The sequence below is a fragment of the Notolabrus celidotus genome, chromosome 9 (assembly GCF_009762535.1).
Source record: "Notolabrus celidotus isolate fNotCel1 chromosome 9, fNotCel1.pri, whole genome shotgun sequence".
NCBI lineage: Eukaryota > Metazoa > Chordata > Actinopteri > Labriformes > Labridae > Notolabrus > Notolabrus celidotus.
Genome location: NC_048280.1, coordinates 9,531,655 through 9,820,012, shown reverse-complemented (window position 1 = coordinate 9,820,012; position 288,358 = coordinate 9,531,655). Strand labels below are relative to the sequence as shown.

Below are 288,358 nucleotides of genomic sequence, written 5' to 3'. Positions count from 1 at the left end.
GGATCCATGACGTCACCCATCTGTTTCTGAAGAGCTGTTTTGAGGCCAATCGGCGGCGGCAGCGATCTTGCTGCTGTTGAGCCAGTGTTACGTAAAGAGGCGGAGTTTGAGCCTCATAGCCAACAGCTACAGTGTTCCCACAGCCAGCTGTGCCTCTCATTGGAATACTTGTAATCTCAATATCTTCTAAATTGCCCCCCCCCCCCCCCCCCACACACACACACAATGTGGGGAGGGGGGGCAGGCTGTAAACATGTTTATTTCTGCTGTAAAGATCGTCTTTTTCCCATTCATGTGTATGTGACTTCCGGTACTTCCGGAGCCAGCCTCAAGCGGATCCTTGATGAACTGCAGCTTTTAGCACTTCATCATTGGACTCATATTTTTAGACTGGAGGTTGCCGCTTGGTTCTAACAGGAGTTGCTTAGCTTTTGCAGCCAGCCTCAAGTGGACACTGGAAGAATTGCAGTTTATATGCAGACATTGTTTCAGACATTGAGTCAGAACTCCGTTTTTTGTCTATAACGTAGTGCCTTTTCCTCTGCTTACCTTCTGTTCATATACTCATTCATTTGTTTTCATGAACCCTCACTGTTAATCTCACACAGTTTATTTGTCACTGTCATCCTGCTGAAAAAAAACATGATAAAGTATCTTAACTGGAGACCAGAAATGCTTTTGACAGAAACAAAAATCTTCATGTTAGAGCATCTGAACACTACTTCTCCATGTTATCTGACAAGTGCCTGACAGAAACGAGTTTTGATAGAAGTACAAGATATGAAAGTCTTCCCATAAGACTTCTAACGTTTCTATTTAGCTCATGTAAGATACAAGCAGGTGATGTAAGCTTATATTGATCTCAGTCATTTTAGTTTCATGTGTAATATAGTTGTTATTCTGTGGTCTTTAAATTGTCCTCTGTCACAACCCAAATCCATACTTTGTCTTGTGTCTTGTTCAAAATACCAATAATAGTTCACATGTAAACTTAGTTACCCTGTTTCATAACCTCCCTGAGAACTAAACAAGCAGACAGGAGTCAGTCTGACCTACTTCTTAAATTTAAGCAGCCTTATTCCCCAGTCATTTGTTGGAATAACATATTAGGAAATACAATCTGAGGTCTGATGTCTTATCTCTTCTTTGGGTGTTGATTTAGCTGTTCCATTTCTGCACCTTCAGACAGACAAAGAAAGAGTCGCACCTTTTGCAGCAAAAAACAAATGAGCCCATGGTAGCAGCCCCATCTGATGTAGCTAAGTTCTCCCTCTCCATGTTTCAGTCTGCTTTTATAAAACTGCTGCAGAGACAGAGAGACACGACAGGAGCTGGAGATATGGAAGGAGAGAGAAAACATCAGGGAAGAAAAAGCATGAGAGAGAGAGAGAGAGAGAGAAAGAAAGAAAGAAAGAAAGGATGGCCTAATAATCAGGTGAATCAAGATGGTGCAGTTGAGAAACAAGAACCAAACAATGAGAAGTTTAGAAGAAACAAGACGGAAAAGGAGATGAACTGTATTTGAAGTCACAAATATAAGCCAGACAGGCTGAACGCCATGAACATTTAGATTTTTCTCCAATTCCACTTGTCAATCTCACTGCCTCTTTTAGTGGGATTGTTCAGCTGTGGGTGGCACCCTGCTTTGTGGAGAAACTCTTGCACCGTCTCAGCTTGATTCTTGTTCTGTGAATACACTGTGAGTGTATGTGTCTGTGTGAGCATGTGTGTGTACTCTCCTGCCCCTGAAGTCAGCGTTGACTTTCAAAGTGCATCAGTTTAACTCCCTGTTAAATCCTGACTCTTGTAAGTGACAGCAGACTCAGGGTGTGAATTTAAAGTGTGACACTGATTGACTCAAATGTGTTGGAGTAGGTGCGTATGTTGTTTTATTTCCTCAATAAATGTGATAAGTTCTGAGAATAATAATTAATGAGTGTGATGCCTTTTGACTCTTCAAATAACACCTTCACTCTGATTACTTATACTTCCACGTCTCTACTTTATTACAGTTTTTTTTAACAGGAGTGTGAGTAACAAATTGCATTCACTGTTGTTACTGTCACTACTGTACTTGAGCTGCAAAATAAATATGTATTTAATTCAAAACTAGCTACTACATAAACTCGAATTTGTTATATCTTTGGAAATTAAAACAAGTTGTGTAATCACTGTTTTAAGAGCAATCAACCCATAAATAAGTTAATCTCATGGTCCAGCGTTCATCAAGGAAGGATAAAAAGAGTATGGAGCTGGCTAGATCCTATTTTTTGGATATATGGGTATTTGTCTCCTATCTTGATAACCCCAGCGATGTGCTGGCTCTCGTTCCCCATCTGTCCTTTCTATCCCAGGCTTTGGGGGACATCAGGAGCCATGGGGTAGGCTACTATATGTATCAGTAAAGGGCATAGTGGGGTGGGTTCTTCACTGAAGCATTCATCCTTTCTTTCAGCACAAATACCTTATGTTTACCTCTTCTGTGAATGAACACTATATCCATAAGCTATTATTATTGTTTTTTTTGCCATGCTTTCTAACATACAATTATTCAAATAACCAATAAATAATCTAATAAACATATTTATTGAAAGCTGCTGTCGGTAGTCATGATATAAATATCAGTTTTGAGACTGATGGATATTATGACCTTTTCTCCAAACCCAGCAGAAAAAAAGTACAGTATTTTACACCATTCCTACCAACAGCAGCTTTGACTTATGCTAAAGCGTAATAATTTTGGATATGTTTAACTTACTTTGAAAATGTCATTTTAATTACTATAGTTCACTTACCACTTTCCCCCTGTGCTGGAGTCCACAATAAATCTGTACTTCATTAATATATTGTCACGTGATTTCTCAGATTTGTAGTTCCAACCACCTTACCCTGTTCTCCCCTATTTTTAATATCAACTATCATACCTTTAGGCTTTCTATATCATGCGTTTTTTATTACAAGCAGTCCAGACTATTTACTTATTATTTTCTATTTAAAAATTCAACTCTGCTTTGATGAGTAACTGATCTAGATTATGCCCCACCCGGCCCGCACGCTAAGGGACCCGAATTAAACACACCCCAGAAGCTGCTTGACCTACAGGTGCTTAGAGTGATTGCTAACCAGCTCAAAGTGCACCTTCCAGCAGTGATCACAACATTTCTTACATGAATGTTCAAAATGTAAGCAAACTTTTTGGAGTCTTGGACTTTTAATAGTGAAACTAAAAGCACGAGTGGACGAGTTGTTTTTATACGAAGTGAGGACAAGACAGTAAAGAGGTGGAACCAAGAGCAGCATGTGGAGGACCCTGCCCTGCAGACAGGTGAGTAAGCTACAACACATAACAGTGACCAGAGTTGTTTGGTGTGTGCAATATACTGCAACACTGTTGTTTGTGTTTGTGGCTGCAGCTGCTGTGGGATTACTGTGTTTAAATGTCTTTGTTGTTTGTTTTGTTCAGCTTTTCCTCTGCTGTTAAAGTGACATTGTAGACTTTGATGCCTACATGTATCTGGAGCAATTTTTTCTTTAATTATACTGAATTCAGTTTTATTCTTCTTTTGTCCTTTCTTTCTGGAGGCCTGTATCACCTGGTAACCCTTCCCCATTCCCCCAATCCAGTAATTAAAGTGATGAGTTTAGTGTTAACACAAGGGGCCTCTGTAGAAGTAAATAGCTGAAGCAAAAGTGTCAAAGTACATATGCTTTCTACTCCTCATTTGCTGTAAACACTATTAACTGTATTGCCTGATCTGTCAACCAAGGCTTCCCACAAACAAATGGAGTTGTCAGCCAGTGGAAACAGTAGCCATGGAAATTTGGGGTGTCTTCCAAGTATTGTGGTGAAAATGTATGCAACAACTTTGTGTTTGTTGTTTGATATTATTGAAAAAAAAAGATGAATACTTTGCATGAGTTTCACATTGCAGCAAGGTTTGATCTCTCTGTAAACAGTGACAGACAGAGTGACAGCTAAATGAAGGCAATTATTTGATTTGTTCATCATCAAGCTCATAAACCTCTGTGTGTGGTGTTTGGGGACATTTTTGGATGCTTAGGCAGGCTGCTGTGCAGGTGCGGTTGCTGTTGTTTTGCTGTGTTGCAGTTTGTAATGAAAATGTCCCCTCTCTGTGTAGTTAAATGCAGTTATTGTTCTTGTCTATAAGAATGTTAAGTTGTTGTTTTTGCTGAGTGCCCTTGTTCCTCCACATTGGCACAGGAGCTTGCACTGACAGACAGCCATCTCTCTCATGCTTCTTTCCATATCAAGCATTAGTAGGTGTTTCTAAAATGAACAGAAAAAGTGAGTCGCAACTAGGGATGACCACAATTCATCGATTATCGATTAATTGATTGTCAAGAAATTACTCGAAAAACACATTTTTGTTATCAATTTTCCGTCACGTGGAACAAACATCATGTGGTCTCATATTACACTCATCTATCAGGGAGGTGTTTTAAGTTTAAAGCATGTTTCGATGTGAATCAGCTGTTAAAAGTGTTGCTCACAGCGCAGACACTCAGCTGGCGGCTGCGGCTGTGTGTCAGGTCTCCACGTGCGCTTTTTAAAAGAGGATCAATACAAAACTGCTGCCAACAAAAACACGGACACAAAGGTTGACAGCTTTAAACAGGATATTTCCCACCTTTGGATACAAAGGCAACAGACAGGTGGGAAATTCTGGTACGCTACGTTTACAGACCAGCAACATCAGAGCCGTCTGGGCTTTTCTCCAGCGGGACTGATTATGACCCGGTTGCGCTCCCGGCTGACACCTGACCGAATACACATGTTTATTTCTCTCAATAAGAATGAGTAGACAGAAAACTGGACTCAGTGAGTCTGAAGTACTTTTCTGTTAGTATTATGAGACTTCACTTTATAAGATTACGTCCGCTGAGAATATTTTATGAGCCTGATCGTTGATATTCTGCGTGTCAAACGTGTGCCCGTATTCAATCCCGTCAGTGATATGCATTTTGTTGCTGTAGAAAATAAAATTTAGGGGGAAAACAACGTATTTGGCATTGTTTTTGATGTAAGAATAATAATGTTTTTTTATTATAAATTAATCGATAATTGATCGTTAACATTTCCAAAAATCGATCACGGAAAATACTTAAAATGTAAATCCCTAGTCGCAACCAGTTATTTGAATTTTTTTATTAAACTCAACAATAGCCAAATCAGCTGTTTGACTGACAGCCGGCGTTCGTGGAAACCCCTGCTCAACAAGCCAAAATATCACTGCTACATTTTTAGAGATTTCCATCCTCCATCAATTTAGAACAGTGGTTCCCAAACTTTTCAGCCTACGACCCCCAAAATGTAGGTGCAAAAGACTTGCGACCCCCACTGTCCCTCGAAGTGATGTAATGTGGCTTCATTTAGCTGGTCTGCAGAAAATCAGCCTACCTATATGAGCATGTGGCTGTGTTTCCTGTGCTGTTACGAATTATCCTTCTACCGATGCTGTTTATAATTAACTGTTCACTAAACCTAAACTTAGGAGTCATCTGGCAACAAAGAAAAGCAGATGACTCCCTCATTACATTTTCTATTTTCAAGGTTTTATTTCAAATGTAGCTACTATTTTTGTTCATATTTTTTACTATAATGGGTAAAATGTACTATTTTTAAAAACTTAAAAAAAAAACATTCTGGAAGACATCTCACGACCCCCCCAGAGGGTCCCGACCCACACTTTGGGAACTCCTGATTTAGACAACTTCAAAAAGTATCACAGTTTCTATTTGGGTTTACTTGTCACTAAACTGACAACATCCACAAAAAAAAACATGGAGATGGTGGTTAGAGGTCAAAGAGCAAGTGCAGAACTTGAATATGTCAGTCTTGAAACCATAAGAGCAAATATAGGAGTGATCCTACCCTCTCCTGCACATGCACTTTTATCAATGCCTTACTGCCATCCAAAACTATTTTATCATGCCTAAAGTATCCACCTCACCAGCTGTTTTAAACATTTACGCAGAATTTCAGCACCTTTCCCATTTTGTCAAAATCAGATCAGTGACTTCAGAGATTTCACACTTGATTGACAGGTAGATACAGCCGGATCCATCCAAGAGACACAGACAGAAGCAGACAGATGGATGGATAGACGGATGAATAAATGGCATGGGAGAAGATACCAAATCAGGGTGGCAAGGAAGAGAAGTCAGTGTTGAAGAAGAAACTTTGAAACAGTTTTCGAAGCTGGAGTTTCTGCAAGTGATGGAAGACGTTAAAGTACAGCAAAGCTGCAGCTCCCGGGAGAAAAATAGAGTTTTGTAGAAAAAAAGTTACCCAGAAAAAGTAGATCACCGTCGTTTTTGGAAATAGACCCTGGAATAGTATTGGTATGTTATACGAAAACAAAATGACAGCAAAAGTACCATACATTGCAATATTAACTTTCTGAAAAAAATCTGTTGTGGTTACACTTTACACATAACAAAGGATGCCAAAAAGCCTTGAGAAAAAACAACAAATTCCACTTTCACACTTTTTACCTGGGAGAAAGCAAGCTGTTTTTATTTTTCATGTACACAGCAAATCTGTCTTCACTGCAAGGGCTATATTAATGCAGTGCACTGAAACTGAGGTTGTTGATGCTGCCAGCACAAAAACAAAAAAAAGGCCTTTAGTGGACACAGGTAGAGCTGGGCGATATTGAAAAATATATTACCATGATAACATTTTTCATATCAGTCTATATTTATAGTTATCATGATAAATATGAAATCATTATTTAATCTTAAACTTAAAGGCGGATTTTTGGTCCTGAGTAAAAGTTGAAGAAACCAGACGGTCTGTTAGCTTGTATCTGGGTTTAGTTTTCTGATAAGTTATGTATTAAGTTAATAGTCAATGCAGAGTCAGCACAGTTTCAGACTAACGACTCTGCTTTGAGCTGGTAGGTTTCACGTTTTCTTCAGTGTCACTGTCACTGGATTCAGCTTTGTTTACATTCCGCTTCAAACATCTTTAAGCCCGCCAACCTCATACCCTGCGAAATGATTGGCTGTGGTATAGCGTTTAAGGCACATTAGCACCCCCTCCCTTTCCAGTGGTTGGGGGGTATAATTACAACCGTAAATATATTGCATTTTTATCACACATTTGTTATATTCATATTGAGAAAAATTATATCACGATAATATTGTTATCGAATTATCGCCCAGCCCTAGACACAGGCCCTAAACAGATAAAACCGTCCCGAAAGACAGACAAGATTACCTTCCCTTTTTTAAAGTCTTACAGTTCTGTTTAATAACCAACAGACGTGTGAATGTGTAAATGATCAAGAGGTAGGTGCACAGAGAGAATCATGTTGAATCTTCCCACGGTTCAGTCCATGAGCACACATCCACATTGATCTGTGTCCTTGATTATGTGATCAGAATTACCAGGAGATGTGAGACAAAAAATAAACATTAAAAAAAGAACTGAAACACACTTGGACCTATTTGAGATATTGCTTTCCTGTTTTTTTTTATCAAGGTCAGAAGATTAAGGGATAACGTGTGTGTCTTTACCACATGTGTATGTACTTTCACATGCATATACACTCACATAGAAAACGCCTTTTTCAGGGTTGCTGGATTACACAGGGATAAGGCTTGACTCTTGATATTGACCCACTCACTAAACACACATGCACACACTTTACATTTGCTCTCAGTGTGTACTTACACAAACACATACCCATATATAGACCCGAGTGTGTATATTTCACACATCCAGGCTTGTTTACCTTCAGTACTGACTCACATGCTGCTCTGTTCTGCTCTGACATCGTCTTCTACGTCCTTTGCTGTCATTGACTGTCCCAGTTTGAATTTCTTCTGGTCTTATAACACTTCTGGTTCATATGAAATGAATCTAACTGTTCATCAGAAAATTGTAGTGTCACTGAAAACAGTGATTACTGTTTTTGTTCACTTGCAGCACTTGTTTAATACATAGACCAAGAAAAGAGGTGGAAGTAGCCACTGTGGCGACACCTCTTTTAAGAACCTGCCTTTTGAAGACTCAAATTTAGCACTAAGGCAGCCGCCTTCTTGGTTTTATCGAACCAGAAGTGATTATTTTGGAGGACAGAATTCATACCTATTGCTGCATTTCTCTTTTGGTCAACAGGTTAGCATGGAAGCAACCTGTCAGTCACTGGTTGAGACGCCCTAAAGCCTAATTAGTCCTGGATTTTTCTTAAAATGGGACAATATTTTACAGAATTAACTCCAAGCTTCATTGAAGAAGCCTTGAAACTAGCTATTAGAACCATGAACGCTTTTGGAAAATGTATTTTGAAATTGCTTATTAGCTAATAGTGATGGGAAGTTCGGCTCTTTTCAGAGAGCCGCCTCTTTTGACTTAGCTCCCAAAGAAGAGCCGGCTCTTTCGACTCCTAAATGGCTCTTAAATTAGGATCAATTGTAGCTGTATATTTTACCTTAACTTTGCAAAAAATAATGGTTTGTCTGTTGAAAACCCTTTTACGTACAATGTTTTTATGAGGAGCCTTATAATTGCCCAATTTGTGAATTTATTCTGTTACAAAACCAACCAAACTTTTTTATTGTACAATTTAACAAAAAACTGCAAACATATCCACAGAACAGGACCAGAACCAAACTCAAGCAAACAGAACCAAACTCAAGCAAACAGAACCAAACTCAAGCAAACAGAACCAAACAGAACCAAACTCAAGCAAACAGAACCAACTCAAGCAAACAGAACCAGAACCAACTCAATTAAACAGAACCAGAACCAGAACAAAACTCAAGCAAACAGAACCAGAACCAGACTGGAGCAAACATTATTAATGTCCACAGTGCAGGTTGACATTGAGAAAAATCAGATGCCTCAGCTTAGAAGGGCTTCTGATTCACTATAAAGCATCGGCTCTCAGAGATGACACATCACTATTAGCTAAGAAATTGCACATTTTCCCATCTAGTTCTGCACAACCAGACTTCTCCTCTCAGTAGGGTCTCCCACTACTGGCCAGTAGAAACTTTACAAGTTTTCCGTCCTTTCTTCTCAGCTTCAATTTTGAAACCAGAGGCTAGTTCAGCCTTGACTGAACAGTCTGTTGTTTGATAATGTGAGAAAGTACTACATCTTGGAAATGTAGGGACACATGGCTGTCATGTGGTAAAATAAGGTAGTAAACATACCATGTTTAGTCAGTGGACAAACTAAACACTTAAATCTGTCCATTTCTGCAAAAAAGAAAGTGAACCATACTATATCAAGCCATGTTCAGACAGCATTTATATCCTTGTATATGCTTTTGTCTGCCTGTGAGGCTTTTGTACGTGTGCTTGCATTGTATGGGGGTTGCATCCACATTTGGTCTCATACTGAGCCGTACAGGATGTGCACATTCGCATGAAATTGAAGGGGAGGGATCAGCAGCAATGAGGAACATGATTTTCCCAAGCTTGCTTCTGCTTAAACCAGCATGCAAAATGCAGATATGGCAAAAAAAATATACACCACCAACTGAGGCATGGAATTCATATCAGCATGCAATTTGTGTTTTTATGAAAATGCAATGTAATCAATGTTCTTTAACTTATGTACCATGTAATGTCGGGTTTGCTGTCATCACTTCTTATATGTCTGACATTGAAATAAGTTGCAAAGATGTGGAAATAAATACCCTTTAACTTTTCAAAATGGATGCAGTTTTCCCACATTCACCCCTCCTTGAACAACTCAAACAGACGTCCCTGAGACGGAGGGAGAAATACAAACTGAGTCACCACAGCAGCCAAACACAGTGAATTCAGCAGCGAGAGACCGGTAAATTAGTCTGAGAAATCATATTGAAAGTCTAAATAAGACAGCAGATATTAATCCTCTTTATACAACCCAGTTTTACTGTGGGAAGATCCTCACCTCAGCACTCTGATCGGGATTGTGGATCGATTGCATCTCCACCTAAGATATTAAAGAAGGCTAAAGAATCATCATCCAGGAGGGTTTTCCACTCTTAGTCGCTCTCTCTGAGGAAACTGAACACCTTCATGGCCCTGTGATATCTTTGCCGATGCTAATAAGCGTGCAGATGACAGAAACTTATTAAAGCTCGGCAAACAGTCGGGTAATGACAGCTCTGGAATCAATTCAAATTCTGTTTTCATGACACCATTGTCACCGCTAATTTTCATACTCCCTGGCAAGATATCAGCTCTGCAGACACAAACCTCTCTGGTGATGGCCAGTCAGGTTTAAACAGGTAAAAAAACAAGTGGAATAGAATGGATTCATATAAACAAGACCAAAGAAAAACTGAGAAAAAGAAAATCTGGCAGAATAATATCATGAACATGCAAAACAGGGCAGCAATTGGGCTATAATCTCCTTAGGGAGGTCTACATGATGATGACAGGAAAACCCTTTGGATGCCATAAACTGTAATGACTGAGCAGGAAAGAATGACATCTTTGAAACCTTTCAGGGTCTGAGGATCAAGTTCAACAGAAGAAAAGCTTTATTTTACTTAATTTGGTTGCAATCCCAAAATACATTTTTAGATGAAGAACTGAGCCAGACAGAAGTGCAGTAATTCAGTTTTACCACAACTGGAGTTTTATACTTGGCAGTACTAGCTTTTGAAAACAACAGGGTGGACCATCATTTCATGGTTTCTTATTTGTTTTCAATACTCTCCGCTAGGGATGTGGGTGTGATTAAATGTTGCCACCCTTGCTATTCTGTAGAATTCCTAGTCCTCATAAGCATTGTTAGATGGTATTTATTTCCTCACAGGTTAACATCCACATGTTTATGCTGGTTACGCATTGCTCCAGTCAAGCGCCAATATGCCAGTTTAAACAGAGCCTACGTACAACTTTATCTCAATTATCTAAATTGAAATACTGCCAAACTGCACTGCACTACAAAACGCCATCTGTCATCTATGCTTGTTTACATCTGGGTTGTAGAGAAATATAGCATTATGTTATTCACCAGTAACCAGAGCTACAGTCTCGGCTGGCGGCAGGTAGCTGTGCTACAAGCAAAACAAGCATTTTGGACTTACGATAGTAAAAGTATAATGATTGTTTAACAAGTTTGAAGAAGAATACATTTCCAGGAATAACAAAGATGTACTCACATCTGTCCGTTTACATGTAGCATTAATATAATAATGAAAACTTTCATCAGAGCATTAGTCTCATTAGCTTTGTCTGCCATCATGTTGTTAACATTGTACTGTGGCTTCTGCTATAGGCCAAATTCCACCAGAACCGTCCTGGATCCATTGCGGCAACGGATCTGATAGATTTCTATTGTAGTCAATCTGTTAACCTCCACTGGATCTGCTCTGTTGCGTTCCGGCTGCGTCTCTGATCCGGCACACCGGAACGCAACAAATCAGATACGCAAGACTTCTATTTTTGCAGTCAGGCACCAAAACAAAATGAAAACATCCGGTTAATTTTCAGAATAAAACACTCTTTGTTATTGTTAGATCGTTTTTAACTTAACTATGACAACAAAATATCATTTAGAGCGGAGGCAGGCCTGGAGTCAACAGGTTTTCAGAGGCCGATAAAGAAAACATGGATGAGGAGCAGATTGTAGGCTTTGCGATTAAACACCTATATAAGGTAGAGAATAGAAGAGATTTAAATGATGTAAAACAACCTCTTAGTTAAAGGGCATTGTGCATCATATAAATCACCCATGCCTCAAATATTCCCTCCCAGATTCATGGGTACCCTGCAATGTAGGCAACACTGTTGTGTACTGGAAAAACTTGTTAACAATGTTTTTTTTTTCAAAGTTACAAATGATGAAGAATCCTGCCTCGTTGAATGAGGTGTGTCTTGTTTGAGTTATCTCTATCAGTCAATTTTCCCCACTCTACCTCCCACATCTTCACCTTCCTTTCCTAGATGACCTGCTGTGAATTTATCCTTACCCTCCTCTCTCAAGGATTATTTTGAAGGCCATCCACTCCGCTCGGCCATCCGGATACTGGGCAGAGCAACAGATTTAATTGGCCCAGAAATAGCAAAGGAGATGAGGGAGGATCTATAAGGGAAAGGAAAGCAGGGGGAGATGGGCTAAGAGGAGCATGGAGGCAGGGTTTAAGGGTTTTCCAGGATTTTAATGTTTAGCTCTAATGTTTCCACGCCTGAGGGGGACAGGGTTTCTGCCTGTCTCTGTCGACACTCAAGTGTCATGAATTATGTGTTGTCATTCCTATACAGGATGGAGATGTGCATTACAGATACACATGTTTAAACAGGGTTAATAAATACAGTGTTGCTGTTTACTTAATGTTTCAATACGTTCATTTCTGCTCTTTTAATCACTCCAATTGGTAAAGAGAAACTAGCTATGTAGTTTAATTTATGACGACCCTGCTACCAGACTAGTATGAATTTATTATCTTTATTTTCAGTTTTATTCTAAGTAATAAGACATGGTGAAAAAAAATAAAGTTAACATTCAGAACAGTTGGGTTGTTCTTTGCTTTTAATTTGAAATTTATCTGGTTTCACATTTTATTTAAACTGCATGGTTTGTACACAGACTAATATTCCAGCTGTCTGCTTTGTGACTTCATATATGCAATATTAAAACAAAACATGTGGTATTGACAGATGGGCAAGTTTCCAGTTCAGCACCCAAAACTGCACAAACTGACATGAACTGACGTCCCAGTGTAGCATATAAACAAAATAGCACTATTTTCAATATTGTTGTAAGCCATGATAATTAATAATCAAAAACTGGAAAATGACAAAATGCTCTGTGTCTGCCAACACGCTAAGACTGTTGAAATTTGAGGCAACCAAAGCATCTTAACCGTCACAGTTTGTTTGATTATTAGCTGATGGTGATACAACCTTGTTTCTGCTGCCTAAAACAGCCAGAACCCTATTGTTACAGCGTTCTCCGCCTCGTCACTTTATTGAATGTGGCGCACAAGCATCAGCATCAATGCCAACACCAAAACATTATCAGCACCAACACCAACACCAACATCAGCACCAACAACAACACCAGCACCAGCATCAATACAAACACCAACACCAAGATCAGCACCAATAACAACACCAGCACCAGCAACAATACCAACAACACCCGCATCAGCACCAACACCAACACCAGCATCAGCATCAAGACCAGCATTAGCGCCAACACCAACACCAACATCAGCACCAACAACAACACCAGCACCAGCATCAATACAAACACCAACACCAACACCAACATCAGCACCAACACCAGCAACAATACCAACAACAACACCCGCATCAGCATCAAGACCAGCATTAGTGCCAACACCAGCACCAGCATCAGCACCAACACCAACACCAGCATCAGCATCAAGACCAGCATTAGCGCCAACACCAACACCAGCATCAGCATCAAGACCAGCATTAGCGCCAACACCAGCACCAGCATCAGCACCAACACCAACACCAGCATCAGCACCAACACCAGCATCAGCACTGATAACAACACCAGCTCCAGCATCAGCATCAACACCAGCATCAGCACCATTACCAACACCAACACCAACATCAGCACCAACAACAACAACAGCACCAGCATCAATACCAACACCAGCATCATTATCAACACTTACACCAGCATCAGCACCAACACCAGCATCAGCATCAAGACCAGCATTAGCACCAACACCAGCACCAGCATCAGCACCAACACCAACACCAGCATCAACACCAGCATCAGCATCAGCACCAACACCAGCACCAACACCAGCACCAAGAACCAACACCTACACCAGCACCATCATCAGCATCAAAACCAAATCCAACATCAGCACCGACACCAGGATCAGCAATAAGAACCAGCACCAATATTAACACAAACACCAGCATCAAGACCAGCACCATCATCAGCATCAGCATCAGCATCAACACCAACATCAACACCAGCACAAAGAACCAACACCTACACCAGCACCAGCATCATTATCAACACTAACACCAGCATCAGCATCAACACCAGGAACCAACAACAACACCGGCATCAGCATCAACACCAGAATCAGAATCAGCATCAACACCAGCATCAGCACCGGCACTATCATCAGCATCAAACACCAACACCAGCATCAGCAATAGTCCTCTACTGTAAATCCATCACATGCATTGACTGCAGAATTTATTTTAAATCCTGGAGGGAAACTTCAGACAAGGAAACAGCAACATTAGAGAACTACTAAACACAGAAGTATTGCATATTTAACAGGACTTTTTTGATGCCATGAAAAGTATTTAAAGAATTACTTAAATCAAACACACATCTCCACCAAACACTGTGAGCAGACTAAACTCAGAGTGAATCCTTTGTTGTCCAATCACGTGGCTGTTTTCACAGACGAGCTAACTGGATCTTGGACTTAATGGCTCACTGAATAACAGACTAGCTGATTAACTAGCTGGCTGATAAAATTATCACACATTATCCTGCTGTCAATTTATCCAATCACGTATCATCAGCTCATTAATCTCCTAATTTGTTATCTGCTGCAAACAAGCTCTGAACTACACACATCTAATTACAGACACAAATGCTACCTGAAGTTTCCTAACGAAGACTGATGAGCACCTCGGCCCCTTGTGCACGGCTGCATGCAAACAGCCTCATACATGCATACGTACAGACTCTCAGCGTGTTTGTTTTTCTCTGGTGTTTACACCAGATAATATCAAAATGCTGATTTATATTGGAAAACAGCAGAATTTTATGGGAATGTTATTTATTAGAAGAGAATAATTATGTATCAGGCTGAGGCTATATGATTTTAGATTTTTGTGGGATCATTTTTAGTACTTTTCAAACACCTTGCTCTGCATGAAAACGACATATCCTTTGTGACTTTAGCCCCATTTTTGTACAGGATGTCTATGTTGTGTCCAGTCCAGTTTATTGTTGGGGTGAACAGGTATTTGTACATCTTCCTCCTCTCACATAAAATGCAGTTTTTTCCCTTAACTTGCGTCTACTGTCAGTGCTCCTGTCTCAGCCGCTCACACACATAAGTTCAGAGCTGACACAGACAGACTGAAATGCTTCTCATGCTTGTATTGATTTGAAGTGGAGGCAAGTGCTCCCAGAATGTTCAGGGGAAAGCCAGTTGTAGCTTGTTGACAGAACCATTTATTTTGAACCAGTAATAGAAAAAGAAGTAGCCAGCTGTAATTGAGAGACGAGGCAGCTGTTTGGGAGACAGCCAGCGTGTATGAAATGCCCTGTAAGCAGAATGTTAACGTTAAATACGGATAGCCGCATTGTTTTTCCATCAGCTTAACGGTACTTTTGGTACTGCCCAACCAATCAAGTCACAGTACCCCTGTTGAAGCTAACCTTTTGTGTTTTGCTGTGCTGGTTTTCTTCCAAACTCAAGAACTTAAGTCCTCTGTGAGTCACCGAGCCACTTCACTGTGAAGGAGGGCACACACGCTAACACACATTAACACACACACCAGACAAAATGTCCTGTCCCAGGGGTGTATGCGTCCTGTTGAGTGGGATTAGATGAGCCAGTAACCATCCCTCTCTCTCTCACTCATACACACACACACACACATGCACAAGAACAGAAACATAGGCCCAGACAATACTGATTATTCATAACAAGCTGGTGCATTCCTGTTCTGCGTCCAAGTGTGTGAAACACAAATTAATAAATAAATGGGTAAACCCTAATTCCCCTAATCTCACCCCCCTACCTCTTTATTAATCATTTATTCTGTTTCTCTGTTGTTTTAGACTCCATTCACCAGGACAGAACCAGCGAGTTCCCTTGTGTGTGTTTGAAAACCACAACAAAAAGTCAAACAGCAAACTATGAACCTTGTTCCTCTATATTTGACCTTCTCCCTACGCCTCTCTCTCTTTTTCTCTCAAGCTCCGTCTTCCTCTCTCTCGCAAACACAGACATACAGAAACACACTTAAATATGTATTGTGTGTATGCACCAACAGGTGACAAATACAGACTCACAATAAGAAGCAGAAGAGATGGGATAAGAGACAAGCTGGACCGTGTTTGTTTTTTCTATATAATGCATGCGTGTGTGTGTGTGTGTGTGTGTGTGGAGATGTGCGTATGTCTCAATGTGTGTGACATGAGACAGTCCAGTTGGCTTCAGGTGGCAGCTTGCCTGCCGCAGCTGTGCCGGTTTAACGGCTCTTACTGCAGGATTAGCGGCTCAGTCTGAGCCAGGCTCTCGGCCTTGTCAGCGGCGATCGTGTCGCAGAGGCGGGCAGATGACAGAAGTGTCTGTCTTACTCCAGTAAACACTCACTAAAAAAGAAAAACAAATAAAACACTAAGAAGTTCCTCTTTGAATCTGCAGGAAAGTTTTTGCTTCTTTGACTTCCTGTCAACAATAAATTAAGGAAACAGAAATTGGAGCATTTATAGTCAAACATGCTGCATCATTGATACTTCATGGTTATTTCAAAGGAATAGTTACAAGAGAGGACTGATCAGAAACTAGAATTAAGACCTTATACTGAGATATCGGAAACTGCAATGTAATGTTTCATTTCATACACCCATGTCTCTTTCAAAAAAATTCTGTTAAAAGTAAGAAAACTTCTACAAGCTGAACACTGCAAGAATACTAAAACATGGATTAATGAATGACTAAAAAGCTATCAGCCACACTTTTTAAGAAAACCTCACCAAATTTAGAGAAAAAATGTCTTTAAAGAAACCTCCAAACATGTTTAATGAGAATAAATCATAAAAGCTGTCAGGACAGAACATCCAGAAATGAGGATTTCTGACAGAACTCAGAAATTCTGAAGATTTAATGAAGATGTGATTCCATCCATCCATCCATCCAATTTCTTTCTTCCTTCTAACCTTCCTTTCCTATACGTCTGTCTTTACTTTCTTTTGATAATCATTTCTGCCATCCATTCTCTCTCTAATTTCTTCCATCCTTTCTGTCTTCTATCTTTCTTTCTGTTCTTGCATCTTTCCCTCTTCTCTGATTCTTCCTTTCATCCTTCCTTTTTTTCCTTCAATTCTTCCTTGCATCTCTCCTTCTTAACTTTGATTCCCCTTGTATCTCTCCTTCTTTCCCTTGATTGTCCTTGCATCAATCCTCCTTTCCTTTGATTCCTCCTGGCATTTTTCAATCTTTTCTTCGATATTTCATTGCATCTTTCCTTTGTTTTTCTTTGATTCTTCCTTGCATCAGTTCTCCTTTCGTTGGATTCTTCCTTGCATCTTTCACTGTTTCCTTTGGTTCTTCCTTGCATCTTTCCTTTATTACTTTGATTCTTCCTTGCATCTTTCAATCTTTCCTTTGATTCTTCCTTGCATTTTTTCTTCTTTCCCTGGATTCTTTCTTGCATCTTTTCCTCTCCTTGGATTCCACCTTGCGTTGTTCATTCTGCTCATAATTACAGAGTCTGGATCGCTAATCTATGTATTTGAGTTGACCTAAGAGTGTCTCCAAGGATGGGATCGCAGATGGTTATAAAAGCCAGGGCTCAAATACCACTGTACATTTAATCTATTCTTACCACCATGAGGCTCAACAAACACCATGACAAAGTGGTTCAAAACCAGGCTAAGGTAGCAAACATTTTACAGGCAGTTAAATATGTCCTTTCTCATATCATTGTATCAGTGTAATTCTCTGAAAAAAATACTTCACAACTTCATTCTGTTAGAAATAAACAGAAGCCTTTCAAGAAATATACAAAAAATAAAGGTACAACGACATCTTCAATATGGACATTGTATTCCTGTGATCTAAGATAGCATCAATAACTCAAGTCTATATCCTCAACACTCAAATATGTTTGGTTTACTTGAGTATAAAATATAAATGTCTGAAATCTCACTGAGTTAAATCCAGGGCTAAACCATTTAGCTTAAAAGCTTGCACTTGCTCTTGGTTGGAGACTAACTAGTACTGATTTGAAACAACATTTGAAACTACTTGGACTCACTGAAAAACAAGTTTGTTTAAAAAAAAACATCCATTAATTCAACAGCATCAACAGGGACAGACTCTTTTTTTTCCTCTTAGTAAAACTAAACGGGTTGTATGGACTTGGACTTGAGAGCATTTTGTTTCCTTAAATGATTGCACAATGTCATGTACGGTGAGAAAACAGAGAATTAGAGAACAATTAAGAAAGAATCACATGTAAACCAACTTTTTTTTGGGCTTTACAAACATCAATTTTCAAAATTTCCAGGTGAAAAGATAAACAAAAATTAAAACCAAAAACAACATCTGGAGCTCTGCACCTTGTTGTCTATGGTTGCCTGACGAGGCGTGACCAGACGCCATGGTAACGACAGACATCAACACCTCGTTATGCCCTCGTTAAGCGTGTTAACGCCCCACTCGTTATGTTTTTCTGCTAATGAGGCTGCTTTGAGGTGACTGAGCCATGGAGAGGGAATGTGGGAATGTGTTTTGTGGCTTGCAAATGCAACATGCTTACACTTGGCCTTGGAAGGGTTGTGGGGAAAAAGATGTCAAGAAGGAGTCAAGTAAAAGAAGTGAAGAAAATATTTTTTGCATTTTTTAAGTCCTTCTTAATCTCAAACAATATTAAGGCTTACATTTATAAGGTTTTTCTCATTTTTTACCATTTACTAACAAAGCTTCAACGTCCTTGTTATCATCATTGTGCACAATGTGGTCCATTTCTCACAGTTCAAGTTTTTTGGCTTGAAACCGTCACTGTGGTGCCTCCCACTCTGACCTCAGGAGAGGTTTAATTAGCCATGACTGAAAACACCTGTGTGAGCGAGACAAGACAGGACTGACATCTTGGAATACACCATGAAGGATCTGGTGTTTAGTGACAGAAGACAAAAGGGAAATTGATTTTTAATCTGGGAACTGACAGAGCTGTCAATCATTTTCACAGCCACTCAGACAGATATGGCTCTTCATCTTTATCCAACGGATCTCAATCTGTTATGGAATATCCATGTTGTCTGACATAAGCACGAGGGAGTGAGTGTGATCTAGGTTGTTACGGTAACTGAACTACTTATATTGAATATCTATCATGTGGTGGTCCTATGATGATGGCTGTAGAGGCACAAAGAGCATTTGGGATAGTAGACAAAATTGGTCAAATCGATTCTTGTAATCCTTTTGGTTGTGTTTTTGTTTTGTACCTGAAATACATTTCAGTGTGTGAGTGGTATATTGTGTATTCATGGTGGCCTTAAAGGTTTGTTTGGGTATAAGTACATCTTTGAAAGCTTCCTCATTCGCGTGCCTTGCTATGTCTTCTCAGATGCTAAATTTTCTGCTGGAACATTGTTATGGAAGAAAGCCATTATTGCATTATTAGTTGTTTTCTTTCCTCCCAACATGATCCCACACTAATTATCAAACACGACAGATCGAACTGTGGCCCTTAGCTTGGAAATACTGATCTAGGTATCACTAAGTGAAAGGCACGGCCCCATGGTGTGATAATAAATAATAAATAGGTATTGTCCAATTAGACTATCAAAATTAACCACTAGAAGCTAGAAGTGGTAGCTAAGCATAACAATGGGGGACATAAATCATGTCTGATCTGACTGGTGTTGTTAAGTTATCCAAAGTTGGTTAGGTTTAGGCACAAAAACTTCTTGGTTAGGTTCAGGCAAAAGACCATGATTTTGGTTTATTAACTTTAAAACTTGATGTGACATACATAACATATCACGTCAAATGATAAACTACATGCTTTAATTAACCAATATGAAATACCTACTGGTCTTCACCATGTGACCAACGTATGTTTTCCGACTTCAGACTGAATTACACAGGAATCAAGCCCTGGTCTCTTGGTTTGTAGTCCCACATTAGTTTGAGCCGTCCCCTATCCTGACCGACAACCTAAGTGTGTGGCTGTGAGACTGTTGCTCTCATAATAAGAGTGAAATGATGCACAAGGTAGGGCAGGGCGATTAATCAAATTACGATTTCATTGACGATATTCAACTTTTCACAATAATAAAACCAAGATAATCACGATTAAATTATTGCTGTGCCGCCTGTAGCGTTGCATTCATTTGTTATGGCGCACCTTTTCTTCCTTTGCAACAGAGTGTGTGCTCTGTCCCTCCTCCAAACATCTCTCACTTCAACTTATATTGAGTGTGAAGAGGACAGGGAGCCACAGTCAGGGCCAGACTGGCAATCTGGCACACTGGGCACTTTCCCCGGTGGGCTGATGCACCTAGGAGCCAGTAGGCTATAATACATCATCATCAGGAGCTTAGATCAATGCGTAACAAAGTTTGGGAGTGCAAAGAAGTTGCAGTGCTGCAAAATGTGAAAAGGATGGGACTACTGTAACGCCGACATGTTGGAGCAGGAGAATCCAGGGGTGTGTGTGTGTGATACTGAAGCAGAGGGACAGAGTGAGCATAAGGGAGGCGAGGCTAGCATTGGAGCTCAGATCCTTTACTTATACACAACACAGAACTCTACAACAAGTTAAAGTCTTTTTTCAACTTAGTAAGTACTGTCAAGAATATTTAGTTCTTAAAATGAAGTATTGAAGCAGTAAATGGACCCTATCGATAATATTAGATGACATTTTTTGTATTAGTGTTACTGCTAAATTGATCTAGTTCATTTGAAAAGATAGAGCGTTATTAATCAATTGTGATAATGACTTTTTGCTACAAGGGGCACCTGCTTTACTGACGTCCGAGTGACAAACACCAGTATATGCTACCTGTTGATTGACTCCTTGACAAAAAACGGAAGAAGCTTTAAGCGAGGACATTGAAGTATAATAAATAAGAGTCTCATCTTTCCTTTCAAGGTAACAAAAACACCACAAGTAAAGATGATTAATCCTGGCAGCTCGTCGAAACAGGCCAAAGTGAACAGATGTCCTCTTCCGGGACCCGTCCACTGATTACACATGCTGTATGGAGAGATGGGCCTCATCTCCATCTGGCTCTGTATTGTCCCTTACTAGCGCAGGGAACCATCTCAGCAGGTATTAGAGTGAATGAACACAGGTGCATTTTTATTTATTCAAACGTGAACATTGCCATTTTACAAAATTAATGAATTCTGCACGCTGGATAGAGGTGTAAATTTCAGTTGCTTTGGACATTTTTTGGTAAGTTTAAACGTTAGCTGACACTTATGAGTTGATAATACCTTTTGAAGAGTTAATTTTGCTAAACGTGAAAAGTTAGCATAAAGCTTTCCCTCCTGTTAGCTGTAATCAATCAATTAATCCATTAATCAATCAATCTTTATTCAGATAGCACCAAACCACAACAAATGTTATCTCAAGACGCTTTTACAAACATGGCAGGTCTAGACCGTACTCTGTTATATTATTAACAAAGACCCAACATCAAGACCATATAAGATCCAGTCCCGTCTTACACACAGGACCCAGTCTGATCTCATCTTAATCCACCATGAGCAGAGCACTTGTAGCATTTAGCAAGTTAAAAACTTCCTGAAACATGAGTCTGGTTCTGCGCAAGGTTTCTGCCTGTTAGACAGCCATCTGCCTCAACCAAACTTGGGTTGGAGAGAGTGATAGAGGGAGATGAAGAGAGAGAGCGAGAGAAAGATGATAGTGGTGAGACGGATAGTAGTAATCTAGTAGTTTCCATCATGCTGTTTCAATCCCACTTGTAATCAATCGATGTTATGAATAAGTATTTTTCAGCTCTTATGGTTCATGTCTGGTAATTAGTCTGGGTGGCTGAACAACTTCTCCCATCTTTATTTTTTAATCATGAGGAATACACAGTCGTGATAAGATAATCATAGAGATGATTCATGTAGAGGAATTATTTTAGCGAGGGAATAGCTGTCACTTTTTGAGACAAAGGACTATGTAAAAGCTGTTTATGAACTTACTGATGACTAATCAAGTGAGTAATCTTGATGCTTTTCATTGATAGGTGAGTTTTAAATGACTGGGTTGTGTTCTCAGACATGTCAGTCATACTGTTGAAGGAAATGTGTGTGTCCTTGTATGTGACATTTTGTTCTGTACTTTTGTTTGGGAAAGCCTTTACTTAAGTGCAGCATTGTTTTTTCACTAAAGCTGTTGTTTGTCTCACTTTGATTGGATAATGGACGTAAAAATCAGTCTCCTTCTAGTGTTTATGTAACCTGTTCTTTAACCCAGCTTGGTGCTCCCATTTGTTGATTAAATAAAAAGCAGATGCTCCCACCATATCAGCCTTTTTTTTAACAGAATTACAGAAAGAAGTGTGGACAATACTGCTTTAAAAGAAGTTAAGTGAAGGTTAAATATGAGATGATTGAACAGGGATGATCTCCTTCGGTTGAAAAGTTTATTTTAAAGGAATTAAATCAACTTCTGACGGAGAAATGACACAAGAGAAGGTCTTTGTGATCTGGTTGTCCTCCAGCGTTTGTGCCAAGCAGGCTATTCACCAGCTTTGTGCATTTCTGATAAGAGTGTGCATACATGGAGCGTTGCCTCTGTGTTGCTCTCTTTGTGTCCTGCTGTGGCTATAAATGTGTGTTGCAGTTTCTATTTGCTGGTGCCTTTGTGGCATTGGCAAACTGTTTTCATTGGTGTTTGGTGTATGTGTGTGTGTGTGTGTGTGAGTTGTCTCTTTTTTGTGCGTGCGCCTATGTGTGGGTGAAGCTGAACAAATAAAGCTAGTTTCCTCTTTGATTGTGTTCACAGTGTCAAGCACTCAGTCTGTAATTAGCACACAGACAGCCATCTGTCCAAACAAGCAGCTCAAAACAGCTCCTGTCCTGCTCACTTTCACTGCTATCACAGCATCCATCCATCCCTAACTCTCCCGTATTTGCTCGCCCTTCTCTCCATCTGCCTGTCTGCCTCTATCTCTATCTATACACCTCTATCTCACGGCGTCTCCACCTCGTTCTACCTTTTTATGTTTGCTGACTTTCCAACTCCATCTGTCTTTCTCCTCTTGTCTTATCTTCCATCTTTCTTTGTTTGGACATGAGAAGTCCATGAACAACTTTGTCTAAAAGACTGAAACAAAACTCAACGGTTGGACTTTTTCCTGGCTCTGAATACCTGGCCAAACATAGAGTACCAAATGTAGCATGGTAGCATATTTAGCATATTAGTCATCTGATAAGAGAGAACTGTAAAACAATTTCATAATCTTAAACAACACTGATTATGTTCTTCTTATCAGCCCTCGACATAAAACAGCATAGGCTTCTTTGAACGTTTGCCATTTTGCAACACTTTTTGGCACTTTCACAGTATCAGCAGATATCTATTGTGTCCTTAAAAGATAAGAGAGAAACAAAGGCATAAGGCATGCATTTTAAGCTACAGGACCTACTTTCTTTTAAAACTACTCCCATCCATTACAATTGGGTTTGGAGACAGGTAAACACTACAGCTCTGTGCCACATAGACTGTAATCTGTCCTGCTTCTGTTGTCCTGAACTAGGATGAACTTGAAGTCTTAAGCGTTTCGCAACAAAATATTTAGTTCATCCCGGTCTTTGGGGAAGATGCATGCCAGTGGTGTGTTATATCCCTCTATGGGCAGCATAACATTACAGATATGTTGCCTTCCAAAACCCGTATATAAATCCTCTCTTTTATGATGTGACAACTAGGGGTGAAAATCATCTGGGGACTCAGGAGATGATTTAAGAAGGGATACTTGGGGCGCTAGTGGCCTAGCGGTCTAAGCCCCCGACATACGGAGGCTACAGTCGTCATCGCCGGTTCGATTCCCAGGCGGTCAACCATTTCCTGCATGTCTTCCCCCACTCTCTGCTCCCCACGATTCCTGTCTCTCTTCAGCTGTCCTATGAAATAAAGGCAAAAAGGCCGAAAATATAACTTAAAAAAAAAAAAAAGGAGGGATACTTGACCCACAATATCGATAGTATCACAATATCGCAATACCACGATAATTGTGATGTTATGTTGGAAGATGATCAAATAATGAAAGACCGCAAAATCTGAGTAGCTGAAGAATTTGAAATGCCCCTAAAAAGGAAAAAAGCAGGATAATGTATTGATCCTAGGGCTGGGCGATAATTTGATAACAATAACTATTGCGATATATTTTTTCTATATATAAATATAAAACATTTTCGATAAAAATTTGATATAAATAAACATGTAATTACACCCCCCGGCCACTTAAAATTAAGGGGCGCTAATGAGCCCTATACGCTAGTTGCTGCCCAACATTTGACAGAAGAAGAAGAGGCATTGAACAGCCAATCATGTCGCAGGGTGAGAGGGGTGCGTGGCTGAATGTAAATCAAGCGGCAACCTCCGGTCTCAAACGATGAAGCCCATGCGGAAGTGTTATAAACTGCAATACATCGAGAATCCTCTTGAGGCTGGCTGCAGAAACACCGGAATCCACATATACATGAATGGGAAAAAGACGATCTTTGCAGCATTAATAAACATGTTTACAGCCTGGTTCAAAAAACGGCTTGGCCCTACGAAGCTAATCTCTCTAATGGCACACACTGTACGGGGGGGTGGAATTTTTTTCTAACGTGACGGTTCAGAAGATATTAAGATTACAAGTTTGTGCCCAAATAAGGACATGACTGACGTGACTCCCGGTCGGGAACACATAGCTGTTGGCTAAGAGGCTCACACTACGTCACACTCTGCCTGGTTGAGTTCCGCTTTTCCAATATGGCTGCCGCCGTCGATTAACTTCAAAACAGCGCTCAGGAACAGATGGGTGACGTCACGGATACTACGTCCATATTTTATACAGTCTATGATGTAAACACAGCTGAGACGTGGGACAGCGAGTGGTTAGTCTGACACTGTGCTGACTGCTTTTATCATGAACTTAATACACTTTATTAAATATACTTTCAGGATGTGGGTAAAGGAAGAGCACAGAGACAACTTCTGCTGTGCATTTCTAACATTTAATGTCCACCTTGACCGTAACACGACAGAGCACCGAACAATCGTGATGCATTCACTGCACTGTGGACAACAACATCACTCTGCCTGTAACCCCTAGTAAACTTAAAGGGGAGAGCACAACTCAAAACATTACTCTACTTAACTGATACACATAACAAGATTTGATATATATTTGTTGTCAATGTAAATCAAATTATGGAAATATAAATCAAATAAAAATCTACAGACTAAAACTTCACAAAAATCTAATTTATACAAAAGACCTGCTTCCTGTTAGCACCATCATAAATGATGGATTCAAGAAGTTTATCAGAAAACTAATTCCAGATACAAACTAACAAACTGTCTGGTTTCTTCAACTTTCACTCAGGACCAAAAATCTGCATTTAAATTAAAATTAAATAATATAAAATAATGATTTTGTATTTATCGTGATAATTATTGATATCGACTGATATGAAATATTATATCATGATAACATAATTTTCCATATAGCCCAGCCCTAATTGATCCACTGTACTTCAGTTCAGTTTTGCTGAGATCACAATGTGCATGATTTTATTATTTAAAGTAAGTTTAGAGAACTATAAAACAACTGTAAAATTAAGAAATGTGATTTTTTTTACACTCATTTTACAGTTTTTAAACATAACTCGTTTTAGAGCTGACCTATAACAGCCTGTACCTGTTACAGCCATCTCATATTCATCATGATGTCAATAACGACTGCCAGGCCTCTTTTCAGTAGGCTTCTGCTCCCCCAAAGTTTTAGCCTTCAGTAAACCTTGTGCCGTATGAGCCTCATACATCACGATGCATTTCTACTTGCTGTCAATGACATGGGCAGTAATTATCCCATAGGATTTAGTGGCATGTAAAGGCCACCCATTGCAAGTGAGTGTAACTGGACAGACTTGAGGGCACCCTCCACCTCTCCTCTGTTCTAAGCAATAAGAACTAGAACAGATTTCTTACTTTCTTCTTTTTTGTTTCGAAAGGAGCTACTCAACTCCATAAGCGCATCCTGTAACTTCTTTTCACCATTGGCCATATCTTACTGGGGTCTTCTACTTCTGCTTTGCTGCTGTCTACTTCTACTTCCGCCTGCTAATGAATTGCTGTCCTTGTGCCCCTCATTCATGTCATTAGTGCCACAGTGAGGGGTCATAAAGTAGTGACACACAGTGGGTCAAAGGTTATCCAAAATTTGACAACAGCACTGTTACTAGGGGTAGGAAAAAGTATCAATAAGGCAATACATCATCATCCAGATTTGACTGTTTAAGGACATGTGCACTTTATTATTATTATTATTTTTTTCAAGAATATTTTTATTGCATAATATAATTGTATACAGTTCACATTGAAAAATAGAAGCAATTGTATTTTTTCATATTCTTATAATAACATAATAGCAGCCTAAAAGAACATACAATCCTAGTAATAATAACTCATCATTTAGCGGATTTTGTACATAATAATGGGCAGCAAAAAAAAAAAGGCGTAAAATCAAGACTCATGTTAGAGGGTAAAAATAAATATAAAGAAAATTCAAGTCATTAAATAACAGAGTAAAACAGGTAGAACACAGCCATCATTGTTACAGGGTTATGTGCACCTTATTAAGGTTATGGAAAACATTATTTGGTTAATATTTGGTTGGTAGGTCGGCCTTGTTAAGGTTCCAAGACCTAGTAACAGTTTAACAAGGTGCTGGGTCCCAGTTAGGTGGAAAGGCTATCAATTCTGAAGTTGAGGTTTGGGAGTCAGTGTCTCTGGCTTTTTTGGAGTCTGTCATATAAAGGTCGAATGGAATCAGGAAACTTTCTCAATCCTGAGACACATCAAGACTGCAAAATGGACAATGAAGCACCAGAAATAGAGTAAACTCAGCATAATGGGCCATTATTCAAAAAGAAGACTGAGACGCACCCAAAAAAAATGTTGCTTTCTTATATTTCAAAATCCAGTCTCCGTTCAGTCGGAGCTCACTCATTAGCCTGGAGTCCAGCCCAAGTTTTCCAGTCAGTCGTCAGCTGGTGTTCTTCTTAGCAGCCGCTGCAGTTCCACAGATTTATCCGTCCACATGATCTGAAGGACAACAAGCAAATGATGCAACAAAAATGTGTGCTTATTCGTGAAAGAAAAGGAGGATTCTACACAGCTCCATTAAACAGGAGTACCTCAGTGCTGCTGCAAACTACCATCTTTTCCCATCTCTCATACAACCACAGCTGAATGAGCAGATTTTATGGAAAGCTTTTCATTCAAGTTGAAATAACTGTTCTATTCAGCAACAGTATTGCTTGGAATGCCCTATCTTCAAAATGCAAACATTAAAAAAAACTACATACCTCATGTTAGCCTATAAACCTTATTAAATTTGCATTATTTCATGTGTAATTGTATGAATGTTGCTTTATTTCTACACACTTACATATATTGTCCCCGAGAGAGCTTTTTCTCTTCCACCAAGAGGCCTCTGTTTTGGTTTTGCTGTTGTGTTAAAGAGCAAGATCAGAGAGAGACTCAGATTGCAAGTGCAAGATGAACATAAATTGCACTTAAACACTACATTGCAGAACTACTCAAAGAATTGCAGTTTAAGAGCATTTGGTTTTACGATTATCCTTTTAAAAGACCTTAAAGTAGATTAAACTCAAACTAGTAATTAAAGGTTTAAATGATTGGAAGTGGAACTTAGTCCAAGTAAAAAGTAATTTCCTTGCAAACCTCCTCTAATGACTCCAAATTAAACCTTTGATAAGGTTGCTAAACAAGTCTTTTCCCCTCTTTTCCAAGTGCATTATCATTCTGTGATTGCTGCGTCACTTTAATAATCTATTGTGAGTGCAGGAGCGAGTCAATGTGTGTCATTATAGAGGAAAGTATTCCTTAAGTGTGACATGAAGAACTGCAAATAGAAAGCAAAATATCTGTTCGGACGACATTGTGTTGCTGCTGATAGTAATTGCAGGCTTTTGGTTCGCCGTTCCACAAACGCGCACTCTCACACATCAACACACACAAGCGCACACTAACTCACAACCCCATGGGAAATGATCCAATATGACAATATTCTTAATTCAGAGTGTTGGGGCCAAATTGTCTTCGCCAAGTGTGTGTGTACCATTGTGTGTTTTTGTGCTCCTGTGGGGGACAATCACGCTGAAATGAGTGTAATTAAGTTGCCAGTTGCGACGGGCTTCTGCCGAGAATTAATATTTACTGGCTGTGTGTGTGTGTGTGTGTGTGTGTGTGTGTGTGTGTGTGTGTGTGTGTGTGTGTGTGTGTGTGTGTGTGTGTGTGTGTGTGTGTGTGTGTGAAAAAATTGATATTAGCATCTTCCTGATGAGTCACCTCCCATCCCCTCTCAGGTGGCAAACACTGAGGCCCCCTGGGTAATCTGCACAGCAAATTGGATGTTTGTTTGAATTGCTATCCAGCTCAGGACACATTGAGCTTGTGTGTGTTTTTTTATGTGTGTGTTTGTGGAAGCTATTTAGCTGAATGTGTGCATCTGTGATATGTTGAAATGTGTGATATGTCTCTCTCAGACTCAATCTCCCTGTTTGTCCCTGGATCCCTTTTCAAATGTGTTGTTTAAATTGTTTGTTTGTTTGTTTTTTCCTGTGTGAGTTCATGAACAAAGTATTGATTATTAACTGTCAGAGGAGGCGATCACCATTACAGTAATTTCACTGTAGCCGACAAGAACACCGCCTTCACTGTGGTTGTCTTCCATCATACAGAACAAGGCCGAACTGCGTTTCTTGCAATTGTCGATCAGTATTACGAACAAGGTCAATACACTTAGTATGATCTAGATTTACACGTGTCCAAATTCCAAGATTGTATCCACAATGCTTGTCAGTGAAAAACAAAGGAAAAGAACAGATGGGGAGTTGAGATGAGTCTTATTCATGTGAAACCAGACAACAGTTAATATGAAGGCACAGCAAACTTAAAGGCGATCACATGGCTCACTTCATCCAAAGTCTTCCTGCTCATTAACAAGGATCAAAGGCTGAAACTGTGAACATACAGTGCAGCATATTTGCAATACTACATCTTGTTTGTGACATGTTTTTCCAGTTGGAAAACCATCAGCCAACACCTCCATCCAATCACATGTAAGAGTTCATCTTGACGTCTCAGTGACAGAAAACTACCAATCATCTACTGCACGACTGATTAGAAATGACATGTGTCCAAAGCTTATTTATCCTCTTGGTTGACAGACGCCAACTTGGAAGTGTAGTATGACTGTAGCTTTCATGGACACTTGTACAAATTTTGAAAATGACAGATAAGAATGAGTATGACCCTCATTATGAAAACGTATTTTGTGCAGAAAAATGCAAATTCAACTCTTCATGATGAGCTATAACTTGCTTTATACTTTACTGCACAGAACACTAATCAGAAAAAAAGCATAATCTAGAATTGTATTGGGTCTAGTTTCTAATTTTCTTATAAACCCTGCTGTATAGTAAGGTAGCCAACAAGGCTAACTGATCTTCGTCAGGAGAAACATGCTGCAAATTCAGAAATGATAAAACGTAATTAACACATGCAAAAGTCCAGGACAAATGCAATGGCAGAAACCTGCTGCAATTTAAAAACAATATGACCGAAAGAGACAACACAACTACATCAACAGCAAGCAGGCTGCAAACATAAAAGGATGAAAACCCAGGAAATGAATGCAAACGATCAAAGCATTACAGTGAAAGTCCTCAAGGGGGGCTGAGTGAAACAGTTTATAGCATTTTGCATTGACAGGATAGAGTGAGGAAGACGAGGCAATGCATTTATATCAGACCACATTAAGATACACGCTGCCATATTGGAGTGTTGGTGAGGGCCCCACAGACTACTGTGCTAAAAGAGAACTACTTAACATGTTCAGGAACAAACAACTTCTTTTTGAGACATGGTTTCTGATGGGCCTCTAGCAGTGTTAATTTCGTTAACGAAATTATGACGATAAATGTTCGTCAACGAGATTATGACGAGCTAAAGTGCATCATTGATAATAACAACTCTGCCAAAAATATGCTTTGATTTCGTTGACGAGACGATGATGAGACAAAAACTTTAGTGGCCGACCGTCGGACATTAAGAATCCATGTTTCCCCCGCTGTGCGTCTGTGATGCATTCCTGTGACAGGCGCAGTGTTAGCTTGGTCACTACCTGCAGCAGGTGTACTGTGTGAACCAGCTCTCCCCACCTCCATGCCAAGACACAACCGGGGCACGTCTGTTTAATATTTAATGTTTGCTGTTTTTGCCGCACTCACCGTAAAAAGCTCCCATCTACAGCTTGATTTGTTCCAGTTTGGTGAAACATCAGACACATTTAGTAAGTTTTGGTTTTGATCAACTCCTTGTCATCAAAGATGCAGATGCATTTCAGAGTGCAGTGAAATGACTGACTGTCCAGTGCCTCTGTCGCTGCGAGGTGCATTCAAGAACCGTCGTAAATGTGCAATACAGCCCTTTCATGGCATTTATCTGTGAATCAAGAGAATCAAAATACAGTCACAGTGGTCATATCCAGAATGTTTTCTTTTTACTTTTTAGCAGGGCCAGGCTGAATTATTTCACCTAAGATATTACACAAGCAAAAGTGTTAAAGGAGTGGAATGTTCACGATTTTAACACTTGGTACAACCCTGATACCAATATCTGATTGATTATGGATTATTATAGAGTGAAGATGTTTCTGCAAAAATCAAAGGCTAAAATGTTTTGAGTTTCCGCCAACTAAAACTAGACCAAAACTAGACTAAAACTATAAAGGACTGAAAAGAATAAAATGTGACTAAAACTAACAGGCATTTTCATCTTAAGACTAAGACTAAGACTAAATGTATCTGTCACAATATTGGAAATGCTGACTTCAGACAGTTAAACCGTGCCAACTTATTAGTCAACTTGGCTATTCGACTGATTAAGTAAATCTATGCTTAACTACTAGTTCTAATCTCTTTAAGATAAATTAGTCATAAAACAAATTAAACCCCTTTACAATTTGTACAAATAAAGACTTTTTTTTAACTAGGCTTTAAAGTGTTTTAATTTGCTGTAGAAATGAGCATTTTAACATTAGTGTTGATATAGGTTCCAAGATCTTTTAAGCCAGACTCATGTGGACACTCAAGGAACAATCTTTTTAATTTTTTTACTTCTGCATTGCTTTTATATTTCAGCAGCTGAGGTTTCAGCTTGTTCTTAGCTAGCTGCACAGCTAGCTGTAAAGCTAGCATAGCTAACAGTACCATTAGCTGACTCAGGCTTTGAACATGGAATGTACTTTCGATACAAAGCTCAGGTAGCCCTGCAGCTCCTGTAATTTTAACGTTGCCCCCTTCCATTGGACTGTTGCTGCTCATTAGCTTTGTTTGATTTAAGCAGTTGTTATGGCTGTTTGCAGCACATTTCTAATTTGCAGTGCAACTTTTGCCTACACTTTTGAAGTTGCTTCGTTTCTGAATTTCGCAGCACGTAAATTTTGTATGAAAAAGTTTGGGCACCCCTTTGAGGCTACATAATAATTTACTCTGTCTTCACAGAAAATTGTCAAAGTGGCATGTCATTCATTTTCTAATCAAAGCTAAGTACTGGGGTGTTTTCCAGACAAAAACTTTAAGTGTAGCAATATTAAATTGTATGAAATTAAATCAGATGTCAAAAATAGGCTGTGCAAACATTTGGGCACCCTTGTCATTTTATTGATTTGAATACCTGTAACTACTTAACACTGATTTATGGAACACAAAATTGGTTTGATGAGCCCATTTAGCATTGAACTTCATAGACAGGTGCATCCAATCATGAGAAAAGGTATTTAAGGTGGCCAATTTCAAGTTGTTCTTCTCTTTGACTCTCTTCTGAAGGGTGGCGACATGGGGACCTCAAAACAACTCTCAAATTACCTGAAAACAAAGATTGTTGAACATTATGGTTTAGGGCAAGGCTACAAAAAGCTATCTCAGAGATTTCAGCTGTCAGTTCCCACTGTGAGGAACATAGTAAGGAACTGAAAGGCTTCAGGCACAGTTCTTGTTATGGCCAGAGGTGGCAGGCCAAGAAGAATATTGGAGAGGCAAAGGCAAAGGATGGTGAGAATGGTCAAAAAAACCAAAACACTGACTACCTCCAAAGACCTACAAGATCATCTTGCAGCAGATGGTGTCAATGTCCATCGTGTTAAAGTTGAGGGTCGCATGGATTCCACTCAATATCAGCAAATTCTTGAGAATAAAGTTCAAGAATCTGTCACAAAGTTGAAGTTACGCCGGGGCTGGATATTTCAACAAGACAACGACCCAAGACACTGCTCAAAATGTTCTCAGGCATTCATGCAGAGGAACAAGTACAATGTTCTGGAATAGCCATCCCAGTCCCCAGACTTGAATATCATTGGAAACCTTTGGGATGATTTGAAGTGGGCTGTCCATGCTCGGAAACAATGAAGCCTAACTAAACTGGGGATGTTTTGTTAGGAAGAATGGTCCAAAATAACTTAAACCAGAATCCAGACACTCATTACAGGTTATAGGAAGCATCTAGTTGCTGTTATTTTTGCAAAAGGAGGCTCTACTAAATATTGATGTGATTTTTCTGTTGGAGTGCCCAAATGTATGCACTTGTCTAATTTTCTTTTGATGCATATTGCACATTTACCGTTATGCCAAAAAACATAATTCCACCACTGAAATATTACTGTGTCCATCAGTTATTTGATAGATCAAAATGAAGTTGCTGATAAAAACACCCAATGATTTATAAATTAAAATAATGAAAATTGTCAGGGGTGCCCAAACTTTTTCATACAACTGTATCTCCTGTTGAACATCGGTTGGGATATTGCAGATTGATTAGCCTTGTACTGACAACTAGACTGCTGCACATTTGGAAATATACCCTACTTTACTAAAACGTGTTTTGTTGAAAGCAGAAATGAATAAAAGGCAAATAAGGATCAAATGTTAAATATTTATTGATGTAGATACTACTTCTTCAATTGTGCAGAATTATAGTGAAATTTGGTATCAAGTTTGACAAGATGGTAACATTAGAATCAATGACTTGGCTGTGGAGATTGGTGTCAGGGCTTCCTGTTATTTCTTCAACAAATAGAATTCAAAAAGACACATTGGGAATGTTTCTTTCTATCCATCCCTGTTAGTGTCAGCATGTCTGTGTGGTCTGTGAGCACATAAAGTGCATGTTACAAACAGAAACAGGGAGACTCGTTGTTTCTGTATGTATGTGTGTGAGTGTGCATGCATGTTTTGATGCGTGAGTAATCAGGAACCTTATTCAGGATCTGCACTGAATCTCTTGTCCAACAATGCCTCTTTCTTGCAGCTCCAGTACACACACACTCACACACGTTAATGTAACCACACAGTCAGACTATCAGACGGGCAGCAAAGACAGGCTGACGTAGATTGAAATCAAACACCCACAGGATTCATTGTGAATAACAACATTTTCTGAAAGCAGGGCCCGTGAGCAATTTTTTTAAAGACTTTAAGCACAGAAGTATCTGTAAAAAGATACTGGGAATCTTTGGGGGCTGCTATTGAAGTGTTGAAAAAGCTCTTACATGACACAGCGCTCTGCATCTCTGCGGTACTGTCTAAATCTGATGACAAAAGTGCAGGAAGAAAGGAGGATGCATGTGAACTGTGCTGGCATTCAAGCCAGAGGGGTGGCTGGTGGTTTGAGAGCTCTGTGTAAAAGGTCAACGCTTTGGTGATCAGTCAAGAGTTATGAAAGGTGGTAAGTACACACCCTCATTACCTAAATGAGATACTTGAAATGGCATTTACACCCAAGTTTAACACCAACATGTGTTTATTATTTTTTGCATCATTAGACATCTTCTCATTGCTCTGACGTGGGGAGTGTGCACACTGAACTTAACTGACCTTCTTGATATTCTTATATACAGCCCATAGACTATAAAACATGGACAAAGTCTTAAGACTGATTTATACTTCTTCGTAGCCCCTACGCAGCAGGGGCTAATGTGGACATGAGCACTACTTGTGCGTCAATGTGTCCGTGTCACGCAGCAATACTCCTCCGAAATGCTTGAGGGCAGTGTGGTCTCTCTGTTAGCCGGTCGCCCGCTTCCGGCCCCGCTACGAACTCTGATTACTTTTCCACAGCGATTCAGAGCGTGTTATGTTAATCTACAGCTGCTACATGTTGCTGTTTATCATACAGACATGATCACATGAAGAATAGAGAGGAGGAGATGAAATATACAGCCGATGTGTGGCCGATGAGTGGGGATCCCGGAAGTGCTGTAAATGTGGGAAATAGAAGCCGCAGAGTGGACCAATCACAGAGCTTGCGGCCCGCGTTGATTCTACATGTAGTTACATTTTGGAGGAGGTGCACGTCAGCTACGTGTGTAGGCCTTCACTTAGGTACGAGAGCTACGCGGACCCCCGGGGTAGGCTACGCCGTCGATTCAACGCAGAAGTATAAATCAGCCTCCAGTGACATCACAATTTGTTTCTGAGACAGGGTTTTGAAGCCCAATGACGGCGGTCACCATATTAAAAATGCTGACTCCTCCTAACCCTGAATCCACCAAGCAAAAGGCAAAGAGTTAGAGTGGAGTGAATGGATGAATTGTAAAAAATCCACTCCCTGTCTGTGTGTATGAATAGAGAAATGGGCTATTCAGACCAAAACTCTTTTTTGTTCCAGTCTGTAACATGTTTATTTGTGCTGTAAAATGGGCACTGTAATCTGGCTGTTGATGGGGTCTCCTGGGCTTTTAGAGCCAGCCTTCTGAACTGCAGTTGGTAGCACTTTTAGTACTCCCACATCTGCTTCAGTCTTCAGTACCAGAGGTTGCTTCTTGGTAGAGCCCAACCAATATGTTAATCATTGGATATCATCCGTTTACATGACCATCATCTAATGCCAATTTTTCATACAAATATTTGTCCGAATATCAAAATTCTTCTGGCATTTGTTGATATAAACATGTTTTGGCATAACATCCAATAAAAAAGCAACATGTTTGGGTGGTTGAAAAATTGTATCATCACAGTAGTTATCTATCAGAGTAAGCATTGGCTGGTTACCAGTTTCAAAATATGTTCTGTTTTATAAAAGTCACAGTTTAAAAATATTTTCCATCATACTGTTCCCACAGTATGCGCTGCCTCCCAACCCACCAAAGTAGAAATTAAAGTCAAGAATTTCAGGTCAATAATAGCGCTGACACTGTGCCACTGAACTGAGGTTGTTGTTTTTTTACCCTGAGTCCCAGACATCACAAAATAACATGTTAGCCCTGTTATCCAAATACAGTGATACCCTGAAACCATGATATTTTTGCTTAAGGCGATCATACCTTCAGAATCTCATCCCCTTCCTTGTTCATATCAGAGAGTGCCCAAACCACAAAGTTGAAATACTCACAGCAATATATCGCTCTCATATAAAGCAAATGTCTCCAAAATCCCATATCCATCACTTTGCTGTCTTTCTTGGTTCCATTTTTTACGGTTCCTTTCTTGAAGTCAGCTGTTATGACAACAGGTATGATTTCTTACGCAGTCAGAGTGAATTTCTATTCGATAAAGAATATAGTGAACCCCATTCATCATTGACACGGATGAGGAACAAACCCTGGTTAGACCACAGAAAACTCCAGATAACCTTTGCTCTGGTGAAGATATTCAGTCATTGGTTGTGGGATCCAACATTTAATTTAAAACTTCATTATAGATTGTGTATAGAGTGAACATAAGGGGGTTATAGCTTTAAAGTTGACTCGTCCAAATAAAAATACCGAACAACCTTGGAAAAGAGTGAACAGCTGTGTGAGTGTGTTCAGGCCGGCATGATATTTTTGGCAATTTTTGTCTGCAGCTGAACAGTTTCCAGAGCTCGGTTCACGGACCTCGGTCAGGGCAAAGATAACTTGGACGCAGTTTTGGCCACTTATGCCCAGAGAATAAATCCATCTCTGTTCTTCTGTCCCCTCTCCTCCCTTCCTCTCCTCCCTCTTCTGCCTTCTTTTCATAGTTTCTTCATCTTCCACACCCTCTCTCACTTTAGGCCCTACATTTCCTCCTCTATACTTCCCCTCCTTCTCTCTCTCTCTCTCTCTCTCTCTCTCTCTCTCTCTCTCCCCAGCAGTAATTGATAGTGCCCAGTGCTGTTATTTCATCTAAAGGACCCTGTAAACAAAATCGCCTCTGACAGAACCAATATGGAAATCTCAGGCAGTGGGGCAAAGAGTTATAGCCTGCATCATAGTGTGTGTGTGTGTGTGTGTGTGTGTGTGTGTGTGTGTGTGTGTGTGTGAAAAAGAGAGAGAGAGCTTTTGCGTATGTGTGCTCATGAGTGTGAGCGTGTGTGTGTGTTTGTGTGTGTGCGTGTGCCATCAAGACTAAGAGGTGGTTCTCAGTTCTGCGTAATAAACTCCATAGCGGCTAGTCATTAAGTGAAGTGTGAGTGTGTGTGTATGTGTGTGTGTAAGAAAGAAAGAGTGTGATTGTGTGTGTGTGTGTGTGTGTGTGTGTGTGTGTGTGTGTGTGTGTGTGTGTGTGTGTGTGTGTGTGTGTGTGTGTGTGTGTGTGTGTGTGTGAGATGGGGAGGGGTCAAGGCCAAATTGACATCAAATGGTCTAAATTAGCCCCACTTGTCTCCATTGATTTACGGCGGGCGCGTAAATTGCATCTGTAGAGGGAGAAGGGTGGGTGGGGGGGTCGTGGGTTTGCTGTAATTGATCTCAGGCTGCTGTTGTGTGACAGAAGCTGTAGAGGAGATACAAGAGGAGCACATTGTCATCATGGCTGCTACACTTAAATCTACCCTGTATCTCACATGGAGGCTGATACATGAGATGGACAGGTGGGGGTCAGGTGCTCTATGTAGACACTCAAATGAAATCACATGGACCCCAATAGGAGGAAATTTAGTAAAAGATCAAATCTAAAAAGATACATTTTAAATGAGAAGAGAGGTTTTAGTTGAGTCAAGAATATCCTTTTCTACATATTTAGAATAATTGAAGCACATGAAAAAGCCAGATTAAAGTTAAAACTGCATTCTGTTGAACATTTGAGTTAAAGTCTCAGTTTTACTGTAGATATCCGTGACGTCGCCCATCTGTTTCTGAAGAGCTGCTTTAAGGCCAATCGTCGGTGGCAGCCATAATGCTGCTGTGGAGCCAGTGTGATGTAAAGAGGCGGAGTTTGAGCCTCCTAACCAACAGCTACAGTGTTCCAGCAGGCAGCTGTGCCTCTCATTGGAAGACTTGTGATCTCAACATCTTTGAAATTGCCGTGCTAGAAAAAAAATTCACCCCCTCTCACAGTGTGAGCCGATCGAGAGATTAGCAATCCAGACTACACTCGTCTTTTGTACCAGGCTGTAAACATGTTTATTTCTGCTGTAAAGATCTTCTTTTTCCCATTCATGTGTATGTGACTTCCGATACTTCCAGAGCCAACCTCAAGCGGATCCTCGATGAACTGCAGCTTTTAGCACTTCCGCATTGGACTCATATTTTTAGACTGGAGGTTGCCGCTTGGCATGAACCCCAAACTGCCACCAAAGACGTAGCCTGTAGAGTATGAATGTGTATGAATGATAAGCTAAACTGTGGTCTTGCATTAGTGTGTGAATGTGTGTGTGAAGGGTAAATGTGACATGAAGTATGATAGCCTTATTTGGTCAGAAGACTCAAAGTGCACTCCCTTTAACTTTCTCAAAAGCTATCCAGAACACTGTGACATTGTTTGTTCAAGTGAACAAGCCTTAACGTATGAATGTAAACCAACGCATTTCTAAAATTTGCAAAGTGCTGGTATTGTAGCTGTGCATTATCTGTGATATCTTCAGAAGTGGCTCGTGACTTTCTTTGTGTTACAGTTTCTTACATGTACCAAAGTGTATGTGTGTGTGTGTGTGTGTGTGCGTGTGTGTGTGTGTGTGTGTGTGTGTGTGTGTAGACTTTAATGAGTTTTCTGTTTTACTGTATGTGTGAGTGTGTTTGCAGCATTGTGTCTGTCCTCAATTTCAAACTGAACAAGGGCAGTGCAAAATGAACACACATGAATGAGTTATTGATTCCCCTACACACACAAATACGCACACACACAAATACGCACACACAATGCACATTAACTCTCTGATTTACCGGGCCTGACAGTGGTCGTGCTGTCATAGGACAACATAAACCAGTCTGAAAGAGACAGAGAGATGTCCTCTGTCATACACTCGCTGCACTATGTAAAAGACATGCAAAGTCTACACACATCAAAACACACACTCACATACCCTGCCTTTCAAAACCACCCACACAGACACTTTGGCTGGGGCATACACTGTCATATATGACAAACACACATGGACACTCATACATGGCTGCACGCTCTTCACCAGAGCAGTCCTCTTCACCAGCCTTAATTGGATTCTAATGTATTCAGTTTGCTCCACTGAGCAAAGAGACGGCTGCGGTTTTCTGACCAGAGAGGGATGGAGGGAGAGAAGAGGAGGAGGTGGAGAGGGATAGAGGGGAAATTAGAAGTAAATAGGGGGGTTCTCAGCAGCGATCATTTTTCTCCACCCTCTGAGTGGAGCGGAGCGTCTAAACAAGTTGTCGACAGAATTTCTACAAGAGCTATTTGACCTCAGAGAGAGAGAGAGGAGTACTGTGTTGCTCTGCTCTGCTCTGCTCTCTCTCTCTCTCTCTCTCTCTCTCTCTCTTTCTCTCTAACGCACTAAGCAAACTTATTTCTCTCATGCACTCGTACAGAAACAACCACTCTGACCCAAGATCAGTATCTGAAGATCGTAACATGAGTGTCTTATCTCAGCCTCAACACCTCTCCTCGCCCTCTTGAGTGCTTATAAATAAATCTTCTGTATGAACACTTGGGAGAAGATACACACATAAACTTTATGATGTCTGGTTTAGAAATTGGATAAAAAACCTTCATGAGCACAAAAACATGCTAATTCAAGCATATTCTCACTGTTATATGATCAAATGAAATATGAGTAATTGTGTTTTATTCATTTTAGAATGAGCTCTTTGCACCCACAGAGGTTAGAACAGGCCCTCTCCCAGTATCACTGTATTGTACTGTCATTTTTCTACAGCAGCCCATAAAGGACAAACTGTAAGACTGACTCAAGAGAGGGCCTTGTGTGTTTTTGTCTTTCTTTCTTCTCCATCTATCAGGGCCACTTGGAAGAAGAGGGTGAGGCGGTTGTTATTAGTTTGTCACGATCTTCAAACTCATTCAAGATTCAAAAAAGCGGCGTTCTTTTTATGAGCTAGGATCGGGGTCTTGTCCCCTCTGAAAGGATTCTAATTTGCATGACCAAACGTTCATTATACATTTTCTTTTGCACTGAATATTTCAGATCATGTCAAGTTAAAACATTACCCTGCTTATTTGTTATAATTCACATCAAACTGAACATTTTTATTTAAGGTAATATTAAACTAGGTCAACAGGACTTCTGCAGGAATATTAATGTCAACACTTCTTTCCTCATTCAGATCTACTTCTGTGAGCTTTGCAGAGACACACCTTAAAACATTAACAAGTCACTACTTGAAGCATTGCTGCTATTATCACTACTGATTATGGGTTGTTACTTTGTAGAGATCAGCAACTCATCAATTCCTCTTTCGTTGCCTGATATCAGGACATAATCTTGCTCCACTTTTCCCTGTCAGAGATGGTTGAGGCTCGGTAGCTCCTTGGGGTGCTCTCACATCTTTGCCCAGTAACTGTCATTACTTCCTGACTCTCAGGACAGCTTGAGATGGAAATTTACGTTTTTGCCACAGTGTCAGCAGGCTGAGGTGAAATGTGCCGGAACGCCTTTCAGCAGATTGATTTGAGACTATGCGTATGATGACGTACCTAGCATTACCTAGTCCCGTAATTGTTGAGAACAGTCGACATTGTGATAGAGTTTTGACCAATCAGAATCAAGCATTTAACAGAGCCAGATAATGAGACGTTTTCATACTTTATGCTAAAATAATCCCACAATATAACCTTATACTGTCTTTTGATCTCGACAAGAGACGGTTATGTCTTAAAATTCATCCTATATCAGATTTTTCAGCCCACATTTGGCTTCAATTTGTGGTTTCGATAAAAGAAAAAGTAATTGTACAGACAAAGATTAGCATTGAATCTTCTTACGTTCATTAAATACAAGCAGACATATTTGATCAGTATCCATCATATGTGGTTTCATGACAAACATTTTAACTGAGTGGGACTTTTAATAGTTAAAAAAAAATACCTGTCAGTGTCCTAAATTATGTAAGAACAACATTTCTGTCTCTCAGTCCTTTGTTAAAAAGAGGTTATGCACTGAACTCTATGCATGAGAAACTGCTGAAGTGTTCACCTCCACTGGTAAGCATTTTCAGCACCATGGAACTGTCCGCCTGGCAGCACATGGCACTAATACTCTGCACTGTCAGGCGTCCTACAGATCCAGTGTTATGATTTTAGACATGATTTTTCATATCTGACTCTAATGTTGTTTTGTCTCTGGTTTCCAGTAAGTTAAAGAAGCACAGTTTTTTCTATGCTGTAGAAAAAATGAATATATCCTGAATCAATCAGTGTAACTTGAGTTGGCAACATTCCTTTACTGGTAATCAAATTGAAAGTGAAACATAAAGCTGTTCAGAGCAAATGTCTCTTTCAAAAGTACAAGACAAACTCTGTGTACACAACAAATTTGAATACTTAAATTAGGGCCAATTAGAGTTGACACGAGTCCAATGAACTCCTTTTTACATCACACATGCCTCAATGTTATTGACATTAATATTTTTCAGTCATTACCACATAGCACTTTAAAAAGAGAGCTTGTTCATGAACTTGCTCGATTGACTTTTCTTCAAATAGATTCTGTTTACATCCTCCGTAGCCTCCTGTCGTTAATTATCTTGTATAAATAAATATTCTTCCACTCTATATCAATATTTTTATCTCACCAAAGAACAGATTTGGAGCCGGAACCTCAACAAACATCAGCACTCTTTTTACCATTTCAAAAAGAGCAGTTTCTGATCAGGCAGAAGTCACACAAAAGCTTTTTAACACTGAGATCATTCCAACTGTGACGGCTTGAATTACAATTTATATCTCAAACAGTTTTTGTTGAACAGCCAGAGGAATGTTATACACGAACAGCTTGGAGCCTTCATGTTGACATGCCCTTTGTTAAACAATACCATGAAATTGAAAATCTGATGCTCATTGGGCTGGACCTTTGCAAGCCCGTTTCTGGTGGGTCACTACACGATGAGACTCATAATTAGGTTTGAGGCTGGGGTCTCTTGACAAAATTTGATTTTTCACATTTTTCTCAGAGAAAAAAAGGGAATATTATTAGAATTGAGTTGTTTTTGTAAAGGTTTGTGAGCCACTGATCTGGAGAAACTGCTTCTGTAAAAAACAATCCTCATGAAACATTTGGCTTTGACCGACTGCAGTTCTTTCTTGAATTCTTTTATGATCCAAGGCAGTTCAATTTCATCTGATCTTTGCCTCCCAAGTTGCAGATGGAAAAGAGAGATATGGATTTCCTACAGAGTGAAAAGAAGCATCATAGATTTCCATTGGTCATTGTAAGCGTCTAACATTCTGACGTTTGATTTTTTCAGCTTTTAGACTGAATACATCTATAAGCAGATTTCGACAAAGATTTATGATTCAGATGACAAGAGAGGTATCAATTATTTTCCTTCTTCCTTTCTTTTCAGGCTGCGATGTAAAAAATGGAGTGACTTGGACTTCAAAGGTCATCTCACCACAGAGAAGTCATGGGGAGCGAAGCTGAGATGGGCACAGCGATGACCACTGTGACCTCAGGGTGGGCTCAGCGCAGCAGCAGACTGACATTGATGTGTGGGGAGAAGAAGAGGGTCTCACACTTGAGTATCCATCTGATTGGAGCACAGCATGTTTCCAGGTGAGGAGTAAAAGACTTGTTTTATTTCCTCTGTTTGCCTTTTTCATACCTGATACCAGTTTTATTCCTTTCTGCTACTTGTATCTGCTTTTGGGCCCAGTTATACAAGATTATTGCAATTATTTGGATATATACAATGTTTTACTGTAACCTGACTTTCAATGGAACGTATTTTTCAAAATGTTGAGTACTGGTGTAAAATAGTTTGCATATTAGGTGTTAATCTTACTTCCATCATCTTCATTGCATTTAAGTGATCGATACTGTTGTCATCATCATCAAACTCAACTGAAAACGCACGTGTTTGAACAACTACAGAAATCTTAAACGGTAGAACTTGTACAAAAAAAAGAAAAGCAGCCTTTCCAGAAACTTGGGGATTTGATTCTAACTTATTCATAATCACAATCCTTCCTTAATAGTGAGAATCAGTATCGTATCATTACAAAAATGCAACACATTTTGTTATTGCAATACCTCCCTGCATCAGTTTCTCCTCACCCCAGTCTACCTGAACTGACATTATTTAGTCATGAGGACTTTTTATGTCGACCAAAGTCACAGAGTATTCTGCTTGACCGTGACAATTACTGTAATGTATGAATGACTTAATAGCTCTGAAATAAAATGATGGTAATAATACAAGGACATAGAAGTCTGAAAAAAGATTGAGTGTTAGGAATGCCTGTTTTAGAGCACCTTGATTAGGACAAAGTATGCAGTTGATTCATAAAAAGACTGTAGTAGCACATTTCTGCTAATTTTTCAAATCTCTGTTTTCAACATATTCATAAATCATGACTGAGCTTGAAACTCACTCTGCGATCTCTGCTATCAAATCTCTGTTAACTAATAAATGGTGAGTTCAGTCAGTCTACCCCCTTTCTGCTTCAAGTACAAAATGCAAGCAGCCATTTAACATTTATTATGTACTTTTAAGAATATTTTCACTTTTACCTTATTGTTCTTCATTTCTCCTCCTCTGACTCTCCAGACTCTCACTCTGTTACCCCGCTTTTTAACACAACTTAAAAAAAGAGAGCAGCTCTTTTGAATAGTTCCTCTTGGGACTGAAAACAAAGTACAGAAAGAATCCAACAACTATGCATGGATATACTGTAAGTGGGTCTTGCATAATTATGGTATGGAGCTGCCTGGGACTCATCCTGACTGAAGTGTAAAAGTAGAACAGGTCAGTGGCTTTGGTCAGAGAGCAGTCACATGACACTGAGAGCCTGTTTTAGAATTCATAACATCTAATCCAGATTGTATTAGAAGAGTCACTGACAGTGCAATCTGTGTGATGAGTGTCTTCCTTTTTTTATTATTATTTAATGCATATTGTTGCCTCTGGGTTTCCTCTAATAGAGACAAGTGTAAATAATAGTTTGCTTTCAAATTTCTACTCACTTTTTTTCCCCTGAGAACACAATGATGATATATTTTTCTTTTTGGGTGTCATATGAGCTGGAAATATTAAAAAAACAATGCCTATTTGAGCCAGCTTTCGAAATTCTTCCCAGCATATTTTTTTTCACTCACACTTTGAGAGATGCAGTCTTTGTTTTTGGTCCCTTGATACATGGGGGATTATCTGCAATTCTTCTTTATTCTCTGTCAAATTCCCCCAAAACAGCCAGTGGGGCCTCATTGGTATACAGACACTGTATTTGTACAAATATTACTTTTTTTTATTTTTTTATTGTAACCACACGCTTACTGAACTAATGCGTTGCTTCCTCTGGGGCCCCAAGAGGAAAAGTTCAGTTTATAAAAAGGATCTTTCAAGCTTGAGTCACAGGGAACGCTGCAGCTGGTGGAGGAAAATAATGCCATTGAGGGAAATTAATATTTCGAAATGCAGGGGTGGGTTTTGTTCCAGATGGCGGCTGCTTATAGAAAATATAGTTGGCTTATCACTGGGAGGCCAGAAAATTGAGGGCTCATCCAGTGGGACTTCTAGGGGTTGCATGGACCCCTTGGAAGTCTGATTGGCCACCCCAAATGCCACCTATGATTACTGAGGTGGGACTTGTGTTACAATCAACTATTTGGACAATTCAACAGGTCACGTATACTTAGAACTGTAGAAAAAGTAGGTCATTAAAATATTTCATAAGACATATGTGTAGGAGCATAATCAACCCATTCTAATTACAAGCAAACTTCTGCTCACTGTCAGAAATAAATGTATCTACAATGTGCCCATTGCTGGTAAATGTATATTTGACAGCTGAACATTGTGCATTTTGACTTTGAACAAACAGCTTTTTCAGTCCTTGAAGAGTTAAGCTTGGAAGATTCAAATGTTGCCACTCTGTTGTGTTACTTTTTTAAAGTTAAACATTTTCTACACAATCTGAATGAAACTTTAAGGTTGGTAGTCAAAGTAGATACAATTAGTGGAGACATAAAGGTTAAATAAATTTTATTCATTCTTGCAAATGTGCGGACACACAATTTTTGTGCCACCCCTGTGTAAGTCACAGTCGGGCCCCCCAGTTCAAAGCATCTGGACACACCCCTGCAGAAATGTGTTTTAGTGGGCAAAGTGGGAGGGCAAAGGAGTAGAGCTGAAATGAAAAGGGGGGTTTAAAACACAGCGAACTGGAAGAGGAACAGTATATGATACTTAAAAGACAAGTAGCAAAGTCAGTGCTCATTACAAATGCTTCTAGTTAAAGAAAGAAGGATGAAAGTATTGCCACTGCTTGGTGTTTCTTCTTGTATTGGACGCTAGGGGGTGCTGTCACTCCTTGTTAGCCAACATCAGAGGCCGTAGAATCAGACTGAGAGACAGCAAGACAGCAAGACAGAAAGACAGACAGGGGGACAGGGGGACAGGGGGAGTGATAGAAGGAGAGACAGAGAAGCTCACGTATCTCCATCCCCGGAAATCCTCCCATCTCTCCGCCGACGGACTGATTTGCAATTCAATAATTCACAATGTCATCTCTTTAGCTTTTACACATTTAGCTGACAAAGGGAGGTAGGCACGCGGCTTCATGAAATATCGTGTCGGACTCAAAGAAGACCTTAATGTTCTCTCTCTTCTGCCTTGTTCAGCCCCCTTTTCCTCGCCCTGACACACACACACACACACACACACACACACACACACACACACGCACACACAAACACACACACACACACACACACACCGTCCTACCAACAGAAAGTGAATGAGTTTTATTACAAGGTGCCTGCTGTATCACATTGTGCACTCACTGTCACACGCCACTGAATGCGGATGTGATGTGTGTGAGAGCGCGCGTGCAGCGAAAACACACTACAAAGCTCGTGCGAAGTTCACGTCTATCGATTACAGGGAGAACAGGTGTAGCGCGTGTCTCTGTGTGAATAATGCAGAGGGACTTTGAAGGGGTAAAGAGCACGTGAACGAGCGAGAACTCATGATTGACGTCAACACAGACATGAACACAGAGAAAAAGGCCTCTGTATGGAAAATGCCTATTTATTATTTTATTTGTCTTCAAACTTATTTTGAGTCATTAAAGCACCAACAGCTACAGATAACTAACGAAATATTTTTAAAATAAGTTTAATTTACAATGATTAACAAGTTGGTTGATTATAATAATTGGCTTTTAACATATATGTAAGTATTTATTATGTTTCTGTTTTCCAATTTTCTTATTTGGAAAGGAAGTACACACAAAAGCTCCTCTCGTCATGTAGATGTTTGTGCTTCTCCAAAAATGAGTAAATTAAAAAAATATGGATATCAGTGAGCAAACGCAAAAAAAAGTTAAAATAATAATACTTGTAGAAATAAATAAATTCCTTCACCCACCATTGGCTGCTTAACTGTCACTCAAACTCCCTAAATCCCGCCCTCACCCCCACCCTCCTCAGCCCCACAGCCTTCGCTGGCCCACCTCCTCCTCCTCCTCTCCCTCCCTCCCTCTCCTCTGCCGGCTGGTGGAAGCGTCAGACCTCCTCCTCCTCCTCTTTGGTCCTCTCCTTTTCTCTGCTCTCCTCCTTCCATCCCGCGGACGAGTGTATACAGCCTCTCAAGTTGAGCCCAGACGCACACACACACGCAACACACGCGCAGCAAGAGGAGGACAGTCGGAGGAGACACAGGGAGGAAGGAGAAGAGCGGACGGAGCCGCTACTGGTCGAGCGGATTTTTGGATTTTATTCAATATAACCTTAAGTGACAGAGTTTCCCTGGCTGTTTTTGTTCCAATGACGCGCACGAAGTGGACTTTTTAATCCTGTGTGGGAGTTCTTCGTCCACTCTGTTGGTCTTTTTGAACTTTTGAAGAAAGCAAAGTGTGGTAAAGGAAGAGACAGTGAGCTTTGCTGTCCCGTTTGGATAAATAAGGCAGAGGAGCGTACTGGCGGTAGAAGCTCAGCACAGGGGGAAACGGGTTTATCCCTCGGCTCTGGCTTGAAGTGGACACACCGCTGACTTTTTTAGGGGTGGAGGATTAAAAGAAGAAGCAATCCTGCGCTGGAATTTCCCATCGGAGCTTTCATTTTTATTACCACTGACTCCAGAAGGATTTATAGTTTCCTCCAAACCTCATCTGCCCGGTGTCTTAGGTCAAGCGCAGCGGGAGCGCAGTTTGGTCAATTTGAGATTATTAATGGCACCGATGCGGTAGTGATCTGCTTTTCAGGGGGAAAGGAACGAGATTAAAAAAATAAAACTCCCCCTTTTGTACGTTTTTTGAACAGTCCCGGAGGTTTTTCTTTACCAACTGGAGGGATGGAGATGGTGTGGAGACGGGGAGGCGCGCCGGTGGGCTGTTGCCTCTGGAAGACGGTGCTGCTTCTGTTCTTGTGGCAAGGTAAGAGATGGAATTGTTGGCGAGAAAACTTGTTGCCAGTTTCAAACATCGTGGTGAATCCAAAAGCAATAAGAGGTGACTCTTGATCCAAACAAACAACGACTGTGGCGCATGGTATGGAAATGAAATCTCTGAAGGGGTTGTTGATGCGTTTGTCAGTTTGGGAATTCGTCAAACTCCCGCAATATTTTATTTTCCCTTTCCCTCTCATGTCTGGTTCTGCTGTAAATGAGATAGAAATAGTAACTTTTTTGCATTCGCTGCAGCACCCTGTGATGAGGCATTATACTTGCACCATACCAACCCTTGTTTGTATGTTTTCTGCTCGTGCGTAAATGTGCGCTTTAGGGAGAAGTGATGTCAAAATTAAGTCTGCAACAGTGATGTAGATGAAGGGAAACCCGACTGCAAACTCAGTTTACCCCTATCTTTTTTACTCAACTTGAATGAGTGTATCTCTAAAAAGTGTCAAACTCCATCCTGTTGCATGAAGTCATGATTAGTAAGATTGTGTGTTTGCCATGTAGTGATCACAGAATGGAGGACATGTCTGGCAACATTAAAACACCACTCTGGAAATACAAATGAAGTAAAATTCATTTTCTCAGCCAAATGGTGATCGATTATCCCATACCAACCTTGACACCTCCTGTAACCGTGCGTGTGTGGAATAATAAGTAATTGACTAACCCGAAGCGTCAAGTGACAGATGCGTACTAACCGGTGCCATCCGAGATACCCGAACCCCGGAGAGACGGCGGCTGGCACTGCCGGTGTGCGTGTTTGAGGGGAGCGCTGTGAAACCTGATGGCATCATTTTCCATCAAACAACAAATTTGAACCTTGTTTTTTTTTAATGTTAGGGAAGATGAGAGTGACTTTTTTTTTTGCGTAACCCTTCCTGCGCTCCTGGGATCCTGTTTGGAATCCCCTTTGAGAGTCGACTTGGAGAGGGTTTCTATTGCTATGATGTCCTCTTAAATCGAAGAAAGATCAGCTGACCCTTCTTAAATTTGTTCACGTGCCTAAGAAAAGTGTCTTTTTAATTTTAAACATGGCTCAGCAACTAAGGCGAAATCATAACCAATATCTTTCTTTTTCTGTTAAAATTGCATGCACGGTAAATAAATACACAAAGAGAAGAGAGTGGTCAAGATCTCCCCCACGTGCCTGCCTCTAAAAAGGTACTGACTTCATTCCAGAAGTCTTTAAAAGGCTTTTATTTTGCTCCGACTTGTGGCGCGTGCCTTATAAAAAACACAATACAACCAGTCTTATAAGCTCAAGGAGACTCGTTAATGCAGAGCGAGCTTCACTGTGCGCAGATGGCGATCCACTGTCTTCCTTATAATCTGAATCAGGGCTGAGATATTCTAAATTCAGCTCGGGTAACACCGCCACCCACTTAGTCCCGGGAGAAAGAAACGAAGAAGAAGAAGAAGAAGAAGAAGAAGAAGAAGAAGAAGAAGAAGAAGAAGAAGAAGAAGAAAGCTGACATATTTTGGGTTTGGAGCCCTTTGAGTGCGCGTTCGTCCGCCTCCGTCTTTTCCTTCAACACAAGTGACAGTCCTTCAGCATTAGTATCGCATTCCCGTGAGTGTGCTCTGCGTGTGTGCGCGCGCTTGCATCCACTCGCGTGTCTTAGTGTTTTAATCAGCTCCGATCACTCGCGGCTCACTGAGCAGTTAACAGTCGCTACGTTGTGCGCTCCGGAGCGCGGCGGTCCCTGCCGCTGTGGCCGCGCGACGCACGGCAACCCCGACAGGAGACCGGAGAGGGAACAGCGGGCAGGAAAACAGCTGTGGCCGCCAAACAGCTGAGCAGCTGAGAGATGAAATCGACCAAAACGGTCCCTGTCCTCCTCTCCTCCCTGTCACCTTCTCTTCTCCTCCCATCGCTTCTCTTCACTTCTCTTCTCTCTATTCTCTTATTTTCTCTTCTCCTCTCTTATCTTCTCTTCCTCATTCTCTTCTCTGCTCTTCTGTTTCTTCTCTTCTCTTTCTGCATGTAGGATGAAATACAATACAACCTTTCGCCCTGGGTCTGTAGCTTTTGTCTGACGGTGCATGTTGGTCTTTGACTGCTGTTTAGTAGCTCCCTTGGCAGTTAGGATGGCCAGGAGTCTCTTTTTTTGCTCAGTCTCTGTCTCTCTTTCCCTCTGTCTCTCTCTCCCACAAGCACACACACAAGCACACACACAAGCACACACAAGCACACACACACACACACACACACACACACACAGACACATGCATAAGGAAAAGGTCTCTTCCAACTTGGCTGTGCTTACACGCTTGTTATTGGGCATTGGGGAGCCCTGGCTCTAATGGTATAATGGCCACCTAAGGCTGTTTAAAAAGCAAAACAACTCTGCTGCTTTTCCCTCTCTTCCTGCTTGTTTTGCTGGATTCCGTTTGGTTTCTCCCCTTCAGTGTTTACTTGCTTACTCCTGCCTACTTTCGATTCGTCACATAGGGCCTTTTTCACCTGTGTTTGTGCGTATGCTGCTGTCTGGAGCTGTCTTTCATAACACTTGAGAAGTTTCCACCCCCACATCTGACTAAAATTACCACAAAGAAATGTGTTTTTAAACCATGTTTAGCATAGTTTCTGTGTCTTTACTCTTTCCTACGATTGTTGTCTGTTGGCTCTTATCACTACACGTCTCTCAATGTGTCATCAGAGTTATTTATCCACGTTTTATCCCCCACAGTCATCCCTGTTTGTGTCACTCTCTTGTTACAACCTGAGTGACATTTCCATTTCCATGTCACTCTATTTCGTCGTAATTACATCACAGCGTTATTTCAACATCCAGGTCGCCGATTTGTTCAAAAGCAGAGCATCAGTCTGATGCTTTGGTGTTGGAGGTTCAGAGCCTGAGCAGACACTGAAGGGGGGTCATGACTCTGGATCTGTGTTCTCTGCAGGAGGTCTGCTGTGGGTGGGCAAACAGGGAATTCCTTACATATGCTTAAAGAAATCAAACGTGACGTCAGTGTGCAAAGGAAGTTTTTATTTATCTGCGGCTTTGTAGAGATTGAAATGTAGCTGCAAGTGTTTCAATGTTTGAGCGCTCTGGTCTGAACTTCTGCAGGATTTGGTGGCATTTTCAACCCAATATGACATTTTCAATACTTCAACCCCCTGTGATTAGACACAAAGCTGTCTTCTGTGATTCTGTTACAGACCTGGATATTCCTTATACAATCCTTGCTGAAGTATCTGTAGTGGCCCACATGCAGAAAGAGAGGGAGAACTGCAGAAGAGGAAAGCTAAATATTATCAGAGTGGATCCATCAGAAAGCACTGATCATTTTTAATCTGAAAAATGTACCATTTTGTACCAGCAGTTCCTAAATATATATGCTAATTTCCGTATGCTTTCAAAATTTAAATATATTCATGGACCTGAAACTAAACTATTAAAGCTACTATCAGAAGTTTTTAGTTGGTTATGAAGGTGACTAAAACTAATAGTGAGACCTCTTTATGACCTTCAAATGCAAACTAGACTTTCAGCATCATGTTCTATTATTTCTGTTGAATGTCTGAAACCACTGCCACAGGGTATGATGTCAGAGGAAGTGATTAACAACACACTGCCAGAGCAGCCTAGTTAACACATGTTTTTTTTGGCTGTAAAAGACATCAGGAAGAAAAGTTACGCTGAAACACCACCTGCACATGTACATGACAAAATTAACATAGCAGCAAGAGGTACCACTTTGTGTGGTGCAAAAATGGATAAAACTTAAAGTCACTTTCAGCTTTCAAATAAGTCCAATAAAAATACTCTTGTCTCAATAGTACCAATTAATTAAAGAGCCCATGCATTAGCTTTGAGGCATTAAGGCATTGATATGTCCAACCCTGGAAAAACTTTCATGCATTGCATGCACAGAGCATAAATTATTACTGGCGTATAGTTTTATACGTTAAAAGTACCTTGACTTAAATAGCCAAATTGTCAGTGAAATCAGCTGCATTGACTTTCACGTATTTGTCAAGTAGAATACCTTTCAGGACAGACAGGTTAAATAGATACAGGACTGGATTTGTAAACTTAAAGCTCCTGTCAGGGATTTTTAGTTGGCTTTGAAACAGACAGAAATAAATAATGATGTCTCTTTATAATATAAAATAAGGAAATGAGATCAGCTTAAAGCTTACTTTTTTATTTTGAATAATTTTTAATGCCTGAACCTTTGTGATGGGGTAGGTGTCTGACAAAGCGTGCTGCAGATTATTATTATTTTTATACATTTTCATAGCAAATATTCTTAATAAGTTATTCATTTGATATTAAAAAGAAAGCCGAGAGTTCAAATACTTTTTTTATTTTATCGACCAGGGGCGTTAAAATCGGAAAGTTGCTCACCGGAGCTTTAAGTAACAATTTGACCTGAACACAGGCCAGTTGATTGATTTTGAATGCTTTACAACTCTCAAATATCAATAATTGCTACTCTTTGATCATGACAAGGGGGATTTACCTCAACCATACTGGTCACTGCAATTCTTTGTACTGCATTGTTTGTGTGTGTGTAAATTGAGGACAGCCATGGAACAGGATCAGGCTTTGTGTGTCGAACCCTGGAAATAATCTGTACTATTTAAGGAGAGGGAAAAAGAGAGAGTGTGTGTGAGTGTGTCTGCCTGTGTGATGGAGCGTATTTTGCACTACACTGTTAACCTGTAGCAGAATGTCAGCACTCTGCACCATTACTCATGCAATACAGAGCATTAATAATTACTGACGTAAAATCACTGGGACAAGCGCATGCACACACACACACACACACACACACACACACACACACACACACACACACACACACACACACACACACACACACAATCACACAGAGGAAGTCTCTCACGGTGTCCTTTCTATACACCGCTCTCTCCTGCTGTGTGTGTGTGAGTGTGTATGTGTCTTTGTGTCTCATTGTTGGTTTCATTCACTGTCTCGCTGACTCACTAAGGCAAAGACTTGCATGCTCACACGTGCATGCACACACACACACAGACACACACACACTTAAAGAAGTCACACATACACAAAACGTCCAAACACACCCACACATAAATGAAGCTTATTCTCTGAAAAATAAGTAACAGAGAGGATTTTAAATGGGTTGAGAGACATTTCAGAGATGGAGGATGTGAACTTTAAACATTTACTCATAAAAGCTAGACGGTAGGAGGGAAGAGGGGGGGCGATGGGAAAAGTGAGTGCGTGAGGCTGCTAAACACCATGACCCTGGAAAAATCATATGCCTTTGGTGTGAGCTTTTTCTCTCTCTTTGCTTCGGGATCACTCACACACACTCATGCACACAATCACAGGGCCTTTTTGTGGTGGTGACAGCGCACGGGCAGAGCAGGGTGAAATGCTGCACCGAGGGTCACAGAGACATTTAGAAACCAAATGTGGGCGGACTGTAAGAAGAAGACGTGAGGCACTTTGCACTTTCTGCCTCTTCTCGTTTTTTAAGGGTCATGATTTTTTTAAACAATTTTTGCAGAATTGATTCACATGCTTGTTGTGTTTTGGTATATAACTGTGTCACTGCAAGGAGAAAAACACACTCCTGTCTCTTAAAAAAGCCACGGTCAGGGAGCAGCTGAATCTGAACATATTAAGCTTTGTGGACACCAATGCAGTATGCATGTGTACAGACATGAGTATGTGTTCAGGTGGGATGAGAACATGCAACTAACACTGCTGTCATGGTGTATTTATACCGTTTGGGCAGAAACCAGACACTAAGCTCCTTCATACTTTTGGGAGAATAGAACATTTTCTTTTTGCAGAACATAAATCAAACTTCAAGTTTAAAAGCTTCTGCTAATTTCAAACACAGAAACCTTCACACACATCCTTTAAATGTGTCCTCTGAAGATTTTATGAAATCATTTATTTGGTTTATAAGTTGTCATTGGGGCTGCATCTCTACAAATGTTCCACCTTTTCAGCTGTGAGTATATTTACATTTCACAGAGTGAATAATGTCCAACACCGCAATAAAAAAATAGCGTCTTTTTGGCCAGCTGGCACCTTGAAGCGCTCTTCATCTTGCCATTTTCTTAAGTGTAAAGAAAACACAGATAGTCCCCGAGTATGCTGTATTGCAGGTGTAGTGAATTGTAGTATTTTATGCCTCCTTTTTGCTCTGTACACCAGATTTAATTTCAGTTATTTTAGGCAACCATTTTTGGAGACCCAGGATATATCCTGGACTCTATTTTTCTTATCATCATGTCTGCATCTTGCAAATGTTCTTTCATACTTTGAATTTCTCATAGCTGTCTTTACCTTGGATGAAAACATCTCAGTTCTCCTTCCATGGAAGGAAAATGTTTCCCCATGCCTCTTGATGTGCAGACACATCTGGATGATAAGAAAAATAATGGTGCTTTCATAGTCACAAGGAGACCAACTCTTCCTGTCAGCACACAGAGGAGAAGGAGGATGAGGAAGAGAGGGGAGACTGCTGAGAGAGAACAGAGAGAGAGAGGGCGGAGATTTTGTCTTCTCTTGAGAGTGGATTTTATTCATCCTCTGTGTCCCTTCCTTCCATATCAGTAAATCTCATCTAGAAGGATACTGTTTGCTGCCGGGCCTGGCCATATTTACACTGAGACACTCACACAAATACCAACACACATTTGCTCACATGCACACCCCTGTTCCCTGCTTTCGACACAAACGCTCTCTTCCTTTGGTGAACACACGGCAGATGCGACAGAAGGAGGGATTATTAGGGAGCCAGAATGCGTAATCACGTTCTATCTTCATATTTTTAAGGGAATTTGGCAATTTAATGACCTTGGTAAGGATGATGACTCATAGAAACATGTTTTTCATTCATGTTTTTATGGACAGATTTATCCAAAACAATATAATGCAACAAATTGAAGCATGAGTTTGATTTTACCACTCTGGAAGAAACACCTCTTTAATGCACTTGATTTCATTTCATGGATACTTTTTGTCCATTTTGAAGTATTTCTACATCACTTCTAGTCTACCCACTGGTAATTAAGAGACAAACATCGAAATGAATGATTTTCAGTTTGGAAATATGAGGGCGATGAAGGCCGGAGTCATGTCCTTCTAAAAACTCATTAAAAGTCACAAAACCCTCGTGAAATAAAGTGCTTCAGCTCTGTGAGAATCATTTCAGAACGACAGATAGAGAATTTTTGATGAAGGGAGGTCAGTTTGGCAACTTCTTTTGAAAGCTGTAAATCAGAATTAGAACTCATGGGTTCAGTCTACTGAAAACTAAGTCAGATGATATTTAAAGGGGAGTCAAACATCGAAACATTCAAGAGTTCTGTTCGCCTTTATAGTTAGTTATGAATCATACAGGTGCTGATAACAGCACTCTCTAAGGTGTTTATTGGTTTGCTCTTGCTTGCATGCATGAGAATTGGTGCATTGGTATCAAATCATGCTTGACTTTTCCACAGTGGGGTAATTGCATTGTTGATTGCTGCACTTTTAGGAAAACAAATGCCGCCCAAAACTCCAATGTGAGTATGAGTGTGGGGTTGGCCTCATCCCTACAAGCTCTGACATTCACTTGAATGGAGCCAGTCCTGCAGGGTTCCAGTATGGGGGCAGCTGGTGAGAAAAGCTGAACACAGGGAATCTACCGCTACAACAAGTCATCAAGCAAGCAAACTGAGGCATCAATACCCACCTTTCTGGTAGACTACTTTGTCACTTATTGTTTAAAAATTAGACCCTGTTATAAAAAGAGGTGAAGTGATGATCGTCAAACTTACTTTGTAAAGGATATAAGTAGATCAGATCAGTTGCAGGCCAGCTTATGTAAAGTACGTGTGTTGAGGTCTGTTTAAGGTCTCTGTTTAATACTTGAACCTGAAGACTTTTAGCTCAAATTGGTGGTGTCTGTTTGAGTGTTTACGTATCAGCTGTTAACAGAAACTACAGACAGTTATGAATCAGTCTGAAAACAGTCTAACTTCCCATGCTGAAGTTTGTGTGTGTGTCTTAGTCTGCTTTTCTCTCTGTGACCATGAGACGGCCGGGTTTCAAAGGCCTGTGGAGAGGTTTAAGGGTCCTGCTAATGAGCAAGTCATTTTCCTTCAGATTAGCATGAATAGCCAGGCTAATTTTGTATGTGTGTGTGCATGTGTGCAAGTTGTGTGTATGTGTGTGACCGCTACTGTAGGTCTATAAGCTATGTCTAGGGCTTTAAGGTTGAGCTAATCAGCGACACATTTTCTCCTACATTAGCTTCACTTAGCTGATTAGCCTCACAGTGTGTGTGAGTGTGTGTTTGAGTGTATGTGTGTGTGAGAGAGAGAAACTGAATGGCTGATCATTATCACCATGACACAATGACTCAGAGGAGACTAACAATGGATTAACATTAGCTTTCATTTTCTCATTGAGTTTTGATTGAATACAATTTATCGCTATGAAATGCATCTGTTTGTCTCTCTCTCTCTCTCTCTCTCTCTCTCTCTCTCTCTCTCTCTCTCTCTCTCTCTCTCTCTCTCTCTCTCTCTCTCTCTCTCTCTGTTTGTTTGTTTGTTTGTGTGTGTGTGTGTGTGTGTGAATGTGTGTGTATGCGTATGTGTGTGTGTGTTTATCTCTATCAAAGAGTTTCAAATCTAAACTGTATTGTCTGTAAATTGCTGGATGGGTAATCTTTACCATCCTTCTATTACTCAAATCTTAAACAAGTTTGTGGTGAATAGAGATTGAAACAGCATGTGTATGCTAGAAATAATGGAAAAACACGACTTTTTTTCCTCCTTTTCTTAAAAACAATGTGTAGTCAAAGTCTATTTGTTAAATTCAGCAACGTGTTGGTATTTTTATGTACTTTTTTAAAATAAATGTACTTATTCCATCTTTTAAGTGCTGCTCTCACATAGTTTGTTTTAATATCATTAAAATGGAAATTAATTGAGATTTCGATCTGAAGAATGGCTTTACATTGTTAATTTAGACCTAAAAAATCTGTTCTGAAAATAACAGAATTTTTAACAAGCATTTAATAATTAATAATTAATGGGGCACTGGTGGCCTTGCGATCGAAGCGCCCCAATACAGAGGCTATAGCTCTCGTCGCAGAGGTCGCTGGTTCAATGCCCGGCTGCGACCATGTACTGCATGTCTTCCCCCACTCTCTACTCCCCCTGTTTCATGTCCCCCTTCAGCTGAAAAATGCCCCAAAAAACATGACTTTAGATAATGCGAATCATTGTGATTAACTGTTAAAGTTCTGCGATTAATTGCAATAAAAAAATGTACCAGTCCCAGTGTTTCCCCTAGGTTTACAGTCTTGTACAGTCTTATACTTGTGGATCAAAATTTGACAAAGATATAACTTAAGTTGGAAATCGAGACTTTAAAAGAAATGGATGGCACAACTTAGTGTGAAACCAAAACATTTAGAGCTCCCCTTGGTGACTGGCTTCAGTATAGGACACAAAGTCTGCCTCCTCTATTATAACAGATGGGACATGGGTTCAGCTATTAAAATAGATGTGAAAGAGTTGTTCACAAAAATGTTTTCAGTCTAATCATTCTGATTTATGGGCGAGTGTTCATTTTCAGAGACGTTTACTTATGGTTAGCTATTTGGTGGTAACAAAAGGCGATGCAGTGTCATGATTGACAGCTCTATTGACAAATAGTCCTGCAAAGAAGAGGAGAAACAAAGAGACAAAATGTAATCAACACTATTACAAGAGTCACTGAAATCAAGAATCTGTTCTGCTGTGGACTGTACCTGCTGATTGGGTGTTAGACATTGTATTGGTAAGTGAAATGTAGATATCAGCAGACATAATGGGGTTATATTGGCTTCATTTTTTAATTGGAGGATGAAGGTATGTCGTCCATGTTTATATACAGGGAAGAGTTGGAAACCAGTCCAACCAATTATCAGGTGCGAGAACGGAAATCTGACAAAATCAACAATTTCATTTAATGATTTAAATTGTTGATTTTTTTTTATCTTGCAACTCATACATAAGTAATCCTCCATCTTATAATTCCCCTCATCGTGCCATCCTCACCTCTCTTTCCTCTGTTTTCACATTCATCTTCATCCCTCCAGTACATTATCTACCACTGATTTGCGGTTTGTTTTCCTTATCAAAGTGTGTATTTAGCCGGCGATCTGTAGCCTGGATAAGCTGTTTGATGGCTAATAGTTTATTTATGTTCTTTCATCACTACATTATTTTTCTCTGACAAACATCTGAGAAGCAATAACAGGAGTTTAATGGGCCAGAGCTTAGCAGACACACGAGAGGAAGAGACAGATTCATCTGTCTTCTTTCCTTTGTTCCTTCTACTTCTTTGCATCCTGTTTCTTTTTTCGGCCTTTATTGTGACACTTTTTCCTCGTTTAATCATTCTTACCGTCATTTATCATCCTTACATTTAATCTACATTCTTCTTTGTCCTTTTCTCCACTTTATACTTATCCTTATCTCCCCTTTCTCACTTTTCTGTCCATATTACATTTCTGTACCTCCTACCTCTCCCACTCCATCATTTTATCTGCTGCCATCGTGTTTCAGATTTTCTCAAAGTGCAATATTTCTCTGCTTGTCATCTCTTTCTCTGTTCTCCCTCTTCTCTCTCCCCATCCTTTTCCCATTTTGTCTCTTTTTTTCTGTCTCCCATCGATATTTCCCTACCTGTCATCCTGTTCCTCTCTCTTTCCCCTCCTCCTTACACCCTCTCCATCCTTCCATGTCTCTTGCTCTCTCTCTGAGAAGCTCTTAACCAGTCCTCTGAGAGTGTGAGGGCTGCTCGGCCCTAAATGATTTTCTATTACCGCCGCCTGTTAACAGCGCTCCATTTGATCAAGCTAATGAAATTGAAAACTTTCATCTCAGGCAAATTGATTTCAAACCTGAAACCGCACGCGACCAAAGAGAGAGAGGGGGAAAAAACGAGGACTGAGAATGCTCAAGTGTCGTGTTAGCGGAGCACGACGTTCACTTTGGAGGAGCACAGAAATCAATTAGCCTGTACCGTATGTCGTTTCACTCTCCTCCCTGTGAGACAGAAGGAGCAAACCGCTCTCTTCAATGTTTGTTTGAGTGTTTTTTACCTTCATATATGAGCATCTGTGTGTGTGTGTGCTGGCAGAGAGTGTGTTTATGGGTAAAGGGTTCAAATGAAGATTGTTCTGAATAACATTAACATTTCAAATACTCATGGTACACTGGATTCCTTTTGTTCAGATAGCACTAGAAGTTCAGAATCAGCAGACTGTCAGGGACACAAAATGCATCAGGACATCTTGCAGGCGTGTGAAGAGCTTTGCTAGAAACAACTCAGCATGAAATCGAAGAAAAGGGACCAGTTTCATCGCTAGAGGCAGGGACACTCAGTACATTTGGAGTGATTTGACCGGGTTTCCCCAGTTCAGGCACGTTGGTGTTGTCTTTCTAGTGGGAGATGAAATCTACAACTTTGTTGAGTTTCCAAAGATGACTGGCTTCAGCTTAATGCTAGGGTAACAACAGTGTTAGTGACGTAGCTCATGTCAGTTTGAAAACCAAACTTAGATTTTTGGTCACACACACACAGTGCCAGACCCAGTCTGGGTTGGGGCCAAGCGACAACCTCCGGTCTAAAAATATGAGTCCAATGCGGAAGTGCTAAAAGCTGCAGTTCATCGAGAATCCGCTTGCGGCTGGCTCTGGAAGTACCGGAAACCACATACACACCAATTCAAAAAAGACGATCTTTACAGCAGAAATAAACATGTTTATAGCCTGGTACAAAAGACGAGTGTAGTCTGGATAGCTCATTTCTTGATCAGTTCACATTGTGAGGGGGGTGAATTTTTTTCTAACACAGCAATTTTGAAGATATTGAGATTACGAGTCTTCCAATGAGAGGCACAGCTGACTGTGGGAACGCTGTTGGTTAGGAGGCTCAAACTCCGCCTCTTTACGTCTGGCTCCACAGCAGCAATATGGCTGCCGCTGAAGATTGGCCTCAAAACAGCTCTTCAGAAACAGATGGGTGATGTCACGGATTCTATGTCCATATTCTATGCAGTCTCTGGTTGGGGCCCTAATGGGTTTTCTTACTGATCTTCCAGTTGTGTAAGATGCTTGATTCTGATCGGTCAAACCCCCCTTGACCACGGTAATTAACATTCACTTACATGAGCAACGTCAGAGGCAAACTGATCATACTGTCAAATCAACCTGCTAAAAAGTGTTCTGGCACATTTTGCTTCTGCTTGTTGACATCAAAACCAAAAGGTGAGTTAAAACCGTTAGTTTCCGTTTGCATCAAAACAATGTGGCTGAAACGCTAGTTGCATGCTAAATCCCTTAAACCCATAAATACCTGCTTACCAAACATTATCCCTTACTTAGTTCACCCAATTCACGCCTGATGCAGACTTTCTTGGTCTTTGTCTCCTCACTTTTTATGGGGATTTAATATTACTATGATGTCATTGCTGTAATTTAAATTCAGACCATTCACCCAAAGCACTAAATGCAAATGGCCAGCTAATTTACTTAGCCACTTATCCAACTTGGAACTGTAGTTGGACCCTAGTACCAATGGATGCTCCCAATGACAGCTTGATACACTATTTCTAACAGGATATGATACAAAATAATCCAATATGTTACAATACGATGATATGCAATACAATATGATAAGATACGGTACAATGTGGAATATAAGAAACAGTATGATATGATATGATATGATATTATAAATTATTATTTGAGGGGACAACAGAGTGTTATCGTATTGCATTGATTGTATTGTATCATATTGGATTTGAGAGAAATCTGTCTTGGACACACCTTTAGCAGCCTTCGCAGTGGTATCAAGAAATGAAAACAACAAAAATCCACATATAAACAGAGAAACACACTAATGGAAACCACCAACAGCATATCATGCTCATCAATTTGTTAAGTAACCAGTGAGCTTCATTATGGGGATATTAAAGAACCTTAATGCACAAAACAAAAGCAAAGAACAACCCAGGTCACATGGAGGGTGGCACAGCAACAGCTGGTGAACCAGTCGTAACTTGTTTCTTTTTGACTCGGCTTGCCTGCTTGAAATTTTAAAACCCACTGTTTTTAGATCTTTGACTATAAACAGACACAGTAAGCAAATAAAAAATACATGATTTATTTCTTAAGTTTCCAGGTTGCATCCAGTGAGTGAATGATTTGTTTTTATCTTTGTGTTTTTATTGTTGAGTAGCTTTGTTTGTTATCTGTCTTGTCAGCTGTTGGCCTAAAAATATAGAATATTTTATCAGGGGCTCGATTGAATCGACTGAAAGAAAGATAAACACAGTATAGAGGAGTGTGTCTGAACATTTTGGGTTGATGTGAGGCTTATTTATGACTGAGGTAAAGGGGGAAAATAACCCAAACAAAGTGGTTTTGCAGGGGGTGAGGGGGTCCACAAAAGCCAGAGTGAAACAGGCCAGAGGGCTCCTGTGTTTTCTGACCTAAATCTTGTTAATTATCTCAACTTGAGCGAAATTACTGAATATTTGATTTTAAATAGAATAAAAACTAATTTAAAAATGATCATTCTTGCCTGTATTGTGCACATAAGACCAGCAGCTGCACCCTTAGTTTCATACAAGACTGAGAATGATATGCCAGACATTTTTATAGCTGCTAGAAAAACATGCAGACTGTTAAAGGGAAAAGTAAACACTAAAGCTGGCTCAAGATGAAAAAAAGGCAAGTGAACAGAATGTGTTCCAAAGTGTTTAAAAAGCAGACATTTTGCCCTCAGGTCATCAACTGTGCTAGACAGAGCAACAAAACATGCACACATTTTCAATTTGGATTTGCAAAACGGCTGCATTTAGGAAAATTTAAGGCACACTAAAATCCCTGAATGTAGATACTTACCCTTAAACTTGTTCCAGATTTAGTAGGTCACTTGGAGATCTTGGCAACACAAAAGAGTGGCTGTTAAAGAAAGGTACTGTGCAGAAGAAAAGAGGATAAAGTGTAATAGCACAGTGCATCATCAACGTAAAGGTTGTTGTGGGTATAGAAAGATTTGCACCTAATTGTGTTTATGTTTATACAGGTGATTTTACTATGTTCCTTATTTATATTTGTCGGTAAGTAGTTTAAGGGCCTTGGGCTTTAAATGTTTGGCTCAGGCCCGCTGTAAACACTTGATGGCATTAGCTACAGTCTGAGCGAGAGGCTAGAGCGATGGGAGAGAGAGAGAGAGAGAGAGAGAGTGGAAACAGTTAAGAAGAGAGGGAAGCAGAGGGAGACATTAAAAGGCCAGACCAGGCCATGATCCGGGCGCTGTGAAAAAATGGGATGAAGAGAGTGAGGGAGAGATGAAAAGAGGATGAAAAAGTAGCAGTGTGAAATGAGACTCTGCTCTGAGAGGAGAAGAGGGGAAGATTGGAAAAAGATGAGAGAGAGTGTAAAACAGAAAAGGAGGGAAAAAAGGTTGCAAAGGAAGGAGGCAAAGAACAAATTACGAGCCAAGAAGGGGGAAAAAGACGAAAGAAGGAACAAGATGAACAGATCTGTGAAACAAAAGAATGAGAGGGACGGGTGTTTGGCGAAGGAAAAAGCAAAGGGAGCGAGTGTTCGGGACAGAGGGAGATTTAACATTTCATTTTGTGTTGCTCTTAGCCTGTAGGCCAGCATTACAGTGAAGATTTCCACTATTTACAAAGCTCTCAGCGCCTCCAGAACTCCATCTACATAATGTTTAACATGCTCAGCTCGGCTGCGCTCTGCCCGTCAAAGGAAGACGCTGTAAGGATTTGAAGCATCAATCCCTGAAGCCTGCCAGGGGTCGGGGGAGGGGGAAAAAGGGGTGCTGTAGTAGGAGCCAGACTCAACACGCAGTAATTGAATTAAAATGCTGGTAATAAGACATCCATATTTAACTGTGATCTATGTAAGCTTTTCCTTGCTGCAGTAATGTGATTTTTTCTCATGATGTAGTAGGGGGTAACAGGCGAGATAGGCTTGAGGTTGGCAAGTGATGGAGCAAACATTGCAGGCTTCCACAAAGCAGATCAAGCTTCAGGCCCTGTGTGAAAGCATGAAGTTTAGTTTATAATTTAACGCATACTGAGGTCTTTTTGGAAACCATACCAAGTGTTTTGGTGCCCAAATTAAACAAACTGCGATAGTTTTAGAACCACGTGTGTTACAAAGGAATTGGGGCAGGAATTTGGAGATTTGTACCTTAAACAGTACTAAAAAATGATGCAAAGTGGTATCTTAAGGCAAACAAATACTTTAAAACTAATGCTGAAGGGTCCCCTGTGCAAAACACACACAAAACAAATGCTAATGATCAAGTAAAACAGCTGAAAAGGATACCTTATATAAATGTTAAATTGTTCCCTTAATCATAGATAAAAGGGGAACTTGAAAAAAGCACATTGGAATACTTTAAAATAGATGAACCAAAGGGTACCTCAAAACCTAGGCAAATGGGTACTTAAAACAGATGCCTTTCTTACCTTTGACACAAGCTACAGCATACTTTGAATACATGCTAGTGAGTCCTCCTTATAAAGACGCAAAGGGTTTGCTAAAAGGGTGTCATTTAGATGTGAAGTTGTACCCTTAAACAAAGGCATAAGAATAGCTTCAAAACAGCTCATTATAGGATACTTAATGAAACATGAAAAAAGGTACCTCAAAATCATGAGGGTATCTTAAAACAGAGGCTATTTTTAACCTTTGACACATGCAGAAAAAGTATTAAGAATAGAAGCTTAAGAGACAAATTAGGCAGATACAAAAAGGTATCTTTAGAAAAGTGAGGTTGGGTGCTTGAAAATGGAGGCTAGAGGGTACCCAAGATCCAAGCAATGCGATCCCCTCAAAAAGACACATCATAAACTTAAAGTTTAACTATACCAAAGGGCCTCTTTAACAAAAGCAAATAGGCAAAACAAATGCTCAAGGGTACTTGAGCAGATGACATTGGGTACTTAAAACAGATTCTTAAGGGTACCTGTCAAAAGTCACAAAGGTGCACCTTAAAACAGACAAAAAGGGTTGAGTAAGATCTACACACAGGGTGTCATTAAAAAGAGTCAAAAGGTTACTTTCAAGCAGATCTATTAGAGTTCCTATAAACAGCTGCTTTAGAGTACCTTGAAACGGAAGCTGAAGAATAAGGTGTGGGTATAAAAATGAAGTACATGATATTGTCTGTATTTAGTTTCAATGTAGTAGTGGTTGTTTCTATGACTGATTTATTAGATATTTAAATATAATAAGACTGATTTTGTCTATTGTAGTGGACTACACTATGTTGAGATATTGGATGTAATAAATAGAAATCTGTCGACTGTAGTCATGTGGTCTCCCCCAGGGTTTTTCTTAAACTGTGAAATGATTCAGTGCAGAGCAGTTGAGCTTAAAGTATGAGAGGTGTTAGTAATTATCTGAGCTGATTGCAAGCTTGATCAGCGCACAGCTCCTGTCACTTCTCTTTAATGTAAGGTTCATGAACTTTGAGGTGCAAGAAATGAAGCTCCTCTTCGAGACTGGGAGAAAACCCTGTAAAAAAAAAAAAGGATTTACAACCTGGATTACATCAGATTCAATGTACAAAGCCACACTTTTTTCCCCCAGCTGAACTTTTTCCCTTTTATTTAATACTCTTGTGAAATTTGAAATTACAATGACATTTCTTCTGACAGATAGAACAGACTGCATGTTCTTGGAGGTGCAAAAGAATTCCTGTGCTGTGACTGAAAAAGTAGCAATAAAGTGGCTGAGGGGAACGTTGACATCTCAGTGAGATTTGGCCTCAGTCTGTGCTTAAAGAAAAGAACAAGTGAGGCTGCATCTGTTGTAGATGAGAGTGGCAGCCTGCTGATTAGAGACAGTGACTCACTGACAGAGATGATACTCGATGATTACCGCACAATCTCTCAGGCTGTCTCGTTCTTCCTCTGTGGGAAGAACTTGAACCACAAATTTGACCTTTTTCGAAGTTGTTGTGAATAATGGTCCGATTATATCTGCCTCTACAATGCTGTGCATGATACCAGCCTCCTAATGATGGCGATATGTATGATCCATACACAGTCATCATTAATGCATTCAGATTCAATGTATTGATTTTTATGTTAAATCAACACACACTAGCATTTCCTTCAAGGCTGCAAACTCATTGAATTTCTATTACAGCCTACTGCTGCGGGCATTTCAGTCTTAAAATTTCATTTTTTGCCCCCTTTCTTTCCCCTTTTCGTTCCTCCACCTTTTATCATGGTTATTCCCTCTTTGTTTGTTTGTTCCTCCATCTGTTAAGCGTAAATTCTAGGACACCAACCATCAGATTAGAGCTAAACTTTAGGGATTAAAGGGTTTATAATCAAACACATTGGCTCACAGGGAATGCCAGGTTGTGTGTATGTATGACCAGCTGACAAAGTTTGGAAAATCATAGACATGACTTCAAGATAATCTGCCCGGCTCAAAGAGAATGCTCCAGTACTAAACTGCCACTCAGTGTTTGAGTCCCTTTTCACTGTTGCAGTATTTACCCAGCACCTTCATCCACCCTGACTTTTAAAATTTGTTGAAGTGTGACAAATTGCTAAAGAGGGGTGAAACATGAGTGTAAAAAATAGTTTGAACATGCTTTAATAACTCAAGCCAGACAGCTCTGCAAAAAGTGATGTCTTTATAAAATAAATCAAATATATTTTTCAATTTCAGAGCATTTACAGAGTGCAGTTAGTAAGGCAAGGCAAGGCAAGGCAGCTTTATTTGTATAGCGCATTTCATACACGAGGGCAACTCAATGTGCTTTACATTAACACATTAAAAGCATTGGAGACATTCAGACAGGCATAAAAGAACATAATTAAAATGACAAATATGATAAAACAGAAAAGAAAAGGAAAATTAGAAATATATTAAAAATTACATTAAAATTTTAATTTAAAGTGGGTTAAAATAATCTAAGATAGGAAGGCAGAGGTAAATAACAACTTTTTGAGACCTGCCCCAACAGACATTCTCTCATTATGCTGATAAAAATGTAATCTGTGAAGATATGTGTGTCTTTGAAAATATTGCTTTTGAAAACAACCAATATAGAAATGTAATTATGAGGAGAAAGAATTGCTGTGTTAGTCATAACAACACATTATTATTACATCTGTGTGGCTGAATACTACATCTATAAACCAAGGGCCCTGTGTGTCTGTATGATGCCCTGAAAGAGCTCTCAGTTAAAAGTATTTCAACTTTTGAAACACTACCATGCTCGTCAATGTCACTTCTCCCCAACTGACCAATCAAAACCAAGAAGGGGCAGGACTTGGAGAAACTAATCTCACTAGTTTTTACAAGGATACAGTTTTCAGGGCTATAGCTGCTGCTAATTCTAGGACACAAATATTTTTCATAGCTTTCTATATTTTCTTTACGTGTCCTTGAATGGAAGCAAATATGAAGCATACAGATCAGTTAAAAACAGATGTAATGATCTCTACCGAGGGAAGTGAAGGTGTCGTTTGACAGCTTTTGTAACCTATAGTAAAAGCAAGTGTTGGTGAGAAATGCTTTGGAACTGAGGTTATGGGCGCCTGAAATTGAACGAAACATTTTTCTGTATTGTTTAAAATATATTCTCTGGTTAAGTCTCAGCTTTAAATCTGACCTTTTGTAGACTTACAGTTAACATTTGTAGGATTCTCTTGTGTGAACAAATACAGGCAAGCTCTTTTTTGAGTGTGTGTCCGTGTGCATGAGAGTTTTCCCCTTGAGCATATTGGTTACATGTAAAGGAAATGTCTTCAATACATTGACCTGTTCTTTTTCCCTTGAGTATAATGAAAGTATGTGAGTGTGTGTGTTTAAGAAAATAATCTATTAGGGAGAATGTTGTGTGTTAGCGTGAGTGTGTAATGTGTTTGTTCACTAAACCTGTGTGTGCCTCTGTGTTTCCGTGTCTCCTTTGAACCAACATGGCTGTGTGCTTAGTGGGAGTCTTTTCAGGACTTTCAGGCTCTTCTATTTGTTAAAGGGGGAGGAAGCGATTAGCTGCCTGTTAACAAACCTCTTAACGAACCCCACTAATGAACCCTGAGGGCAGCTCTGGGATGGCCTCGGCATGCCACCATAATTAGACTGGCAAATAAGAGCTCGTTATGCAAACGAGTGAGAGTTAATCTGCATATCTTTACCTGAGACACCCGCGTTACACTGACAAATGTTTACCCAAAGGCAGTGAGGAGGAAAAGAGGAGGGAGAGAAGAGAGGAAGGCTGAGAGGAGGGAGAGGTAATGGGGACTGAGCAGCAACAAAGAGCTGAACAACTTTAATGGATAAAGCAGGATGTGTAGGGGGCAGCCTTTTAGAAAAGTAACAGTGGATAAAAGAATGAAAAGAGGAAGGAAGTTAGAAAAGGAGAGAAATGTCAGTGCTCTGCACCTGTTTGTATTTGAGCAAATTTCCTGCTTATCTCAAGTGATAATCAGCCTGTGCAAAGGTGCATGCAACCAACCTTGACATTGTTTCTGGTTGATGGTTTGCCCGGTTTCCCTGAGGAGCTGTTGTAAACTTTGCTTTGTTAAAATGCCAGTTGGTTATTTGGCAGCACAGCAGCACCGAACAAGTCACCAGTGAATTGAAAAGGTGTAAACATGTGATGTTTTCCATTTCCTTTAAAATGGTTTTCTTTGTGAAACCATTAAGGTTTGTTAATGCTTTGTTAATTACACTTAAAGTTGATATGTAGAGATGTCCGTGTTTAGTCAACTGCAGGACTTAATGTCGTCTGCATCAGAATTACTAGTAGATTAGACAAATAATTATACATTTTTTTTATTTTCGGCTCAAGTTCCCAGTCAAATATTGTATCTAAGCAGTAGCGCAGCCACCCACCACTAGCTGGGGCTGTAGCTCCAGTTAATGGCTACTGCCATAACAATATAATGTTCCACTACCTGGGAATACACAAGCACAGATGACAAAAGGCATCCTGTAGCATGGTGTTTTTTGGCAGTATTTTTTATCTAAAAGTGGAGATAAAGTTATATGCAGGCTGTGAATGGTTAACCAGGCAAGTAACCACTTGACTGCAGCAATGTGTAACCAGCACAGGCATATGGATTCTAACCTGCAAGGAGGTCTGAAAGCTGAGGGTGCTAGCTCTGCTCTTGTTAGCCACACTCAACAAACCAGTTTGACATTATTACTGCAGACTCTGTGATCCCATGTTCAGCTGTGTTGATTAAATTGTGCCATATTTTGACTGTTTCTTGAGTTTTATCTTAGACTACTCAGTCTGAATTTCAATTTCCGTTTGATCAACTAGAAAATGAGTTGCTTTATATATACATATATATATATATATATATATATATATATATATATTTATTTATTTATATTTGGAATCACATGAGTTCACAATTGTACAAATTACATTTGTTACTTATGATCTATAGTGACCCACCTTGTTTTTTAATGTTACAAGACAGAACTGAATAAAGACAAAAACAAACAAACCAAAAAAGAAAAGGACAATTACAGAACGTGGGGTGTCTGTTTCAAAAGAAAATAATAAATACAAATACTTTGATACACAGAAGTAAGTTTGAATAGCTTAAACAAAATAGGGTATTTTTGTAGAAATATAAGACATCCACTTACTCCACACTTCCTCAAATTTGTCTTTCTGAAGCTTCAAAGAAAAGGTAATAAATTATATCATACCAGTCATCGATAGATGGTGGGGCAGGTTTAAGCCATTTTCTCTTTATTGTTTTCCTGGCTGCTATGCTCAATATTCCATATAAATAAATACATTTTCTATTATTGGATGTGTGGAGGTGTCCAACAAAGAGCTGGTCCCAACTAAAAGTCACATTTGTATCAAGCACCTCCCTTCTATTCCAATATCTAAACCATACTAGCTGCATCAAAAGCCAGACCTATATTCAGGGATATTAGTTTAAGCCATGTATTGAACTAAATGCTTCGGTTAGCAATGCTAGCATGATCCTCATTATAATGCTTTAATAATGAGGTTTGGTTTATTTGATGATAAGTGTATTTAACGTCTTTGTTTAACCTGTTCACATGTTAGCATTTGCTTATTAACACCCAAGAACAAAACTGAGTCTGATGGAAATGTTACCTCTTTAGTGCAGCCAGTAAGTCATTAACTAGTGTACTTGTATATTAAAGCTCCTCTGAAGAGGATGTTACTTTAGATGTTCCTTGGTAAAGAGGTACCACTTTGTCCACGAGGGGTGCCAAAAAAAAAAAAAAAAAAAGAAGGAGCTTTAAAAACTGACCAGATAGCTAAAATTCAGGAAGTCAACAACGTTTATATAATTCATCCTATGGAAGACATGAATATTTGAACGCAACTTCTCCTTTAATCCATCCAATAGTTTTCAAGACATTTCACTCAAATAACAAACAAATAAAAACCTCACAATGGTGCTGAAGGCAAAGTCTGGAGATTTCTAAAGTCAGCAGCTCATCATCTGGGGATCATGAATGTCTGAACAAATGTCATGGTGATCCACTGAATCGCTGGAAAGATACTTGGGTCTTTGTGAATAATTTTCTCCATGTATTTGCGGCTAACCACATTTGGGATTACATTTGTCCTCTTATTATTGAGGTGACTCCACCGTGTATGGCTTCAACATGGAGCAGCTGCTTCATACTCAACCTCCTCTCTTCTGACTTCATGAGGCTGGACTCCTACTTTCACATCATCCATAGACTTGAACATAATGTGACCAAACTCCAAACCGTCCTGCACTGGGATGACCTCTGCTGTGCTGTGAAGCATGAGAGCCTTGTTTTGATTGGTTCTTGGCTGAAGAGTGTGTCGTCCTGGCAGCGGTCTCGGGGGTTGATGGGTTTGACCTCTGTGTGGCAGTGGGGTTCCTGATGGATCACTCGCCCTAGCCAACACACACCCTGGGGTCTGCAGCGGATATAGACAGTGTATATACTGTTCTGTGAGTTGGTGTCTTCTGCTTGTGTGTGTGCAGAAGTTTCAGACCTCTGAGTGTGTGTTCGAGTGTATCTGTCTGATGACGTCTAACACTGATTGGCTGTGTTTTTGTGCAATCAGTCTATTTATTCTGGTGGGTCAAAACGGAACCACTTCTGATGACCTAAGTGCGTAATAGGATGGCAAAATAGGTGTGTGTGTGTATGTGTGCTTTAGAGTGAGTTGCTGAGTGTGTGTGTGTGCGTGTTTGCGTGTGTGTTTGGCTCATTAGTGCAGTGATTCAGAGGCGATTATTTATTGTCATGTTGCTCAGCCTGCTGAGTTGTGGCACAGTCAGCTGGCATCTTTATTTCACACACACACATACACGCACAATCATGCACACACACACACACACACACACACACACACACACACACACACACACACACACACACACACACACACACAAAGCTACAGGACTTGTTCAAGTTATTACAAGTCCCCCTGTGCTTTGTGCATGCACACACTTTTATACCTTATCTTTAAGTCTATACACTGTTACACTAACACACTCCCATTAACACACCTTTTATAACACACTTTCTCCTTAGAATACACACACACACACACACACACACACACACACACACACACACACACACACACACACACGCACACACACGCACACACACAATCACACTCTCTGGCTCCCTCTCTCTCTCCTCTACCCCTGACTTTGTCCCTGTGACCTTGGGCGAGTGTTGCCAGTGGCTGCTGCTGAGATTTCTGCGCGGGGGGTTGGAGGGCGGATGGAGAAAGGCTTGGCCGGGGATCACACGACTTCCATCCCTCCATCCATCCGTTTTTCGCACGCTTGATGAATGAGGGGAAAAAGTTTTCTCCCTCCTCTGCTGACAGATGGCGATGGAGTTTTTGAGGGACTCATGAGGAGTTCATTTATAATGAAGCTCCTCTTTTGATTCCAGCTCCAGCAGCAACATCATTTATTTTCAAAATTGTGTGTAAATGCAGTTCTCACAAAGTGACCGTGACTGATCACGGGCTAAGCAATTGTCCGACTTCCAATTTTCACTGCACGCCTGCTGTGTGTAAGCCCTGCCTGCAAGAATAACAGAAAACATCTTTCACTTTTCAGCTGCTTCATGTCACGAGGAAATATGTGGTTACTGAAAGTCTTTATCAACCCAAATCCAATAATTGAAGAGTGATGAGGAAAAAGCAGACGGAAGAAACAGTTACAGCTCATATTTACAGTTAAACCACAAATAACACTGTGACACTGATGGGGACGTAATTATTTTTTACACATTTGTTGTTGCTAATGTAAATTTAAACACACTGTTGACTTAATGGTGATGGTTTTGACTGAAACCACTAAATGGCAACATCAACTCTTTGACAAATGAAGAACGGAAACTTAAAACCAAGTCAACATAAGTTGATGTGGATCTGAAAATCAAGAGTTGCATCCAGAACTCAGCAGTCTTCCACAAACTCTATATAAAGTTGAACTATGCATTTACAACATAAGTTAATGTTAATAATGTATCAAAGACGTTATATATGATGAAGTATGCATGTGGAACTGGAGTCTGCGCATGAGGGATCAACTCTCAGATCTGTGGTATTGACGGTCTACCTCTAAAAATTAACCCCATGTCTGGTTATCCACACCACTTGGAGGACTTATATTTAATAATTTGGTAAAGCTGAAACTGAGGGGATGAAGCTGACTGTCTTGTTTTTTTTTCTGCTGTGTTGAATATGTAGGCAATGTATTGAGCCAAGTACACACTGCTTCCAATAAATAAGGTGAAACAGACATGATATTTGTGTTTCTGGCAGTGTCCGTTCAAATTCACGGCAGTATAGCCAACACAGCTGCTGGCTGCCATTTTGAAGAACAGCTGACATTTGCCTTCTCTCTCCATCAGATACATAACTGGGCACAGGCCTCTGACATTTCTGACTGTGTGTGTGTGTGTGTGTGTGTGTGTGTGTGTGTGTGTGTGTGTGTGTGTGTGTGTATGTGTATGTGTATGTGTGTGTGTGTGTGTGTGTGTGTGTGTGTGTGTGTGTGATGAGTAACTTGGGCTTGCCCCTCTGACATTTTATTGGATGCTAATGGTATTCATTGCCATGGCAGCTGGAGGCAAGGCGGGCATGGCTGTCTGAGTGTAAATGGCGCCTGTCGCTCACCTGTAGCAGAGTTCATGAGAGCTTTTGAGTGTGTGTGTGTGTGTGTGTGTGTGTGTGTGTGTGTGTATGTGTGTGTGTGTGTGTGTGTGTGTGTGTGTGTGTGTGTGTGTGTGTGTGTGTGTGTGTGTGTGTGTGTTTGTGTGTGTGTGTGTGTTTTTGTGTGTATGGATGTCGATATTGTTGTAGGGTAAGATTTCAGTGACAAACAGGCTGTGCTGTATGGAGTCACTATTAAAAGAGTGAGGGTATCCTGTCTGTTGACAGTAGATTGTGTGTCGGCTCTTTGCGAGTGTTTTTACCTTTAGTGTGTAGCTGTGTGTGTATCTCTGTGTGTGTGTGTACATGTGGGCACTCAGTGGTCCTCTGTCCTCTTGCATGTGAGTGTGTGTGTGTGTGTGTGTGTGTGTGTGTGTGTGTGTGTGTGTGTGTGTGTTTGTCTGGAGGGCATGGAGATAAAGGCGCCTGCTTTTTTCTGATAAGGACTCCCACCTCCACCTCTCTATCACTCTACTGTTCTACCTCTCCTCTCCATCCTTGTGCTGTTTCCTCTGTGACACCAATGTCTCTCTCACTCTCCTTCTCTGTGTGTCTATGTGATCCTCTCTCTACCATTTTCCTCTGTCTTCTTCAGTACTTCACTTTAGACATTCCTGCTCTGGAGGGAATGGAGATACAGTTGCCCTGGGCACAATTTTATTTGTATTATTTAATGGAAACTGCTAAATTTTGTACCACGCCTTTTGGCAAAAAAAAAGTAGAAAACATTTGTATTTGCTTGACTTGCATTATACATTCTCTGCTAATAAATAATATGCAGTGCTCTTGAACTCTAACTCAATATATAAAATATATAATCAAGGTAATTCACAATAAATTAGATGAAATATCATTTTTAAAGAAACAAATTAATAGACACGTTTGGTTTTCTTTTGTTTATTTATATATTGTTTATTTATTTATTTATTCATTTATTTATTTATTTATTCATTTATTCCACAAAAAAACAACTTGCTTTATAGATAACACTATGTGTTTACCAGCTTGTTGGTGTTGGAAAAATAAACTATCAATAGCTTAGTATATAAAATGTTTGCCTCTCTGTAAGCACAAAACAATCATTTAGTCCAATATTAACAGGAGACTTCAAAAGCTACCTGTTAAAGAAATGGCATAATCACAGATTTGTAAATTAACATTTTATGAGTTGATATGATACAGATCAATTTTCAAATCTCTAAGTTGCCGATTACTATAAAAAGAGAAGAGAAAGTCCTTTACTCGTCCCACAACAGGGAAATTCAAGTGTCACAGTAACAAAGTAGACAGTGCAAAAAAATATATAAAGCAAACAAGAGCCTATAAAGTAACAATTATTAAAAAGTTATTAGCAATTAAAATCAAAATTAAAGAGGTAAAGTTACAAGCATATCCTACACACACACACACACACACACAAACACACACACACACACACACACACACACATATACATATATATATATGTATATATATATACACCGTGTTCCAAATTATTATGCAAGTTGCATTTTTGTGAATATTTTAAAAAACATGTCAACAGTCGTTTTCAAATTTGTCAAGAAGTCAGATATTGAATGTATTTCTTCAACTGTGTGGTTAAAATGATGCTTTTCAAAGAATGTTGGCTGTAATTTAAATAAATGCAGAATCTGCAGAAATGAGCGTGACAAATTATTATGCAGGTTGGTGATAAGAGCATATAACTAGAACTAGGCACCATTTTAAACGTTCTGTTGATTGAAAATAATAATATTTACTACAACTGTTTTCAAACTTCAACAAAAACAATTTTTTTCTTTACATTTGTATACAAAATAAAACTGTTAAACTCTCTAAATCGGGTAAGCAGGTAGGCCAGTTCATGAGGCATTCCTCTTTTGTATTTTCCTCCATGGAGGAAAAGACATTCAGCTAAAATGAAAAAGATGCTAGTGTTCATGCATGAGCACAATGCACCGTCACATGCCTCACGTTATTCCACGGACAGGATGGCATCTCAGGGCTTTAAAGAGGATCGCCTCATGAACTGGCCTGCCTGCTCACCTGATTTCAACCCGACTGAGAACTTGTGGTCAATAATAAAGGAGATAATTTACAATAATGGCAGGAAATACAGCTCAAAAGAGCATCTTTGGAAAGCCATACAAGGTACAGCTCACAGTGTCAGCAGAGAAGTCATCAGAAACCTCACTAAATCAGTTTACCAGTGACCTCTGACCCTCACTGAAAGAAAAGGAGGATATATTGGACATTTGAGAAACACTTTAGATTTGATATGTTTTAAAGACATTAACAGTTTTATTTTGTATACAATGTAAAGAAAACTGTTGTTTTTGTTGAAGTTTGAATACAGTTGTTGTAAATATTATTATTTTCAATCAACAGAAAGTTTAAAATGGTGCCTAGTTCTTAATTTTCTGAAGTTATATGCTCTTATCACCAACTTGCATAATAATTTGGCACACTCATTTCTGCAGATTCTGCATTTATTTAAAAATACAGTCGAAAAGCATCATTTTTACCACACAGTTGAAGAAATATATTCACTATCTGACTTCCTAACAAATTTGAAACCAACTTTTATCATAGTTTTTATAAAATATTCACAAAAAATGCAACTTGCATAATAATTTGGAACACGGTGTATATATATATATTATTGGTTATAGAGTTTGACCACTGCAGGAAGAAAAGACCTGCTGTATCTCTCCATGAGACACCGTGGGTAAAGAAGTCTGTCACTGAACGAGCTACTTAGTGTTGTTATCGTCTCCTGGAGGGGGTGTGACGTGTTGTCCATCAGAGAAGATAGCTTTGCTATCATACTCCTGTCAGCCACCACCTCCACAGGGTCCAGTGGTCAGCCCAGGACAGAGCTGGCCTTCTTCACCAGTCTGTTCAGCTTCTTCCTGTCAGCAGCAGAGATTCTGCTTCCCCAGCAGACCACTCCAAAGAAGATGGCTGATGCCACTACAGAGTCAAAGGACTTCAGAAGAGCCCCCTCCACACCAAAAGACCTGAGTCTCCTGAGCAGAAAGAGTCTGCTTTGTCCCTTCTTGTCGAGCGCATTTGAGTTGTCTGACCTGTCCAGTTTATTGTTCAGGTGAACACCCAGGTACTTGTAAGATTTCACAATCTCAATTTCCGTTCCCTGGATGTTCACTTGTGTGGGAGGAGGGGGATTGCGTCTTCTGAAATCCACCACCAGCTCCTTGGTCTTTCCTGCGTTGAGCTGGAGGTGGTTTCTCTGGCAACAGACTGCAGAATCCAGCATCAATTCCCTGTACTCCCTGTAGGTGTGTCAACTTGTTTGCAGAACAGTCATACGCTTGATAATTTGTAGTAAATCAGTGATCTGTTTTTGAAAAGATGTTTGTATTTTAAATAAAAAAAATCACATCAAATATTGACTTGGAAATGCTTTTATTTATGGATTTGTTAACTTAATCACAGTTTAAACTTCATCCATGGTTAACGGTTAACCCTGTAATCCTCTTAAAATTAACCTACTCAGTGGGTACCACTCACATTAAGCTGAACGTTTTCACTCATGGTGAGGTTAAACATGAATGAATCAGCACTGCATCAGGTTGAGTTCTTCTGCCTCTTCATTGTCAGTCTGTGACATTTCCTTTCCTATTCCCCGACCTTCAACACCTTAGTGCTGACTTTAATTTGTAGATTTCTGTCGTAGCCCTCAGTTTTTGTATCTTTAACCTTTTCTTCCTTTTCACTCCAGACTTGTTTTTTTTAAACAAACAATGTTCCACCATGGCGATATCAAGGACTGTTATGATGTAGTATTTCTCCATAATAACCAATCAGAATTCAGTACTTGACTTAGGTTGTAGTGTAATAATGAGACATTGAGACATTTAGAAAAAGCACTGACCTCTGTTTTTTATCATGAAACGATTGCTATTGAGGTGTAAGAAGTCTTAAAAAGTATCTTCCTTGGTGAAGTGTTTCACCATCTGTTGCTTTGCTGCTGTTGAGACAGAAAATGTCTCTTATTACAATCATGTTACACTTTTCTGCTCATCATAAGGAAAATGTTTCTCTTTCCTCCCTCAGAGGTCAGGATCAGCTGTAGAACCAGCTGATAAGGATTCAGTCAGAGCTCCCAGCCAGGCAGGTGGTGTGAACCGAGCGACTCCTCTTTGGAGAAGGTCTTCCTGCCTGCCCTTCCATCCTGTTAATAACTGTAAATCTGACGTACATACAGATAGACTGGGGAGGGATTAGCCTGTAAGTGGTGCTCAGCAGGACACCAGACGGAGCCTGTGGCTCTCTGCTCTGATCTCGTTCTTTGTACAATCTCGCTGCGTTCCCTCACTTTTACTTTTTAAAGTCAAGGAGGAAAACAAACACTGGCTGGAGTCTGAGAAAATACAAGCTGTTTCCAGTGATTAAAATAAACTATCAACCCATATTTCCCTTTTTCATCTCTCTAACTTCACTTCACTGCCTCCCCTTTCCTGCGTCGTGATATTTCTTTTCCCTCTTTCCTCTGTTGGACATCTGTTCATTCCCTGCTCATCGCTGGAGGAGAGGAGGATTCCTCCATATGTACCTCCCCTCTCCCTCCTCTGTCTCTTGCCCTACATACACCATTCTCTGTTTTTCCCTCTTAGTTTGATTTCTATTTCAACTGTTAATCTTTCTCACATATGTTCCATCCTAAAAAATCAAACTTAAGCTTTTGCCTCCATTATTATATCATCAGCATACAGCTTTCTTTCTTTCTTTCTTTCTTTCTTTCTTTCTTTCTTTCTTTCTTTCTTTCTTTCTTTCTTTCTTTCTTTCTTTCTTTCTTTCTTTCTTTCTTTCTTTCTTTCTTTCTTTCTTTCTTTCTTTCTTTCTTTCTTTCTTTCTTTCTTTCTTTCTTTCTCATCCACTCTTTATATCTTTCCAACCCTTCCTTTCCATTTCCCAGCAGGCTGTTTAAGAGCTGTTTGCCATCTGATGTTCCTCTGAGAGGTAATTAAAGCCTGATTCGCAGACTGCATGTGTGAACATAGACGTAGCTGTGTGTGTGTCAGTTTGTGTGTAGGTAAAAATTGATTAATTTTATAACTGTGTTCATTAAAGAATAGCTGAAAAACCTTTGGGACTACCCCCATCCCTAAAGGCCTCGCTGCCATCACACACCCACTCCATCGAGGGGTTTCCAGGTGTCACATCACACCTGAACTTAATCATTCTCCTTTCAAATGAAGTCGCATTTAGTTTCCCACTATCATCTTACATCTGAATAAGTATAGGTTTATTCATCAAAACTGCATCAATGTCGTGCTTTCGTGAAATCTCACACAAGCCTTTCTTTTCATGTTCCTTTCAAAGTATCATGGAGAAAATCCTTTCTATGAGATGCTGAATGAGAGTGGCGTTTTAACAAGCTTTATGCTGTTTCATCTCCCAACTTTTAATAATTAGATATGGAAGAAGATAAAACCATGGGTCACATCACAGCTTATTATCAAGCTGTGATCTCTGGGGCTGTGATAATAGAAGCCAAAGCCAAAGTTCCAAAACTGCTACTCCTTAAGTGGCCGCTTGAGGCTGGCTCCAAAAGCATGTCATGGCCAACTTAACAGTAGAATTGAACAAGTTTACAGCTTTGTTAAAAAAAGAAAACAGAGTTTGCAATACCATCTTTGTGCAACTCAATGCCTGAACCACCTCAAGTGGCTCCTTTTTATGCGAAGGAGTAACGGCTCTACTCTGAGCTCCCTCCAGATGTCTGAGCTCCTGACCCTATCTATAAGGCTGAGCCCAGCCACCCTTCTGGGGAAACTCATTCTGGAGGCTTGTATCTGCCATCTCATTCTTTCAGTCACCACCTAAAACTCATGAGTATAGGTGAAGGTTGAATGTAGATTGACTGGTTATTTGAAAGATCTGTCTTCAGGCTCAGAATGATGGTCCTGTACAATGCCTGCATTACTGTTCACATAACAGCAGCTGGTTTGTCTCACGGCATGTATGGAAGGTGCTATATAAATAAAGTTGAGTCTAGTTGAGTTGATGTAGAGGTGTGGTAAATTGGTGGTTGCTGTCACTGAAATTAACCTCTTGAGTATCCACCATGTAGTCCACAACGAGAAGGTGGCAATAACCAAGATGCCAAAGTATGAAGCTGTTTTTAAGCAGAAAATATTTAACAAAAATTGATAGTAAAAGCATCAAGGGTATCAATTTTTGTATTCTTCCAAAATATGAAGATAAAGATTTAACATATAAATAAAGATTTAACTTAGGGATCAATGCCAGGCACGGATTTAGCCTAATGGTTATGGTTGCGCTCATGGGTTTGGTTCCAGCCTGTGGCCCCTTCCCACATGTCGGTCCCTTACTCCCTCCCCGTTTCCTACCCTATCCACTATCCTCTCCTTTGTATAAAAGCTGTAAAAGCCCCCCCAAAAATGTAAAAACCTAACAATTTATGGATCAATGCCATGCTGACCCTACAGGCCAACACATGTATATTTTTCCTTAAAATGTAGTGTTATTTTTACTTTACTACACAACAGACAAGAAGTGATATACAGTGGGGCAAAAAAGTATTTAGTCAGCCACTGATTTTGCAAGTTCTCCCACCTAGAAAGATGAAAGACGTCTGTAATTTTCATCAGAGGTACACTTCAACTATGAGAGACAAAATGAGGAAAAAAAATCCAGGAAATCACATTGAAGGATTTTTAAAGAATTTATTTGTAAATTATGGTGGAAAATACGTATTTGGTCAATAACAAAAGTTCAACTCAATACTTTGTAACATAACCTTTGTTGGCAATGACGGAGGTCAAACGTTTCCTGTAAGTTTTCACCAGTTTGCACACACTGTAGCTGTTAATTTGGCCCATTCCTCCATGCAGATCTCCTCTAGAGCAGTGATGTTTTGGGGCTGTCTCTCGAGACTGGCTAGGCCACTCCAGGACCTTGAAATGCTTTTTACGGAGCCACTCCTTCGTTGCCCGAGCGGTGTGTTTGGGATCATTGTCATGCTGGAAGACCCAGCCACGTTCCATCTTCAATACTCTCACTGATGGAAGGAGGTTTTGGCTTAAAATCTCACGATACATGGCCCCGTTCATTTTTCCCTTAACACGGATCAGTCGTCCTGTCCCCTTTGCAGAAAAACAGCCCCAAAGCATGAGGTTTCCACCCCCATGCTTCACAGTAGGTATGGTGTTCTTGGGATGCAACTCAGCATTCTTCTTCCTCCAAACACGACAAGTTGAGTTTTTACCAAAAAGTTATATTTCGGTTTCATCTGACCACATGATATTCTCCCAATCCTCTTCTGGATCATCCATATGCTCACTGGCAAACTTCAGACGGGCCTGGACATGTACTGGCTTAAGCAGGGGGACACGCCTGGCGCTGCAGGATTTGAGTCCCTCTCGGCATAGTGTGTTACTGATGGTAGCCTTTGTTACTTTGGTCCCAGCTCTCTACAGGTCATTCATCAGGTCCCTCCGTGTAGTTCTGGGATTTTTGCTCACCGTTCTCATGATCATTTTGACCCCACGGGATGAGATCATGCGCCCCAGATCGAGGGAGATTATCAATGGTCTTGTATGTCTTCCATTTTCTTACAATTGCTCCCACAGTTGATTTACTCACACCAACCTGCTTGCCTATTGTAGATTCACTCTTCCCAGCCTAGTGCAGGTCCACAATTTTCTTCCTGGTGTCCTTCGACAGCTCTTTGGTCTTGGCCATGGTTGAGTTTGGAGTCTGACTGTTTGAGGCTGTGGACAGGTGTTTTTTATGCAGATAACGAGTTCAAACAGGTGCCATTAATACAGGTAACGAGTGGAGGACAGAAGAGCTTCTTAAAGAAGAAGTTACAGGTCTGTGAGTGCCAGAAATCGTGCTTGTTTGTGGGTGACCAAATACTTATTTTCCACCATAATTTACAAATTAATTCTTTAAAAATCCTTCAATGTGATTTCCTGGATTTTTTTTTCTCATTTTGTCTCTCATAGTTTAAGTGTACCTCTGATGAAAATTATAGACCTCTTTCATCTTTCTCGGTGGGAGAACTTGCAAAATCACTGGCTGACTAAATACTTTTTTGCCCCACTGTATGTCAAAAATGAAGCACTGACTCCAAACCATAATCACCCCAAAATGCTACTAATACAGCAGCAATAAAGCAGAACGTCTCCAATAACTCAGCTGTAGAAAAACAATGCCTTTAGTCTGCACTTAAAGACAAACATCAGACGATGCATCCATTTTTCATATATCACTGTCATCTACTCTTCTCCATCTGCCTATTATTTTAGTCATCTTTGCCTCTTCCTGTCTTTATTTCTCTGTATCTCCTCATCTCTGCTTCTCTCTCTTGTCTCCCACTTGTTTTTTCTTGTTTTCTCACTTGCTTGTCTTTCTGTCATTAGTTCTATTTCAGCCACACCCACACTGCTCCTCTCCTCATCCATCACTCCCTAGCGCTGCTTTTCTTTCCAAATGTGTGTGTTTGTGTGAGACATTGAGTCAGAGGAAGATAGAGTGAGACATTGTGTCTGTGTCTTTGCTCTCCTCTGTGTTTCATCTGTTTTATGGCTGTTTTTATGTTTACTTTGAGATGAGAACGAGGGAAGAATGAAAACAGAGAAGATCATGTGAAGTAGTGGTTTCCCCCAGAAGACAGCCTGATGGACTTCTAATGCAAAATTAATTTCACTCCTTCATTGTTTACTTCAATCCGACAGAAGTTTAGCTCAAGTTAACAAGCTGATAATTAGTGTTTTGCACACTTCTGTAAGTCTCATTCTTTATTTATCCTGCTGTGCTTGAATTGGCATTTTCCGACAACGCTGCATTTCACTTTCATTCAATTACACACCATCACACCTGGGAGCTGCCCAGAACAACCACACAGTCAGAGTGTTCACCACAGAGCAGCTCCAGCAGAGCAGTGCAGGGTTAAGTGCTCTGTTAAAAGATTCATCGCCTATGATTGTTCGGGGAGGGAAAGAGTCTTTCACTGGCAGTTTTTCTACATTCAGGTTTTTACAGCTGCTGCAGAATCTACACTAACAGATATCTGGGCAAGAGCTTACAGAAATTAATGTGACACCTGTTCTAACCATCTGCTGATCTTTACTCAAACATACACAGTTTAATACTGATAAATTGAGGAACTTTTCATGAAAATTGGAACAACATTTTCTTTAAATAGGAAATACTGGATCAGATCAACTTTAACCAGTTATATTTTATAAAGATAACTAAATCTTCATTACCAGTGCTCTAAATGGGACAACATACTGAATTCATTGTATCCACAAGGGGCACCAAAACCCACCTGACAACAATCCTTTTGATTCAATAGTTGATATTTGATATTGATTCTGTTCAGTAGATTATTTCTTAAGGACAAAATCATTTACTTTCTTACAACGCTACTTATCTACAACTTCATGGTAACAATGCAGTGTTCAAATGCAATATTAAGAAGTGTCTCTGTCATCAATATCATTGCAAAAACATTGTTCTATCTGACAAATTGAAAACTTTATTAGATTTTGTTCCCTAAATCTAACTTCAATCCAGCCCGACACTGGGGTCAGGATATTCCTGTTTTTTTTTAATCGAAGGCATCTTCATCAAAGGTTTTGAACAGGTTTTTATCCAGATTAAAACCAAACTAGATTAGTTGGTCTTTAAAGATTCTTGTACACCCCAAAGAATCTGATTTCAGCAACCTGATTTCAAGATTTGATCCTGTCTGATTGCATGATTGCTTTTATCCAATCAGATTCCTTTACCACAACTAGTCCTTGGTTTTCACTTTAAAATGACACTTTTAAATCACATCCATCCATCCATCCATCCATCCATCCATCCATCCATCCATCCATCCATCCATCCATCCATCCATCCATCCATCCATCCATCCATCCTTCCTTCCATCCAAATTATCCTGCTGTCATTTGGCAAGAAGCAAGATACACTTAGGGCAGGTGACCAACCTATCACAGGGCTAGCACGTATTTGGATGAAATTAAAAACATAATCATATATCATTATAATTTGTTGTTGTTGTTGCTCTATCTGACTGTCTCCATCCATCTCTTTTTTTCTGCATCTCCCTCTAACCCTCTGTCAAAGCCCAACACAGTCTCAGCAGATAGCTGTTAAACACAAGTCTGGTTGTGTCTAATGTTTCTGCCTGTTAAAAAGAAGTCTTTACTTGATATTGTTACTTGCTAAATGTTGCCAAGTTGTTTTGGATCGTATTGGATACATGTTGAGTCTCTGTAAATAATAGAAAGATAGATAGATAGATTGATAATCCATTTGTTATTTAACCTTCGTTTTACTAACACAAAGGTGCTTCTTGGTCATCAATAATGCACTTTGCACAGTACATCTGAAGCCAACTTTCTGTATAAATGTAGACAGTAGTGTGCCTTTTATATAGAAAGGCTCTGGCTTTGGATGGTTGGGAGGCATGTCTGCCTCTTTTGATATCCCTCTTTATATCAACAGTCTCATTAGTGTTGTGTTATTATGCACTAAATGAATAACTTGTACTGTTTTGAACAATGATGCAGCCAAGAATCCTCTGAGCAGAATGAGTCTGATATTTAATTTGCCAAGACAATAATGTGCTTGTTGGTCTAGACCTCAATACAGAAACCAGTGCCCAGTGCTTTCTTTTGTGCAAGAAACTGCAACAACACAAAATGAACCAATGAAGAGACAGGAGAAGAAACTCAGTATAAAAAGTTACCTGCAGGAAAGAAGGATGCGGAGAGAGCGTGTTGCACTCGTATTGCAACATTTACATCAAGCTTTGAGTATGTGTGATGACAATGGTGCTGCTAGAGGCTTCTCTTCACTGCTGAAGTTAGATTTTGAGGTTGAAACACTGCATCCTTATGAGATTTTGGCAGATAAATGTCGAAGTTTTAAAGATGCACAAGATAGTGGCAACTGTCAGCTGCGATTTGTCAAGCCCGGTTGGAAACTGTTTAAAATCAATAACAATTGGCATGCATGGAGAGAAGAACAGAAGCGTAGATGCAAGGAGGGAGGCAGGCTGGAAAGACAAGAGAGAAAGGGAGAAGAGGAAAGAGTGTTTGAGTTTTCACTGAAAAGAATAGACAGCACAGGCTGGATTAAAGACAGTAGAAGACAGAATATAAGAGGCGGGGAAGCGAACAGAAAAGAACACAGTTCATCGATCGGAGTTTCCTGTATTTCTTTGCAATGTTTGAGGATTAAAAGGCCTTTGTATCTACAGGGAGAGAGGGAGATAAAGATGCCAACAGTGCAGACAACATCATGATATAAGAGTGGGAGAGAGAAGACAGAGAAACAGAGGTGGAAATAGGAGAGAGGAATGGAGGTCAGGCTATAGATAGAGAAAGGAGAGATAAGGGGGGAAAGAGAGGAAAAGGGCACAGATGGTAGGAGAAGTGAAGGAGTCAAAGGATGTACAAACTGGACAGTGTAGGATAAATAATGGCAGGGCAAGACGGACAAACTTAAACTAGCCAAACTTTATGCTTTACAGTCTTAGACCTACAGTAAAGAAAGTTAACTCTCTAAATTGAGGCAGCCTCGACTAAGCTGATGTGAATTTACAAGTTGCAGTTGAGCCTCAGCCGCAGAAACAGATGGGAGAAATGCCAGGAAATAGAGCTGAATTACTCTACTGGCCATCACACTGCACCAGCAGGGATTCAGTCCAGCAATGTCAACACCAGTCAGCACCATGGACAGCTCTGGCATCCCATGTGTGCCTAGGATCAGCACCCTGGACAGCGACAATGACACTGTTCAGTGGTGAATGCAATAAACGGTTCATACGAGTTGTACAGACATGCAAGAAAAGCTGGTACTGAGGCTGTAGGCTAATGAAATACTATCAGTTATAACTTTAAGTTTAGAAATGTTACTTCACATCATTAGAAATACCTTCAAAAAGATAAAAATCATCCTACAAGGAGGACTCTAAGAGAGTTGCTTATCTATCTAAGGCCGGAGAAAAAATGTAACCACAACCACCAAACCTATCTAACCAAACCCAAACAACATGTGAACAGCACCCCCTGTGAGATCAATAAAAGTATGTATGGAAATATCAAACTAAGACATGGCACAGTCCAGGCACAAAAGTGTACCCCAGAGCACAATATAAGCACAACATTCTAACAAAGTGTTTCTAATGAGGCGCAAAAGCAAAGAAGTGTCTGCCTGAAGCCTCAAGAGATTACTCTGGCTGGACTCTTAAAAGGGAGCACTCTTTTCAGATTGGTGTGGCGAGTCTGCATCATTAGCCAATCAGCCCCCTTTTAGGAGACAAGAACACTTATCATGCAAAAATCCAGACCCCGTCTAGAGATTCTACATTTTTACGAGTAGTCTGAAAATAGCAGAAACAGCAGCAGGGGGAGGGAGACCTGACCTGAGAGACACACCACTCATACAGCCACCATACACACTTTTACAGAACTCCACAAGAGGTGGTTATTCGTATGGACATGGATGGGCTGTGACATGAGCCTTTAAAATATTCCTCGGGGAAGTTGTAGTAAGCGACCACAATTTTAAAAAATGCTGAAATTGGTTGAATTGATGTGAATTCACTCGGATGGAAAAAACGAGTTTCAGCTGGAAAGAGCAATGTTTGCTGACATGTTGAGGTCGATATGAAGCAGCTTTGGAATTGTTGACTAGTGAAACCAAAGTCATTCAGATGGCCTCAAATTGCTTTACATGAAGTCCGATTTTCTGACTGCTTCTGGTCAATGAGTCCCACAAGGTTCAACCCTGGGTCCCCTTCTGCTTTGTAAACATGTGTTTTGTTTGCAGCACTTTCATCAGAAGGCCTTCGTTTTTTAAAGCTGTGATTCCGCTTTTAGAATCCAGAAACACTCTGTGACTGTCACCTTGCTCTGCTTCATCGATGAATCATCGAAGTAGTCTTTTTTTGCCTCTTTGAAGATGCATGGTTCATAAAGCTGCAAATATAAGGGTGTTTCAGCTTTGGTGCTTTTGTAGAAACTCAATGATTTGTATACCATTTGCCTAAATAATCTGCTGGAGGAAGTGACTCAGACAGGGAGGAAATGAAGAAGGGGTTGAAGAGGGGGAGAGCAAACTGATGTGAGGAAGAGAAGAAGGGGAGAATGAGATTAAGTGAAGGAAAAGAAATCCTGAGATACACTGAAGAATCATGCGAGTGATATTAGCAAGGGTGAAAGTGAGGACAAGTACTTTTTCTTTCTACCCTTCTGTCGTTTACTTGGCAGAGCTGTGTCTCTGATTGTTCCAGTTTGGCAGTATCACTTTGTACTCACTCTCTCCTTTTCACTCTCTCTCCAAGTAAATGTGGAAAAATAAAACAGCACTTAGTGGTTGAAATTTATGACCAGACAAGAAAACACTTTTTTATAAAGGATGCATTCTGTTTCTGTGTATAGAAGGAGCTCGGTGCTTGTATAAAGGGTATTATATAATACTATCTGTGTGTGTTTGCAGAATAAAGACAAAATAGTATGATTGTTTAACTCAAATTAGTTAAACCAAAATGTAGATTACAAATGCATTGTATTAAGTCAAAGGTAAATGACAGTGAGAAGTAAAACCTGATTAAACCAGGCCTAATCTTCAGAGTCTGGTTGTTGGACAGAGTATGTGTCTTCTATTTTCAGATTATGTATTAAAATATAGAATCTGTAGGAGCGGTCTGGATTTTTGTAGAAGTAGTGTCCTGGTTTCCACTTGTAGTACGTTTGTTAATCAGTCTGTATGCGTTGGTGTAAAAAATGTCTCTGTGGAGAGCAAAAGCAGGCAGAATGGCATCCTGGCTCGCAATGGCAGTAATCTGGTGACTGTATGCAAGCACAGCTTACATTCTGTCATGATCATACATTTCTGCTTGTGTAACAAATCTGCTTGATGCTGTGTTGCAATGGTCAGTCGGTATTTGATTTCTTGACATCCTGGAATGCATCAAAAATGGTCAATCTCACCTCAGTGTACAAAAGACTTTTTAAAAGTTGTTTTATTTTACTCTTGAGGACAGATCTGTCAAAACTTGCATTTTCACCTTTTACAATTCTGCATTGCAGTGTAAGTGCAAGTAAGTGGCAAGAAAATCTGTTTCTTTTTAGGGTTTCATATTACTGATCTGAGCCAGAGTGAGGCTTCTGTGTTGCTTAGTTTTTACAGTGAAACTGAGACCTACCAGAAAAGGTTCAATGAATGCTTCTCAAAGGGTTGTGAAGAACCCTATAAATAAATTTGTGATCCATGATTGTTTTCTTTAACACATTTTATAGAAAGTGTAATTATTGCATATATTTGAAACTTGAACTTAATTTGAAATTGGCTATTTTAGCCATCCAATCATGGATAAACAGATGAAAATGGAATGATGGAGGGGGAGTATCTTTCATTCTAAAATCATGTTGCTCAAAATTGTGGTCCCATAAAAAAACCTCCTCACTTTGATCTATCATGCAGTATTATCAATTCAGTTGCATGTCACACCACTGTTTGCACTGCATTGCGTTTGAAAGTAATCAAATTCACAGCACAAGGTGAAATGTTGCCTGAGTGCTTCACTCTGCAGTTGTAGAGGAAGATGGCTGCAGGACGGGGGGCTACTTTTAATGGCTGTCTCACCACCTGTTTTTTTTGTGCATCATCAGGACATCCAACATTTTTTATAGACTTATACAGTATGTCCTGCATGTGTGAATGAGTGTGTGTGTGTGTGTGTACTTTTGACCTCTCTAGTGATTAACATGTGGTGCCTTTACTCTCAGAGGCTTGTTGAGTGTGTGTGTGTGTGTGTGTGTGTGTGTGTGTGTGTGTGTGTGTGTGTGTGTGTGTGTGTGTGTGTGTGTGTGTGTGTGTGTGTGTGTGTGTGTGTGTGTGTGTGTGTGTGTGTGTGTAGTGGAGTAGCATCGCAGGGCGTGCTGCTGAGGGAACAGCTGTCAAAGGAGGGGCACGGGTAATGATGGCCATGCATCACAGAGTGTGAGTGAGTCTGCGTGTGTGCACAAGCATGCCTGTGTGCAGCGGTTTAGTAACGTATCCTCTTGTATGTCAGTCCTCCATGTCTGTCTGTGAGCTGCTTGGTGCCTCCAGATGTGTGTATGTGTGTGTGTGTGTGTGTGTGTGTGTGTGTGTGTGTGTGTTTGTGATCCTTGAGTCTGACAGTCTGTCAGAAAGGCTTTCTAATTGTGGTTAAAAGATGGCAGACCAGAGTCAGCCTAATTTATCATTCAACTAGAGATGCTGACACACACAGAGACTCACACACACACATAGCGAAGTAGGTTATATGATTTGGCAGGTTTCTGAGCTGTTATCAGACACAGACTGCTGTGTGAGGTGACTGAGTTATTTGGAAACGCACTATATGTATGTAAATTAGTATTTATGAATCAAATTTGGCACAGAAAGAAAGATGGGGAAGTTGGAGATGGATGAGGGAGGCGAGGAGAGGTAAAGGTGGCGAATGCGATGAGGGAAAAAGGAGAGAAAGGAAGGAGAAAGTAAGAAAAGAAGGAATGAGATAGAAGGTTGAGATGAGGATGGCAGGCAGGATGGAAATGGGAAGGTGAGTCTGAAAGAGAGGACAGAGGGAGGTAGGAAAGAGTGGAGGAAATGAAGCAATTAAGGGAGGAAGACAAGAAAAGTTAAAAACGAAAAAAGCAAGAGAAAAATGGAAAAATTGAAATGAAAGAAAAGAGAAGAGTGCAGAGGAAATTAAGGAAGCTGGAAAGGGAGATAATATGATACAAAAGAGGGGGGTTGAAAGAAGAAAGGATTGCAAAGGAACAGATGATAAACTGTTGGAGGACGATTTCAGAGAGAGAACAGAGCAGGAAAGAATGGAACAAAATAAAAGCAAAGAGTGGAATAAATGCAGTCAAAGGAGAGAGAGAGTGTGTAAATCTATGCTGGCAGCCAGCGGAGGAAAAAAAGACTGAATCTAACCCTTTCTTTTACTCTTTCGTCCTCCCACCCTCCTTCCGTCTCGCTGATTTCTTCCCTTATTTCTTCGCTACTCTGTTTTTGTCCTGTTGCTTTGTTTGTGTGTTTAGACATTCATGTCTGCTTGTATCTGTGAATTCTGATTACATGTTTTTATTTTCATGATGTTTTATGCATGTTTATATGAACTGAATGTTGACATGCTGCTTGAATCACATGTTGAAAGCAATGCAAACAGAGGCGACAAAATCCCATTTCAGCATCTCACACTTTCCCTGTACCCGTTTCCAATTCTTTTCTCTGCCTCGTCTCACACACACCCCCGCACCTGAACACATGCATAAGCTTGCAGTTACAGCAGATAGCCGGTTTGTGTCTGTGGGTCATCGCTCCGGCGTGGGTCAAGATTAAAGGATTTTTAGACAGGAGAGTTGCTTATCCCCTGGCAGGGTAGAGGAGAGAAGCAGAGAGGTTTTTATGGAGGAGTTTCTTTAAAGTCCAGACTGTGGAAAGCTCCACAGGCCTGTCTGGGAACCTGCTATAACAGCTAACTAATGACTCACTTCCTGTCTTTATCGCTGTTAGCAATGCAACATTACAGCGGAGACAGGCAAATGTGTCTTAAAGTGACATCACTGCACTGTGCATCCTGCTGGCTGTTAGCCTGAATCTCATAATTCAAGGTGTGTTTTAACTTTCACCTGAGTTGCATCATAAGAGGATGATTAAAGGTACAACAAACTATAAATTCATGGACATTTTTAAATGGGTCACTTTGTCCAAATTACAAAAGGTTATTTTTCTTACTACTGGTTACCACTCTTTTTCGAGCTTAAAAGATACTCCTCTTCCTTAAACTTTACTACAACGAATGCAAAATTACCGAAATATCTAGAATATAAGTCCCACACATCTATAAGGCGCAGACTGTTTTTGGGGTGCTCCCAGAAATGAAAATGTTTCAACTGTCTTCCTGCTTGAAGACTTCCTTTGCGTTCAGAAATGTGCAGATTCCATGCAAATGTGTAGCTCAACCTAGTGTCATCTGTAACCATTATCCTGCCAACTACCTGGCGGTACGGTAGTTGAGTTCAGGGTTGAAAGTTGTCAGGTATTGATGGACACACTGCCCTCTACCAATTCGCAGACTCTTAAGTTGCCTCAACTTGAAGAATTGCTGTTATTTTGCTTTCTGCACCAGCTTCATTTTTCAACACCCGAGGTTCCAGCTTGGTTTCCCAACAACTTCCTGAACTGATAAAAGTTGGTATTTTCTTTTTGTTTGGATTAAGGTCTGGTTAGTACATTTCAAAAGGTTGAAACAAAGATATGTGTTCCCTTATTTCCTTCAAAGTGGATTTCTGGTGACATATGATCAGAAAAAAGAAAGTATTTGTTCTATGCACCTACTGTATTTCTGCAGCACACTGTAACCCTCTCTGGAGCTGCTTTAAGGTGATGCAGCTGAAATTTTGATATACCAATAGATATAAGTTTGTTTTCTGTTATTGCACACCTACTCAGATTCTTACAGCTATTTGGGGATTTTCCTGGCATCCCTTTCTCTCTCTATTATCACCATGTTGCAGATTAAAAGTAAATGATTAAATATCTGGAGTCGGATTACGACAACAGAAGGTGAACACGGAGAGAGGAGAGACAGAAGGGAAGCAAAGAGAAAAAAGTGATGATGTGGGCTTGAGAGAGAAAAATGGCCCGAGGATGGAGAGAGAGAGAGAGAGAGAGAGAGAGAGAGAGAGAGAGAGAGAGAGAGAGAGAGAGAGAGTACGAGTGTGGAGCACATGGGATGAAAATGCCTGTCAAAATATGTGTGTGGCTGTGTGTGTGGCTGTGTGTGTGTGTGTGTGTGTGTGTGTGTGTGTGTGTGTTTGTTTGTCAGAGGTTGGTGGTGCAGGGTAATCCAATGGACTTCTTTGGTACTCTGTGTGTGTGTGTGTGTGTGTGTGTGTGTGTGTGTGTGTGTGTGTGTGTGTGTGTGTGTGTGTGTGTGTGTGTGTGTGTGTGTGTGTGTGTGTGTGTGTGTGTTCAGGTAGTCCAGGAGAGCTGCTGGACATGCTAGTGGACTGTCGAACTATACAACCGGAGGAGGTTAACTAATCCACTCTGTGTGTGTGTGTGTGTGTGTGTGTGTGTGTGTGTGTGTGTGTGTGTGTGTGTGTGTGTGTGTGTGTGCGTGTGCGTGTGCGTGTGCGTGTGCAAGACAGGCAGCGCTGTAGGGCATCACCTTGGCTGAGGTATTAAATCTTTTTCATCCTCTCCACAGGCTGTGAGGAGGACCAGGAGACAGATTTACTCACATAGGCACAACACACACACACACACACGCACACGCACACGCACACATGCAGACAGCTGCTTCATGCTGAAACAGAGAGGAATATTTCCATACTATGATACACACACATTCAGAAACACACACTTACTCACATGCCCAGTCACATACACAGAGACGATGTCTAACAGTCTACTGGTCTCTAACTTAACATGCTCCCTGAGCTGTCACTGTGTCACTGAATCATCCTCACTGACTCACACACACACAGTCAGTAGAGTCCGACATAGCCTCTGCTACACGAGCAGTATGAGCTGAGACACCGGTGTCTTGTGGATAAATGTCTCCCTTAAATTTCTATTTTTTCTCCTTCAGATTGAATCAGGGTGCCCTCTGGTTATTTTGCTCATCAGTGTTGTAATAAACTGATCCACAGATGCAGCCATTATGGAAACACCTCATTATACTGAATCCTGGCTGAGTTTATTACAACAATAATTGTGTTGTTTTCATTTCAATTCTTCATTCAGTTATGAAACATCATGCTGCTCTGATGCTCTGTTTTTGTTTCTTTTTTGCTCTATTTTTTCCTTGTTCTTTGTGCATAGTCATAGACATATTTATCGTAGAATAATTTTACTAATCCAAGTCTGTCCTTTTGTGGAACATCATAAAAATGGTCCCAGATTCAGGTTGGAAAAAGAATAGAACATGTGACATTGTTGCTTCATATCAAATTAGAAAGGAACTCTGATAAAAAAAAGTCTTTAAAATCTATAATTTGCAAGTGCAAGTATCAGGCAAACCGGAAGCAGTATTGACTCTAAATGTCAGGAGTATCCTAGCAAGAGGGCTGACCATATTCAAAAGATATATGCCAAGGCTGGGCATTGGCAAGGACCTCACAATACAATAGGTTTACATGGGTAATGATACAATACGATACCATACAAAACTATATGGTAGGATACAATACGACACAATATAAGACGATACGATATGATACGATAGGACACTATATGATACGATACGTCATGATACATCACGATATGATACAATACGATACAAAACTATATGGTAGGATAGGATACGACGCAATATGACAAGAGTCATTATTTTTTACACAATACGACACGATACGACACGATCCAACACGATACAACACGATACGACACGATACAACACGATACAACACAATACAACACAATACGACACGATACAACACAATACAACACAATATGACACGATACAACACAATACGACACAATACGACATGATACGACACTATACGACACAATACGACATGATACGACACTATACGACACGATATGGTAGGACATGAAAATATATGAAATGATACAATGCCACATGATGCGAGACGACACGATACAACATGACACGATACGACACGATACGACACAATACGACACGATACAACACAATACGACACAATACGACACAATACGACACAATACGACACGATACAACACAATGCAACACAATACAACACAATACAACACTATACGACACGATACGGTAGGACATGAAAATATATGATATGATACAATGCCACATGATGCGATACGACACGATACGACACGATACAACACAATACGACACGATACAACACAATACGACATGATACGACACAATACGACACAATACGACATGATACGACACTATACGACACGATACAACACAATACAACACAATACAACACAATACGACACAATACGACATGATACGACACGATACAACACGATACAGTAGGACATGAAAATATATGATATGATACAATGTCACATAATGCGAGACGACACGATACGACATGATACAACACGATACGATACAACACGATACGATACAACGCAATACAATACGAAACGATACAACATGATAAGATACAATACCATACAAAACTATATGGTAGGATGGGATACGGCACAATATGACAAGATACAATATGATAAGACACTATACGATACGGTAGGATGCAATTCAAAACAAAACACTGGGATACGATATGATACAATGCAATGTGAAAAGATACAATACAATATCTAATGGGATACATAGCAACACTCAACACTTATGGATCTAAACACTCATCCAGTTGAAGTTTGTGATGTAGGTATCTGCACAAACCCCAACCTCGAGCGGTATTTACAGATTTTCTCCTCATGATGCTGTGTTTGGGACATTTCTGTTTGTTAGTCATCGAACAGAGCTCACAGCCAGGGAACGTAAGGTACATAAGGGGGATGACAAAGGGACTGTACACAATGTCAGTAACTTGTGAATCTGAATTTGAATAGTCTGTGTGGCTGCTTTGTGAGAGCTTCAGGTCTCGTCTCTGTTCACATGTTGTGAACAGAGACACGTTTTAAAATGCTAATGTTTGCAAAATAAGTTGCAAAGCTTCACTTTGCACATGATGGATGAGTAACAAACCAAGACAACAGTCAACAGATCCATATGTATCACCATATTGTTCCTTGGTTGTAGGTTGATAAGTGATACATGAATTGGCTAATAGGCAGATGACAAAACAGCTTATGAATACTCAGCATCAAACATGGAGGCAACAGAAGGCTGCATTTGTTGGACTCTTTGAAATGAGACAGAGCCCATGTTGGTATAATCAGTCTACAGATTTGGAGCCTCTGGCTTGTGGCACAACCTCTACCTTAGATTGAAATGTTTTCATTCTGTTCATGTTTGTGAATGCTCCACTATCCATTAGTTTAAAAAGTGGCTGTAGGATGAAAGAAGTTGTTTATTTTTATCTGTCTGGGATTGATGTAGACATTATTTTACCCATTAGAACATATGCACATACTACAAACTCATCCATTGTTCCTCATGGATCATTTGCTTCGTCACGTAATGCTTTAGCATACACTATATGACTTCAGGTATGACAAGTAATATAATATGATAAGGAAGAAAATCAGGATTTATTGCAGCACTGAAAGAAGACATTAAGTCATTTTAAATGCATGAGGACAAGTCTGGCAGTTTTGTGTCGCTGATATATACTTGAAATATGTTACAACACCTACTTAAAAAAAGTGATGGGGATAGATTTACATTGGCTGTGTTTTATTTCTTGGAAAATGATGAATGATGAGAGGCAGTAAAAGCTATAGGCGTTGTAGACTCAAGCTAGTTGCTGCTATGTGTCTCTCTGAACCAAACACTGACATAAAGGTGAACATGAATCAAGCACTCAAGCTGCAAACGGGTCAACAGGAGCAGACATGAAGTGTGTGTGGATGTGTGTAACCAGATGGTTGTGACCTGTGATGCTGTAAAGAGGAGCCAAAATAAAATTTAAAAAAAGTCTACCCCTGATGTTGTGTGTATCACTGCTTGGATTAGCGCTGAAGGTCTGTGTGTGAGTGACTGTAAGACGACGTGAAGCTGCAAAGAAGCTTAGAGAGAGATTATGTCTCATAGTACAGCATATCAAGATTATTCTGAGATATTCTTAGTCCTGTTATCTCTCTGTGCTGGCAGTTAATTTTTATGTTCAGCTGGCAAGAACAAAAAAACATTGAAAAACAAAGTAAAAACTTTGAGAGAATAAGTTTCTGAGGTCTCATGTGTCTAATCTGATCTGTCCTCAGTTGTTGTCATCACAGGAGATGTCAAAGGTCACTGCTGTGTCTCTACAACTTAAAGTCCATTTGACAAGTGTTATAACATGAAAATAAACGCTTGCATTTGAAACTATAAAACGCTTTAAAATAGTCACATCTGTTTAAGCCTCCACCTGGGCTTATACTACAGAGTGGGTTCAATGTACCCAGGATGTCTTTTAGGTTTTCAGCCTTCACTAACCTTAACAGTTTAGACAAAGCTTAGTGCTCACAGGACCCTGATAACAACTTAAAAGATCAACTGTTCTTATGACTGCGTTCACATCAGTCGGGACTGAATCTTACCCTGTCTTGATGTTGGGTCTTTGTTGGTAATATATCGTAGAGTATGGTCTAGACCTGCTGTTTGTAAAAGCGTCTTGAGATCACATTTGTTGTGATTTGGCGCTATATAAACGATCTTAAGTCAGCGCACAGCATGAAAACATGTGTGATGATGTCACCAAAGACTCCATTTTGTCCCACATGAAAACTCCTCACAGTGCCATTAATTTGAGCCATTTAGCATGAGTTCCATGGTAATCTAGCTAGATAAGACTTGATCCACCTTCATTCTGAAAACCTAGGGTTTACCGTGAAGCTACCATACTAACTACAAATCCTGCTTTGTTGTCTACCTCCCTGGTCTTCCGAAATAATTGCTTTTATACACAAAGACAAAGTAACTTGTGGTTTGAATAAAATGAAACATCAAGTCTGATGTAACACTAAGGGATACACTAAGCTTCTTTCTGTTCTGCTACAACCACATTTTATTTGAAAAGGAATAATGCTTTGCCCTAAATGAAGTAATTAAACTGTGTTAAAAGATAATCCTTTAAAGCCAGGGTTGGTAGTCACGACGGGCAGAACAGCAGGACAGGATTTGATTGGTTTCATACTTTGGCTCCCAAAGGCAGGGATTGGTTGGTGTTCTTCCAGGTTTACTCCGGCTGTAGATAGCAACTTTTTTTGCTCTTTTTTAAGAACACATTATGTATTGATTGCCATCGGGACATAAAGATCATTGTAACCAGTATAACAAAAAGAGTATCTAAATCTGACTACCAACCTCAGCTTTAAATGTAGCATCTCTTGTTCTAGTAAAATACATACACACAACAAAAAAGACCAACGAAGACCCTGATAAAAACTGATAATCTGTCAAATAAAACCCATTCAACTGAATGGTACACGTCTGTAAAGTCTGTTTCCGGTTGTCTCGGGTCATCATTCAGTTCTAGTTGTCTAAACCAACTCTTTTCTATAATTAATTATTCAAATATGCTCAAAATGACTCCATTGTGTAGGACTAAAACTTTGATCACACCTGAATTCTTCTCCGAGTTTCCTCATGCATATTAATTGTGTTTGAAGAGGCAGACGTTAAACTGTCAAGTGTACACAACTGTGCTAATAAACGCTGGATTAAGGCTCTGGATTTAGAAGTTTGCAGAGGATTCTCTACGCCTTTATTAAAGTTTCTGCAAAATGGAGATAAACGTGTTCAGTGTTGAACCCAAATACATGCATTTAATTATGTTGACTTTTTATTAGGATGATAATTATCCCTCAAAAGAGCAACAAAATACAACTGTATATATATATATTTGGAAACAATGCAAAGATAAAGTACGGTGGAACATTTCCTCACATACACAAAGCACACTGAATCCCTGGATACATGGGATGAGTGAAGCGTAACAACAGAAACACACAAACACAAACATGCTCACATACGCACACATAAACACACAAACAAACAGAAGCCCCGAGAGCCAAACACTGATGGATTTTAGGATTTGCCATCAGCTGGGCCTCCTCAGCTTCCTCCCACACCTCCATGATTCTGCTGCATGTGTGTGTGTGTCTGTTTGTGTGTTTGTGTGTGAAGCCTGACAGTTTGTTGGTATTATTTAGAGCCTCACTGGAACCGAGTCGCTCTGTTGCAAGGTCCCAAAGGACTGCATGCCTTCACCCTTAGACACACACAAATGCACACAGAAACCCCTCTAATGGCCCTTGCTAACTTTCACTGCAGACTGAGGACAAATCAGACTGAGAGAACAGTTCATCACTTTTGGAAATGTGCTGTCAAGGATGCCAAGAATACATTTAAGAGTGACACCACTCTCATATCTGTATTTTAACTATGGCCTCTATAACATGACTCTGCCATAGTGATGTCACTACTCTTGCGTACTGTTACACTGAACCACACAACACTATGTCCCTGTTTGTATTTTTGAAGTTTTATGGCATTGCACAAGCAAAAGAAGCATGGTGTCTCTCTTATATCTTCACTGTTACCTCAGCAGAGAAATAACTTAACGCCACCGTTCTGTCTCCATGCATTTAACATTAAAAGGAGTAACAGAGGCATAACAAGGGCTAAGTCAAGACTTAAGATTTGTTTTATCTGTCATTGTTCTTATGTGTTTGCATGCATAAAAAAGAGAAGATGCTGCTCTCCCTGCGCACAGTGATCAACAGAAAGACAGCAACATATATAAATATAAATATATCCTTTAAAAACAACCTTATTAAAACCATTTAAAATACTCTAAACAAGTATGGAAAAAGAGCAATAGCCAGGCAACAGCTAGCTTAGCCAAGTGCAAAAACTAGCAACAGTGGCAAGAAGGTAGTCTAGTTCTGTCTATTTCTTTGGCTGGGTGCAGCTGTGTCTTCTTGTTGCAGGTGATGTCACACCATGAAGTCACTGCATTAGATCAAGACGTAAGCTATGCTCCAAGGGGTAGCATCCTGGACCTTGCCATCTTGTATATGTAGCCTGCTCAAGCTGAATTGAAATGAGACCGTCTAGTCCACAGAGGATTTCCAGTTTATGTCACCAGCTGTTGTCACCCTTACCCTCTTGTGACTAAGCACCTAAGACAGGAGACTTGGGAGACGTGAGCCCATAACATTCCAAAAGGAGAGGAATCAGCCTTCCAACCTTTCTAGCTCCTGTCGTCCAGTAGCCTAAGAAAGTTGCATCGTAACTACCTTACATAATTAACATCACAACACATTTCATTAAAGATGACTCAAAACTTTAATTTAAACTTGTATAGCTTGGCTGCTTGAGAGTCCATTGTCTTGATTGAGTTGGCTTGCAATGAATCATGGGATCAGTGTTGCCAACTTAGCGACTTTGTCACTACATTTAGCAAGTTTTCAGACCCCTCTAGCGACTCTTTTTCAAAAAAAGCAACTAGCGACTAGCGATCAACTTTTTCTGGTGTTAAATTAAAACATTTTGAGACTGACGTGAAAGCATGTATCGTTCTTACCCTTCTCAACGAGCAGTGGATGCTGCTGTGAGTCCCTCCTAGCTGCATTCAGAGCAGGAGGCGTTCACCCCTCAGCACCCAGACTGCAAATGTACCACGCATGTATGAAGACACCGCTGGCTGATCCTGTGTTCTGTCTCTTTTTGGCCCATCCAGGTTGTTAATGTAGATTGTATACAATAAACATCTTGAAAATGTTATGGTTGAAAAATTTCAGGATTTACTTTGATTTATTGTAGGCTCCTAAGTGTAGTTCAAAACATATTTAAAGTGTTTTTAACCTCTTTTTGTCTCTCTCTCAACGTTACATGTCTCTCCAACAGCGTCCATTATAATTTAAATAATTTAAATTCAATTATGACGTCATTTAGCGACTTCTAGCGACTTTTAAAACAGACAATATCTGCTTTCCTCACGAAGGAGTTTGCAACGCTGCATGGGATATGCTGGACCACAAAGGAGACATTCCTCGGCAATTGAATAAGCCACCAATACGCTGCTGTGATACAATGCAGCCCCTGATTTGGTACACAGCAATAGTTCAGCAAGTTTCCATAACCACTTATCTTTTAAATCCAAGAAAATTTTGTAGGCTGATTCCTTTCCCTTTGAAATGCTATAGACCAACTTCTCCCAAGTTTCCAGTTTTGATGCTGAGCTGAGCGAACAGCCCTCTATGTTTAGCTTCATATCTTGCTCACAAACATGAAACTGGTATCAGTCTTTTCACTCTCAGGAAGAAGCTTACAAGAATACTGAACTTCTCTTTTAAAACCATGTGTACTCCTGTGGGGAGACAAATGCCAAGTTACTAACTACCACACAGGTTCACATTATTTCCTTTATTTAGACTGTTACATGCAACAAGTATTCTTCAGCCCATGTCTGCATGAATGCTGAGACTTCTGCAAGGCTACTAAGAACAGTTTGATGTGCATGTTGGGAAAACAATCTAATCTTTAAAGTAGGATTTACCTGGCTGTGAGGTAATTGCTTATTTGGCTAGCCGCTGCTCGTAGATAACACACAGACACTCTTGTTCTGCCCACATTGTTTGGTGTCTGCTCTCCCGCGTCGCTCCTCTTCATCTTTGTCTCATGTCCTGTCCTTATTTCGCAGCACATCTCCCTCTTCTCTTTCATTATCTTAATGTCCTTTTGTTTCAGTCCAAGTTTCTGGAGCTTACAAGTGAGAGGGTGTAGAGAAAGATTAAAAGGTGATTAAGACATCATTGGAGGTTGTATCTACCTGCTGAGCCTCCTGCTGTGTTATCAAAGCCGGACTTCTTGTCTCCTCCTTTCTTCTCTGTTGCTTTTTTCTCCCTTCTCATCTCCTTTGTTGCCTTTTTGTCTTCCTCTCCTCTCTTCTCATTTCCTTTCATCTCTCCTTCCCTTCAGTTGCTCTTTTCATTTAGTCTCATTTCCTCTTTTTTTGGCTCCTTCTGTCCTCTGCTTTTCTTTTATTCTCTGTCCTTTCATTTATTCTCCTTCTATGTTCCACAATTTCCTCTCAAGCAAAAACTGTGACCAAGAAAAAAGTCTTTCCAAGCATGTTGTGGGTTGATGCTCCTGCTTTTACTTTTTCTCTAAATCGTGTAAATGCTTGAAGTATTAAGGTTGACATAAGGTAATGTGTACTCAAAGTGTTTCTTAGCCGGTAGGATCGGTTGTGCAGAGAAAACACAGATGGGAATGTTTGATTTCAAGCCACTAATCACCGTTGTCTTGGGCAGCACTGAGCTCTTGACACTGCGATGGCATTTGTCCAAAACAGAGTCGAGAGGAAAATATTGTTGACTTAGCAGGCATGCTTCAAGTGCCCCATTAAATCTATCAGTGAAATGAATTGTGCACACTCTGAACAGGGCCCTGTTGAACATCTTCTATCATTTTTCTGTCTTGTCTTTTGGAACTCTGCACCAGCAAATTTTGCTGTGATAGTAAGGAGTGTTTTATTAGAGAAGTGGCAAAGCATGGTGTGGAAGGGGACGTCACGGGCACTTATGCATTCCTGTAACATAATTAGGGATGCACAGATCCTACTTTTTAGGTCCCGATACCGATACCGATGCTGATACCTGGGCTTTTGCCGATACCGAACCGATACGATCCCTGTATTGATTTAACAATCTCTATTCCCTAATGTGAGGATAGAATCATGTTTTGGCAACATAAGGCTTTTCTGACTTTGAAAACCACAATGAAATGAACATTTTTAAACTGACAGTATCATTATTCAAGAGATTATTAATGTGTACCAGCAGTTTGGTGAGTTTACCTTCATAACCAACAGATATTACAATTCAACTGTAAACCTCAGCAGTGGATAAGAGGAATTAAATATTCTGTAGAAAAAAACTGCTTCAAATGAGAAAATAAAAAAATAGGTCAACGTAGTGTTTCCATAGTGTTTCCCACAGAATGACCTGTACCGGTGGTAGAGAGGAGGGATATTAAAATCGGCACTATATATCGGGCCCCTTGTCGCTGATATCCGATCTAGCTTTGTGAGTCCGATCTGGCTGATATCCGATACCAGGATCGGATCGGTGCATCCCTAAACATAATTGATGCTAACTTTTTAAGTCTGCAGTGATAACAAGCTGGGTGGTCCCTGTCCTCTTTAAAGCAGAGGAGGTGGCATCCATGATTTCCAAAAAGAATGTCCAATTTTGAGTGTTTCTTTATCATGTTTGTACATATTCTTTTTTGCGTAGTACAGTTTAAACCTGGGTTCATGGATACAGCAACAAACTGTATTCACAGACTGTTGTTTTCTGAAGTTGTTTTGAGCCCATGCAGTGAGTTCCACTACAGAGTCAAGTCTGTTTTCGATCCAGTAGTGCTTGATGGCCCGAAGGTCACAGCCATCCAGTATTGCTTTTCAGCCTTCTCTCTTTTGTTCAGAGATATCTCCAGATTCTCTAAATGTTTTGATGATATTATGTACTGTAGATAATGAAATCCTTAAATTCATCGCAATTTGATGCTGAGGACCGTTAGTCTGAAAATTTTGAACTATTTGCCCAGACAGTCTGTGAACCTTTTCCCAGCCTCTCTGGAATGCTCTTTTTATGTGTCATGTGACTAATCTGTTGCAAAAGTAACTCTTTGTGAGATGCATTACAGGTTGAAACACCATGAATTAATCCATGCATGCCTCCGTTGAAATAAACAATACAATAAACTGATTATACATTGATAACACTTTTTGATTTTTAGTGCAATAATGCAAAGTTGAGAGTGATAACTGATTCTGCTTTTATGTTCAACTATTGCAAACTCAGTAACATTGACTTTTAGACAAATCAGGCCACTTGAATAATCAAGTAAATGTAAATCTGATTCACGGCTGTTTTCTGACATTTTATAGACAGTATGATTTATGATTTTAAACATGAGAGTGACAAGGGATTCCTATGATGAACAGGGAGTAAAGAAAGCTGCAGAGAGCACTGACACTGACTGACAAACTCAGCGAGATGTAAGGGAGAGATTGTGGCTGAAAAGGGAATGAGGTCCTGAGAGAAACAGATATGTGAATGCAAACTCTGAGCAACTTATCTCCAAAATAGAGATAGAGACCGAATGACAGACGTACCGACTGACAGAAAGAGAGAGACGGAATCAGATAGGTGGGGAAAAAAAGTCAGGGAAGCGACCAGAGCGATATCAAACGGTTTAAAAAATACAGAAATATAAGAGAGCGAGAGATGAATAAAGAGAGAGCTAATCAGTGAGGCATGTTGTTAATGTGTTCTGTGTTTACTGTGTGCGTGTGTGTATGAGTGTGTGGGCGTTCGTATGTGCGTTAGTGCGTGTATGCGCATGTGTATTTTTAGCAGTGATGATGAAGCTCAGTACATCTGGTACCCCTAGCCCCAGGGAGGACAGAGCAAGCCCCATACACACACACACACACACACACACACACACACACACACACACACACACACACACACACACACACACACACACACACACACACACACACACACACACACACACACACACCTTACTTTCTCACTTTAAGTCCTGCTCTTCACCTGTCACATATAAACACACATGCACCCTTCAACAAATGTGCAGTCCTGATATGGAGCACAAACATTAAGATGGGTTTAATCACAAAACAATCACATGTGCAAATCACTCTCAGTCACACATAAACAAGTCTTCATAAAGTACACACATGAACAGGCACACTCTGTCCTTGCTTCACCCAGACAAAGCTCTCTTGAGTTGCAGAAGCATCTCTCTTTTACCGTTTTATTTTGGTTTGTTGTGTTATTTTGTTATTTTCCTCCTTCTGTCTGTCTTGTCGTCTCAGTAAAATACTTAAAGAATCCATTAAAAACTTTTAGAGACGTCCTCGAGGTTCACTTCACTGTTCACACTCTGAGTCATGCAATGGTCCTGTTAGGAATACCTGCGCAACACTGACAGCAAACATCATTTTGAGAGACAGTTGTCGCACAGTGTTACATTTGACATCCTTGAAACTGCATTAATGAACCTTTTTATTATCCACGTAGACGGTTAGCGATCAGAACAACAAATAAGAATGTGATTAAGACATAAAAAGCTTGTTTACTTGTCTTGAGTTGTATTTTTTCCTCTTAGAGATAGTGTAGAACAGACTATAGAAAAATAATGACAACACTACTAACAACTGTGACATCTCTTTGAGAGATTTCTTTTATAGTGTTCTGGTGTTTGTGCAATAATTTGGAGCAATTAAATTCTTATTTGGGTAATGATGTGGAACTGTGTCATTGTGTCAGAGGCGGTCATCAAAGTTTAATGTGATAGGCTGTAGCACCTGTCAATCAAACCAGCAAACCTCTGAAATGCCGACTTCAAAATCACCACAAAGCTGGAGTAGAAAGCAGCATCTAAAAACAACTAAACGCTAATATTTAATATTGAGTTTGTGTTTTGAAATAGAAATCTTTGGGTTTCCCTTTTTGTGGTCTCCATATGATCTTAAAGGGACAGTATGCTTAAACCTATCTGCAGAAGCACCATCATTCAGTCATGGTTGCTGTAGCTTCTCTAAAGACAGTTAATGGATAGGTGTTGAAATCACTTGAGAGAGGCATTGAAATCTACAAGAGGTACACAGATGTCTTTTGATATCTATTTTTATGTCTTTGGACATGAAGGATAAACATAGGGCCAAAATGTTCTTGACATATCTTGGAGTATTGATTTTAAATGCACTTGCCAAGCAGAAAATTATGTGACATGCAAATATGTGCCACCATATTCTCCCACTGGATTCATGCTGTCTTCCAAGAGTCGTTCCTTCTCTGTTTTATTTTTGCCTTGCAGACCGATTACATTACATATGCTGTAGTTTAAAAAAAAATTACGTTACACAACAACCCGAACATCCATCCCGCAAGAGCACCACAATGAGGCCAGTCTACAGGAAAGAAAGGATTATAAACAGCTCAATTTACCACAGGATACTTCAGGATACTGCGCAAGAAAAAACTCTCAATTTTAGGATTTCTCCACAGTAGATAAGATATATTTTACACCATCTCTATTCCTTTGAAGGTCTGTTTCCTTTTCTCTCTTCCTCTGCCCTTCTCTCTCTTCTAGTCCCACCTTCCCCTCAGCTTCTCTCACTTCTTGCTCTCAGTGCCTTCCCAAAGGGGGCACCCAGGGAGAGACAGGAAGAGGTGGTACTGAGAGGTGTTGGTGTAAAAAGCAAAACTGTTCCTGAGTGTTCCACACAGACAGACACCCATGCCCCCCCCACCTCCTCTCTCTCTCTCTCTCTCTCTCTCTCTCTCTCTCTCTCTCTCTCTCTCTCTCTCTCTCTCACAAACACACTTGCTGATTACACTCTTTTCCCATTGTGCCGCAGGGTCACTCGGTGCTTGAATGGAGCACTGTTGTGACCTTCACACCACAGCTCTGTAAGCTCTCAAAGTTACAATGGCACCTCAAGGTGCTGCACTTTCTATGAGGAGTCCAACCAGAGAGTAAAGTAACAATGTGCTTTTGGGGGAAACTTCAGAAAGATTTTTAGGTCTGTGACTGTGAGAAGTGACCAATTATGCAACCAATTTAAATTTTTGTAAATTTTAAATTGATTCCACCTTTATTTAACAAGAATATTCTCCCTGAGGTTCAGAATCTCCTCTAAAAGTAAGTCTTGGCCAAGTAAGTTTTAAAAAACAACAAACAACAAGCTATTATGGGGCCAGCTTGATGAAGGACAATGTAATGTGTCCATGTGACCATAGATCGTTTTGGGGGGGCAGTACAGAAGATAAATAAGAAGGTTGTTCATGTAGTGTCTTACTAATTTACCATCCTATTGCAGTACATATAAAACGCTACCCAACTTTTACATTGATGGGGGTTCAAACTGAAACCAGAGAGGAATAACAAAGCCTCATGATGCATCAACTTCAAGGTCATCAGCAAAGATGAATGGAACTTTGAATGGGAAGTCAATGAGACGTGGCTTGGCTACGCTTTTTTGTCAATGGGAAATCTGAAATGTAAGAGTAAGTGAAAAAGCTTAACACCAACTACTCAGCTATCCTTCCACCCTACGATCCAACCAACTGTCAATCAGTCCATCAATCTAAACCCCTATCTAAACTTCCACCAACCCATCAATCAATCCAGCCATCAACCAAGATATCCATCCATCTATCCATTTATCAATCAATCAGTCAATCTGTTGGTCTATCCATCTGTCCATCTTGAAGTGTTTTTTTTGTAATGCTACTTCTTTTAATACTAAATATTTTAAACTTAGAGACTTACACATTGCTACTAAAATAATAATATTATTATTATTATTATTATTATTATTATTATTATTATTATTATTATTATTATGCAGCATCTCTCCATCTCTCCATCCTTCCATCCATGCATCATCCATCCATCCATGCATCATCTGTCCACCCTCCATCCATCCATCCATCTGTTCATTCATCCATGCATCATCAGTCAATCCGTCCTCAATCTGTCCTCAATCCATTCCTCGTCCATCCATCCATCCATCCATCCATCCATCCATCCATCCATCCATCCATCCATCCATCCATCCATCCATCCATCCGTCCGTCCGTCCGTCCGTCCGTCCGTTCGTTCGTCCGTCCGTCCATCCATCCATCCATCCATCCATCCATCCATCCATCCATCCATCCATCCATCCATCCATCCATCCATCCATCCATCCATCCATCCATCCATCCATTCATTCGTCCATCTATCCACAGCTCTAGCAGTCCTTGATTGTTCAGAAACAACGGTCTATTGGGCTTCAGTGATCCACTTTCATTTTGCCAACAAACCACCTACAGACTGTGGTTTGGCAGTGCTAGCTCATTAAAATCTCCCACTCCTGTGGCACAGAATTACCTCTCTGGGACTGATAGCTCTGGTTCTTGTAACCAGCTCAGAATGCCTGTAAACATCCATATAATCCATCCGTCTTGTGCTCGCTTTTCAGCTCTCTATTTTTTTTTTTTTTCCAAGCATACATTTTCTATACTGAATTTATTATTAATTTCATCATTATAGGTTGTTGGGGTTCTGTATTGAAGCCCAGCTGTACAGTGTATACCAATGTGCATTCAATCTTATGCAATTGTGAAGCATTCCAGACTGCCTGAATGAGAGAAAGCATTCTTAAGATTGAGCAAGAAGTGAGATGTTTGCATAAAGACACCACAGGTATAATACAAGTTACACAACCATGAGTCATCACTACAGTTATACACACATGTATACATTTGTACAGTCTGAATAAAGGTTCATTAAGCAGATATGAAACCCTTTTCACACCTTATCCTATGCCCTGGGAAGTGTTAGCACATTCATTAAAGGGAATGTTGATTACTCTAATATCTTGGCAGACATCCTGTGTGTGTATTTACTGAGCAGATTTGGATTAAAATAAAGAAAGCAAAACTGGAAAACATGATACAAGGATATATACAGTGTGGATAGTGAAATGTTTTGCAATTTTGTGTAGAGACAGCCACAAGTTCTCCAGTATTGATTCAACAATCTCACTTGCCTTTTCCTTCCTGTCTTTCACCACCTAGAGGTCACACTCTGACCTCCTTTTTCTCTGTCACTCTCCAATAAATATCCTTCAATAAAGCGTAAAGAAGCTCTAGAACCTTACATGATATGCTGCTGGGAATGCAACACGAACTCTAGAGTGCATGTTTGTGTTCAGTATTAACAAGTGAATTTAGAGCTGACACTAATGATCATTCTCAAGACTAATTGATTTGTCTTTTGGAGAAAACCGTTTTTGCAAAAATTACCTAGCACTATTTCCTAGCGCCCAAAGTGACATTTTTAGTTGCTCTTCATGTTCAACTAACAATCAAAAATCTAAAAACCCTTTAATGGCTTACATACAGAATGAAGAGATGCACCAAATCTCCTTTAGAGGACGCTGTAGTCAGCATTATTTGGGGGATATTTGTGATTAAAATTGACAAAAACAAATATACCATCTTTAGAAAAGTTATCAGTTAATTTTCCTGAAATCAGTTTACCATTGCAGCACTAGGTGGAGATCATTCATAATGTGAGCAGGCATAAAACCCTTTCTGTATTCCATATGGCATGAAGTCCTGTACAGTTACTTTTGTGTGAGTGTGTTCATCCAAGCATTTGCTCCCAGTTTCTCTTCGCCTGTATTCGTATTGCGCCTCGTCCTCTTGAGCCTGTGTGTTCCTGTTTGTCAGTCTGTCTGTTTGGATGGATGTCTCAGCTGGCATCGCAGAGCAACATCACAGATGAGTCAGACAGGACGGAGCTTGTTTTTGACGGATGGAGAGGGACGAGGGCGGAGAGGGAGGGGGAACTGCTGAGCAGGATACAGCCCTAAAAAGGCAAGCATCTATGATGTTTCCATTTGTGTGGGTTTTCGAAAGGTAATAATGACTTCTAATGTGTCATATTAAAAAAAAAGTACGGTCCTGAGTTACATAAGGTATATTATCCACTACAATTCTGCAGGTGGGAATGACTTTGAAGTCATTTCCATTCTGAGCAGACATAGATCCCCCTATTTTTTCCATGCTTGTTCCACTAGTGCTGCACTTTGGCTTCATCCCTCAGAGACTTTGCTTGGAAAAGTCATTTAGCTTCTTCTTAGTCGTCAGAATTCATCGGACATAATCCTGTAGCTACTTGACTGCAAGATTCAAGGATTCTTTTTTAAAACATGCCATCTTCTTTCTGCAGACTAATGCTTAAAAACAGTCTTGTCTGCTGCACTATTGAGGACAGACAGAGGATAAATGGAAGGGTCCTCTAAAGTGAACAACACTTGAAATCAAGGACTGTCTTTTTTCATAAAGGCTCAAACAATGTATGTTTAGGTGAGAAAAGTTTTACATAAATGTCGTCAAGCGTATTTTACTTCCTAAGGTCAAAGCTTTGGCTCATATTTAGCTCATTGTTAAGCAACAATACAGTGAAAAAAGTGAAATGTGACTTAAAAACCACTGGATTTTGGTACTAGAAGTGTCCTGGTTTTTATTCCTACTCTTTGCTTTGGCTGTCTGCAGAAAAACAGTCCATGTGCACAGCTTAAGCAGCGGAATAGAATCTGCCTAAATGTTCTCCTGGAACCTGTCGGCAATTTTGATTCAATTAAAGCTCTTAACTTGCTATGAAACAGACTCAAATGAATACTGATCTCCCTTTGTGACACACAAAAGTAAACAAGACTGCCCGTGATAACATTGGCTATTTCTGTATAGTACTTTTTAATGCCAAAACTGCTGCCACAGGGCACAGATGAAGTGATCAACAGCAGACTGCAGATATACCCTTTCTTTTAAAAAACATTTTCCATGGCAATGATTCACTCTGAGTTAAAATCAGATGAATTTTTTGACTAAGGAACACTGCTTTCATTTACTGGTATTCAGGACATAATAAGCAAAACAAGAAGAGTAACCTCTTTGTCCACAGAGGTCACTTTAATCAACCCAATCGGAAAGTTCCTCATAGGAGCTTTAATGTCTTTAAATACATATCTATGTTTAAGTGCAGATGATATCCGCTCTGAAGCCTTGTTTTTAACACCATCTACATTTCACAAGTTACTTCTGTCTTGCAACAATAGGACTTTTTGCCCAAGGTCCTTTAAAACTAAACGCTAGCTACACTATAAGTCAAGAAAAGTAAGCCTGCCCCTAGAGGCTGTGTGTTGTCAGATAATGTTTTTTTACATCAGCTGTTTCAATTAACTGCAGCTCTTTGGTTAACCTTGTTGTTTCTAAATATCTGTCATATAGATGAGGGGAATTGGTTCGGATTGGGTGATAATCAATAGGTTATAACTATTGTTTTTTTCACATATGAGTGTGATCTCTCCCTCTAACTCCACCGGCCTTTTCTAAGTGTGACTTCTCACTAATCTTCTGGACACTGTGTTCCCTGACAGGAAGATGATGTAGGTTCATTGTATGTAACTAAAGATTGATACATGTATGTTTGAATCACTAAACTGAATTTGAGCTGTACATGGTCATGAGTCTGTGTGTTTGTGTGAGCACAGAGTTGAAGACGTGCTATAATTGGATGAAGTGTTTGATTCCCAGTGGCTGGGTGTTTCAGAGGAAGACCCTTTCATCTTTTTATCACTCATCTCTTTTCTTTTCATTTTCTCTGTCATTCTTTGTTTTATTCTCACTTTGTTTCACACCAATTGTCCCCTTCACTCTCCCCTATATGCTTCCACCTTCTCTCTTTCTCTTTTTTTCTACCTCTCGTTCTTTCCTCTCCTCGACCCACCACCTCCATCTCTGTGTCTGCAGCTTGCCTATCTGCATGTCTGTGTTTTGGCTGTGTGGGCGCAGGGCTGTCAGAACCTGCTGTGTGTGTGTGAGTGTGTGTGTGTGTTTGCAGTTGGATATTGGTGATCCTTGTGTTTACTCTTTGAAAGTGTGTCAGCATAAACTTCTTTGTGTACGTTCTGTGTTTTCAATTTTACCTGTGCATCTGTGTGTCATTTTCTTGTGAGTATATGTTTTAAATGTGTGTCTGTGTTTTTCCATTTTGTGTGTGTGTGTGTGTGTGTGTCATGTGTTTGTATTCCTTCCCTTTCTACTTCCCCCGGTCTGTCAGGCTTGAAAAAAAAAACCCTCCTCATTCCTCTAAAATAAACTGTTTTTTCTCTCCTCTGGATGAGAGCGAGAAAAAAGGAGGTGAAAAAACAGGACGGCTTGTTTGATCGATTGCGAACCCAAAGCTCAGCTTTGATTATACCACGCCTAATCAATGCATTCTTACACACCCTTGCACGCTCACACGCACATAAGTATACACAAAGAAAACAGCTTTGAGATTTTCTTAGCTGCAGGTTCAGCTTTTCAAACAGGGGAGTCAAAGTAAGACGCAGAGTGCCTCTTACCCCGCTCCCTACTGTTTCCTCCCCCTGCTCTCCACGCTGGAAAACAAGCACTTATCACTCCACTTAATAGTGCTTTGCCCTTGTGAGAAGGCTTTGAAGGAAATTATTATTTATATTAATGCCTGATATTTCAGCAGGGTGTACCTTGTATTTTTAAACTGCACTCTCTCAACTGATTCGGCAATAAAAGTGAATAAATCAAACCAAGCTGCTTTGTTATTTGAGTAAATGTTCAGGATTCACACAGAAGTTTTGTTCTAGATATTGCACTCCTCCTGTCTCTCTCTTACTTCATAATTGCTCTTACAGGCTTGAATTGCGTTAAAAGAGGTTTTTCTATTGATGAATATTAATGCTCTTGCTGCCAAGTTTTTCTCAGCTTCTTTCTAGGAGCTAAGTTTGTCTAGGTTAGGATTCCTGTTGTGTTAATTGTTCAGGAAGTTTTCCAGCAGAGATGAAATATTATTTGAGGTCTCCTCTTCTTAAAAATAGACAAACCTAGTAATCAAAACCAGCAACAACACTAACTGAAGCGGTTTGACCTATAAAATGTGTTTTTCCTTATCGCTCTTAAACAGACGCAGTAGGTGAGGAACGATGAGATGAGCTGCTGCCGATGTTAGCTGAGCTTACTTTAGTGGTTACTGCTCACACAAGCTGAATTATCTGCAGAGATCTCCTTTAATGTGTAACAAACAGACTTTATAATTACAACTACCATAAATATTAAATGGAATAGTTCAGGTTAATAATCTGTGTGTCTCCAAGACTCCTCATCAGACACAAAATGTTTGGAAAGGGGGCTGCCCCAAAAATTTGGCACAATGTTGCCTTTATTGTCCAAAAATGTCCCTCATCTTGGAGGGAGATGGGAGCTAACTTTTGCGGCTGCTTTCCTTCCCTTTAGCTAATCTCTTTTCTCTTTCTATTTCCCAGAAGTTGTGTTCTTTCTTCTCCGACAGCAGAAGAGAAAAACTTTGTATTGGGAAGTGAGTGTGTGCTGGAAGTGCAAGCAAAAAACTTCAGATTTGCTCTGCTTATGTGGAATTACTAATGCTACTCTGCTGTATGAATCCATGATTAGTTTTAATGTCTGAAGCATATCAAAGTAACCAATGAGATATTTTGTTTTTGAGGCCCTGCTTTGGAGAAGGTTTGTTAAAGAATCGCATCACAAGAAAGAAATTGATGCACACATGACAGTCCATGTGTGCTCATGTTGCAGATTCCTCAAAATTAAACAGGCAGGGCGAGCAACCATGCTGAAAAATCTCCAAAAATTGCCGTTTGTGTGGGTATGTGTTTGCATATTGAATAACTGGGTCAGAGGCTTTTACATCCTACAAATCTCTGTGTTTCTGTGAGAGTGAGAGGCATCAGTCCGCTATAAGTACATCTAGATCTGTCCTGCAGTGACTTGGCACAACATAGCTGACATACTTGACCCCGCCGGACCCCTGCTACATATACTCCGACTGAACCCGGCCATTTGATTTCTGTCTGCACTCCAAATATCTATGACAGCCATGTTCTGCTCCCAGCTGCCATCTTTAATAAGAGCTGTAGTCATTCATACATATCTGCCTGTCAGTAACACTCAGGGTGAGTGCATACATGCAGCCCAAACACCACATATCACAGCCAACACTTAATTCACTGGTCGAAAATGAGCTGTTTCTGCTCTCGTCGTCATGTGCCCATACGTCAGGATAAATGAACAGTACTTTGTGAATATTACCATGGCAACAGAGTTTGGTACAATCACACAAGTGGGATAAGACTCATGCATGCCTCAGTACACAGTGAGATGTTATAGGTGCAGATTCAGCTGTTGTAGGAGTCCTTTATTTATCTCTTGTGCTTGTGTGTGTGAGTGTGTGCGTGTCCACTGAACTGCAGCTGCACTTTGGCCTCACCACAAAGAGCAGCTTCAGAAGGAATCCAATTTTCCTCTTTTTTAAGCTGCTGGAACATTCAAAGGAACATGTGGTACAGTAGCTGCTCCCTCGAGGTACGCTCACACTTTTTGGTTTCCAACATCCACAAACAATAAAGACTATAGCTACTAATAATGCTCCATCCTTTTACAGTCCCTCCAGGATTTCGCGGGATTTTTGTGTGATTGTTGCAGCCCAATTAGCCTGAATTTGCAGCATTTTGAAGAAAATGCGGTGAAAGTTGCGATTTTTTTTTTTTTTTTTTTTCCCCCAATAACATCTCAGGGGCAAGTAAATACGCTAAAATACAGTTGTTTTTAGAAAACATTCTTGATGTGGCCACTGTGACTGTGTTTTCATTCTCTTTATTCACAGAAAAATGCCATGAAAGGTCTGTATTGCACATTTACGACGGTCCCTGAATGCACCTCGCAGTGACAGAGGCACTTGACAGGCAGTTCACGCACTCTGAAATGAATCTGCATCTTTGTTGACCAGGAGTTGATTAAAACTTACTAAATGTGTCTGATGTTTCACCAAACTGGATTAAATCAAGCTGTAGACGCGGAGCTTTTTACGGTGATGGCGGCAACAACAACGTCAAACCTCAAATATTAAACAGACGTCCCCCGGTTGTGTCTTTGTCACTAACGCACACCGGGGGGGTAAAAATCATCAATGAAGATGAGACAGATGCATGGAGGTGAGGAGAGCTGGTTCATGAAGTACACCTGCTGCAGGTAGGTGACCAAGCGAACACTGTGCCCCTCAATATATAAATAATAACGTTATTGTCCTGCCTGCCGTCCCCTCTTTTCACCCGTTCTCTGTGCGTGTTTTGCTGTTGAAAAGTGCCGATCAAGGGAGGACTTATGTTTATGTTCCTAGGAAGTGAAATTGATAACAAAACTGATGACGTACAGGGGCTGAGATTAAGGTAATTGGTCAAAGTTGCGAGAAAGTTGCGGTGATTGTATAAAATTGCAAGGCCGCGAAAAAATCGCACTGATTGGTTGAATTTGCGTTGATAGTTGCGATCGCGAAATCGCAACTTCCTGGAGGGACTGCTTTTAAATGTATTTCTTTGCAAGGGGTCATGACCTCTGACTGCATTTCAACACAGCACAGCATAGGAAGTGAAGCTGAAGGGTTTTATTAAATCCCCAAAATGTTGTAGTTTGTCAAATGCTCCCTCTCTCTTTGAGGAAAGTGTTCCACTGTGATGCTATGCTTGCTTAGTGGTATTTTTTGACCCAAGGTTTTGCTTCATGACTAAAGTTGTAGCCACTTTTTTGAGAAAGGGAGCAATCACATGAAGTCTATTCACCGTTTTTTCCCTTCATTCAAGGTCAGTGGTAACTGCTGGAAGAGTCTAATGATACTGAGCAGAGTTTTTGTATGCAGAAAGCAGATAGCAACTAAACCAGGAGGTGAATGTGCATGATGCATGTTCTGATGTGACATTCTTGTGTCAATATTTTAAACACGCAGTCAGCTGTACCTCTCATTGGAAGACTCGTAATCTCAATATCTTCGAAATTGCCTTGTTAGAAAAAAATTCACCCCCCTCACAGTGAGAGCACATCGAGAAATGAGCTATCCAGACTACACTCGTCTTTTGTACCAGGCTGTAAACATGTTTATTTCTGCTGTAAAGATCGTCTTTTTCCCATTCATGTGTATGTGACATCCGGTACTTCCGGAGCCAGCCTCTAGCGGATTCTCGATGAACTGCAGCTTTTAGCACTTCCGCATTCGGCTCTTTATATACCGGAGGTTGCCGCTTGGTTGGCACCAAGGGTGGCTAACCAATTGGTAGGGGGCATGCGACCCCTGCCTACTCCTCTAGACACAACCCCTGCTTGTGCATCTCTACCTGCTTATGTGCATGAAGGAGGGAAAAGTTGTTGTTCTCACTAAAGGAGTGTCTGAAGTATTTTCATAGGTATAGTGTGAATTTCATAAAAAGGTAATTGATGGTGTTGACATATCCTAGAGTCCAAATTTACCATGAAACAGAGCCAGAATTCAACAACTAAAGCAGGCACGTCAAAAATAAGACATAATCGTATTTAAGCTAATGAATTGGATTACTCTGTATTCATGTAATTATGTTGATGTTATCTTGCTCATTTCACACATGGAAGTCACATTTGCGAATTCAAGTATCAAGGATGTAAGACTAAGAAAGAATTCTAAGTGCGATACTGGGTATATAGTTCAATCAAGACTTTAACATATCTGTAATACAGTCTCTAGCTAATGCTGCAGGTTCAAACATTTGGGGGAAAGAGTTGTAGACAAAGCACATATAGACAAAGGTAAGTAGCTCTGGTGGGATGTGATTGGAGTCCTTTGGGGACATGAACACATGGGAATTTAGTTTCTATGTTTGGCCCAACAGACCCATTTTTAACAGTGTGCTGGTTGAACAGCTGCTGCACCATGAACACATCCTGAGGAGAGGTTGTTTGAAAAACTTAGCTTGTGCTCTCTTCAGTTACCATACTTAGAAGAAATCATAGCATGTGAAGTACACTTAGCTTATAGTGCTTACATTTTTAGGTCTATAGTGCTCAACATGTCCAGACTGTCAGATAGATGCATTAGCACATCTTCCACAGGGGTTAGAACTGGATAGTTGGAGAGCAGCGAAATTAAAATGACTTCCTCTCCTTCGCTACTGCCTGAACAAGTGGCTGGCTCTCACATCAAAGCAGAGAGAGGATGAGAGGATGCATTTCAAAAACAACAAACCTCGTGACCTTCTCTCCATCTCTCATCCTGCCCTCCTCAGTTACTCTCCAAAATTCAAGCCTTCATCCCTCCTTCCCCTCTTGCTCTCATCTGGTACTTGTGTTCTGGATCTGTCTTACGCCTCTACATCTATCTATCCATCTATCCATCTATCCATCTATCTATCTATCCATCCATCCATCCATCCATCCATCCATCCATCGGCTTGCTAGCAACCTAGCTAATTACAAGGTATTTATTTATTCAGCGATCCGTCTACTTTGCTATCTAGCTAACTCTGCATCTGTGTAGCTATATAGCTTGCTATCACTCTAGCTTTCTACAAACTATTTAGATACCTACATATCTATGATGTATAGCAATATCCACATAGCTTGCTAGTGTCTATTTAATTACATGTGGTGCCTCCAAATGGGGTAATGTTTACATGTTTATGTACTCCTTTGCTATCTATTTAGCTTCATTGGATAGCTATCAATAGCCAAATACCTAGCTAATATCTCAGCCTCATTTTTAAAACATAATCTCTTCACACATTAAAATCAACCATGAGATGAGTCTGATTTTAGCAGAGAGATGGTAAAGAGAAAAAGAGGCAAGACGTTTAGGTGACATTTGATGCAAGGAGATGGAGAAAATCTGTTAAATCAGAAAGTCTTGCCCTTTCTTTCTCTGTAAATCTCTGAGATAATTGTGTTCAGACGTATTAGCATATTCAAGCATGACTTTGCAACTCCAGAGCTAGAGTATAAAGACAGAGGAGGAGGCAGAGGAGGGACAGAGAAGCAGTAAAAGGCAGATAGCAAGCGCAAGACATGAAAACATTTAAATACTGTTAAAGAAGCAGGAAATTAAGAGTGAAAGATATCAGGAAAAGAATATTAATTTTAAGATAAGGACAACAAAAGAGAAAACATTTTAAGAAAATGACGTTTAGGAGTTGAGTGGGAGACACAACAAAGAGGAAGAGACAACATGTGACATCAACAAATGTGAAATAACATTGAGTGTTGGTTTGTCATATCTAGGCCTGGATTCAGGTGAACAAGGAAATGCTGATCTGTTAGATTCTACTCAAAAACTGATTGGAAGGATAGGGAAGGCAAAGGGTAAAATGGGAGGAATGAGAGTCAGCGACTGCAACAGAAAAGAGTGAGGGGAGGTGAGAGGATCTGAGAAAGTTAAAGAGAGGAGCAGGTGAAATTGAAGCTGGAGGAGATGGATGGGATGCTGAGAGAGGCAAAAGTGAAAAGAAGAAAAGTAGAGGAAAGTAAGGTGAAAAGGGCCGGAAAAAGAAACCGACTTTCCACTACGCCTTTTGGACATGAGTTATTTCTAACTTTTTTGCAACCCACGATCTGGCAAACAATGATTGGTGTTCAAAGGTGAAAAAAGTAGGAAGTTCTCTTTGTTCAGACTCAGCCAGTGTAAATCACCTTTCATGTGTACAACTCAGTGTAAGAATGCCTTAAAGGAAAGACTGCATCCTTAAGAACATGCAGTTATTCTGTTTGTTGGCTTCCTCTTGTTTTGGTCTTGACAACAACCTTTTCTACACCTTTTTGAGTAGAGCTGTTTGGGAAAAACCATCAACACCTCCATCATATTGTCTGTATAGCGGTATACAAATCTTTCCACAAATTACTAGGAGTTGTAGTGGAAAGTTGAAGTATCGTAAAATTTGGCGTAAACCTAACACATTGAATACCTTTTTGTCCTCTGTTTAGTGAGCTGCATCCTCTACACTGGGGTGACCAGTAAGCCAATAACTATGCATTTGTAGAAAATAGTGATACGCCTTGAATAAGTCAACCTGGGGCGCTTGTTTGATTGCAGAGACTCTTTAATTTAAGACAATATGTGACCAGTGGAAGGGGGGTGGCACAAGTCTTGGGAAATTGTTTGTAGGCAGTTTGTCCGTCTGTTCGTCACAACTATCAACCCTATCATAGGCAGAGCTCAACTAATGCTCTGGTAGCCAGCTGGATTGTGGTGGAAGGTTCCAGAGAGATTCCTATGGCACCACAAACGTTAGTATATAGTTGTTCTTTTTAATCCTGAGGTTGAACTACACAATCTCTTGGTCTACACAATGGTGGTCACTGTGTCCAATTAGGTGATCGCAAAGCCATAAATTGGTGCCATGACTTGACCGACATAGTCCATAAGGTGGTATGCGACCAATCGCCATGACCAACATGATGACATTGGATGGAGGAGGGGCTGGGTTGGACGACACACAGGTTTGCTGAAGTGCATCTGCTATTTTTTTTCCGGTCTGTCTTGGTAGACCCTCGACAGCCAATCATCAAGGTAGGGATGTTGTTGCCATCTCGCAGCACCAACTTCCTCATTCTTCTTTGGCTTTGACATTTTGTTTGTTTACACTTGTGACCTTTGCACATGCAGAGTTCTCTGTGCTCTTATTGGTCAACGTAGAAGACAGAGAAAAATCCAACATGGAAGACTTTCTCTCAGGAGGTTGTATAATTGTGCTCAAAGCTTGTCGTCTGACCTTGGCATAAAAGGAAAACGAAGGGGCGACAAGGGTGCAGAGAAAGAGCATATTACTTTAAAAGTGCCAGCATGCTCTTTCAGATCACATTCAGAACACTGAAAAGATAGTGTACCAAATAGCTTTCACTTTACTATTCTATTGACAAGGTCTTCATATAATACTGACATGAAACAAGACATTTATCTTACAATTACACAGCTCACTTCAATTCATGGTTTGATTTCTTGCATCCTTTCATGTAAGTATACAACACTTGTCCCTGCAATGACACATATAGATATAGAGAGAAGAGGATGTTAGTTTAATTAATTCTTCAAACTAGCGTAACAGATGGGAGGCAGCAGTGAAGTACCATGATTTACAAAGATAACAGACGTGGTACTGTTTCTAACTGATTATGTAATCCTATTACACACCACACTTACTTTTGCATAAAAGTAGTCCACGGGAACACTGTTTCACACTTTCTTTAGCCATCTGCTTGAAAATTTGCTGAAATTTCTTCTCACTATTGGATGGCAACATGACAAAACTCAGCTGAGAGGTGAGAGACAGAGAGAATGAGAGGCTGGAACAGAGAGGTGATGTGGGAGGTAATTCTTTCTAAATCTACTCTTGCTGAATAAGAGAGTCCCATCAAGGAAAAAAGAGAAATGACAGAATAACTGGTTAAACCAATTTGAAAGAGAAATAAAGACGGCGTGACACAGAGTTTGTCTGAGAAATACAAGAACCTGAGTCATGAATGTGGGGTGTGAGAAAGGGAGAGAACACCTTTTTCACCCTGTGAAGAAGGGAAAGGAAAAAGACCCTGTAATGTGTAGAAGGCATGGACAAGATGATCATTCAAGCATCACCCAGGACATTATTGGATAACTGGATTTCTTAACAAGTAATAAGGTAGCTGAACCTGGAGAGAAATGGAGCAGAGCAGCCAACAGAGAGATTTTCACATTTTGCTTGGGGCAGGTCATTAAAAAGGTCCATGTAGAATGAGTCAGACGAGGACAAGGGGGTTTCTCTTTTTAGCCTCAATGAATGGGAGATGTAGATGGTCACAAATCATACTGAGTGTAAAGGTTTTGAAACTGGACTTACATCATTACAGATCACACACTTTGTTTTTATTCCCTGTGGAATAAAGTACTCCCTTGGTTTTCTTTTTAAGTGTTATCATCTCTTAGAGTGAAGCCTCCTTTATTTCTACTTTTTCACACTAAATGATGAATGGTTCTTGGTGGTATAGTAACTTTTGGGTGAACTTCATTTCATTTATTTGTTAAGACATCTAAGAATTACATAGTATCATCAGCTGTTTGTTTCTGTGCCCAATACCTTTAAATTCAGCTCAACCGAATGTCAGCAAGAAAGATAAAGTATGTTATTTACTTCAACGGGCATTGCTGAAAACAGATCAAATCTAACATCTGTTATTAAGTTTGCCTTTGGTCATATTTCATGGTTAAAAGGAATGCTATTCCCCAGATTGTGTTATTAAAGAGTCCCCCATTTGATTCTGTTTCATGGCCATCTAGAACGATAAATGGAAGTAATTTCTGGGTTTTCTGTATCTGCAGGACAATGTTGTGTTTTTGTGCCTTCCAAACTTTTTGAAATCTGCACCATTTTCCCAATTTGGTCAGCCTTGGGATTCAAATAGTCCTTTGTTAAGGCTTGAGGAAAATCCTGCTTTGTTCATTGACTTAATTCTTTAAGGTTAGTGTACTTAGGTCCCTGTGGTTTTCGTAACAATTGATCCTAGCTGTGCTTTAGAAAAGGACTTGGTGTTGGAAATGTTAAGACACTCAGGGAGCTTCAGTGTTACAAAGGCCAATGGTGACTCATCCATCCAGCTTAAGCTCCATCGTAGTCATTCATGACCATCACTTTTCTTGACCCTTTGCTTCTATTATATAGTTACCTGGCTGGAATACAAGGGACCATTGTGTATAGCTGCACTAGTGAATCAATTTCAAAACTTGTTTGTATCTTTAGTTGGTTGCTGGGTAACAGATGAGACGGTGTAGAAAAAATGGCTAGTTATGCAAATCGGAATCCCGACAGGGTGAGCAGGACCCTGTTTCTGATTTGCATAACCACCTGTTCATAAACATTATCCCTTAAATGAACAAACAGCAGTTCACAAAACAGTCTAAATACAAGTGTCTATTCAGTCTATAACACAAGTCTTGGGGTCTTGAAATGAAGTCTGTCTTGGCCAGGTCTCCCTTGGAAAAGAGATCTTTGGTCTCAATGGGACAACCATGTTAACAATGAATTGCTGTGGCATTTACAACTTCATCTGACATCCAAAAAGCATTCAGAATACAGCACTTTTGCCAGCAGCATATTGTGTAATAACATTTTATTTGACTCAAGTTAAATCTCTGACCAAGTGCACATTACATCTGACTAGTGGAGCTGGCTGCAGGCTGTTGCTGCACTACATCCGATTGGCAGGAATGACTCTGAGCTTGAGGCGAGTGTTGCATTTAATGGATGCAGACAACTTAAAGCTCTTGATCCACTTCGATCCCAGTTATTGCACCCTGGATGCTGCAGCAGGAGCAACATAGTGAAAGCAGTGTTAGGGTTGTCTTTGGCACCAGATAACAGGCTGCATGTGTTGTAGTAAAGCTGTGCTTTATCAAGTGTTTTAACCAAATGTGTGATTATTCATGGGTGATATATCAGAAATGTCTCCTCACTTCTTCTTCTTTCAGTCTGATAGTCATTGTTCTTGCATGATATTAGGAAAGTGTCCATCATAATTCTGTTTATAGTGTTAATTGGCCTATTTGCTGCTACATCTGTGAAATACCTTAGTTTCTCTCTCATTCTGATTTTACTTTAACATCCAAGGTCTCTTATGTCTCTTGCCATTGCCATATTTAGATTTTCTTGCCCCCTCTCTGCTTAGTGGCCCTCTGCTTCTCCTCTCAACAAAGCCAGAAGCGGCAACCAACAGAAAAGATGAACAGAGCAGACATAGGAAAGGCAGAGATGAGAAAGAAAGACGGGGGATAAAAACACATACAGAGCGGGAGGTTGGAACGAGGGGAGCGATGAATTAGAGTGGAAATAAAATGTGTGCGGAGGAAGACTGTGAATGGACAATTGAGGTAGGAAGAATAATAAAAGTTAAGTCTTAAAGAGAAAATGTGAGGGGAAAAGGAGGGATGGGAGGGTTAAAAGAGGGTAAGCCTTCATTCTGTGTGTGTGTGTGTGCCTGTGTGTGTGTGTGTGGTTGTGTATGGTAGACGGCTATTAATAGATCCAGCTGAGAAAAGTGATGAAGTTAACAAAGCTACAAGACTAAAGCGAGAGGAAGTGTGTGTGTGAGTGTGAAGATGGTGGGTGACATGCTTGTGAGTCAGTGTGGTTATTTGTCTCTAAGTGTGTGTGTCATCCTATGTGTGTATTTTTGTGTGTGGGGGATGCAGCCACAGAGAGAAGAGATGAGAGCCCTTTAAAAGCCATATTAGCGAGTGCCTTGAAAGCCAAGTGGCAGCTTCTATACTCCATAACCACACACACGAAAACGCAAGCAGACACACTCATACACAGAAGCGAGACACACTCATACACAGAAGCGAGACACACTCATACACATTAAGCACGTTAGTCAGCTTTAATCACACAGCATGATAGGGTGTGTGTGCTTCCGCAAGGCCGCTTAATGTTCATAATGATGTTCTCTTCCACAGTAATAGATCTGTCATTCAGCACAATTACAGAGAAGGGACACACACACACACACACACACACACACACACACACACACACACACACACACACACACTTCCATACATATACTTTCAAGAGCCTTCTTTGTATGGCCCTCCACATATCACACACACACAAACACACACACACACACACACACACACACACACACACACACACACACACACACACACACACACACACACATAGTCAGAAGCGACATCAATGTGCTGTTATCAAGTCATCACATATCCAAATTGAGGAGTGTGTTAGCAGCGCTGTCACATTTCTTTTAATTGGCATCTTCAAATTACACACTATGACACCAACACAGGCACACACACTCCTTCACATGCACGCTTCCTTTGAATTTTGAAAATGTAATACTTGTATTAAGGATTAGGTCACAAGCTGTCACATTTCCTTTCCCAGTTATAATTAAGGGTTATGTAATACAAAACCGCCAGACACACACACTCACTCACAGACATTCACACAAATAGGTACACACACATAACACACACACACTTTTACACATTCATGAACGTTGGCATCCTCCTTACACACACACACAAACACGCTTGCAATAGGCATTCACACAAACACACACATACGGTCATGTTGAATAGGGAGAGCGGATGTAATGCGCGCTGCCTCTGGGCAATAGAGGCTCGTGAATTATTGAGGTGACGCCCTGAAACAAGTGGTCCCACACAGCCTTACACACAAAAGCTAACAAAAATACACTTGTTTTGTAATAGTAATGGATGTGCATGTTGGCCTTTTAACAGGAGTAAAACAAGCCTTCAGGTAGCGGGGTAAGTAGAGTAACACCCTCCATGTGACACTGTACCTAGAAGTGGGAAATCAGCGAGTATAACCCATTGGCTAAGGTGGCTTTCTGCCTAATGACAGCATGGAGTGGAGAGATACCATGTGTCATAAAGGTGCAGCTTATTATTTGTCAGTATTTGAACACACCACACACTTCCCAACTCACACAAATGTGCTTAAGTTGAGCCTTCTTTAATATTATTAAATATTTTGAAATTTTCTCAAAGTTTACCTTTTTTAACAGTAAAATAATCCTTTGGTACTTCTCTGGCAAAACATTTACATCATCTGTGGCAAAATTGTTCATTTTTTCTTAACCATAGCTAATTTTACATGAAAATCCCAAACAGCCTATATCAGCCTATACCAGTCTATGCCTATCAGCACAACTAAGAGCATTTCCAAGCTTTATACCATCATAGCTACAAGCTTTGTCAAAACTGGAAGTGTAAAGCCTACTCTTCAAAGCAGAGAGGGTGTCTGCCTCCCGGACCCTGACTGGTGGATGATTCCAAGGAGATGGGCCTGATAACTTAAGGGCTCTGCCTCCCATGCTACTTTTAGAGACTTTATGTAGAACAAGGTCTGCATTCTTGAAGCGTAGTGCTCTGGAGGAGTAATAGGGTACTATGACCTTTTTTAGGATTATGGTGCCTGACCATTAAGTGCTTTGCATCAGGATGGTTACTGGCCTGGCAAAGCGAATACCTTTTTATTATTTATAATTCGATAATACAGTTGTTGGTTTTTGTTTTTTTTTGACAAAAACAACTCATATAAGTTGTTTTCATGAACTAACTAACCCTCCTGTTTTGTTGGTTTCTCTGGAACAGCAATTTCCTGGGTCAATTTGACCCGGGGCATATTCAATTATCCAGAAGTGTGCACATTTTTTAAATCTCATTATCAACTCCATTACTAACCATTTAAATCAAGATTTAATCCATTGGTGTTCTTGAATTCTCATAGATCATGGTTCAATGAGGATAACTCACTCGTTTTTCATTAAGATTAATGTTAAAACTTGTTTTATGTACATTGGAGCACCCTAAATATAAATGCGATCGTTTTACATGACATACATTTTATTTTATTTTACATTTTGATTTTGATTTTTTATGAAGTGATGTTGATAAATTAACACGACACTGCTTCTGTCACATGCTGTCCAGATTTTTATGCTGCATTTAGCTGGTTTGGAAGGCATACATTACCTAAAATAGACTTTTAAAAGGGTCAATTTGACCCGCAACATAAGAGGAGGGTTAACAAGTGTGCACACTTTGACATAGTGGCTGTGGTATGGGATCCTCAAACACTAACAGAGAAGAAGATCAGTAACAGGTAATTACTGGTTATCAGTATTGGCTCAAAAAATCCATACCATGAATCCCTACGCTAGATTTCATTAACCCACTTGTTTTTGGTCAGCATCTCTCCTTGAAAAAGTCAATATGTCTTAGTTCCAACATGAAAATGAAGACTGTCAACAATGGTGAACGTTAATAAATATATAGGCACTGTAGCCGACTAGTAACTAAACATCATGAAATGCGATGCTAAATCAAAATAAACATGGCTAGCCAGGAGTTATTAGCCCGGCAGCAACAACTTACTCTAGCTGTATTCAGATGATAAAAACAAACACAAGTAAAGCTAACATGCAGGCTATGCTGTGCATTCTAACTAATTACATTATTTTTTAATGTGGTAATATAAGCGGTTTACTTACATGGGAGATAGACATGTTTTCCTTCGATGAAAATAACAAAGTCAATCGCTCGCCGCTCCACAGCTATCTATCGTGACGTCATCCTCCAGCTGTAGTCTGCCACAGCGCGTTCATGTGTTTGGAGGCGTGTCCCTCCCCCCCTCCCTACAGGCTGCCCTGAAGGGAGGGGGAGGGACACTCTTTTTCGCCTGTGTGCTTTCAAAATCAAGCTAGCTGCTGCGGGTTTCTCAGGATGTCCTTATCCAGCTTTAAGAGTAGCCTGAGTATTTCTACAGCTTGACCTTGACATTAGACATCCCTTTCCTTTGGGACTACATTTTTAACAGGACAGTGACACTTTGCTTGCACTATGCCATTAAAAAATACATCCCAATTTTGTAGTTTTATTTGTAAGATTTTAAAGCAGAACAACAAAATTATCGTGGCTTTATCGTCAAATAAATGATTTTCCGTGTGGTTTTGAAAAGGTTGTGCTGGTTCACATCAGTGTTACCAAATGTTTGATGGATTTGTCATGTGGTCAAAGCACTGACATTGACTTGCTTCATCTCTTGTGCTGGTTGTAATAGATGTATTAAGAGTAGCTTGCTGACCATCAGTGACATTGATTGGCACTGTAGAGGCACACAGTACAGGAACATTTTCAATTGTGAGTTGATATAATAACATCAGGCCTTGTGCTCATATGCTTTTTTTTGTTGGTTCTGGCCTGGTTTTTAAGGTCATCAATGTCACAGTGCCTGCATATAGTCATCTGATCACTGTAATGATGCAGTTATGTAGCATTATCAAAATTGGTTCGCCCCCCAACTCTGCACCTTTCATTGCGTTAGGAACCATGTGAGAGATATAGAAATGATGGCTGGAAAGATGAATAGAGGTGAAGATAAATAGCTAACATTGCTTTCAGCCATCTGGTGAAGGAGACAGAAAGAGGGGGAGAACATGAGTGAAATAGTGAGGGAGAGAAAGAGAAAAAATGTGATGAATAAATGGGATTTGGGTCTACTTCCAAGCCATGGGAAAATGAATGAATGAAAGAAAAAGATGGAATGAGACAGACATTGAAATAGAAAGAGACATAGATAGATAGATGATAATGGGTTTTTGCCTTTTTCAAAACCATCCCAACGATAGAGAGAGAGAGAGAGAGAGAGAGAGAGAGAGAGAGAGAGAGAGAGAGAGAGAGAGAGAGAGAGAGAGAGAGAGGAAGATGGACATGGATAGATAGATGATAATGGGATTTCTGTCTAGTTGTAAGCCATGGGACTAAGCTTCATGTTTGTTGTGTACTGACTGACTGAAAGCTGCTTACAGTGCATACACTGCTCTAAGCCGAATGTTAAATTAGTTATTTACAGTAAGCCTGCACATTACTGAGCCACTGTACTTCGTAAGAATCCATTGAAGGAATTTGACTTCCTTTAATCTGATGCATGAATGATAAACTTAAACAGCTTCCTCCATGACTATCTGAAAAACATCTTAAAGCTTATTTCCTTGCATATATTTACATTGTTTATGGTGCATCAGCCTGTTTTGTTGAATTTTAATTTACCATGTGTGGAATATGAAATATGGAATTAAGCAAGAAGGCTTGAAAGTGCATGCGTTTGTGTTATTGAAAAAAACTAAACATTGTAGGTAGTTTTATTGTAAAGCCTTCACAGCAACTGACAAATATCTCTGGTATTCTTCCGTTGAGTGAATGTTTACTGTTATATGATAGAGATACCTCCACTAATGAAGATGTCTTTATAGTAGAGACATCTTCAAGGGCGGCAGCAGAAGTCTGCAGGGACTTGGCTTAGGAACAAGAACCATGAGGGTTTGAATGCTCACCATTGCTCGTGTGCATATCTGGTTTGTTTGTTTGTTTGTTTGTTTGTTTGTTTGTTGTATATTGTTGTGCCATGAAAAAGATTCCAATGTCATAACAATAATTTGGTACTTCACCTTTCCCCTGGCATGTCTGCTCACTTTAGGAACTACTGGTCTGTGGGGACCTGGCATTGTAATGGTGGGACTGAGGTGCAGACTAATGTATGGAAGTTGAGACTAGGTGCTGGAGAGTTCCTGCTTACTTATATGGTACTGTGGGAGGATCCCGTGGGCAAGGCACCAAACTCCAAAATGCTTGTGTGCATCAATCAATCTTATTATTTACACAGCGCCAATCACAACAAACGTTATCTCAAGACGCTTTTACAAACATAGCATGTCTAGACTGTACTCTATGTTTTGTTATTAACATAGACTTAGCATCAAGACAGGGTATGACCACAGACTGTATAAATGAAAGACGTAGGATCTGTGACGTCACCCATCTGTTTCTGAAGAGCTGTTTGAAGCCAATCGTCGACAGCAGCCATATTGCTGCTGTCAAGTGATTGTGACGTAAAGAGGCGGAGTTTGTGCCTCCTAGCAAACAGCTTCAATGTTCCCGCCTGTCGATGTAGTCAGCTGTGACTCTCATTGGAAGACTCATAATCTCAATATCTTCAAAATTGCAGCGTTAGAAAAAAATTAACCTCGCCTACAGTGTTTGATGATCGAGAAATGAGCTATCCAGACTACACTCTTCTTTTGTACCAGGCTGTAAACATGTTTATTTCTGCTGCAAAGATCGTCTTTTTCCCATTCATGTGTATGTGACTTCCGGTATTTTCGGAGCCAGCCTCAAGCGGTTCCGGATTAACTGCAGTTTTTAGCACTTCCGCATTGGACTCATATTTTTAGACCGGTGGTTTCCGCTTGGGTATGGCTCAGTTACAGTGGCAAGGAAAAACTTCCTTTAACAGGCAGAAACCTCAAGCAGAGCTTGTTAGATACATATCTGCCTTGACTGATGGACCATTCAGTAAGTTTGTACTAAAGTGGTGGGCCTTTGTGTCCCTGCTCTTTGGGAAATGATTGCAATAAATTGTTTTTTCACAAGAATGCAAAATCACAAGCAGCTCTGAATATCCCATCAGCTTTAACGCACAAAATCCTCATAACTCTCATTCTGAAGTTAATAAGCTGCAGGTCTTAAATGAATCACAGCAGGGAGGATATGTGCAAAAATAAAAAGTCGATGACAGTCTCTTTCTATTTTCTGTACTCAGGTTTTAGAGGTTAAAGCACAACTCTTCCTCTGACCTTTTGTGCTGAAGTGTGGAATGAAACCTTTTTTTGATTGTCAGTGACCTTCCAGCTCCAAACTCTTCTCCTCACCACATGTTCGGAGCGAGACTGAGAGTATATCACATACAGCAGGAAATTAAGAATGTTGAATTGATGTGTAGAAGATGCTATACTTCATTTATCCATGAATCTTGTCAAAAAGCTAATAGTTGAATACCCACGTGTCCTCTGTTGCTAGGGGCCCATAGAGCTTCAATGTGTGTGTGTTTTCCCGTCTGCCTGCGTGAGTGTGTCTTGCCAGCCTAGCCTGTGAGGTCATTGGCAAGGCAAAGAGGTTTTTGACACACACCTACACACACTAACGCATAAAAAAAAGATAGAAGCATGGTTCATTTCAGATTTGATGGTTTTTGTGTGGTGTGTGCTTGTGTGTGTTTGCATGTGGTGTGTCGAGGGTAGGAGTTAGAGGACGGCCAATATCAACTCTCCAGGAGGCCAGAGCGACCACTGATATAGAGATGGAGTGAAAAAGAGTTGAGATATTTCATAAACCTTTGTGGTATGGTGGCAGAGCATGTTTTTCAGCTTCCATGGGGCTCTGAAGACTAACATTTAACCAAAATAAAATGTGCTGGTCTAACAACCTTCACATAACACACACAGTGAAACGCTTCTTTGGCATGTTTGTTCAACTTTTATTAGTATTTTTTGAAAAAGAAACTAGAGCCACTCTTACTCATACACACATATAGTCGACATTCTTTAGTACATTCTTAAATCACTTAGTTTTCAGTTCACATGAAGGACAGTGTAAAAAAGGAATAAAAGAAATATCCCCGTCTTGGTCTCCCCCTCGCTCTACAAAAGAGAAATAAATTGCTTTTGAATCATTTAGTAGAAACAACGGCTAACCTTCCTTTCCTCTCTCTCCTCTCTCAGATCCTTACTGTTAATAATTCAGCGCCCCGTGTGTGTAAAAGAGAGTATATATCTGCGTCTCTGTGTGTATCTGCCTCATGGAGCTCTCTTACTGTCGCTGATCTACTTATGAGACAGATTTTAAGTTGTTTTGCACTGAGTCATTTTGGTTTAAAGATATACAGAGATTATAGATATCCATGAATTACTAACAACTGCCACCTTCTGGGACAGATTAAGATCAATCCAAGATAAAAAAAAACAAAACTTGTTTCTCTGTAAGCAGAAAGATGAACTTCTGTAGTGTTTCATCCTCACAGCTTACACCGCTCAGCTCTTGTTTCCACCACCATTCAAATATTAAAGTATTGTATTGTCCGCTGACAACGCTCCTCACCTGAAAGGGATTAAAATAGTTCATAAATCACAGTAATGCACTGACTCCAACACCACCATGGAGGTTATGACTTTTTTTCTTCAACTACGTGTCAAAATTCTTGTGAAACCTGGCAGAAGGTCCAAGGAAGAAAACTTGGACAAGACTTAATCCAAATCTGTCTCATGGCAGCTATTTAGACTAAATAGTAACATACGTGTCTTTAGCAAAGTAAAGGCTGGAAATGTGTCTGAAAGAACATCAAAAAGCCATGCACTATCCGCCTTGAGGTCTGCTCTCTTGGTGGCTCCTTGTAGTAGATTTGGAAAAGTGAGTCCTCACCTTGGTGAAAGTTGGTGATAAAAAAGTTTTACTGGTGCTATACCTCAACGTGATGCTGCCTGTTTGGGTGAACAACAATCCACAAACTGACCCAACAAAATCATATGAATTACCTTTAAACAGCCAATTCCTTTCAATCAACAGGCGTACAAACAACCACATATTGGCCCAAAGATTGTAGAGCCCTCTCCCGAAGACTCTGTATTAGGGATAGTCAGAAGAAACTAATTTTCCTAGTCAGTCAAACTGAAATTTTAAGTCCAACTAATTGACTAGTCTAAAGGTAAAAAATTACTCGCACTGAGAACAATTTATTTAGCACTGCTAAACACAGGATCAAAGAGTCTGCAGGTTAACAATGTCAAATTGGTTTGTTGAGTGTGGCTCATAAACTGTATAAAATATGGATGTAGTATCCGTGACGTCTCCCATCTGTTTCTGAAGAGCTGTTTTGAGGCCAATCGTCGGTGGCAGCCATATTGCTGCTGTGGAGCCTGTGGAGTGTGACGTAAAGAGGGAGAGTTTGAGCCTCCTAGCCAACAGCTACAGTGTTCCTGCAGTCAGCTGTACCTCTCATTGGAAGACTCGTAATCTCAATATCTTTGAAATTGCCACGTTGGAAAAAAATTAACCTCCCCTACTGTGTGGCTTTTTCCCATTCATGTGTATGTGACTTTCGGTACGTCTTGAGCCAGCCTCAAGTGGATCCTCGATGAACTGCAGCTTTTAGCACTTCTGCATTGGACTCATATTTTTAGACCGGAGGTTGTCGCTTGGTGTGGCTAAAGTTAGCAGAGCTAGCATCATCAGCCTTAGGTCCTAATCACAGGTTAATGTCCATATGACTGTACTGGTTACACATTGCTCTGGTTGGGTGGTTGTGTCCCCCGGGGGCTGGGATCATATCACAAAACTGTGATTGAGGGATGATCCATAACCCTTCAGTTCAATGAGCAATTTGGACTTTCAATAAGTATGTTGCTCAGTAATTATGGTGCTGACAAGCAGGGGTGACACTATGGCAACTCAACATGATAGTCCCCATATCTCTGATGTTGAGATTGGAGCTTTTAAGCAGGTCTCCAGGACCAAGCTGCACCTCATTTGGGGCGGATCCAAACTTATTTGATTGGGGGCGGCCAAGTTAGGGTACTAACTTCTGTAGGGGCTTATCCTGGCTACATTCAGTCAAAGGTCTATCACTCCATGCACAGACACATGTTGTATCTACTGTATCTCTCATTACCATAAAAATGGGACCTAGTATGTGAGTCCATTGGCTCAACTATTCAGGACTGTGTTGCCTCTTAGTGACATCTGATGGCTTAACAACACAAATGCTGTATAGGTCTTTGTGACTGTGCAGGAGTAGCTGTGTGAGAATATATTAGTGCTCGGATCTTTACATTTGTGTGTGCATGCTGTGTATTTAGCTGTGTTTGTGTGACTTCCTTCACAGGTGTCATTGACCGCGTTGTTGTGACAGTATCTGACTGTGCCTTTGTCTGTGTTTGCACCTGCATGCAAGGATGTGTTTGTGCTTGTATTTGTGTGTGTGTGTGTGTGTGTGTGTGTGTGTGTGTGTGTGTGTGTGTGTGTGTGTCCCTTTGTATGGATGTGAGCGTGCATGAAAGGAAAGGTAGGATTACCAGCTTGTTGTTATGAGATAGGGTCGGATTACCTGGAGGAGGGGGGGACAACGGAGAGGAGAGTGAAGGCAGGAGGTGTGACAGAAGCTGCGATAGAGAAACAAAGAGATGGATGATGTGACAGAGAGTAGGAGGAAGTAAAGTTGAAAAAGAGATGTGAGGAGGCATTTTTTTATGAAAGAGAAGAAGGGATGTTAAGAGGAAGGAAGAAAGAGACAGAGGTGGTTAGCAGTATGTGGCCTTTACAGATGTAATATGTGAAGATGCTCAAGATGTGCTAACGTAGGAAGGATGGAGGATGAAAAATTAGTACAGTGATGGAATGATGAAAAGTTCAGAAAAACAGGAATGGAAGTTAGATTAAGTCTGATTAAAGGCTCATTTTGTTTCCTGTATTGTAGTTCTTACTCAATGAACTTCATGTGACACACTCAGAGCTGTGTTTGGGATGAGATTATCAGTGATCAACGAAAGTCTCTGTTGCACCTTGAAAGCGACTTCTAGAGTGAAAACAAAATAGTGGGGTGTAATGTTACTACCTCCTGGTCCCACATGAAACAAAATGCTCTTTGCTTGTACGCCAACCCGGGGCACCCACAAAACGGTGGGTGCACATTAACCAAGTGAACCATGGTTTGCAAAAAAGATGGGACTCACAGTGTTCATTCAAGTGAACGCCAATATGGTGTTTTGCTTTTAAGCTGCAATTTGTAAAACATCTGAACCAACTGGGAAAAGGAGGGAACTTCCAAGACAAGCACACCAAAGTATGCTCTGGCAAATACAACACCACATATTTTCTAACCAGTTACAAACATATTAATCTACACAAAGACTTTTGATTACAAGCTGACATACATGTCTCATTCAGGTGACATCTATAATTACAAGTCTTACTGACTTGAAGTCTGGATTGTATCAGTTTTAGAACCCACCACTCGTGAATTTCATATCCTTTGATGTTGTGTGACTCAGAAAAATCTCACCGAGTTCAGAAAGAGACAGGAGGGAGAAATCTATAGCCTGTGTGTGTTGACAGTATCCTGTCTGGATGCTGCAAAAGGTTAATCTTGTTGTATAGATGAATTAAATGGATAGAAGCTCTGCTCTGAAGAAATATGGACAACAAAATTACATCTGACATATCGACCACAATGCTGGTGTCTTGTCTTTTTTTTTTTAAATATAACCGATTCTTCTCGTGTGTGCACATTGTCCCCGTCTTTTCCTCTATGTTAAGTACAATTACAGCAGATGTTTTAATTAAAGCCATAATTGGAGTTGAAACAAATGTAACACTGCCTTACTTGTAAGATTATTAGACTGACTAATTCAAAAAGCTGTTGTAGAGTTGTCTTAATTCTGTTGTCCTATGATTGTGTGCATCAGGGATTGGAAGGACGGTGAAGAGATTGTCTGAAGTGAATTTGTGACAACAGCAGTATTAGTAATTACACCGGATAGTTTGCAAGATTGAGCGTTAGCAGCGTCATCATCTATATAGTACAAATGCAGCATTCAAATGGATTCAAAGACTGTAGAGAGCAAACAAGATGTCATTTCAATTGAGGGAGCAGGACAGTAAAAGTCAGTGTGGCTGGTGGGGAATACCTGCAGTAGTAAAAGCAAAAGGCACTGCTCTTTAATGTTAAGATATTTTAACTCTTTGCTGTTGTCCATGTGGGATTCACAACTGGATGTTATGTGGCAATGAAAAGAATAGGGGATCCGAATCTAAATCCATGAGAGTCTACTTGTGGCATAAAACTGGATAAAACTGTCTGTCAAAATACCTGAAAGTGAAAACTTTTGGAGTCAGAGAACCACACAAGAAAATAATCTATTGGCAAGTCTGGGGTCAGTTGCCAAATGTAGGGGTTATTCAGGTAAAAACAGCAGACAAAAGTCTGAGTGAACCCTGAGACCCTTTCAGAAAAGACTAAAAGTCAACCACAGAACACTACTTTATGTACCTTACTCATTTTTTGTTGTTTTAATAGGAGGAACAAATCATAATATAACGTTACGTCATTAAAAAACAGTAATATCCTGTGGACATTTCACTTCTGCTATCTCAGTCTACTTTGCAGCACTTTCGTAAATTTAGCTGTTTTAGGATTAATGTTCCAAAAGATAGACAAGAGGCAGACAAAACAGAGTAACCCTAACAGCCACTAAAACAGCAACATCTTTAAATGTTTTATTAAAGCATTCAGCATCACCCTAACTTCCATACATTTTGTCCAACACAGTGTTGACAGGGTTGGAACTTTTGAGAGCTAGTTGATATTAGCAGAAAGTTGCAGAAGTTTGAAGTTATTTGCATTGCACAAGGCCACCTTGATAGACAAAGTTTAGCAGAGCGAAGCCAATGGTATTTTAGCTTTTTTCGATCGAGCGAGGTGTAATTGGAAAATCCAAACTCCCCAGTCTGAAAATTTGCAGTTTGCAGTCATTTTCCCTTCTCACTCTGCTCAAGTATGAATATTGTTGGGAAGAATAACAGAGTTGAGCGTTATTAAAATAAGGTGGTGAAAAAAAGCCTGTGGGTTATTAATGTTTGTTTATGTTTGGCTGCGAACTGGCATCTGTCGGAGTGAAATGAATGCAGAGTGAAGCAATAAAGGTGGAGACGGCTGGTTTCCTGAGCTTTATGCTAATCAGCCATCACTTATACATTCATTCCTCTGCAACTGTCTGCTCAATGTCATCCCGCCAATACACACACACACACACACACGCACACACACACAAACACATGGGCAGAACACAAGCAAGCATAAACACACACTCTCTACTGTAGTCAGTCTATCAATATGTCCTTCTTTCCTTTATCCATTTATGGTAATTTAATTTGGAATGTTAATCTACTGAACCCCAATAACTGAGCAGTTACAAAGTGTTACAGTATTACAAAAACAACTAGTCTCTTTTCATGTAAGCACCCAGTCTGAAATTTGTCAGAGCATTTTAAAAGACTGCACCTTCGCCCTGATATTTATCCGTGCAGCATGTAGCAACAGTGCAAGATCAGCTTCACAATTAATAACAGTCTGTAACACAATTGGCTACATCTGCCTGCACAAGTGTTGTGTGTTATCAGGTTAGTGTCGCTGCTGCAACGTCTTGTTTTCTGTCATCACAACAGTGAGACATCTGGCACTCAGAGCAGTCAGAGCAGTCATGACACACATACACACCAACATTCACAGAGGTACACTACACATTGCCAAACAGCTGCCACTTGTAGGTGCCATCGTCACACCTGCAGGTGAGACGTGGAAGAGACAAGTGAGAGTGATCTCTGTGTCTCTCTCACACCGGAGAAAAGGTGAGATCTTGGAAAGAGCAACGTGTGACTGAAATGTGCACTTTTGGTCTGCACGTGTGGTTGATAGTGGGTGCATGTGTGTGTGTGTGGGTCAGTGAGGGTCTTTCTACTAGGGCTGAACGATTAATCAAATTCAAACCGAGATCGCAATGTAATAGAATGCAATTTTCAAATCGCAAAAGCTGCGATTAAAAATAAATAAAGAAGTTTCATGTACACAGATGCAACCTTACGTGACATGCATGCAGTAGGTGGCCGTAATGCACCTTTCAGCTGGTTTGCCGACAGCCAAAAATCTCTGAAGAACGAGACACGTGCGACAGGGGGATGAAGAAAACAACTTCAGCCACGCTAAGTTTTGATTTGTTGTTTTGTTGTTGACATCTTTAAAAATGGCCTCAGCAGAAGAACCGATCATATTGAGGCGTACAAAGTAATCAACACGCTGAATATCAACATGTGGAGCAGGCTTATAAATAATCTCCGCAGACGCAGAGTCAGTGAAGACCCAGACAACATGTGGATTTACTACAACAGGACAACTGAACAGAATCATATTTTACACTCACAGTGTGTCACAGTTTTCTGTCTACTGGTTCTTATTGTGTCAGCCAGGATCGCAACCGGGTCATAATCAGTGCGGTGGCGGAGAAAAAAAGAGACCTGTCACCCAGCCCTAGCCCCCTGTGGAGCGTCTCCGCTGTGCGCAAAACCATCGGTCAGCTGATTATCATCGAAAGATGCTTTAAACTTCAAACACTTGTTTGGCAGAATTTTGGTAAGTGATGAACACTTACAAGACTGCAAGTCAAAGTATTTAGTAAGTTTACAACTGTAATTCAAGTAGATAACTGTCTTTCACATTAATTCATGCTTCATTTGCCTTTATCTTAACATAAGTCTGGCCTATGAGACAGAACAGTTTGTGTATAATAAATCTGATATTGTTTATTATAATACAGATTGATTTGTTGCTTGTGTTTGTTGAAAAATACATGAGAAGAGGACCTTGAAAAAACAATTGCATATTAAATCGCAATTGCAATATTAAGGAAAATAAGCGCAATTAGATTATTTTCCAAAATCGTTTAACCCCTACTTTCTACATACAGTGATGTAAAAAAGTATTTGCCCCCTTCCTGGTTTCTTATATATTTGCACATTTTTTACACCTACATTTTTTAGATGATAAAAAAAAAATTAAATATTAGACAAATGTAACCACTAAATGCAGTTTTTAAATGATGATTTTATTTTTCAAGGGAAAAAAGTTATCCAAAACTTCCTGACCCAGTGTGAATAAGTATTTGCCCCCTAAACCTAATAACTGGTTGTGTCACCCTTTGAGGCAATGACTGCAATCAAGTGTTTGTGATAACTGGCGAAGGGGCTTTTACATAGCTTTGGATACATTTTGACCCACTCTTCTTTACAGAAATGTTTTAATTCAGCCACACTGGAGGGTTTTCGAGCATGAACGGCCTGTTTAAAGTCATACCACAGCATCTCAATTGGATTCAAGTCCGGACTTTGCCGACGCCACTCCAAAACATTCTTTTTGTTTTTTATAAGCTATTCAGAGTTGGACTTGGTGGTGTGTTTTGGATCATTGTCCTGCTGCATAACTCAAGTGCGCTTAAGCTTGAGGTCTCGAACTGATGGCTGGACATTCTCCTTCAGGATTTTCTGGTAGAGAGCAGAATTCATGGTTCCATCAATTACAGCAAGTCGTCCAGGTCCAGACACAGCACAGCAGCCCCAGAACATCACTCTACCACCACCATGTTTGACTGTTGGTATGATGTCCTTTTAGTGAAACGCTATGTTGGTTTTACGCCAGATGCAACGAGACACACACCTTCAAAAAAGTTCAACTTTTGCCACATCAGTCCACAGAATGTTTTCCCAGAGGTCTCGGGGATCATCAAGATGTCTTTTGGTGACCTGAACTGAGGCAAGTGAGGCCTGCAGTTCTTTAGAAGTGGGTCTGGGTTCTTCTGTGACCTGGATGAGTCGTCACTGTGCTCTTGGAGTAATTTTGGTATGGGCCGGCCACTCCTGGGAAGGTTCACCGCTGTTCCAAGCCTTCTCCATTTGTGGATAATGGCTCTCACTGTGGTTCTCTGGAGACCCAAAGCCTTAAAAATGGCTTTGTAACCCTTTCCAGACTGATAGACGTCAATGACTTTGTTTCTCATCTGTTCTGGAATTAATTTGGATCACATGATGTGTTGCTTTTTGAGATCTTTTAGCCCACCCCACTTTGTCAGAGAGGTTCTATTTAAGGTATTTCTTCATTCAACATTTCTGGCAGTAATCAGGCCGGGGTGTGGCTAGTGAAATTAAGCTCAGCTTTCCAAAAAATCAGGTTAATCACAGTTAATTTGTGATTTAACAAGGGGGGCAAATACTTTTTCACACAGGGTCAGGTGGGTTTGGATAACTTTTTTCCCTTAATAAATAAAATCATCATTTAAAAACTGCATTTAATGTTTACTCTGGTTATAATTTGTTTGATGATCTGAAACATTTAAGTGAGAAAAATGTGCAAAAATATGGGAAATCAGGAAGGGGGCACATACTTTTTCCCAGCACTGTAAGTGCACATTTATCTGAAATTAAGTTTTTGCATAAGTGGCAGGTTGATCTTTTTTTCAGACAGTATACAATACCTCCTCATTTCTGGAGCAGGATTACAGAAGCACTGAGTGTTCTGTTTAAAAATGTGTCTTTTTTGCTTCCTCATTCAACAGAGCTTGCTAGCTTGTTTTATAAAGTGGAGATAGTGGTGCATTAATAATATCTGTGATTGAAGTGTTGTGCCTTGACTTGTGTTGTTCAGTTTTTCTCTTTTTTGTGCAAACGTTTGTGTAAATTATGTTACTGAATTTGACCGATGCCATGTAGACAGCTAGCAGCCCTTGCTATGCGATGGCGTGCGCTATCTGATGCTCGCATGCTGTTAGCACTCAGTGTTACAGTCCTGAAACTCTACATCTCATTCATCTCTTTTTAAATCATTAATTTTACACAGCATCCAAGAACGTCATGTCTTTTCTTCAACAACCCCCCTCTGTATTTTCCCTTATTTTCACCAACACATCACCAAGACAGCTTCCTGCAACAATGAAGCAGCCCTGTGTGTTTGTTAGCTTGCTCTGTTGCTTTGTTAGTGTATGAGACTGCATTAATGTGAATGTGTGTGTGTGTGCTGACTACAGTAAAGTGCAAGTGGCACCCCATCCTTCACACTGACCCCTCTACACCTCCCTCAACACACACACACTACAACAAACAAACACACACACACGCACGCACACACGCACACACGCACACACACGCACACACGCACACACACACACACACACACACACACACACACACACACACACACACACACACACACACACACACAGCCCTGTGTAAGCACCAACTGTCCCTATAATGAAGTTTAATGACCGTAATGCTGGGCCAACACAACATTACCTGCCTGAGACTTAAGAGTGGATGTGTATACAGGAAATAATAAGGTTTACAAAATAAAGCGCCTGATGTAACTATCTCTCTCGGCTGATGCTCAGGCGCCAGAGAATGTCAGCACAAGGAAGGAAGTCACACATGAGTAGAAGCAGAGATCAGCTGAAGGAGCAGACACTCATACAAGGAATCGTCTTCATCAAGCTACATTTTTTGCATTAATCACAGCATGTCTCTACTTTTTAAATCCTTCTTTTATGTCGACATTATCATGTGACCTTATCTGCAGTTAGGTGTATAATCAGATTGTTAAACCTCACCAGATAACCTCTGCCTGCACCATCAATCTAAGCAATGGGCTAAAGAGTCCCCTCTGGTTTGACACTTGCACCGTCAGCTGTTGTTGAAACCAAAGTGCTCTTACAACAATATGTCAGTGAGCTAAATCAGTGAAAGGTGAGCCACACAACATGGAGTCTGCTATTTGTGAATCTGCAGAGTGGACACAGGAGGAGAAGACTTGCATTAGCATCCAGTAACAACTCACAACAATGCTAATTAAATTAGCCATAGTGAGCAGGTTTGTCATCATTTAAACATCTGGGTGTAACATAGAGGGCTGGTCACAGTCAAAGGTTTATTTCCAGCAGTTTTAGAATTAATATGCAGCTAGGTATAAGCCTGCTGTGTAAAAATACAAATGTTGGTGAGAGAAAAACTGAAGCCATTCTAAAGGAAAAAACAAAAGTGCACATTTATGCATCGATTAAATCAAGCCAGAACACAGGGAGCAACTTGTTAAATACTTTAGATAAACAAACCAGAATCCAAATGCTACCAGCGTGGCAACAAGAAGCTGAAATGGAGAGGGTGAAAAATATGGAAGGGATTCAAATTTGCTCCAGGATCCACTTAAGGAATGGGACAGCAAAAAGGCTGCATCCATTTCTCCTTTATCAGCGACAGACAGGTGATGGGGTCATGATTTGTATTCTGCTCCATGATTTGCTGAATTTTATGCAAAGGTATGACTTCTTTATGAATATGTGTGTGTGTGTGTGTGTGTGTGTGTGTGTGTGTGTGTGTGTGTGTGTGTGCGTGTGGTGTGTGTGTGTGTGTGAGTGTGTGTGTGTGTGTGGTGTGTGTGTGTGTGTGAGTGTGTGAGCGTGTGGATAAGTCAATCCTTCAAAAATGATTGAGGTGCCACGACAGGTAACAGCGATGATGATGGATGAATTAGTCGATTGAGGGTCTGTTAGCTAATTTCTGTCAAATGGGATGACCTCAAAAATGAGAGGAGATAAAAGGGTGAGGGTTTTTTATTATTTTTTTTTATTTAAATATTATGATGTTATGATAAAATGTGCTTCACCAAAAAAAAAAAAAATCTCCTCGTTGAAGATATAAAAAACAGCCCTGCTTTTGGAGGTTGGCTCTGCGCAGTGATTTGATCATTATGTGTCGGTGTGCTGCAGCCAGAGGGACGGGGACAATGACAGAGTGTACTGAGCTGGTATGAAACTCAGTTGATTAAGTCATCCATGATTACGATTATTTTACCCAGGTTTTTTCCGTTGAATCACCTGTCCATGTTTTCATATTAGCACATCATATAACTTCCGTTGGCCTCAACCCCAGTAAAACAGGTAATTAACTTAGCTCAACAATACTCCTTATTTTGGGAAGAAAGACAAATTTGGTCAACAAGCTGCTTTTTTGAGTGTAGTAATACTTCTCTCAGCCTGTTAACACTGTGGCAAAACAGAAGACACCACAAATGATGCATGAAGTAAACATTAACATGGAAAATTGTGTTGACTACTTCAGAATTAACAGAATGGTTGGTTCCAATGTAAGCACTTTGTAATTGTAACCTCAAACAGGTCTTTCTGTGAGCTCATCCTAGCTAAGCTTCATTGGAGCTCTTCAGATTGTTTTGAGTCACACAGCTGAGCTAGCCCTTTCTTAGAAGATATACTTTAACAATCTTAAGCGGAAATTCTTTGTTTTTCAAGCCATTTTTAATCATTCACATAGGGTTAGATATACACACACACATGCACTGACATGACCCTATGAACAGCATTGGAGAAGTGTCAGAATGAAGGAGCTGCACACAGATAAGTGCCTGGAGCAGTTGGGGATTCGTTGCCCTGAAGGTGAACTGGCACCTCTTCAGTAACCACTCTGGACTCCATACTTTGCTAAACTGGCCAACCTCTGGTTGCTAAACAGGTTCCTTTTCTGTAGGGTTGGTTTGACTCAGTGGTATAGTGAGTTGTTGAGTGATTGGCTATTCGATCCTCAACTCTTAATGTACAGGTGTCCTTGGGCAAGACCCTGAGTTGCCCCCATAGGCATTGCTGTCAATGTATGAATGTGTTTGAATGTGGTGATGAGAAGTGGGATACTCTTACAAGACCAGACAGGGTTGTCTTTTTACTATTTACTTGGCTTTGGATACATTTTACAATGTCTTATGTTTTTTTTTAAGCAGAAGAAACAAACAGGACTTCAGCTCCAGCCACCCACTGGCTGCATATTGTCTTTTAAATCAAGCCTTAAAAGTATGAATGTTTGGTTTTGGGCACTCTAGTGCAAAGGGAGATAGATAAACAGAGTCTGCTCTTTGCCCCCTCCTGCTCATCTTGTCTCCAGTCCTGGTTGGAGCCTTCTTGTATTTAACCTTTAGAAAGGGGCCAGGTTGAACAGCGAGTCCAACTGGAAGCAGTGTGGCAGTCTGTTGCTACAAGCACCCATACAGTCCGCTCCTTTCTTCAATTTGAGACATTTTTTGTTTTTCCTTTGTTTTCTTCCCTTTTTATTGCTTTGTGATCTTCTCTCATTCCTCTCTTTGTGCCCTTGTGCTGTCTTTATCCGTTTCACATTTTTCTGTTCTTGTCACAAAACTTTGGCTGGCCAAGTCCATCCTTTAACCAGTCACTTGCTGTGTTTCCTTTTCACACACGCTGCCATCAAATGAAGCTTGGCTGTCTGCCAGAGTGTATAAGACAGACTTATTTACAGCCACATGTCACCAGCATCTTGTGAGTGTTAGCCCCCACCCTCTGTGGCTGATTATCATCACAAACACGCTGCAATGAGCTCTAGACTTATATTAGTCAAATAATGTTTGTTTTTTTCACTTCATTTTTTAGCCAATTACATGCACACAGTTTTTTTTCTTTGTAATCAACAAATCAAAACCTCTCATGCTGAGAGGATTTTATTTTCTGACTATGTTTAGAGGGATCAAATCAAACAACATGATGAATGGAGAAACAAAAACGCAATAAATTCACATGCATGACCAGTTTGTTGGATTCTGTGGGATGTAGTGGTGTCATGGATTGTGTTAGATACTGGATTCTGATTAGTCATTGCATGGCAACAGTCTGTTAATTCTCAGTAGCAGACCACTGCCACGAAGAACAGACTACTGTTCTGGGGGAATAACTATTATCACATTGATACTCAAGAGGAAGGCACTTACATTTTATATTGTTATGCGGACAGTGAGAAAACCAAGAAAGAGGGAAAAAAGGAGGCGGGTGGGGGAAATTAAGGAGAGGTTCAAGACCCAACCACAAGAGGCTTGGACAGAGAAAATGTAAATTCAAACTTAAATATAGGGCATGAAACACTTTATGGGTACACCTTCAGGGTGAGAACCTTCCCATTCAGGGTCCTGCTCACCCTGTTGGGGCTCTAAGTAAGGGATCATGTATAGTTAGTCTGTGGTTATGTGAAATAGCATCCTGACAGGGTGAGACAAGGCTTTGTCTGTTCTACATTAGCCCACTTGTTACCTTGCTACGAACAAAATATACAAACAAGTATTGATCTAAAGATTACTTTATGATTTTAAAATAATGTATTCATACAGCTTAAAGAAAAATAGTGCCACAGTTTCGATGGTTGGTTGCATTTTCTGGCAGACAACTTAACAGGAGGAATAAACAGGAAACGTTTTACATTTGCAGTAAAGCCTAACCGTTATCCTGCTTTACCATTTTAAATCACTTTAAACTGAACATTTCATCACGGTAATGTTTAAACATTGGCATTTTTTGATTGACATTCTTAACAGATGCAGATAATATCAGCAGCACCTGTATAAGGTCAATTTTTTTATAACTTTTTAACACTAATTGCGTCATCTCTTCACTCAACCAGTCCTGTAACACCAAACCCCATACTGTGCTGTGATTTGTCCTTGTCTTGTCTCTGGTCATCTCTTTTACTCTGCAGTGGCCTTGATCTTGTGTTTGGTCTTTGGTGACACATTCATTTGCTTAAACCTAAAAATGTCACTGTCATTCAAAGAGAGTTATACGCTGATGAATGCATTTTCCTGAAATGCAGATGACCTCTGGTTTTAGTTAAGATCAGCACCATATGAAAACCAACTTGCAGGTGTTAAACTTGCTTGAGATTTATAACGATATTTTAAACATGAAAGCGAAAGAACGCTGTCTGATTCAAAGGTTTGAGCTACTTAGGGAGAAGATTCAGACTTTTACTCTGCTCTTTCTTTGGAAAAACTAGTGAAGAAGCTCAGACCTGTCAAACACAGAAACATTGTAGTCTGCCATTTATTGTAAAAGTGACCATGTGATAAATACTGACCTTTTGTCGGAAGTGTCTGCCCCTCTTTTATAGCTCTACTTCCAGCACATATTTTCTTTTTCATATTCAAATGTTTGACCTTGGAATTAAGATCTGACAGTCATTTAATGGTGTTTCTGCTTTATTGGAGTGTTATGAAAGATACGGAGATCAGAGGCAGGGAGGGTGGGAGGGAGGGAAAGGGGGAAGAGAGGGGGAGTGGAGATAGACGAGAGAGTGGGTGGTTGATGAAGAAAAAGGTTGAGAGATTAATTGAAAGTCAAATAGTGTCACAGAGGACACAGTGTGTCCCAGATTGACTGTGCTCATGAAAATAATGTGCCAGTAATTTTCAAATGGATGAGCACACTTCTCTCTTTTAAATGGAGTATTTCAGTTTTCCATTCTTCATTTATTGCAAAGATGCTGGAAGAAAGACTGGTGACAGAAGAAATGAAGGCAAAATGAGAGAGATTGTTATTTCTACTTATGTTGTCTGTCTGTATGATAAATACATAGATTCACTTCTTTTGTTTTCAGTATTAGTTTCAAAATTCTTTGAATTCAGCAGTAAAATGTAGATTACTCTAAGAAAGACAAACACTATGGTGGAAATAATAAGTCTGATTAAATATTGAATAGAAACAGTCAAAACTAAAAACTAATCATACATTTCTTTCATAAACTTTAAATTTTGATAGTTTTTCTTACCAAATTGTCTGTTGGGTGGGTTATATGCAAGATATCACCATTTTCTTGGTTCTGTTTTTACACGTTCCCTCCATAAAACCTGACTCCTCATTTCATTCATGATTAAAGAAGTGACCTTTCCCAAACTGGGTCCCTATCATTAGAAAAATGAGCCTCCCCAAAGCTAACACACAAAAAAGTGTCACATTCAAAAGAACACACATGCAAATAAACACTCATTTAAGCTGCCAATCACTCAGACAATTAAAATCATGAGCTGAGATAATTTGACTTACACAGTAACCAACACACACATACAGAAGAAAATACAGATGAAAAGAAAAGAGACTTTATCAGAAACGAAACAAAGAGATTTGAGAAAAGGATGAAGACATGACATGATAAATTTGAGAGAAAAGTTAGACGATGTATCAAATAAACCAGGGCTATACAACTTTAAAAAATAAGTTGGCTACCAAAGAAAATCAGTGTTCATTTATAACACGCAATGTTTTCTCAACTAATATCAACAGAGGTGCGACACTTACTGTACACTGAGACTCAGTTTAATGGAATAAACTAGCCTAGATTCCTCTCCTGTTACTTTGATGAAATATAAGCTTTAGATATCTTGTTTTATTGCTTATGGCATTTTGCAAAGTACATAATGTGAAATGAAAACACTTCTAATCCTTATGTATTATCCATGATGTACAGTACAGTCACATACTTGTGTGCCCCGCCTCTTTTTTCTCTTCCTCAGTGTTTTTGTTATGTTGACTTCCTCAATCAAAGTGTTCACTAAATCATTGAGCATGGATTGCATTGTGTAATAGAATATGGGATTAAATATAGGGAATTTCTTAAGTTTTGATGGAATGGTTGCTCAATGGACGTTTTATTGTAATCAAGGCAAAGTTAAAGCTGCTGTTGGTAGGAATGGTGTAAAAATTTTTACTTTTTTTCTGCTGGGTTTAGAGAAAAGGTCATAATGCCCATCAGTACTCATCGGTAAGTGGAGTAATTTGATTCCACTCATTCCCATTATGATGGACCAATCATAGCTAATCTCCAGTCCTCTGTCCTGATTGGTTAAGGGTTGGCCCCTACTACATCCTCAGATTGGTTATGAGTCTGGCACTATCATGACTGCACACGCCGATCTGTGTTGGTGGGCTAAGAGGAAATCTGGTTGGATAAGATAGTGTTGACATTCAGAGTCCCTCTCTCTGAACACATGTTTACTCTGTGACTACCAACAGCAGCTTTCAGTGGAATTGATTTATAATTCACATTTAAAAACAGTGAGAGCTGATCTAAGTCTATTTATGAATTCCATCACGATGTCCAATGCATTAAAGACAGGATGTAAAAAACAAAACAGTAATGTAGGAAAAGTGAGGCAGGACCAACAGCACAGAAAATAGTGGACGTTAGAAAGTTCCCCTTACTCTGCCAACAACAGGTCAGATATAGAAGATGTACCAGAAATTTCTCCAAATCAAGATGGCAATTTATTACAATTAAATAAATGTGTTTTATGGATATGGATCCAGTCCATATTCAATATGTGCTTTACCATAATATTTTCTGTCCTATGAAATGGCTAGGTCAGGTTATAACTGATGGGCTCAAGTTAATTGTGTCCTGTGCAAAACAGAAAACATTTAAAACTCTTTTTAATTTTCTCCACCAAATTGTGTTTCTCAAAAGAAAAAAAAAGTAATTATTATGTTTAATAAAATAAATGAAATAAAATTCAGTCTTTCTCTAATAAAGTGGATACTTCTGTAAGTTTCTAAAACAAAGAACATTACAACAATGAAAGTTTAACAACACTTTGCATGTCCTTCAAAGTTATAAATAGCAAAAAATAATTTAAAAAATCATTACAATGTTGTTTAATAATTCACCCGTTAATGCCACACTTGGGCCAAGGTGAGCAGCCTAAGGGAGGTCTATGTGAGGGAAACACTGTGTTCATCACGATAGTAATGCCTGTCTTATTGCAGACACACCAGCCTGATGGATGGGCAGCCTCTTGCAGGTCAAAGGAAAATTACAGGGGCTTTATTCATCCCCCAGGCCATTGGTTAAATATACCTGATATAAACATTAAAACAGTGTAAAGAGGTGTTAAAATGGAAATCAGAAACACAGATGAGACAGGATGATGTGAAATGTTACTTCACACTTCTCTATAAAGCGCTCTCACATTGACGCAGCTGTGTTTGATAGATGACCTGAGGGGAGGTGCTGATGAGGACTGAAGTGTGCACAAACACGAGTACATGTATGACCTCAGAGAGAGGTGACAGATGAGTAACAGTGTTTATATTTATTGGTTGTTGTCTCTCTTAGCGCTGGCTTTCAGGTTGAGGTTAATGCTAGTTAAATGTCCAGCATAATGACGTTAGAGGGCAGGGAATGATGTGAGAGGAAGGTCGAGACAACATGTGCATTTGTGTGTGTGTGTGTGTGTGTGTGTGTGTCCTGTGTGGGCTTGATTTGACCTGACATTCACTGACACCCTCCTGTCGCACGCATGACGCCAACAAAATGTCAAAGTTGAACAGGGGCACAATTAGCACTAATGATTTTCTCCTAAAAGTCAAGGATCCATCAATTAAAAAACAAATAGAGTTTAAAAATACATCCCAGTGTGTGTGCGCCTGTGTGTGTATGTGTTTGTGTGTGTGTGTTTCTGTGTGGGTAGGTGTGAATTTTTTTGGTGCAGGCATGACTGTGTGTATCGGGTGCAGCGATAAAAATACCTGCGCTTGTCAGAGTTAATTGAGTTTGCGCTCATGTGGCTTGTGCAGCGATCGATGGCAATAAGACAGAGAATGACTGATAAACAGGGAGCGAGAGACTGATGACAGAGGAGGGAAGTGAGACTCAGAGGGACAGATAAGAAGTCGCAGATAAACAGAGCTAAGAGACGACGCAGGTGAAAGAATTGAGAAGAAATGCGATAAAAAAAAGTGATTCAGACTCAGACTGAATGGAGCTGAGGGAGGGACAGAGAGGTGTCTGTCAACTTTGTGATAATCCTGCACTCATTAGTGCGTCAATTAGATTACTCGCACCGTATTCTGCTAATTAAGTGCTGAACATTAATCAGATTGGCCTAACCAGATTAGAGTTGTAAATAGATTAGAGATGGATTACAAGGGCAGGCTGTACAATGGTAGAGAGGTGCTTTTTTTTTTCTTTAGACTATCTACAGAAGCTGTTGAACTTTACACATTTTCTCATCCAGATTTCTGGACATAACCAGGAGCTCTTTAAACAAACTCCACCTTTATGTTGTTTGTGTCACAGTCTACTGGACTAAGCAGAGGTAAAGCTACGGGAATCAGTGTATATTGTACATTTTGGAATATAAGTTGCACTGGTATGGAACACACAGTCTGCTTCTGGGGGTTTCTCAGAGGTATTCAGATTTATAGTCTTCTGCACCAGTGCACACAGCAAAATCAACAATTGCAGTTTATGTGCAGCTGAAGCCCAGTACAATCTGTTTTCACCATTTGGATTTTACAGTCCTGCTAACTACTAGTATGGAAGTTAAGCCCAGCCTACAGAAGCATTGATACTACACCACTAGGGATGGGTACCGAATTCGGCACTTTTATAAGTACCGACCGAATTCCGTCGGTACTACCGAGTAATGATTCACGTAAAATCAAACGGTACCATGTTTCGGTACCTAAGCGCATCCTTGTGACTGTGAGGGAGTGGAAGAGTAGGCGATTTTCCATACTTTCGCCCTGTAATAAAGTTTGAGACTGATCGGGTGGACCTCTCTGCTTTGATTATTAAACAAATGAACATACATTACCACATAAACACACATAAGTACCGAAAATTGGTACCGTTGAGTACCGATACCGATTCCCAGGTACCGGGTATCGGTACCGTATCGGCTCAAATGTGAAAGGTACCCATCCCTTAGAATAACAAAGCTGAAAAATAAAACTCAACATTTGTTGATAATGTGTAATGTGTTTTTCTTTTTGTTACAATTGATTTTATAAAGTTGGTATCAAAAAAAGTATTGTGAAGAAACCGGTATCGAAATGAAGGTATTGGTATCGAACATTTTTGAACGACACCCAGCCATATACACCACCTGCCTCTGCTGATCATTTGTTGTCTTAAATTGAGTGGTCTTTTCAATCAAACCAGAACTCCAGCACCACCAAGGTTTGTTTCCTTAATACTGGCGTATTCTTTGATGAGGGAGAAAAGCTGTTAAAAGGTGGCACCACTAGCCTGGTCCACATAACGTAATGGTAACACAATGCATCCCTGCATGCTTGGTGCACCATTTCCAATGGCATCATCTTCTGGTTGCAGGCAGTGGATGATGCTCAGTCATGAAGGGACATGCTTGTGACCAAGCTTTAGTTAATATAGCGCCACCTTCTGGGTAAAATACTGTGACATTTTGTACTGGTATATTAGTGACACAAGGGTAAAGGAGGCAGCTCAATTTTTGGTGAATTAATAAAGGTATCAAAAGTGCATCTTATACACCGAATCTTATGGTAGTTTAAAAGTACGCTAAAGAAATAACATTGTTTTGTTTACAGCACATCAAAGTTGGTGTACGAATCTACCAACTGTTAGTTGTGTGGATGTTTAAGCAGACATTTCCACTGGTGTCTGTTTAAGACCCATCTGTCAAGCTCTTGGATGCTTGTCTATTTCTGGTTTTGCATGAAGGCAGAAATGCCGAAATATATGCATGAATACTTAATGCAAACATAAATACACATGTGGTAGCTAAATTAATTCATACTACCATGCTTAAACATAGCCTTAAGAAGCTGTTTGTATTCTTATACAGTCATGGACTATAAATATGTAATGATATTTAAATATTCATACATGGCAAATAAAGTGACATACTCAAATTGGATGGCAGTTTAGATTAAAGCTATGGTAAGCTTATTATACATCAAAGTATTTTTGGGCATCAATATGTTAAAATGCTCTGAAGAGAAAGAGTTAGAAGCCGGTGTAATGAAATGAAATTACTAGATGGCCTCGCAGTCATTACCCTTGACAATCTCTTCAAATTAAAGCTAGTTAGCTAGCTAGAATGGCAGAAATTGGCTGTTTGGCTAGCTATGTAGTTTTTCTTGAGTATCAATATTGTGACTAGTCAGAAAATACACATTAAACCATTATATCTTTTGCATAAAATGAAATATCTGATACCAAGTTCTCGGTTAATGCCTGCTGCATCCTTACATGAAGTTAGCTAAAATAGCTGGACAGGTACTGCAGGTTAATTGTTCCCTGGAAATAAAAGAAAGGAATAACATACCTATGTATTTAAAGTAGCTTCAGCCATGTTAACACAGCAATTAAGTGTTCCTCAACCTTTTAAAAAAAGAAACTTATAATAACAGGGTACAGAGTGGTGGCATTTAGTCTGAGTGGAAATCAATGAGCTGCAATTAGATGGCCAGTGCTAAACGACAGGATGCAACATTATTGACATATTTACTTTAATATGCATTGAACTTTTGTGGTTACGAGAAAGCTTCAAGGTTTTAAAATACCCTTGCTTACATGGGCTTGTGTTCTTTTAACAGATAGATGCTATCTCTTATTTCACTGACCTACGCACTTATATAACACAATTTACAGTTAGTTAGAGTGCAATTTTCTACCTTCTCTTAGAACTACATTTCAAAAGAAGTTAAAAAAAGACTGTACAGTCTTCTAATTGGGACTTTGATTTCTTGTTTGTCCTCCTCTTTAAAATACCTGTGCAAGGTTAGAAAAGAACTCTTCATACATCAGCTGACAGAGATCTTTTTCAGTGTAGAGGCTGAAAGTTTAAGACTGCAGCCATATGGCCACATGTCCCTCTTGTATATAATGAATGCTGGATATCTGGACATGTATCAGCCATGGAGGAGATTATTTCCCAGGTGTGTTGAGAGAAAGGACATAAGGTATGAAGCAGCTTAAACACTGGCCGAATGCCTTGAGTAGCATTTATATAATATTATATTTCTGTTTTATACACTGCAGAGTAAACAAACCATTTACTTAAGAATTTATCTTTCATTGCATTGCAGTGTTGGACAATGCACAATCCATACATGCATCTGTGAAATATATTTAAAAGAAGAAAACAGTGGTAAATATAGTCTGGTAAAAGCTACACTGGTTTGTTCCAGATGTCAGATTTAATGTTGCACTTAATTACATGTCAGTCAATCTCGACACAACACATCAGCAATCAATATCTTTTGAGGATAAAGACCTCTGGTAACGGATGCCAACTTCTGGTGAATTCAGCAGTTAGTGCTTTAGGATTTTTTTTTGGTGCAGCACCGACATTGTTTTTAATCCATTACATCCCTCAAGTATTGCCCATTTGTATCTCTGGGAGGTCAAAGTTCAACGGCAGATAGTAAGCCACCCAGACTTTTCATTCTAGCTTAAGGTAGTTGTATCAACCTGCAGAAGAAAATTGTTTTCATGTGATTTACATGCAATTAATAGGTAATGAGTTACCTGAAATAACAATTTTATGATGCAGATTTGTAAAAGGTAATGAATGCAAGCTTTGTTTGCTGAATGAAGGTTGGATCATGTCTGATGCATTCCAAGAAGTCAGAAAATCTAAACTCTGATTGGCTTTTGCAACACTGTGCCAAGTTGATTGGTCACTCAGGTTGAAATGTTTGACCCAGAACAGTTAGTTAGCTGCACTTGCTTGTAGGTATCTGTTTACAGAGATGAACGAATTGTTGTCAGCTTTCTGCCAGTGGGATCCGGGATGTCATTATGGAGGTAGTGTTCCGTCTGCTTTTGCTCTCCACACAACCTGTTTCTTGTCATATACCAACGCCTGCTGATACATGGTTGGACAATACTGCTGGGTTAAAAAGAGAAAAGCCTATAGACAACTGCAACATTTAAAAAGTAACAGTGGTTGAAAAGGTTGTTCTATAGTGCCACTAGTGGTCAAAATCTTCAAATGGTACATTTAAGGATGCTAATAAATGTACACATCTATCCTGTTAATTTCCATTTTATTCATTTCAGGAGTGCTTTCTTTTTCACTTCCATTTTCTTCCATTCCTCTTTTCAAGTAGTAAGTTTTTGCATCAGAGTTACAGAGACTGTTATTAAAAAGACAGTCGGAGAAATCCCTTACGATTCACAGAGTTCCTCTCCTGGGTCCTTATTTGAGTCATTAATGTCTCCTTTCCTCTCCCTCTCTGTGTCTTTTTTCTCTGGGACATGTTCCATTAATGACTCATGTTCACAAACTGTGTCACAGCATGTCAGCGTCTGTGTCTCCCTGTGTGTGTGTAGTGTGTGTTTGGCTAGCAGATATATAATAGCTGATATTGGTCTTGACATCACAAGCGTAGCCTCTCAGTTTAACCACAACGGTCAGACACACACAGCCACAGATGATGCTATATGTAAGATAATCCACATTTATGTGCACACTAATCTTTTCATCACGTTAAATGTGAATTTATGAAAAAATACTTATAGATTTTTTCTACCTTATTCAGTTTTGTTCCCTAGTTTCCTCCCCCCTTTTCCTTGCACTCCTCTCTCTCCGTTTCCTTGCCTCATTCCTTCGCTCTTCTCCACATTTATCTCTATTAACTCGTCTGCTCCTCCTCTTGTACTTGTCCTCCCCACTTATCTTCCCCTTCCCTTTTCCTCCTCCACTTCCTCATCCTCACCTCCCTTGCTCATCTTTTCCCTGTCCTTTTCCCATCATGCTTGTCCTTTACTTTTCCCATCCTTCACATCCTCACTCTTCTCTGTGACTTTTACTTATCTCTCCCCCTCTTTCATGACCTCCTCTCCTCCAAGGAAACTCATCCTTCTGCTATTTTCCACCATCATTTCTTCTCCTCTTTCCCTCTTCTTCCCTTAGCTACTTAGTTCCTATTGGTCCATTAAGTCAGTTGAGGCTGCGAGTCCTTTAGCCCCCTTATAAGCAGCTTTGACAAGTTGGCTGCTTGGCTGTGGACCACTGAAGGATTGAATTGAAGGCACCAAGGCCCGATGGATTTATCCCTTCCTCTTATTCATAGCCAGGAGATCCTGGCCTGACACACACATACACACACACTCAGACACACAGGCTTTTCTTCACAACTCAGTTTTAATTGAAAGAACTTCTGCTGTTTGTTTATCACTCTTTTTGGCTGCCGTTTTCGGGGTGAGGAACTGCAGGTGATAACTTTGGCTCAGTTTTAGCATATTAGCCAGACCACCCACCAAAATGAAGAGTTAATTAAACTGTTTTGTGATGCACAGCACATATGGCTATAGGTCATCCTGCAAGAATTGACAAATGAATGCCAACTATATTCTCTTTCTTCCTCCCTCCCTTTATATTTATTTGTGCTTGGCTTTATTTGTAGAAGAAGATGTATTGGAGGTAATGTTAAAAAAAGGGCAGCAATATTTATGCTGACACTTTTGTCCTCATTCAGCTCTTTTTCTCTGAGCTTTGTAATTAACACACCTTAAAACATACATCAGGAAATTGTCACAACTTTGACACCGTTGCTGTTATCATCATAGACAACTGGTAATAATGGGCTTGCAGGCTAACAGGACTTGAGCTGGCGGCCCTCTGGTTTCCAAGCCAACCTTCAACAACAGCAACAAAAATTATTCAACACAATTCTTTCTTCTTCTCCTAAAAACTTTGGTAAATGCTAAATATTTTTTGTCTTAAAGAGAAAACCGTCTGGCACAGCTTTGAAAATAAGCTTGCCTTTCAAAGGACCGTTTCTTATCCAGTTCTGCACAGGGAGGTGTGCTACTGCTTGCAATCCACAATGTTACTCATGCATTGTTTCCTTATTTTCCATACAGCGAGGGTCATAGTCACAGATCGTGCGTGCATCAATCATGTGTCAAAATTAAAAGGAATTTATGTAAATGCTTTATCGCGTTACGTTTGACAGCCCTATTGATTTTGCTGTGAATATTTTTTTGGGGGTGTGTCCTGTTCAAAAAGTTACTTTTCACATTGTTTTAGTCAAATTCACAAACCCCTGGAAACTTTTTGCCATATTTATATGTGAATCTAAATTTCCGAGCACAACATCCAGTGCTCTTGAATAAATCAGATTTTAGGTTTGTTTTTGGTTGTGGCTTTGGATGCACACATGTGTTTTTGACATTGGCAGTTTCTGCACTCTGGTCCTCTATTTCTGTCTGTGCTGCTCCACTTCCTCCCGGAGAAATATTTTCTTTCTTTCCCTCCTTTTCTGTCTCTCTTGGTGTAAAAGTGACTATTTGAAATTGCTCTTCACACTTCCTTGCATCTGCTGCCACAAACACACACTCATAGTCTGAGAGACAGAGTGCAATGACCTCCAAGCGCACATCCACTCTGACATGAGTCACAGTCAGAAAACTCGCATTCGAAACTTCCAAAGTCTTCCATCCCACCATGTCCTCCCTCCTTCATTGGATCTTTCAATCACTTCATCTAAACCTGCTCTCTGCTAAAAGAGAGGAAAGCACAGAACTGACAGTGGGGAAATAAAGTGATAAGAACATTGGAGGGTGTGTGTTGATGATAGAAAAGCTAAAAACTGGAAATACAGGAAGGGACAAGTAAGTAAGTAAGTACATTGTATTTAGTATAGTACCTTTCATTGAATAAAATCACAAAGTGCTTCACAGAAAAATATCCAAAACATTACAAGAAACAGACAATAGCATAATTAAAACATTAGTCTGTACAAGGTGAGTGAGGTGAGGTAGGGGTGTAGCAGGTCGACGATGTATTCAGGAGCCTGACCACGCAGAGCTCTGTACACAAAAACGAGAAGTTTGAAATGGATCCTAAATTTAACTGGAAGCCAATGTAGGGAAGAAAGAATCAGAGTGATGTGGGTTGTCCGGCTGGACTTGGTCAACAGCCTTGCAGCAGCATTCTGGACTAATTGAAGACGATGGAGGGACGATTTACTGAGACAGGTGAAAAGTGAATAACAATAGTCCAGTCGGGATGAACAAAAGCATGAATAATCATTTCCAGTTCAGGATGTGACACAACAGACCTAAGTTTGGCAATGTTTCGTAAATGGAAGAAACATGACCAGGACAACTGTTTTATGTGGTGATCGAAATACATGGACTGATCGAATATAACTCCAAGATTTCTGAGTTTAGACTGGATAGCAGAAGAGTACATAATTGTACATCCCTATGACACACTTTTACCAAACAAATTCCTGAACTGCAACTTTATTGTGTGATATGAACATAGTCTGTATAAAATATGGACATAGTATCCGTGACGTCACCCATCTGTTCCTGAGTGCTGTTTTGAAGCCAATCGACGGCGGCAGCCATATTGGAAATGCGGAACACAACCAGGCAAGATGTGACGTAAAGAGCGCAGTTTGAGCCTCTTAGCCAACAGCTACGTGTTCCCGACCGGGAGTCAAGTCAGTCATGTCCTTATTTGGGTAAAAACTCGTAATCTTAATATCTTCTGAACTGTCACGTTAGAAAAAAATTCACCCCCCGTACAGTGTGTGCCGATAGAGTAGCTACAAAGTGCCAAGCCATTTTTTTAACCAGGCTGTAAACATGTTTATAAATGCTGCAAAGATGGTCTTTTTCCCATTCATGTCTATGTGGTTTCCAGTGTTTCTGCAGCCAGCCTCAAGCGGATTCTCGATGAATTGCAGGTTATAACACTTCCGCATGGACTTCTTAGTTTGAGATCGGAGGTTGCTGCTTGGATATGAACTGGAAAACAACCAAGCCACTTTAAAAAAAAAAAAAAAAGTCCTCCCACCTCAGTTTGGTTCTCTCTGTTTCTGCTGTGTGACTTCATTAAGTACACTGCAGCCTTTCCCACAATGTCTGACTCTACTCTCAATGTTCAAAAAGTGCGACAGCATCACAACAGATGGATTGATGATTTATATGTAATTATTGGCTATGACATGTCTCCCTGTCCTCCCATTTAATGACACCTATAGAAAGGTGTTATGACAAATTCAGACAGAACCAGAATATTGGGACCAAGAGGCTACAGACAGAGAGGTGGAAAACTAATATAAAAAGGTACGGAAGAAAAAATTGAGAAAAAGAGGCAGAGGGATAGAAAGAGAAGGGCCGATATTGGGTCCAAGTCAGTGGGGCGGGGGGCGGCGGGCGGCAGACTTAGGAGGTGGCAGTCTGACCACATCTGGGGAAATGTGACTCCATTGACCCTCTGACAGGGGCATCAATCAACAGGTGGTGCATGCCTGTGGGGGAGTATTGGGTATTACTCAACCAAGAGTGGACAAAATACAGGACAAACTCAGAAGAAACTTCACCACAAGTACAAAAACTGCTCCAAAGGTTTGTTGTGTTCGGATGAATTCCAATTAGCAGCATTAGTCAGTAGTTAAAAAGGTCTGACAGGTGGCACTCTGATATTTACACTTTTAAAACAACATGAAATGACTAAGACAACTTGAAAGAGGATCATTCTTCAATTCCTGAAAGTGTTGGAGAATAGGCCAGGAAAAAGGCTCTTTTTCTTGAGTAAGTCAGCAGGGAGATATTTTAAAAGCATGAAAATATTCAGGAAGAATACAAACTGCTACAAGCAAGAGCTGATGTCACAAAAAAGACATGCACACTGTATGAAGTTTAAGTTGCACCTGATATTTGAATACAACAGATAAATATCTTTGTCTCAAAATCAGGCTGAGCTGAACCAACACTTATTTGACAGTCTCAACTACCATATCCATTACTGTGAAAGTTTCTTCGTAGCACCTATCTTGCAGGGCTATTGCGATGAGTTTCATAATACTGCAAGGTGAAATTCTCCAGCCCCTGTACCACTAATTGGCATCCATCTAGCTGTCTTTTATTTGTTGTGTGTTGGAAATACAGCAAGCTGTTGGGTGACCAGCTTGAAACATACATTAATAGTGTGTAGGTCTATTTGGAGCCATCCATTCATTATCTGTGCCGCTTATCCGCCTTAGAAGGGCGCAGGGGGCTGGAGCTGATCCCAACTGGCCTCAGGGGAGAGGCGGGGTTCAGCCTGGACAGGTCGCCAGTTAATCACAGGGCTGATTCATACAGACAGACATTCTCACATTCACATCTACCGGTAATTTGGCTGGCAATTAAGCTGCTTGTTTTCTGACTGTGGAGGGAAGCTGTGCAAAGTTACTATTGATAGCGTCTACAAACCTGTAACCCTCTTGCTGTTATGCACCAGTGTCACTTTACCACAGTAATGAAAGTTAGAAAATTAGCGAATCCTTACTTACAGACAACCAAAGAAAAAGACCAAAGTGCTGCAAAAACCAGCTCCTACATTGACCCCAATGCAACCATTATCCAGTTAACTTTTGACCTTTAGTCCTCATAAACTGTGTCTTTTGAACATATAGATGACGTCACGTTGATGTCATGAAATAGACAATGCCAAGCCTGCAGAAGTATCCCAGCACTTTCCAATAATTATTGGTAATGGACACTAAAAAAGTCAGTAATCTGCTCATAACATGGCCACTTGCCAAACAAAAAAAAGGTGCATTTGGTGAAGAAATTCTGAGGCCTATCATTGCTACCTGAAACAATAAATACCATCAGTAAAGTTTTTGAGTAGAGTCAATGTTGTTCACTACACAAGTAAACAGAACTGATCTTAGACACTAACCTGGAGTTGTGTTGGGTAACGTTACTTATGAAAGTAACTTGTTGGGGCGCCATTGGCAGTCTAAGCATGAGCCCCACATACAGAGGCTATAGTCCTTATCACAGAGGTTGCGGGTTCGACCCCCCAGCCTCTGCCATTTGCTACATGTCCTCCCTCGCTCCATGCTCCCAACATCTCCTATCCATCTCCAGCTTTCCTATCCAATGAAGGCAAAAATGCCCCCAAAATATAACAAGATTACTGCTATTAATAGTAAAGCGTTGCATTCCTGCGTTTCTTGGAAACTGAAGTAACATGTTGGAGTACTCTTTCTACTCCTCAGTGGACCTCTCCACCAGCGTTGTGGAGCTATGTTTAGCTTGCAGATGCTTCTCCAAATATGGGGTTCTTGGCAGCTGACAAGCTCTTGTCCTCTTGCACAGCTTACATTTCACTATGATGTTGTTCTTGTCCCTGTCGCCCAAAATACTCAAACTATTGGGAAGCAGCGCAAACTAACGCTCTATCATCTCAACTGAGCACTAGTTGAACTAGCGAGCTACTCCTGGCTACTGCAAATACTCATTTGGTTGTAATAAGAAGGGTAACACGCTGCATAAATGGTGACAGAGGATCCAATGGTGTCCTGTTTCTACGGCTACTCATTTGACATAGTCTAAAATGTAGCGAGCGCAGTATTTCACACAGAGATTGTTGTCGTCCCGGATCACTACACACCCTACAGCCAATCAAAGCAGAGTATTTCACCTGACCATGGCAATATAAGGGTTATTATTAAGACTTCACAAAGAAGCCACTGAAGGCTTTCTACAACTTGTTTCACAGTCTAAGCAGACCTCCCCATATTTATATGTGGGAAATGATTAGAACTGCCATTAACCATGATGAAATGTGAACATTACCACTAGTAAGGAGAGACAGTTCAGGGTGGAAGACAGAGAGACAGACAGAGAGAATGAGAGACAGTGAGACCACCAAAATAAACTCCATGCTTGTGATGAATGCTCCGCTCAGAAATAGAAATCTCATCCCTCTCACATCCTCCTCATCCTCTTTCACCCTATTATCTCTCCTCCTCACCACTCCATCCTTCCTTTTCTTCCACATCTCTGTCCATATATCTCCCTGTATCCGTCTGTATCTCTCCCTCTCTCCCCCTTCCCTCTCTTAGATAGCGTGCCATCTGTGTGATCAATGGAGTTCATTCTTTTCAGGAAATTCTCCCATGATGGATTTTTTTCTCTGCTGTGCTGTGCCTGCACTGTATTTTTATATATTTTGTTTCTAGGGATGTAATTTGCTTCCGAGGATGAAAGTGTTGCATGAAGCAAAGGCAAACTGATGTTTTGATGCTTTTCATCAAACACTTGACAATTTTTCGACATTTTGTTGAACTTTTAACCGCTCACAGTTACATGAAAGCAGTTGTAGATATATTTTACCTGTTACAGTGTGCTTGGCATTGAAAACTCAGCCTGAGGTATTTACAATGAATCGCTGTTTGTTCAAGTGAAGAGAGGAAGAAAAATATTTGCAAGAGAAATTGGGGGACTGGCATGGAGGACCTAACAGATGGAGGGGAGCAGGGAGTAGGAGGAGGGGTAACGTAGTTTGTTGCAGTTTTCATACATTAAGGAAAATTGTGAGTAACAGCATCAAGAATAGCATTCTGTAGCTTTTTGGCACCTTCTGTTTTGGCATCGCAACCCTGGACCAAGCCAAGATAGCACCCACTCCAAATAAAAGCACGCACATAAAAGTGAAACAGAGCTTTAGATAATGTGTGAGCATGTTTGTATTCATGTTGAAGTTTCTGCACATGTCTCTTAACAGCCTGCCTCTGATGACTGTCTTTGAATGTGTTTGAACCAAATACACGCTGACACCTGCAGACTGATACCCGAAGCAACCTGATATGAAAGATATGCTAACACGAGTCCAATTGTTTGCACACCTCTCTCTAATTAGAGATCACATTTATTTGGTCAACACAATATCAATACCAGATCTTCTTACTATAAACCCATCTTTCTTTCTTTCACTCTGTGTTCTGTCCTACACGCTCCACTGTGTTTTGATTAGTTGCTGCGTGTGTATTTGTGTGTGTGTGTGTGTGTGTGTGTGTGTGTGTGTGTGTGTGTGTGTGTGTGTTCTTTGAAATAGAGCAGAATGGGCATTTTTGGGGGGGGAGAGAGATCACAGATGGGCCTTGTCAAATCTCTGTACATCTGGCTGTGTTCCTGTCCAATTTTCCACACACAAAAACACACACACACACACACACTTTTGAAGGTACAGTATGCCTTGTCCAAGTAATGACCACACACAAAAAAAAGCAAGCATACATGCACATTTTCCACATTACTTACAAACATAAACTTATTCAACCATGCGTTCATATACAGGGAACCACTCTTCTATCTAGGCATGAGCACTTTTGCACACACACATACACACTGTGCAGCAGGACACAGCAGGTATGGACTCCTGTTGTGGCTGTGGTTGCCAAAGAGATGATGCCAGAGTATCCAGACCATGCCAGGTTCAATGGTAGCCAATGGCATATCAGTGTTAGCATGCCAGATTCCAAAGGGCCTACCCTTGTTGTAGAAGAGCGCCACCTATTGAGCTGAGATTGGCCTCACTTTATTGTGTTAAAATGTTATTCACAGAAGATAAAGACTTCTGAACGTGTGTTTGCATGCTCTTTGTATAAACGGATGCTTCCCAGGCAAAATCATTAGAGTGATAAAAGTGGAAGCTTACATTTTCAGATTGCTAACTTGAAAAATGACCAGGGGTCAACAGCAATTTCACAAGAGAAAAACAAAATAGTCTGATCTATTCAGAACCAGGAATATGGTTAAAAAGATGAGAATTATTATTTTGAGGAAAGGGAACACATTTCAAACAGTGCTAATGATCTCATCCAAGGGTCAACCTTCGCCTGCATGAGAGAGCTCTGCATGTGTGTGTGTTTTCTGTATATATGTGTACGTGTGCGTCAGCTGTTCCAGGTCCCTGTAAGGGATGAGGACATATGCTTCATAAGACTCCCGTGGACACACCACACACAGACACACATGTAAGCCATGACTTCAAGGACTCCCATTCAAGGGACATAGAATATACTTTACAAAAACAGGAACTCACTGATGTTGTGGAGCTCTTCTGTAATGATCACATGACTGCTGAAATCTGCAAGTCAATAGCTGATGATGAACTGCTGCATTTAAAAATCTGATCTGGCTGCATTTCAACCAATCTGTCTCTCAGTGCCTCAATATGGTGGCTCACATTGCATGCTAGCTTTCTGTGACCCTCATACTGCAGGTCTAAATGTCCATAATATGGACCTCTGAACTACACAATGTCAGGCACTAATTAATGATTTATATAACCTTTACTGAATGTTTTATTTTGGTTATGGATGAAGTCTAAGAGCAGTATTTTTTATCCCAGTTTTGTTTTGAAAAATGTGTCGTTGTTATATTCCTTAACCCTTTTCTTAAAGTGAGGGTATTACGCTCATTTTTAGGCTTTATCTTGTCTTCATAAAAGATAAAAGCTCAATAACATATTTTCTTTTGTCAGATTTGTGACTTTGTCACTTTAAAGCACTCCGGAACCCTCCTCCACTGTTCCCATACTACAAAGTTGTTGTATTAAAGTTAACCAGTAATTCTCCATTTAAACAACAAAATATAAAAAAATTGAAATGTTGAAATGGACAAAAAAATCCCAGCAACAAATAGCAGGAGAGGGTTATTTTTATTATGCCCTTTTAATGATATTCACCAATTTGTGATGATTTGTGCAAAGCTCACGTGGGTCTCACCAAGTTCTCGTGTGACTTTTTGAGCAGTCTCATCCTGGGATTGCTCCAACGCATGTTTACTTCACCGTTTGAAACTTTGCCCACATTTAGAACTGACATTCAACATTTCATCTTAACATTTGAAATGAAAAAGGAAAATATTAAAAAGGATAATACCACCTCTTTTGGCCAACAGAAATCCAGCCTCAGCATTTAGTAATTGCTCTAGTCTAGGTCCATAGCACTTATCAAGCTCAAACAGCTCAACTTTCTTTTCCCCCTTTTTTCAGTTTATTCCTTGCAAGCATGCATTGTAGAGCTTTGCTATTACTGATACTGTACTGGATACAATATTGGTGCAAGGAAACGTATCAATGTATATAAAAAGTTTGCATATCTTGCACTCATCCTGTACAGGGCAAAAATATCAGTACCTACAATCTAAACTGTGTGCCCAACTAGTCTTGAACTTCTCCCTTTCTTTGTCCTTTCTTGTTTTGCCCCTTTAAGATTATCCTCCTCCCCGTCTCACTCTTCTATCCTCTATTCCACTGTCTTTCTGTATCTCCACTCTCCCAGCACACCCTCCTTTATTTCCCTGTGCCTGTCTCTCTCCCTCTAAATGTCTCCTAACGTGCCCACGCACCATAACCAAACCAGCCTGCTTATTCATGTTGCACCGAGGTATCACTTTATTTCTCCTCTATTATTTTTTTGTGAAGTTGCCTCTGTATGACTTGCCCCAGACAGCGCTACGCTGTCCCACCCTCATTATATTTTCACACTCTGCTACCCTAAGACACACGAATACACACGCACACTCACACGCACACGCACACACACACACAAACACACACACAAACACACACACACACACACACACACACACACACACAAACAAATACAAACACACACACACACACACACACACACACAAATGCACACTTGCACACACATTTATGCACAACCAACTTCAGTATGTGTGGGGTTTTTTTGTGCTGGCACTGGTTCCTTGGTGTGTTAAAATGGAAATGTATTTTTGTATATAAAATGCATAGTTTCATACTCTTTTTCTCACAAATTGTGCAGCTATAGCCATTTAGCGCATTCCTTTTCTGTGCTCTTCCTCAGCACACTTATGTATTTTGCTAGTGCTGGCTATCACCACAAAAGTTCAACACACTGCACTGCAAAATGTCAAATACCCATTAGTGTTTAGTGAGAAGTTAAATTCGTTGCCAGCCTGTAAATGATAATGTTAAATTGTAGACTGTTGAACTATAGTCTTAATTAGCTGTGTAACTAGCTAACCACCGCTCTTATTATCAGCAATGATCCTGAGATAACCTTTTTTCTAATAAAACACATCCAACTGACTCTTATGTTAAAGATTATTTCAAATATCTCATTAATGGTGGAAAACAAAACTATGGATAATGACACCCAATTAATTCTCAGAAATGAAACCTGACTGTAAATCGTATTTGTCCTGTTAAGTATTAATGATTTGATAACAATTAAAGATACAAAATTAAAAAAAAACAAGAAATACAAGAAAGAAAGACTGTTGAGTTCCGAAACTTGAATGTTTTTTCAACTTGCTCCGTCCACTTTAAAGGGGTCAGAAATGCACAGATGCAGGAACTATAGCAATTTTAAATGTGATCAAGTCAGAACTGCATTTCTTTTGAAATATATGCCACTTTTTAAATGATTTTGTCCCACATAACAAGATGGGTGTAACGTAAACACAGCTTTGTCATGCTAACTGAACCCCAAAATACTCCCCTGACAGGAGCATAGACTGCATAGAATATGGACATAGTCTCTGTGATGTCCCCCATTGGTTTCTCAAGAGAAGCTATCAAACCCAACAATTTGACCACCATGTTGGGAATGCTAGACACAAGCAAAGAGTTGGAGCTGAGGCAGGCTTTCAGCCTAATGGCACACACTCAAGTGTATGTTAACTCAGAAGTGGCTCTGATTATGGACATTTCTACAAAACTCCCTGATGTTATATTATCTTAATCAGTGATTTAAGTGGGCTAGAACACTTCGGCATATAGTTCTAAATCTAACTTCTAAATGTAACCTCTTGGCATACCGGGAGTTGTTGAATACATTTACTACTAACTCTTGCTCATATTAGCATTTAGCTTACACTTGCATCCAAAGAGTTATCAACGAATGATCCGTTTGGTGGTTCCGTACCTTGCGCCATATAAAGCTGAGCAAGCTGATCAGAGGATGAAAAAATAATGAGTGATGGAGGATAACGGAGGTTAGGGATCAAATCTCCGTCCCAACACGACACATTCATTGTAACCCCTCATCTTCTTGGGAAATGAAATACTGCACCAATACCCTAGTAATCCCAGACTCTGAAGTCCCCGTCTATGTGCAATGCGTGATAAATACAGCAGGAAAAGGATGAAAACTGAATGTAAATATATGGAAATAAACTGCCAAGGAGCAATATGTCATTTTTGATATATGCTGGTGTAATGCTTTTGGAATGGGGGATAAAAAGTGATGCATTAATGTAGAATCCTGTGAGATGCTGAGTCTATCAGTCTTGTATATACAACTTAGAGCTAATGTCTGAAAAGGCAGCATGTACTGTGGTATATGTTGTGTCAGCGGCTTGTAAGGCGTCTGTGAATTTTTGTAAAAGCTGATAGATGTGTGCATGTGTTTACATCAGTGAGTATACAATAGAAATGTATTTCACAGGTCACTGGCTATGGATTTATATGCTGTTTGTTGATGTCTTTAATGGATGATCAGCTGCTCTGGATTTCAAATGACACTGAGAACTACTGTGCCTAGTTTTATTAAGGAAGGAGACCTTAATGAAATGACAATATTTCTTCTCTTTTTCTCCCCCTTTCTCCTTCCCTGTCACCTTTCTCTTTTTATCCATACCTTTTTTGTTTTTCTCCCCCCTCTATCTCCCCTGCCAATCAGGAGCAGCAGGAGTTGGACAAGGAGGAGGCCCAGACACCCCTCAGCCCCGTTTCTCCTCAGCCCTTCCCACTTATCTCCCTGTCCAATGCCAGCTTAGTGGGGCTGATTCTGCCTTCTTCTTGCGGGAAGCCAATCAGGAGGTAATGAGAAACGGCAGCCTATCACAGCGGACCGAGCCATTCTTCCTCCACCAGCTGGAACCGGGAGTCGACGCCCCACAATCCCTGCCCAGCGTCAACTGCAGCTACGGAAACATGAGCATCGAACAGCCAATCCCAGTGGATCTGCTTCAGGGGCCGCAGCCTCATCTGCTGCCCACAACCAACCATGTGACTCTGAATTGGAAGGTCAAAGGGCAAGTTGTGATGCCCAAAGTGGGTTCAACAAGGCCTTGGATACAGGTAATAGTCATTCTCTCCAGATCTTCATTGATTTTTCTTTTCAGGAATCTTTTTTTAACTCAAAAAGGTTTTATGGCAAAGGAGGGCAAGGTGGCTTTATTTATTTATCCACATGAAGGCTTTTCAAGTGCTCTACATGGGCAAAGAAATGACAAAGAAAACCACAAGACGTAAATAAAAACCTAAGTATTAAAATGAGTGATGAATCCCCAAATAAAACAACCAATTAATCATTCAAACTTTGTTGTCTTTTCAGACAACAAAAATTAAGCACAAAGCGCTTCAATTGGACAGCAAATCAATGAAAACAAACAGCAGCATCACGCCCCACTTCATGCACTAGTTTAAAAGAAAAGAAGAAAACAAAGAGTGTTAGATGAAGAAAAAGGTGTTCTGTTGTTTTACGGTATTTTATCCAGAAAATGGTGCTTGAAAAAGCAAATGACTGCTTCTGTGTGCAAAGCATGCTGAATACAAAGTGAGGCTGACCTGTCTGGCAGCGCCACTTTTTCCTCATTAGGTAAGAATCATACATGTAAAGAAAACAGTGATACACTATTAAATAAATAAACCTTGTGGAGTGCTGGTTTGACTCTTCAATTTCAGACTAAATGTCACCAGAGGAGGAGGGTAGCACAAGTCTCGGGAATTGGTTGCGGCCAGTGGGTTAGAATGTATCTCACAACTATCGTTGTAGCGTTCAGGTAGCTATTGTGTCTGCGATAACAGATGGGACTAGAAAGAGCTACACATCTGCATAGAAACTGAACATTGCCGAACACAATGGAGACCTTCATGCAGGAACACAGTATGAACCCTCTGGGAGACGCCCCAAAACAGACTGTGTTGTATACCAGTGCAACTTATAATAATCTAACAGAGTCAGTGCAGATTTATATCATTAGTTTCTCCAAGTCCTAAACAAACAACATAAAAGTTCATAGAATCAAATAACGGAGGAAGGAGCGCGACCTTTGGATAGAGATACATGCAGAAACCAAGGAAAAAATGTAAGGCACTCACTTTTGAATGGTTAAAATGCCTTTATTTTCATGGCATGGTTGATTAGACCTTAAAACATGCGTTTCAGCATCAGGACTTCCTTGGAATTTTTTCTTCTATAAAAGTTCAGTAGAAAAAGAAAATTATAATATACCACCGACTTTTAAACCCAGATTTAATAAAATGCTGAGGTCTCATTTTTCAAATTCTGGAAACTGGTTCCATCTTTTCTTCCCATGACAGCCTCCTTATTAAACAAGAACAGCGCTTATACAAGATGATTGAAAACGTGGTGGTCAGAGAATACAGATTCTTCAATAAACAGGAGGCAAAACTTTGAAACGGAATCTGTAAATGGAATTGGAAATTGGAAGCCACTGCAAAGATGTTTCAGATACACTCAATAGTGCAGTCCTATGTATAGGAGGATTTACCAGCGGTAAGAAATGATCATATTTGTATCTATTTTCAAGAGTTAATGTCAGAGGAGGTAAAACTTGATCCATTATTTAAACAGCTGAATTAAGTCTTTAGAAATGTACCACTAAGAACAGCATGTTTCACATTACGCACATTATTTAATCCATTGTTAATATCATTGTATTGATTACCACTTACTGTTTTAAGACTCAGCTCAATACAGATTATATTCTTTATTTTTCAGTCTGTAAAAAGAGTAAAAGGAGACATGTTTTCATCAGTTAAAGGAGACAATCATTGTTTCTGCTGTTTTCAATAAATGTGGTAATTTTGCAAAATGTTCAAACATGCCTGATGCTTTCAGCAGGGTTTTACAGTGAGAGAAAGGAAAATGTCTTCTTCATTGTTTTTTTATTTTAAGTGGTGAATCTTGTTGACTAGCAGCCTTGCACCTGTCTACCCCTGTATATCAATTACACTGTAATGGAAACAGAACACTTTTTTGTTGGTTTTTGATTGCTACCATCCCTGAATCAAAGTATGTTTGTATTTTGTCTTCAGGTTCTCTTTTACCTGGTGGGAAGGCGCTGGGACGAGCCTGACCCACCTCCCCCAGCTCTCCTCCCATGTGTCAGAGCCTTAGCCATCCGGGACACCAGCGAGTTGGCACCCTCGGCGGGCTGCCGACTCATGGGACCATCTGGTATGTGTGTGGTCCGTCTGGAGATTCCCCCAGCTTGGTTTACACCCCCACAAGTGAGAAAGAGACCTCCTGAAGTGACTCTGCCATCAGTGGATGTGTATTACTCGATCATACCAGTGGAAGGCGCCGGTCAGGAGTGTCCCTCTATTGTTAACGAGCCGTGGAAAGGTCAGAGTGCAAATATTGGCCCTCTTGGAGCTCTGGGATTGGGCCCTGGGGGACAGTGGAGCCCCCTGGTGGATGGGGGTCTTCAGGACATGCAGAAAGCTGGCTCTGTTGCCATGACCATCGGCCCGGTTTCAGCCAAAGGTGAAAAACTGAGACTGGATGAAAATGTTGAGGTTTTGGTGCCACCCAGCCCGGTGCGACTCGGCAAGACGGTGGCGTTTGGTGTCTACATGAAGACGGATTCAAACACGGAGCAGTTTACATTAAGGTAAGAACTCAGATGCTCTCATCCATCTCGTTTGACTTTGGTTTTATGTTGTATTCTCCTCTCCCCTTTTCATTATTTCCCTTTTGCCTTCATTTTTCTCCGATCTTTCTTCCTATCATTTCCATTTATTTTTTTCCTCCTTATTCGCTCTCTCATCTCTCCACACCGTCGCCTCCCGAGGTTGATGGCTGTCACCTTTGTGTACTCAGACGCTTTCAGGAGTCAGCGATGCAAATAACAACCTCATGCATATTCATGGCTAAGCCAAGGAGAGAAGAAAACACAAAAAATGAGAGGAGGGAGAGGGATAGGATGACAGAGTGGGACTGCAGGTTGAGGAAGCATAAAATCTGTGTAGATCCTGGAGCAAAAACTGAGGGATGGTACCTTAAATGGCTCCCAGGTGTGCCTTAAGAGGTCATCTATATGATTTCCCAGATAACTAGCAATATGTTTTTCTGCGTGTGTATCCCAGGAAACACATTTCTTTTCGGTTTGCTGGCTGGAAATAAGTTTACAACCACTGATCTAGACTAAGCATCCATATCTGCCTCATCATTTCACTGACGTTAGGGATCTCATCTGACAAATGACAGATGTTCACTTTTATCATTCCATCCAAAGGAAATCCCAGCACATAACAACTACGCAGCATATCAAAAAGCTAGTTATGGAATAAACTCTTATGAAGTTAGAAATACTTCAAACATTTACCCAACTTTGGAAACTTATTTCATCATTTCAATCACTCAAACCCATTCAAAGAAACCTGTAAGACACTGAACAGAGTAATTGCCACATGTCAACTCATTCCCCTTTTCAAATGGGGCTTGAATGTTTTCAAGTCATTAGCTCAGAATGTCAAAGAAATCTGTTTAACATTGTGAAAGCTGCTTATTTGTGCAGCAATGATTGTTTGGAAGAGATGAAGTCGATCTGTGTTTCATGCATGACAATAATCCCAGTCAAGCAGACATAATTCTTCTAACAGCACGATAAAAAAAGAACAGGATGGCAGAAACTGTTAGTTACCTTTGGAGAAGGTAGAGAATATAAATTATGTGTAACATGAAGGGGAAAAAAGTGACATTATTTTCATGACATCATGTACTATAGATTCCACTTCATCCCAGATTATTGTATCAAAAGTCAGTTGTTAGATACTTGATTCTGATTGGTCAAAACCCCACAACAATGGTGATTAATTCTCAACAGCAAAAGCTATGCCACACACAACCTGATCACACACGTCATATCAATCCATGGAAATGAGTCCAGCACATTTCAGCTCTGCCTGTTGACACTGTGACAAAAACATTAGCTTCCATCTCAGCCCGTTCTTGACAGTTTGGAAATAATGACACTTAGCAGGCACAGATGTGAGAGCAGCCTGAGGAGCTACTGGACCCAAACCTTCTCTGATAGGGAAAAGTGGAGCAAAGATCCTGTTGTGTAGTCCAGACAATGGCAGCAGAGTTAGTGAGTTCATCTCTAAGTTGCTTAGTGCTATACAAAAGCCCAAAAGCCACTGAAACCATAAGTGTTTGTGATAATAGCAACATTGTTGAAAGTTGAGACATTTGTCTCTTGTGTGTTTAAAGGGGTGTCAACTGCAAAGCTCTGAGAAGGAGAGCTGAATGAGGGTAGAAATGTCAACATAAATATGCATGGAGGAGTTGCATTGACCTTATCTAACATTACCACCAATGAAAATGCTCAGTGTGACAAAAAAAAGCGTGTTAATGTTATAACTTGACGATCAATGGAATTCCCATAGCCCGCAAGGAGGGTAGTTAGAATTTATTGTCATGGAGGCGTTCATTTTAGATGTATAAATACATTCTTTTGAAATATATAAAATCATGTTGTGTCATGTTGTTTGCCTCAGGTTGGTAGTACGTTTGGTATTAAGTGGAATTTTAATTTTGTTTATTTAACCTTTATTTAACCAGGTAAGTAAATTGAGAACCAATTCTCATTTGCAATAACGACCTGGGCGTCATAATGTGTAGTGTTTAGTGAACGAGTGGTTCTGACAGGGTGAGCAGGTGCAAAACAGAGGGATACTACTCACTCTCTTCGGATTCTACTTTGCATAACCCCCTTTCATCATACTCGGTACATTATCCCTCACACTGCAGCATGCTCTTCATGTTGAATAAATGTCCCTCTATGTGACAGCAGTACTTTCCTGTTTGTCTAGTTGATGTTGTGGTTTGAATATTTGTTGTAATGCAGATATGATATTTGAAGTGGCAGTTGGACTTGAAAGGAAATACAAACATCAAATGGTAATTACAAAAATGATGAGTGATGTTACCTCAAAGCACTTTTTCCATTAAGAAAAATTCTTTTTAATAACTACTCTGTAAGTTTTCCTTAGAGGCTGCAAAAAGCAATATTAAGTAATGCATCTCTGTGTGCCCAATCATTCCTGAGGTCTTCTGAGGACAACAAAGACAAAGCACAAGTGGCTAGACTTCACTGCACCTTGACCCACAACTTGCGGACAAAACACACACACACCGACATGCACACACACACGCATGGTCACGCAGACAGAGGGAAGAAATACTCCACTGACGCCGTTTGCACATTTCTCTTTGTCATGTGTGCACGCTAACACTTCTTCATTGTATTCAGAAACACATAGACACACTTGTGTATCTTGAATGTGCACATTAAGTACACACAGAGGAAAGATGAGGTGGCCTCTCTGGTTCCCCCTTCAGACACTTTGTCTCTGTCTCTGTCGTACAACACCCCTGCTGTGTTTTCGTGTTTTGTATGACCTCATCTCTCCTTTTTTCATTTATTTCCCTGATTCTTGTTTCTATTCCGGTCTTTGTTCAGACATGCTGTGTCCATCTGAATTGCCAATTGAAAACTGTCCAATTTAAAAAATGGCTTGGTATGTATTTTACTTAGCTTTCTGATTGCATCTGAACAGATGTTTGTATGAATGTGTGTGTGTGTGTGTGTGTGTGTGTGTGTGTGTGTGTGTGTGTGTGTGTGTGTGTGTGTGTGTCTTGCCCTCTGCCCCTGCATACAGTTCCATGGATAATCTCCCATGTTAGAAGCAAAGTCAGACATGTAATCACACTTAAGTGGATCTCATTCCTTTGTGCTTTGTGTGTGGTTGTGAGTGTGTGTGTATGTGTGTTACACATAATAAGCCTTAAGTGTGCTCCATCACAATGAGATGATGTGATTATGATAAACAGCTGAGCAGATGTAGGGACACGGAGAGTGACAGACAGAGACAGAGAGGGGGTGACAGGAGAAGCTAAGATGAACAAAAAAAAAGGAGAGGGTGTCGCAGGAGAGATGTTAAAAAGTAGAAATGAGAGAAGGAAAAAGCTTCCTTCACATCCATCTCATGCTCACTCTAGAGCTCTCCCAAAAAGTAGAGATGCAATGACGGAGGGCTCTAGGCGACACACATTTGCCAAATTGGATTGGGCATCCTCGCTGTATCACCTGTCACAGGGCTCGTAGTCTCACATAACCATACACGCTTCTTTTGTCACTTTGAGATGAGAGTACCCATCTGCAGACAGCTACTCAGCTGAAGCTAAAACCTGCGGATGTCTGCAAAATCTTGTTATAATTACACCACCAAGTCTTCTACCTCCACCTTGGTGACATTTTCAGTTTTAGGTGATGGCACCCACTTCAGAAACAGAAAAAAACCACCTTCAGATTCTCAATTTCATCATTTATTTTTTGCTCTGCCACATTTACCAGGGAAGTACTTAAATGTACATAAAATGTAGGAAAACTTAGATTAAAAAGGTATACAACAGGTTGAAAAACGCATGCTTAAAAAAGACAAGGAGAGTTTATTCAAATTTCACAACCATAATGTTTCCCTGACTTCCTGATGCACATTAATTGCAGTCTGCAGCTCCCAGACTTATTATAGATCTACTGCCAGTGTCCCAGACTGTGAACGAAAATGATCCTGATAGACAATTAAACATGTTTATGGCTGAAAGAACACAACAGACATACGAGACATGAGCTAGATGAGTCTGTAATTGCTTTTTGACACTGCTGCTCAGGCTTTGATATTAATAAGAAGCCAAAGATAATGGGCCAAACTTAAATGGACTCCCTCGCTCTGTGTAGAAAAGCCAAGATTCACTTTGAAAAGGGAAAGAGGAGGTTTGAAAAAGAAGGGACCTTTTAGTTAACAAAGACACATAAAAGAAGGAGTAAAGGTGTTTAATGCTTATCATGTAACTCAAAGAGTTTTAGCTAGATTATTTTAAAGATGAAAGAGTTTGTCCAAAAAAAAAAAAGTCATTAGCCCAGCGTGTTATATCAATTTTTTAGAGCCACAGTAGATTAGGAGCTGTTTTTCTTTTACTTTAATAGATTTCCAAGTCAGAAGTTCCTGCCATGATCTGTCCAGGGTGTGCCCCGCCTCTCGCCCAATGACAGCTGGGATAGGCTACAGCCCCGTCGCGACCCAAAATGGGATGAATGGTGAAAGACAATGGATGGATGGATGGATGGATGGATGATTCAATCAATCAATCTTTAGTTATATAGCGCCAAATTACAACAAATGTTATCTCAAGACGCTTTTACAAACAAAGCAGGGCCAGACTGTTCTCTTTATTAAATTATTAACAAATATCAAGACAGGGTAAGATCCAGTCCCATCTTTTAGACAGGACTCAGTCTTATCTCATCTTAATCCACCATGAGCAGAGCACTATGTAGCATTTAGTAAGTTACAGTGGCAAGGACAAACTTCCTTTCACAGGCAGAAACCATGAGCAGGACTAGACTCATGTTAGACAGCCATCTGCCTTGACTGAGTTGGTGTTGGAAAGAGGGATAGAGAAGATGAAGATAGAGAGAGAGAGAGAGATGGTAATTATGAGACAGATAGTAGTGGTTGTAGCTGCTGGAGCCTGGAACGTCCGCAACAGCAGGCCGCATTCAGCAGCGACTCAGAGCAACCTACGAGACAAGGGAGCTCAGGGACTCTAGAAAGATGGATGGTTAGTAACTTTAATGGGACAAGGAGAGTTTAAGTAAGTGATAGGCAGAGAGATGGGATCCCAGTGTGTCGGTTCCCTAGGCAGTCTAAGCCTACAGCAGCATAACTAAGAGCTAGTCCAAATCTGACCCAGCCCTAACTATAAGCTTTATCATAAAGGAGAGTTTAAAGCTTACTCTTAAAAGTAGAGCGGGTGTCTGCCTACCAGACCCTGACCGATGATTCAAAAGAGAGGTGTCTGATAACTGAAGGCTTGACCTCCCATACAATTTTTAGCGACCAGGTACAACATGCAGGCCTGCATGTTGGATGGAAGTTCCTGTCATGATTCGAGTTTGCCACAAGCAGCAATGAAGAATTTACGTTGGTTGTCATATTTTAACCGAAAGCAATAACTCCCCTCATCTTCAACTAAGTGTTTACTGTTTCAGACATGTTAGCTGTGCCACAAGTCAGAGGCTGCGTCCCTCGAAGGCCGCATTTGAGGACTCATTCATAAAGCCTTCACTGCAAAGGCTTTTCTATTTTTGCTTTTCATGCATTTATCTGGATCAGTGCAGCAGAACACTGGTACTTAAAACTAAAACAAAAGACAAATTAATTAGTGTCTCTCTAACTAATCACCACACCATCACTTGTAACTTCAAAAGGCAGAAAAAAGGGCAGAGCTCGGCGATAAATCTGTGCGAATCCAGTTCAGAGAGCCTTCAGCCAAAAGTCTTTAATTCTGTGTTAAAATCTGTGTAAACATCTTCCATAGATTTTGATGCTTATAATCTGTGTTTAGTCGAGCATCCCAGCGTTATCCAGCAGTGGGATTGTTGACGGAATGAGGGTCAAAGTGATTAGTATCTCCCTCGCTAGAGAGCTGTTGTCTTGAACTGTGTGCTAGCGTTGTTTGGTTAGCTAATTAGCAAGATGATTACTGATGTGAGGATAAATGTTATGTGTGTGTGTGTGTGTGTTTGTGTGTGTGTGTGTGTGTGTGTGTATGTGTATGTGTGTGTGTGTGTGTGTGTGTGTGTGTGTGTAGATAGAGACAGCCATTATCAAAGTCAAATACATTCTCTCTGCTCGTGCTCACCCTTGTTTTTCTATATTTTTTCCCATTTTGTCTGGTTTTATTGGACAGCGTTTCATAAAAGTCATTTGTTTCAGGTGTGTGAAGTCATATGCGGCCTCTTTTTATTGCCCCATTCTTTCTGTCTGTGAGTGTCCGTGTCTGTGTGTGAAGGGATTAGTGGATTTTTCCTGGGATCAGAGGGGAGATGTACTTCTAAGGACCAGCTAGTCGTCTCTGGTGGTTACACCCCACACTGCACACACACACTGCACACACTCTTTCCCCCATCTGTGTCGCCATGCACGCACACAGTCACTCTCAGTATGCCCGGGATGCCTTTATTCCACATGATCCACCATCGATTTCACCTCAAATGCCCTTTTCACCAGCAGGAAGGTAGAATCAATTGTTTTTTGCGAGTGTTTGTTTGTGTGTATATATGGCTTTAAGTAAACACACATTTATTTATGTTGCTTTGGTTCTTGCATACCTCCCCATCTACACATGTTTTCTGTTTATCTGTGCATGTGTGTCATTTTGATTTGCATCATGTTTGTGAATATTAGTGTTTTGGATGGTGCTGTGTGATGTTCATTGTCTCTGTGTGTCTCTCTGCTCTCTCTATTTCTTTATGTTTGTTTGTCAGTGTTCTTGTTTCTCTGCTGCTCTTTGTGTCAAACCTTTCCAACTAACAAATGCTTTTCATGCAATCATGAGGAGGCACAAAAGATAAAAAAGAGAATTACTAGGATTTCTTTCAGCTGGGATGAAGCAGATAAATGAGCTGCCAGTGAGCTTAAAGAATACCCTACATATTACAAAAATGTCAAAGTGATTCAAAGGGACTTATGGCACGGAGTCTGCTGTTTATTTTTATTCACTCTTATCTGTTTTTTTTATATTATTTCTTCTTCTGTCTGTAGGTAAATAACAGTCAGTTTTGAGGTCATTAACTTTTTATATTTTTGATAAGATCAGACTTTTAGGTTTTGCTGTGACCTGTGTCACTCATACATGTGTTCAACCTGACTCAAACAGGCTTTTTGATAAATCTCTGACAAGAAATAGTCCTCTTAAAGTCAGGGTGAATGGATTATGTCATGCACCCCACCTTGACTGTGTTGGGAAATTTCCAGGAGTGCAGTACATATGTGAAAATGGTTTTGATGATATAATGTGCCGTTCGTTCCTCTCAAGAGAACATAAAGGTGATTCTCACGTTGGACAGCAAAGCACTATAAACCTTCTGTGAACCTCACATTGTTTGCTTGTTGATAATCTCCTTCAAACTGTCCTTCATCAATTATGAAACAACTTAAAAGTAAATTCAGTACATTTCATCCGTGTTTATTTGTATATTTCAAAATCCAAAGTCATGAGACTTTACTGAAAGAGCAGGTCTAGATCGTTCTCTTTGTTATATTATCTTACAGACTCAATATTATTACACCATGATCAAAGCACTTTGCGTTCTAAGAAAGTAACAAAACACTATATAAACTGCCTTCTAAAAGGTAGAAACGTAGAGCAGAACTAGACACATGGTGGACAACCATCTGCTTTGATTGTGTCGGGCTTGCAAAGTGGTACAGATGGAAATGCAGGAAAAAAGAGAAGGTTCGAGAAAAACAGTGCAGCAAGCATCCTGTTACAAAGAGTTGATCAATTAACCTGATTTGAATTCAATTTATTAGCTCAAACTTAGTTTGTGCATGCCAACAAAAATTCCAACTAAGTTTGTCATGGAGTTCAACAACGTCCAATTCTTTGCACCTTATATTTGCTTCCTCTAGGTAATATCATAAGGAAACAGTTCATACGTTTTAACTGTTATGCAGACGACACTTATTTATACTTATCAATGAAGCCTCATTAAATAAACCAGCTAACTAAATCTGAAACTTGTCTTACCATTCAGTACCAATGGAAAAAGCGGTACCCCTAATGTCTTCACTGATCTTGTCCAGTAAGTGTGTAACTGGTGTTATCAGTCATCAAGACTCTTTGCTATGCATAATGTGAAAACAGGATGTTTCTGGAGCTGTTAATCATCTCATTTGACACAAACCCAGCAGCAGCACGATTCTTAAAGTGTCAAGAAATAGCATATTGGTCAATTTTACTGTTAGGCACCTTAATTTACCTTTTAGAAAACATGTGAAAGATATTGTCAAGTGACAATTACTGCATAGTGGTTGAATATGAAGCAGTGAAAATGTATGAAATGAATATGTCCTCAAGGTCAAAACTCAATTTTAACCAAATGCTTGTCTCTGCAGAAATAAGAACAATTAATTTAATGTCAGTCATCAAGTTAGTGCCTCCCTGCACTCGTCTATTTCTGTGCAGTTTCTCTTTGTGGCACTGCCTTGCTTTATGTCTGAGACATTTTTCATCTTTGTATCATATTCTCACCAGGAAATCTCTCACAGTCATTGGATCAGAGATCTTTCCTTTGTCTCGATTCTATTTCAGTCTCTTCTACCACAAAAGCAGTCCTCCAAATTATCACCCTGGCTGTTAAATTGGTCTCAACACAACAGATAGTCACACACATTCACACACATATGTCTCTCAGCCAGTGTGCTCTCGCAGCTCCATTACTCTCAGATTGGTAGTTGCATGTTGTTTTTACATTGAGCCATACTGTAATTAAGAGTTTGGTTATTGTATTCAAATCAAATAAAGAGAAATACAGCACAGGAGGGGTTGACTGGGCACTTCTCCATAACTGCTTGATTATATTCCCCATTAAGTTCACTTTTGAAGATCATATTTCTTTATTACAGTTAAAAGAAAAATATATTTAAAGCCATTTGATAAGAAATGATAGGACTGCAATAACACATTAACTAGAAAAGAAACTAAGAAGGATTGAGTGAAAATGTTTGTGAAAGATTTTAGTCGTGGATATCCAAAGTCCTCTCCAAATGACAATTTTGACTTTGTCAAGGTCTTTACTTGCTAAGATCATAGTTTCAACTTCAAGATACTGCCATGGAGTTGTTTGATCAAGGGTATAACAGAGTGAACCAGAGGAGAAAGGAACAGAATTATTTCCTGCTGAAAAATAAACCTCTCCTTTGTCCAATTTTATCTCAAACATCTGAAGTGGGAAGCAAGTTGTTGTTTGTAGGAACAGAACACGATAGTGTTGGAGCTCTGGTGGTGTTATTCTTGAAAACCTTCATCTAGGAAGACCTCTAGGAGAGATAATAACATGTGGCTCAGAGCAAGGTTATTATAGTTTTGCATTTTTCATTAGTTTTTATTTTTATTTCGTTTTGACTTTTTGTTTTCAATTTCAGTTTAGTTTTAATTAGTTTTTGAAGCGGGTTTGCTAGTTTAGTTTAGTTTCTATTTTTTGAAAATGCTTAGTTTTAGTTTAGTTTTTATTAGTTTCAGTATTAGTTTTAGTTTTTTTTGCCTGTGTGCCTGGCCGGGGGTTAGCTTCTGTTTCAGGGTAAGGGGCCTGGCCGCTCTCTCTTGCCTTGACAAGGTATGCTAGGTTAGCCGTCTTGTGTGAGCTTTTCAAATGGACTTTAAGATTAGTGGGATTTTCCCCCTTGAGAAACATATTTTCAACATATTTTATCACCTTCCATTGCAAGGCACTTACTCCTATCAGAGACAGTCATATTCAAAGTAATCCCAAATGGGGCTCTGCCGCTTTCTCCTGACTTTCGCTGCCATTAACGCTCTGCAGGCAAAGTGTGGACGTGTGCCTGCTTGTGCGAATGAGCCAAATGAAGTGAAACTGGCAGAAAACAAACAAAAAATTCATATCCTAAAAAATAGGGAATACTGGTAGATACTCTGTAGGATAGTACTCTCCCTGGGGTGTCGGTCAGAACACACTGGACAGGAGGCAGGAGGGAGCTTTAACCGTTTAGTGAATATTCTCCTTGTACAGCACAACAGTACAGCAGACCCAATGAGGCCACAGAGGAATAGGTATGAGTGTGGTCGGAAACACATCAAATAAATACACAAACATAAGGGTGATGGTCACAATATGGACACTTAGGCTAGCATTACTGACCCTCTATAGTGTTAAATAATATGGTGACTCACTGATACATCTTTAACAATAAAATAAGCAATAAACAATAATCATTGATACAGAGATAATGATTCAGATGCTACCACTACAAGTATACTAATAATCAATAATCAACAGGATCATATGGGTGATTAATAATATGAGATGACGCATGCGCTCATGGCGTCTATTTTCTCTCTCGGGAGTTTTAACACACGTGAATGCCTATGGACAGGAAAAGTCAGTTCTCCGTCTCATTATACTTACTTGTTGGGCATTCACACAGGAACGGTTATAAACAGGGCAGGTAGTCGGAGCGAGAGAGTTCGTCTCGATTTAATCCCCCTGCAGTTCTGCCTCGCTGTGAGTGCGCGCGCCTGTCAGCTGCAGGCTCCGTTCGGCGCGCTCCCGCGCAGATGCAGAGAGCAGAGAGCAGAGCAGAGACGTCCACCCGATCAGTCTCTGACTTTATTACATATCCACTCAAAATACTGAGTTTAAGACGAAAACTAAAGACATGTTCTCTATCATTTTAGTTTATTTTAGTTAGTTTTGTAAACTCACAATACAGTTTCAGTTAGTTTTCGTTTTTTTGTGAAGCCTCGTTTTTATTTTTATTTCAGTTAACGAAAATGTTTTTTCACCTCTCGTTTTCGTTATTTCGTTAGTTTTCGTTAACTATAATAACCTTGGCTCAGAGACCTCAGCTCTCGGGATAGTCCTGTGGTCTCTAGATGCCTGAAGAATGATGCTAAACATCAATAAAGGTTGACACGAGGAGCTGAGCAAAGCCAGTGGATGATTGCATTCTTCATCCGAGGATGAGGAACTGTGGAAGCACAGGCAGGCCGTAGTGAGTTAAAATGTAACATCATAAGTTTAAGAAAAGGTAATAAAGATTTAGGCCTACAATGCATAAAGAAACGTTGGATTTGATGTTACACTTTGCAGATAAACTTGACTTTATTTGCTTATTGAGAGTACCTCTTTTGTGTGTGCAAAATCCATGAATTCCCCATTCTCATATATTTATTTAGTCTGTAGTCACTGAACTAAAACTGCACAGACTGATTTAAAAAATGTCAAACTGAAGCAATTTTGAAAAGTTGTCACTATAAACTTAGAGGCTTAGAGGTGTATGCACAGAATCCTGGACACAAGTGTGAGTAGTTCAGACAGAGCCACAAATTATACTTTTGACAAATAAATACATTCATAAACAGATTCATGTGTGAGTAAGTAGCTGACACTCGGATGTTCTTAAAATATTGATCAAAAATTGAAAGTCACACAAGACTTCAATCAATCAGACTTTATTTTTAAAGCACTTTATTTAACACTAATAAAAACAACAATATACAAGATCAAGACAGCCACATGAGTAAAAAATGTGTAAAAACAGGAGATGCCAAATTTTGCCAAATTTTGGATCAAGGTAATGAAAGTAGAATCATTTTGTGGTAAATTAATGAATTTAATATTAAGTTGAAGTGTCGGGACAAAAAGCATTACAATTTTAATTGGTAAATAAATCGCTTTATAAAGTGTCCCTCATTTTGAACCAATCTCATTCACACTAAGCAGGAACATCCTGTGTTAAGAAATGAAGCCAATGTGGGGGAGTGCCAAGACTTGCAGTTCCTCATGTGTCCACTTGAGGTCGGCTCCAAAAGCCAAGGAATTCCCATTAACACTCATGTAAAAATACCCATTTTTACAGCACACATAAACATGACAAGAACAAAAAAAAAAAGGTTTTGATCTGAATATCCAATTTCTCTATTCTTACACACTGTATAGGAGGCGTTCTTTTATAAACATACTAAAACTAATTTGTTTTGAATTCAATGTTGTAACCTGGCGTGGCTGACTTGCCTGATAAGTGGGCACATTATAGAAGTTAGTCAGAAGACCAAAGGCAACTCTGCCTCTATGCCTTTTGCTAAGGTGGCTGAGTGTTTAGTTGTTAAGTGGCTTGCCCAAGGACACTTTGACATTTGGCTGCAGGAGCTGTAATTGAACTTCCGACTCTACAATTGAGGAAAAAATGACTCTACCACTGAGCTACAGCTGCCCTAATAGACACTAAATGGTGACACTTTATTGTAATTGGCAGTGGGAAGAAACAATAAGCTCACATATCATTCAAACGTTTGTTGGGTATTTGTTTGAGCTAGCTGAAGTTGAACTACATTTATATCAATGTAAACATGCATCAAAACATGGACAGGTACAAATTAGATGGAAGGTTTGGGTTTGATATGAAAGAGTTAAAAATACGTGAAGTGTTGGGGTGCTGGTGGCCTATTGGTCTAATGATTTAAACTGCGGAGGAGGAGGAAGTTAAGATGAAGTGATGCATTACATGCTGCCAGAAGGGTGATTTTTTTTCTCATTTGAAAACACAACTAACAAAAAGTACAGGACAGAATTTAAGTAAAGAGGTGAGCGATATCAGTTTGTCCACAGGGGGCGCCAAAATTGATACAAATCAAAAGTTCCTTACAGGGAATTCAAAGGAAGGCTAAAAAAAGAAAGTAGTTTGAAGGACAAATGGTGCTCCTGTAATTTATGTAACCTTGAAAATTACACATCCACTGAGTTCACTCCTTCACGTAGACCTTGCTGCTGTTATTATTTGGTTTCTCTATTCTCCTGAGAAGTCAGCAAAGCTTCAATAGACTGTCAATCACTGGCAAGGTAAATGGGTTAACACTGAGCATACACACATGTACAAAATCAAACAACCAAACAGTAACTCTTACTGCTTGTTCTCTTAATCTAGTCCACACTCTTTCTTTCCACACCATTCTCCCCTCTTCTCTCTCTCCCCTTCGATTTCCCCTTCATAACTTCCTTTTCTCCTTCTCCTTCCTCTTGTTTTTTCCCCCTTCGCTTTCTCTCTCTTTCCATCTCAAATCCGTCATGAATATTCATAGGGGTGTTATTTGCATTGCTGGCTCTTGAAAGAGGCTGAGTACACAAAGGTGACAGCCATCAACCTCGGGATAGCGCTGCTGTTTGTATGTTTTTGGGCTCTGCGTGTGAGTGTGAGGGCGAGGAAAACAGACACAGGCAGAGATGGAAGAGGAGAAGAAAATGAGGGTAGAGCGAGAGGAGCAGAGTCAGAGAAAGAGAATGAAGTGGTGTCTGTATTCTGACAGTGTTACTTGCAAAATGATTGACATTATCGCTGAAACTATAATTAATATTTATGTGTTTGAACTCCATTTGAAACATTTGTGCTCTTTGAACTTTCATTGAAATGACAATGATCCACATGCGTACACATGATCGTTAAGCTGTCACCCCTTGTTTTTCAAAATCCACACCATTTCCATCTATTTTCATCCTTTCTTCATACGCCTCTATCGCTTTTTGTGTCTGGGTCTCCCAAGGCTAATTTTGGAATGCTTGATATGCAAATGCCTGGCTGGTTATTGTGTTTCCCGTTCGTTCCGCTTTTTGTTGCAGGATGGAGGAGCCCCATTTAGAAACAAGCCTCTTCTATGTATCGCTCCAGCATTCCTCTTGGTAGGAGATGCACCAGTTGCTCTGAGAAGCACGTTTTAAACCAAGCAGTGCATGTTTGTGTGTTAATCTGAGTGTTTGAGCATTTACCTCTTAGTTACTCCAGGGGTTGGAAAAAGGACTAAGGGATACGTTTGTTTTATTGAAACGAGCTGGAGGCAGACTGTTCATATTTTTACGGACAGAGAAAAAATCCAAACTGCAGCCTGCAACCTTGAAATCCAGTAAAACTTTATTTTCTTGGCCTGGAACCCAGGATCATGAAAGCATGCTGTTTATTTTTATTTTTCTGGACCCTCTTGAAATGAGCTACAGATGTTCCTATTGATTAAGTCACAATTTGTGTTGAAATGAAGCTGCATTTTGGCTGTTTCTACGTAATGAGATATTTTTCGTTAGTTTAAAGATATTGTAGTGTTTGAAGCTGATACGCTTTTTAAATTATGAATAATTAGATCATTTTGCTCCACCATAGTCAGTCAATTGCAACCAGACAGCGGCGTGTCAAACAAAGCCAGATACACTATATCTAAAGCTCTTAAAACACTGCAATTCTGCAACGATGTGTGAAAAAAGTTCTACTGCCATCACACCTTTGTACATCGCATCCAGAACAGTGCACTAACACTGGTGTCCGAGCGTGCAATTACACATTGCATTACTGCATCGCAGAAGCACAAAAGGCACGACATGTTGACATATAGCAGGCGTTCCAAACACACACACACACGCACACACGCACGCATGCATACCCACACACACACACACACACACACACACACACACACACACTTAGACACACATATGTATGCACATAACCGCTGTCTCCTCCCACTTGTGCCTCTGATGGTGGATCACAAGCAACTTTATCCCCACCATTCCACCTGCATGCATCGTACATTGCAGATGAGCCATGACACTGTCAAATTAACTATCCCGCTACGTACTGGCAATGTGTGCAGTGGCTCAGATTACACGCCAGCACATAAAAGTGTATGAACTTGTATATGTCATTGGAGTTTGGAACATTGGTGCGGTGCTTCCTCGTCAACACTGTAACAACACACTGTCTGCCCTCACCTTGTAGGCTAGCATTTATGGGCCCAATCTACTAAAGGTTTGCGTGTATAAAAACACGTGCAAACTTGATAGCGCGCGCAAAGATGACGTACTAACCGGGAGCACCGATGATTGCGTCTGTCAAATGTGCAAAATGGCACTCGCAAATCATTTAGCTTGTTTGCCTTCATGAATATGCAGAATACATGTAAATCATCAGAACACGCAAAATACTGGGAGGAGGAGATGCAAATGTAATCATTTAGCACACGCAATGTGATCTATCAAACCTGAAACAGATAGCGCGCGCTGTATTTGCGTCTATATTTAGCACGTTTGAAAGGCAGGTGCAAACTGGCACAGCGTTACGCACACATGGCTGCAGTCACTGTAACGCTCATCATACCATCGCTTTACAACATGACCGCAAAAGCTGGGCTTACAAGCATTACTAAATTTTTTAGTCAATCAAACCAAGAGAACAAAATAATAATAATAAAACAACACAAATTCAAAGCAGTTCAGCACCACGGATAGCGACCGCATCATTCTGACACCCACTTTAACTTTTTCATATAATGAGAGCACAGTAGGTCACTGTATCAACAGATATAAAGTTTAGTCAAATTGGCACAGCGGCCCACATCTTCACATACAAACAAAAAATCAATATGAAGTACTCGGCCTACTCACCACTGTTTGGACGAGCCTTAAGCTCCGCGGACTTGTCCACGATGCACTATATGTCCATTTTCTTTGATCTGTCATTCTCAATAGATATCATGACATATCCGCTCAGTCTATTCTGTCCCATCGTGCTCATCAAGGGGTTTTTAGTTAGTTTTAACTTGGAGAATGAGCGCTCACTGAGCTGCGCCAGGCAGCTCTGCGTAACTCCTCATCTCGTGCTTGCAGCAGTGTGTTGGGGTGAATTGACTCAAACATGTTCCCAGTTCCATTTAAGCTGGTGAATCTTTGGGACAGTTGCTGGATGATGATATCAGGCATTAAAAACGTTCACCCGAAAGTTGCTCCCTGGGACAGTGGGGCGACTGTCTTCATCCAAGTGACGCCTAACTTTTCTAGAGCAAGACTGGCAGACTTAGCCTCATCAAATCGCTCTCTAAACTCCATCAAAACACTGATTGCGTTTTGGAGAAGAGTAGATGCGCTTATTTCATTGGCAGATCTGTTTTTTTTCTCATCATTCACCTTTTCACAGATGGCCTCCCAAATCGCGTTTTTAACGCTGAGATGTCTCTGCTGGAGTTCACCGATGTGTTTATTTCCCTCCTCCACAAAGACCTCCAACTCCATGTCTTCAAACTTCATTTATCGCTTAAGGCCACTCTGTTCTCTCAAACTCTCCATGGTGACAGCCGATAGCACACGCAAAATCCTCATAAAATAGGGCAGTCCGCACCACTTTTGCACTCGTTATCATTTGCGCACGCAGTCTTAGTAGATCACCTACAACACGCCCAGAAATAGCACGTGCAAAATTATTATTTGCACACGCAAATTAGCGCTCGTTATTTGGGATCTTAGTAGATCAGGCCCTATATGTATAAAACGCTGGGCGCGATTTCCTGGTTGCAGATAACTCATTTGTTACATGATAAAGGTGGACATACTGTGACCGAGATTGCTTTTATATTTATATATCTTTTCATTATATTCATTGTAACTCACTGACTTATGGACACCCGTACACGCAAACAGGCCTCGTTTATGCAGTTAGTGGACGCAAACCTTTCCTGATTGTATTATTCCTGATCTGCTTCAAATCAGCTCCTTTTCTTTCCGATCTTAAAGCTGCAGTAGGACATCCTGAGAAAGCCGCAGCAGTTAGCTTGATTTTGAAAGCACACAGCCGAAAAGAGCCCTCCCCCTCCCTTCAGAGCAGCCTAGGGAGAGGGGAGGGACACACCTCCAAACACATGAATGCGCTGTGGCAGACTACGGCTGGAGGATGACGTCACGAAAGCTAGCTGTGGAGAGGCGAGCGATTGACTTTATTATCATGGAAGGAAAACATGTCTCCAGCTTTAAACAAAGACAATATTCATAAGTGGCTTACAAGTTGAATAAAAGTCATTTCAAATTTTTAAATGATCTGTTTTAAAAAAGCTTGTTTCTCAGAACTTAGGCATTTCTGTGGGAAATTAAAAAAGTTGTGACTTTTTTCTCCTCACAGAATAACCCATTTGTGCTTGATCAAGTGTGACTGTCTCCCTCTCCTCGTTCAGTTGCAATTCATCTATTGAATGGCTGCCGGATGTACCCACTGAGCCATTGAACACCATCAGAACTGTGCAGATATTTTTCGACACATGTGATTGCTCACCTACCACGACAGTAATCGTCTACGTGTTGTTGCAGAAATTGCAGGTCCTATGAAGTAGACAAAAATCAGCCTGGAGAAACTTTCTCTTTTTGTGTCTTGGATGTGTTGGCCTATGTTGCTCAAATATCTCAGCAAGGGAGAGACCACAATATCAGGCAGAAGATCCAAGAAATAAAGCGATGGATGAGCGCTTACAGTTCAACTAATCTGTTCTGAAGATTTCTTATCAAACCTGCCCAGTGGTGTGTATGACTTCCACTCGGAGCTGTGTGATCTCCAAAGAATTCAACCTGAAAATAAGGCTGTTATTCGTCATTCAGGACACGTTACATCCCCGTAGATTAGATACAGTTTGTTAGACCTTCAAACACATTTCATAAATCCTTCATGGAGTTCTTTGAGAACCAAAGACATTGTTTCATTTCTTCTCTTCTCTTTTCCTTGGACATCTCTGTGCTACCTGACTCTTATCAGGTCACAGGGATGTTATGTCATAGGGCACTGTTGCTCTGAACCTTGTTATCTACTTGTTGCTTGTAATGATGTGATCTCGGAAATTCAAGCTTACTCAACTGTTGCACTCATTCCAAGTCACTCTGGATAAGACCATCACCTTGATGTATGAAACTTTAATTACAATGTTATTTATTAATGAAGGAATTGAAGAACCGCTGAAGTCTTTTTGCATAAGTAGATGTTGATGCTCAGTCAGAGAAACACTGGCAGTGTGTTGCATTTGATACCTTTTCAATCCAGTCTTTGCTTGTCTTATCAAATATACTACCCATTTTAGGAGAAATGTGTCACCAACTTCAATTTTCGTTCTAGTTTGACTAAGATCATCAGGAGTAGTGCTTTACATATACTCCTGGGCCATAAGAAAAAGGCCAAAAGTCCCAAAAAATGCAGTTCCTTTGTTGGCCACTAGAGGCTGGTCCCAAAAGTGAGACAAGCTCCATTAGGTTCCGTATAAAAATGCAAAACTTTATAGAAGAACTCCACATGTTTACAGGCTGGAACAAAAAAGTATTTTAATCTATTTTGCTATTCTCTCTACTTGTGACAACTGTGAAAGGTCCAAATATGAAAATATTTATTTAGTTTAAATACTATTTACTTTTTTGATTAATGCATAATTCAGAGTAATGTTGTTTTGAGTGATACGTTAACTTTACAACCTCAAAAATAAAATGGATCAATAACATTTACAAGGATATTTTGTATTTTTATTGTTAGTGAATTGAAAGAAAATTATTATATTCATTTAAAGTTTGACTTCCATCGCATTTCTTTGTTAAATTGGAAAATTGCGTTGTGAGGAACCAGTTTTGTCAACCCAGACCGGTTCGAATCGAGCCGTATCTTATTGTGTTGAAACCTATGGTGAGTTGAGTGTACAGCTACGTCCTTGGGTAGCATACACCAGAAGTGACAAGCTAATTTCCAGCTACCAAATATGTCATGTGCACAGATTGTAAAGGTTTGATTTGTTCATTTAGCCAACCCTTTGCTCTACTACAGTTCCACCCTCTTTTCAAAATAATGTCACTTATGCTCTCAGAAAAGAAAATACTAATTTCAGGACTTTTAAAATGCAGTCAACAAACCACACAGTGACTACAAGAGATACATTTTTTGACAGTCACTTAAACTCCACAACAATGATAATTTCAGGTCAGTTTGAGAATCTGTAGTAAAGGGAAATCAGCTGCTGTCTTATTCAAATCTGAAAAGATGCTGTCAGTCTTAACAACTGCAGAGCTCTTTCACTCAACCATTATAGCCTCATTTTATTAGTGCTTACTGTCAGTGTATTTAATGTTGATTATTATAATGTCTGCCCTGGTTTGTATCTCTATCTATTATGATCAAGTTTATTGCGAGGCCGTTTGGCCATGAGGGGCAGTTTATTGTTGAACTTGAACTAAAATCTCATCTAGAACAGATGCTTCTCATTGCTGGGGTATGATACGAGTACGTGGCTGGCTCCATGATTGACCACCGTGCCTCGTGTTTGCTCGTTTATCAGTACTAATTTGCCCGGCTAATCTACCCATTAAGCTCAGTGAGAACATTAGCCTAGCAAATTAGCACTGATGAATGGGCCATTATTCATACCAAAATCTCCACTTCTACTCGCCTGTGTCATATTTTATGTTTTATTTTTTGTCTTTCCTTTCACCCTCTTTCAATGTCCCTATGTCTTGTCTTCCTCTATCAGTCCAACATTGTTTTTTTTACTGTATCCACTGTTCTGTTTGCTGGCTATGTTTTTCAACTGTAAGACATTTAGGCATGGTAAAGACAGTTTAAACCTAAATATAGAGAATATCATGAATAAAAAGTCATTATTAAAGTGGTTCAAGATGCATCTGGTATTAAAGTAGGGTTTTTTTTTTTGTGACAACCAGTTCAGGCGACGGGTGGAGTTTTGATTTAACATTGTATAGCTATATGTTTAAACATCTTTGTCTGCTAAGCAGCTTGTTGGAAAAACAAAGGCATGCAGTTTCTAGTCTTATGTCTATTTTCAACCCTCTTTTCTTCTTCTGCGTAAACCCCCATCTATTCTAATCTCAGGACTTAACAGAAAATAAAACATTCTAGCTGATTCACTTTCAAACACACTAACACACTCCCTCTCTCTCACTCAAATGTGTCTTTTTTGTGGTTTGATCCCATACTTTCTGTTCCCCCTTTAAAGGTAGAGTAGGTTCTGTTTTATATGCCAATCCCTATAGAGGAAAGCCACACTCTCTCTCTCTCTCTCTCTCTCTCTCTCTCTCTCTCTCTCTCTCTCTCTCTCTCTCTCTCTCTCTCTCTCTCTCCTCTCTCTCTCTCTCTCTCTCTCTCTCTCTCTCTCACACACACACACACACACACACACACACACACACACACACACACACACACACTTAGACACACACATATGTATGCACATTACTACTGTCTCCTCCCAGTTGTGCCTCTGATGGCGGATCACAAGCACAACAACTTTATCCCCACCATTCCACCTGCATGCATCGCACATTGCAGATGAGCTGTGACACTGTCAAATTAACTATCCTGCTACGTACTAGCAATGTGTACTGTGGCTTCGATTAATGCCTTATGAAAGTCATCTCATTTAACTCAAAAAAAGGGAAAAAAGTCCACCAATAAAATTTCGTGGCAGTGGCATGGCAGCTCCAGCACTTCAACGTCTATGAACTTGTATATGTCATTGGAGTCTGAAACACTGGTGTGGTGCTTCCTCGTCAACACTGTTGCAAACAACACACTGCCTGCCCTCACCTTGTAGGCTAGCATTTAAGTTTGTCTATTTTGGCAATCAGTTTCCCTTTCATGCTGTAGATTAGCCCAACAGCTACTGTAGATAACACAGAGGTACATTACCAGCCTGCTGAAGAGAAAATAATTATTTGTATTATTCATTCAAACACTTTATTATGAACACAGAACAAATTTCATTTGAGAGTCTATGGCTTATTTTATTTATTTATTTATAAATGATATTATTTATTCATTTATTTTAGAGGGACAGTGCTTATTAATCAACCTTTCTGACAATATCCAAGAGGTAGCCGTGGCCAGATGTTAGCATAGGCTTACACATGGGGCGCAGTCCCCTCAGCTAGTTTAATTTCAAAGTAAGATTGTAATCCATATCTGGTCCATCACTTTGCTTTTACACAGGTTTCACCTTAACTTCCAGTACGAGAAAGAAGAAATACAAGGGATCTCAAGCACTGAGTGTGATTTTTACCTGTAGGTCTAAACTTCTGGTCAGTCATAATAGAAATGTAATAATTCAAATTAAGATGCTGTTGAAACGCTTAATTCACCCAAACTTTTACCGTTACTACCTACTTTAGTAAGTTGAAGTACATAGAATATCAAACTGCTTTTGCTTTGGCCCTCGTATGCTACATTTCTTTGCTTCAGCCTCCTATGTCATGGGCAGCAATCTGACCTCTGAGAAAAATGTGACTTTGTGAATGAAAAATCAGCTGGTATGTCTATTTTGATCAAAAAATTGGATAGGCTGAATCCACTCTACATTGTCCTATATTGTGACAAAATGAATCATTCCTCATAATCTTCACACTCTATGTGGTTTATCTACTCAACATTATATTTTCTTTCCATCTATTTGCTATTTATCTTTGTGCACATGTTCCTATTCACTCTGCACTGCAGGGTGCCCCATAAAACACTTCCCCAGGCCAGGAACCATACTGTTTCCTCAGTGTGTGCGCTTATATAGTAAGTGTGTGGGTGTGACTTTGCTGGCTTTGACAATGGGAGATGCTACTATACACTCTATATGTATACAACGCTGGGTGCGATTTCCTGGTTGTAGATGACTCATTGTATGAGGCAAATTGGCGGCGGCAGCCATATTGCTGCTGTTGAGCAGTGTGAGGTAAAGAAGCGGAGTTTGAGCCTCCTACAGTGTTCCCGCAGTCAGTTGGGGCTTGCATTGGAAGGCTTGTAATCTCAAAATCTTCGAAATTGCCGCGTTAGAAAAAAAATTCAACCCCCTCACAGTGAGAGGACATCGAGAAATGAGATGTCCAGACTACACTCGTCTTTTGTACCAGGCTGTAAGCATGTTTATTTCTGCTGTAAAGATCGTCTTTTTCCCATTCATGTGTATGTGACTTCCGGTACTTCCGGAGCCAGCCTCAAGCGGATTCTTGATGAACTGTAGTTTTCAGTACTTCCGCATTGAACTCATATTTTTAGACCGGAGGTTGCCGCTTGGGAGAAACTTTCTCTTTTTGTGTCTTGGATTTGTTGGCGTATGTTGCTCAAATATCTCAGCAAGGGAGAGACCACAATATCAGGCAGAAGATCCAAGAAATAAAGCGATGGATGAGCGCTTACAGTTCAACTAATCTGTTCTGAAGATTTCTTATCAAACCTGCCCAGTGGTGTGTATGACTTCCACTCGGAGCTGTGTGATCTCCAAAGAATTCGACCTGAAAATAAGGCTGTTATTCGTCATTCAGGACACGTTACATCCCCGTAGATTAGATACAGTTTGTTAGACCTTCAAACACAATTCATAAATCCTTCATGGAGTTCTTTGAGAACCAAAGACATTGTTTAATTTCTTCTCTTCTCTTCTCTTCTCTTTTCCTTGGACATCTCTGTGCTACCTGACTCTTATCAGGTCACAGGGATGTTCTGTCATAGGGCACTGTTGCTCTGAACCATGTTATCTACTTGTTGCTTGTAATGTTGTGATCTCGGAAATTCAAGCTTACTTGATTTACTTACTACCGTTATGGGGAATGTAAGATATATCTTCGATAAGGTGGATGAGCCAACCCAGCACCAGAGGGAATACTGGCAGAGTAGCATCATGCTAACAGAGCTAACACCGGACACAAACGCCACATTGGAAGGATTTCACCTTCTGTGGGCGGACAGGATACAGGAGAGCAAGACTGAACTAACTGGTGAAGAAGGCCAGCTCAGTCCTGGACCCTGTAGAGGTGGAAGCTGACAAGAGATTTATGGCCAAGCTGTCGTCTCTGATGGACTTTTTTTTTCTATAGGCTATATATTCTTGTTGGAATTCTTGTACTGTACACCTTCTTGTTTGCTGCTGTAACTCTGTGAATTTCCCAGTTGCGGGATGAATAAAGGAGTATCATATCTCATCTTTTGCACGCATTCTCAAGTCACTCTGGATAAGACCATCACCTTGACATATGAAACTTTAATTAGCAGGCAAATATGCATATACAATATGTGTCGCAGTGTGTGCATACGTCCCTCATGAACATGTAAATAGCACACAGCCATGTGTATTTATGTACTGTACATGCACAAACAAAAGAAAAATCACATGCAGATGAAAATGGTGGCAACTCTACAAGAACATGCACAGAGCTCCTGGGCCCGCAAAGCTTTTTGTCTTCTGCTATCATAATCCCTCAGAGAAAGAGGGGGAAAAAAAGAAAAAAAACACGTAGTGAAAAAGGCAGAATAAGGGGGGAGACGAATGGAGGTTCTGAAACAGGTAAAAGAGGAACAGTAAAGCGAAATTATGAAGTGAAAGCAGTTTCTTTCTCCTTCATTTCTCCGTGTAATCCATAACTTACCGCAGCTCATCCCCTCTCTTTTTGTCTCATTATCACTGTTTCCCCCTCATTTCTCATCATTTCTTTGGCTATTGTCTCTCTTTCCCTCCCTGTCTCTCTCATTTCTCCTAATTAGTATTTAATACGTGTGCAGTACAGTCAGCTAATTAATTAAAGTAGTCATCATGTGATTAGCTGCCGAACATCCAAGTGGAGGGACTCATCTTTATCTGCCCATGGAATACGATCCGCAAAGATACCTTACACACACATGTTCACACAGAGGGTTCCAAACACACTCGCGCGCGCACAAAGCTCTTGTTGTACAATGTAACTATACAGCAGTAAGAAACACTTCAGTCACTGGTTTACAAATTCCTTTTTGAGATCATAGAAGGCATCATCGACGCTATGTGTCCTTACATCTGATTGGACAAAGTTGTATAAACGCTCTGCTACTATACCTTTAGGTTGTTTGGAAATTGTGAGAAGAGGCAACTTGAGATATCTAAAGGAACAGTCCTCAAAAAAAAAACATTAACTTTTCACCTGCAGTACATCCAACAGTGTATTCCAACAGCTTCCTAATGAAAGTTGATTGGGCATCAAGAAAGATTTTTTAAAGCATCGTTAAAACTAATAAGTACACGTGTCCTTGAAGTGCTCATTTCTACATCTTCAGTTCTACAAAAAATGGCAAATTCCATCAACAAATGAGAAATATTATATATGTTATTGATCATTCAAAGATACATGCATCAACTCCAAACCCAACAGACTGCAATACTGCTCAACTATTTTATCATTTTATGTTATTATTTTATGTCCATGTTAAATCAGGGTCAAGTGCTTTTTGCGGTATTGGGAGCAGAAGTATATGGTCATAGGTCCTTTTTTATTTCAGAGCAACTAACATAACAGGAAATCCCAAAATATCCTTATTAGGAAGGATAACAGTTGGTAGTGATAAAATAACATCAGCTTCAAGCAAATACATTTGCTGCTTGGTTGATTCAAAGCACCATGCTTGAGCTGAGCCGGCATTAAGTAAAGGCCTCAAATAATGCGAGTTAATTGCTTCAGGTCAGAGGGAGCAATGCTAACCAGAGAGATTGAGTTTTGTCTGAACAGTCAGCAAGTAGAGGTAGAGGCTGGACCACTTCTTGATCTCTTTCAGATATCAGAGTCAAGTCAGACCTTAGTGCAACATTGGAGGTGCCTCTTCATAGTCCAGCCTCAGCTGCCAGTGTAGCCAAAATTAACTCTATGGTTCAACTGGAACATCTCCCCTTCTTTATAAATCCTTTTACAAGTCTTGATGGGTTCAGATGTTAGCTGCAAGAAAATGAGTTTGCAGATTAACTTCACTTTTTGCTTACAGCCCTTCTCCTTTGTGGCCTTTTAACAGCAAAGATATAAAGCACAGAATTTAGCTTTTGCATTGAAATCAAACAATGACTGAAATTAGCTTCAGTGAAAAGTAGCAGCAGAGTCCGTAACTGGATAACATCAGACTTTAAAAATGTGTAAAAAGATGAACGACATGACAGCTCCTATAAAAGTGAAACCAAAACATTTGGCTTCACTTTTACTGAAGTATATATATCATAAAGCCCTCCACCTCCATGTTAACAGATGAGACTTGGATCAGCCTTCAAAATCAAAATAGACGTCATGTAAGTTTTACTCCATCATGGTCTATGTTGGTATAGTTAGCTGTTTTCATAAGCTATGTGTAAATGTCAAGCGGCAACCTCCGGTCTAAAAATATGAGTCCAATGCGGAAGTGCTAAAAGCTGAGAATCCGCTTAAGGCTGGCTCTGGAAGTACCGGAGGTCACATACACGTGAATGGGAAAAAGACGATCTTTACAGCAGAAATAAACATGTTTACAGCCTGGTACAAAAGACGAGTGTAGTCTGGATAGCTCATTTCTCGATCAGCTCACATTGTAAGGGGGGTGAATTCTTTTCTAACGCGGCAATTTCGGAGATATTGAGATTACGAGTTTTCCAATGAGAGGCACAGCTGACTGCAGGAACACTGCAGTTATTGGTTAGGAGGCTCAAACTCCACCTCTTTAGTCACACTGGTTCCACAGCAGCAATATGGCTGCCGCCACCAAATGGCCTCAAAACAGCTCTTCAGAAACAGGTGGGCGACGTCACGAATGCTACGTCCATATTTTATACAGTCTATGGTAAATGTTAACTTTTCAGAGAAGTTGAGTTGAGCTAGCATTTATTTAGAAAAAAAGACAGGTTAAATGTCATGCTTGAGAGCTTTGTGTACTCAAGTGAAACTGAAGAAACATAAACAACACTAACAGGAGAGTCATTCAACTCTCCGGAATTGTTTGTGTTGAATGTGTGCTTTGGTTAGACCGTGCATCAATTCCTGACAGCTTAGACTCTGGCTCCAAATGCGCAAGATGTCATCACTCAAAGGTGGGTTGCTTTTGGCTTCACTTTTGTGCAACTGTACAAGGGCAGGAGGTGGAGACGCGTCTTCCATCTTTATATATAGTCAAAGACAGGTCCTGACTAACTTAAAAAACACTCAAACTTGGATTGCAAAAGGAGTTATGCTTACAGGTAAATATCTACAAAATAGATGAGACCAAATTAGCCTCCAGAATAAATCACACATATATAAATGAACTGTTGAAATGTGTAGCATCATTTTGCCTTTTTTATAAATGATGTCTGCTGAATCTTAACACTCTCTGAAAAAGAAATCAAAATGTCTCTTCCTATTGCTGTCAAATCCAAGAACAAGAACGGCAGTGTGTGTGTGTGTGTGTGTGTGTGTGTGTGTGTGTGTGTGTGTGTTTCACTATGTGTACGTGTTATTAGACAGAGATTAAGATATAAAGGAACAGAGAGTCAGAGAAACAGAGAAGTGAGGGGCGAGAGACAGTAATGAGTCCTCCAGTGGAGAGTGATAAGAGAGACAGAGGGAGAGTTGGTCGGCATAATGAGTCCTCCTGCACGGAGTTGGCATGTGGGAGGGGGAGAGAGAGGGAGGGAGGGACGATCAGGACTAGTCCAGCGGAGAATAGACAAAACAACAGAGGTGGATTGGATCACAGAGAATGGCCTGTTTAATGAGTTTTCCAGGGGACATTTAAGCTGTATGGTAGAAAATATTACTAACTTCAATCCTCTTCAGGGCTTTTCATAAAAGAGACCACCCAACTTTAAACATCATAACAGCATTTTTGAAAGTTATATGTTTGCTGCTGTGTATCTTTGATGCTTGTCACTAATTGTGCAGTTCCCAGGCATCACTTTCCAGGCACTGTGTCTATTCCTGTGGCGTCTTTTCTTTTATATTTTCTGTTGCTGAATTTTGAGCCTTTTTTTTGTCGTGCTGTTTTGTTTGTGTTAGGCTGCAATTACAGGGTTTCACATCTGAGGTAACTACGCAGCTCTTCTACTGTTTGCACCAGAACAAACTTGGTTCACAAAAATGCTTTACATAGGTAAGAGAGAATTTTCTTTCAAAAGACACCGAAAGCCTGCAGTATGAGAAGTAGATGTTAAAGCTTGAATCAACAAAGAAAAGAGACACTATTGGAGGAACCTGGCATTTTTTAGTTTATTATTACTCTGTGTATTTATCTTAGTCATATATAAATTTCTTTTTTTTTAAAGTTATATTTTTGGCCTTTTTGCCTCTATTTTTTGAGGACAGCTGAAGACAAGCAGGAAATGTGGGGAGTAGAGAGCGGGGGAAGACATGCAGGAAATGGTCAACCGGCCGGGGAACCGGCAACCCTGCGACGAGGAATTTAGCCTCTGTTAGTGGGGCGCTGAGACCGCTAGGCCACCAGCGCCCCTGTCATATAGAAATTTCAATAAGTAAGATAGTCAGTCAGTCAGCATGTGGCTGTCTTCAAACAAGCAAGCTACTTTCCACTCCACTTTTGAGTTTATTATAATTTGCTTCTCAGTAGGAAAAAAAAGTGTGAGAAAAGTCTGACAACAATTTCCACTTTCCACACACTGCAGCTGAAGCCACCTCTAGGCCTGTTACTGAGCATAAATAGGACCGACTTCCAGGACAACTGTCAGTACAATATACATGTGACTGATGTGTGATTGACAGCAAACATACAAACACACAAGCTTGCCACCACAAACTCTATCTCACATGTCAGCTAGATCCCAAGAAGTAGCCAGAAACCACGTGGTGCCTTTTGTGTGTATGTGTGTGTGAGTGTGTGTTCATGTGTTGGTTCCCAGAAGCTGTCATAGTTTGATCAGCAGTGGGTGGCGTGAGAGGAGACTGGTGACCAGAATATGCACAGATATTGATGAGCTCCAATGGAGGGAGAGAAGGCGAGACAACAAATGAAATGAAGGAAAAAACATCTTCTACTCGCTCCCAACTTTTCACAAAGCTGCACTGTCTGTGGCCCTTAGCTTTAAAATGCCGTTTTAGCATCAGCTTGGCATGTGCAGAGGTCTGCAGTCAGCTATAAAATTCATACATATCCAATGTCTGGTTTGACTTTGAAAATAGAGTATCAAGTTAGCAACAATAAGGTGCCATGTCCGCTGCCACCATTTTTTGCGCTGGCAGCACCTCTTTTCTATTCAAACTTAATGTAATTCATTCATCTCTGGAATCAACTTTGTCAACAACAATGATGGAGGTCTGTATGGAGGAGGAAAGTTATCACACTCGTATTTTCGAGGTACATTTTCCAGGTTTAGAACTGCTACTAAATGTACATTTCGACCAAGAGTTCCGGGGTCTTTCAGCCCCAAGAACTACTTTACCCTGAACTAAAAGGTTCCTGTGCCCCCCATTGGTGCCGAAGCCCCGGGTAGATTGTGCTAATCAGGCCAGTGACGTATGGAGGAAATAAAAAGCAAAGGCAGTACACCACCAGACCAGTAGAGGGTAGTAAAACAAAGACAGATGCCATTCATCACAGATGACACCTCAGAAGAAGAGGGACCGGCAGGTATCACAACAGTTGGCCGGTTAGCATGGAAAAGACTCAGCTAGCACTGTTTTAGATCGGGCTGTATTTCATCACAGATGGATTCACTGAATCAACATGTGAGAGGAGATAAGCACGAGTAGCAAAGACGTTTAAACACGGCATTTAAAATCCTTTTTATCTCGAAAAGCCGGGGCAGAGATCAGCCGGTGTTTTGGTTTAAACAGCGACCCTGTTAACTGCTGACTTTCAGTCAGATGCATCCATCATAAGAGTCTTTGGACAATCAATAAATACTTATCTGATGGGGATATTAAATCTTAAAACTCACTCTGTGCTTCAAAAGCTGTGTAAACTCCATAAAAACACTGTTACATACTAGAGTCAGAACAAAACATGGAGAAGCAGCATTCAGTCATTATGCACCATATATCTGGAACACACTCCTTGAAAGCTGCAGGTCCGCTTCAACTCTCACCTCTTTTAAATCAAAGACTAAGACTTTTTTATTTGCCACTGCCTTCCTATCTTAGCTTTTTTTTAACTCACTTTAAATGCAAATTTTAAATTTATTTTAATATATTTCTAATTATCTTTTTCTTTTCTGTTTTATTATATTTGACATTTTAATTGTGCTCTTTTATGCTTGTCTGAATGTTTCCAATGCCTTTAGTGTTTTAATGTAAAGCACATTGAGTTGCCCTGGTGTATGAAATGCGCTATGCAAATAAAGTTGCCTTGCCTTGCCTTGCCATGTATTAGTTTCAGGTTATGAAAATAGCTGTATAGAAATAGTCAACCTTGTCGTTGATGGCTCTGTTGCCTCTTTAGGTTTTATAAGGGCATCATTGTTAATTTCAGCCTTTTCTGTAACCTGCTAAAAGCTCATTTGAGTACAGCATTCAGAAATAAAGCCAGAAAGGTTTCTGTGCAATGCACTAATATAGGCACCTGATGTTTTTCTGAAATGCTCCCCAGTGCTAATTCAGAGAGGAGCACTGGGCAGAAGAAGTCACCTGTTAATTTGTTTCATGTGGAACATGTGAGAAAAACTGTAAGAAAATGTCTTCAGAGTGGGAGTATTACACCATCTCTGGGAAAGATCAGCGATGTGCAGTTTGTAAGCCATGTTTTAGTCACGTCTCAAGAAGAGGGACAACTAACAGCAATTAAAAAATCTTAATTTACTCAGACTTTTCTCCCCCTCATCTTGTGCAGAAGCCGAGATAAAGTTGAGGAAGGAATCAAGAAGAAGACTGATGAAAACGGGCAGAAAAGTAAAGCATAGATCAAAGGGATATGCACAAACACACATTTTGGTGCATGTGTGTTCAGTCAGCCGTCCTGAAATTTTAGAGATGTACTGAGCCAGATAGATAGATAGCTATCCAGTCCTCACATTCCTGGCCAACCTGTCAGTCAGTTTGTCAGCCATCCAGTCATCCACACAAACAATCTACCCATCCATCTCTCCAGTCAACCAGACAGTTATCCATCAACCTATCCAAACAACCAGTTAGAGATACAGCAGCCATTTCGGTTGACACCCCCATAGCCATAATCAGACTAACATGATCTGAAAAGGCCGGAGGGATTTCTGGGAGTTTGTGACAGAGACATGGTGGGGATGACAGTGAGAGACACCTATAGAGTTACATAAGAGCCTCTGACAGAGAGTCTAATGGGAGCGAGGAGGAGATGGAGGAAGGTGCTACAGAGGAATCAAGAAGAGAGGGAGTTTGATAGAAACATGGGGGACACAAGAGCGAGGAGGATGAGAGGAAAGAGTAGGTGTTGTTGATAGGAATTAAATGTAAGAAGTTGAGGCAGGTAGGATGGAAGCTTGGAGACAGGGTACAGAGAAGGAGTGTGGAGGGTTGATGTGAATAAGACAACTTTTAATGCAGCTTGATTTTAAAATAAGATGTTTGTTTTTCTGCACGGAAATATCAGAACTCCTTTATCAATTAAGTAAAGCCTGAGCCGCTTATGAGGTGGTGGTAAGCATGACAGCAAAAGTTACCTTCTTAAGCACACAGCTGGTACAACTGAACGTAAATATCCTATATTACTTTGGCAAAACTGTTAGCTTTGGTCTCAGGCTGGTTTTGAGAGTCAGGAAATAATAACGGTTACTGGGAACAGATGTGATAGCGGTTGATTGTAAAATGCTGATCACTATAAAGTAAATTAAACATAATTATAATAGCATAGCAACAATGTTAAAGTTGCTGCATTTATGTTTAAAGGTGTGTCAAAGCAAGTGTGTGCAAAGCCCCAAGGACAAGTAGTCCTTCGTTGGGGTCCTGCTCACCCTGTCCGATTCTAATTTGCATAACCAACTCTTCACTATGCATTATCCCATACCACATTTATTTTACCTTTGATTCTGCTCCTGAAGCAATATGTCATTTTCAACAACCCTCCCACTTTCTCGTGCTGTGAAACTGATTTGCGAGGGGAAAAATCTTACTGTTGCAACCTGCTAAACATTCTGCAGATGAGGAGGGAGACAAACAGGAAATTGGGGATGAGGCAAGCTGCAGGAGGAGGTGTGCTGAGAGCTGGGAATGTGAGTGGGGTGGGGTCAAGGTGATCACACTGAAGTAGTTTGTGAATTAGGATTTAATGAGGTGAAGATTAGATAAGTAAAGTGTGGAAGTTAGTAATTACAACCGATAAGGTGTAGTGGTGAGTCTACCTGTAATCCAATGCTTCTCATATTCTTGATTCATGTGATTGATTAATCACAAAGCCGGTCATTCATTAATTTAATTAGATTAATTATTTTAATTGCTTGACAGTGCCAATTAAAAGAAACTGTAACTTCAAGAAACCCTCTCTCCCGTCTCTCTTACACTTCAGTCGGGCTGCAGAGGGATCCCTTCATTGTCACATGGACATGAGGATGGATTACAGCGACAAGTGAGACTTCCAGTTTACACTGGTATGTAAGCAGACTGTGTCCTTTCCTTTCAGATGGATTACAGTCTGAAGTCCCTTTTCATAGTCACGTAAATGCTTTTAAGTTTGAACTGAAAATAATAATGGAGGTAAGTGAGCAAAACCAAAAACACTCCTTTGAGTCAACAAAACAGCATCATATTTTAGAAACCTTATTACTTTGTTTATATATAGTGTTTATTATCATCGGTCTCAGCATCTAGCCTGAGTTACCTGAGTCAGTTTCTGCACCTGTCTGAAAATAGCGTGCGGTGCATTCTTTAGACTGAAATAACCAGGGTAATCTTGCGCTGGTGTTTCTATAGCAACCGGTAAACATTGGAAAATGAAAATGATTATTAAACAACCCACACAAAGTTGGAAAATAGAGGCCCATGCTGAATGTTTGCCTCTGAATCTGAGATGGACACAATTTAGTTTAAAGGGGGACTAACCTGAAGCTGAACTAGGAAAAAGGGGGAAAAAAGTACCACATTAGCTTTCTGTTGCTGCTTTAGCTGTCTCTTCTCTACTTCTACATCTCTTCCTGGCTTCTCTCACTTCTCTTCCCTCCTCTCCACTGCAGCAATCTCTGTTGCTGACGAGGGGACAGGGGAGGAGAAAAGAAGGATAAGACCAAGCTCGATCCATCATGGCTCAAAGAAGGGGTGGGAATGGGGGAGTGAGTGAGTCTTCACTGCTGATTGAAGACCACTGACTGAAGCAGGGAAGTGAACACACAGGAGATAGGGTGTGGCAGCTTGACACGCAGTTTGTGAACAATCACTTTCAGGTTCTCCAGTGACTTTTAAAAAGCTCAGCCGCAGCTTTGCAGAAGAAATTTGTATACTTTCTGTGAGTCATCCAGGTATCTGCATGTATTTTATAATCTCGCCTGAGCACACTTTCTAAACTTTAACTTTTAACAGCAGTGTGTGGCAGGGAGGGTGCTTTGATCCTAAGCTCCTCTTGTCTGTATTTTTTAAGGTGTCCTTCTGCAGAGCACAAAACAGCATCTTGCAAGGTAGCTCTGTTACCATCAGTGTGAGTGAATGAGTAGAGTGCTTTGGGTAAAAGCACTACACAGAATAAATGGAGTCCATCTACCATTCAATATATTGTCATCCTAAAGGCCAGTTCACAATGAGTTTTTGCAGTCGTAATCATTTTCCTCCTTTCAGTACTGGCTTCACTTTTCTTTTTAAGTGGTTTAATTTGATTAGATTGGAGGACTTTATTAATGTGAATTTTTTAAGTAAGTGTTTCTTAATGAATAAGCTACTCAGAGTAAACATTAAAGCTACCGTTTAGAGTCAATATCAAACATTTCTTTCTTGTTTTATTTGACATAGCATCTCTGGTGGGTTCTAGCATCAGTCTGTCTGTTGAATTAGCTGAATGAGAGTCACTGTCATTTGTCAACGATCATGTCAGACAAAGATTGTTGTCACCAAGTGAGCTAAAGTCAGCAGCAGCTCAGCTCTGAAGGGTCATTTTAGACCCAGCTTCATTCTTTTTTTGCAGTATGTCATGCTGTTACTCATAAATTTCTCTGAACTGTTTCACAACTTGAATACAAAAATGAGATATTTTATTTACATAATATGAGTCAACTCTGCATCTTCCAAATAGATGATTTGAATCATCAGCTTTTAGGGGACAGCCCTTGCAAAGGACACAAAAACCAAGCTAAGACTTCACTCTGTCTTTGGTCCAAACCATGAACTATCAAAAAAGATGGATGAGGGTGCATTGTTGGCCTAGCGGTCTAACACAGGACTTCCCGGGACAATCCGCTGCGGTCTGGCTCCATACTCTCTCATCTGTCAACACCCTACGGTTGTGTTTTCGGAGCGCAATACGGAGCAGGACAGCCGACAGCTGGAGTCATGTGACCCAGGTTTCTCGCGGTAATTACTGCATTAATAAATACCCTCCTCCTTTCCTCATCCATGTTGTCTCTATTGTCCTCTGAAAACCTCTGACCGCTCATCATGACGGAGTGTTGCTGTAGTTCAGTGAAATACAATCTGGTGATAACAGTGTTTTATTTCGAAAAGTAACCGGATGTTTTCATAATGTTTTGGTGTGAAGCTTCCTCTCCTGCTCCATCTGCTCTGTGCATATTGATGCGTCATGCTCCTGCATCTGGCAAAAATAGAAGTCTTACGTATCCCTATCCATTGCTTTCCGGCGTTCTGGATCAGAGACGCAGCTGGATCGCAATGGAGCAGATCCAGTGGGAGTTAACACATTGACTAGAATATAAACCCATCAGATCCGGTGCCGTGACAGATCAGAGACGGCTCGGACACAGATCTGGTGGAGTTTCGCTGTAAGCACGCGCCCCACATACAGAGGTTAGAGTCCTTGTCGCAGCAGTCGCAGGTTCGACGCCCGACCTTGGCCATTTGCTGCCTTTTCTGCTCCCCCTATATCCTGTCTCTCTTCAGCTGTCCCATCCTTTAAAGTCGAAAATGCCCCCCTGAAAAAAAAAAAAAAGTGGACGACATGACGGTCAATTCCCAAGGTGCACCAGCTGATCCAAAATCAAAAACATACCTCTACATGTTCACTTTCTGTTTCTGAATATTCAAAAATCTAAATCTCAACCATATGAGTAAAAGGATAAATGAGCACACACAACCAAAAAATACCAATGGAACAATTGGCAATCAGGATGTTATTTTTTAATTTGTATCAAATGCAATGTGGCTGTGGTCTATAGTAAGTCATGCTCCTCCCATTAGTAGATCCAGGATCTCATGCTGAAAGAGTTTATTTAACTTCAACGTGTTTCTTCAACTTTATTCACTCAAAAGTTGCTGAGCACATACTTCAGCAGCAGCCTTCTGTTTCACACTTATTTACCTCCTAACTTGCCCACCTGGGAGCAGCTCAGTACAACATCAGTCCTCTGTTGTGCTGCAGCTGGCAAACCTGGTGCCTCAGCGTCACTGTTAAGGAGACTTGTTTCACTTTGTTTTACTCACTCACCTCAGCCGGAGAGTCATCAGGGAGCATATGACCCTGTGGCCAGCACGCTTCTTTCACCATTAGGGTTCCACCACCCCTATTCATCTTTTTGATGTTAACTCCATATTGCAGGGGTAGATGAGTCAGCTGTGGTGAATAAATTCAGAGAGCCCCATTGAATGAGCTCCTAAAAGTCCACACTGGATGTTTTTGTTGAACGACTTCCAAAGAGCTGACTCTCGAAGTGGAAACAGGCTTTCCGTCGGTGAAGCGTTGAATTAGTAGACTTAGTCAGGCCAGGAGGGAGGGGAGGAGGGGGGCGGAGCTGTTATCACACTGCAGCACCTGGACCAAAGACAGACGGGACAGGACAGAGATGTCTGTCAAACACACACAGGCAGACACACACATGCACAGAGGAAGAGGGAAGCAGTGGGAAACACTAAGCCACTGTGTGAACTGTATTTGTTTATCCATTTCTCTCCAGCTCTTAAAGGTCATTGTGGCTGTCCTGTCATTTCTTCTTCTCTCTTAATTCATCTCTCTGTCACTCCTCCTCCCACTGTCCTCTCCCTGTCTTCTTCTATCTTCTCTTCCCCATAATTTCATCCTTTTTGTCATACAGCATGTTGCTCCTCTTAATTTGATGCCTTGTCTGCCTCCTCGGTCTCTTGACATCTTGTGTAGGCCCTGACAGTTTGTGTGTGTGTGTCCAAATGATACCCACAGCGGAGCCCTGAAAAAAATAAAATACTACTTGATAGTCCGTAATGTTTTTCTGGGTTGAAGGTTTCTCACACAACACTGAATCAGTTCAGAAGCACCTTACCATTACTGGCTTGGTCTCAAAATCAAGGTCACATTTCTCATCAGCCCTATCATTTTGTGCTGCCACAACTTCTGTGTAAAACATTTGTTTAAAATTTTTAAATAATTGTTTTAAATAATTAGAGGAAAAGTGTTTGGAGCAAAAAAAACAACAACTGGAAAGAGCTCCAGGTTAACCAGTGTGGGACACCGACAAGTTTTACAGTTGACGTAAGGCCACTTGAAACTGAAAGTGTTGTTGACATCAATCTCTCACCATGACTCACACGACAGATACGCTCATACCAAATGTGTCAACTAACACTGTGAGACATGCTTGTGGAGTTTCATGTCACCCCAAGACCTCCATTGTTGTAATCTCCATGGACAGCTAGTTAAACCACACAGTGTAATGCTGCATAATGTATCCTGAATTATTTACAGTATCTGTAGTGGTTAACCAAGCCTTCTCCAAGTCCACACACATGCTTTCAGTGTCAATGCTAACATCCTAATACTTCTCAGGTGGGATCGAGTGGCAACTTTAGAAAAAAAATTAAGCCAATGGGGAAGTTTCCTCATTGTTTTGTTTCAAAAGTGAACTAATCCCCATTAATACATTCAAATTTAAAATTTTAGAGCAGAGATAAACATGTTTACAGCCTGGAACAAAAAACTGATTTGGTCTGAGTGGCTGAATTCTTTATTTGTACACGTTGTACGTGGGTGATGTTTTTATTACTCATTTGTTTTGATTATATTAAGGCTAACAGTTATGCATAGATTTGGTCAACCCAGCCACAGGGGCAGCTGTAGAGTTGCAGTAGCTTGTTTATCAATTGGAAGGTTGAGGGTTCTATCCCTGGACCTGGTGTCCTTATGCATCGATATGTTTGGACAAGATATTGAACCCCCCCAAAAAAACAAAAACTAAGACTGGCCAAGTTGACTGACAGGCAGGCGCGTTGTATCTGTTTTCCTGGAGGCTTGAGGCCAAACTCCAGCTCTTATCCGGAGAGTCCACAGGATGCGTGTGCGCCGCGTTACGGCTGCAACACGTCCAAGGGTGTGCGCCCTGGTCCACAGGACGTGTGTTTGGAGCGTAGCGCCAGCTCAGAGCAGCCAGGATCAGCTGGGTCCAGCAACCACATACAAACAACAGGCCACAGAGCCTTTCTGTGGATGAATTTCTGCTCATTTGGACAGTATTCCATTACTTTTGTGCTTTAACCATTGCTGAATATGCTGCATAACTGTAAAGTTTAGTTTTTTCAGGTTGAGATGAGTTTAATATGAATAGTTCTGCTCTATTTTGTTGTCCTGTTACCATCTGACACTGTTATCATCTTAAAGTCCTGTTGTAGTCGACATGGATCACTGATCTGTGGCTGTTTGTACCTTACATCCATTATCGATGAGTATTTCTGATCTATACGATCTTTAAGCGGTAGGGAGTCCGTATATGATGTTTTATTTTGAGATTGTTGGATGTTGCATGCGATCTTCGTGCCTGACTTTCTGTTTCTGTGCATATTGACGCATGCTAGTTGAAAATAGACTTGAAGCGTATCTCTGGTGGAGCTGCGCGGGGGCATGCTCCCGAGACAAATCTGAGACGCTGTAGGGCGCCCTGTGGACCCTAGAGCATTGACTAGAATGGGCACATATCTGGCGCAGCCATAACGTAACGCCACACATCCTGTGGACCCGAGGCTTTAGCATGCGTCTTATTTGACCCAAAGTTAGGTTGAGTTAGCCTTTTCCAACATGGTTACTGTCATCATTTGACTTCATAACAATTCTTCAAACAAATGGTTGAAGTCACAGAGACTGAATTCATGTTTCACACAGTTTACGGTACAATGTGAAACAAAGTTTCAACTTTGGTTTAGTGTCTGTTATGTTTTATGCTAACTTGCAAGTGTTAGCTTACAACACAAGCATACAATTGAATTTCTTCTTGTGCAATGTCCCTCTTACTCTCTGCTTTGTATCCCTTCCTCTGTTTGGTATCTGTGTGTCAATTTTGAGTTTAAATTTTGGTTTGTACAGTATGTGATGCTAGAAATAAAGTGGGTAAATCTCAGTTGGCCTCGTTTGCGTATCTCTAAAAATTCTACTGACACTCTGACCATGGTGGTAGCCTCTCTGGCTGAAAAAAGTACATCGTTAAACTGCTGTTTCTCAGCAGTTTCTGGGGCTAAAATATGTCTTTCTCTTCCTCTCTCTTAACAAGGTAAATACAGTTTACGGCGCAAAAAGTCAACAAGTTCAGAGCGGAACTTGCTACCTTTTTATCTTGCTTATATCTCTGCTGACCTTCTATATTGAGGGAGATAGTTGTAGTAATCCATTTTGCTTGTATAAAGATAGCATTACTGCTGCCAGCATCTACTTATAGTGGAGGAATTGTGCTTTTCTACACTATCACACTTTGTCGGTGTTAAGTGTGAAATGCTGGACAGGTAGGGCTGGTACCTGTTATCTTGGCAGTTATTTTCTTTGCACATTAACTGCAATCGTTTTTAAAATTTAGGTGGTTAATTATAGACCAGCAGCACTAAGAAGATGAACATTTCTGTGCAGTGTGAAAAAGAAAACATTCAGATGATAGTCTACCAGAACAATGTTAGCAAAATCATGCAACGGCAATCAAAAATCCACTTAAAAACCTCAAGAACATACTTCTTATGTCGGAACTATGAAAGAAATTGAATCATCACATATCATCTTAAACACATAAAGGTACTTCAAGGCTTCTTGCTCCCTGCTTTCATACCTTCTTTCTCCACGCTGCTTTTCCATCTTACTTTCATTCTCCATGGTGATCTTTTACTATATTTACTTCAGAATTCATCGCATTCTTCACTCAGCCTCCCTCTTTTTAGGTCTATTCTCTTTTCTCCCTTTGAAATGCCTGAATTACGTTCACAGGCGCAGAAAGAATCTCTAACATAAAAGAAGCTATTATGAACAGCAGAGTCACTGCCACATGCCATGCAGGGTTGTGTGTGTACATGCATGATTGGACATCATACAAGTGTTATCAAAGCGCAGAGTAAAGGAGATGATGGAAGCTTTTTAAAGTGCACCTCTGCTGAGGTTTTTAATTCCAATAACAGTAATGGCACCCTAAGGTGCTGCATCTCTTCCTCAGCAGGTGACTGTTTTAACCTTTTAGCTCCGCTTAAGATCAGCAGAACAACATTAGCATACTGAAATCAGCTTTCCTGGGCAGTTCGAATGTTCTTTTACTCACTATTTTTTTTTTGTGAAGGTTGAAGTTTTTGATGATTGATCTCAGATAATGCTAAATAAACCCTCTTACCCTGCAAATTACAATTTTAATGAGCGACCTCAACCTGTTTGGTCCATTGTAGTACCTGCCTTTTTACTTTGTTTGAGTAGCTTTTTCATAAAGGAACTGAAGTGGCAGTAACTTAAGAAAAATGTCACAAACTTGTCAAGTTGGTTGAAAAGGAAATGCATAGATATCCTGTCATTTAGGATATTCTCATTTATCTTGTTTTACTCTATTGGCTTTGATTCTCTCATGGCATGTTTGAATACAATACTTGCTGGTAGATGATATACAACGTTAAAATGCTCCAGTATTGAGAAACTCAAAAAACAAAACAAAAAAAAACTATGTGACAGGGGCAGATCCAGCAAGGCAGTCAGGGGTGACTCCTTGAAATGTAATTGGCTATCACTGATGCCACCTGAATATCCCAAACTATGATTGGCTATTTCCCATGTCCCATTCTGCAGAACTTTAGTTCAAATCAAATACATAGAAGATTTCTTTGCATTTCAGTGTTGCACATGTATTTTTGTTCAGGCTTTATTTTGTGACATTGGCTCAAGAATTATGAACCCTTAAAACATTATATATATAAATTTAAACTTTGTCAATATGTTGTGAAACGAGTTAAAGTTGGAAAGAAGGTGTTGGTAAGGAATAATGCATAGTGAGCTGGTTATTATGCAAAATGCATTCCTGACAGGGTGAGACTTACTTTTATGATTAGCCTGCTTTACAGTTATAAATCACGTTAAATTTAACATTTTTATTCACTGGAAAGTCAAAATATTAGCATTTTCTGTTGGCATTCTTTAAGGATGTGCAAAATATCAGCATTGGTATAAGGTCCCCTTCCCCGTAACTTTTCTCTTGACATTTTCTTGTCACTCTTTTATCTCTGTTTGTGACTGCTCAGCAATTAACCAGACATTGAAAATATTGTGCTTTCTAAATAAATTGGGAGTAATGTTAAAAATATCCTTCATGTTGTTTTCTTTTATCATCACACAGCTAACATTTTTGCTACACTGTTAACAGGAAAAGGTGAAATCTTTATGTTTGTGTTGAAGTGTCCTGAAAGCTCACAGGCAAAGACCAACACAACTCTACATCCAGTAAACCCCAAGCTCCTACATTCCCTCCACTGATTTATGTAACCTATGTTGTGTGTGGGTGTGTGTTTTTGTGTTGGTGTGTGAGCTGTTGGACTTACAGAACACTTCTATATGAACAGCTAAATAAAAAGACGAATGTTGTTGTTCCATTTACTCACAGAAACACACCGAAGATGCCCTCTTATCTCCGAATCTGCTCCAAGCTGCGGTTAGCATTCAAACCTGTAAATGCTAGTTTGGTGGACATGTATTTGTGTTTTACCCACTGAGAGCTGTGTTTTCCTTTCTGGGATGAGTAAGTATGGAGTTTACTCTTTGGGTCCATCTTGAAGTGTAAGGTGTGTGAGAGAGAAATTGGTGGACACTTATTCAAATGGGATGCTTTAGTTGATAAAAAACAATCAAATAACTCTCAAACTCTCCCACAATAATCGTCTGCTATTTGCCATCCCCTCACTTAAAGGGGATGAGGTGTTTTTGGATCTCTTCCACCCATAATAAATGTAGGGCTGAAGTCTTGGACTCTTCACTTTTTATCTTTTCATCCAAATGAGCTGCATGGAGCTTTATTGCTCTGTCGAGTAAGCAGTTCTCAGCCGCATGAGGCCCATATTGTCTTAATATTCTCCCTGGTGTTTGAACTACTTTCACTGAAATCACTCTCCTGTTCATTATCAATGTTCAGGACTACTTAAAGTTTCCCTTGATAACAGCCACACAACCCTAAATGGTAGTTTCAGGTTTAACTAACAGACTGTTGTGTCATCAGGTCTGCATTAAAAAGGAGAATAGGACAACGTGTGGTTGAAAAATTACACATTTAGTATTAGGTTTGCAGGCTATAATAAGATAAATGATAACATTTTACTGTAACTATTCAAAACACGAGTTATTTCATTACAGTTTCTTTTAATTAAATGCCTTTATAATACCTGTGTTAATTTTAGCTAACCTTGTCTGCGTCTCTCTGAGTGGCTGCTGTGGCCATGACAATAAATGAAGGTTTGGTTGGCATTTGGTTAATCCGTTAAATAAAAAGGAAATGTGTTTTTTAGAATGATCGAAAGGAAATTGGTGTTGACCTCCCCCTGGCTTTATTTTGTTTACTTTGTCATCATGTTTTGAAACTTTGTAACCAATACAGGGTTCCCACGCGTCCTGGAAAACCTGGAAAACCTGGAAAACAGTTGACCAGTTTTCCAGTACTGGAAAACACCTGCAAAATGGGAGAAAAAGTAAAATGTCCTGGAGAATCACATATAGTCCTGGAAAATTATTCCAACATGGCTGCATGCGACCTGACCCTATTAACAAAACACATCCCCGTTCATTGAAAGTTGAGTTCATGCTGTGCTGGAAAAGACAGCGACACTGCACAACTTTTTTCACATCTTTTCTCCTTCACTTCATAATCATGCATTCACAGAAAACGGGGGTATATTGTTTACGTTTTATGGTACATGAACCTTGTAGAGTGCTCTTTTGATTCAAAGAGTCTTATATTTAAGTTATAGTGTGACCAGTGGAGTCGGGCAGAGAGCTTGGGGGTCTGTGTCTCACAACTTTCCCTGCAGGCTGAGAGCTCAATTACTGTACTCTAGCTCAGTTGTTCTCAAAGTGGGGTTCTGGGTGGAAAGTGGGGGTCCGCGAACCATAGCGTGTGGGTCCATGAAATAATTTGAATAAATTTCTAATAAATTATAAAATTGTGCTGTGTCATTACAAAACAGCATATACACCATTGTTCTGATACCATTTGGTGGCTCGAAGGGATATGTGAGTCTTGCTCCTGTTATTTTTCTGAAAGCTTTTAAGATCAATTATTTGAAAAGTATAAATGATGTCATGTTGAGTCCACAAGGAATGAAATGACCCTCTGTTTTAAAGTATACAAGTGGTACTTACTTGATTCAAATTGAAGTGTTATCTGTTTATCACTATGGTACAGGTCTGAAGTATTTACATTGATACGATTTACAAGACAAATAGTTCCAAGGGCAACTGAGAGTGCAAATGGTAGTAAGCATGTGCTTGAGTGATGGGAAGTCTGGCTCTTTTCAGAGAGCCGGCTCTTTTAACTCGTCTCCCAAAGAAGAGCCGGATCTTTTGGCTTCTGAACGGCTCTTAATTTAGGATCTTTTGTAGCCGTGTGTTTTACCTTAACTTTGCAAAAAATAATGGTTTGTGTGTTGAAAACCCTTTAACGTACTGTGTTTTTATGAGAAGACTTATAATTGCCCAATTTTGTGAATTTATTCTGTTACAAAACCATTCTCACCCTGATCCTAGGGTTAGGGCTAGGGTTGTGATTAGGGTTAGGGTTAGCGTTGTGATTAGAGTTAGGGTTAGGTTTAGGGTTAGGGTTATGGTTAGGGTTAGGATTAGGGTTAGGATTAGGATTAGGATTAGGGTTAGGGTTATGATTAGGGTTAGGGTTAGGATTAGGGTTAGGTTTATGGTTAGGGTTAGGATTAGGGTTAGGATTAGGATTAGGATTAGGGTTAGGGTTAGGATTAGGGTTATGATTAGGGTAAGGGTTATGATTAGGGTTAGGGTTATGCTTAGGTTTAGGGTTATGATTAGGGTTAGGTTTATGATTAGGGTTAGGATTAGGGTTAGGGTTAGGGTTAGGATTAGGGTTAGGGTTATGATTAGGGTTATGATTAGGGTTAGGGTTATGATTAGGGTTAGGGTTAGGATTAGGGTTAGGTTTATGATTAGGGTTAGGATTAGGGTTAGGGTTAGGGTTAGGATTAGGGTTAGGGTTATGATTAGGGTTAGGATTAGGGTAAGGGTTGTGATGAGGGTTAGGGTTGGGGTTGTGATTAGGGATAGGGTTGGGGTTGTGATTAGGGTTAAGGTAAGGGTTAGGGTAAGGGTTGTGATTAGGGTAAGGGTTAGGGTTATGATTAGGGTTAGGGTCAGGGCTTTGATTAGGGTTAGAGTTATGATTAGGGTTAGGGTTAGGATTAGGGTTAGGGTTAGGATTAGGGTAAGGGTTAGGGTTATGATTAGGGTTAGGGTTAGGGCTTTGATTAGGGTTAGAGTTATGATTAGGGTTAGGGTTAGGATTAGGGTAAGGGTTAGGGTTATGATTAGGGTTAGGGTTAGGGCTTTGATTAGGGTTAGAGTTATGATTAGGGTTAGGGTTAGGATTAGGGTTAGGGTTAGGGTTATGATTAGGGTTAGGTTAGGGCTTTGATTAGGGTTAGGGTTCTGATTAGGGTTAGGGTTAGGATTAGGGTTAGGGTTATGATTAGGGTTAGGGTTAGGGTTAGGGTTATGATTAGGGTTAGGGTTATGATTAGGGTTAGGGTTAGGGTTAGGATTAGGGTTAGGGTTAGGATTAGGGTTAGGGTTATGATTATGATTAGGGTTAGGGTTAGGATTAGGATTAGGGTTAGGGTTAGGATAAGGGTTAGGGTTATGATTAGGGTTAGGGTTAGGGTTAGGATTAGGGTTAGGGTTAGGATTAGGATTAGGGTTAGGGTTAGGGTTAGGGTTAGGATTAGGGTTAGGGTTAGGGTTAGGATTAGGATTAGGGTTAGGATTAGGGTTAGGGTTAGGGTTAGGGTTAGGGTTAGGATTAGGGTTAGGGTTAGGCTTAGGGTTAGGATTAGGGTTAGGGTTAGGGTTAGGATTAGGGTTAGGGTTAGGGTTAGGGTTAGGATTAGGATTAGGGTTAGGATTAGGGTTAGGGTTAGGGTTAGGATTAGGATTAGGGTTAGGATTAGGGTTAGGGTTAGGGTTAGGATTAGGGTTAGGGTTAGGATTAGGGCTAGGGTTAGGGTTAGGATTAGGGTTAGGGTTAGGATTAGGGATAAGGTTAGGGTTAGAACCAGAACTAAATTTAAGCAAACAGAACCAAACTCAAGCAAACTGAACCAGAACCGAACCAGACCCGAACCAGAACCGTACCAGAACAGAACCGTACCAGAACCAAACCAGAACCAAACCAGAACTGAACCAGAACTGAACCAGAACCGAACCAGAACCGTACCAGAACCGTGCCAGAACGGAACCAGAATCGAACCAGAACCGAACCGGAACCGAACCAGAACCGTGCCAGAACGGAACCAGAATCGAACCCGAACCGAACCAAACCAGAACCGAACCAGAACCATACCAGAACCGAACCAGAACCGCACTAGAACTGAACCAGAACTGAACCAAACCGTACCAGAACCGAACCAGAACCGAACCAGAACCGAACCCAAACCGAACCCGAACCGAACCCGAACCGAACCAGAACCAGAACCATACCAGAACAATACCAGAACCATACCAGAACCGAACCAGAACCGAACTCAAGCAAACAGATCCAGATCCAAATTCAAGCAAACAGAACCAGAACCAGATCCAAACTCAAGCAAACAGAACCAGAACCAAACTCAAGCAAACAGAACCAGAACCAAACTCAATCAAACAGAACCAGAACCAAACTCAATCAAACAGAACCAGAACCAAACTGGAGCAAAAATTATTAATGTCCTCAGGTTGGCATTGAGAAAAATCAGATTCCTCAGCTTGGATGGGCTGATCTGATTTCTCCTCTCAGTGAGTATTTGCCCGGTCTTCAAGAAGACTCTCTTTGAAGGAACAGATGAAGCCAGGATACACAGCCTACCCTCCATCACCTGTATCCTGTATCCTCACATGTGATTGGCCGCATGGCCGCCATGTTGACCAATCAAAACAAAGTACTGCTGTGAGCAGAGCTGGGGCTGAGCACTGTGAGAGCTAAGCAGCGAAAGGAAAAAAACTGGGAGCCGGCTCTCTCTCGATGCGAGCCCTGCTCTTCTGATTCACTATAAAGCATCGGCTCTCAGAGCCGCAGCTTTTGATCATGACACATCACTAATTTGTTTAATCTGTGTTACAATTATGAGGGGGCCTTGGACAATTTTCTCACCTGTAAGGGGCCCCTGGCTCCAAAAAGTTTCAGAACCCCTGCTCTAGCTAGCATGAGGGGGCCTTGGACAATTTTCTCACCTGTAAGGGGCCCCTGGCTCCAAAAAGTTTGAGAACCCCTGCTCTAGCTAGCAGGAGTGCAAACCCCTGAAAGTGAAAACAAACGGAACAAAATGAGCAACACAGCTGCACAGAAACTCCACGTTGTAGACATCGCTGATCATAATAGACATCGCCATGCAGGAAGACAGTTTACATTTTTTAAAATCTCTGAGAGATCTTCAAATACAGAGCGCGTCTTTACACCGGTGTGATTTGTTCAGAGTTTACGGTTACTCAAATAAAAAAACGTGAGATTCGCTTTTTTTTATATGGACCACTAGACTACACGTCTTTCAATGTAGACTTCCACTGAGAGGAACATATTAGACTATTTAGGAACCAAATTAGGAACTAAATTTAGACTGCCATACCAGCTTGATCATCAATGAAAATGACCTGGAAATGTCCTGGAAAATGATCTCTGGAAAAGAGTGGGAACCCTGCAATAACATGATTTCCTGTGCTACGTAGTTTGATAACTCATGACTTTTACTTACAAACCTTGAATACTGCACCAAACTGCTGTGGCAGTTTTCCCACTTTCTGTCAGAGCAGTTGCAGACGTGACCCCAGTGATCATTGGGGGTATAATTGGGTATATCCAACCATACTGTATGTTGGGAAGTGAAATCTTGGTATATAACAGTACATGAGAAAGGCAGAACCATTGAGTTTTTAGATCCCCTTTTCAAACCGTTAGGTCAGCTACCGACAAGGTGCATGCTGGCTGTGAGACGGTTATAGTGTGCAATAGCTCAGGCTCGTGCTGTTATGATATTAACACAGTCTACATGAGTTGTTTCTGTCAACCCTGTCTTTCTTAGATGTTTAATCCTAAATAAAGCCACAAACTTTCTGATTACTAAATGATTAAAATGTTTTGGATTTGTAAATGTCATGAGGATTCACTCAAAACAGGAAAGAATAGTAAGACAAGTGCTCAACTGTGAATTGTAGCTCATACATATATTTAATATGCATATTGATTACTTTTCTCTTTAGGTTGTTTACTTGTGACTTCATTAACACACAGATACCAAATAACTGAATGCAAAGGGACGAAGAGAGAGAGAGGCACAGACAGAGAGGGAGATTGCACAAGAAGAAATATTGCCTGTAACCTGATACTATTTATTTATTTATAAACAAAGCATAAAAATGCCTACATGATTTAAATCAGCATTTTTTCCCCCAACAAAAGTGCAGCCTCAAACATTTGAGAGCCTCAAATAAAGAGTTTTACAAGTAACATCATTCCCCAAATACCTGTCCAGGACAAAATGCAGAATAAAAGCATTGTATAAAAAAAAGGAGAGTCTCTCTACATAAATGTCAGACTGGACTTTTACTTTGAAAAGCATATCAAAAGTGTTACCATACATAATTTTTCAGGCCCGGGACATGAATAGCTGATTCAAAGTCAATACAGCCCAATCATTTAAATCTAATTTGCTGAAGAACCATGTTCCTCGTGACAAAATAAAGGATTTTATTCTATTCTGTAGATTCTCACTGCTCATGCCAGCAGTATGAAGGGTATGATCTATTAACATGAAGTTGAAGCTCATCAAGTTGGCCTGGAGGCATGATTTCAACTAACAGTGTTGTGATACAAGAAAAACTTGGTATTCGTACAAGTTAACTAAAAATAGAAACAATTCAAAGCATATGAATCATCCTCATGAGCAGTTGAGTTGTCCCCCCTTCCTTAACAAATAGAAATCCAGACCATCCTCCTCAACATGAAAGCAAAACAAATTAACCAAAACATTGTTGTAATATAATGAATTTCCCTTCATTCTGTTTCGATTTGATCTGGTTCCATTTGATTTTGATCTAAGGGGAAAAGTCCTCTTTTAGAATCCTGTCTCCTAAAAATGTGATCCATGGTGGTGCAGCTGGTAGCTACGCTGCTAATCTGGGACCTCAGCCCAGAGGACTAGCTCGAGGCTACTGCAGCAGCCAACAACCCACCTCTATTGTCTGTGTCTTTGTTTACAGAGAAATATGTCGTTCTAATCCCATGTGTGGTGGGAAGGAGAGTGGGCGGTTTGATTCCATGTGTGAGGGTTTTTGTTTGAAAGGGATCCAAGCATCAAGCAGAAAACATTACATTATCGGTGTCCTGCTTAAAAATGTGAGAAGAGGTAGCAGTTGTAAGAGTTCCACGCTTGGCTGTGTGCATGCCCAACCACTGCACTTTGGCTTCAGCTTGCAAGAGGTAAGACTAACACGAGACATTCTGTGTAACAAGCAGGCGTACATCTGGAATTAGTGTAAATGCCCGTATTCCAGCTGAAAAAAGAAAGAAGAAAGGATGGCTACTTGCAGACTTTTTTTGAAGGTACAGATGATTCACAGCCACACTTAATACGAAATGTGTCAGTCAGCTCCGGCTGGTTTTCTATTTTCATGATCCACCCTTATCGTTCCTGTAACTTGTGCCTTCAAACTCCAGATACATGCCTCTTTTAAAACCTTCATCGTACTTATCACTCAAGCATTATAACTCACTGGTGTATGGTCTCAATTTCTACAGAATATTTGCCTCCATTCATTATTTAATTCAGTCATTCATTCATACTCTAAAGAGCCTCATTCCGCTAAAAGTTCTGGGCACTGGATGAATAGGATCCCTGTGTATCGTCAGGCTAACACACCTAGGCAAAGATTCTGATTCATTTAGCCATTCATGTCTTTCGATTGCAGAAAGGAACCAGAGCACTTGGAAGAAATCCATGAGCATGCTGATAAAGCATGCCAACTCTTAACAAGAAAGGCTGCAGGATATGCTGAAATCCTAGCCTACTTCAGGAGCATTCACTGTACTCACTATTAACTTCTTTATAACCTTAAGGTGAGCAGTAAAGGTACACTGTGGGTACCAAATCTGTGATCTGGAAAATCAAGGTCAGAATTACAGACATATGATAATTTGGAAGATTCTTGTGCTTCATTATTGAGTCCAAAAAGTCCAAAACAAGTATGACTTTCAATGTTATCGTCACCCTCAGTTAATATCTGTACGACATTGGACAATGAAGCTCCATGTGAATTGCTTGGACTCTATTTCTAATTCAGTTATGACCGTGTTCATGGTCAGTGGTTATCACACTGCTCCCCAGCTGTGCTTAACAGCTGGCTTAACACAATTGTCTGAAGTTACTGTACTTCCGCTGCATTGACTTCCATACATTTCACAGTACAGTACCCCGTCCTCTTCATAGTCCTATCCCACACCACATCATATCCATGCTCACTCTCTTAACGTATAGTGTGTCGTGGACCATGCAGCTCACATGGAGCATAAAGAATGAATCCACCATAAAGATTAAAGTTCGCTTCTTCATAGAAGCACAAATAATGGTTTTGCACAATAAATGAATTGCCTTACCCCTCATTGAAGGCCAAGTTATTCCAGCAGCATTTTGCAAATCATTGGTTAGACAAAAACATAAGTAGGAGTCAGAAAATGAGTTTTAGAGAGTCTCAGCAGCTGGTTAAATGATTGTCATTTTTACTGAGCGTCATTGAGATCAAACTCCTGCAGATTATGGTCTTTTAAGATGGTCTTTACTACTTTGCAGGACAGATGCATGGTGGATGCACAAGCAGGGGCTTCTATAATGGCTATCCCTGCAGGGCTGGTGGTGCCGGGGCTTGTTCTGAGCAGCAGTGCAAAAACAAAGACCACTTCTGGAACAGAAGGCAACTGATGGCATTTTTCTCACTCATGCATAATTAACACACAAGCCAGGCCAACATATGCGCACACAGGCATGTATAAGCAGCCATACAATGAGTAAAGAGGCATGTAGTGTATAGGAAGTCACATGTCTACTTCATGTACTGTATACCAAATCAAACACACACACAAACACATCCCAGATACTTGCACACACATCCCAGTTTACCAGAAGCTTTCATCATTATTACACAATAGTCATTTTGCAGTAAACTTATATAACTGGGGAGCCAGCTGCTCAGGGAGAGAGAGTGTCTGTGGAGAAAGACAGCCAAAGAGACAGCAGTTATGTGTGTGTGGTTATGTGGGTGGTTGGTTGGGGGATGCTCTCTCTGCTATTAGAGAAGGTATTTTATTGTGGTGCAAGACTCAGTGAAAAATGCATCCTGAAAATAAAGTTTTGCAAATTAAATTTTAGAGATTTATTAAAATATGACTGTCAGTATTGTGCATCCTCTCGGGCCCTGATCAATTCTGAGGGGATGAACGTCAGGCCTACCAGTCTTTGGTTCAGCTGCTGGACTGGTGCCTATAAGGAACAGCTGAAATACTGACAATTTCACGAGACATTAGTCTTTATGATGTCCAAACTTTTTGCAACATTCCATTAGGTGAAACATTAGGCAACTGTTTGGTATGCTATCATCACCATGGTGATAGGAGCAGCAGAAGCAACAATTTCATACTTGAAAAGATTTCTAGCTGTAGTTACAAATGGTCCAAAGTGACAAAGGCAGCTTGAGGAACATTTTCATGTTTGTTTGTTTGTTTTTTTTCTTGTTTTTTTTTTAATAAAGGAGGAACGTTTTTATGTTGATGACAGAATGGGTTGTCTGGCACGTAGCATGAGTTAAAATAGATCTACAGAAGTAAGAACTTTGTTGCTAATTATCTAGTTTAGCATGGACGCAAAAGAAAGGATGTGACTGGATGTTCTAAGAGAGGCTGATTTAGAAATATATATTATCACTGTTATACTAACACCCTGTCATGACCTACACAGTAAAATTAGATCATTCGCCACATTGGGGTTATTTCTTTATTCTGAATTGTAGTGCCTGTACTGGGGTTGGATTTTCTGTGTAAAAAGCTGGGTCAATATTTGGCGCAGAAGGGGTAATGTTTAGAACTCCACTGGTAAGGTTTGGTTTCTGTTAACAAGCAGAAAGATTAATTTTTCTTCATATAATTTTCATTTGTTGCATGATGTTTTGTACTCATGATTGATATTGGAACAGGATAAGCAAAAATACATTTTTTTTCTCTTTAAGTATTGTTATAGACAGAGAAACTCTACAACCAGGGCTTATCTAAAAGAACAAAATGGCTTTCAACAGAATGTATTGTTTATGCTGATGAGTGAATGCTTCACTGCTTGTTGTGGACAGAAGAGTTAAAACACCTATGTATTTACATTATTCAGATATTTGTCAAAACACTAGAGTACACGTCATGACACCGGGGCTGTTAAGGGTAATTTTAAACCTTATGTCAGGTCACGTTTTGCAAGCTAACCCGTGGTAACAAATCTGAGTTTACAAAGTTTAGTTGTCGTTATTTGACACTTAATAATTTGACGCAGAAATAAATCAATACACGACCTCATCACTCTGCATCTTTCTAAAAGTGGTCTTGAACAAAGGAAAGTTTTAAAAAAAAGTATTAATTTAATTTGCTTCAAAATGCACGCATTGACAAGAGTCACATTTTTACAACATTGGGTGATGGTACTTCATCATGAACAACTCTACTGATTTCATCCAAAGTGGTCAACAGAATCAACACAGCTTGCAGTGATCTTTCCTCACAGTGGCTTTAAACTTTGTGGCTTTGATGGGACAAACAAGATGATGGATGGTGTTTATGTTTGTTTGAATACAGTTTTTAAATTAGTTACAGTTGCCTAGTTATATTTTCTGATGCTTTTGTCTGATGCAGTTTTTCATCTCTCCACTAGAGTGAAAGCTTTTTCCATGTGCAGGTCACATGCTTCGTGTAGCTACATTGGGATTCAGTCTTCTTGCCTGTTTGCACAAAGCATTTGCTTTATTTTGCAATATGCCAATCACTTCACCTCATTTTCAAAGTCAGATATCAAATCCAATGGATGCAGATATATTGTGCTGATAAAACCAGTTTCTTGTATGGTTAAGGTTTGGCTTGATTCAGAGCTAAAACTACTTAAATAAAGATCTAGAAAGGTTGCTGTCATTGTTAAATGTTAAAAAAATCTCAAACTGATATTATTCATGAGACAAACAAAGTAATATTTAGGTCCAACTAGCATCATGTGACTTCCTCAATTGTTTCACTCAGACAAGTACAGACTTGTAATTCTTGGTCATTAGATGTGGAGGCTGGGTTAATGAAGACTTTAAAATAATTAAATCTGGCATTTGAACACACCACAAAAGGTTGTTAACACATTCACAACAAAGGTAATTGAATAAAGGTTGTGGTGAAGCTCTTTTCTCACATTGTTCATCACCTCTGGTTAGTGTTGTTACTGCTGACAGGAAAGCTTTGGTGTAATATTATGGTGGGGTTTCAGTAAGGAATTGAAGTGACAGAAAGTAACTTACAGAATAAAGATAGTTAAGAGTGGAGGACTGCTTTAAAAAGTCAGTTTAAAAAAGGGGGAGTGTACGAATGAGCAGAGGTTGGAAAAATGAACAGGATGAAAGGACAACAAAGGAAGAACAAGAGCAAGTGAAAAAACGCCCTCAATAAAGAGAGAGAGAGAGAGAGAGAGAGAGAGAGAGAGAGAGAGGAATTCAAAGCAAAGAAAAAAAGAGAAAACAGCCTGGATAACATCGTATAACAGATGTTCACACAGGGAGACACATTTGACCTGTGACCGACATAACAGAGCTGTTTTTACATCCGTCTTTCGAATGTTTAACAACTGTTTATTATGAATTTCCGAACTCACAGCTCCCCATCTGTCTCTCCACGTCTTAAAAGTACAGCTCCACCTGTTCTTTTTAAAATTTCATAACCCTTTGCTGTGCAATCTGTCCATCACTCCGACTTCAAAAAGGCATACATTCAAGATTTGAACAAAGTACTGAACTGTGACTCAAAATAAATCATGTTTCTTTTTTAAAGGATGACCTCTTTATTTTAAGTTTACTTTTGGGCTTTAATGTTTCTATTGAGAGGATAGGACGGTGGATCGAGGAGGAAACTGAAGGAGAGAGTGGGGAATGTCATGCGGTGAAGGACAGCAGGTTGGAAATGAACCCAGGCCACCAACTTCAAGGGCTATAGCCTCGGTACATGGCATGTGTGATTTAACCACTTGGCCCAACTGCTGCCCCCAGGATGACCTCTTTCTATTACATTAGCAATAAAAACATATAAAGAATGTACTCCTGTAAAAACATTACAAATGTTCCTCCAAAGAGCTGTAATATTTATGATATTTTGTTATTCTCTTTTTTGAGGAGTTACTTTTCAATTTCATGTGACAAAGTCTAAAACTATTATCTAAAACCGTGTAGTGATCTTTAACACAGTGTTGTTTTACACGAATACGATCAGCCAGGAATAATGAATGATCACAGATGTACATGTACTTGTTAACACACCAACTTTGCGAGTAGGTTGCTAGACTTTCTTTTTATGACTTTTCAATTTGTTGACAGCTTGTCACTTGTGAAAAAAAATTAAATTCCTGCTTCTTCTCAGTTTTACGATCACAACAACAGATTGTTTTGCTTCTGCCTCTCAAAAGGCGGGAAAAGCAGAAAACAAGGATTTAATGATTTGACGGTTGACTCATTTGAATGCCACTCATGTCCAACGACGGCTGCTCCTCCAGAATGTGTGGAGATATATGCAGGCGTTGTGTTGAATTTTGACAAACACCTGTTATGCATCTAAAGAATGGCTGCCATTTTACTGTTTTGCTGTTTCTTAAAGTCCTGAATTATTAATGTGGGTGGGGATTCAAACCATAGGAAATCTTGGCAAACGTTCAATGATGAATGATATGTTCCACATAGACACATTCCACATTGTTGCTTGGAATAATTCAACTTGATAGTGATGCTGAGTCTTCTAAACAGTGTCATATCAACCAAAAACGTTTTTTTTTTGGATGAACAGAACTGCAAACATCGAATAATGCCTCCCAATTCAAAAAGTTATGGCTTCTCCTGAAACTACATCTCCCTGTACTATGAAAGAAGACACTCTAGAAACTTCAATTAAGAATTATTTCTTCACAACCTGAACAGAACATTTAACAATCATCTGAACATGTAGATTTTGACTACCATGGTTGGTGATCAAGCAAAATTTGGGAAGTCTCATGGTGTTAATGACTCCCTGTATATTGAGGTCATCCTTAATTCTGACAATAATGAGAAGGAGGCTTGTGTCCTTATGGTGGAGGAGTTTTTCCTATGCTGATCCGACCTGTTTTGCTGAACTAATGTTACTTTATTTCCAAATCCAGTCCAGGAATTAGACTAAATCCCAGCTTGTCAAATGGCAATGTCTGGTCCATGTATTTGAAACACAAGAACATGTAATAAGATGTGATAATGACACAAACTGTCATGACTAAGGCTTCCACTGCTCTTTATTAAGCTTAAGAAAAGTGAGACATGTTCTCGAACTAGAGGCTGGAATTCTGCTCAGCTTCTTACAGTTTCCTCCCAACGAATCCCGAAACATCTGTTGGAATCCAACTTCAAACAAACAATATGTCTTCTCTTACTTTTGTCTTCTTAACACATCTGCTGCTGTGCACGGAGCAACGTTTCCTGACATGCAGCATATGCTTCCTGGTCTGCTCTTTTGTCTTGGGAAGAATGCCTTTTGGGTTGTAAATTTACATTTTGCATTTACATTTTAGGCATTTAGCTGACGCTTTCATCTAGAACAGCATGGCAATGAATGCAACTCTACAGTGAGCTGAAATTCTTTGAACAATATGAGGAAAGCAGCAGTAGGCTATTGAATGCAAAGCTCCCAGCTATGGATCACTGTGAACATAGAATAGTACAAAGAAAGAAAGAACAAGCTCACAACAGAGGGAAGATGAAGTGTATCAATGACAACCAATGACAGTTATGTGTCTATAATATTTTAAGCTCATTTAGGCTTGTGTAGGGTTCCTGGATTCATACTTTCAAGCTAGTAGTAGAATAGAAATCGACTGAAAACTTTTCCAAAATACGAGAGAGAGCTTTAAGACACATTGGTAGATCCATTATGTGATGTATTTGACTGAAAAGAAACCATTGCCACTCTTCTTACATACTCAATGAGTCCAACATAGGATTTTGAATTCAGTCTTTTATAGTATTACTTTTTTAGGAATTTAGAATCTCTACCTCCCTCATAATTGCTAGAACTCAACTCAAGTTTTTGTCTTGGACTCAAAGTTCCTCGTTTAGATTGCAGCTGAGAAATTTGCAAGAGTGGCAGTTCCCTCCAACATCAGATGGAGGAACAGGTGATAAGTGGAGGAGAAAACAATGACTGAATGATGATAAACACCACGATTGACAGTGAGTAGATGAGGGTGAAATGGCAGAAGTATGCTCTTTTAGACTAGTCAGAAATGTGATCGTAATTCCAGAGATACTTCTGGAGACATGGAACTATATTGGAGAAGGACCTGCAATCGTTTTTAATATGATGACTGCAGTAGTACAATGAAAACAATACAAATTAAAAAAATCAGGTTGCTTCTGTCATCTAATTGTTGACAGCTATTGATTTACTGCCGAGTCTGTGAGGTAGATAAAGAAATGCACTTTTAATGACACCAGGGACTTCCACGGAAACCAGTTTCCCTTGCTTATCTAAGACAGGTAACTACCTGAAGCATCTTTCTATATATCTTCTTTGTGGTTATACAATAGTAGCCATCATCGATTTATACTTACATAACTTTGATAAAGTCATATAATCTGCTGCAGCATTATATTCAACCTGGTACATTGCAAAGAACATCAGAATAATCTAAAGAAGAGCAGATACACCTTGGGGGGCTTAAGATCTCCTTCTTTAATCTGAAAACATTGTTTACCTACTTGACACCTGTTGATATAACACATCAGAATCACTGTTTAGCCTTCTTAGATTGACTAAGCCCTGAGTTGAGTTCTTCCTGAGCAGATCTGTCAGATTTTAGCCTTTCAAAGCCCACTGGCTCTGTACACAGCCTCCTCAAGCAATAAGGGCTTATGCTATAATAGGAGGTTCCCTGGAGTCTGTATAAATGTATTTACCTCGCAGCCGGCATTTGTAGAGGTTATATTGGACGAGACACAAAGACTTTCACAGAATATAGCACATTTAAAGAAGCTCAAAAGAACATGAATGGAGGTTACTGTAGTGCCAACGCTGTGTATTTATCATTCATCTGACCTCAAGTGACTTGGCTTGGAGATATTTCTCTCACAATGGAGAGTAGACTTGAACTTTGGCTGATTCAACTGATTAATTTCCAAAACTTTCCTTGTACATGGTAATGCTTGGAAGTGGTTCACTGTACACTATTAAAAGATGCCAAAGAGCCAGTGTGCATATATTGAGATATAGTACAGTATGTGGCAATGAAGTAGGTTGGTGAAGGTTTGCAGTCCCCATCTCTGAAAACGGTTATAAATGTCTTTAAAGTCCTTTCTTTCATTTGGGTGCTTTCCTTCTTTCAGTCTGTCTTTTCTTTAGACTGCAGTCTAAGACAGGTTTCCCTTGAGAGACATCGAAGACTATTATGGGTCTTATTGTATTGTATTGTATTGCATATCGTATTGTATTATATCATATCCTATTGTATCGTGTCGCATCGTATCGTATTGTATAATATCGTACTGTATCGTAAGCTTTTAGCTCTGTTTTGAAAATTGTCTTTCACCGCCTTTATTTCCAGATTAAGCAAAGTGTGGGACTGTTCCATAAAGATAATATCAGTTATATTCAACTCCCTTCCACACATTGTTCATAAAACAATGCTTTAGCCCACCAATATGAGGCTAATTCCCTAATTTTCTGCAGTATACCTGCAGAGTAAAGTAGGTGGTTGCATTTAAGTGCTGCCACATGGCTATTCAGCACTTCAAGCTAACTAAATTTAGCAGCAAGAACAAAAAGTTAGCCATCGCTCGGTGAGGCTATATCTTTGTAAGAATATAGCGTATAGGCTCCAATATGCCCTACCCTTTGATTTAAACAATTGACTGTATATAGAATGGACAACCTACCTTTATTTACAGCCATTGTGAGATTTAAAACCAAATGACCTCCTCCATGGGCGCTGAGATGTTGCGCAAAACATGCATTTAACCTACCCATAAAATGTCAAAGTCAGGTTTTATGATCCGACTTCTAAGGGGAACTATCTTTTGCAGGTTATACAAAGAAAGATTGACTCTTCATGATGGTGTAGCATTTTCCCATTATGCAGTGCTTGTGTTATTTCTATGAACTCTACCAGGGGGATATAAAAGCCTCATACTGCAGATTAAAAGAACATTTGCAACTGAAGAATTGAAGAAAGTAAATAGCAAACAGGCATAACATTTGGTTCCATTTGTTCCTTTACTATACCTTTACTCGAGAAGTCAGACTATTTCTAAAAAACAAGCTTCCAGTCTTTTGCTTGCTTTTGTTTATTTTCATTTTGAATTTTATTTTTACTTTTTGGGGGGGGCCTCTTCTTCTGTTATGTGCTCCAACTTCCCTACCCTGGCTCACCCTCTCCCTTTGCTTCCTAACTCCATCTGCCTCTCTGCCGAGTGTAAATGGGCCTCTCCATCATCACCTGCTCCTCAAGGAAACCCAGTGTCCAGAGCTATGACTCAAACTACCTGATTTACTCACCAACAGCCGTACATACATGTGACTCAGAGGTCTGCGCGACCTTGAGTTAGCGCTGATTGTGCTGCTGTGTCAGAGGGAGATAGCGTGTGGGTTTGAACAGGTTATCATGATGAGGTGTGTGCGTGTGCGTGTGCGTGTGTGAGTGCAAACTAGAGGCAGATCGAATTTTAAGCCTCATCTCCTGACACGTGTACTATCACCTGAAGTTAACTGTAAAAGCTTGTTCTTGTTTTCTCCTTGCATTGGAGATTACAGCAGTTTTAAACCAGGTGAGGGATTAAAGGTTTTCTGGTACATAATGTTTGCTGCCCTGGGTCATTAGGTCTGTGCAGATAGGCAGAGATATAAATATGCATTACTACATGTTATGCATTACTTCGCCTCATTGAGATTACCATTCCCTTTTACAAGAGTGTCCTGGCCAAGATTGACAGCAGCACATTCAAACTAAGCTACAGACACAACAGAACTATTACAAACACAGGTCAACATATCCTAGATCACATAACAGAAAGTCATCACTAAAAGAATCTACAACCTCAAGTTCCTCAAACGACTCAATCTACTTGTAAAAACATTTCAATAGACCTGAATCCTTCCAAATAGTATAGCAGCATACCTAAAACCCCTTTACCCCATTTTAAGTCACACTCTGAGAACAGAAAGCAAAAACAGCTAGAACTGGAGGGAAACAAATCAAGAATTGTCAGCCAAAAACTCTTAATGTAAACATTATGAGTTTTCTTTTTTTTTTTATCAGGATTTAAGATCATTTTTTAATTCACAAAAGAGTCGTGTACCATATCAGAAGCATCTTATAAATGACAGAGAGCCTGACAAGTAAATAACAGTATCACCCACATATAGATGAAATGTTCCATCATATATAGATTTTAAGTAACAGTGGTCCCAGCACTGAGCCCTGAGGCACACCATGTGTACTTCAAGATATTAAGAGGTGATATAACCTGCACAATCTGTAATTGTTTCATAATTAGCTTTCAAACCAACAGAAAGATTGATCTGACAGTCCAATACTAATACATTTATGTTTCATAATTACACGGTCCACAGTTTGTTAAGCTTTTGAAAGTCAATGAAAGGGGCTGCACAGTTTTCCTTGTTGTCTAAGAGCTCAATAAAATGATTAAGACCATTAAAGTAGCTATTGTACTATATGTTTTTTCCTCAGACTTGATTGATTACCAGATGAAAGTGTTGCAGGTCAATAAAAACTATGAATATTGATCCGTTAGTAGAGATTTCAGAGTTTCAGATACATTTAAAAGTTGTGAAATGAAGGAAATAAAACATATTTTGTAAATAAAACAAGTAAAATGAAGAAGTTAGGTGTACAAAGGTAATGAAATGTGGTTAGTTATCCTTAAACAGATGATAACTGTCTTATAGTTGAGCTGTTTTCCCATATTTATCTAATTTCTCATTCTATAACCAGCCAACAACTAAAGAAGGAGCAAAACCTTCATGTTCAAAAAGCTCCTAGAGAGAGAGGCACCATGCAGCAGAGGTACAATCTGCATAAGCGAGGTAAAGGGACCCCTGTGGGGCAAACAAAAAATAACACCAAGAAGAGGGGGAAAATGCATCACTGTGACAGAAACACATTCTGCATTTTAAGTTGTGATTGAAAACAGCAAAGAGGAACCTTATTCACAGCCTGCTTTAGCTTTTTGGCATAATGCCCTATTGGTTTTTTCCTTCGCTTACTCTTTTGCTCTTTATTTTTCCACTTGGAAAACCAGTGTTGAAATGCCTATAAACAAGGCAGCGCTCCAGAAAAAAAAGGCAAAGAAAATCAATCGTAATGCTCTGTGAGCTACTCAATGGCCAACAGGAGCAGACTGGAGCTGTGAAAGTGTGTAATGTATGAGTGCCACCAGGGAGCGAGGGAGGAAATGGATGGCCTGTTAATGTTTCTGCTGTAAATAAAGCTTAAAGTGTGTTACACAGGAGTTGAAGTTAAAATTCTTGCTTGAAAATATCACAGATTTGAAAATAAGGCGCTTTTTGATTTCAGGTTCAAGACCTAACAGCCTCATGAACATGAAAGATTAAATAAATTGATAAATATAGTGAGAGTGAGAGAGAGAGAGAGAGGCAGAAGTTTTGCCTGTCTTCCTGTGTTACCTAAAAAAAAAACAGCAGACAGACAAAGACAGATACACAGACACTTGTCAGGCTCTGTTGTTGTACTCGAATCTGACAGAAGCAGCTTAGGGACGCAGCCTTGTCCATCATCCTGCTTGTTGACAGGCATGCACACACACACACACACACACAGACACAGACACAGACACAGACACACACAGACACACACACACACACACACACACACACACACACACACACACACACACACACAAACACACACACAACAGATTACTGACAGAGGTACCAAGGGAAAAAAGTGGGGCTGTTTCCTTACATATGACTTTTTATGAGTGCAGGGGTGAATGATTGTCATTATGTGTCCATGGTCCAAGCAAGATTTGCCCACAAACATCATGTCTGAATTTTTGGGCAAAGCTAACAACCACTAAAAGCAACAGACTATCTTATCATTGAAGACCCCATTCTGTTTGCTGTTCACTCTCTCTGGAGTTTTGACTGAACCAGTGCTTGAAGTGGGTTGGTTCGCCCTGGTATTCTAAATTGAACCCCAAGACAACTTTTTCAGCATACCAAAAATTATAATAGCACCAAGAATACATTACCCATGGCACATAGCGTGATGCTGTTGTCCTTTCATTGGCGTAACGTAATGTTAACATGTCTATTTCTGCTGGGGACTCTCCAGTAGAGTGTTTCAGTGAAGGCCTGATGGCTTCTTTGCACCACACCAGAGCTATTGTTTATAGTTTACAGCCTTGTCTTGTACAACAAATTTAACGGTATATACAATGAGCTGAGATTTGGGTTTGATGCAGAAGTGAAATTAGTTTGGCCGAACTGTTTTGTGTGTAGCCGTTTTTCATTTTGAAATCCTAAAAACTGGAAACAGCTACACATAGTGGATTAAAACAATATTGATACCACTGAGATTGAACTAAATATGGTCAGAAGCTGGCTGTGAAACCAATACAATGAGCTGACAGACACCAAAATGGCCCAGAGGCTTGAGTAGTCATTTTCTTTGACCCCTCACTTCATAACAAGAGGTGGCTTGTTAGAGAAACATAGTTATTAAAGGGATTAATGGAACCAAACATGCTGGCCAGTTGTGAGGACAGTGTCATACTAACAGTGATGCTGTAAGAAAGAGAAGTGACATCAAATAAAACCCTCTCAATGCTATGTCTAACCCGCTGTGATAAACAGTCTATTGCTGCCTTCAATGCCCTACAATTGAATAGTAAATATTTATTTTTGTTCTGTTTTGACACAGATAATTGTTGCTGTGTTTAGTTGTCACTCCTCAGATAATATGTCAGATGTAATCATTGGCAGCTGGCCTCAAAATGATCTGTGACAGGCCTCTACTTTCCGCTGGCTCTGAGCTAACGTGGGTCGGAGTTTTACGGCTGTCACAGTTTCTGTTCTGGTTATCTTTTACAATAGAAGAGTGTGTTGTGTATGCATTTCTTGCTTTGATTTCACAGTGCATTATTTCATTAACCAAAGTGAGGTTTGTGCTCTCACATTTGGGACTTTTTTTTAAAACTTACCTTCATTCTTCACCACATTTTCTCATAGCTCCTTTTTGTGGTGCTGTTCGCATAACACAACATTTTTAATGGTTTGTTCTCTGCTTGCTTATTGCCTTGAGTTGGTGCGTTAGTTACATCAGTCTAGTTGCCATATGTTTTCTTTGAAGTGGAGTATCAGAAGAAGGCAGAAAGTAAATGGGAGGTTGTTGAGGTGACATAAGTAGGGAGCGTGGAGGGAAAAGACAGGCAGCGGAAGAGTGCTAGAGTTTTTCTTGTATTTTGTTTCACATTAAATGTAACATCAAGTTGTTTATGAAATTGCCCATTATGTAATACTATAATTCTTCCCACACATCTACAAATACACACTGTAGATTCATGGGAACATGAGCACACACCACACTGAATAAAGTGTACACTGCCTGAACGGCAAAATAGATCTTGGCACCATGACACATCCCTCTTTCCCATTTCTTCCCATCAGCCTTTCACAAAAATACACTGCGATTATAACCAGGGAACATTTTCCCCGTCAACGAGTTCAAAGTAAAAAGGTGTGTTTTTAAGTTTTCACAAGAGGTTCAATCCATCGAGACTAAGACTAAGAAGCATCTTGTAAGATAACTATAGCACACACAGAGGTGCGTGTATATACATACACACTCACAAACATATGTACAGCGAGCACGCAAGGGACCGCCATGACATATTTGCAGGCAGTTATTGGCACGACATGAAGCGAGACGAATACCAGAAAGTCATAATGAGAAAAGAGACAAAGAGGATTGGAAGAGTTTTTTCTTCCTCTTTTGTTAGAAAAAGTTTATTAGCGAGAACGTCTGTGCTGGTATTTGCATAGTTGTGTGCCAAAGACTATTGTATGAGGGTTAATAAGAGAAGCAGTATGCAGTAAACAAGTGTGTGTGTGTGTGTGTGTGTGTGTGTGTATTTGTGTGTGTGTGTGTGTGTGTGTGTGTATGTGTAGGCTACATGTGCTGAAAAAGTGTGTTAAACTGAGGGAGGGTCTTGTCAAGGTGATAAATAGAACAAAACACACCGGGACGGATTAGAGCAGGGAGAGGGAGAGAAAGAAAGGAATGAGATTAAGAAGTGGATGCTTTGAGATTGAAGGGTGGAGGAGGGGCATGTATATAGGGTAGGAAAAGAGGGAGGTAGGAAGGGAAGGGAACAAGAGAAAGAAGGTGAAAGGCAGATGAAAAGCTAAAGAAGGTGGTGAGAAAAAGAGATGATGGTGAGGAAGGAGGGATGGAAGCTGGAGAAGTGCTGGATGGGAAGGAAAGATGGAATAATAGGAAAGGGAAGGGGAGAAAAAGGTCAGAGAGTGGGTTCCAAGAGGTATTGGTGATGAGATAGTCCGAAAGAAAACTTTGGATACAAAAAAAAAACCAAATAGACAACAACTGAAAGAAATGATAAAGGGCTGAGCAATTTATTGTTTCTCATTCACAGAGCAAAATTTCATGTTTGAGACATGAACCCCATCATCCTCACAGCACCTACTCCTTTAAAATGTTAACTTTCATATCAGCCTCTCACGTCACTCCTTTGTGTTTTCCCACTAAAACCACGGGAGGTAGCACCCAGCTGTGTGAATCAATTTTAAAAGGCATTTTATACAAAGAGACTTTGGCACGTATCAGAGATTAAAGAAAATCAGCCAAAAAATCGGGGAAGGGAAACTCCAAGCACAGCCAATTCAATTTTAAGCAAATTCCCCCAAACTGTCACTGTGACAACTCTGCTCTCTCATCCTCTGTTGTTTTATGATGTGCTGCAGTGAACTTTGGATTAACCTGGCTTTCTCTTCTCTCTCTTTGTCTCTGCAGGGTGTGGTTCCAGTCAGGCATCAACTTCCTGGCGGTGAAACCCAGCAACCTGGTGGCGTGGGAGATCAAACAGGAAATGGCGCCAGGAAGCAGTTCATTGGCGGTGATGTGTCAGAGAAAGGCATACTCCACGGCAGAGAGGTAGGGCTGGGTCCAACATGTCTGCTTCTTTTTCTTCAGCTGCTTTCTCTGTCAGTGACTGGGGGGTTGTTTTTTTTTCATTTATTTCATGTGAGGGAATTCAGGTGCAAAAAATGTCAAGAGTTACCTCAGCAGTGAGACATTTGAGGTTGAGTTTTTGAATTAGCAACGAATACAAAATATTTACTTGTTTATCAAGCAAAAAGGTAATTTAAAAAAGGAATAAGCTCCTACTTTCATTTTTCTGTACTTCACTTTGTCAACTGATCGAATATTATCACATTGTCAGCGTAACAAGAAAAGTTTGTCTTGTTGTCAGTCAGTTCAATGAATCTCGACTGGACTTTTGGTTCAACCGTTTAATTCCAACCTCTAACCCAAAGAATTGCAACCTGTTTTTATTTATATTTTTCTCTGATGTGTATCAAGGCCTGTGTCTATTAACACAATTGTTTTTTTTGCTGGCAGCACCTTTTGTCTAAACAAAAGCAATTCAATGTTTCCAGCGCTCAATGTCTGAGTGAAAAAATTACCCTCAATGTCACCTTCTTTCTTCTTTTTAGTTTTATCCCAGTGTTTTTCTAAAAAGCTCTTCCAGAATGGGGATTTAAAAAAAACAAAACTCTGTTTTTAATTTTTGTGAGGTCAGCAGTGCCTGGTTATTGTTGCTGTATTGTGCATGCCCCCTGATCGAGTGCTACAGTTTTACATCTGTTCTGTACTGTTAGTTTTATTTGCAGGGAAATCTAGCTTTACTTCATAATCATATCACGGCTCGGAGGCGCATTAATATATCACACTCAATAGTGTTTAATTTCTCACCCTGGACACAGGTTAAAGAGCAGTTTACATTTGACATTCAATACACATGCACACAATGGGCCTCATTCACTAACAGTGCGTACGCACGAATACGTGCTTAAACTGTGCGTACGCATGTTTTAAGCACAAATCTGGGATTCATCAATATATTCTTACTTGAATTTGTTCTTACACTACGACAAGTTGAGAACTTCCTCAGACTATGCGTACACACAAATCATGACGACCAACTTTCTCAGAAAATGTAAACACATACTCTTTTAACTAAATGCATGACATATTTAAACTACTTTCAATAAAATAAAAAAGCCAGATGACTGTCATATAGCACTCTGGCAAAAAAAAAAAGGCAGAAAAATCTACACATTTTCTATTTTCAAGGCTTTTTTTAAAGGTTAGCTAATATTTTTGTATTATAATGGGTAAAATGTACTATTTTAGACAACTTTTTAAAAAAAATTCTGAAAGACTTCTCACGACCCCCTATTGGTGTCTTGCGCTATAACAACTTCCATGCCCACATGCGGGCTGTAGTTGAGTGCACATTTGGGCTTCTGAGGCTCGTTAGATGTGCTTTGGCAAAGTTGGTGGCAAGTTACTCTACGCTCCGAGAAAGTGTTCAAGATACTTCTGGCGTGCCGTGTTCATTAAATTAAATTAATTACCATTAGGCGACGGTTGAATATCATCACTTTATCCCTCGTTTTGGGAACATATTCCTGATATGGAGGTGTCTCCAATAATTGCAGCTGTTCTTTAATCCTGAGCTGTCAGATTAGGTGGTCCTTGTCATCCTCCAGTTTCCTTCCTTTTTTTCTGTTCTGCAAGTCTTTATTATATGTTTTTTTGTGTCCACTTAAATATCAAACTTTTTTTTTTTTAACCTGAGCCACGGTGCGAACCTCAGGAGACACAGCATTAACAGCCTCAGTATTTGAAACCCAGGCTTCATTTTGTTTTTGTCATGGTGACTCCTGCTGATATAAGCTTCAGAAAAGTATTGATTTTCTTGCCTCAACCTCGGCAAAAATCACCTCTATTTCTGCCGAGGTGAAATTCAGCGTCTTGATGCACCGAACAGGTGTCCTTATATGGATGAATAAGGGCGTGGTAGTATGCTGATAGCAGGTTGCGGGCATGCGCCTTTCAATTTAGAATGATTCTGATTCACTTATATACGCAAGGTGGTGAGAACAAAATTGGCTGGTGTGCACATGTCATGAACCCGACGGTGATTTTGCGTAAGCACTTATTTTATGAAATATTCATAAAAATGTCAGGTGTGGACAGAATTTTTTTTTCTAAACGGACAGGAAATAATTAGTTCCTAAACTTTCAGTATTTGTGTGGAAGTAGCCTCAGTTGAAAATAGTTATTTTTTTAAATAATTATAATTCATATATTTTTATATTTGTGGCATTTTTTGCCTTTATTTGATAGGACAGCTGAGGAGAGTCAGGAAATATGGGGAGTAGAGAGCGGGGGAAGACATGCAGGAAATGGTCAACCGGCTTGGAATCAAACCAGTGACCCCTGTGACGAGGACTGTAGCTTCTGTATGTTGGGCACTTAGACCACTAGGCCACCAGCGCCCCGACGGTAGTTCACTTTTATAAAATTACCACTTCAGTGTCACTTCTATCATCAACCAATCAGTCAAGAAGGAGCTGGACTCCTGATACGAACTGTGTCATTAACAGTGGCTAGGTCCATATTGAAGGGAGACTAACCAGTCTCGTCTTTTTGAGGTTACATTTTCCAGGTCAAGCTGCTGCTAAGGCTATGAAAAGAATCCCATTCAATGTTTTCAGGTTTTCTTTTTAAAGCTCATTGAATAAACGCAAATATGAAGCATGCAGAGTATTTTGAAATACACGTGTCAGTCACTACTAAGGGAAGCACCAGTGCCGTGGGACGACTTTTGTAACCTGGCAACAGTAAGCGCTGCTGAGAAGCACTTTGATATTGAGGTTGTGCGATAATGGACACAGGCGCTTCCTGTGTTGATCAGGGTTGCTTTCATTGAGCTGCAGTGGTCCCTACTCCCTGGCTAACGAATATGTGGGCGGACAAGCAACAGTGCACAGCATTGACCCTTGATTGATGCTAAATTCGCCATTTACTTGGTAATTGCTTTGCTCTTGTATGGTTGGTTATGTCAGTGTGTCCGTGATTCTGTGTATGAGTTAAGCAAGAGTCAGAAGGGCGAAACGAGCGGCAGCAAAGTAAATACCCCCTGATTTTATTACTAACATGACAGGTGATCAGCACTTGACCCTCCAGTGCATGGTGAGGGTTCATTTCACAGCAATGTTGTCAAAAATATGAGAGGCAGATAATATGCAATATCTGTTGGTGAGAAGTAAAAACACCAAGGTGGTGTGAAAATGTGTTACTCATTAAAAAAAAAATGAAATCAAGATAGCAGAGGCAGAAGTTGACTGGATGGAGATAGGAAGTGATTCAGCAGCTGAGTGCAAAAGGTCATGTTCAAAAATAACCATTTATTTCAGTGACAGGTGAGGAGAACAGATGAAGTAATACAAATAACACTTACCACTCATTTGGTTTATATAATTCTATAGCTATAAGTTCTCATGACCACAGCTAAAGAATTTTATTCAAAGTCATCCAAGTCAGGAAAAATGCCTGTTATGTGATTGACAGCTGAATAGTTGTATTAAATAACTGTTGTACTTAAATGGTGGGGGAAAAATAGTTTCCTTTTTTTTTTTGTAATTTTTTCAAGTGTTTTTTTTTTCTCAAGAAGTTATCCTATGTTTTAAAATACCAAAGGTCTCTGGTTCTACAATTCAAACTATTTCATTCTTCCATCCCTCATCCTAAGAAATCATCATTAGTTTACTACTAAAGGGAGACATGATGTTATTACAGCAGTGTGCAAATAGCATGCTTTTGCTCTCCTTACAGCAAAGTCTGCTGAGACGTGATTGGTCGATACTACTTGACTACAAATATACTAAAAACAGAATCCAGAACACTGCCCAAGGTGAAATTCCAGACCCATGGGTTCATTTTCTACATTTTCATATTAAATGTGTGAATAGAGATGAGCTGGACAAATGCAGTTTGAAGGTAAAACATATCTTTGCCGTACGTATTCACACATCAGTTTGTGTAGTGACTCTAGTGCAGTGCTGACACCACAAACACACATGCAGCCATGCGTGTTATTCAGCTTGAGGAATACAGACTGCAAGCATAAGCATGTTGGTCATATATGTTATCGGATATAGAACACAATATATAGACTGTATCTGTCTGTGTGTGTTAGTGTCAGACAAAATCATCTGGAAACCTTCGTTAGCCATGCCTGAATGAAAGTTATTTGACCTTGTGGAAGCATTGATCCAATCCATTTCTTCTTTGTATATGACTTTTTCTTTCTTCTTTTTCCTTCCATCTGTTGTTTTCTTTTAAACTTTAAGTGTCTGAGTGATTAAAGTTTGTGCTCTACTGTCCCTCATTACCCATTTTTTCCTCTCCCTCTTTCTCTCTTTCTCTCTCTCTCTGCTGGAACAGTGCAGTGCTGATGAATGACTTCCCATTGCATTAAACCGTTATTGCAGACTCATAGCCCAATTAGCACCACTTAGCTAGCCGTTAGCCACGTCTAGCCTTGACTGATAGACAGCATAGACTGGCCTTGCAGGGGAATAAAACTGATGACACAACAGCTTTAAGCTTTCTAATTAAGAGCAACAGACGGTTTAAAGTTTTCATCAGATGTTTTTAAAACTTCGAAAAGATGGGTTAATGATTTCAGACAGAAGTTGACAGAGGGCTCATTTCTGGTCTAGAATCGTCCATTTCTTGGCTGTCTCTTTTAATTCCTCTGTCTAATAACACTGTCAAACAATAACTTGAAAAAAACATAAAGGTGCATGTCCCAAGCAAAACCTCAGCATCCTCCTTAATTGATGATTCATGTAGATGACATCCAAGCACAGACTGTGAAAGAAGTGGACGTAGCCACTCTGACGCCCAGTGTGTCACCCATTGGTTTATGAAGCCCACTGCTGAAGCTCTGGGTGTCACCATCTTGGTTTCCTTAAGGTAAATGTGACCATATTTGGTTTGCACTTTTTTAAAATGTCCACACTGGTTTTATTTTTCAACACTTGAGGTTGCCTCTCGATTTTTTACATATCTGGTTTCATACAATATGACCTCTAAATAGTGGAAGCTCCCTCTGCTGGTCATAAAAAAGAATGCAGTTTTACATAGTCATTGGCACCATCTTTTACAATCAGACACTGCCCTGAGCAAGACGTTTGTCTTATTTATACACTCAATATAAGCAACATTCACAAAACAAGTCCTGCTCAACCTTATTTTGTGATATATTTTTTGGCTTGAAATATCTTGAAATAAGATGCAGACTACATCTGCCATCGTTCTCCAGCTTAGCTTACATGAAGAACTGTATCTTTAATGATAAAATACCTCATTAACCGAACGGTTATCTTGGTAGAAGAAGATAAAGCCTCAAGGTGCTAAGATTTCTTTTTCCTTGTGTTGCCTTTTTTTTTACGTTCTAGCAAAACACACACACACCTGGATAGTTTGGAGACGTTCCGGCACAGGGGGTATTTTCCGCCTTGGCTTTGATTGTGTGGACATATGTTAACACAGCAATCGCACTCTAATGCTAAAAAACAAAACAGGCAAGCCTAGATCGCCTGGAAAAGTTGGTCTTGCTTCCAATTGAACCCTGGAGCAGTTTGTTAGTGAAAACACAATCTACTTTTCCGACTGGAACAAATAGTTGCTCGACTCTGCGGACTAGTTAATGTAGATGCATTTATGCAGCTACATCTAGTTACCTTAAAAATATTGATAGGCGAACATTTCTTTGTCTGTATTTTTATGAGTGGTGTCCAACATTTGACAAATATTCTCATCTACCCAAACTTCGATGATGCATTGACGTCCTTGCTGCTACAAGTCGACCCATGGCACATTTTAGCGTCCAGATGACATCGTGGGAAAAGGAGACTGTGACACAATGACACAGAGACAGTCCAATGACCTGCTTTGTAATACTGAACCCAACCCAACAACCCAAGGGAAAAATTCAACAATGCATAATTGTTAAAATCTGATTTGGAACAAAAGGTGTGAAAACAGCCTTAGACCAGAATAAAGCTTGGGTTGGAGTGTGGAATGTTAGCTGAGCTTATATGCAAGTATTTGTTTTCTAAGGATTGCAGCTAATGCCAAGTGAAAGGCACATAGACAACCAACTTTGACGTCAAACCGTCATTTGCCAACACATTTTCAATTTACTGTATGTGTAACATAGAGATAAGTGATTAAAGGAAAGCCATTCAGGAGGATAAACAGATGTGTTTGATGAATTGAACACCTTTCATTGTCAACATGTTGATGCTGGTGAAAAGAAATGGGTACTATAAACACTTTGGGAAAGAAGAAGATTTTTCCTGAATGGGTTAGTCATGGATTCAGACTCCTGTGTTGCACACCAGCATCGCTGGTGAAATACTGAAAGCGTTTGATGAATTTTAGGATGCAACAGCCATTGTAGCCTCGAGGCAAATAAGTTATTTTCCCAACACGTCATCATCCATCAGGATGGTGTTTGAGGTGATGAGACGGAGGTGATTCTAAACGGCTGCTATTTCCCTGAGCTTTGGCATATATCCACATGTGGCAGAATCTTATTTTTTTCAACCTTTTCTTTCATGCCTGGAAGGAAAAACTCCTCAGAGTGACGTCAGGGTAAACACTGAAAGTGATTCTTTTGAAACCAGATTATGACACGGCTCTCGTAGGGATGTGTATGTACGACATATATGCAAACAATCATTCCGGATGTCAAAGTAATTCTGTAAACAAGACTTGTAAAGCTCAGATTATGAAGCCGATGTAAACACGTGTATAAATGTACGTGCCTCCACACACATCACAAAAACAAACGCACACACAATCAAGAAATGAGGATCAATCTAATCTGTACCTTGTGTTTCCTCCTTAATGGAAGAACAGTGAAAGCTGGATGTGGGAGTGAGGCTGACATCTTTTACGACAGGGAGGACACACACACACACACATTCTCACACACACACCTACAGCACATAGAGCTAGTTGCCTGCATAGAAAGGCTTTTATCAGCGCCTGTGTGGGCGGGTTGGCTAATTAAAAGAGCTGATCTGTATTAATCTCTAATGAGATATTACTGCTGGAGACATGAAACAGTGAGTGTGCTTTTTTTATGAATGAGAAGGCGGGAATGATTACTACCTCTGACAATTAATGCTGTGAATTGATTCTTGTTACCTATTGTTACTCTGTGATATAATATGATCTGACATGATACAGCGTTCAGTGTGTGAGTATAATGGGAAATGCATGCTGAGTGGATGCAGTAATTAGAGCCAGCGTTGGCTTTGCAGAGTGTGTAGGTGTGTTTCTGGGTGTGTGTATGTCTGTGCGTGTCTATGAGGTGGGTGTTTCTGTGCTGTTTTGCATATATAGTACTTCGCCATGTATGTCTGTATGTAAGTTGAGGAGACCTAGAAGAGAAAGAAATTGTTGATGATGATGACTGTAATTACTGTTCCAGCATCACATGTCCCAGCAGACCTCAATTATGTTTTCCATTGGAGCGCCCTAATTGTGCTTAAAGCTCTCATTTGTTTCTTTATTGATTTTGATTACACAGTAATTATTCAATATTAGCTTATTCCTCACTTTTTGACCATTCTGATATCATTTAGCTGTAATTACACAGCAAGCCGTCACACTGTGTTATTGACACTCTGCTCAGTTCTGCCTCCCTGCCCTTCTGCTGCTGTGTGTTATTGCTCAAAAAATGAAATGTAATGAGATGTTGGGATGTGCATGTGTGTGTCTGGTCTCCCTCAGAAAACGCCATTGAGAAGCCCTGAAGCAAGATTTGCCTTTTGTTGAAATTCATTTTGACTTTCATATTAAGTTGTGTTCATTAATCTGTCTCAGTGCATGCTGTTTTAGGATCATTTTAATATTCTGGTATAATATAGTATAATCGTCATTTTATAGTCAGTTTTTTGTTCTGTTGTCAGCTTGACCTTATTGAGTTTTCACTGTTATTACAAATATTGTGAGGCGTTTTCATCCTCTGGAGTTTTGTCTCACTTGTAAATACTTTGTGTTCCCTCCCTGCTCTTTTTTCTTTTACAAGCTCATCATAATATTTCATTTTCCATAAATTAAACAAAAACAAGAAGTGGAACGGGCTCAACGTGACCTTTGTTTTGTCTGGCAGGTTATAAGAGGAAACATTTGTGCCATAGTTTATGAGTCTGGCTGATGCTGCCAGAATGGGAGCAGTGCTCTATTTCACCATCATGATTAGATCTATGGATTAACACTGCTAATGGGCTGCGTTCAATACCAAAACTGGGGTAATGCACTGTCTATACTCCATACAGGGACATGCTATTTATCTGCTGTGTGTGTTCACACGTATGAATACTAAATAGCATTGGTGAAGTTTTCTGTCATTCTGAGCTCTCTGCTGTGGCAGCCACAGTAAAGAACATAAGAAATAAATAAATTCCATTTAATGATTTTGCAGTATTTCCTAGCAGCTGATCCATCTTTGAATATATTAAACTTCATGTACTGTAGAGTTGAATTAATTAGAATGAAGAGAAGTGCTTTACTGTGGGATCTTGTACTATTAAAAAAGAGGTGAGGCTTGATATTTTTAGACCTGGAACATAATCAAAGCAGCAATTTCACAGGGAAGCAGTGAAGTTGTCTTTGAAGCAGGTACTAAAGAAATAAACATAAAACTTTAACCTCTGAAAGGATGTGTGTGATCATTTGCATTGGGAGATCTTTGTTTTGTAATACCATCTAAGAGCTCCATCTTGTAAGCATGAAAACGTTTCCTCTCCTCATTTTACATCAAATTCAGTATCCTGAACTCCTCATATTACACACATCTTTTAAAGAAACTGGCAACTTTTGGTTTCGTTTGAATCAATAAACAGATATTTGTTTTTATATACTCACAAACTCACAAACTGGGCAGCTATGCCATATTTTTTACCCTGATATAAGAAAACCAACTCAAACTAAACTACATCGTACTAAACAGGCCGAGCCTTAGAGAATACCTTTACCATTAGTACTTGTAGCATATATAAACAGTATACACAGGCAATGTATTGCAATAAACATACCTTATTATTGCGGTAAACTCTGTCATCAATGCTTTACAGGGGCTCACAGTGACCTAACATGCTGTGATTAAGCATGCTAATTAAGCTGTTACCGTTTTCTACTTTCAGTTACACATGTTAAAAAAAACAAACATCAGAGTCATAATGATGACAAATAGTCCTGTGCCACTAAGCTGTCCTCCTGAGTTATATCAAATTGTGTGCATGTTGCAATCAAAGATCCAAAATAACCATGTAAACACACTCTCGTATTCCCCAGTGTTTGTTTATGATGAATGGTGTCGACGTTTTTGACAGTAATGTATTGAAGTGTCAAAACAAGATTTCCTGCTCTGATCACGTTCTTTAATGTAGCTCTCCATGCACACACACATACACATAAACATGCAAACACACATTAATGTATTCAGGAAACATGAACTGATACACAGTTATGCAAATGAATGTAAACACACCCAGCGAGAGCATGCTCAGGCTAACATACAGTCCATGCACGAACAGGATGCTGTGTTTGCATCACTGCGTGCTTTAACAGCAGTGATGTTTTAACACATAGGTAAGCTAACGCACAGCATGAGTTATTCATCAGCCAAAGTCATCAGATCATAAATGTTGTATGCACATGTCATGTGTTATTCAAACACAAACAGTGATGTGTGTTTATCAGTGTGTGCATGGTAGTTCTGTCTTCTTATCTTGACTTTATGTTTTTCAAATAAACACAATCGTGTTATGCGATCAAATGATTTGCAGTTTTTATTTGCACAAATGAGGTACAAGCACTCACGTCAACTTTAATCAATTACATTAAAGTAAGTTGATGTGAAATGTGGAGATATTTCAGTCCCAACATGCACACTCAAATATGATGTGAAATCCAGCTCCATAGCACTACATGTCCAAGTTTGCATAAAGGTTTCATGATCAAGACTTCCTTTTCCAGTGTTGCCTTTTTTACAGGAGCAGTAAGAATGGAGTTTGTGTTGGGAAACAGCATCTTAGAGAGGATTTTAACTGCAATTGTATGCAGCTTTCTGTTCGAAGACATAAACTAAAGCTAAACTAAACCATAATCAGATGACAACCAAGGTGTTTGGGGATTGCATTATACTACTGTATTCTGCCCCTTTTGCTCTTTCTATGAGTCCACTGAAACAAAAGGGAACAATTTTACTCTACAAATTAATACAGAACAAAACAGCAACACTTCCATTGCCAAAGTATGGTCCTGTTTCCACAAACTCAAGATCTTTCATTTAGAATCTGTAAATAGAGATTATGGGTTAAAAGGTGATACAGCACAGTATTTCACTATTTTGAATATAATAATAATAATAATAATAATAAGGTCATTCCAAAGTTTTGGAACCCAAATTGCAGAGGCCCTTAGTCGTCAAACTGGCTCTGATTGCACCATGGAAACTCACATCAGGTGAACTGAGGCTCATACGGGGTAGGAAGGTCAATGATTTATTAGCCTGATCAGGTAGACCTTTCATAGTTAATAAAATAAATGTTTAAAGAATAGGGAAATGGATAGGAAAGCAATGCAAAGAGGCGGGGAAAAGCCTTATTATTGAGGTCTGAAGGTGATAACATAACAGCAACTCTGTGAAAGTCATCCAAGGATAAACTGGATTTGATTTTCAAAATTAATCTCAGTTGAAAGAAAAAAGTGTGCACGTGTTTCTTCATTGAATATTAAAGCTTAGTTCGGAATAAGAAACAACGCTTGTGTTCTCTGCTGGAGGCTCAACACTTTGTGAAAGGGGTTAAAGACTGCGAGTCATGTTGCTTAAAAAAATGGGTGCTGTAAACGGAATATTTCAGATTTAATGTCATGTAAGTTGAGGAAATTTTGAGATGTCAAACAGTTGATACCCGAGGAAGGTGGTGAGTTGATCTAGACTTATATAATTGGTGGAATGCAAAGAGACACATAGTAGGGTGTCGTCAGCATAACAGTGGTATCGTACATTATGTTTACTGAATATTTGACCCAAGGGACACACATATATGGCAATATTTTGGGTACATTTATTCAAATTTTGCCTGATTTAAGTTTTCCTGCTTAAGTATCTGGATAGTATCAAATGTTCTGGCCCCTGGTGATTCTAACTGTATTTGAATCCACAGAGGAAGAGGCACAGGGTTAAGTGTTGTATGGTTTGAGTCGTTTGTAAAGACAAACTAACTCAACAGAGAGCTTTTGTTTAGAGTGCTGGCAGTCTCCCTGGGATACACACACTCACGCACAGTAGTAGAGACTCGGGGGCCAAGATGTCTGCAGTCTCTGTTGGCACACATGAGGATTAAAAACACAGCAACAGAGAGGAAGCATAGAAAAAGAGAGAGGGTTGCTTGCCAACATGGGAGAAAGAGAGAAAAGAAGAAAGCGAGGGAGTCGAGTCGGGACAGAGAAATAAAAAAAAAAGAGAGAGAGAGGGAAAGAAGCTTGAGAGCATGACAGTGTTGCTCTTAGTGTTTGTCCCTAGAGAGTAAAATGAGAGTAAAATGGAGAATTCCCATCAGATACACTCATATCACATTTTTATTCACCGCAGTGTGTATTGAGGGATCTTTATATGTTTCATGTAGATGTGTGTTCTTCTCTCTGACACATGACATCAGGCCATATCACTCCGAGCAGGGCCAAGGTAATTGCCTTATTTTATCCGAAAGGAACGCCTCCTGTTACGGCATCACAGTGCTGTTCACTGACTACATTATCTCTTTACCTTTTCTTGAACCCTTACCCTCAACCGTATTACATGGCACTTCATGCAGGCATTAAGCCATAACATGAACTTAACTCGTATTGTAAGCCATGCAGTTCTTGTTTATTCTGCACAGTTTTAAAATGAGTCACTGAAATTTGTGCCTATATTCAAGAAATATTGAGTATGTTGGGCATTCACAAGCGCTTTTCATTTCCAGAAACAACATACATGAATTCTCAAAACAATCCCCAGACATCAGTGTGAACAGTAAGGTGGGAATCACAAATCAGTTTTCAGATTTAAAAGTTTGTTGTTGCGGAGTAAAATATTTTTCTTTTATGCTAAAAGAACGACTCACTGTTAGAAGAAACTTTAACAGGAACATCAGTACTTCAAGACACCTGTGTCTGTTTGGTGGAAATGTTGATTCAGAATAAATGTGGTTCTGTTCTTTAGTTATGTCCATTGATGGTCCAATCTATACATATCAGCTTAAAGCTGTACAGAATTAACCTCTATAAGCAATGCATATAGCGTAGGGTAAATGTGCAATAATTATTAAAACTTCTGAACAATAAATCAGCACATTAGCACTCTGGCACTTTACTCCCTGCTTTATGCACTTTAACTCTAATGAACACTTTAATCCTGTTTTTTTCTTGTATTGCACTGTACTGTTTTGTGAAGTAATGCATGGTTACACTGTTTGGTCTCTGCATATTGTTCAGTTTTATGTACTTTATTTTTTCTCATGTACATGCTTGATGTACATTTATATATACAGTATATGTATATGTGTGTCACCAACCTGCCAGGGACTACATATGGAAATAAGCCAATGGCAACTACCTGGCACATTTACATGCCCATGGTCATTGATGTGCATTGTCTGTCATTCTAAGTAAATACAATATAAATATATAGATAGTTAGCCCAGTAGCTGTTTGCATCACATTTAATTCGGGACGTACAATTAATCTTTAAAATCGTGATTAACCTTATTTAATTCAATTATTTTACACTTCAAAACAGATTTTGAGTCCACAAAAAATAATGAACTCAAAATGATATCCACTTGTGATGACCTGGCTAAACGACTGGGTCAGATTGTCCCAAAAACAGCAGCTTTTATGGGATTTTTCAGATCTGCAGAGGTCAGTACCTACAAAAAGTGGTTCAAGAAAAACTGGTGAACCAGCAACAGGGTCGTGGTTGGCCAAGGCTTAATGTAACACAGTGAGTGAAGGCTGCATCTAACAGAAGAGCTACTGGAGCTCAAACTGCTGAAAAAGTTAATGCTGGGTCTGATAGAGAGATGTCAGAACACGGTGCATCGCAGTTTGTTCCATATGGGCTGTGTAGCGGCAGGCAGGGGGTCATAACGTTATGGCAGATTGGTGTAGATTTGTCCCAGAAAGGTTTGAAAAAGTGCAGGGATAATAGTGCGGGTACACACACACACACACACACACACACACACACATAAACAGACAAAGTCAGCGGGGTTCCTTTATTACAAAAGTAAAGGGAATGACCATCTCAGATGTAATAGCCTTTGTTTATCGCTCTTTTCCACCTGTCTTCCATCCCTCTCCTCCCTCCTCCCTTGATGGAACAAGATAAAATTGAGGCCAAAACTGTCAATACAGTTTCCTACATGTTCACATAAACTCCCACAATGAGTGCTCTGCTTTCTTTATAGTGAATTGAAGCATCACTGATGATTTACTCCCTCTTCTGAGGCAATTCTTTTTATGATATCTCTGTTTTTCCTCATCTTTTTATTTCCCACTCTCCTCCTAGATTACTTTCAGATTGACTATTTTGTTTTTCAAATTTTTTTTATTATGGGCTCATTTTTTCTGTCTCACTTTCGTGAAAGACTGTTTGGTTTGTAACAGGTCAGAATAACGTACTTCGTTTTGTATGTCTTGTCTTTTCACATCTTGATACTGAACAATAGTTTGGTCCCTTATAGACATTAATGCTTTGAGTGTGTTTTAATTCTGACAAGTTTTTTTTAGTGAGCTTGGACTTGAGATTATGGGTGCAATCTGTAGGGATGTGTGTCAAAGTGATTAACTTCAACAGGGGTGACAAAGAGTAAAGGGAGGAAGAATTATGAGAAAACATGGATTACATTGGATTTAAGAGGAAGAACGTACTGTATGTTGGAGGCTGACAGCAACTAGGGAAGGACACTTTAAAGGAAGAGAAGGAGAAACTGAAAAAATGATTCAGAAGATGTTTAAGGGGCAGAGAAAGAGAGGGTACAGCATCGAGAATTTAGAAGAAAAAAATCAACTTCAAGGTTTTTTGGTCCAGATCAAAGAGGAAAAATAGTTTCTTCTTGGCAGCTATGTTCACACAAGCACCTCAGGCAAGCCAGCAATGCGTAAGTGAATAACCCTCTTAAAATAAACCTGTCATCCTTCAGGGTAAGACTTTAGGGAGCGTTGGTCATCAGAATGAATTTGATTTAAGTCCTTGTAACTTCAGCTGAGATCCATCAGAGCGTCTCCAAGGTGCGCCATAACTTACCACCACTGGAGTTCATGCTGTTGTCCAATTAAGTAAGTTGACCTGTGTGACAGCCCCCGAAAAACACAATTTACGGTGTTTCTTTGGCTGCAGTTTCAATACATAAAGCAGGCACTGAAAAGTGACGCCTCTACAAAGGACACTCCTGTAATTCTCCGGGTTATGAGACATTTAATATAAGCGGAGGGAAGCTGTCAATTACAGGGAAAGAAAGCGACGAGAAGACGGTTGAGAAGATTCTGGTGGAATAAAGGCAGCATTTGTGTTCATTACGTGTGTTTTGGAGCTTCCCCGCTATATCACAGCCCTGAGTGCTGACCTGGGCCGGCTAATTAGGCCTCGCAGATATGGATGGGGTTTATGTGTACAGCCTCGCCTAGCATCATTCTGTCACTCAGTGAAATGACCCACGCCACCTGAGCACACTCAATCATCCTGCCTTGACTCATATGCAAACACGTTTGTTAGCCTCTGTACAAGCAGCCGCACTCGAATGCATGCACTGAGTTCACATGCATGCTGATATTGTAGAACAAGCTGCATGGGATCACAGGGTTCATCCAGACTGCAAAGAAAACACACATGCATTGTCATAAACGCACAAACATGCATGCAAACACACTCTATACTTTTCTGTTTTTGTAGGCCATGCTTTAAATAACCTTCCAATTCGGCTGGTTTATTCCCCTCGCTCTAATACCCGTTCCTCACTCGCTCCTTCACCCTCCCTTCTGTCTCCCCCTATCCTTCGTCTCCTCACCCTCCATGCCCCTGTTAAACCCCTCTGGGGTCCTGCGTAGTGGGATGTGTGGCTAATTAAGGCGACCTACGCGGACCCAGCATGTTGGAGTCTCTCTCCTTAGAGATGCACAGAGTCATAGAGCGAGCGGCAGTGCCGACGGTAACGCTAAATTTCTGTCCCTTGTGCAAGTGTGTTGAAGCGTTAGTGTGTGTTGGTGGGGAGATGTCAAATGGTAGAGATTTCCTGGTCCTGTTCTGCTCTCCTTTTCTCTTTCGTTCTCTCTGTCTGCTCTTTATGTCCCGCATGTCCAACGTTTGAACAACTTCTCCTCCACCCATACCTCCTCTCTTTTTCATTCTGTCCTCCCTTTCCCTCCCTTTTTCCAGATCAGCTCCATTCTTTCATTCTGCCCTCGCCTCCCCACCTTCCTTATGCAACAGGGAACCCCAGGGTCCCACCGCTGCAGAGTAATTAATTCTTTTCATCGTGTAAATCAAAAAACTGAGCTTGTGTCCTTGACTTGAGAGCTAGAGCACACAGGAGCGGACGAATGAAACAAACAAACCGAGGGGACCGGGTGCCTCCGTCTCCCAGGAGGAGGCTAAAAGGATCTGTAGAAAGAAGAAAGGGGAAATAAAGGAAGATAAAAAAAGTTGCTTTTCTTTGTAAGGATATGGGACAGGAGATTGTTTTTCAAAAGGCAGGGAGGCGCCAGAGGAGTGAAGAAAGGAAAGTTTTGGCGACAAGTGAAGAAACCTTGTCATCTGGAGGGCCGGGGAAACTGACTTAAAAGAGCAACTTCAGGAGGGACAGAAGGGCAAAAGAGTGTAGATTTTAGGGGGCAAGGCTAATGTTTGTTGAAGGCAATACACATATTAGAATGTACCTAAATAAGCAGAGGAAGAAGGTCAAAATCTGATTAATCATCAAAACAGTTTTTGTTTCTGCCTTTTTTTTTAAATTGAACTCCTTTTTTATTCCACTTGTTTGACGTTTATTAAGCTTTTCCCTCATTTATATATTTGCAGGAAATTTGGCTGGTTGATAACCCTTGTGTAAAAGTTTAGATTTTAGCTACTGCAATCACTTATTGAACCAGCATTTTGGATTACTCCTGTCTGATGTTGTTTTATGGTCTATTTTTCTCCAATTAAATGAAATTATTTTACTTTTAATGCCAGCATGATTCGAATAGTAAACTTCTGAAACTCAAGAAAACTGTCAAAATCACACAATTAGTCATTTCAGCAACCGTCAGACTGAAATACAGTACAGGCCTCGGAGGAGATCTTTGGTACACTGTTAAAAGCTTGACTTTGTAAAAGCACAGCGACAGAGGAGGAGAGCCATGGCAGGAGCAGGAGGAGGGGAGGATGGTGACACAGTGGAAATATGTAGTGGTATGCATGGACTGCAAAGCTTATAAGGAATTAGTATTTCCATCTCCATTGAAGCTAATGCTAGACAAGGTGAACAGGACTTCTGCAGGAATATTTATGTTGACATTTCTGTCCTCATTTAGCTCATCATCTTCTCTGAGCTTTGCAGCTGACACCTTGAACATGAATGTGGCAAATACCACAACTTTTAATATAGTTGCTGTTATCACAACAGCGTGAAAGTTCAAGTTAATTTGGTTTAAGTTACTTTTTAGTGGCTCTTTGATGAATGATGCTCAAATCCAGCCTGAGACAGAAACTAACATTTTGCCACAGTGTCAATAAGTAGAGGTGAAATGTACCGCACTCCGTTCAAGAATGAATTTCATCTAAAGTTTGTGATCAGGTTGTCCCTGGCATAATTTTTGTTGTTGGGAGTTAATCACTATAGTTATGGGGTTTGACCAATTAGAGTTCAGCATTTAACACAGCCTGGTAATTGATAGGAAAGCCGGGTAATACATTTTCATAAAGCCACCTAATAGGTGGAATGATTGATGACAAAGATAAAAGATCAATGCATTTTTTTTAAATGGCATATGCATATGATCCACTTCAAGGATTCATCTAATCTATTTATCCATTAATTTACATATTTCATGTTTTTAGGAGACCAGCTGCCAATCAAATGCCATCATTAATTCAAGTCCTCTGAGCTTCCTGTTTTCCAAATTTTACGTCTCTTGCGGCTTTCTCCCTTAATCTAGGCATTAATGACCCACTTCTTCTGTTCTTTATTCCAAAAGACTAATGTTTCGACTGCCAAAACATACACCATTTCCTGTGTGCCAGTGCTTTCCCTCTTGCAAATACTTATCCAAGGAGCCATTTACACATCTGCTTTGTAACTCACAGCATTGCAACCAATTTTTACACCCATTGCACCATCTAAAAATACCAACAGGGACAGCTGAGTCCAGTCCTGGCAGTGCACCTTCATTTAATTACTTATTCTGCTGAAGCCATGGCTCCTAGGCAGTTTGCATCACCCGGCAGCAGTAACTGACTTCTACCAAGATTTCATTTCAGCAAGTAAATGTCTCACAGGTTAGATAGATTACATTAATATTACAAATGGACACAGAATTAAAAACTGCTGCATGAGTAAGCTTTAATACATTCAGCGCTCGTGTCGCCTACGTTATGACATGATCTCCTGACATTCATTATGTCCTCAATTTTACTTTGCATAAGTGCTATTTCTATATAATCCAAATATCACCAGCACTTTGTCCTGGCAGAGATGAGCTGGAACTGAATTAAGTCTTGTCAGTGAATTAAACTTTAATGAGATGTTGTACCTCAACCTTTATTCAGTTTATTGTTTAGTCCATTATGGATGAAAACCTTAAGAACCAGTTGTAATTGAAGTACATGAGGATCTTTTCCCCCCCAAGTCTTTAAAAACATCTAAAATTATAATCTTAGGATTAACTTAGACTCAAGGGAATTGGCCTAAACTGGGTCTTTGTATATTCATTGCCTCATTTCAATCCTCATAAGACATCAACACGTGTCATCAACCAGTCTGCTGTAAGTCAGCTTCACCATCTATACAGATTGATTCACTGAAGTCCAGCAGTTGATATATTTGAACAATCAGCCAGTAAAAACCAACCCTGTGTCCTTGAAATTATGTTTATATTCTGCTTCCTTTCAACCGAACAAAATGATTTGATGAAAATGTAATGCTGCCAAAAACGCCATGTCATAAAATGTTTCCAAAAAAATGTTCAATAACAATATATTTCATTTGTCAGCCTGCATAAAAGCAAAGTTATTATTATTATTATTATTATTATTATTATTATTATTATTATTATTATTATTATTATTATTATTATTTTTCCATTGGTCATGCTGAAACCCATACAGCAGGTTGTAGATAGTAAACAGTATGCACTGACACAGTCTTCCAACAAGTCAAAATGCTTTACATACAATCCCTGAGGCAGTCACCTTTCATCTTGTATCTTGACGAAGGATCCTACAACAAGCAAACTGGAAGAGCTGGTATTCGGGACTTCGAGTCTTTTGCTGCCTTCAAATGAAACTTGTAAAGTCGTGAAGTTGTGTACAGGAAGTCAAGTGGTAACCAAATAGAAACACCCGTGCTTGGCAACAGCAACATGGTGCTTTAGCTTTGGTGTTTTAGCATGTTTGTAATAGCTAGCCGAGCTAGCGCTGAGCTTGTGTAAACAGTGCTTATATGTGTGACAATAATGTTGTTAGAATGACATTAATGTTACATCTGCATGAACAAAGAAAGGTAGTTGTTACACAGCTTTTATACATTGCAATCTAGCCAACATTTTCACCAGAAATATTTCAAAATTACAAAGAAAAATGACCAAATGTAAACTTATTGACCATCATGGGCTCCATCTTTTCTGGACACAACATCACGTACATCACAACTCGTGAACTCCAAGCTCACAGGGAAATTAGACCTATGATGTGGTGAATATCACAAGAGGGGGGCATTTATAGGGTCTCTTTTGTGCACACAGAAAACACCATCCCATTTGAAATTACCGTTTAATTAGTTGATGACCACTAATAAGGAGCAAGTCCCTCTCCCGTGTCTAGGGATGGAAACCTTACATACACCCCAAGCAATTTCCAGTGACTTGCTGGTTTTGGTGCTTGGCCAAAGTAATGAACAGTAGTTTGTTTTCTTTCACACCAACGTCTTTGTCTCAACATTTTCACATCGGGGTCAAGTAGTAGATGTTAAGAAAACAATAAGGACTAAAAAAAAAAAGGAACAAATCCCAATTCAGAGCAGGACTATTTTCTTTTCACTTTCCCATGTCGAGGTTTTTAGTATTGGAGCTGGTGACCTGTGTGCCCTAAAGCTTGAAACTGTATCTCCTGCTGCTCTGTCTTCCTCCACACAAGCTGGCGTATCATCCATCCACAGAGGGAAACACCAGGTGTTTGACAATGAAAAAAACAATATTACGCCCCACATAGGTTTGTTTGTGCTTCCTGGTGTGACAGTGAAAAACTTCCTCCCCGCCTTGCTGTCAGTAATTGGTTCCTCCTGTCAATAAAAGGTTTACGTGTTTCATAGCTGACAGCAGCACCTGTCCTCACATCTGATGTTTCCTCCTCTCACTGCCTGCCTTATCTTTCTCAGTCCTTCTCCCACTTGAAATCCCAGTACCCCTCTCTGTATTTTCCTGCTGTGTTCCATTGTTTCAACCTTTTTTATCCCCCCTCTTTCTTTCTGTTTATATGAGGCTCACTCTACCTCTCATTATCTATTTCCATCTCCGTTTCACTTCCTTAACAAGCTGCTTCCTGTCTGTCGGGCACAGCTGTTGATTACCTAATTACCTTGCCTTTCACACACACACATGCACAGACACACTCACACAAATCAGTACGTGGAAGCAGATTTTCTTTGTGTGCATGTGAGTTTGTAAAAAGAGTGAGGAAATGTAAGATTGCCAGGGCTACAGTTATTGTTTACAATCAATCATGGAGGCTGTGTGCCTGACACAAAGCTGTTGGGTATTTTTTATTAAAAAAAAACTTGATTGGTGTGCGTGTCACATTCTTTAAGAATGTGTGTTTGTGAGCGTGTCCTATCTATTTCCAGCTCATCTGAAAATAACATGTTGCATGTCATTTTAACAGATCAGACTTCTGAAAGGACTTCAATAGGAAGTGCAGCCTCCTAGTTCACAGCTAATTTATTTCTGGCACTGCTCTTTGAGCAAAATTGTATATTTTCAGATATAATATAAATATTATAGATGTATATATATTAGATTGGATATTATATGATATACGTAATATGATACAATATGATACAATGTAAAAGAGTATAACATCTTTCAAAAAGGATAGGATATTATACCATTCAAAACAACAAAATATGATACAATACGTCATGTTACCAAACCATACTATACTAAATTATATACTAGAAAATATTATATAATATGATACAACAGGATATGATATGATACAATATTATATGATCCGATACATTAGAAACAATAAGATACGATACGAAAAGAAACTAAACCATACCCAACCATATTATACAATCCTATATAGTATGGTATGATATAATATGATACAGTGCAACACAATTTGATAAGACACAATAAAACAGGGTATGGTACGATACAATACAGTACGACACAATTTGATACCAAATGATACTTTTTGATATGATACAATACTATACAGTAACGTACAATACAGTGTGATAAAACAACATAGAACTTGACCCTAAAAAGAAATTCTGATGATATTGATCCTGACAGCGCAAGAAATTATATATTTAAGATTAGATTTAAGAAGTTTGTAGAAGAAATTGAGGTACACTGTCTTACAGTCCTCCACTTGGTCTTACATTTTGCTGTTTTTAAATCTGAATTCTCTGATATTTATGGAGCTTTTTATCCTTTGATAAACACAACATACAGTGGACTCTGAAGCTGTTGCTTCACAATAAAGCAGACACCTACTGGATGAACAAGTATTCATTTGAAGACAATTGGTTGCTCTTGATCTTTCATAAGATTTCCTGCAAGCAATAAAATTGTTTGATTTTTTATTTTGTACTTCATATTTTCACAACAACTTCTGTTTTGGATACTTTGTGTTGTCTGACACACACCTAATTTTTCAATCTCGGTCTAGCTTTTAGTTCTCTCTGTTTATCTCCAAATGCTTAATGCTGTGTCATAGTATTGAACTTCTTGTATTTCTGTTTTATTTTGCGTCTTCTGTTTGCAAGCAATACGTTGTAATATCCTGGTGTCTCCTTAAGTTTAACAGCAGCCTCTGGGTCCATCTCTTCATTTGTTTTGCTCAGAGATTATGTTTTTATGGTTTAATTTATTTGCATGAACAAATGGCCAAAGCTGAAAAAAGAGGATGTGCAATCTGTGCAGGTGAGACATTAAAACTCTAATTGGTGTTGCAAAAAATATCTCACCCCCAGAGGAAAAAAGAGAAAACAACCAAACAACACAACATCAAACTAAACACAAGGGAGAATGGACAAACAGAGGAGTCCATAAATAGCGCGCTAGGACATTAAAGTGTAGCCTTAAAGCAGAGGACAGGTTGGTGTTATGATGATCGGAGAAGTGTGTGTTTTAGCTTTAATGTTCATTTAAAGAGACAGGCAGGGAAAGAGTGTGTGTTGAATTACTTTCCCTGTTTTTGTGTGTGTGTGCTGAAATCTTTCTCATATGCCGTGGCATATTTTCTTCTGTTTACAAATATTGCTTTGGACAAGAACAATAGGTAGGACTTAAGAGGATTGTTTTTCAGATTGAATCTTCCCTTAAGGATTTGACTTAAGCCCGGCCAATGATGCAAGTTAGTCGACTACAAGTAAAATCCATTTCCACCCCTCCGCCTCTCCGTTTCACTGCTATTTTTTTCTTCCTCCTGTTTCGATCTTATTCCTCCTTTCCCCATGTAATTAAATTCCAAGGTGTTTTTTTGGGGCATGAGATGGAGTACAGGAGTGCTTATTGCCGGGGAAAAACAACAAATACCAGATGAAATAGGTCACCTATTAAATGAAATGACAGCTCTGTCCCATTTCGCCCTTTCACACCCTCCCTTTTCCAGCCGCTATTGACTTTTCACCCTCTTTCTCTCGTTTCTTGCCACCTCATTTTAGCATCTCTGGAAACTTCTTTCTCTTTTTTTCCCTCGGTCTATCCCTCTCTCTGTGATTAACGGCTCTGATTATGTGTGCCAGGATACCCATTAGCTTGGACACATGCAAAGGCCTCTGCCCTGCTTTCCATTACACACAAACACTCACATCCAGACACACACACAGTTAGAGTTTTACCATAACCTACAAACATGCTCACAGACCCATATTTACACACACACTCCCTCTCTCACATGCGGAGGCACTAATGCTCATGAGACTAATTATCAGTCAGGTGTGTCATCTTATATTTATTTGGGCCAGCGAGGTGCTAACAAGCGTTTCTCTTTCCTCTTTTTCTCTGTTTTGCCATCTGTCTGCCTTTTTTATTCTCGCTGTTCTTTTTTTTCTCCTCTGTCTCCCAATTTTCTTCTCCCTCTCTCTGTCTCTCTATCTGTCTTCCTCCTCTTCCTCCTCCTCCTCCTCCTCCTCCTCCTCCTCCTCCTCCTCTTCCTCCTCCTCTACCCAATAGTGCTGAGGCAAGAGTTTTACAGGTTGTGTTCGGTGTCAGATCCAATGAAAAACTGCCAGAGACAAGGGGGTTAGAAAGAAGTGCTATGCTGCATTAAAATCAGACAGAAACAAAAGGTGTGGTTTTCTGTCAGGCTAATGCCGAGCGTTTTACTCCAGGAAAATGGTCTCAGCTGTCTCGCAGTAGTCGAAGTGATATAGAGGCAAACATAAAGGTCTGTGGACTCTGACCTCCGGTTGGTATCGCTTACAAGACAAATAACCACCAAAAGTCTGATATAAACAAAACCAAAGTGAATTTCTGAAAAGCCAAACACAGCACAAGGCTTCTTGCAGCTTTAACTCTTTATCAGCCTCTTTTCTGTCTGTTGGTGACTGTAAGGCCTGGTATTAAATACTGGGCTGCCATTCAAAGCAACGTGGATGTATAATCTTAGCAACCAGAAAAAAAAACACTTCATAACAACACTTCAAACTATACTGGTGCAACAATGTCACTGAAAAATAGTAAAAATTCAGAGTCCAGTAAATGAAGTCATATTATACCAATAATGATTTTAATAACCAATATTTCAATCAGTTCATATAATTCCAACCTTACGAATTACCACAAATTAATATGCCGCCATACTGCAGTGGTGTCTCCCAACAACATCTATGTGTTTGAATGCAAGCTGTTTTTGTACTTTTACCATTATTTTACCAATTTACTTTCTATCTAACTTAACTTTCGACAGCCTTGTAAAGGACATTGCGATGAGCCTGTGGAGCTCTCAGCTGCTTTGACAGTCGTGAAATTTTTTTTTATTACAACTTTGTACAAATACAAGCCTCTAAGTCATGAGTTCATCTTTATGAGACCCTTTACAGATATTCACCTGCCGAAAAGAGAACTAGCATGTTCTTCAGAGGAATCGTGTATATTTAAATGATGTGTAATTTTGTCCCTCTCTCAGTGACCTGTAGAAGGTTTTGACTTATTCATCACCAGGTGAAAAATAACTTGATCTTCTATGCATTGTTCCTCCACTAGCTAGCAGGCTAATCAATAGGCGCTCGGTGTAAACATTACAAAAATCGCTTTGCTGGATTAATTGATAGTAAGGTAGATAATACAGTTTCTTTGTCATTTTAATCCAGATAAATTCACTTTCCCTGCAAACTATAGTATCAGCTTTTATGTTTGGGAACAGCCAAACAGATGTGGAACCATGCAAACTGGGGGTTAAGTCAAAGTCTACCCCAAGCTATCTTTACACTTGACCTGCTCTGATTTGTGACACGTGTGCAGAATATAAACAACAGTACTCACATGCAATTAGATACAAAGACACATGTACAGTACATTCATGTAGACTAAACAGATGTGTGGGTAGACATCACAACGTGTCCTCACATGCATAAATGATGGATCAGGGTGCCTCAACATAAGCAAAGAGAAACCTACAGCACCACAGACAACTCTGGTAACTTTCTTAAAAGCCGTTATGTATTAACCCTCCTGTTATGTTCGTTTCTCTGAACAGCAATAATGTTCCTGGAATAATTTGACCCGGGGCATATTCAATTATCAAAATGTGTCAGAACCCCCTAAAAACCCAATACACATTTTTTTAAATCTCATTTTAACTCTAACTAACTCTTAACTCTATTAACCATTTAAATCAATATTTAGTGCAATGGTATTCTTTAACTCTCACAGATCATGGTTCAATGAGGATAACTCACTCTGTTTTCATTAAAATTCATGTTAAAACTTTTTTTTAATGTACATTGGAAAGCCCTAAATATAAATATAATTGTTTGCCATGACATAGATTTTTGTTTATTTTATTTTAAATTTTTTATTTTTTTTATTTTTATGAAGTGATGTTGATAAATGAACACGACTCCGCTTCTGTCACATGCTGCCCAGATTTTTAAGCTGCATTTAGCTTGTTTGGAAGGCATATATTGCCTAAAATAGACTTTTAAAAGGGTCAATTTGACCCACAACATAACAGGAGGGTTAAGCATCATGGTAATTTGGGATGTCTAGTATAAAGATTCTTTGCACTCAAGTTGTTTAAGGAAAAATATTGTAATTTGGTGGCAGAACTCAAAATGTGTCTGTCTCTGCTTTTAGGAAGTATGATAGCACAAAAGAACGACCTCAATGGCTTCCTGTCATGAGCTGTTAGCATTAGCTGTTAGTAGTTTTTAATTTTAAGTTTCTACAATTACATTTCCTGGAAACAGTGTTTCTGATTCAGACTCGTCTGAGTCATATGTGTGTGTGACCTGAGCTAGCTGACAGCGGGCCAAAGTGTAGTGGAAACTTCTCCCCTCAGGCTAAACATCTCTTCCGCTCTGATTAGCACTTTAGCCTGTCCAGACAAATGGCCAGGGACATTAGCATGGAAGCTAACAGAAAAGGACATCGACCAGGGCATTTGGTTGCATTTTATGCTAGCTCACTGTAAATCGATGCTAACCTAAAGAGAGGTAAGTGGCTGATAATGTGCTTTTAGAGATTGCAGGGTGGGACGGTGAACGATAGTAGAATGTCAGACAGAAAGTGAAAGAACAGGGTTGGCTGAAAAAGGGGGAAGCTCATTTACTTACAAGGTTATACATTGTTAGGTACAACACAGCCTGTTTCCCATGACTTGCCAAACATAGCATAATGAATGAAGCTTTTGAAAGTTGTAAATTAATTCTCACTTTGTCTCATTTTCACATAATCATGGTGCTTTGACTCTAATCTACTAATTTGCTCTGTCTTTTTCCTTTAAGTTTCTTTGTCTTTTCTGGTAGCACAGATAAAGTTTCTCTTCTTGGAGTTTTTCAGTGAGAAAATATTGTACAAGAAGAGAAAGTGTGGAGAGAAAAGAAACAATAGTGATGGTCTCTTGGAATGCTGTCACAGTTTAAGACCTCCATGATGAAAAGGGGATTTGCGTTGATACTTTTAATCCTTCATGCTGATGTGTTGGGTTGCTTTGCCCTCGAGCAAGACATATGCCCCGGGATTAATCTCGAACGATCCTTGCAGACAGTCACTGATTCTCTCTCTCTTCTCCTTTTCTTCTGTAAAAATACAGTGTGTGTGCTCAAGGAGATACATGCAGGAGAAGGCGACACACACATACACACAAAAAGGCCATATTCACAAGCACGCACCTGTTGAACCTTTGTACTTTGATTTAAAGGTTCATGGGAGACTTATCCTCCTACATTTTCTCTGTTTCTGTCTCCGCACACGCTTGTTCAACCTTTGAAACCTGTACTTAGAAGTTCAAAGGAGATTCATTTGCAGCACTTCTTTTCTTTAGTTTCTTATTCCTTCTTTTCTTTCATCTCTCAACCTCTCTTAACACTGAAGTACTCCAGTAGACATAATCATATGCACATCCTGTAATATGTGCACAAGGATGAGCAGATACTTACATGGGACACACAATACAGATAGGTCTCAGTGCCCGATTTTAACTCTCAGTAATCAGATTTATTGAAACTTTAAAATGAGTAGAGAATGTAAAAATCACAGACGATTAGGTCTTGTACTGAGATCTTGATTTTGTTGCTTTCAATGGAAGATAAAAATGGAGAAAATTTTGAAAACAGATAAACAGACCAACTTTCCAGGATGCTTCTCCAAGGCAGATGTTCCTTTGATGTTTATCTAGTTTTGTACGTATCTTTGAATCTCTCAGCACTGTTTATTGATGTAGTGTAAATCTAAATCATCACAATGTGACAAATGTCTCTTGATGTACATTTTTCTAGGCTCATGGACTTTATCAAAGTGTCTCTGGATGTCCATAACTGACAAATACCTTCATAATGCCTGAAATGTTGGTAGTCTACAAATCTGAATACTACCTTTCAATTCCCAAAAGGTTTTTGTTGGTGTCGAATTTTTAATGGCTGCTTTAGGAATATTAGGAACAGGTCATAGTAGAACAATTAGCGGCAGTAGGATATTAGATTACTGTGGATTACTGGCAACCAAATGGCATTCAAAATAGGTTCTTATATCTGCAATAATTGATAATATTGGCTAGCGCCTATTTTGAATAGACCACCCTGTTAACTAATTTTTGGCTGTTGGGTTTTTGATTTACCTTTGCCAGCCTACGTAGAGCAAAATCAGGGAAAACTAAAGCTGCTGTTGGTAGTCGTGATATAAATATCAGTTCGAAGAGAGATTTCGAATGTCAACACAACCCCTCCCCTCTCTGCTCCCGTACCCCCACCCACAAAAGATTGTTGTGCACATTCTGTGAGGGAGTAGTGGCTTCCCAGCTAATCAGGGCGACGTAATGGGGCGGTCACTCGACCAATCAGGATGGAGGATTGGAGATTAGCTATGATTAGTCCGTCATAACAGGAACGAAGGGAATAATAACATTGCTTTATACAAAGGTATTGGAAAACACAGAGATTTCTCGATAGTCTCAAATTACTTCACTTACCGATGAGTACTGATGGGTATTATGACCTTTTCTCCAAACCCAGCAGAAAAAAAGTAAAAATTTTTACGCCATTCCTACCAACAGCAGTTTTAAGCTGCAGGGCAGAGGTGTGTCAAGTCTTTTTTTTACTTTGGTGACCCAACTGGAGCACTGACTCATGCAGGAATGGCATGAGGTACATGAACAAACACACGAATGGATATCACTTTTTCTTAGGTTAGGTTACTTTATTTATACCCATAGGTAGATTTGTTAAATCCGACTCCGGTATAGCACAATAAGGTGCTAACAAGAAAGTATTAAATTTAACAATAAAGTATCAGATTTTTTATTTCTAAGTATATTTTTTATTTTTACCTTTCAACCTTGAATCTTAAAGGACTCGGAAATAAGGTGTTTATCCATAGCCACAATTTCAAGTTCTCAAAATAAGGCAAGCAAACTCCTGCACACTGTCAATTAGTAATGTCTATTAATGTCTATCAATTTGCAACTTGTTGGTAGTTTACCATAATGTATATTTGACAGTGAGTGTGCAGGAGTTTGCTTGCTGTGTTATGAATTTATAGATATTTGAAGTATTTTTCTATAACCCAAAGTAACAAAAAAGGAAAATGTGCAGTGTTTAAATGTAAAGAGAACTATGAGGAGTCTGGTGCAAAAGAGTCCAAGTGGTTGATTTTGATAGAAGTCCCACCTCTAACAGAGTTTTGAGGGGATACCTAGGGTGGTCAATCAGATTTCAAAGGGGGCCCATGCCACCCCTGGCAACCCTAGGACACACCCTTGCTATGAGGACAATTTTGATAGTTTTGAGAACACAATCTAATCTTGCATGTGTATGCAGACTATGATATGGATAGCAATGACTTTAGAGTCTTCCCATGCAGCGCTAAAGTAAAACAAACATTTTTCAGATGGCAGACTTTCTGCTTCCTGCTCTGACTCTGACTCAGATGACTGAAACATACTGTTGGGGCTTCACAACACTTATTTCCACAATCACTGTTGCTGTGTGCGGAGCCAGGGAGATGTCAATCAAAACCTGATCTTCCCACACAGAGCTGTCTTTTGAACTCTGCTTTCTGATACTTTTAAAGGTTTATTTTCACCCACATGTGTGCCGATGCTTCAAGAGAGTCTCAACTATGATATCATGCCAGTATTTCTACCATTTCAAGCCAAATTTACAAATGTTTTAGAGGATTTTCAGGGCCCTTGTTCTTCTTGTTAGAGTACAGGTAAAATGTCTGAGTTCTTCAAAAGGTTCCTGGGGGTCCTTGTGAAAGGTTCTTGCTGTGGAAATAGGCTATATGACATACACAGACTCACAAAGACATATACCAGACAAAATAAGTTCAAGGAAAGTACACACACACACACACACACACACACACACACACACACACACACACACACACACACACACACACACACACACACACACACACACACACATATTTATAGGTAGCACATTGTAGGCACACAGGATACAAGTTGTGTATAACACCCACTCCTATTCTTGTCTATGTCTCTAACTCTTTTTGAGCTTTCTCTCTTTCTCTCTTTCTCTCTCTCTCTCTCTCTCTCTCTCTCTCTCTCTCTCTCTCTCTCTCTCTCTCTCTCTCTCTCTCTCTCTCTCTCTCTCTCTCTCTCTCTCTTTCTGTCTTGTTCACTTTCTGTATCTGTCACCCTCTGTCTGACTCCTCTCTCTCCCACTCTTTTCCCCCTTTCTCAACCTCTTATTACCGCTGCTTCTTGCTCTCTCACCATACTACAACCAAGTCCCTGTTTTCTCTTCCTCACATCTTTTCTTGGCTCTCTCTCTCATCCCGCTCTCCTCCCCACTTTCTTACACACACATACAGATTTGCAAAGAGCTCTCTGTTCCTTCTTCTTCTAATTTTCTCTTCTCTTCACTCACGCTCCTGCAGCCCCCGCACTCCGCTTGCCTCACTCTCTCTCTCTCGCTCTTGCTCTCTCTCTCTCTCTCTCTCTCGCTTCTCTCTCGCTGTCTTCCTGCCTGCCCTCATTTTTCATCAGTAACTAATAGTGCTGGACTCACCACTTAGGCTCAGCAGAAGTGTGTGTGTATGTGGGTGCATGCCTGTCACATTTGTTTCCTGATTTTTTTCATCACGAATAATGCTTTTCAGGTCGCTAGGCTTCTTAGTGGCGAGTCAGTTAAAATGCCATTTTTAAGTAGTGTAGACACACTAAAAATAAAAGGGTTGGGCCAAATGTGAAGGGTTTTCTTAAGGTTCTCAGGCTGAAACCAAAAGGCTTCATGTGGCATCTCTAAGGAGCTGGAACTCCTAAAGTGGCACTCAACAGGTCAGGAGAAGTACGACTCAGCCTCTTAAAACAACCACTTCACTGGAACTGGAGCAGCTTTATCAAGTCTGAGAAATAACCCTGATGATCAGCTTAGACATGGAGACTAAAAATTTATAACTAATAGCTCACACTACCCGGAGTGGAGTAGGCCAGATGCAGGCATCCTTAAGTCAGGGTGGGTCCAAAAAAAGACCTAGTTCTATCATGGGAAAAGTAGGATGGTGGTTTTTTTCAGATTGTGGCTCCTAAAAGTCAGAACAAGTCAAGCGTTGCTGCCGTGACTCTTCTTCTTCTTCTTCTTCTTCTTCTTCTTCTTCTTCTTCTTCTTCTTCTTCTTCTTCTTCTTCTTCTTCTTCTTCTTCATCTATCTCTTCTTCTTCTTCTTCTTCTTCTTCTTCTTCTTCTTCTTCTTCTTCTCCTTTTCTTCTTCTTCTTCATCTATCTCTTCTTCTTCTTCTTCTTCTTCTTCTTCTTCTTCTTCTTCTTCTTCTTCTTCTTCTATGTCTCACACTAGTTCTCCAAACTTTATTGAGAACTCAGTGACAACTTCACAAAAAAAACAGGCGTAAAGTTTCCATGGCAAATCTTCCAGGTAAACCTATACTACACCCTTGACACTAAGTACTATTTGTCAGTGGAAATCCACTTACTTGTGACTTAGAGCATCACTGTCGGCTCAGCTGTGATACACAGTTTCTTACATTCGGATCCAGCTTGAACCAGCATGAGAGTTCACAAACTGAGGACTGCTGACTGTCATATTAAGAAGCATGAATAATGTTGCATTTATGTGTCTAAGTGTCCTTCTCTTATATGAGTATTTAAGAATACTGAACTACTAATTGAAGCTTTATTAATCTATTTTGATCCAAATAATCTGGATGTGCACATGTATAGAACTCTTAGTAATGAAAATGAAGCCAGCAAACAGGAGGATCAATTTCTTTTGACTTAATGTTTTGTCCTCATGACTGATTCTGGAGCAGGTTTAGCAAAAGTTTTCTGTCAAACTGTTGTAAAGAAACTCAACAAACAGGGCTTTGCTAGATAAAAGAGGAACTTCTCTTCAGGACAAAAGAGTTCAACTATGTGCAGATGAACATTATTCAGAATTGGGACACCCAAGCACATTTTGTGGCACCTAGCCTGTGACGGGTAACGTCAAACAGCAGCAACTGCACATCATTGTCGGCTAGAAGTAACAAAGTTTACAAAGTTTTGTCACTGTTACAATACAATTGATTATTTTTGTAGCATCAAATGAACATCTTTATGATAGGGGATGATGGCGCTCATGGGAAATGCAATCTTCAGAAAAACACTACATATCAAAAGTCGCCAGAATCAAGGAAAACATGGAAACTGCTTTAATTTTAGAAACAGAAAACTTTTCTAAGATATTGAAATTAGTTCATAGATTGACTCTGTATGCCTCAATAGACTAATCAGAAGGGTAAAGATGCTCTACCCGTGACCTAAATGAATTTTCAGGTTCCATTTTTGCATCATCTGCTCTCCCAAGATATTCGGGATTGCAAATATGCAGGTAAATCATTTCATCCAGCATTAAAAAATGCCAAAAGCCAAGGTGTTTAACTCTGCTCCAGACTGTGATCAATCTGGGAGCTCATACTGAATTAATGTGCATTAAAAAGTTTGTGTGAAAGTCAAAAATGTTTGCTTAGCCAACAATCCCTGAATAAACAAAGTTTATAAAGAAAAGCAGTGCAGCTGCTTTTCACTCCTACTAATTCTTCAGAAGTCAGGAGAAAGTGAGGTATTGATGGGCAACAAATCTGCTTCCAACATGCACTTTCTGTGTGTGTGTGTGTGGGGGGGGGGCAGGCATTGATCTAAGGAGGCAGCTTCTATAAATTCAATCAGTCCTATCCATTCTCCGGCTGTTGACTTTTAGCTGCCTGGCTCCCACCTTGAGAAGCATGGCTACTTTTATGGAGATAGGCCATTCATTTTCCTCTTTCTTTCTCTCTCTGAAATCCTCTCCATCCCTCTTTTTCACCTGCACATTGACTTTTGATTTTCTGTCTCTCTGTCTGTCTCTCTGTGATTTGTTATTTCTCATCTGTTTTTTTTTCCTCTTTCTGAAGGAGGTGCTATTGAATCACACCACCATGTAGATGGCAGATTGCATCTGTTGCCTTCAAAACTCAAAACACACCAATCTGTATTACCAATAGTGACTCTGACTTGTGTGGTTATGACCTTTAAAGTTAGATTGGGACAGCAAAAGACAGCCTAGTGGCTAAAACTGTGCTGGTTGATGTAATGGCTTATTTATTAATCTTTAGGTTTATTTGATTGAATTGAACATTCAAATATTTTGGATCTCAAGTCAATAATGCATGAAAAAATAGTCCCTCTTCCAGCAGAAATGCAAATGCATGCAGTTTTTGGAAGTTTTGGACGATTATTTTGTTTGCAAAGTCCATTGGTATGCATCTACTGGGTTTAACCTTTCCCAGTTATCCAGGGACACTTGGCTGTGCACACTTGCTCTTCTGCAACACCCAACATAATATTTACACTCTTTGACAGATTCATGCATGGAAGCTGCTTGTGCAACCAGTCAACGACTGTTAGATATTTAGTCTTTTTGGCAGTTTCAACTTTTTTTGCTTTATCAAAGGGCATGGTAATGGCCCTGTGTAAACTGAGAACACATTGTGTTGTACACTGGCTCAAAGAAAGTGGCTAAAAGGTTAAGTTCAAGCATATGCACATTTCTCAAATTGGGGTGAAAAATATACATGTGTGTGAGAGAAGTTCAGAAAAAAGCAATGTTTGGATATGTAATATTATTACCTGGCTGTCTTGAATACTTGATTCTGATTGGTCAAAACCCCTTAACAGCAGCAAATATTTCTGAACAGTGAGAGCCACACCAGGGACAAACAGATCACACGCATCATATCAAATCAATCTGCAGAAAGAAGCTCCGGCACATTTCACATCTGCCTGTTGACACTGTGGGAAAATTTGTCAGTGTCTGTTAGCACCGTTAATCAACATGGAGTATTATTTATTTATTCATTTCATAATGGTACGAATATGTTTTGCTTCCTGGTATGTTTACCAAAAGTGGGAAGAATTGATGAAACGAAAGGTGGATAACTTTGTTTGATTTTCGTCTATTTAAGGCTGTTATTTCACCTTTGCAGTCCTTCTCCTTTGTCATGTCTGTTCCCAATCCATTTTCCTTTCTGTGTGCATGGCCTGTCCATTTGAAAGCCAATTTTATCAGTGTTTTATTTAATAATTTCTGATTTTGTATTCAAAACGTTGCAAACTTTCATGGTCTTTGATGCCACGGGTCACAGGGATATGAGGACAATGAGCAGCCACAATATATATTCAACATGTCTTTGAATATAGATTGTTGCTGCTCATTGTCGTCATGCTCCTGTGACCCGTGTGTTTAATCTCTGCCAGGAAACCATCATTTCTTTTCGATGACAATGAGCTGGAAACTGAAAGGTTGAAGCCATTATCAGACTGGCTACATTCAGCCCAACCAAGCTGAGTTTAAAGAAGTATGTAAGGTTTTAGCAAGGTGAGGGCTGTGTATGCTTTGTGATAGGACTATAGAAAACTCGGGACTAGATAGGTTTCAAGATGAAATTGTTGATCGCCTGAATGCTGCGGGTCTGAAGGATAAATAGTAGAGGATAAACTGTCTGTTTGTATTAAAATATGAATTGTAGCAGCCTGCCAGGAAATATTAGGGGGTTTTGGTATCAACAGCTGCTGCTTTTACCATCTGTTCTGTGCGTGAGCCCTGCCTGCCTTAGTCTTCTGTAAAATGTCTCATCAAAGTAAATCAAAAGTCCACTCAAAACCATTTCTCTGTCAGTCTCTCCTCTCACTCTGTCTCTTACTGTCTCCTCCATAAAGTGACCTGTCTGCCTGCCACTCTAATCGACATAAAGTGTTCTAGAGGTGTCAACACACACAAAGTGTCCTAGCATTTACTTGCCAATTGACTCCTAGAACACTGTGTGGGAGTCTGCGTGCTTACATACTAGTGTGTGTGTGTGTGTGTGTGTGTGTGTGTGTGTGTGTGTGTGTGTGTGTGTGTGTGTGTGTGTGTGTACAAAGACCTTTCTCGAAGCCACACTCTGCCCTATACAGGACATGGATGTTGGCAGGAGGTGTCATTTGAGATGCATTTATGCAAACACGCAAACATGCACACGAGACGGGGCATTTAGGGTTTTATATCACACTGTGGTCTTGTATTCTTTGTGCAGTTTCTTGTCCTCCCTCTTTACGCCTCATACTCATTTTTACTTCTCATATTTTTTCCTTTCTCTCTTTCTTCCGTTCTTTTTCTACCTGACCCTGATCGTTTGATTGACAGGGTCACTGGTGTGAGCAGGGAAACTGATCCTGCAGGCATGTTTCACACCACAGCAAGACCACTTACCATTTGACATATGGGGGCTTGGGGCATGATGGGAGCTTGGCATGTGGCCTCCAAACAGTCTTGATGCACATGAAGCGAAACTGCATGCTTTTAGAAACATGCACGAACAGTATGAAGCCACTACACTAAGGCACACACACACACACACACACACACAAAGACACAGACACAGACACAGACACAGACACACAGACACACAGACACAGACACACACACGCTTATAAGTGTGACTGTGGGAAGTCTTTTAGCCCCTACATAGCTGCTTTTTGTAAAGTGAGCGAACATGAATAAGAAGAGAGGGAGCAATAGCACTTCTTTTTGCTTTCTCTCTCTCTTTTACATCCATCCTCCTTCCTTCAACCATTCCCTAACTCCTGTTCAACCTGTCTCTACCTCCATCACTGCCTTTTTCGATCATTCCTTATGCATTCTGCCTTCATACACATGTGCAAACACACACACACACACACTATGAACCCCACCTCCCTCTGAGCTGTCAGGCAGAAGAAGCAGAGAGGCGAGGAGCTCGGCCTTCTGGGAGTTGGTGTTTTCTTTTTTCTAAAGGCCTGACTGGGCCCTTGGTCTGCATAGCTGACAGGCTGGATTTGATACCTGGCCTGATTCAGTCACTCTGTCCTCTCCGCCCAGCCTGGCCCAGCCCAGCCCAGCACATCATGGCACGGCTCAGATGCCCCTGTGTATACTATTAGTGGCTAAATATATGCAAGGCACAATCCCAAAAGTGGTGGTGGTGCTTTGGATGGAGGAAGGGTTGTGTTTATGTGGAAAGCGGAAGGCATCCGACTGTCAGCTGGAAAGTATATTTTCCTAAGGCCTCTGTGAGGTGTCATTATAAGTTTGGGGATTATCAACACATTGTGAAGGATCATAAACACATGCAATTTTCCTTCAAAGTTCCCCTTACTTAAGATGAAAGCAGGAGAGGCATTGTGGTTTTGTGAAAAAGAAATACAAAGGCTTATGTAAATATAAATCACAGCAAAGAATTACATGCAATAACAGTTAGGGTGAAAATTAGCATAAGGTGTTCCTTATAACATCAATAATGGCTTTATTGAAGTCAGCCGTGACAACATTACAATGTCTAATGATTCCTTCAGTTAAAATGTTCAGTTTAATGTAATTAATCATGAGTAATCAAACTAATGTTCTAACCTGACCGTGAATTCAAATTTTGAATTGAATGCTTATTCATCCAGCAAGCAGGTGGCTTATAATCGTTAGCAATTCTGAAGTTTGTTTGCTGTATAAATATGTAATTTATAAATCCATTATATGTAGCTCAATATTTTATGTCAATTTATGTATGTCTGATAGCTGGATAATAAGCAGGATAGTGTATAGTGAACGGGTGCTTATACAGACTAGAATCACTTCCAGTTGGAGACAAGACCCCGACACCAAGACCCTTTCACCTCACGTTTGGCTCCCGCTCACCCTGCCTGGATTCTGATTTGCATAACTCCTCATTCACTTTGCATTATTATGCCTCTTTTGCTCACAAGATCATTAATAAGGGCAGATAATAACACTCACCTGTGTTGATTTGGTAAAATTGTGCCATTTTGAACTCCAGTTCAAAGTTTCATTTCATTAAAGATGGGAAATAAATATTGAATGAGTTTTCTAAAAAACAAGTTTATAAAACAGTTAAAACGTTTAATTTCACGTAAAAAAAGAAATGTTGAATTTTCTTTTTGTTCATTGTAAAACACACTTTATCCTTGTTTTCTGAGGTTGCTATTAGTTACCCTGTAAACGAAGTTTCAAAGGGTATTTAGTAGCTTTTAGAGTTTCCCTTGAGTGCCTCTTAATTGCTACTTTAGACTCTCCTTTTACCCTTACTCTCCACTCCCTATCCAAGCATCTCCTTAGCATATTTTAATAGTAGAGCCTAAAAGCTGAGGGTAGGCCTTTTATCTCTGCTCTTCTCTTGCCCTCTCTACTTCTCCCAAGCCTCCTTCTCTCTTCTCTCCTCTCTCTTCTCCTCTAACCAGTGTTTTTCACTCTATTTGTTGTGATAAATGACTGTTAGATGTGATTTCCCCAGGATCATATCTCTCCCAGGGCCACACACCATAATTAGACGGCGTGATTAATAATTCATTTCTTCTCCTCTTTCGGAGTCTCTGTCAGAGTGTGTATATGTGAATATGTGTGGGCGTATAAGAATCCATCATACTGGATAAAGCTAGTAATTGAGGCATTTTCTGCTTTGATGCCAAAACAATAAAAAGTAAGTTATGATAAAAACAATAAGAATGAGTTTACCGTAGACACAAAGAAATTACACACGAGTGCAATGCAAAGAAGAAACGACTGATAAAAGAAACACAAAGGAGTTCCCCCAAAGATACACACATGGCCGTGTGAGTGTGTCTCATCATCCCACCCACAGATAATTGATTTAATTTTCCACACTGAAGATGAATTAGAACCACGACACTGCACACACGCTTTAACACACTTATTTGCACACAAAGAATTATCGTGCTGTGTGAATCCCTGTGACACAAAATGTCCGTACGCGTGTGTGAAAACTTTGTGCTCTTTTATGACACCCATGGCCAGAATCAACTTTTCTCTCATAGACAGGAGGAGGAACTCTTGCAGAAAGTGGTGTCTCTTATCTAAGATGATCTGACTGCACCAAGTGTGATGGAAATATTTTATTTTTGATTCCTTTTTGATAAAAGTCTGTCTTCCTGTCCGTATTGATGTTTTAAGGAATTATGAAGTTGGTGGGTGTTTTTCTTTTTTGTGTTTGGCAAGTGTTAAAGGTTATATTGTGATGCTTTTAGCTCAGCTTTCCTTTGATTTCTAGCAAGGCGTTTCATTAACTGACATCAAAAATCTATTAGAAATAAGACACACTGAGGGGAAAGGGTCCTGACAAAGAATCTGGCATTATTTCGAGAATGTGATGTGCAGTGACAAAAATATGCCTCATCAATCAGTTTTCTCATTTATGGGCTGAGTTAGTTGATGAAGAGATGTGTTGACAAAACTAGGGCTGTCGAAAATGAAGTGATAATAACGCAATAATTTAAATTCTCCTTAACGCCACTAATTTTATTTGACGCGTGATTAATGCGCGCACGTTCTGTGTATGACCCTCGGCCCGCCTCGTAATTTGAGAGATCAGGAATCGATACAGCAGTAACATAACATTGTGAATGACAAGCAGAAATTAATAAAGAGGGTGTTTTGAATGACAAGTTCAGCTTTAAAGCATGCCAGATGGTTATCTGGACAAGACCAAAGTTATCTTCATTTACTGTCATTAATCGCCAGTTAACTATGAACAATCATACGATTAATTGCGATTCAATATTTTCATCAATTGACAGCCCTAGTAAATACCAATCAAACCAACAAATGACTCAGGATCCAACATTAAAGCGTCTGAGGAAGTTACAGTTTGTGTTGATGTTGGCGCCCCCTGTGGACAAAGTGGTACATTTTATCTCTAGGCTTATTTTGTCATGTAGAGGTGTATTTAATGTCATGTCAAATGTCAAATCACGCTGCTTTTTTTCAACAGTCAAACATATCACTCACCAAGAATCTCTGCTGTGGAAGAAGTCTGTTTCTTGGGTGTGCAGTTTGTCACTCCACCTCACACTTACCCCAAGTCAGCTGTTTGAAGCATTAATGATAACCTTACAGAAATATCAGTCTTGTCACAGATGGTCTATTTTGCTTTAGTAGGTCATATAGAAGGCATCGCCATAGATTCTAGACTTCTCATGATCAGTTAAAAACTCCTTACAGCAGCTTTAAAAACATTAATATGTAAGGATATATAGCATGATGTTATTAGTTGGATAATGTAATACCAATCTGCAAATAAGAATATATCTTGAATCTCTCATTGACAGTGCTTTACGGGGAAAAAGTGCCAATACTGCTCTTTTCATTTGCTAGCATGATTATCATGCCACTAACATCAGGCTCTGCTACAGTTCATGTCTTAGGAGCCAGGCCAACATTTCTGTTGTCTTCTTTTCACTCAGATTTTCCTTATGTATTCAACACTGTAGAGACTTTCTAGTTTGCATATAATCTGTAGTTACTGTTTGGTGAAAACAGACTAGTGAGCACACCCCCAGAGGGACGTGAGTGCGCCATCAGTAATGTATTTTTGGAGCAATTATGACTGTCCAGTCAAACTGTAATATGGAGAGGACATTGAGGTAAATTTAGAGTTGGTGGTACTGCATACCGACAAACTTAAAGCATTGCTGTAAACTGTAAGCCAGACAAATGCCATCCATTTTGTTGAATACTACAAAACAAAGGAATTCCACATTGACAGGCTAAGCTGTTTTTAAAAAAGGGATGAGGGTTTTTATTGTCCCGACATGACTCAGGTCTGTTTGAAAACTGTCCGAAATGGATAGTGGACCAGACGCACAACACAATATTGAGTATTCACAATCTCTGATTTTAGTTGATGTGCAGCCCTTATTTGAGTTCTACTCAATCATAATATGATCAATACTGCCTTCTATACACTAGAAGACTTTGAAAATACTTTAGAAATACTTCAAAAATAACCAACATCAGACGCCCTCTCACATCTAAAGTTAATGTGTCAGAAAATCACAGAGTTTCTAGTCGCAGAGGAAAGATTTAGCTAAAACTTTTGCAGGGTCACTAACTGTAAGACTACATCTGTACTCATATCCCTGTTTGGGACTGTGGTGAGCTAGCCAGCTGGCTAGCAGGCTAACCACGGTGCACTATGGATTTTGAGAGCTGCAACAATTTCTTTCCACTTTTTTTCCTCCCCAACTTTTTTGTGGTTAAATTAAAGAACACATTAAAGAGGTACTCTTGCTCTCTCCATGACTCCACCAGTTGTACCTTCTTTTCCACAGTCATATAGAACCACGTTTTCTTTCACTTCCTTGTCATGTTTGTTTTGCTAGTTTGCAGCTTCATGTTTGGCGCTGATGAGAGCACTCCTATTGGTTGTTGACAATGTTTGTCATTGAACAGCAAGATTTGCCAGGCCTGCAATAACTTTCAACAAGTTTCATTATCGTATCATTAGCCGAGCAAAAGACTGCCTTAAAACAGTTAAGACCATTGAGTAGAAGACCACCTCAAATCAAACGTCTAAGATCATGTGAGCGCGCCTCAACTGTCATTATTTGATTCTGACTTTGGACATTTGTCTGTGACCTTGAAAACTGCTTGAAATGTCATTGCATGTAAGGTTCATCAGAAGTTTTGCTTTGCTGTTGTCGTCTTTTGCATACTGTCTCCTCTTCTATCCGTCCATCTCCGTCTTTTTGTCATTAGGCTCTTAGGTAGGGCTACAGGCTGGTCAGTGCACCTTAAGAAGCAAAGTGCATCCAACTCAAGCTTCTCACAGTTCTTTGTAGTGTTTCATTAAACAACATCAAAGGTCTTTACTGCACTTTGTGTTTCTCAAAATTGTACACATTATGTCTATTTGTTAATCGTTGCAGTCCAAAACATGTCTTTATCCTCTCCTTTGTTTTTCTCTTTCATATTCTGTTTGTTGTCTTTTCTCCTCCCATTCTTTTTTCTAACTTCTTTGAACTTTCCTCCCCCGCCCTCGCCGTTTATTTCTCACTTTTTTTCAAAGCATTCACAACAGCTCGACTAATTGTTCTCTTTACATTGCCACCCTACATAAAAAGTAAATGAGATTCTTTATATCCACTCTCGGAGTATAGATTTCTTCTCCGGAGTGCAGGGAATATAATAAGTAAACATAACTGGTCATTAAACAGTGGGAAGGCCACTGGAGGGAAGTTTGTAGCCATTCCAATGTTTCATTTTGTACCATTACCGACAAAATAAATAAAGAAACAGACTGTATGCAGGCTATTTTGCATATGCCACGGTTAATGTTCACTGTGGGAGTTGAGTCGTATTCAAGCAAAAAGCCACAAGACGCAGATTACTTAAAACCCTTTTGGCTCTTCGTAAATCACACTGTGGAGTGGATTATTGCTTTTTTTTTAGAAAACACCACTCAGCTGAAACGTCTCAATTTTCATTTTCTTTCCCAGTAAAAATCAGGTACATGGTGTGCAACTTCGTCAACTGAGCCAGCAGGAGTCCCCAAGTAGCAGTTAAGCTTTAAGTGGCGGTAATTAAATGTTAACATTATGATGATTACTGTAATTGTTTTAGTTTCATTTCACAACCCTCCCCTTGCACACACATTAAAGACACAAATGGCGAAACAAAGACACTGATCCGACATGTTGTGTTTTAGCCAAGGGTGACCTCTGACCTATCCAAATTGAGGTAAATGCACAGTAGAAAAAGTGTCAAATCAAATCACAATACACTCAAACAGAAATACCCAGAAGATTGTCTGGAGGTGAAATGGTCTGAATCCTTCCTCACCTTTGCTGCAAATAGCCACACATTGTTTTTTTTCTAAAAGAAATGGCCATTGCTCAAATATATTAAAGAAAGAAATCTCATTTTCATCCCAGCAGGGCCAAGTAAACCATATCTCAAAGTCTGTGTCTTCCCTTCATCGGACAAGTATTGTAAAAGCAGAGAAATATCAGAGAAGGAGCAAAAGAAAGCAGAGATAGATGTGATATGTTGAGCTGCATTGAATCAATATCTGATTACAGACACTGAGGGGAGGTCAGAGTGCGTGTCCATCAGTGTGTGGGAGCGAAGAGACAGGTTATCAACTTTGATTGTGGTTAGGGTGACGGCATCAAATCTGTGGCTGCACTTGTGCTGGCTTGTTTTATTTTAAAAAATGCGTGCGTCAGTGTGTTTGGGGTGTTGTTGTTGGTAGCTGTCACTCTGCTTTTGCACCAGATTTTTAACAAAGCCCCCACAGATCGATATTGTGAGTCTGTGTGCGTCTGTGTGTGTGTGTGTGTGTGTGTGTGTGTGTGTGTGTGTGTGTGTGTGTGTGTGTGTGTGTGTGTGTGTGTGTGTGTGTGTGTAATTGTCGAAGTGGGATTTGAGAGCAAAAGGGAACCAATAAAGTGTAAATCAGGGCAGATGTGGTGTACAGCAAGCTTTGTATTACTACTAGAGGAAGAAAACCCTGACTCTGACACTAACACCGAAGAATTTCACTGAAAAGTTTGTCTTTTAATCATAACAAAAAAAACCTTATTTGCTGAGCACCAAAAGCCATTTTTCAACCTCAAAGTCTATTTTCAGCTCTTTTAGAGAGATCAGGGCTGATATATTTCTTTTTCCAGTAGCAATCTAAGCCTAATAAGTTCCACAACATAAACTTTGAAACCTTCTGGCCTTTTTTTGTGTTGTTAAAAGGTTTTCTTGTTCTTTAGCAGTATATCAGCCTAAGCTCTCACATTGTACGCTGATGATTACATGTAATAACAGAAGAGTACTGGAATTATCAGCTCTCAAAGAAAAGGTTATTATCAGGAAATGGAAAGCAAAGGTGTTAGTGCATTATGGTGCCTTCAGGGAAAAGCAAAGTGGTTTTTGTCATCTAGTAATTTTCTCATGCTTTGTACAACTTTAAGTCTCCCTCTTACATTTAGATTTTTTTGCACCTGCAGATGCAACAGGTTGTAACTCTTAAAGGGATATTTCAGGTTTTTTTGAAGTGGGGACGTATGCGTTACAGTACACGATTGCTCCTGCTAGCCACAATGCGTGCTGGTGAGCTCTTCTCCTTTAATGAGAAAATTCCCAGAGGACCGGCCGGCAAGCTAGGCTATTTTCTTTGCCGACAGGGCCTCCTATTTCGCGTAATTTCGCCAAAGTTAGGAAAATACGGTCCAGGCACTCGTCATGGTGCAAATGCATGCACCAGTAGAAAAAATTGGAGGTAACACCAAATTGTGCCAGGACCAGGAATCGATTATGACCAGTGCGACGAGGACTGCAGCCTCTGCAGATGGGGCGCCTGCTCCGCCAAACCAGCCAAACCAGCCAAACCAGCGCCCCACATGTACAATTTTTTTTTACCAGCCCACCCTTATTTCTGGCTGGCTAGAAATGGGTCAGTGCAACTACCCTTAAGATTACAGAATGCCAAGGAGGGACAGAAAACTGAAGAGCTGACAAAATGGTCTTCAAAATGCTGCTAAAGGCAGATCTCCATCCATCACACTTTCTGTGAGCTGGTGCCCCATGGCAATATATCTGGAGTCCATTTTATTGTTTAGCCCCTACCCTCAAACAGCCAGAGTACGCCACTGCTAATAGCAGTTGTTTTGGGATACCTGGTAGTAACAGCCACACATTGTCAAATTTTAAGTTTCTAATCCTGTTCTTGGTCCCATTTCTTTTCGTCTTTAGATTTAAAACTTGCAAGTAAACTAAAACTAGAACTCAGCAAAGACTTTTTCTGTTTGTACTTTGTTCAGCGAGACCCAATTGGTAGACAAGACTTTGGTGTAAAAACACTAACCAATTTTTCCTGACATTTGGAAATCCTTTAAAGAAACAGAATGACAATCTGTCATCTGATCAGAGTCTCTGCTGGAGTCGCTCGCTTTTAGAAACGAGGGTTATGTGAGGTAACTGAGTGGGAGGAGATGTTGGACTTAATGAGATCTTTAGAGATATGTGGAGGGGAATTCATTTGTTAACAGCACATCATCTGTATCTCATCACGGTGATAATTCACATCTTGTTATTTTGCAGCAATTAGACAAAGCAGAACGGTCTTAATGGAGTCTAATGCTGGGAACCTTGCTAAGATATAAAGTATTTCTGCATATCTTTTCACCATTCATTCAAATGACCCTCATTCTTTGTCCCTGTCCTGTTTTATTCTTACTGTGAGTCTCTCTGTTTCTCACTTGCTCTATCTTTCTTCCTCTCCTGACTTTATCTCTTCTCTGTCTTATCTTTTTTTTTCTTTCCAACCTTTTTTCCATCCTCCTCTCATCCTCTCCTCTCTAAGCTCTCTTCATACATGTGCTACACTCCTGAACACACCGGGACATTACCAGGAGAGGCTGCATTTTGAAATGTAAAAAATCCAAAGCATAAAACGGAGTTCACAGTTTACCATGCCAGCTCCATGGTTTGAAGTTGGTTTATTGGCTAAAGTGAGCAGATGTGTGTACACGGCAGGTAACTGTCCAGACTGTTCACAGGAACCAAATGGGCATGTCGATGATGCTGTTAACATTGAATTGAGTTTTGCTTTCTCAAACTCTTCTCTGCTTGCCTCAGTTGCATGGAAATTATTTTTACTCTTCTGTTCATGTTGTAGATGCATCCTTTTACAAGTTATGATGATACCAATACAAAAATGTATTATTATGAAAGACTTATTTTCATCCATTAACTTAACCAAGCTGAATTTTTACAGGACAAGAACACGTGTCAAACAGTGTTCCAATTTTTCCTACATGCCTTGTTTGTGTTCACATCTGATTTTCAAGCCTTTTGGTCATCATTCTTTAGGTTTTTGATAGGGATATTTGTGTTCAGTCTACTAAATGATGAAGCGTCATCACCCTCATGAGTTGGCACTAGAGATGTCGCAATGATCGGTATTGAAGATAACTGTCTTAAAAAAAGAAAATAAATGTTTATATGGTCCCGAAAAAGAGTATACATGTAACTAATTGGTTCATACCAGGGGGGCGGTAGTGGTTCATTTCACTGTTTGTCGCCCGCCACAAAACGGAGGACAAACAAAGAAGAAGCAGCAGTAGCAAACGTAGAAGAAGGCTGTTGTTTGCAGGCTACAGTATAGTTGTCAGTTAACCCGCTGGCCGTTATTGCATTGGGTGGTTTCTTCTGCAATGGTAATCATGTTGGAAGAGATGACAGATAAGAGCATGGTTCTCCATCAAACTCCAAAAAAGTTAAGCTTGCCAGTTACGTTTTTTGATCAAATTAAAAAGTTGCATTGTTCGAGGCTCCAGTCTACACCAGAATTAGTAGTCGATAAATCCACTATTTATTTTAATCTAGGCCTTAAATGCTGGTCATATGAAGTGTCCAAGCTGGCACCCGCCACTTGCTGGAGCTGGAAATAAAGGCACTTTGGGTCTGTGCACTGTCGCCTGACACTGTCCTGTTGGCAGCTGTATTGAAATAATCTCATTACTGATGGTTTGTTTTGTAGGTCACTGAAAGACAGCAGTCTTTTTAATTATTTTTCATCACAATTCCTCACATTAGGATTCAGCTTATTATGAGAGTCAATAAATACAAATTTCAGATGAGATTTGGACTCAATTCACCTCAAGTAAATCTGAAGCCTACTTTGGTTTGATGTCAACATTTTCTCCAAGACTTTGAGTGAGTCATATTCCAGATCAAGATGCATGTGATTAATTAATGGCAGTGCCATCTTGAAGCTCTTGAGGCTTGGCTAAATGTTCTCCTCTGCCATCTCCCCTAACTCTTTCTGCTGTGTGCTGCCAGAAAAACAAAGAATGAAATATATAAAATACTTTTGAAAAAGTAAAAAATACAAAACATGACACTTGGGAGACCATTTGAGTATGCAAAGGCGTACACACAGGTGCAGACACACACTAGTGTCTCTCTGCTGAGCTTCTCTTAAAAGCATTTGCATGTTTTATATTGGTGTAGATCCGTGTGGGGGGTCTGTGTTTGCCCCCTTGTGTGTGTGTGTGATGGAAAGACAAAGTGTGTGTTACTGCTGTTAAACTGAGGAATGAGGCAGAGTGTGTGTGAGTGGTTTTTAAAAACAGGGCTGAATCATAAAAGCAGACAATGAGTTTACTGTGTGTGTGTGTGTGTGTGTGTGTGTGTGTGTGTGTGTGTGTGTGTGTGTGCGTGCGTGCGTGCGTGCGTATGTGTGTATCTTTCTCTCTCTGTGTTTGTTCGACAGAGAGAAAGGAGACTATTGGTGCTCGAAGTAGGGGGTAGGTATGAACAAGAATGAGAGTCAAAAATAAGAGATGGCATAGGTGTTCGTGTGTGTGTGTGTGTGTGTGTGTGTGTGTGTGTGTGTGTGTGTGTGTGTGTGTGTGTGTGTGTGTGTGTGTGTGTGTGTGTGTGTGTGTGTGTGTGTGTATGTGTTTAAAGCTCAATGGGAGGTCTGTGCATGTCGGAGAAGGGCCTATGTGCAATCAGACTACCGCTATGCCAGGGAATAACCCATTACTTTCCATCCCGTCACAGCAGTTTCTGTGTTTGTGAGAGCACGCTAGACAAGAGAGGAAGATTCAGTTCATGTGTATCCTGCTCATAAAGCATATTTCTGTGTGCAGAACAACTGGAGTATGAAAGCGCTCAGAGGGCACAGACTTCAGAAAGGCCAACCACACAATCCTCTGTGATGTGCAAATTATATAAAACCACAACCCCTTTGTATTGCTGTATTTCATCATCCCCTATATATCTGCAGAAGAACCAAAGACGTTTATCAGCAATTGATACGAAAAAATGTGTGCTCATAAGAAATTATTTTTAGTTGTGCATAATTCATATTATTATAAAGAGATTTGTTGTCTCACTCAGAAATATTTACTGTATCAACCTGGACTGACTGTGTGGGACCTTTTGGATGTGTAGAAAACACATTTAATTTATTAACATTAGATTCTGACTGGTCCTATTGTCATCTTTAAATAATATATTACGGAAGTTACAACGCTATGTATTGTGGGTAAATGCGCACCGTTCATCCCATAATTGTTAATGGGGAGACACAGTCATTGATACTGTTGCAGTGGGATCCTTGCAGGTGTTGAATAAACTCAATAACACCCGCCGTCCACCTGCTATTAATCAGAAACTTAACTAACGAAACATCTTGGACCCAGTGGCTGAGTCCTTTTAGTTGTTAAAATTACTGCCGGCTTGCTAAAAGTATTAATCAATACCATCTCATTTACTTTTTGTGTGCATCCTGGACTGATGTCTGTTCAAATTTTAGTTTTTCCTTGTCTTCTTCTGGATGGTTCTTTTACAATGTGCACATAATGTTCTTGCTTGCTTTCAAAGATTTTCTGTAAAATCTCAGAAAGGAATATGTACGATGCATAGTGCCTCTGTAGGAATCCTGAAACTTTAGCTGAACAAGATGACACCTGAAAGCGTGCAGGCAAACACACATGCTAACTATGCTCAGAACTAAATTAATCATCAGTACCTCATGCATAAAAAACAGAAAACAATCTTTGGATGACATCGGCCTTGCGGTTTAAGCGTTAAGTGCCATATACATACGCTGTAGTCCTCGTTGCAGCGGTTGTTGGTTTGACTCCCGGCCATGACCATTTGCTGCATGTCTTACCCCACTCTCTGCTCTCTATATTTCCTGACTCTCCTCAGCTGTCCTATCCAATAAAGACATAACTGTCAAAAATATAACTTGAAAAAAGAATAAGAGTCTATATCAATAAATAAGTCAAAGTCTTCCTTTGCATCCTCTGAGTCCATATGCATTGCCAGCATGAGTCCAATTATAAGTCTGAGTTATTCATACTCGAGTCAATGTCAGGTCTCGGGTCATGAGTCCTGAAAATCAAGTCTTGAGTCGGACTTGAGTCTGAGTCCTGGGCGTACTACAATACTGAATCAAGGATATCTTTCTAACCTCTAGAGGCAGTTTAGAGCCAGCAGTACAACACACCTGTGACATAAATCATTTTAAAAATTGATTCAAAAATCTAACATGGAACATCAGAAAACACATCCAAACTTGGTTAAAATGCATTTATAAGTTGTTTTTCATATTTATATTTATTAATATGCAAAACTAAACATGTAAGATTAATTGTTTAATGAATGTTTATTATAATACAAATTATAAGAAAGATCGCTATGGACATAATTTAAAACAGTATTCCTTGTTTGTGTCTTTTTAAACTTGTGATTCTGTATGGACGCTACCTTGGTGAGGTCTCTCTTATAATATAGATTAATTTTAATGTTACCTCCTGGTTAAATGAAGGTAAAATTAAAGTTAAAAAAATGTTTATTACAGATACAGTGTAATGGAGGACAAAAAGTACAAGAAGTGGAAATGTAATGAAGTAGTGTTAAAGAGCTGCACCGACTAAAATGACTTCTTCAGGGTTTGTAACTAACAAGACCTGTGTGTCAATGTCAGTGCGTCTTTCTTCAGCTGCTCAGCTCTATTGATCTGTCCTCTTCCATCGTCTCAGGTCTCACCTTGAGAGTGTACGCTTCTGTGTGTCACATGCACACCCTTTAATGAACGAAGCAGGACGGAAGTGAGGTGTATGTAGATAAGTTAACACATCACATGCTTAGAACTGCAGCTTGATGTAAAGAGTCTGTGACTTAGCCAGTGTGTGTGTGTGTGCTTACAGTAAATGTGTGTGTGTATGTGTGTGTACAAGTGTGTGTATGTCTCCTTTGTTTCTGCAAACTCATCCCTCTAGAGTCCCGGTGTCCTCTCTGACAACCTGAACGTATTCTTGAAGGCTTAGATACACAGGGATACACCCACGAACAAACACTCTCATACACACACACACACACACACACACACACACACATATATATATTTACTTGTGTTTTGTATGCTTTACAGATGAAGTTGACGGATGTGTGAAACCTGGTCATTCATGTCCTTGAAGGTGTGTTCTGTTCGATAAAGGGGAGTGAACTCTGAAACATCACGAGGCGTTTTTTTTTTTTATTGTAAATTAAATGAAAGTGTCATCAGCTTGACTCTTTATTAAGCCTGTTTGTGTGTGAAGAGTGTGTGTTTCTGAATGTCTCAGTTGTGTAAGCTCCAGCTATGCGTCATAAGAGTGTGTGTCTCTGTCTCAGTGTTGCATTAGCGTGTGTGACAATGAATTAGATCGCTTGCATCATGCGTTGTGTGAACAGTGAGAGGGGTCGGCGTGTGTGTGTGGTCTGACAGTGTGCCTCTTAATAGTGTACATTCCTCATATTATACTGTGTTTGTGTGTGTGTGTGTGTGTGTGTGTGTGTGTGTGTGTGTGTGTGTGTGTGTGTGTGTGTGTGTGTGTGTGTGTGTTTAGATGCTCAGTGGAGGTCACAGCAGGATCACAAATATCAGTGGGGGTTGGAGGTAGACCTAGACAGTGTGTGTCTCTGTGAAAATCAATTTCCATGTTTTAAAAATGCTAATTCACATGTGTCAGTGTAAATTTGTGCACTGAATGCTGTGTGAGAGTGTCTGCGTGTAAGTCTTTAATAGAATATTATTGTTGTGTTATATAATGAGTATGTGTGGTATGAAACATGATGCATTCCAATTTGATGTGTTGAAAGATGCATTCAAGCTTCCGCAATATTTTTCCAGCTAGATTTCCACATTGTAGGTTCGTCCTGCTCCAGAGTGTAAAAGAGCATCCTGAGAATTCCTACTTGCTCCCTATCCATCATGCTTTTTCCCATTTCCCCTGACAAAGGCTTCGGTAACCGATGGCAGCCGATATCTGACAGCTGGTCAGTGAAGGCTAAACCAGGTTAAAGCGACTCGGCAGGTGTGTGCTGAGTGAATGGATGGTGGCCTGTGTGCAACCAAGTGCGCATTGAGGTCCTGGAATTAAATGTGAATGGCTGATGGACTGCAAGGTTGGGGGGTGAAATACACACACGCACAATCACACATTCACACACATGTGCGCACAATGAAATACACTCCTTCCTCTACACACAGTTTGAGGTTGTCTTAAACCAAACTGACAGAGGTTGTCCGCGATGGTGCGTTGCATTTCTGCATCCAACTGTCACACACATACACACAAACATACACACACACACACACACACACACACACACCTACACACACACACACATCCACACACACACACACGCTCCTGTTCTCTCTCTCCTACACGCACACACACACACTAAAGGTGATGGTGGGTGATGGCTGTGACAGTGTTGTCGGCCTGTGGTTCCGCCTGGCGTCGTCTCGCCTTTACTTCTGTCTTTCTCTGTCTCCCTGTTGCAGCGAACACATATCTGACAGCTGTGTGTGTGTGTGTGTGTGTGTGTGTGTGTGTTTGTGTGTGTGAGAGAGAATGTGTGTCCTTACCTCTGTCTCAGATATGTTTTTTATTTATTCCTCTCTTCCTAACCCTCTTTTTATTCTGCTTTTTTAATCGACAATGCTTATTAGTATAGCTCTACTCTATAAAATCTATTCTTAATCTCTGTTTAGCACTCGTCTTGTATCATATTTCTCTCAACAATCCCTCCTTCTGTCTCCCTTTGTGTCACACACACACACCTGCTGTCAGCCACTGCCTGTGCGGGTGCTGAGGAGAAATGCTGCAAGTGACAACTTCCTCCAAGCAAAGAGAGAAAAATTTTCCTTACTCTTTTTTCTCATCCTCCTTCATTCTTCATCCTTTCTTTCGTGCCTCTTTTTCTCCCAGGGGATGTTTCCTCTCTTCTTGCCTGCGGTGCATGTCTGTTGGTGTATGTGTGTGTGTTTGTTCTCCATTGTCCTTTGATTTTCCCCTGAGACCACCACTTTCCTACAGTACACTTTGATAAGACAACCTGTCCTCCCTGCACTTGCAACACAATGTGAGCGAGTGTGTGTTTTCTTTTTCTTTTTGGTTGTTGTTGCAACTCTGAGGGTGATACAAAGGGAGAGATTTTCCTTAACCTATCGCCTGCTTCCATTTAGATGGACAAACCAGTGAGGGGTCAGTGAAGAGGTCTGAAGCCCTGACAGAGTTTCAGTGGAAAGTATCATTTTCAATAAATACTACTAATATTTATTTCAGGTGCACTTTTCACTCACTGATGCCCACTGACTCTCTAAGAATCAAACTCTGAAGGGGAAACATGAGCTTAACGTCTCTCTGGAGATAATAAATCCAATCAGTTTCAGATCAGATGCTCGGGTGATAATCAGAGTACGTGGCATACGTGTATATTGAGTTCAGCAGTGAACCTAGTTAACTGTAAGACTCGGCTTCATCACTCAAGCAATGATCCAAGTGTGTGTGTGTATTTGTAGGTGTGTGTAAGAAACAGCTCAAATCCAGTGTGGCACTGTTATTGAAGCTGTGACAGAGAGATAAACAGGACCTTGACTGTGTATCCACTTCTGCTACAAGGCCACTGGAGGTGTCTCAGGGAAACTGCATGTGTGTGTGTGGAAGTCATTTGTTACCTGTGTGGAAACAGAGACTTTAATTGACCTAGGGGGGAAGCTCAAGGATATACGTACAGTAGGATACAAAATAAGACACGTTCCTTTAGAAACCCATCAAATACCAACATTCCTATTTATATAATGTGCATACATTTTTACATTATATTTATATTTTAAATGCTAAACTGTGTCTTAGCAATGGCCCACCTTAAAGTCTTGGTTTTCTAGGCTTTTAGGACATAGTGACATTGCAATGTAAGGACAGCAAAACGGAGATATTATAAAGTGTGTGGGAAGGACAGTATAAATGAGGCTACAAAAAGTCATATCTCTTTTGCCCCAGCTTGGAATCTTAATGGTTTAATTGATGGCTAAATAGATAAACACCACAAAAAGTCAATCATCACTCCTAATCAGCTCTGAGACTCCAGAAGTGCCAAGCTGGTTACACACATATGTAAGAAGTGAGTCCAGCCTGAACGTCTCACAAGACTCTTTCTGCTGCCAGGAGGATCTTTTTATCTGGGTTTATAGGCTAAGCCAAGGCAGCCTCTAAAGGCAGAGAAACTTCACCATCAAAAAGATATAAATCTGTTTGTCCTTCTGACTTGGATCAGGTTTTCAATATATAATCACAAATCAACAAAGGTGAGTCCAAGTCTAATGTTGTTTTGTAGTGAATTGTTTTGTTTTGGGAGTAAGCTCAGTTTTTTTCCACACTCTTCATGTTATTTTCACTGGAAAGGTTAGCGTATAAATACAAAATAAAACACAGGTTTTTCTTCAGTGTCAATGCAGCCCAGGCATTTTCTTCACTTAACTAGTCTGATGGTATTCACATCAACACAAAATAATTTTAACATTTCAAATTGTAATAACAAGCTATAGGCATTGCTAGGTAGCCATTTAGCCAATGTTCAAATTGAAAGGGTGCACTACCAGCAAGCTAACAAGTAATTTTGATGTCAATCTAACTATTGAACTGTTGATTTGACCTTTTTTTGGACGTGTCTAAAGGCTGATTTATACTTCTGCGTTGAATCAACGGCGTACCCTACGCCGGGGGTCTGCATAGCTCCCGTACCTACGCCGAGGCCTACGCACGTAGCTGACGTGCACCTCCTCCAAAATGTAACTCCCCGTAGAGCCGACGCGGACCGCAAGCTCTGTGATTGGTCTGCTCGGCGGCTTTATCTTTCCCGCATTTACAACACTTCCGGGATCCCGGACATCAGCCGCACATCGGCCGTGTATTTCATCTCCTCCTCTCTATTCTTCATGTAATCATGTCTGTATGATAAACAGCAACATGTATCAGCTGTAAGTTAACATAACATGCTCTTAAACTCTGTGGAAAAGTAAACAGAGATCGTAGCGGGACCGGAAGCAGGCGGCCGGCTATCAGAGAGACCGCACTGCCCTTAGGTGTTTCGGCGGAGAATTGCTGCGCGACACAGACACACCGACGCACAAGTGTGTGGGGCTCATGTCCGCGTCAGCCCCTGCTGCGTAGGGGAGACGCAGAAGTATAAATCAGCCTTAAGGCTTACAGGGGGGCCCATATTTCCTATATTGTGCTTGAGGAAATACAAAGAGAGAAGCTACAACAAAGGGAAAGCTTAGACTTCAGTCCATAGGATAAAAGCACCTAAATTGAAGGTCTTAAACATGGATAGAATCTAGTAAACTGAGTTAAACTGTGTTAAGGCAGTTGACCATCTTAATGCCAATTGCCAATGCCACTCAAAACCTTTCAGTCAAAGTGGATTACCCTCTGAATTTAACTGCCAATTTATCAAGGCCGAGTGTCCATACAGCAGGTCACATGACTCACATTGAACCGCTCAAACAGACTCTGCAATCCTGCATCACTGTGTCAGTAAAAGGGATAATGGCTGAAGGTCAGCATCGCCTGCAGGAAAATACACTCTGAGATAGTGAGAAAGTGTGAACCTCTGCTGTGGTTTTGTTTGGTTCTGAGTGTGGGCGAACAATGTTCTTAAGTGTGTATGTGAGTGTGTGCTTGTATGCACTAGAGGACAGTGTTATATTGTTTTGGAGCCTTGTGGTTGGGACGGAGCTAACACCTGAATGAACCTGTCACTGCAGACACATTGCTTTTTCAGCTCCAGCGATTACACCGCACCCAAACACACTCAACATTGTCTGGGTGTTTCTTTGTACATGCTTGTGTGTATTTGTGAGACAGAGGGAGGAGTGTGTTTCTTGTGCATGTGTCTGTGAGGGTGAGAGAGGCAGGAGCAGAATGTGAGAGTGACAGAGTATTGTGTCATGGTCTGTATGTGTCTAAACCTCTGCTGTTTTTTAGGTTTCCCTGGAAAATATGAAATAGGGCTACTGTGTCCTTCGAGGTGAAGCGACAAGTCGTATTGATGGATACATGCACATACACACACACATACACACACACACACACACACACACACACACACACACACACACACACACAGAATGGGGGACTTCGCAAAAAATCTAAAATTGAAAATGTGGACAAGGTTTTTTTCTGTCTTTTTCCCGTAGCCTCACTTAAAAAAGCTACTGCATTCTTTAGTGTGTCCTTCAGTACGGCTCTTGAAAAACTCTGTTGAATGGACCAATGTCAAAATGCAGCTCCAAGGTCTGAATGCAAGAGGCTGTTTTATAACTTATGTTTAATTATCAGGAAGTCTCATTGAGATGTAGACCTCTTGTCTAAGTGCCACCTAAGAACTCAGTGAGCAAGTCCACCTTCCAAAAAGAGACAAGTTGGAATATTTTGGAAAGGATTGCAGAACGTTGGCACTTAAAAAACAAAGAGACAGATGAGGCAATGTTGAACTAGCAAATAAAAAGAGAGCTGCTCATTGTAGGTTATCTTATTACTCAATTAAAGCTCTGGTCTGAATTATGATTGTTTGAACAGTTGTTATTTCAATCCCAGCTCACCAAACATGGCATCATGTTTCAGTGGCCTAACCTGTGGGAATTTGATGTGGTAGCACATCTCTGGACACTGTCCTCCAGCTAGCTGTTTCTGAAGTGGTGTTAAAGTCCAATGAAAAAGATGTCAGTATCTGCTTGGGAAAGAAACCAGGGATCATGGATAGTTTGAACCAACATGGGACTTAAATCCAGGATTGCAGTTAATTCCTCTGTTGTATAAAAGACAAATGTTGATTTTGTTACTGTACACTCAATTCTTGATATGCTTGTCCCGTTATTTGGTCGTCAAAGTTATGACACAAGATTTTATACATGACCTACGTTTGTGTACCTTTGCTACCATTTATTTAAACACCAACCATAACCATGCCAGGTGTCTTGTTAGTGTAGTTAGGTAGGTTCAGTTACATTTGATACATACCCTACACCAGTTATGTAACCTACATGTGCTACATAACCACGTTAGCATATACATTCAAACTTAGGCCATCAAAAACATTTTTTTTTAAACACTGACTTTCAATCGTTAATCATGATAATCACATTTTTAAATTTTAAAGTTTCCCTATTTTGCATTTCAAAATATTTTTTAAGTGGATATTAGCAATGCAAAGCAATTCTTACTAGTGCCTTGATTTGGGATTAAAATGAATGCAATGACATGTAATTTATGATCATGACTTTCAGATTTATGATTGAAATAAATGCTGCACTGCTACACCGGTTTGGTCTGAAACCTTGACTCAAAGGCAGGAGACAGCTTTCAAATGCTTATTCTGTGAAATACAGTGTTTATTTTTTATTTCTTTAAAGGATAACACTGTTACACATTGAAAAATGTGCACAAGTGCATATATGAAAAGTCCAATTAGTGTTTTTCTGAGATTATTTTGATTACTTAAGTCCAGGGATCCCTGGTAAATGTGACAGTATTTGCACTTTTCCGGAGTTTCCCATTTGGTTGCTTTGTCTGTTTCATACATAGACTGTAAAAAATATGGACGTAGTATCAGTGACGTCACCCATCTGTTTCTGAAGAGCTGTTTTGAGACCAATCGGCAGCGGCAGCCATATTGCTTCTGTCGAGCCATTGTGACGTAAAGAGGCGGGCTTTGAGCCTCCTAGCCAACAGCTGCAGTGTTCCCACAGGCAGCTGTGCCTCTCATTGGAAGACTGGTAATCTCAATATCTTCGAAATTGCCGAATTAGAAAAAAATTCACCCCCCTCACAGTGAGAGGACGTCGAGAAATTAGCTATTCAGACTACACTCATCTTTTGTACCAGGCTGTAAACATGTTTATTAATGCTGCAAAGATCGTCTTTTCCCCATTCATGTGTATGTGACTTCCGGTACTTCCGGAGCCAGCCTCAAGCGGATCCTCGATGAACTGCAGCATTTAACACTTCCACATTTCATACTGGTCCTGTATGTATAGAACTAAGGTCCCCTACAGCAATAAGGCAAATAACTATCACAACATGCCAACATTGCTAGATCCAAGTCTTCCAGATTGCGATTAAAAATGATGCAATAAAAAAATGTAGCGATTGACAGCCTTAATATTTATTGTTGCTTCTTGACTCCTGTGACCTGTTGTTTCTGCACCAATACAAGGGTGGTACCTATGTAGTTTTCACTAGCAAGGACCACACCAACAAAAGAATGAGATTTAAAAGATAGTTTATTGATTATGGATTATTGTATTGATCAATATTAAACTCGTAGTCGCTTTGGGGAAGCTTCGTAGGGGATCCGCCGTAGCATCCACGGGCACGACAAACCCCCACAGGGCCCTATGGATAAGGAGGAGAGGAGCAGAAGGAGAAAGGGAAGGGAGGGAGGGATTCGGAAACGAGAGCTAGAAAGGAGGAAATGGACAGGTTTGAATTTATGGGAAAACGGAAGAGGCGCGGTTGAGGTGTGGCCCTGCTCCTGAAATTTTGATATCATCACCATATATTTGAAATCTTAAGGCCGTAAACCAAGCTGCCACTAGTCATGAGTGAAAACAGGTTGGTATGACGTGAAGATTGGTAGGAGTTTGGTGTTTACATGCCATTTTCATCTGCAAATATTGGCTAAGACTAGATAGCATTTGAGATTAAGTTATTTTCAGGTATCATTTTCTCTGTATGTGTCCAGTATTCATAACATAACAATCCATACTCCTTTGCATGCAAGAGGAATGACATGTTCTTTATGTTATATAGACATTTACCAAGCAGATGGTGTGCCAAAGCAAAGGGAAGTGAAGTCGTGGGGAGGTCTATATTAGTTAATTGATATTTTTTTCATGAGATAGCTTTCAATAAAATCACAGCGATGAGATAAAAATAAATAAATACCAGCAGAGCATCCTTTGTTTTAAAAGATGAGAAAACTATGAAAAGATGTCAGGTATGGATTGATAAAAGAAAGACAGAGGCAGACAGACGGGTAGAGACAGATGAAAGAAAAGCAGGCATGATGGAGGGATCTGGAAGAGGTCAAGGGGAGCTGACACCAATCAGTTTTCTCTCCTTAATCTATCTGTGTAACACATCGCTCACCCCATCTCCCTAGACACACACACACTCACATACACGCCTGCTATCACTGGCCCTCAGCAATTGGCTTTGTCATGACCTTTCACCCCTATATATCTGTGTGCATGTGTGTCAGTGCATGTGTGTGGGAGATAGAGCTCTAAAATGTTGACTTGAAAATCAATTTACAGCTGCTTACCTTCGCTCTCTCTAATTCATGTTCCACTAGCCGCGGGGCGTGTGTGTGTGTTTGTGTGTGTGTGTGTTTGTGTGTGACAGTTGGAACGGGAAGTCACAAATCCAGTCAGTGAGATTTTTCAGCTACTAAACTGTATCTAAATAACTGTATCTAAATCATTTACACAACACCTCTCTTGTTGCTGTGAAACAGTCGACAGTGTTAAATGTTTATCTCTGAAATCCCACCCAGGAGACCTTTTTTGTTGCACTTACTGTGAACTGTAGGCGGGTATATTTCACTGTTATCTTGACCACAGAAAATGTGCTGTCATATTTCAGATAGTGGTTTTATTTAAGACCTGCTGGCTTTGTTTTGCTCTGTGTGAAACGACCTTAAACACAAAGAAAGCCTCTTCTACAGTGTGTGGACATTTCATCTAAGGAATAATATACAGTAAGTGGGTTGTTATTGTATTTTGCCACCCTCCTTCACCCTAAAGAGGGTTCCTCTGCTGTAATAATCAGCTCTCTTTATATTATGTCTCTTAATGACAGGTTCTTACTGAATAAATTGATCATTTTAAACCAAATATTGAACCAGAAATGGATTACTTAAATTAAAAATGATTACATTTCTCTTGACCAAAACAGTCCACCACACTCAATTTCAGCTGCATCCACAGTAACAAGGGATGGGAAAGGCAGTATGATATGCAATACTCTGCCCACAACAACAATAATTTCACAATACAGTGACACCGTGATAATCAATGTATTGCAAGACAATCATACAACGATACATCCGGATACCTGATTGGCTGACAATCACACAACGATACATCCTGATACCTGATTGGCTGACAATCACACAACGCTACATCCTGATACCTGATTGGCTGACAATCACACAACGATACATCCTGATACCTGATTGGCTGACAATCACACAACGATACATCCTGATACCTGATTGGCTGACAATCACACAACGATACATCCTGATACCTGATTGGCTGAAGAAAACAAATTTTGCCTCAAACAGCAAAGTGCAGGAATCATTTGTTTTAAAGAGATCATGTCAATGTTAATTTTTAAAGTCTTCAAAGCCTCTGGTAACCCAAATCTACAAAAATCTTTCTAACTTTATTTTTCTGAAAGGTTTTAAAAGAGGCTACCAAAACCCTTTAGCTCCTTTTCGCCACTGACTGACATTCCCCTCTTCTTCTATCATTGTACCGCTATAAACTTCTTCTTCTGTTAATTTACTGCCATTCACATTCTCCTCAATTCATGTCATCAGCATCACCACAAGAGTTCATCAGGTAGTGCTGCAGTGAGTCAAATTGGCAGAGAAATCTATTTATAGAGAGTAGTTCTACTAAATGTCAGACTTTGGCCACGGCGATAACTGTAACAAACAGATCAGGACGACGATACATTGGTGTATCCATTCTTTGTCCCACCCCTAAGAGTGAGGGGTAACTCTGTAGTCCTCTTAAAATTAGCTAACTTAGCTGTTATTACACATATGAATTGAACATTTCCACTGATGGTGAAGTAAAACACCTTCTCATCTTCTGAGTCTGTGACATTTTCTTTTCCTTGTATCAGTCCTTACCAAGCAGCAACCTCCGGTCTCAAAATATGAAGCCCATGCGGAAGTGTTATAACCTGCAATTCATCGAGAATCCGCTTGAGGCTGGCTGCAGAAACACCGGAAACCACATAGACATGAGTGGGAAATAGACGATCTCTTTGCAGCATTAATAAACATGTTTACAGCCTGGTTCAAAAACGTCTTGGCCCTATGTAGCTAATCCCTCTATCGGCACACACTGAACGGGGGGTGAATTTTTTTCTGACGCAACGGTTCAGAAGATGTTAAGATTATGAGTTTTTGCCCAAATAAGGACATGACTGATTTGACTCGGGAACACATAGCTGTTGGCTAAGAGGCTCAAAATCCGCCCCATTACGTCACACTCTGCCTGGTTGAGTTCCGCATTTCCAATATGGCTGCCGCCTTCAATTGGCTTCAAAACAGCGCTCAGGAACAGATGGGTGACGTCACGGATACTGCGTCCTTTTTTTATACAGTCTATGGTCCTTACACGCCGCTCTATCCCAGACCATGTTCTGTTAAAACTTTACTTCTTGGGCCATCTTAGATTTCACAGACTTATCTGTCATAGCCTTTAGTTTTATTGCCTTTAATCTCCCCTGTCTTTTTTAAAATTATCCTGACTTCCTTCTATCCTTGGAAAAGATTTCCACTAGTCCTCCACCCTCTTTGAATAAAGCTTCATCCCTAGCAACAATATGTTATTCATACCAACAGTCCGCTATCAAAAAAGTAACAGATCATTGCAATGAACTGTTCATGATCAAGCACTAACAGAGCTGATTTTAATCAAGACATTAGCATTTCTTCATTCTGAATCACTCAGTACTTCAGCTTGATCTTCAACAACAACCTCAACCCCAAACTTTGAACAAATGGGCTCAGGTGAAGTAAAAAGAGACATTACTGTAGGGATTAATAACACCACTGGATTTGATTCACACCAGCAGTAGATGGAATCAGGATACCTGACAGCATGAGAAGCAAAGCAGGTAATGACTGTCTACCAAGTTGTGAGGGCACAATGTTGAGCAGGCATCCCAGCCGTCACAATGACTGACATTCTTTTGTACATAGAAATCGGAACTGAGAGATAAAGGTGATGACAAGAACGGTATGCTGTTTTTTCCCCCAAAAAGACGCAGGAGTTCTGCAGGTACAAAGTTTGAATGAAATCTGAATTTGTAACCAAACTTTGTTTTGATATTTAGATTGACGTTAACAGAAACTCCTGTCGCACGATGGCTTTTGAAGTGTTGTTTTGTAGGTTTCTTTTCTTTTAAAAGAGACAGGATAACGGTTTCCTTTTCTTTCATCCTATGCTAAGCTTATGTATCAAAAATGTATTATTATCACCTACTAATAGATTGAAAACAACCCTCCTCCCCAACTACTCTATATGTATCAAATAGAAAAAAAGTGGAAAGGAAATAATAAACCCTCTTAGATTTCTCAGATTTCTTTTCCGCCTTGGCGGTACACTTCGTAACAATCAAAAATATAAAAAGAGCCTACTTTCAACTATAGAAAAATCTGTTTCTCGTCATCCTTACACCTTTTTTATGTGTTCTGCCTTATTTGTCATCCCCACCTCTTATATATTTCCCTCACTACCTATGGGAGCAGATCTCTATGGTTTCTTTCTTTCCTTCTTCCTCTTGCGGCTGTGTGCAGAATGTCTTTTAACCATTCAGATCTTAAGGTTGTGATCACTATGGGCTGTGAAATGAACATACTGTTTTCTCCACACAGTATTTTTAGAAGTTGTAATGGATTTCAGTGAGTATATGTGTAATACTCAGGTTAATTTTTAGATCTAAAGATTAGAATTGGCTCAAAATGGTTTGTTTTTTTCAGCCTAAAAGCCAGAGCAATAAGGCTAAGGTGTAGCTTCTTTCCAGAAGCTGTGAGACTTGTGAACTCTCTTTAGGTCTGTTCTCTGCACTTTACCGCTGTGACTGCATGCACACATTAATGCACTTTCTCACTGGTTTTAAACTACATTTTTATATTTACTTACTGTAGGCTTTAGGTTATGTATTTATGTATTTGTTTATAGAGCCTACTTTTAGCTTGTTATCTATCCTGTGTGCTGCTGGACCTGAGTAATGTGTTTCGTTCCTTCATGTTTTTAAATGTGACTGAATGACAATAAAGTGAACCTTGAACCTTGAACCTTGAAATGAGTTTATGCTGAAGTTAGACTCCTTGCTACTGTCAAGAGTTTACCCCCACGTCTGCATTTATCATAACAACTCATCATTAAAAAAATGTCTGTTCCACTGAATAGTGAAATAATTTAAACATTTTAGTTGACCTTACATTGGATTGAGTCTCTTCTTCAACCAATTTGGTTTCCTAACCTGCTGGAACTAGATTTAAAGACAATAGTCAGAATTATATTTGAGCAAAATTATCATGTTTTGAATTATTTAATATTATCATTAAACGAGATAAACTGGTAACTTACCTTATTTTATAATGAAGGGATTAAAGTTTAAAGTGTGTGTGTGTGTGTGTGTGTGTGTGTGTGTGTTTGTGCGTGTGCATGAGGTGAACGTTCCTCCTGGATTCTCCGACCACGAAAGTGCTGATATAGCCTGTCAGTGGGCAGGGATTCTGTGAGTTGGGAGGTTAGATGGTAAAGAACAACAGTTTTCTGCATATCAGATCTATTACCTACTTTATTTTGTTGGATTGTTTCATTTTTGATGGAAAAGTCAACTGGAGTTTACCGTCAATCATAATGTTTCAGTTATTGCAGCCAGTCAGTCCCTGCTTTGTGAGTCAGTAAGTCCTCATCTAACCTCAGGTGGTTAAATGAAGCAGGGTTGATGAGCCATTTCATAACCATTAACCCAAGTGCAATCTGTCACAGTGCAAAGTCAAGGTCTGTCAGTTATATTTATGCAGCCTAATATCACAAATCTCTTTTCGCCTCTGGTGACTTTATGAATTGTTCAGCATGTAACTCCCCCAGTGCTGAGACACTGATAAGAGTAAAGTAAACCTCAGACCAAGAGAGTGGAGCCATCCACAATCAGTTGCAGGGTCATTGTTGATCTTATAAATGTTACAATGAGAAAAATACTACGATCTACAACATTGCACATGTCAAATGATAATATGTACGGAATGGGTTTCCAAGAGGACATTGAAATGTTTTTTCTTTCATCAGTTGATGGACTTGGAAAGTTGTGTTGAACCAAAAAGAGCCCATGCTGCGGTTTTTCTGCACTACACTCCTGAGATGTATTGTCATTCTTAAATAGTGGCCAGTGCTGTGCAGTTGTCTGGCTTGGATTCTCTAACAAATCAGATGTTTCACAAAGAACACCTAACAGTGTTGTCGTCAATGCTTGTACTATTTCAAACTAAGATTAGTTTTAGTGCTACACTTGAAGAAACATGAGATCTAAACCATAAATGACCTTTTAAAGAAGCTTCATTACTTTCCTCCTTCTCTTTGTAGCTACAGATTGGAAAGTCCGTCATATGAGGTGATGCAGCTGGAATTCGAGGTGGATAACGTCATCAACCTGGTCCCAACACAGACTCTACACTGGAACGTTGAGTACTCAACAGGCTCACAGACAGCCTCCAGGCAGACAGAGAAAGTCTCACACCTCTACATCAGCAACGCTGACATACAGGGCATCGTACCCCTGGCTGAGGTAAGAGATGATAGATGAACACAGATACAGATATCAGTGAGCGTACATATCCACACACCCAGCAGCACATATTCCTGATGCTGAAATAGACTCCATTTTCCCCTCCATTTCCTCTTCCACATAACATTCTCAGTGACAACCCCCAGCCTCTTCCTCTTCCCAGGTTGATCAAAGCTGTAAAGGTCAGCTTGTTTACCCCCCTCTTGTAGCTACAGGCCCACCAGTCACACACACACAGCAGGTTTCACTCTCACAGGTTTCAAAATGACAAGCAGGCTGACAAATGTGCACACACAATGCAGCTACAGCGCCTATAGACATGTATGCAAATTCACATATTGAGACCCTCAAAGTGTATGCAAATGAAAACACACAGAGTCGCATTTGCAATTTCAATTATCCACTGAAACTCACAGACAGACACCTTCATGGACAAATGCTTCCTCCGCACATGTGTCATACTGGCAGGTGTCAGTCCTGTTGAGACTCAAACACATTTTCTTCTTAGGAGCTCTGATGGAGGCTTTGATACATTTTTGGAGCACTGAAACCATCAACCAAACTATTTAATACACAACAGAGGGAAATGAAAAGCAAATTAATCATTATATGCATACTAGACTCATGTTTGGAAATAACATGATTTAATCTGAAAACACAATAACTGCATATTTCTGTAAAAAATTACGAGCCTGTGGTTTGAGTACTCAATTCATGAGCTTTTTTAATGGCTATGCCATTGTTGATTGTGCTGGCAGGAGGAAGGACCCAAATGCAGATAATTATGAGCAGATTGGTGTATTCTGTTGTACAATTCAAATGCTTATGGATGGGTAGGGTTTGGTTTGGAAGAGATATTCTAGTATTGGTAGATGAAATATCACCATCAATACCAGTGCATTAAAGAAAAACAGATAAGAGATATCAGTGGACAAACACTGATTGCTGACATGTTGCTACCTCTGACTAACATCACTATCTCTGTTATGTGTTATTATTGGGGGACTGATTGGTTGTTGTATTCATTGGCATACTCACCAATATCTGATATGTCATTTCAGGGAATATATAGACATAGCAATACTGATACAGAGTATCATTATTGGTTTTGTTTGTGGTATCTGGGTTGAAATCAATATCAATTCCTCTTCTAGTGACCGGTAAGTAGCCAGCTATGTTTAAGTTCAGGTACAAGATTGGGAAAAAAAAAAGGATAGCAACAAAGATGAACCAACTACTTGCTTTTTATGTTTGATTGCTGTGTGGTATGTCTGACTTACGTTGCATGTATGCTTTATTGATTTCATCCCTGTATGCTGTTTTCACTGTTATCCTCAATGTAAAGCACACTGAGCTTTATCGTAATATAGTATAATAATAAGATGCACTTCATAATACAAATTGCTACTGCTGCCGCTATTGCATAGCTGGTTATAAAGGGAAAAGATAAGCAGATATAGAAAGCAGGGGGAGTCTGAGTGCATCTGGTGAAGAGGTGGAGAATGGCAAGGGACCCTGGGAAGTAGAAATGTGATGGGTGGGTAGGAACAGAGAGACAGACTGTGGCACATTTAATCCAACAATCCATCGCCAAATCCTTAATCAACACATTAACTGTAATAAATGAAGTGAACCACTCTTTTAGATTTTTCAGTCTTTCATGTCCTTTAATTTTGTTTTATGGTTTAATAGCTAGCTTACTACCTTTACAAATTGCATCATTTGTATGGTGTAAAACTAAAAAAGATCTTTACAGGTATTTTAAGTGAGCTACAGCATATAAACACATGAAATAATAAAAAAGTCCAGTGTGTAAGATTTTAAGGATCTATCAGCGGATCTATAAAATGAAATATCATATTCATATTTATATGTTAGGGCTATCAGCGTAACGGAGTTAACCGTGTTTAAGGTACTCCGAAAAGAACACGTTATTTTTTTTGTTTTATGGTTTGTTATTTTATTTCCCTTTCCATGCTCGAACTCCTGATGGGTACAGACACAGTTACACTGACCAGGGATCACTGGACGTTGACCAATCAATCATTCTTTATTTGTATAGCGCCAAATCACACCAAACCTTATCTCAAGATGTCAATGAGTCATCCAAGTTTTTTCTCAGAATAACTGCACACCTTATTGGCACGGATTAGACATTTTATGCATTGCTGCATATTCTTGAATGCGTAACAATGTTGTCCTTCATAAAGAATTTAAAATATACTGTATTTTACAGAATGAACACTTCAGAGCTGTCTGCTACCTCTTACTCACAGTTTCAGGCCACACTGGAGTAGCAGTGCAGCATTATTTAGTTAATAATGGGTTGGCTGTGGCTCAGTTGTAGAGTCAGTCATGTCTCAATCCTATGGTTGGGTTGATTCTAGGTCCTTATGTACACAGTGACCTTGGGACAGACATTTAACCCCAAAACTTCCCCTGGTGGCTGTGTAGTCCATTTACCATAACAAATCTAATCTGATCATAAAGAATATTTCATTGCATTTATTTGATTCCAGTAACAAAAAACACTAAGATTCCTTACATTGTTAACACTGTTTGATAGCCTTACCATTAAGTACATTTTTTACTGTCTATAATTACCCATGCAGAACATTTTCTTCGTTTGCTTTTTGGAACCTTAAAATTAGCTTTTCATGTCTTCACAACCTCAAATCCAAATCTTACATACTGATTTTTTCAGTTATTTAGAAAGTATTCAGAAATTAGCTTTTTTACAAATATGAATATCCAATATATACTTTCCCATTGCTTCATGACATTTTGCCATCAAAATTCTATCCAGAGAAAAGCTGACAAGTTTCTTTTTTGGAAACAGCCAACTTCTACATGAAATTGAACTCTTGACTTGTTCTACTTTTATCTGGCAGGGTGAGTTGAGGGGAAATGCTTAAAAAGTCTACTTGGATCTGTAACATTTCTAATCAGACAAAATCTGCCGTCACTCGATACATTCAAAGATCCAAACAGCCAGATCCAACGCAACCGCTGGCTCAAAAGTGGGAGAAAGGATGCTTTTCAAAATACTCCCAGTTCCATTACCACTGAGGGAGAGCTAATCTAGCCTGATAGCTCTTCTTCAAACAGCAAAGCCCTAGTGAGAAAACCCAATTTTGTTCAGGGGCTTTTGCAACCCATGTCTCTTTCACACGCCACAAAAAGCAAGCTTGAAACCATCATTTCAAATAGCAGTGCTTTTAGGAATTTTGCTCCTTTTTTTTTTTTTTTTTTTAAAGAACGGAGTGATATCGGTAGGGTGCAATGATACAGATCATTTGTATTCTTTAAATAAAAAGTTTTTAGATGCATCTTTCTGTAGAAATATTCATGGATATAGGATCTAATAGCTTCCACAAAACTCTACTTTCAGTCCTTGAAGGGTTTCACAATCAATTTGTAATATAATTTTATCCAAACACTTCATACATTCACTGCAACATGGAACTATATAATCATACACATGTCATGCAGGTTGTTACCACACACTGACTTTTTGAGGCGGGGTTGGAAAAGTGATGTAAAATAGTGCTTTACATCAGATACATGTGTTCTAGCTCTGAGCTTTGTGCTAAAAAAAAAGTCTAACTTGATTTAAAATCAAAGGAAGTTGGTAATAAAACAGTAGGGCTATCAGCGTTAACGCATTAATGGTGATACGATTAAGGCCCCATATTAACACATTAATCTTTTTAATCCCATGCTATTTTGGCCCTTTAGGCACATTGTAGTTAAGCAGCCACATCATGTTTCTTCTTCCTGCATAATCTGCTTCCTTAAATAATTAAGTTCAGCAGTTTTAAATGTTGCCACTCCTT

The 288,358-nt window shown here is 39.9% G+C and overlaps 1 protein-coding gene across 1 annotated transcript; it reads left to right on the top strand.

Annotated features, from left to right (window-relative positions):
• The first annotated feature begins 159,154 nt into the window (after positions 1-159,154).
• On the top strand, positions 159,155-286,819 carry LOC117818563 (transmembrane protein 132D-like). The gene is made up of 5 exons (XM_034691501.1): positions 159,155-159,551; positions 161,535-162,112; positions 223,478-223,618; positions 284,321-284,522; positions 286,799-286,819. The coding sequence occupies exons 1-5, from the start codon at positions 159,294-159,296 to the stop codon at positions 286,817-286,819; spliced, it is 1,200 nt and encodes a 399-aa protein (XP_034547392.1). The 5' UTR covers positions 159,155-159,293.
• Positions 286,820-288,358: the final 1,539 nt, after the last annotated feature.

Excerpts from the sequence above, each read along its gene's own strand:
- LOC117818563 (XM_034691501.1), top strand. The coding sequence starts at position 159,294 with ATGAGAAACGGCAGCCTATCACAGCGGACCGAGCCATTCTTCCTCCAC. Across the intron at positions 223,619-284,320 it reads GCATACTCCACGGCAGAGAG|CTACAGATTGGAAAGTCCGT; the intron begins GTAGGGCTGGGT and ends TTCTCTTTGTAG. Across the intron at positions 284,523-286,798 it reads GCATCGTACCCCTGGCTGAG|TTTCAGGCCACACTGGAGTA; the intron begins GTAAGAGATGAT and ends TCTTACTCACAG.